This window comes from Notamacropus eugenii, chromosome 1 (genome assembly GCF_028372415.1).
Source record: "Notamacropus eugenii isolate mMacEug1 chromosome 1, mMacEug1.pri_v2, whole genome shotgun sequence".
NCBI classification, from domain to species: domain Eukaryota; kingdom Metazoa; phylum Chordata; class Mammalia; order Diprotodontia; family Macropodidae; genus Notamacropus; species Notamacropus eugenii.
The window spans coordinates 543,085,706-543,309,435 of NC_092872.1; the positions used below are offsets into that span (position 1 = coordinate 543,085,706).

Sequence of the window (223,730 nt, forward strand, 5' to 3'; positions counted from 1 at the left end):
CTGAAAGGTATTGGTAGGTTCTGTGTTATGATTTGGATATGTGCTGAGATAACATACCTCGCTACTATTGTTAACAGGTTGACAGATATTTGCCTCAGTATCCCAGCACAGGGACCTCCCACCCTATTCCGTGGTTCTACTTCATCAGTGGGCAAATCTCTTCCACATTCATTGTTTTTTCATAGTATTCAGTTTGTTTCTTTTTGTTCTTTACATTGTCATTGTGTATAGTGTTTTCCTGGTTCTTCTTGCTTTACTTTGTATCACTTTCAGGTAAGTCTTTTCATGTGTCTCTGTATTTTCATATTCGTTATTTTTTATAATTCACTTTTTTTCCATTATGTAAATGTACCACAATCTGTTCAGGCATTCCTTAATGGATGAGCATGTAATTTGTTTACTAGTCTTTGCTACTATGAAGAGGGTTGCTTTCAATTTTTTGATGTATATAGTGCCTTTTAAAAAATGGCTGGCCTATTTGGGGTACCTGTGTTCTTAGTAGTAGGATCTTTGGGTCAAAGGATATGAACATTTTAGTCTCTGTCTTAGGATAATTAAAAATAATTACCAAAATGGATAGACCAGTTCACAGCTCCACTAACAGTGTTTTTGTGCACTTGTCTTTCTCAAGGCCCTTCAAAATCAGCTATTCCAATCTTTAGTCATTTTTGTCAATGTGGGAAACAAAGGAAGGAATTCTGTTTCCACAGGGTAAAAACTCCTCCCAACTTTGAGTGGTAACTGTAATAACTTTGTATTCCTTATAGAATCTAGCACAGGACTGATCTGAGGTGAGTCAACTCACCTCTTCATGCCTTAGTTTCTCCTTTGTGTAAAGAAGGGATTATAATAGATGGTCTCTAAGCCCCACCCTCAACTCTGAATCTAGGATTCTTTGGTCCTATGACCCTAAGGAAGATGCTTAAAATATTTATAAGACAAAGCCTTTCACTGGTTCTCGTGTTGCTGTGCTGTGACCTAGCATGGTCAGGTAAAAGGTCAGAAACTTGTAAGAGACAGCAAAGAGTTAAGTTACCACAAAAGTTGCTAGCTCCTAAGGTTGCTGAATAAGTCAGATAAAGAAGTTTTCAAACTGCAGGTGGCACTAACCAATCAGAAAATGCTTAGTGGCTTTCAGAACAACCCAAGAACAGGATACAGCAGCCTAAACCAGTTGGGATCAATGACAGGGCAACCTAAAATTCCAACTGCACTTGTGCATGGCCAAAGAAATATTCACAGCAGTGGTTGTGACTATGAACATGCCAGCGTATTTCTCAATTGTAAAATATAAAAGACTCTCCATATAGAAGGCAGAAGAAAACATTTATTTAGACACCAGAAAGCCAAATTTCAGAAGCAAAATCCGTCATGGTCACCAAGAAGTTAATAAACATGATAACAGCAGGGGGCAAAGCTATTCCCAAGCCTCCCCCTCCTTAGCCAGGGCCTTCTTACAAGCAAGCTCATGAGCTCGAGCCATGACATAAGCACCTGCCTGCATCGTCTTCCCTCTGCCCTGACTGTGGTCACTCACTTCCTCCTCGTTTTGCTCCACCCTTCCTGTTCTGCCTGTTCAGCAAGCTCCTCCCACCACATGTGACTTAGGCTTCCCGATGATTTAATGGACCTATTAATGAGTGGGAAAGATTTTCTAATTCAAATGACCATTATAGCTTGCTTAATGAACCTCATGCATATAAGCAGACGCATACTGCATAAAATTATCCCTCCATTTTCTGATCACAGGTCCTATGTTGAAGCATGTTTGGTAGGAGGGAACTCACCAAGGAGTGTTGTGTAATAGATGCACCAAAGAGTTTGTGATCTGAAGGAAAGCAAACCAATTGGTCCTCTAATGGGAGGATCTGTTCTGAACTAACTGTATAAAACTCATCTCGTTTCTGTACTCAGAGATCTCCCTTCCTAAAGAGGGATTGAGCCTGCTTTTGGCCAGAAACGATTCAGTTCCTCTGAATTCTGCTTTAATAAATTTTTCCTTGATACTTCAGTGTTAAGCATGTTTCTAACAGTCAGTTTGCTGGATGTGAGGTAAAATCCCAGAACTGTTTTGATGTTTATTTCTTATTACTAGTCATTTGGAGACCTTTTTCATGTAGTTGTTAATAGTTTGTATTTCTTTTGAGAACTGTTCGTATCCCTTGGGGAATGACTTTTGTTAATTATACACATATGTATGTATGTATATTTTTGTTGTTTCCTTATATCACGCCTTTATCAGATATACTACCAAAATCATTTTTCCCAATTGGATACTTTCCTTTTATTTTTCCATGTAACTGTCTCTTATCTTGATGCCATTGTACTCATGTAGCAGGGAAATGAAATTCTGCACTCAGAACTGAGCTCTCAGCCATTAAATGAGAGATCTCCTGCCTCACTCTCTCTTCCCTCACTTAAATCCAATTCACTTGAAAGTCATGGCATTACTTTCCTGATGCCATGGTCCTCTTTGAGAATGAAGGACAAACAACAACCTGTGACTCCCCCATTGGGGATTGAACTGGTCAATTCCAGTTGGGCAATGCAGCTTTTTCCTTCCTTCCTTCCTTCCTTCCTTCCTTCCTTCCTTCCTTCCTTCCTTCCTTCCTTCCTTCCTTCCTTCCTTCCTTCCTTCCTTCCTTCCTTCCTTCCCTCCTTCCCTCTTTCCCTCCCTCCTTACTCCTCTCCCTCACATAGGGGATCATACCCTAACCGGCGGGTGCTCTGCCCAAAAGAATGTAAATTTTGATCATTGAAACCTTGCAAGATATTTTGGGGTTTATTATCTAGATTTATTTCTTAAGGACCATGCCTTAAATCCAAATCACTCTGCTTCTCATTGATTGGCCAATAATAGGTCCTAGCTCAACCCTCACTTGGTCATTGTTTGAGCCCTGATGACTCAGAGTGAGTATAAATAACAATTGTTTCTCTTTTGATCAGAAACTCTAAGGGTCTTCCCCTCCCAGATTTATTTATTACTAGATGAAACAGGCCATTCTTTGCCTCATTTATTACTTAGCCTTAATCACTGAGTGGGTGTTGTCTCAGTAAAACTGAGATCTGGGAAGGACCTTAGCTTAAAAAGGCTAAGGTCCCCCACTGCATCTGGGGCCATCTCCAGTAGTCTTGATCTATATCTTGCCACTGGACCCAGATGACTCTGGAGGAGAAAGTGAGGCTGGTGACTTTGCACAACCCTCCCTCACTTAAATCCAATTCACTTGCAAGTCATGACATCACCTTCTTGATGTCATGGTTCTCTTTGAGGATGATGGATAAAAAACACTCAGAGACCTTCTGATCCAGAGTATCCCTCTTTGGCTTCAGTTCCTCATTTCAAGCCCTTAGAGAATCCTTACTGGCCCCATCAATGTGGCCAAATTTGAGAATGAGCAGAGGGTGTCAGAAAATTGCAGAATGGCATTTGGGGAACCCTAGTTGTGCCCTCAATTGGCCTGGGCTCCTCTCCTAGGCATTTTACAGTGAGTGGGCTTCAGGGCAGCCCTGAGGAATGAAGTAGGGGGCAGGCAGAGGCCCAGCAGACTGCTCCCCACAGAATGCATGAGTCCCTCAAATCTGTTTTAAAATTCTAATTGTATCTGCCATTTCACTTTCTCTTCTATATAACATTTTTTCATTCTTCAGTATCCTGACATGGATAAACTTTTCCCTTCTCTACCTCAGATTCCTTATTTTTCTCCAACTGAAATGTCTTCCTTTTGCTTTCTTTAGGAATATTTCATTCTCCATAACAATCTGGAACATGAAGAAAAGTTCTTCGAATTCCTTCTCTAGGAGGGAAATCAGCCTACATGTGGGAGATAGACAGTAATCACCGGGCTGCGGCAGAAAAATAAACTTTGAATACTTTAGACAAGGCATTGCACTATTTCTCTTATTCTCCCTTCAAGTTGATATTTTCAGGATTTAAGAAAAAAATAAAAACCTGAACCAACTACTTGTGGGTGGATACTTCTCAACCCTGAGAGTGCAACTGAATGCAATTTTTGCATTCAATTTTTACTTCTTGACAGCTCCATTCAATTTCCTTTCCCAAGTCTCTACACACCCCCACCTACCTCCCCTTCAGCCTTGTACACACCTCCTGTTTTGTCAATATTCCTCCCTGACAAATCCATTCTGTCAGTTCATCCCCTAATTGTTCCCCTTGGCTTTTTATTACTTATCTTGCCTTGTCATCTACCTTATACTTTTAATGTTTTATTGTTTCTTTTGGGTTTCCTATATAAGCTATCACATTATTCACACACATAAATTATATATATATGCATAGATACATATATGTATATGTATGCGTACACATATATATATTTAACCTTTTTACAATGCTTATTTCTCTAAAATCTTTTCTCTTGTATCCTCATTACAGCTAGTGAAAGACTGAAATAATGGTAAGAATGTGTAGCCTTGAGTAATCCCTATTCTGTGTTGGAAAGCTTCTACGTTTCCCTTTTTTATATAACACTTACAGAGACTCAAATAATATTATAGGAACGGAAGAACTTTTTTTTGAACACACTTTATTGTTTTTTAAATGGTTATTCTATGTTGTTGAAGGTTTTTCCTGCATCTATTGAATGAGCAAATAAATGGATAAAGCACTTATTATATGCTTATTATGTGCAAAGCACACACAGGGCATACAAATAGAAATGAAACACAGGCCCTGCTCTCAAAGTGCTCACATTCTAATGAGAGAGACATCCATATACAGAAAATTTCAGCTATAAATCAGATAGAAAAGTACCAAGGTCTTTAGGGTGCAGTGGAAAGCAGATTTTAATGCTTCCTCCATACTGTCATTTTCACCAATAAAATCATGTAATTTTATGATGTTTAACTATTTGACAGTGCCAAGGACTTTGCTGGCAAGACTTTTTTTTTTTTTCTGAGTCTTCAATAGCTATGGCTATATCACCAGCAGGAGCAATTACTAGGCTACATTTCCATAGGGGAAGCGATGCTATTCAAAAGGTAAGTCCTGAACTGTCTCCATCAAGATCTGGGAAGAGAGTGTGGTCAAAGTGGTGGTGGTGGTAATGGTTTGACTTTCTTAGCACAAGCTGCTGCCTCCTCTCTCTCCTCAGTCCTTGCCGCCCCTTTATGAATCGGTAGTGGCAATGGTAGAAAAAATGGGCCAGAGTACTAATAATCATAGTTTTTAGACTATCTATCAACCTTTAGCTATTGGTACTATAAATGCACAGTCTTTGCTTGATAGCCAAATGGCTTACTCATGGGGGATATCCTTGATGAGGATAGTAGAAGGGAACAGGTAGGCTTTTTCGAATGATATAGACAGAATAGACAACAGCTTTACTGTCATAAATGGACTAAAAGGTACAGAGAATACAAGATCTCACTGTGCTTTTTGTTTGTTGATTTGTTTTTTAAAGTATCTGATTTGGTAGAGAAAAACACCTGTCTTATAACAAGGTCTTTCCCATACATATGTCAAAATCATTCAAGACTCTTTGAAAGATATAGAAATGGAAATAGCCTTGCTTGATGACCCTATGATCATTAATGTTAGGTAAGATATAAGCCAGGGAAACCTGTGATTACCATAGTGTTATCACTGCAATCTAGCACAAAGTACAAGTAATGTACCTAGATGAAATCTATAACTACTCAAAGGACTTGGACTTTATTATCCACTCAACAAAAACTGAGTAGATTAAGATTGTCTTTTTGCCTGACTGTGATGTGTAGTTTGACAATTTAAAGAATTCATCCATCAATATATATCTTAGATAGTCACTGTAAATAGATAATGAGTTAAGCCTAGAATTGAACAGGATATCAGACTAGATTGTCTTGGGGATAATGGAAAGGTCTTCTAATGGCCCCAAATTTAGCCCTGTAAACAAAGGCTCATCTTTTTCATACCAGTATCCTTCCTGTGTTGTTTATGGCTCTGACAGATGGAACACTATAACACTGAAAAACTGAAAATCAGTATCATCTAAAGGACAATGGAAAGATGAATGGTGGATGCAAGTAAAATTCCCCACATTATCAATGTGGAGTTTTAAAAGGGAAACAGAGAAAGGATGTCATTAAAAGAGTGGATGAGTGAAAATGGTCCGATGATGCATCAAGAATGAGGGATAAGTGTTGGACATCCATTTTTCCAGTCAATAGAAAGTGAGGAAGTGACTCAATGTGGCTGTATCACCTGTGGAAAACTCCTTTGAGGACCTAGAGAAGAGCTGCAAGAATAAGCAGATTTAGGTAAGTTATAATCTGCAGTTTGGAGGAAATATTCATTTTTGATGATATCACAAAGCCATTTGAGTATATTTGAAGGAATGGTTATTGAATACAGAAAAGGAAGTTGTGAACCCAAAGAACTATTGTGGCTTGATTAAGAACAGGTCATTTAAACCTATTTTTTAAAAAATGGGATTGTTAGATTATAAAGAAGTCCTGGGTTCAAATCTCCTTACATAAATTATCTCATTTGAACCTCACAACAATCCTGGCAGACAGGTAGTCCAGTTCTTATCATGTCTGTTTTATAGATGAGAAAACAGTCTCAGTAGAGTAAGTGAATTGTTAGTAACATAGGAACACAGCTAGTAGGAGAGGGGAGATTGGAGATTAAGCTGATTCCCAGTTTAACACTCTCCACTGTGCCACACCATTGTTATTGTTATTTTTTGTTATTGTGGGGGTGGTAGTGGGAATTACAGAGTGGTCTAAGGAAAACATTTCTAACAATTAGAGCAATACCAAAATGAATGTATTGTCCCAGAAGATAGTAAATCTCTCTTCTGTATTTCTTTTTTTAAAAATTTATTTATTTAAATTTTCAACATTCATTTCCACAAAATTTTGAGTTCCAAATTTTCTCCCCATTTCTCCTCTCCCCCCACCCCAAAACGCCAAGAATTCTAATTACCCCTATCACCAATCTGCCCTCCCTTCTAACATCCCTCCCTTCCCTTATCCCCATCTTCTCTTTTGTCCTGTAGGGCAAGAGAAATTTCTATACCCCATTCCCTGTATTTCTTATTTCCTAGTTGTATGCAAGAACAATACCCAACAGTTGTTCCTAAAACTTTGAGTTTCAACTTTTCTTCCTCCCTCCCTCCCCACCCATCCCCATTGGGAAGGCAAGCAATTCAATATAGGTCATATCTGTGTAGTTTTGCAAATGACTTCCATAATAGTCGTATTGTGCAAGACTGACTATATTTCCCTCCATCCTATCCTGCCCCCCATTTCTTGTATTCTCTCTTTTGACCCTGTCCCTCCCCAAGAGTGTTGACTTCTAATTGCTCCTTCCTCCCATTGCCCTCCCTTCCATCATCCCCCCCCACTCTGCTTATCCCCTTCTCCCCCACTTTCCTGTATTGTTAGATAGATTTTCATACTAATAAGAGTGTTCATTTTATTCCTTCCTTTAGTCAAATGTGATGAGAGTAAGCTTCATGTTTTTTTCTCTCACCTCCCCCCCTTTTCCCTCCCTTGGAAAGTCTTTAACTTGCCTCTTTTATGAAAGATAATTTGCCCCATTCCATTTCTCCCTTTCTCCTCCCAATATATTTCTCTCTCACCCCTTAGTTTCATTTTTTTAAGATATGATCCCATTCTATTCAACTCACCCTGTGCTCTCTGTGTGTGTGTTTGTGTGTAAGTGTGTAATCCCACCAACTATCCAGATACTGAAAAAAGTTTCAAGAGTTGCAAATATTGTCTTTCCCTGCAGGAATGTAAACAGTTCAGCTTTAGTAAGTCCCTTATGATTTCTCTTTGCTGTTTACCTTTACATGCTTCTCTTGATTCTTGTGTTTCAAAGTCAAATTTTCTTTTCAGCTCTGGTCTTTTCATCAAGAATGCTTGAAAGTCCTCTATTTCATTGAAAAACCATTTTCCTCCCTGAAGTATTATACTCAGTTTTGCTGGGTAGGTGATTCTTGGTTTTAGTTCTAATTCCTTTGACTTCTGGAATATCATATTCTATGCCCTTCAATCCCTTAATGTAGAAGATGCTAGATCTTGTGTTATCCTGATTGTATTTCCACAATACTTGAATTGTTTCTTTCTAGCTGCTTGGAATATGTTCTCCTTGACCTCTGGAATTTGGCCACAATGTTCCTAGGAGTTTTTCTTTTTGGATCTCTTTCAGGAGATGATTGGTGGATTCCTTGAATACTTATTTTGCCCTCTGGTTCTAGAATATCAGGGCAGTTTTCCTTGATAATTTCATGAAAGATGATGTCTAGGCTCTTTTTTTTGATCATGGCTTTCAGGTAGTCTCATAATTTTTAAATTGTCTCTCCTGGATCTATTTTCCAGGTCAGTTGTTTTTCCAATGAGAGATTTCACATTATCTTCCATTTTTTCATTCTTTTGGTTTTGTTTTGTGATTTCTTGGTTTCTCATAAAGTCATTGGCCTCCATCTGTTCCATTCTAATTTTTAAAGAACAATTTTCTTCAGTGAGCTTTTGAACCTCCTTTTCCATTTGGCTAATTCTGCTTTTGAAAGCATTCTTCTCCTCATTGGCTTTTTCAACTTCTTTTTCCAATTGAGTTAGCCTATTTTTCAAGGTGTTATTTTCTTCAGCATTTCTTTGGGTCTCCTTTAGCAAGGTGTTGACCCACTTTTCATGATTTTCTTGTATTGCTCTCATTTCTCTTCCCAGTTTTTCCTCCACCTCTCTAACTTGATTTTCAAAATCCTTTTTGAGCTCTTCCATGGCCTGAGACCATTGAATATTTATTTTGGATGTTTGGGGTACAGAAGCCTTGACTTTTATGTCTTTTCCTGATGGTAAGCATTGTTCTTGCTCATCCAAAAGAATGGGAGAAGATATCTGTTCACCAAGAAAGTAACCTGCTATAGTCTTATTTTTTCCCCCTTTTTTTGGCATTTTCCCAACCAGTTACTTGACTTCTGGGTCCTTTGTCAAGAGTAGGGCATGCCATCAGAGAAATGATGACATGACTTGCACTTGACTTTGCTTTTAGTGGGGGAGGGCTGTGCAGGTCACCAGCCTCACTTTCTCCTCCTGAACCATCTGGATCCAGTGATCAGATATTCATCAGGATGACTGAAGATGACTCAGGATGTACTGAGAGACCTTGGCCCCTTTAGGCCAAATCCTGTCTTAGATACTTACTGACTGTGGGACCCTGGGCAAGTTACTTAATGTTTCTCAGCCTTGGTTTTGTCATCTGTAAAATGAGGATAATAATAGAACCTACATCCCAGGGTTGTTGTGAAAATAAATTGGGAAAATATTTGTCACATGTTTTGCAAACTTTTAAGTGCTATAGAAATGCTAGCTATTATTACTAATCCTATGTGTATGTTATATACACCATATATAATATTTTGAGTAGCCAGGGGTACAGTGGATAGAGCATTAGGCTTGGAGTTAGGAAGGTTTATCTTCATGAGTTCAAATCTATCCTTAGACACTTCCTGGCTGTGTGACACTGGACAAATCACTTAACCCTTGTTGCCTCAGTTTCTCATCTGTAAAATGGGCTGGAGGAGGAAATGGCAAATTACTCCAGGGTCCTCACCGAGAAAACCCCAAATGGGATCATGAAGAATTGGACATGACTGAAACAACTCAACAAAAATATAATGTTATAACTTATATTAATGTATTGTATTTGTGCATTCAAAAACATTATTCTGAGAAGGGGTCCATAGCTTCAGCAAAAAAAAGGTTAGGAACTCCTGAAGAGGGAAAGAATACTACCTACTAATTGGGAAAATCAAGGAGAACTTCACAGAGACAGAGGCACCTGAGCTTAACCTTGAAGAAAAAGAATGATTTGGACAGGTGGAAAGGGTGCAGTTTTAGACCACTAATATTGTCCAGTGGTAGAGTGGGTGTATTATAGGAAGAACTGAATCACCCCAATATTTTCACCATAAATGAAGCCAGAAGACCAAGGGAAGTTACAGTTAAATTGTAGGATAATTTAGAGGTTCTTGGATAATCATTGAATTATCACAAACAATAATTGAGATAGAATAGAAAGAGTATAGGTACTAGAGTGAGCAGACCTGGGTTACAAGTCACTTAGACTCTTGGACCTCAGTTTCTTTACCTGTAAAATAAGGGGTGGGCTGGAGTAAGGTCTCTTTGAGGTCCTTTCCAACTTTAGATCTATGATCCAATGACCTCTAACAGATTCTGTAACTGGAGAGATGAAATTGTCTGACTTAATGGGAAAAAAAGGAAAAGGATAGAGTCTAGAATGTATTATTTTGGTAGTTGGGAATTTGGTAAACATGTTAAAAAAAGGAAGTAGTGAATAGAAAAAGACAGATTAATTAATTTTTCTTTTTTAATAGTTTTACTAGATTGGTAGATGAGGGGAATGCTAGAGGTATAATACAATATATCTAGATTTGAGTAAAGCATCTGACAAAGTCTCATGCTATTCTTGTGAACAAAACTGAGGGATGTGGGATAGATTATAGTACATTATGACAATATAAAACATTTAATGATTGCATCCAAATTTAATGGATGAAAATAAACACAGAGGAACTCCATCAGGGCACTCTAGGGACCTATTCTTGGTCCTGTGTTGTTCTTTTTTGACTTGGATGATGGCAAAGATGGCATATTTATCAAATTTCTGAGTGACACAAATCTGGAAGGAAAAGCTAGCATGTAGGATGACATAGGAGGGTTTAAAAAGATTTTTACAGGTAAAAAATGCACTGAATCCAAGATAAATTTAATAGGGATAAATATAAAATTTGGCACCAGGGTTCAAAAAATCAACTCCGCAAGTACAAGATAACTAAAAAATGGATAGATGATAATAGATAATTCCTGTGAGAATTTTAGAAAACTTCGAGCTCAATGTAAATAAACAGAATTTATTAACCCAGCACTAAGCGTACTCCCTTTCTCCTTGCCTACATCTGAAAGTTAGCACAATATTTTATTGGTGACTGGGGGAAAGTATAATGGGATTATTACTTCCAAAGTTCTGAACGCTATGATTCTTATAATGCAGAACAAGTTTGTGTTGGCATTTATGCCTGCCAGGAAGGAAGGAAAAGAAAATACATATGATCCTTGAGATCTTGGGCAAGTCACTTGCTCTCTTTGGTTTGCAGTATCCTCATCTGGGAAATGAAGAGGTTGGACGAGACAGCTTTTAAGGTTCCCTCCAACTTTGAATCTTTGAACACTCTATGAACACATTATGCAGGTATCTGTACCTAGTATAGCCGGGTATTAGAAATTTAGCCATTCCCTCTGTTCCAGCATGCCATCTTGTGGACAAACCAGTGAGCTGCAGATTTTTGGCAATCAGAATGCGACTCAGGCTGAATGTGATATATATCTCTTACCCTCAAAGGGTTTACCTTCTACCCAATTTCTGGAACCCAGCATAATACTATTGAGATAGTACTTGTTAAATCATTATCAAAGCAAACTGTCAGTTAGTGACTCCATATGTCTGTCATTTTGCTAGGCTTCAGTTTCTGGTTAACATTATTTCATTGAGAGTGAGGTGGGTGTGGAAAGATGCCAAGATTTGAAATGAATTTTGTACAGGGATACCACAAGCTAATTCATAGATTAAAAACTTTTTTTTACACCAACAGACACAGGATCATAGATTTATAGCTGGAAGAAGCTTAAAGGTAATCTAGTTTAGCCCCTTTATTTTATAGATGGGGAAACTGAGGCCCAGAGGGAGGAAAGGTATTCACCCAGGGTCACATTCATAGCAGACAACAGAGCTGGAATTCAAACCTTGGTCCTCTGAGTCTAAATCCTGTGATTTTTTTTTTTATTACAATATCCTGCTTCTTCACTCAAATTTTCTTTGTCTTTGCACAAAGTATTCTTCATTTTTCCCTCCAGAGTCTGACCCCACCTGATCTTTTCTGACTTATTTCATATTATTGCTCTATATGTGCCCTGTATTCCAGTCAAATGGAAATACTTTTTCCCCAACTGGATATTCCATTATCTTTTCTACTCCCACCCCCCCATGCCTGGACTTCATTGCCTCCTTCTATCCAAATCTTCATCTTTTTTCAAGACTCAGCTCAGGTGCTGCTACTTCAGGAAAGCTTTCTTACTCCTCATATTTCCTTGTATTTGCTTGTCTGTGTGTATGCCATAGACCCTGCAGCAGAACAGAAGCTTCTGAAGGGCAGGGGTTGCCCTTCTTTTTCATATTTGAATCCCCAGCATGCTGAATACAGTAGACCATAAATAAATGTCAGTTGTTGTACAACTCATTGGGAGGGTAGGGTTGGTTTTTGTGGTTGAATCTCCAGGAGCAGATGCAGAGTTATGTGGTCTTTAAATGGTCATTAATGAATTGTATTTTCTTCTATGACTATAATTGGCTCTTTGTGGCTTCATTCTTATTTAGAGACTCACTTTGTGGTGTAAAATCTTGATCTCTTGCTCCCTGTGACCTCGTTAGAAAACCAGCCTAAGAGGATCAGGGATGTTTATTTTCCCCAGACTGATTTTAGACCATAGCACACATTCAGCTGATGAAAACAGATGAAGGGTTTCAGTTAGTGCCTTTCCTTATAGGAAACAAGATGTTCCCTCATAATGGAACCAAGATGTGGTAGGTTACCCTCAAACTCACATTCAGGCCATGTTGGGAGGAAAGGATCAGGCGGTTGGTATGCTGGGGTAAAGTGGGAAGAAAGGTCAGTCAAGACGTCATAGAGAAGTCAATAAAGTAGAGAAGTAGTGGGATATAAGGCTGAAGACATAAACTGAGGCCAGTTTGTGAAAAGCTTCGAATATCAAGCTTTTATTATTGTTGTTGAGTCATTTCAATCGTATCTAACTCTCTGTGACCCCATTTGGGGTATTCTTGGCAAAGATACTAGAGTAGTTTGCCATTTCCTTTTCCAGCTCATTTTACAGATGAGAAAACTGAAGCAAACAGTGTTAAGTGACTTGCCCAGTGTCATGCAGCCAGTAAATGCCTGAGGCTGGATTTGAACTCAAGTTCTCCTGATTCTAGGTCCAGCGCTCTATCCACTGTGCCACTTAACTGCCCAATATCAAGCTAAGAAGCTTAAATTTTAGATTAATATCAAAGTAGCATGCTGTAGTACAATGATCTCAACTCAAATAGCACTGGAGACTTCTAATCTGTATAGAATGATCCCTTGTGCTGCATGTTGACTTAGTTTTGAAATATCAAGTTAGCTATGTATTACTATTATTATTTATTTTTTACTGTATTTTATTTTGTTAAATATTTCCCAATTACATCTGGTTCTGTCAGTGCTGGAGAATGTTGCTGCCTGCATTTTGAAACCTCCAGTGTAGTAGATAGAGAACTGGTCTTGGGTTCAAATCTTGCCTCTGACAGTGTGACTCTGAACAAGTCACAAGCACTCAGTGAACAAGGCAGTTCTCTAAGACTATAAGTTTAAACTCTTAGGGATGTTTAGCCTATAGAAAGGAAGACTTAGGTAGGACATAAGAGTCATATTCAAGTACTTTAAGGGATATATTCAAATATTTGAAAAAGAAATTTAGTTTTTTTTTCCTTTGGCTTGGTCCTGGATGTGGAGTAATAATAACTGAATTTGTATAGCACTTTAAAGTTTGCAAAAATGCATATATCATCTCATCTGAGTCTTAGAACAATTCTGAGACAGTATTATGAACATTAGTAACTAAAGATACTATTTGTCATAAAATAAGTGGGTATTGAAGATAAGCTTGAAACCCAAGACTTCTAAGTTCAGTACTCTGTAAATCGCTCTGTGCATCCTTTCTAGTATGAAGGTAATAGGAAGAGAGATTTCAACTTAACGCAGGAAAGAAAAAGCTGAAAATTAGTGCTATCCAAAAAGGGAGATGGACTGTCTGGAGAGGCAGTGAGGTCTCTATTACTGGAAGTATTTAAGCGGAAGCTAGATAACCACCTTTTAGTGATAATGTAGACAGGGTCCGTGATTTGGGCAAAGATCAAGTTAGATAATCCTTGAGTCTGTGTTTTGAGGTTAGAGTGAAGAGGTCAGGAGAGTGTGTGCCTTGAAAGAAAAATCATTTCTCACATTACATTCCTTTTCAATCTGTTTTTTAAAGGTACTTCAGGATTGGGAAACTGACTCAAGTCCACTTAGCCCCATCAACTTGCCTTTACGGACCAGGGGTGTCCAATGCCTAGTTATGATGGCTGATGGAGCTTTCTTCTGCTGAATCCCAAGGAAGGGAACTGTGTCTTTAAGAAAAGCCCTTATCTAGAGATCCACATTTAGAATAAACTAATTTACATGGTAACTGTTCACATTGCAAAATAACTTTTCTTTTTATAGAAGAATCTATCGCAGAAAGATCCTTCTAAGAAGTGAGCTTCCTTGTTGTCTTTCAAGGTTATTGCTTGTGCTTTGTTCTCCAAAAAGATCAATGATATCATGAGGGTGATGTCCTGACCTGCAATTGAATTGGATTTAAGTGAGGCAGAGCTGGGCAAAGTAGTCATTCTCTGCTCCAGAGCCCCCAAAGTCCAGTGGCAATATAAGAGTCAAGGTGACTGGTGATGGCCCAGCTCTGACTTATAGGGCAATGTGGACATGGGATTTGGCTTAGCATGTTTGGTACTGGAGGGGAGTAGTGGAGAGGCAAGTTTAGATTTGATGTAAGGAAATACTTCCTAACAATCAGCTGCCCAGACAGATAGGGAGTTCCCTCTAATAACTGAGTTTCCAAGGAAAGGTTAGATGACTACTTACTGAGTATGTTTTAGAGAAGATTCTTGTTCAGGTAGAGTTGGATTAGGTGGAGATTGCTTCTAATTCTGAGATTCTCTGATTCTGTGAAAAAATTCTCTGATTATTTTCTGTGAAATATTGTTATGCTAATGGAAGCCCAGCTTTAGAGTCAGGAAGATCTGGGTTCAAGTCCTTCTTATGACATATGGCAGCTGTACGATCATAGGCAAGTTAATTAACCTCTTAGTGCCCTAGCCTGGTCTCTAAGACTGTGAGTTAGAGACAGATTGACAACTTTTGTAGGTGGAAGCAGTTTCCATAATGGGAGTTCCCCACAGTAATGAAATCATAGATCTAGACCATTGTAATCTTTCAGTAAAATGCTTGTTGGCATAAAGCATGGAGTGTTAGTCTCTCATATCTCCTTATGACAGCTCATAAATACCATATCTGACATGCAGTAAGCTTTTAGCAAATGTTGTTGGATGTGTGATTAAATGTCTCACAGCTAGCCATCCTGTGGCTCATTTAAATCATTCTTTAGCTCAGGGATTCTGCACCTTTTTCTGTGTCTTGGACCCCTTTGGCAGTCTGGTGAAGCCTCTAGACTCCTTCTCAGAACCACGTTTTTAAATGCATAAAAGAAAATATACAGGATTGCAAAAGAAACCAGTTGTAATGAAATATAATTACAACACAATTCTTAAAAACAAGTTCATGGATCCCAGATGAAAAGTGCCTAACCTAGACCAATGTATTAGACATTCCTTGGGTTCTTTTAATTACTCCGTATCATGATTTGAATTAATAACCCAGGTTTTTGACCATAGTGCTCTAACCAACCTATGCAAACAGATGCCACTGCGTCATTCCTTTCAACCAAGAAAAGACAGGGCACCTAGAGAAGCAGCCTGGCAAGATGGAAAGGACAAAGGAGTCAGAGTCAGAATATAGGGGTTTAAGTCTTGGCTCTTTCTATGCAGCTTTGTGTATGTCACTTAATGTTTCAGACCCTCAGCTTCCTCAGCTATAAAAATGAGGATGGTAACAATACTAGTAATAATAGTTAGCATTTATAAAGCACTTACTGTGTGCTAAGCACTTTACAATTATTATCTCATTTGATCCTCACAACAATTCTTGGAGTTGGGTTCTATTATTAGATCCATTTTACACATGAGGAAATGGAGGCAAACTGGAGTTAAGTGACTTGCCCGGGGTCATGTAGCTAATGAGTGCTTGAAGCTCAATTTGATTCCATTTCTTTCTGACTCCAATCCCACTGCTCTATCCACTAAGCTGCCTTCCTCCTGATATTGTCTCCTTTATAGTTCTGACATTTTGATACTGCCTCCATCGTGTTTTGAAGAAAGCACTTTAGGCAGCATGACACAGTGGAAGGAGTCCAGGATTTAGAGTCAGAGGACACAAGTTCTATGGCTTACTACCTGTGTAACCTTGGGCAAATGATTTACCCTCTCTGGACCTCATTTCTTCATCCATACAATAACTAGATGGCCTCTAAGGTTCTTTCCAGTTCTAAATGTTTGATCTGATCCCTGACAGTTAGAAACCTGTTACCTTGTGAAACTGAATTTTTTCTTTTTATTCTAACATTATTTTGGTAAATAGAGTATGGCTATAAAATAATGAGGCTGTCTTCTTGGGAAGGCATTTCCCACAGAGAATCCAAGTATGTTTGAGGAAAAGCAGTAATGCTGGAATAAATGAGTAGCCTTCCAACAGGCTCTCTTTGAAGGAAATACATTTCATTTGGTTGAATAAGACAGTAAAATTCAGAACTATTAGCAAAAAGATGTTGTTAGAATGAGATAGAGTCTGGCGTCATTTATGAAAAAAGTTTCCTAATGATCAGAGGTGTCTAAAAGTGGAATATGCTGCCTTGTGAGGGATTGATGAATTCCACGTCTCTGGTGGTATTCAGGAAGTTTTTGGATCGTTGTTTATGAGGGATGAAGTAAAGAGGACTGATGTTCAGGTGGGAGTTCAACTAGATGACTTCTGAAGTCTCTTCCAGTTTTGAAATGTGATTTTGTGATAATAAAGATGCAAACAAAAAGGGGTGTGGGTGTGAGAGAAGGCCGGGTGGGCAAATGCAACTTTCTATAGAGATGTTGTGAGGAAGTTTTCCAGGATGAAAAAGATTTATTCCTGGTAGATGTCTTTTTGTTAAGGAATCATGGTGGAAGAAGAACTGAATGTTGAATTCAATTCAGCTTAGATTCAAATATCTGCTGCTTTTATTGGTGTGACCTTAGAGTGGTTCCCTCCTCTCTCTGGGCCTCAGTTTATTTTTCTGTAAGATGCACGGAGTTTTTTGTGTGTGCCAACTCTAAATTGATAACCCTATGACTCCACCTTTAAGGTTCCTTTCAGCTCTAGATCCTTCCACTCCACTGATTTCAGTCCCACCAACTCTTTCCCCGTAATGGAATTTGGACAGCTACTGCTACCACCAAACATGGCCACTAGGAGTCCCCCCACCTATCCTGACCAACATGTAGTAAGGTTTCAGTTTAATTAAGACTGGACAGATTGGATTTTTTCCAAAAGGAACTTCGATAGAAAAGGCAGGGGAAAAAACGTAAATAACAGAGCATGAAATTGGATAAGCTTGAAGAGCACAGAGTGCTTATCCTAACTTAACTAAAGCTTATCCACAGACTGGTCTGGACTAGCAGTACACAGGAAACTCAGCCACTCTTTTTGCATTCCCCTACCCTTTCATGACCTTTTCCTCAAGACAACCTGGAGAAGGAGGGTAGGTCCAACATTAATATGCTTAGACTTCCACCTTCATTTGAGTTGGGAGGTCTGATGTCAGTCCTTCCCAGAACCTACTTCCCTAGATAAGTCCTTGGTGTGGCCCTCTGATTATGCCCCCTGGTTTCTGATTGTGCCAGACTTCTTTGAAGCCCCAGTGGCAATATCTGTTCCTGTCCTCATCATGGATTCACAGAATCATACAATTGAAAGGGATTACCAGCACCAACTCTTATCTCAAGCACTACCAAACTTCTCCAGAACATGCCTGACAAATGTACTTTTGAAGACCTTCAGTGATGGGAAGCTCACTCTTCAATAAAGATTCAGTTCAACAAATAACTCAGTGCTTATTCTGTGTAAGGCATTGTGGATAAAAATGCAAAAAGGGGCACAGCCCTTGAGTGTGGGGAGTTTTGATTAGGTTTATCTTCTAAAGCAATCTTTTCCACTTTAGGAGAGGTAAATTGTTAACAAGTTTTTCATTATGTTCAATGGAAATCTGACTTTCTCAACCCTCTTGCTACTCAAGTCCTGCTCAAATGAAAAAGCTGAGTAGCATCTAGAGCCATGAAACCTTAGGGTCCTCTAACTACCCAATGTAAGAATTAACCTCCCAGTATTCCTGAAAAATAGTTAGCCAGCATCTAAATCCTTTTTTATATTGACTCTAAATCTGCCTCCCTGTAACTTTCAGAAATAAAAATCATCATGATAGCATTTGTCTAGCACTTTAAGATTTGCAAAATGTTTTTACAAATATCTCATTTTAATCTTCACAATTACCCTGGAGGGGAGGTGCTGTTATTTCCCCCATTTTATAGATAAGGAAAATGAGGTTAAGTGACTTGCCCAGGAATCACACAACTAGTAAGTATTCGAGAAAGGACTGAGGAAAGATTTGAACTCAGGTTTTCCTGACACCAAGCCCAGTGCTCTATCCAGCTAGCCACCCTGCTACCTACCTGCCTGGATGCATTTCTCTTCAGGATGCTGGCCTTAAACTCTCTCACGCATTAGTTCTAATGTTCTTTCTGGTGAAGTTTCTTGTGCTGAGGATCCAGGGAAGATTTCCACTTTGGGAGGTGTAGACATTCTCCCAAGGGTATGTTTGGGTAGGAAGGATTGGAGTGGTATGGGGAAAAACAGGGGTAGGTAAATGCCTATTAGGGTATATTGGTGTTCAGGGAAGACTAGTACTTCTGGTGTGAGAGCTGCTGAGCCCTTTTCAGGGCTGCTTTTCACACTTGGTGTCACTCAGCTCCCACCTGTGGCTCCAAGAAGCTATAGGTGGCCACATCCTAGTAAACTGTTTTGGTAGATGGGCTACACCAGGCTAAGGATAACTGGGAGGGGTGTCTAGCTTAAGCATGTAAAGACCTCTCCTGGTGGAATGGGTATATGAGAACAATTTACTCCATTGACCATGAAGGTGACTGAAGCGGGTAAAGTAGTTACACATTAAAGATGCCAGGCTCACCCAGTACATCCTGAGCCATTCCCAGTTGTCTTGACTTGTTTGCCACTGGACTTTGATAACTCTGGAAGAGAGAGTGAGGTCAATGACTTTGTGCAACTCTGCCTCACTTAAATCCAATTTATGCATGAGTCAAAAGATAGAACCCATGCCATTTTACCATTTTTACTTACCTCAAAGTCCTGTGGCAACAGACAAATGACAAAGTAGAAGGTGTGGATACACTAGGAGTTATAGTCACAACTCTGCACACAGGTGGCCCAGCCATAAGGTCATCATCTCACTGGACTGAAGCAGTAGTGGGATTTCACAGCTCCCTGGGTGTCTGAGCAGTTATTTTTTATAGGACCACACTTCTCACCTCCTGGTATGAGGAAGGGTCTAGAAAAGGTGCTCTAAAAATTGTCTGCTTCATCTAACCTAAAACTGGCCTGCTTACCATGGCAGGCAGGGATCCTAACCTGCAGAAAAAATACAAAAAAGTACAAAAATTTTTGCAAGGATGATTCTACTCATCATTGGTACATGAAATGTGTACAAGCTTATGGACAGTAAGAAATCCATAGACCTGAAAGATGAACAGCTCTTGTGAGAGAACCCTGCAGGTATCACATCCAAATAGCACTCCTGAGTGAAACAAGGTGGGCAAATGGAGACCAGCTTACCCAAGTTGGAACTGGCTGCAGTGATGAGGAACATCATGAAGCTGGCATAGTTTTCACAATCAAAACTAATCTAGTCAGAAAACTTCCCAAAAGGAGCGACTGACAGGCTCATGACAGTGCAATTGCCCTTTTTAGGAAAGTTCCATACTACTATCAGCAGTAAGTATGCTCCCACTATGACAAACCCTGATGAGGTCAAGGACAAATTTTATGAAGACCCGGACACCCTCATCGTCAATACGCTGAAAGAAGAAAAGTTTGTAATTCTGGGTGACTTTAATGCCAGAGTAGGCACAAACTATTAGACTTGGCAGAAAGTTCTTGGGAAGAATGGAGTTGGAAACAGTAAGAGCAATGGTTACTTACTACCAAAGACTTGTGTATCTCTTGACCTTATCACCAACATAAAATTTTATTGTATTTAGGTAAATTTTGTGGAGACACCATTTCAGCAAACATTGGCATTTAATAGACTATGTCATTGTAAGGAGAAGAGACAGACAGGATGACATGAGAATGATGAAGGTGATGTGCTGTACAGAGTGCTGGACTAATCCTAGACCTATCCTCTCCATGCTAAATATTTACATTTAGCAAAAGCAATAGCCCCAGGGCAAGATGACTACCAGAAGACAATGTCAACAGATTAGAGTGCTTCACCTAGTGTGAAAAGTTGGTTGCTAACTTGGAGGGAAAGCTGAGCCAACACGTGGTTGGTTACAGTGGAGTAGAAAGGAGTAGGCAGCTTTCAGAGATTTGGTGTACAGCTGTATTTACTCATCTGGGTCAGAATACTAAAAAGCATCAATATTGGGTTTGTTTAAAATGATGGGGAAATTCAGAAGCTGCTAAACAAGAAACGAGACCTCCACAGAGTTTACCAGTAGGATAGTTCATTTGTCTCTAAAAGGTAATATTGAATTCCATCAAAAGTAAAGTGTAAGTGAGGCTTAGAGAGATGTAGGATTCTTGGCTCAGTAAGAAGGCAGATGAAATTCAGTTTTATTCTGATAGTAGCAATCCAAAGTGTTTTTATGATGCTCTTAAAGCTATTTATGGGCAAGAGACCTATGGTGCATCTCAACTACTCAAGGCTGATAGAGCCACATTGTTTAGTGATAAGGACATGATCCTGGAATGATAGGTTGAACACTTCCATAGCATACTTAACAGATTTATCATCAACCAATGTTGAAGCCACTGATCATACACCTTAGGTTGAAGTCGATTGATTCTTTAGCTGAACTTCCAACTGAAGAAGAGATTTTGAAGGCCATTAAGCTCCTCTTGTGTGGCAAAGCACTGTTGTTGCTTCTATTCCAGCTGAGATTTACTAAGTGGAGGTTGGTTGGGAGAGTCCTCTGCTTGTACAAAAACTGACTGAAATCCGGGTTATATGGTAAAAGAAGGTTATCCCCCAGGAGTTCAAGGATGCCTTTATTATCCATCACTATAAAGGAAATGGAAATAGGTTGTCCTGAGACAATCACAGGGGGCTCTCTGTCTTAGTCATTGTTGGCAAGATTTTTGCCAGAGTCCTCCTTAATAGGCTGATCCTTCACCTGGAAGATGATCATATACCCAAGAGCCATTGTGACTTCAGAAAGGGCCGAGGAACTGTCAATATGGTGATTGCTTCCCCACAACTTCAGGAGAAATGCCAGGAGCAGAATAGAGGTCTGAACACAACATTCATTGATCTGACCAAGGCCTTTGATACTGTTAGTCAAGACAGCTTGTGGAAGACCATGGCAAAATTTGGTTGCCCTGAGTTCATCAGTATTGTACTCCAGTTCCACAATGGTGTGTTTGCATGGATTCTGGATAATGGATGATGCCCTTGTGGAGTGGAGTGAAGTCACCAGTGGAGTGAAGCAGGGATATGTGCTTGTTTCCATGCTTTTTAGCATGAAGTTTTCAGCAGTGCTGTCGGACACCTTCAATAAGTAAATTATTTAATTTGAAAAGTCTGTAGGCCAAGACTAAAGTGGAGAGAGAGTTGGTGAACAAAATTTTGGTTGTATATGATTGTGCACTCAATGAAGCCTCTGAGGCTGAGATATAACAGAATTTGGATTGTCTGCTATTTGTGCCAATTTTGGCCTAACAATTCATACCAAGGAAACAAAAGTTCTCCACCAGCCAACACCACACCATCCATACCTGGAACCCTGGGTTACAGCAAATATAGAGATTTTGAATGCTGTAGATAAGTTCACTTACCTTGGCAGTGTATTTTCCAGAGATGTACACATAGATTATGAGGTTGCCATACACATTGTCAGAACTGGCTTAGTGTTTGGGAGACTGAAGGAAAATCTGGGAGTGAAGAAGTATTAGGCTGCCTACCAGACTGAAGATTTACAGAGTCATTGTGCTGACCTTGTTGTATGTCTGTGAAATCTGGACACTATACCACCAGAGACATGCCAGGAAACTGAGTCACTTCCATCTGAATTTTCTTAGGAAGATTCTGAAGATCACCTGGCAAGATAAGGCACTGGACTCTGAGATCCTTTCTCCATCTGAACTGCCAAGCATTTAAACTCTACTGCAGTGAACACAACTTAAATGGGCTGGCCATGTTCAAATGCCAAACATGCATTTGCCTAAAAGACTATTTGACAGAGAACTCACACAAGGCCAAATGTACATTTGCCTAAAAGACTATTTTACAGAGAACTTACACAAGAAGTGATATAAGGATACTCTCAAGGTCTCTCTTAAGAACTTTGGAATTGATTGTGAGGCACTGGAGATCCTGGCCCAGAACTGCTCAACATAGTGGACCTGCATCAAAGAAGGCACCCTCCTCTGTGAGCAAATAGCTTGACCCTGACAGAGTGACATCATTTTGGTTCTTTTTAGGCATGAAGGAAAACAGACAACCAGATGCCTAATCTTAAAATCTTTGTAAAGTCAATAAAAAGCAATGCTCCAATCTTTCTTCCAATCAGTCTTGCTATCTATAAAAAATCTTTTACCTCTGTCTGTATTAGGGTCAGCTAAATTGTGAAAGCCACAATATGTCCTATAATGTCTTGTTTGAAGTTACTATACCCCACTTTAAGTCATCATGTATAAGGAGATAATGATATGTTTATTATTCAGGATTTTTTAAAACTACAAATGTTGTCTTTGTTGAATGAATTGACTTTGCTTGTTAGAAAATGTTTTGAGGAAAAGCTTTGATTTTTTTAAGCAAAGGACTATTGTCTTTGTACCAAAGAACATGTCTCAGGTCATTCCCTCTGGCAGTGGATAATTATTGCTACATAAAGAGAATTCCCTTAAGATACTTGGAGTTCCCATTGAATGAACATTTTTTGGCTTACCTGTGCAATTTATTGTTTTCTGCTATTTTTTTTTACTTCCCTAAACTGATAATATCTTCCCATATTTCCAAAAATTATACCTTCATAAATTGATACCTTTGTCTTATCATTTAACCAATCACATCCCTAGAATCTCTGCTGTAGTTCATTTGTTTTTCAGTCATGTCCAACTCTTTGTGACTCCTTTTGGGATTTTCTTGGCAAAGACACTGGAGTGGTTTGCTATTTCCTTGCCCAACACATTTTGCAGATGAGGAAAATAAGGAAAATAGTTACATAGTGTCTGAGGCCAGATTCGAACTCAGGAAGATGAGTCTTCCTAACTCCAGGGCTGGCATTCTATGCACTGTGCAACCTAGCTGTCACTAGACAAATTTCCTGGCACTGAAAAACCGTAACACCACAGATATGTATCAGAAATGGGACTTTTTCTATATGTAAAGAAAGTCAGGGATAGATAAGAGAGGTAATGAGGTATTAATGTGCTGAAAAAGAAAAAACATGTCTAAGCATATCATCCTTTTACTAAGTGTGTGGGAGTTATCATTGAATTGGAAGTTTAGTTGACTGTTAAGTCTACTAAGCCTTACACACAGTTGAAATTGTTTGAAAGTTCACAGCAATCCAGGCATGAACTAGCTTTGTGGAATGTGACCCTTATACTTCTACCAGGAGACAGAGGGAGATTGTCTCTCTTCTCTAACCCCTAGAATTGGCCATTATGTCCTGCAGTGGAGCTGCTTGCTCAGGAGGAGCTGTGTTCAGAAGGGAGCAGTTGAAAGACCAAAGCATTTTGAGACATGGACAGACACAGATAAAGAGTAGCAGTATTCAAGGTAGGAAGCAGCTTCAAGGAATATAACCTCTGGCAGCAAAGAAGAGTACTGACTGTACATTTATGAGAGAAAGTTGAGCTGTGGAGAAGGGCAGATACTGCCCAGGAGAGACATCGTACTTGGGGAGAGCTGTGTGAGCAAGTACCTCATAGGAAGGGAAGAACATTAGGGTCCTGCAGTCCCAGAGGTGCAAATTGCCTTGGACACATGTACTCCCAATTTGTGTGCCTTACTGTCCACATTTCCCACAGGTGCTGTATCTTTGGGAGAGTGCACCCCAGGTTTATAAGGTGAATGTTGTATAACTACCATTCTTACTATGTGGTCTTAGTGCATGCTTCTGCTTTGATTCGGTCTACTGGTTTACTATTGAAGGTATGCTCACTTGTAAGAACTTGTGAGCTATAGTTTGTTTAGGTCCATATACTTATCCCTTTTATCCTGGGAATAGTTAATCTTCTGGTGACCTAGCCTGCTAATCTATGGGGGCCAGTTGGGGAGGTAGCCAAGAGGGATCGTTACCTGTATAAAAGGAGAAAGTTTGAGAACCTCCTTGGATATTGCCACCCTAGCCCTGGTATTGTCACTTCCACAAACCCTATTTGTATTTGGCATTCCCCATTAATTATCAAGGGGATCTTCTACTCACCACAAGCTGACCATAGTCCTCTATCCTGTTCAAATAGCTAGTGGAGATCCAACTTGAGATACAGATCTGAGGAACCATAGCACCCCCGTCTCCAGTCCTCCGGAGATCTCTGCTGGGTTGTTATTAAGAACATCCTTCAACAAAACTTTATTAGAAAATGTCAGTTCTATATGTGAGCTATTTCTTTCTTCCCCCATGTGGCAGCTAGCCTACCACAAGACCGTTCATTTAGAGAGCAATTGGTGCTAATGTAGGGAATAATATAGAAAAGAGAACTGGATCAATTTTCCTTTTCAATAATTCTTGTTAACCCCTGAAATGAGACTACTTCTCTGTCTCTTTATCATTCACACCATAATCACCCTAGTGGGGGCCCTTGTCACCTCTTGTTCAGATCTTGCCCAGACTTTTGCAGAGAGACTCCTAATTGGTCTCCTTGCTTCCAGCTTCCCCCCTCTCCAGGTCATTCTTTACAAACTGCCAAATTTATATTCTTGAAGTGACACATCATTCCCCTGCATAAGAAGTTGCAATAGCTCCCTATTTCCCCTAGAATAAAATACAAACTCACTTTGGAATATTTAAAGCCTTTCACAGTCTCCATCTTAACTTTTTGGTCTGCGTCAGACTGATTTACTTGCTGTACTCTTTAAATAACATTCCATCTCCCATCTCCATGGCTTTACATAGACATCCTAATGCCTCAAAGGCTCTCCCCAACCCTCTCTACCTCTTTGAAACCTAGCTTTCTTTAAAGTTCACTAAAAAGGGTCTTTTCTTGAATTTTCTCCTCGTTAGCATTTTCTCCAAATACCTTGGTATTTGTTTTGTCTATATCCTATATTTACTACATATAATTTCTCCTCAGTAGAATGTAAGTTTCTTCAGGAACAAGACTTTTTTGTCTTTGCATTCCCAGTGCTTTGCCTATTGCCTGTCACATAGTAGGTATTTAACAAATGGCTGTTGAATTAGATGAAATTATTTTGATTTCAACAAAAATGATTGATAAAAGCACAATTAAAATGTTCCCATTGGAGAATATAATTTAAATGAATTTAAATACATTAAATCAAGGACAAAATGATGCTAACAAATGTATAATCTGCCCTTCATGCTTTAATTGACTTTGATTTGAAATTGGCAGGCACAGAATTTCCCACTTAGCTATAGCTATTCTGTGAGTAAAATGCATCATGGGGAGGTATAGTGTGGGGATGTTCTTCGGATAGCAGTTAACATTTCCCATCAGATCATCCTAATTGTTGGCACCAATTCTCTTTAGATCTAGGTTGCTAAGACCAATCAAAGTGGCAAGGACAGTTTTAATGCTTTAGGCTTGGGAGCTAGAAGAAGGGAAATGGAGTCCAGTAACTGGGTTCAGTTGAAGTAATCTGGCAGTGGGGTGGGGAAGTGGGGTAGGGAGCAAAGAATTGACTTCAGAGAGGAGTCAACAGGGCCAGAAGGGTCAGGTATGTATGGCAGGTCAGGCAAGCAAGAGATCAGGTTCACAAAAGAGATCAGAGTCCCCAAAACCAGGAAGTGTGGCTCTGAGGGAGGCTGGATCACATGGGACTTAAGGCACAACAGAGGAAAAAAAGATGTTCTAGGCCAGAACAGTTGGTGAGGTTATACCTCAGAAACAGAATTTAGAGTTAGGTAAGATCTTGGGGATCATTTAATCTGTCCCCTCATTTTATAGATAGGGAAACTGAGGCTGCCTCAAGGTCTACTAGTTAGGGGATCTGTTATATGTTATCTTTGCCATATAACCTTTGCCGGTGGATAGGCATTGGCACATCCCTTAACTATCTGTAGAGTTATTCATTTGGCATTGTTCTTGAGATAGGTTTTGCGTGTCATTCTTTAAATTGCTTTCTGAGTGACCAATGGTTTCTGTCTTTTGCATTTGCACAGTGCAGAATATGGATATGTAGATTATTGCTAGCAGCCCTCTAGAATTAAACATTTCTACTCTAATTTTATGAACATCTCATTATGCAGATTAATGGAAAATAAGCCAAGTGACTTTGCGTCTTCATCTATGTTATTTGTTGTTGTTCAATTCTTTCAGTCATGTTCAACTCTTTGTGACCCCATTTGGGGTTTTCTTGGCAAAAATATTGCAGTGGTTTGCCATTTCCCATTTCCAGCTCATTTTGCAGATGAGAAAACTGAGGTAAATAGGGTTAAATGACTTGCCCAGGGTCACACAGCTAGTAATTGTCTAAGGCCAGATTTGAACTCATGTAGAGGAGTCTTCCTGATTTCAGGTCCAGCACTCTATTCACTGTACCCCCCTAGATGCCCAGATTCAAACTATACTTGAGCAGAAATCCTTGGCAGCTCATTCCACTTTGGGGCAACTTCTATCATTAGGAAAATTTCCTTTACTAAGCATAAATCTGCCTCTACGAAACTATCTCTGTGGCTTCTGGTTTTGTCCTCTGCGGCTAAGAAGAACAAACCTAATCTGTCTTCTGTGTGATAATTCTTCAAATACCTAAAGATAGTGATTATCTCTGCCTCTGCTCCCCCTACCTCCCAGCTGAGGCCCTGCCACAATAACTCCTCTCCAAACTAAATATCCAAAGTTCCTTCATTCAACCCTGTTACTGAACAGAATATAACAGGTGTGGGTTAACCACCTTCAGAAGTGGTGAAAAGGCTTGGCTGAAAAATTATCTTTAATAACTTGACATGAACTTGGCAGGAAGTTTATATCCCAAGATCTGGGTTTGGTCTTGTGTTTAAAAATTTTTTTTAATGACTTGGATAAGCACACAGGTGGAATGCATATCAAATGTGGAGTTAGCACAAGCTGGGAGTAAGTAAATATACTTGATGACAGAGTAAGGATCTGAAAAGATATTGAAAGATTAGAAAGTTGGATTGAATCTAAGAAGATGAAATTAAGTAGGCATAAACATGATTCCTTATTCAGATTAAAAAAAATATCATGAGTACAAGATAAGGAGAAACATGATTAGACAATAACTGTTGCTTCCATCCAAGTGTGTTCCAGTAAGAAGGCAGAACGCCTCAAAATCTTTTTTGATATCCTTAGGAATAAGATGTTAGTGGAGGAGTAATGATAGAGAAGAGATGATAGGGAAGCAGGACTGGATACCCTCCAGGTTGACCCAGAGCCATTATTAGCACTTCTTTGAGTCCCTTGGCTACTTCTGTATAATGGGTGGAGGATGTACATTCCCTATATAGCCATGCCCAGAGTTTTTACCTGCGTATACTCCTGCCTGGACCCTTTTCTCCTCCTTACCACTTTGCTTTGTCTTCCTTGTTAGACTAAGACAGAGAGTCACCCCATTGTTTTTTCCTGCTCTCTGAAAACTCCCCCACCCTCTCCCCAAACCCTGCCATTCCATTACTTTTACCCCAACCTTCTTTTCATGACTTTTTCAATCGGGTGGCTCCCTGGGCTCCATTATCTCCTCTTACAATAAACCTGGGACTCAAGGCTATTATGGAAGTAATCCATATGGTTAACTAAAAATAACACTAGATTTTTTCATCAGAGGACCCGAGTTCTAATCCCAGCTCTGCCACTTAGCTGAGTATCCTTGGGAAGTAGCTTACTTTTTCTTTTCTGTAAAAATGAGGCAGCTGGACTATGAACTCTAAATTCTCTTCAAGCTCTAAATTCTCTGTCCAATGATGTGAAGAAACCTCAGTTATGGCAGTTAATAACCTTAGACCTCTGGATAGCCTTTGGCTTCAACCTTCCAGATGACCTTGAGTCTTGGAAATTCACAACATTCCTTTGCCTGTCTGGTTCCTGTCCACTGGAGGTACAAAATTGGCCAGAGCTGGTCCTGAAGCAGGCAGTGACAGGTAAGATTAGCATCTAGGTAATACAAGCTGGCCTTGTTTCAAAACTCACCAGGGGAAACCCAGTTCCTTCCTCTCAGGTGCCTTGTTACCTGTAGCCAAGTATCTGTCATTGGGAGCATAGGTGTTTTACTGGACTTTATTGTGGACAAGACTTCCTGCAGAGAGAGAGTTAGCATTAATGGCTTGTAGATGGAAAAGTCTGATAAAGGACACATTTGTTTTGCTTGTGGTTTCATCTTGGTGCACACCCGCATGGTTCATTTCTTTTTAGCCACAGGTATGCAAACATCCTCACCTGGGCTTGATTGACATAACCTGCTACAATCCAGCACTTCAAGGAAATAAAAATTCTAATTTTTCAGCCAAAGAAAATGAACTACTACCCATTCTCACACATTCTTGTCCTCCTAGTATTCCCCCAAAATTGAAAGAAGAATCATTTTTTTCTGTTTACATAATTTACCTTCAGATGGGCCTGGAGGTTTTGATGGCTCTTTATGAGACCTCCAGGGGTGCTTGGTGGGGGTGAAAACTTATTGCTTGATAGGGGCTATATAATTTTTCCAGTCGCTGAGTAAGGTCCAGAGGATGGCAACTGGGATAGCAAAGAGCCTAGAGTTCACATCTTATGAGGATTGGTTGACAGAACTGGGGATATTTAGACTGGAGAAGAGACCTCTCAGGAGTGTCCTGATAGCTGCTCTCAAATACTTAAGATGTTGTCAGGTGGAAGAGGGATTAGATCAATCAGTTAATCAATAAACATTTATTAAGCTCTGCTATGTGCCAGCCACTGTACTAAGCATACAAAAAGAGGCAAAAGTCATTCCCTGCCTCAAGGACCTTACAATCTAAGGAGGAGACATCAGGAAAGCAAATGTATACAAAGCAAAGCTTGTGTGTTTGACCCCAGAGGGCAGAAACTAAGAGAAATGGAAGTTTCAAAAAGATAAATTGAGGCTTCACATAAGAAAAAAAACCATAGCTAACAGAGCCATTCTAAATTGGAATGGATTGCCCCTGGAGGTAGGGTGTTCCCCTCTCATTGGGAATCTTCAAGCAAACACTGGATGACTACTTGTTGGCTATGTTGCAGAGGAAGCTATTTTTCAGATGTGTGTTGGACTAAATGCCCACTGACATTCCTTTCAACTTTGAAATTCTGTGATTCTTATGAAAAAGGAAGGAGGACCTTGGCCCTGTCATTTAATAATAAATAAATAATGATATGTAAGTTTATATAATATAGTATTATTTATAATATATAATAAATAATGGTAAATCAATCATTTAATAGGGAAAAAGACAGGCTCCAGATTCCTCTCATTCTACAGCAATTCAGTTACCTGCAAAGGAGTCTTAGTTTTGCTAGATCTGACTTAGAGGAGAAAACAGTCCAGTTCAGGTGATCAGATAATGGTGTCTTGAAAACCATGAGGCAGCTTTGAATATCACATCATACTGTTGAGGTTATTTATGGTTCAATAACTTTTTAATATTTTGTTAATGATGTCTTCATTGGTTATATATAGGTTATATATACATATATACATACACACACACACACACACACACACATACACATACAAAGACCATTTTACGGAGAACTTGCATGGGACAGGCGATCACATGGTGACCAGAAGAAACGATACAGGACACTCTCAAGAACTTTGGATTTGACTGTGCAACATGGGAGACACTGGCACAGGACTGCTCAGCATGGTGTGCCCACATCAGAAAGGGTGCTGTGCTCTATGAGCAAAGCAGAACTGAGACAGCACAAAGTAAATGCAGGATGTGCAAATTTGAGATATCCACACCAAACATTCACACAGATTATCTGTGCCCAATCTGTGGTAGCGCATTCCGAGCTCGTATCGGTCTGATCAGCCACAGTCCAACACATTGAAATTTCACTTTACAATGGTGATGTCATTTTGGTCCTCTTCAAAGACAAAAGACAACAATCAAACATACACACACAAACACACAAATATAGTATGGATAAATACATGTAACAATAAAAAGTAATTTTTTGATGAACAGTGGTATATAGGACTTGGGGATCAGGAAAAATCTCATGATGTTTGAGCTAAATTTTGATGGAAGCTAGAGATTCTAAGAGGTAGAAGTGGTAAAAAAGTGCATTTTAGGCTTCAGAAACAGTCTCTTCAAAGGCATGGAAGTGGGAGATGGAGTGCTATGTGTGAGGAAGAACAAGATAGCCAGTTTGGCTAGGCCTGAACATGATCCTTTCCTTTCCCTTGAGTGCACCTCAGCATGGAGAAGTTGCCTAGGAGTGTGTATTCCTGAGAACACATAAAACTTGAATGTATAGGAGATAGCAAATGGAGGCCCAGAGCTGACCATGGTAACTGTCTAAGAACAACCTACCAGTGGGTGGTGGTGGTGGTGGTGGGGTAATGTCATAGCTTTTCAGGTTTGGCAAGTTTTTCCAAGCCCTTGTACCTAATTTCTCACAATTATAGGTGTATCTCATCACCTTATGGAAAGGAAAGGTATTTTGTTACCAATAGACCCCTTAACACCCAAGCTACTTTCATCTGATTATGGTAATCTTCAACTGAACTCTGATTTCAGTCTATTTTGGTCCCATGAAAACACTGTCAGTGAGGGCAGATTTTCAGCTGGGGTATAAGGGCTGACCTGTTCAAGCATCAAGGACCTCAGAATTTGTATACTTCTATGCTATCTATTTTCAGCAGACTTCAAGAGATAGTGGAGGATAGAAAGGTCTAGTATGCTATGGCCTATGGGGTCATGAAGAGTTGGACATGACTGAACAACTGAACAACAACAGCAAAGGTCTTAGAATAGGAGGATGATGTTTGGGAAAAGGAGATTTTGCTTACTCAGGCTGATTTTGAGGACTGGGAGTATCTATTAGAGAGAGCTCTGGATTTGGAGTCACAGACCTTGAATTCCAATCTCAGTGCTGACATTTACTTACCTGAGTGATCTTAGACAAATCACTTCAATTAGTCAATCAACAAGTATTTATTAAGTGTATAATTTGTTCCAGGTATTCTGCTAAGTTCTGGGGATACCAAGACAGAGAATGAAACAGTCTTTACTTTTAATAAATGTACATTCTAATGAAAGCTGCCTTGGGGCTAATCTTTAAAATGAAGGGATACAATAAGATATCTCTAAGATTTCTTTCTGCTTTAAAGTCTATAATCCTATAATACTAAGGTATACAACATTTGGTACTAGTTCCTACAGACTCTCAGAACTTGCAGCATCTTTTCATCATGACATGTTTCAGATCCTATCGTTTTCAGCCTCTCCTGTCCCAACATTTTCTCTCTTATTTGATCCCCTGAGAAGGACCTATTGCTTACCCAGCCTCAGATATCCACCTGACGCTTCTAACTTTGTTCATCTCTTTGGACTGAACTCATTTTTAACAAGATCTGGTACCTGCCAGATTCCCTCTATTAGCTCAGTCTCTGCCCCAGGTTCCTTTCATTCTTCTGCAACTCATGCCTGACAAATTTAGCACTTAAATACTCAGTATTTTTAAATAGCTTAGTATCTTAAGCAACTGATCTTGAAGCCCTGAAGGGTTGGCCTATGATCTGGCTATTTAACCAAAGATTGGAACAATGATTAAAATGTCATTGATTTTCTGGTATGCTGCAGAGAAACATTACATTTCTTGATAGATTTGAATATGATTAAGAGATCTATTTTGGGCTTATCAATAAATAGGTAATAATAATAATAGCTAACATTTTACATAGTTTTTTAAAGTTTTCAAAGGGCTTTACAAATAATATCTTATTCTATCCTCAAAATAAGAGAGTACCTGGGAGATAGGTGCTCTCATTGTCCTCACTTTACAAATGAGAAAACTGAGGGAAGGCAGAGATTAAGTGATTTGTCCAGGGTCACACAATTAGTGTCTGAGGCTGGATTTGAACTCTGATATTCTGGATTTCAGGTCCAGTGCTCTATCTATTGTACCCACCTAGCTGTTGCCTAGACTTAGTAAGGGGGTAAGAATACAACAATATGTTGTTTACAAGGGACACACTTGAAACAGAAAGAGGAACAGAGCATTAAAATAAGGAGCTGAAGAAAAATCTGTCATGCTCTGACTAAAAGAAAAAAGGCAGGGGCAGCAATCGTGATCTCAGACAAAGCAAAAGCAAAAATAGACCTAAATTAAAAGAGATAATTGGGGAAGCTACGTTTTTTCCCCTGAAAGGTACCATAGACAATGAAGTTATTGCTATATTAAACATATGTGACAAATAATATGGCATCTAAATTCTTGAGTCAGTATGCAACTTCACCAACAGAGCATTAGCATCTTAATTTTCCCACAACCCCTTCAACATTGTTATTTTCCTTTATTGTTATATCATTCAATCTGATAGATATAAGGTGGTAGCTCAGAATTGTTTTAATTTGCATTTCTTTAGTCAATGGAGATACAGAGCATTTTTTTCATATGACTTTAGATAGCTTTGATTACTTCACTTGAAAACTGCCTATTCATATCCTTTGTTCATTTATCATTTGAAGGATGATAGCATCTAAATTCTTAAAGGAAAAGTTAAAATGAGTTTGCAGGAGGAAATAGACAAACTATACTAGTGGGAGACCTCAACTTTACCTTCTCAGAACTAGATAAACCTAGCCTTAAAATAAATAAGAAAGAAGTTAAGGAGATGAATGTAACTTTAGAAAAAGTTAGATATGATAAATGTCTGGAGAAAAATTGAATGGAATAGAAAGGAGCATACTTTTTTTTCAGCTGTACATGCCATCTTTTGCAAAAATTGACTATATATTTTGGCATAAAAAACTCACAAACAAATGTAGAAAAGTGGAAATATTAAATGTATGCTTTTAAAAAATAAAATTAAATTCAATAAAAGGTTGTAGAAGCACATATTAAAAATTAATTTGAAACTAAATAATCTAATCCTAAAGAATAAGTGGGTTGAAGAACAAATCAAAGAAATAATAAATAATTTTATTAAAGAGAATGACAATAATGAGACAACACAACAAAATTTGTAGAATACAGCCAAAGGGGTAACTTAGAGAAAAATTTGTATCTCTAAATTTTTATCTCAATAAAATAGAGAGCAGATCAATAAATTGGGAATACAACTAAAAAAACCTAGAAAAATCCTTAATTAAACACCAAATGGAAAGCCTGAAAATCATGACAATGGAAAAGAAAAACCCTTGTAAAGCAGATAAACCTTTGTTCAATTTAAGAAAAAGAAAGAAAAAAGCCAAATTGCCAGTATCAAAAATGAAATGTGTCAATGTACTGCCAATGAAGAAATCAAAGCAATTAATAGGAGTCATTTTGCCCAATTATGTGCCAACAAAACTGACACTCTAAGTGAAGTGGATATACATTTATGAAGATATAAATTGCCCAGATTAACAGAAGTCGAAACAATATTTAAATAAGTCAATCTTAGAAAAAGAAATTGAACATAAATGTGTTGCCTAAGAAAAAATTCCCAAGTCCAAATGATTTACAAGTGAATTCTACCAAATGTTTAAGGAACAGTTAATTCTAATACTATATAAACTCTTTGGAAAAATAGGTAAAAAATGAATCTTACCGTTTTTTATATAACTCATATATGATTTTGATACCCAAACCAAGGAGAGCAAAAACAGAAAGACAACTATAGGTCAATTTTCTTAATGAATATCTATGCAAAAATTTTAAATAAAACACTAACAAGGAGATTACAACACTATATCACAAAGATCATACACTGTGATCAGATGGGATTTATTCCAGGACTGCCAGGCAGGTTGAGTAGTAGGAAAACTATCAGAATAATTGACCACATCAGTAACAAAAACAACAAAGATCTTGATTATATCAAAGATGCAGAAAAAGCCTTTGATGAAATACAACACCCTTTTCTATTAAAAAACATTAGAAAGCATAGGAATAAATGAAACCTTTAGGTAGCCTATCTATCTAAAGCCAAGAGCAAGAATTGCCTGTAATGGGAAAACACAATAGATCTTCCCATTAAGACCAGCAGTGAAGCAAGAATGTTCATTATCATTGTTATCTTTCAATACTGTACCAGAAATATTGACTATATCAATAAGAAAAGAAAAAGAAACTGAAGGAATAAGAACAGCAAGGAAACAAAGTATCAGTCTTTGCAGATGATAATGGTATATTGAGAGAATCCTAGAGAGAAAAAAAACTAACTGATACAATTAACTTTAGCAAAGTTGTAGGATATAAAGTAAACTGACATAAGTCATTAGCATTTCCATATATTACCAACAAAACCCAACAGGAAGAGATAGAAAGAAATTCTATTTAAGATAACTACAGAGAGAACTGATGAACTCTGAGTGCAAATTGAAGCATACTTTTTTCACTTTATTTTTCTTTCATTCTTTCTGTCTTTTTTTTTTTGCAACATACCTTATATTTTGCATGATTCCACATGTATAATTAATATTGTATTGCTTGCCTTCTCAATGGATGGGATAGGGAATGGAGGGAGGCAGAGAATGTGACACTGAAAATTTATAAATCATTGTTCAAAATAAAAAAAGGGAAAAAACTTCATCTAAGCCAGGTATGCAAGTTTAGTTATCTTTTCTAATCAGAATGATTAGTCCAGACCATCAGCCAATTGATTGCCCCTAAGGTTGTCTTTCCTACTCGGTCTATATGAATCTGCCCAGCATCCACAATCACTTATAACGGCAGAGACCTAGGAATCTGAACTATTAATCACGGTGCATATTAAAGCTGAAGCCAGTGCTTGTACTTGCCCTCAGGATGGTAGGGCTGGGAAGCTACATGCTTGCATGCTTGTGTGTAATAAGCTGCAAGATTGTGGGGGGAAAAAGGCCTTATCTGACTATGCGACCCCAACCGTTTCTCAGCACACTCCAGGGATTCTTTATTACCCTTATGATCAACTACATAAAGGCCTCTGTTGGGCATTTAAAACTTTTCAAAACTTAGCATCTAATTTTTTAGTCTTAGTGTACATTATTGCCCCTTGATGTACTTTAGGATTAGAAAAACCGATCTTTTTGTTCCTCACACATGCTACATTATCTCTCATTTTCATGCCTTTGTCCCCCATGCATGAAATGCATTCATTCTCTACTTCCTCCACTTGGATCTCCCAATTTCCTTTAACACTCAGCTAAAGGACACCCATTACCTTATATTTGCTTTGTATATACGATAGATGGGTATGCTGCCTCTCCCATTAGAATGTAAACTCTGTTAGGGTAAAAGCTGTTTTGATTTTGGATTTGTATCCCCAGTGCTCGACACATAGTAGGTAGTTAATTTTTTTTTTTAAATCAAATACTTCATTGATTGATAGAGCTGTTACATGATGGATATAGTGGAGACAAGGTTCGAAATGTATAGCAAAGGTCACCAGGTTCAGTTTTCTCTCCTCACGTTGTTGATAAATACTTTATGTTAGGGCTAAGTAATTTGAATGACCCAGGATAAGCTAACAGGAATGAAATGGAATAAAAAAACGAAAAAGACAGGGTCTTGGTAAATGTCAAGAGAAAAGAAAAGTCTCAATAGTTGCCAGAGTAACTCTGTCATATATCAGCCTAGTCTGGTGAGGCCTTTCAAACAGTAGAACCGACAATGTGTTAACCCTGCCTACGCCATCCTCACAAAAGAGCAATAACACTTCTTCTGAAAGAAAAAGATGCAGTAGCAGACAATATCTCCAGCAGATGGCAGCAATCGCTCTTTGGAGAAGTAATGGCAACTTTGGAGGTAGAGGCCAACGGGAGAGTATGATGGTTCCGTGGGTGATTATGGCTGGGAAGGTGGAGTGAGGCAGCAGGAACAAGAGGAGCTTTGGCACCATAGCAGAGGAGTTAGGGGTAGCCAGGTGGTGCAATGGATAGAACTCTGGGCCCAGAGTCAGGAAGACCAGAGTTCAAATCTGGCCTCAGATACTTACTAGCTATATGACCCTGGGCAAGTCACTTAACCTCTGTTTACCTCAGTTTCTTTATCTATAAAATGAGGATCTAGCACTAACCTCCCAGAATTGGAGTGATGATCAAATGAGCTAACTGTAAAGCACTTAGCACAGTACCTGGTACGTATTAAACCCTATATAAACACCAGTTGTTACTATCATTATTATTGTGGAAGAGCTAGGAAACAATGGGGAGTTGCTGGGAGATGGAATCACAAGATACATTCCAGCTATAGTGCATTCATTGTAGATTGTTTCCTCCCTCATCAGCAGTGTAAGAGTCTATGCTTTATGAGATGTAAGGGGCAAAATCTTTTACAAAGGGGAAAGGGGGCATCAGGGAGGACTTTATGGAAACTATGGTACTTAAATTGGGTTTTGAAGGATGGGTTGAAATTTCAACAGAGGAAAGGTGGAGAAGATATTCTCATGGGAGTAGGAGACAACAGTGTGTGTTCAGGGGACAGAACTGACCTCTAGAAAGCCTTCTCCCTCAAATGAAAGTGATACCGTCATCCTCGTATTTTCTTAGAACAGGGGTTCTTAACCTGGGGTCTATGAACTTGCTTTAACATTTTTTGACTGTATTCCAATATAGTTTTCTTTGTTATCCTATATATTTTGTTTATGCATTTAAAAATTATTCTGAGAACAATGTTATTCTACATTTTAAAAAACATTATTCTGAGAAAGGGTCTGTAGGCATTAACAAAGTCTGTGATAGGACTAGACTGCGTCAAAGGGGTCCATGACACAGAGAAGGTTAAGAACCCCTGTCCTAGAGGATTGTATCTAGATCTCCTGTTTGCCATGCTCATACCTTACTCCACATCAGACTGATCTGCATACATGGCATCTCAGCATCACTTAGCAGAAGACCTTGTTATATAGAAAGCACTTTGTATGCATGAATAAATGTGTATTGACTATGGTAGGAAGCATATGTGTGGGAAAATAACCTGAAATGAAAAAAGGTCCAAAAAGGGAAAACCTTCAGAAATTCTATCCTGAATGATAGACCACAATAGTTAGGAAATCTGTTCCCTGGCTTCCAGCACACCAACTCACCAGGGGCAGGACACTGCCTTCCTACCCTAATTAAATATTATCGCTATTGTTCTCAACCACTGCTCCTTGACAAATTCATTGGCTTTTTCCTCAATCTGACAGCCTCTGTGGTTTCCACTGATTAAACTGATTGATAATATTGAGTTTGTCACTTTTTCAAAGTCTGGTTTGACTTTGGCTGCTCAGTGTTGATCTGTGCCTGCCAGGCAACTCCTTTCTCTATTCTGCCTGCACCTCCCTAAAAATCCCCTAAAAAATCCCAACTATTTTCAGGACCTTTCAGTATGTGACCTTTCTCACTATGCCCTTGGGCAGGGGATAAGCCTTTTGCCTTTCCTTCTTCTAAGTGTGAGTAGGAACCACTGAGAGAACGAACTGGAATCCTCTTTGTGAAAGCTTCTTTCTTTCTGGGCTTTAGATTCTTCATCTGGGAAATGAAGAAGTTATTTTAGATGACCTCTGAGGTCCCATCTGGCCCCAAAGTCTAAAATGTATGTGACATTTTTTGGGAGTTGGGGCAGAGGGTCTGGATCTGTGATCTCACTTGATGTAGAGAGTTTCTGGTCCAGAAATGGTCTCTTCCAAAACAGATTGTCACTGACTCTACAACTTAGAGTCCTTGAGGGCAACTTAGGGGCACTAAGAGGTTAAGTAACTTGATCTGGGTCACTTAGCCAGTATATCTCATAGGTGAGACTTAAACCCAGGAATTTTTGACTCTGAGCATAGCCATTTGTACATATGGCAACCTAACCTTGAACATATCCTCTCATTCATTACCTGCTGCTGTTCCAGAAGACCGTAACAAGTAGGACCTGATAGGAGCTTTCTTAAGATGTTTAGTTAAGAATTAAGGATAAACACTAAGTGTTACATAACCACCAGGTCATGGTGTTGTTCTAGGCAGAACATATTGTAGATCTTCTTTGTGTATCAGCAAGCACCCTGGCACCCAGGAGAACCTGCTACACAAGTTCTTAGATTTGCTTTTCTAAAAGGAAAGCAACTTTAGGAAGGGAAACAATCCTATTTTAATTGCATATACCAACAGAGAAATTACAAACAGAGCCAACAGACATGTCTTCCAACTGTCTGACCATAGACAATACACACCTCATGACCAGAATACTTATTAGCTGTATAACCCTGGAAAGTCACTTAGTCTTTCTCAGACTCAGTTTCCTCATTTGAAAAGGGTATAATACTAGCACTGACTCAAAGTAACATTCATAAGCCTTAGAATACCACATAAATGCTAGTGATTATTAGTTATTATAATACAGAAAGGAGTGTCCATTTTCTCAGTGGCCTCCATTATTTGCATATGAGCAACTCTGAGTATTTGAAGCTCTACTGGTTGACATATTTTTCTTCTTCCTCGGCCCTCTGGTTCCCTGTGGGGGCAGGAATTATGTAGCCTGGTCTACAGAGGGTGAATAAAGCTCTTCTGTGAGAGGCAGCTAGGTGGGTACAGTGGATAGAGTACCAGTGCAGGAGGACCTGAATTCAAATCTCATCTCAAACACTTGATACTCACTAGCTGTGTGACCTTGGGCAAGTCACTTAACCCCAATTGCCTCATCCTGGGTCATCTCCAGTCATCCTGATGAACATCTGGTCACTGGATTCAGATGGCTCTGGAGAAGTGAGGCTGGTGACCTGCACAGCTCTCCCTCACTCAAAATAAAGTCATGTGCAAGTCATGTCATTATTTCTCTGATGGCATGGTCTTCTTTGGCAATGAAGGATGAATACATACACAAAGCTCTTCTGTGACAGTTCTTTGACAAGGTTAACAACTCCAGGTTAAGAAAGTGAATAGAGATAAGATGTAGGGCCTTATATGTGTCAGGTATGTAATAAATGTTTGATGAATTGAATTTAACCCTTTTTCTTAGTTGACACTGGTGATCTGTTTTATAAGATGTGATCTCACCCTTCCCTCTGTATCATTTGCCCTTTATCACTACATCTAGGGAAAACGGCTTTATGGATAGTTCATTTACCTGAACTATGCCCATAGACTTATCCTAAAAAGAAAGGCTGGAGAAACAGGTCAGGAAACCAGAATACTAATTGAAAGAAAGAATCTGGAGAGGGATACATATGGACTCAATTTTCCTGTAGGGATGCTTACCTAGCTTTGCAGTTCCTCCAGGGAGCCATAGGGCATCAGGGAACTATATGGTCCCAAGTGAAGAGGGTATGTCAAGATGTCAGAGTAAAAGCAGGGACTTGCTAGAGCTTTCCCCCCACACCCAGCCAAATACCTGTAAAAAATGACTGAACAAATTCTGGAGCTGCAGAACCCACAGAATGATAGAGTGAAACAAATCTCCAGCCCAAGACAGCCTGGAAGGTCCATGGGAAGCACCTATTGCTCCAGGCTGGGAGCAGAGCAGTACAGCATGGCCAGAAGAAGGTTCATGTGCCAGATGAGACTCTGGACAGCCATTTTAAGAAGTGACCCCCTCCCCCAACCCCGGCTTTGAAAACCCAGATGTTGGTCCTTCTCTCTCTGGTCATGATGTGTATATTGTCTATGGTCAGACAGTTGGAAGACATGTCTGTTGGCTCTGTTTGTAATTTCTCTGTTGGTATATGTAATTAAAATAGGATTGTTTACCTTCCAAAAGTTGCTTTCCTTTTAGAAAAGCAAATCTAAGAACTTGTGCAGCAGGTTCTCCTGGGTGCCAGGGTGCTTGCTGATATACAAAGAAGATCAAAACATACAACCAGTAGGAGACAACAAAGTCAAAGCTCCTGTATCCAAAGCCTCCAAGAAAAATATGAATTGGTCTCAGGTCACAGAAGAGCTCAAAAAGGATTTTGAAAATCAAGTAAGAGAAGTAGAGGAAAAATTGAGAAGAGAAATGAGTGAGGCAAGAAAATCATGAAAAACTAATCAACTGCTTGCTAAAGCAATTGACACCTTAAAAATAGATTAACCCAAATGGCTAAAGAGATCCAAAAAGTCAATGAGGAAAAGAATTCCTTAAAAAGCAGAACTGGCCAAGTGAAGAGGGAATCATATAACCCCAGAGAGGGCAGTTAATGTACCACAAGACTAAAGGCTTACAGATTTAGGGCAGGAAAGGACTACCAGTATTGACAAAAACAACACCCAGAAAGTCAAGTGATTTGTATTGGGTCACACAGCTAGCAAGTGTTTTGAATTGAATTTTAAACCAGGTTTTCCTGGCTCTAATCTAGTATTGCTAGAAGGAGTGTCTAGTGGTGAGGAGTTCCAGGGTTAATTTGGGAGCAGTAGGAACATAGGCCAGCAGCAATGGAGGGGCAGGGAGTAATGGAAAAATTTCTTGACCAAACCTCCTTGACAAAGCAGAGGAAATCCTGGATCAAGTAGAAGATAAAACTAAGGAACAGTAAGGAAGAAGCCATAATGAGGAGAAGTAAACCTGATCTCTGTCCATTAAAGTGTACTCTATTTAATGTCGGCATTTTAGACCAGTGGAAAAGAGGCTGACCCTCTCTACCTAGCATGCTTTTCTCCATTGGGAGAAGAAGGGAGGAAGATGTAACCGTACTTGGAACTAGAAACTTCTATGCATACGTTTTGGGAAGCACATGTTCCCATGTAAGTAGATACAAACTATTTCAAGTAAATACAAGGTCATTTCAAGGATGGGAGCGATACTAGAAGGTGGGAGGTGGTAATCAGAAAAAACTTCATGTGGGAAGTAAAAACTAACCCAGGCTCTGCAGGAAGAGAGAGAGCCTCTAGGAGTCAGAAAGAAGGAGGGGGTACATTCCAGGCATGGGTAATGTGCTGTACATAATTCATGGAAATGGGAATTAGAATATCATGGGTAGGGAACAACAAATAGACCAGTTTGTCTGGGACATAGTGTGCATGAAGGAGAACAAAGTGTGATAAGTCTGGAAAGGTAAGCTGGGGCCAGAGTGTGATTTCCTAAATTGAAATGTCCTGGAATGTGGTGGGGAACCAGCAGTCTACCAGAGGAATTGTTTTGATTGTTTATGACCTTTGCTGTGAGGCTTTGTGTTTTCATTCAGGTGAAATGAAGGTGAAAGAAATAATCTTAAATTTGATATATTGTTAGCTTGAGGGCCTTCAAAGGAACTAAGGAAACTTTTTTCTTGAGAACTAGACTTAAGCTAAATTTTAATGTTACCAGAGGATACCATGCGTATGGGCATAAGCTAAAGAGAATATTTGTGTGATGCTGTAACATAGAACTGAATACATGTAAAGCCAGAGCTTTTTTACTGGGTCAATATTATTTATATATTTACCTAGTACATTTCTATCCATTCTTTAAAGTCCAATTCAAATGCCATTTTTGCCCCACCCATCATAGTGATTATTCTCCAACAACCTACTTTTCTAAGGTACTTAGGTAACAAGCAGTACAGATTTGACCAAGTTACTGTCCTTCTCAAAAAGCCCCGCTGATTCTCTAGTACCTTTAGGATCAAATTTAAACTCCTTTGAAATTTAAAACCCATCACAATTTGGCCCTGGCTTGCTTTTCCAAACTTACTCATGCACACTACGTCCCAGGCAGATTGGTCTATTTGCTACTCCTTACCCATGGTGGTCTGTCTCCTATCTCTACTAATTTCCATGAATTTGTATGGGCTGTTTCTCATGTCTGGAATGTACTCCCTACTTCCTTCTGACTCCCAGAGGTTCTCTCTGCCTTCAGAGCCTAGCTTAGGTTCTACCCCCTACATGAAGCTTTTCCTCATTACCAGCTCCCAGCTTCTAGTATCCCTTTTACCCCTGAAATGACCTTGTAGTTACTTGGTACACAGTTCATATTTGTTGTTTCTCCTTTATTCTCAAAGAGGAACAGTGACATCAGGAAGGCAATGTTTTGACTTTCAAGTGAATTGGATTTAAGTGAGGCCAGGCTGGGCAAAGTCATTAGCCTCACTCTCTCTTCCAGAGTCATTTGAGTTCAGTGACAAGACATAGGTCGGAATGACTAGAGATGGCCCCAGATGCAGAGGTATATATAAATAAGCACCCCAACATACACAGGAGGGCCTGCTATCACAGGCTCTTAGATGTGCATTCATAAAAGGAAAGCAACTTTCAAAGGCTTAACAATCACTTTAATCAAGCACATGTATCAATCATTCACATAATTCAGGGGAGTCAGCTCCCTGAACTACAAAGAGAATACTGAGAAACTGAAAGATCAACAGACATGATGTTCTCTGCCTGAATTCAACAGACAGCTGGACCTCAATTGTCTGATCACAGTTACCAGAGAGGGAAGCACTGACATTTGGGTTTTTAAAGCTGGGGGGACTCCTTTAGCGACTTCTCAGAGTTCTCATCTGGCCAAACAAACACTTCCATTTAGTAAGCCTCAAAGTAATCAACAGACATGGCTTCCTCTGCCTGACCATAATTCAACAGACAGGTACAACTGTCTGACCATAGTTACCAGAGAGAGAAACACTGACATTTGGGTTTTCAAAGCCAGAGGACTCCTTAACACGGTTTTCCAGAGTCCTTGTCTGGCACTCAAACCTTCTTACAAAAACTAAGCCCCAAAGTAAAACCTTACCCTCAGAGTATTTATACACTTTTTAGAGTCAGAGGGCATAACTCTCTGACCCAGTGCCTCAATAGAAGAAGCAAAAGGTACTTGACACCCTCCTACAAAACAACTCCCCTAATCAAACTTCCCACAATGGGCAGGCCTGTCAATGAGTGGGAAAGATCTTCTTTAATCACATTATTCAATCAGAGACACTTTTATTGAAACAAAAACAGCAAAAATCCTAATTTGATTGCCATTACATAGGAGAACCCTTATATGGATACATATTATTTCACCTCATAGATAGAATATGTCCTCCTTAAGGGCAGAGACAGTTTAATTTTTGCCTTTTTATTTCCCCTCCCTAGCATATAGTAAACTTTTAAGAAATGCTAGTTGATTGCCACCAGTGTCTTGTTATATTTTTGTCCCTTAATCCCTCTACTAGCCTATGAACTCCATGAGGAAAGCGGCCTCATCTTATCCAACTGCTGCTTATCACAGTACTCCTCACAAAATAAATTCTTAATAAAAGTTTGTAGAATGAACAGATGATGGATGTTGGTATCTAATCCCTTTACTAGACTATAATTTTCATGAGAGCAATGACTTTATCCTAGCTAAACTTTGTATCTCTCCTAGTGAGGAGCACCATGCTTTGTGCAGAGTAGGAACTTAATAAATGCTTGTTGCATGACCATAATAACTCAAGTTTCTGTAGGACTTAAGGATGCAGACCTTACAGGATGCTTTTGAACAAAATATTTTTCTGAGAAGCAGCATGGTACAATGGAGTACAGTTTGGAGTCAGGATACCTTGGTTTTAATACCTACCCAGATACTTCTTAGGTATGGGATCACAAGCAATTCACTTAGGTCTCAAAATCTCAGTTTCTTCATTTTCAAAATGTATATTTCCACTACCTTCCTCACATGGGAAATTGTGAGAGAAGCATTTTGAAAACCCTAAAACACCCTGTCCATGTGAGCAATTATTATTCTCTCTATTTTACAGTGAAGTCAAGTCCTTAACACTTGGCTCAAGGTTACACAGCTACTAAGTTTGATGGCTGAGCTTAAACCTAGGACTTCTGATAAGGACCAATATGTTTGAGATTTTTTAGGGATAATCTAGTGCCCAGCTGCCAAGAGGGACAGCAATGTGTGCCTGTTCATCTAAGTACTTAACCATCATCCATATGTATACATATATGTTCATGTATATTTATATATATTTGTGTGTATGCATGTATGTATATATTTGTGTGTATGCATATGTGTATATGTTTGTGTGTGTATGGGTGTGTATATGTATATATTTGGTCAGAACCTATCATTCATCCTTAGAAGGCTGTGGTCTCCAAAGTAGAGTGTGTGCATTTCAAAGAGTACACTTGATAATCCACTTGGATATGGAAGGAAAAATACTAGTACTTCTAATATATTTCTTTTATCTAACGAAAAGAAATAAATTAAATTTTATCTATATTTAGTATACAGATTGACACTGACACTCTCATTCAGTGTATAGGTCAAATGGTCACACATTACTTTGGTATCAGTATATGGGGAGTCCTGAGGATCAAATGTGATTGTATTGACAGTGGTACCCTTCTTCATTCATTTCCTCTTTTTCAGTATATTACAATGTATTCCAATTTATGTATGCCTAGTTAAGTCAGGTCACAGATTATATTATCTAAACTAACTCTCACAACAAAATGACCCAAAGAGAATCTGGTGAAGAAGACACAGTTTGAAGATAATGTTAATACTGTGAGCAAGAGTGAACAGTACAATATGGTGGAACTCACACTTCTAATTTGAATAGGAGCTCTTTGTCAGTCCCATTGGGGGCCAAAAACAATGACATCTAATTAGAGCTGACAAAAACATGAGTAATTATTAAGATTATTTGAACCATGGCTATATATCTACTATCATTAATGATGAACCTCATAAGAAGTTTGTATTTTCCTTTGAGTTATTGGCTAGTGATAGTGTAAAATCATTCAAAACTAGGCTTTCATAGCCAAAAGAAGTATGTTACCTATAAAACCCTCCTTACATCTAGTATCAAAATAAACTAGCCTTTGAACCACATTTCCAAAATATTCTATCACAAAGTGTTAAGCCACGATTCTTAAAAATAATGAAGTGTATCCTATCATTGCTCTCACTGAATGTGTTATTAATAATATTTTAGCAAAAGCAGAATTTTAACACATTAATAAATACAATAAAACATTAAATATTATTTATTTTTATTTCATTCTCCTTATTTGTATTATTGTACATGTGTTATGATTCCTATAATACACTAGTACGTAGTATAAATGTATATATACGTATATATGTGCATATATGCACATATATACGTATATATGTATATGTATATATATATATATATGTATATATGTATTTTTGGTGAAGAAACTTCCCTTACCAAGGTAGATTAGCAGTGTTCTGCAAATTATAGTCTTAGCTTCCTGGGGCACTAAGAGGTTAAATGAGTTGTCCGGGGTCATGTAGCCAGTATGTGTCAGAATAAACTCACGCTTTCCTGTCTCTGAGCCTCATCCTCTATCCACTATTTTACAATTCCTCTATATTATTATTAGGAAAAAGAGGGAATGTTTGACCCTTACTCTACATGTAGAACTGCATAATATTGTCATACTTTGTAATATAGTATAATATTAATAATGTCATAATAAAATGTTATACTATGTGGACTGCCAATAGACCCAGTTATTATCTTTTAGGTAGGAGGTTAGGGTAGGAGGGTATCACTCCCTACAAAAGGATGCCCCACCAATAGGATCTTTGTATTTCCTTTTTTTGGTGGCATCAAAGTCTCTTTTGGGAATTTCAGGTCCTTGGCACCTGATCATGTACTGGGGTTGATGAGGTTCATCAACCATCTATGATGAACTTTGTAACCCTTTACCTTCAGATGGATCTTTGTATCATATCTTCTCAGATGGAAATAAAAGAAGCTTTTGCCAGTATTGTGAACATAGAGGTGAAGGACTTGTCATCTGTGTTTTTTCGAGAATTCTTTTAGAAGCCAGGAATATCTGACCTAGGAAAGCCAAATTTATCCACCACCACAAGATGGAGAAAACTCTAACAAGTAAATGGGCATCTGTTTTAATCCAGACACTTCAACATAATAGTATACCTTGAATGCTACAATGAAAGGATTTGGGGTCTTGCAAGACAGGGCTTCAAGTGTATCTGGTGTAACTACTGGTACAAGTGTACAAGTGTGGTCTATGAATATTGTTATATGCTCATACTCCCTAAAAAAGGCATGCACATTTGAACCTCTAATAGATGATAAAATAATGAAGTCCATTTCCTCAGGAGAAAGGGGTGCATGTGCTTATATTTCCTCAACCTGGAAACATAAGTGCATTGAAGAAAATTTTGAGGACATAAAATGAGTCACTGATGAAGTAAAAGAAATGAAAATAACTCAGAAACTCAGGCTACAAGCCTTTGACTTAAGCAGAGTTATTGGATGGGGAAGTTATACAAAATTTCTCTCAGCGACATTAAAAAAGAATGACCATGCCATGAAAATAATAAAAACGAAATGGGTCCACAATGATAAAGAAATAGATTGTGTGTGGATTAGAGGCATGTATTTGAATCACGTATTTGATCCAGTAACCTATTCCTCATTGGCTTATGTTCCTGATTCTAAACAGCAAGTCCATTGTTCTTTGTCATAGGGCATATGAATGAAAGGGATCTCATGTGTCATAGGCAAAGGCAAAGAAAGCTTCTGGAAGAACATATCAGATTTTATGTTGATGAAATGAGGACTTATCCGCTGAGACTTAAAACTAGGAAATACATTCTTTGCTGCCAAAGGTGATGTCAAAAGAAAAGATTATAGGGAAATTTTTGGACTTGGGAAAGTTTTGGACTCTTGTGACTCACTAACACTTTCTATGGGACATCAAATTACATTACATCAGAAATCCTAAAGGAAGAAGAATACAGGATCAGTTCATGTTTATAGGCCCTTGGGATCCTGATGCTTGAGGTGATGGTAGGAAAATCTTCATTTGATTTAATTACAGACAATCTGGTTATGAACACCAAAGATTTCCCCTTCCAAGCTACCCTTGAGCAGTCAGTTTGAATCATCAGATTTCCCTCTGTTAAAGTCTTCCAACACGTAAAAGGGATTTTAAAACAAGGATCTGAAAGAGAGGCTTGGTTGTCAATCACAAATGGAATATTTTTAGATAGCAAGTCTCACATGTTCTTCCATAATCTACAGGAGAAGAAGGAGGCTCTCTCTCCATTTCACCCTCAGATAGATAATGGATAACTACAATCTGGCTAATTTCAATGCACAGCTCACTTCAATGCAATTAGCCCTAGATATCAGCAATATGATAAAAAAGAATAGACCAGCCAGAGTTTGAAGGGTTTGAATATATCAGTCCCTTGTGTGTTTATACAAATGAGGTAACTTCATTGTAGACAAAAAATGTGAATGAACTTCAAAATTTATTCTTTGTAGTATATGCATGCAAAACAGAGGCTTTGAATAAAGATCATTGCCTTTTAAAAGTTGTTTTTTAAAATCAAAGAAGAGAATAGATTTTGGTGAGTAGCTTCTTGTATTGGTTTTTTATGAGAATATTAGAATAACATAGAATATATTACTTATCAGATTTATTGATAGGTGAACACTTTATGAATAGACAAGAAATAGAGACCAAAGTTAGGTATAAAATGGATAATTTTGATTACATTAAATTAAAAAGTTTTTGTACAAATAAAGCAAATACAGCCAAGATTAGAAGGAAAACAGAAAATTCGCAAAATTTTTATAAGCAGTTTATCAGATAAAGTTCTAATATCTAAAATATATATAAAACTTTGTCAAATCTTTAAGAATATGAGTTATTCCCCATTTGATAAATGGTCAAAGGATATGAACAGGTGGTTTCCAATGAAGAAATCAAAACAATTTGTTGTCATATAAAAAAGTTCTAAATTATTATTGATTAGAAAAATGCAGATTAAAACAACCTTGAGATGTCATTTTATACCTACCAGAGTGGCTAAAATGATAGAAGGGGAAAGTGACAAATTTTGAAGAAGATGTGGAAAAATTGGGACACTAATGCATAATTGTAAAATAATCCATTTTGAAGAGCAATCTGGAATTATGCCCAAAGAGTTATTAAACTACCTATATCTTTTGACCCAACAATAATTTGTCTATTTACAAAGATGATTAGGGATAAAGGAAAAGAACCTATTTGTTCTAAAATGTTTATAGGAGCTCTCTTTGTGGTGGCAAAGAACTGGATATTGCAGGGATGCCCATCAATTGGAGAATGGCTGAACAAGTTGTGGTATATGATTATGATGGAATACTGCTGTGCTGTAAGAAATGATGAGCTCAGTGATTTTGGAAAAGCATGGAAAGACTTGCATAAAATAATGAAGAGTGAAATAAGCAAAACCAAAAAATATATATATATAGTAACAGCAATATTGTTTTAAGAATGACTTTGGGTGAATGTTATTTTGTCTATTATACATACCCAAATTAACTATAATGGGCATATGAAGAAAGATGCTATCTGCATCCAGAGTAAGAACTGATAAATAGAAATATGTATAAAATAATTTTACACATACATATACATACAGATATATGTGTATATATACATATATATATATATGTACATATATACACACCTGTTTGTGTCTAATGGTAGCCATCTCTAGGACTGGTGGGGGGAGAAAAAAAGAAATTTACCTGATAATTTTGTTGTATATTTGAAAGGAATAACAAGTTGTGCATCGTAGATTTGCAATTTCATGTACAATTATCTTTTTTATTGTATTATGTCATGGAAGTCCTTGCTTTATTCCATAAATTAAAAATGAAATTAAAAAATGGTTCTTTAGAATTTGGGCCAGTGATGCAACTAGCAAATTTTCTAAAGAAATTTTAATACTGTGCGGAATCATTGAAGAATATAAAGGTCATTGCATTCTTGGGAAAGAACTTTTAAATGACTTTGAAGGTGCACACTCTCTACAAAACAGAAGAAAATTTGATTCAATGGCCTACAAAAATCAAGAACCCTGAAGTATGATAGCCTGAAGGAAAATCAAATGTTACCGTTATGTGGGGGAAGGTTCCTTCATCAATATAATGGATTATAGGGTGGCTATCTCTTAGTTGGTTGAACAGCCTTTGCCTGTTAAGACTTTGAAAACGCAACCAGTTCTGTATATGTGAGGGACATTTAACAGAGTCAGTCCTTAGGAGCAATTCTTGTAGAGTTTATCTGTTCAGTGACTGTTTAGTCCCAAACTGTTCATCTGAGACTGTTTAGTTTTTTGGTTTATTTGTTTTTGCTTTTATCTTTGTAGCCCAGAGCCTGGCCCATAATGGATACTTAATACATGCTTTTCTGAACTTACAGAATCAAATGATCTCTGCTTTGTGTTTTCCTATCACATCAAAAAATAGATGCAACCACAAGGAGGGAATCTATTTCCTGTGCTGATAGACTGACTTGGGCAGCTATGGAAAGATTGTCCAAATGTGGAAAGATTTTTGAACAATTGGCAAAGTGTTCCTGTTTTTCTGAAAGGTAGCATAGTAAGCAGACTCTTTCAGGTTATCATGAATCCTATACCTTTCTTCTGTATCTATCTGCCTCCTCCACCCTCCACAGAAACCTAGCCTTTGTTATACCTTTTGCCTGTTGGATAGTTTTATATTATTTCCAGGTGGAATCTCATGGTGAAAGAGGAATGAAATAAGTCCAGAAGCAAGATGTTTGAAAATGAATCCAATGTCTTCACTTTGCTTCCATAGAAGGCAAAAATGGCTTTATGAGTTTGTCTTTTATGAAAGGCAGAAGAATGCAGTGGACCTAGAGTCAAAGAATCTGAATTGAAATCCTAGCTCTGTCACCTTTGTGACCTTGGGAAAGTCACAGAGTAGAATGTAAGCTCTTCGCAAGTAGGGACAGTATCACTCTTTCATTTGTCTCTCCAATGGCTAGCACGGTGACTGGCACAGAGTAGTCTTTTCATAAATGTTTGTCAATTGATTTAAAAATTCTTTTGTCTTTTTGGGCCTCAGTTTCTTCATCTATAAAATGATGGGATTGACTTTAGATAAGCTGTACTCTTCCTTCTAGCTCTGCATCTATGATTCTATGCACCTTTTTTCATTATAATTGCCTACCATAACACTGGGAGCAAAGAGGGACTGAGTAAATATTTGAATAAATTTTCCAATCATGTTGAAGGAAGAAATTCAATAAAATTGTTACTTTTTAATGGCAATTTCAGTAAAATTCTACCTTTGCTCTCTTTTCGGTTAAATGACTGGCTTTCAGACATTTAAGGACTGGCTTTATATTTGGTCTCTATGTTCTTAAAAAAGGAAGGTCTCCTACTCTAAATTTTATAGGCGTCCTATGGTGTGTGTCTGTAGATATATATACATATATGGCAATTCAAATCTTTTACTGGTTCCATGTTTATAATAAAAGACAAAAATTTGGAGAAAAAACTGAGGAAGAAGACAATTCCTCAAAGTGACTCCATCTAGGGAGTTTTATTCTTTTTCCTTTCTCCTGTCCATTTACATGAAAGATAAAAAAAGAAAGTCAGCGTTGATAAAACTGGAGGTGGAGGGAAGGACTCAGACCAAAATAGTTGTCATCAACTTGCTGAAATGGAAGCCTCTAAAAGGATCCAGAAGGGGTTCAGTTTGGTAATTGCATATTAAACATGAAACACAGGCATTTCTAACCTTGACCTTTAATGCAAAAGAAGGTTAAAAGATCAGATAGCATCTTCAAGCACTACCTAACTAGCTGGCTGTTCAGTTAAGCTTTTGGCCTCTAGAGGTAGTATCTTATTCTGGAAAGAAAATCAACACTTACTGAAGGTTTGAAAACTAACTGATTTTCCTTATGCTAGGGAAAATAAAAAGCAGCTAAGGATTTTTCCACAAGCTACTTTGTAGAGGTATTAAGACTTTTTTCCTCCCAAAGAGGATATACTTACACTTTTGGTCTCTGTGTTAAGGACGCTAAAGCTTTTCCCCAAAGGGATGTATAGTAGGTCTTTTACTGAGGAACTTTTTCGTTTGAGATAGTTAGCTCCACACAATGGGAAGTTCAGAGGAAATTCAGTCATTATATTTAGCTCTTTCTATTCCAATAGCTTCTCTTTCTCCAGGGTTATCCATGATAATATGTCCTTCATAGAACAATTCACTATGGAGGTAGAGACAGATGTGGAGGAATGGGATAGAAGGATAGAAAATCAAAAGGGACCTACATTTGGTCTTATATTTGGTTCAAAATCAGTGGACCCTGAAGTCACCAGGTTGGAATGTGTTCAGTTTGGCAGGGCAAATTTTATTCAGCAAGTCTATGTTTAATTTTTCATTACCTACTAGCAAGAAGAGGAAAAGGTACTGGATTTTATGATCTAAGAACCTGGTAGCCAAAGGAGCAATGGAGACAAAAAGATGGGATAAAATTGTTATAAATGACTGCTGGTTTGTTGAATCACAAGGGTCCTAATGTCAACTCACATAATATGGTACATTCAAGAGGAGAGTTAGGCATTGGTTTACCGGAAAATAGATGGAAGCAGAATAACTTTGGTAAGTGAGGAAGAAGTTATAGACAGAGCTCATTCCAGAAAATAAGTCTAAGCTTGACCATACCACTAAATACTAACGAATCCTTTTCACCTGAACCTCATGCAGAGTGTCTGTGGGAAATGAATGTACATAATGTGGTCTTGTGTTGGACGGAAGATCACCTTTGGATAGATGTTTAACCCAATTGCTGGGTCACCTTCCCAGCCATTATATTCTAGTCATCTAGGAAATATTTTCCAAATATTACTGTTGATGACATATGAGGGGCTAGGTCTCTGTGCATTGAGTTGGTCTACCCATATTTAGGCTGAATTTGTATAAATTTGAAGTTTTCTAAACAAGTCATGAGCCGAGCCACAGTGAGAAAGTGGACTCCTTGCCTATGGTGTGTCAAAATACCACAAATATATCTGGGTGCATCAGCAGTGATTGGGACCAACTCTAGCCTACACCAGGTTTTAGATAAATACTGTAGGAAGAGACCTAGAACATGACATTTAGGTACCATATCCATTCATGACTTTTATGTAGAAACTTATGAGAAACTAGAATCAAGTGGTATGAAGAAGAGGATCCAGAGTATCACAAGAGTATGAGTCTCCTAACTCTAGAGCGTATCCACAAAGATTCACCTTTGACGACTCTCTGTTGCTTGAAGAGTGAGAGGATCATTTGAAAAAGACTCAGCATGAGAATCAGTATGGTCTTACTGTAGAAGTAGGACATAGGATATGCTTGAGGAACAACACACTCAGTCCATCACAGAGACTTGACTTTTTTGAAGTCAGTTTTAGAAGACTGTCCTATCACAAATAGAAGTAGAATTTCCTCCTGGCATGCATGTAGTCTCATCACATATATTGTCTCTCCTTTCATACAAGTTCCCTACATGTCTTCCTTCCCATGAGCATTCCCTGGGTATGTCCTCTGTTCCCACTGATGATGTGGTTATTTCTTGGAGAGTGAGTGTGCCCCAGGTTTATGGAGGAAGCATTCTACTGGTACTGTTCTTGTTCTGATGTTTTGGTTTGAATTGAATGTCTCATTGGCTAATTAGTAAGAGCAAACATTGTTGGGGGGGCTCATGAATTATGATTCTGAGTAGATATGGACACATGAAGTGCCTTTAAATTAGCATATCATATGGTGGCCCCATATATGAGAGGAAGGGTGACCTATCACAAGCGCTGCTTGTGATTAACAAGGAACATTATTATTAATTTTGCCAGTCTTTGTTTATTTTGACTGAGTCTTTTAGACAGCGAGACATGCACCTTAAAGACTCATCAAATTATCTACATGGCTTGCCATAGAGTATTACTGCTTAACTTTTGAATAGAAGTGCTTTGTAGATCACAGCACTTTACAGTTGGAAGGGAATTATAAAATCAGTGAGCTGAAAGGGGCAAGTCCAATTCATCATTTTGTAGGGTAGGAGGTTGAGACTCGGTGTAGGGAAATAACTTGCCCCAATGTCTTATGGCAAGTTAGTGATAAAGCTGGAGCTAGAATCTAAACCTTATGCCTTCAAGGCCAGTACTTTTTCGGGTAACAGTGTTGTTTTTTAGCTCAGCTAGTTGTAGTATAGCTTAAATTTTCTTATTCACAGAGACTAGGAGTAGCATTAGGACCAGGTATTAATATAAAACAAGTATACGAGTTATCATCAAAATTGGTCATTTTTTTTACCAGCCTTGTGATTTCATTGTTATAGGGAGCTCCTGGTAAAGATGGGCGCAGATTGGCATCTGTTCTACAACTTATATTCTTAGATAGCATGGTGTTGTGGATAAAGAGGAAGAGGATAGAGAAGGTTCAGCTCCCACTTCTCACACATCCAGACAAGTCACTTAACCTCTTGGTGCTTCAGTTAACTCTCTAAGGTTTAATAAACATTAAAATAGGGATAGGGTAAGTAAAATTAAGCTAATGATCTTTATTTGCCAAGTCATAGGTGAGTAGATAATAATCAACAAGGGAAGCAAGCAAATGACATGTGGACTTCTCTAGGTTTTAGATAGTCAGTCTCAACCATAGGTCTATTCTTTCAGTCTAGGTCTCATGACCTGGAAACCAAGTGAACTGACACTTCCTTTGGTTTCTCAGGCATGTGCCTGGCCTATTCTGAGGTGATTTGGGGACCAGAGTATCTGAAAAGAGAAGTTCACAGATGGAGAGTGCTGGATGTGGAGTTAGGAAGTCATAGGTCAAATCCTACCTCAGATATTTAGTAGCTATGTGACCTTGAACCAGTCACTACACCCCTCTGGTCCTAGTTTCCTAATATGTTAAATGATGGAATTAGACTCAATGATTTCAAAATTCCCTTTCAGGTGTGAATATATGAACCTATGTTTCAAACAGCTCTCAAGTGAGCTGAGCTATTACGGTCTTGTCTTACTCTGTGTAGAGCTTACATGTGCCTATTTAAGGCTAACAATCAGGAGAAAAGTGGTTAAAAATGATAGGTTTTTAATGCTCTGGGCTTCTTCTTTAATCTAGTGCCTTTGAGGGGTTGGGCTGGATTTCTCAGCCTTAGGAATGCTTCCCTCCAGTCTGTCTCTACTTGGAAGAGGAAACTGGAGCCCTCCCACCCCTTTCCTATCCTTTAGTACTAAAATTCATAACAGAGTAGGGACAGAGAAAGCTTTTTGTTTTGAGGAGCAAAACATTAAATGAGTTTTCAAATAAAAAAATTTCATATGAACTTTGATGTGTGCTACAAATGTTCATATTCAACGCTTATATGAACCAGTTTCCACAAAAGTATGTGTTTAATTGGTAAATTGTTGATTTCCTAACATAGTATTGGCCAGTACTTGGCAAACATTGGGTTTTATACTTTAAAAGTGACTATGTTCCTGTATGTACAAGATGAATGTGTGGCTACATTTTCTGCTTAGAGTGAGACATCAGGAGAAAGGCAACTATTGAACATCCTTGGAATGAAATTCAGTTGGATTGATATACTTGTGGAGTGAATATGATCACTCAATCAACCAACAAGCATTTATTAAGCACCTACCATGTGTCAGGCACCATGTTAGCTACTGGGGATAAAAGACAAAAATGAAAGTTTCTTCTCTTAAAGAATTTTGGAAAGGTTCTGTGAAGATTTTGATGATGGAGGTCAGGGAGAGAGAGAGAAGGACTTGGAGACGTGGTGGCAATGGGAAAGTTCTTTCTCTGAACTTTATCCTGTCTCTGTAGCAGCTGGGGAAGCTTTAGCCAGATGTCAGAAGTAAAGATTGCTTCAGGGCAAAGGAGTTCCTATCTGGCTGAGTCAATGAAGAAGCACCATGGAAAGCCAATAGGGGTAAGATTAAGTTTTTGCAGTCATTCAAGCAATGAATAAGTCTAGCTTATACCTGATAACAGACTTACATGATTGACTAAAATCCTGTCCTTCCCTGCACCCAGTGAGAATCACAAATTTTGCATTTAGAATGGATATTTCTATTTCTTTCACTCTGCTTGTTAGAGTAAAACCCCCTTCCCTCTTTCTCTTTAAGATCTGGCCTGTTTAGCCTAAGATTACATTTGTTTTTATACCTTAAACAACATAGTAACTGGGCATTTGACCTAGTCATTTGCCTGTTACTAGATATATGTCTGTATGGAATAAGGTCCTTATATGTTTTAAAATGATGTTAGAATAATTGAGTTTTGGTACAACTGATTAAGGGACCTACCTGCTATTTTATTAATTACTGAAACTAAATCAGAAACATCTTCAGTTTGAGGAAAAGAATTTCAGTACAATTTTCTTAGAGGGAGGTAACATGGAATATTTTTGTATTAATGGAAAAGCTTTATTCAAAGCTTGTAACTATTGTGGAAATAATATCTGTTCATACTCTGTGTTCTGTGGCACAAATATGTTTTATTATAAGCAACTGACTGATATGTACTGTTTTGGAATTAATTACTTATGGATCTTCCCAAGTCTTATGTAACTGGAGTGAAAGTCAGTCTCTTCTAAGTAACTTCATTTGTGTAACTATCAAACTCAAAGGTAGAAAGCTTCTACCCGCAAAGTGTTTACTTATATTTACATGTATAGAGTTGGATCCTCAATAGCATCTGATCCTCCTAAAGGAAGTGGAATTAGAGGGGAAACTTTTGAGAAAATAATAAGATCAGAAAATTCTGTATGTCAAAAGTAAATAATAGTATCTCGGGGCTCTTGGTTTCTTTCTTTGTTTTTCTTCTTTTCTGACATCACCTTTAATGCTCCCTCTATTTACAGTCTGCATATTGAACTTGTTTGTCAGATTTGTATCTCCTAGACTACGTTGTCCATCTGCAGGTGGTCATGCGACCAGGATTCCTATTCTACATCTCTTCATCCCCTGGAGGCTGTTTCAGATTCATTTTACTCTCCTCCCCACCCCCACTCAGGCAGGGACAGTTCCTTTGTTTCTTTCCCAAAAGCATTTGTGAGGATGGTGAGGCAGACCAGAGTACTGAGGAAGACAGCAAGCAGGAGGCGGGTTGTGAGATGTGAGATAAGATGCAAGGTGTGACTAGCCAGAAAAGTGATAAAAGAAGACTATGCATTGAAGCTCCTCCCTGGTGCAGATTGGACTATGTGCTTTCTAGCTATGCTGTTTTCTGGGCACCACCTTGAACCACTTCTGTTTCTAGCCCCCTGATTCCTGATTCTCACCCTGTGCCTAGGGTTAGACCTGCTTCCTTGGGACTGGAAGTCTAATACCTTAACTCAAATAGGGAACTCTGTGGGGTAGGGTGGAGTACATGATTGCTGGGTATGTCACCATCATGCCCAGAATGCTAGCTTACTCCCCATAACTTTCCCCTTGTTTCCTGAAGATCTGCATGGAATTTTTCCTTTGAGCACTCAGAGTATTTTACAGGTGGCTTCTTGGATGCAAGACTCCAACCTGATATCTCCCCCTACCTCCCTTCTTTTCTCCATTCCAATCTTGTTATTGGTCATTTTAATTGCTCTTATACCTGGCCTATGCTTGTTTAACCTTGCTTGCTTTGTGTCTTCTTGCCCACAGTAACTTTTAAGATACTAACCCCTTCCCTTGATAACCCAGAGTGGTTTACCTTTCTGCACATTGGATTCAGTTAGCACCACATTCTGCACCCCACATTGATCATCCCTCCCCTCCAACCTATTCTGGCCTCTGAAGTGGACTCTTTGCCCCTGTTCAGCAGGAAGCAGCAATGGAATACAATGGCCTTTGCCCTTTTTCCCTGAAAGAATTCTCCTACCTAGCACTTGAGTGGGGAAATGATGTGGATAAAACAGTGATTTGAGTTAAAAATAATATTAAGGATTGGCTTTGTGAAGCCCTTGGATTATTTTCTAATCTGAAGGCACCCTAAAGTCTCCCCTTACCACAAAACTTCCCCTTGTCCTGGACCATAAAATTCTTTGTTCCCATCCCCCATTCTGGGAAATGGGATTTCCTTATCTCCCTTATCTTGTGCATTCATCTTTCTCATCCTGTGTCTTTATCTTGCATGACTTTTTTTTAATATATAATTTATTTATTTTTCAGTTCTCAACATCCACTTCCACAAGAATTTGATTTCAAAAATTTCTCTCCATCTCTCTCCACCCTCCATCCTAGGACAGCATGCACCCCATGCACCCCTTCCTCTAGTCTGTCCTCCCTTCTATTTCTCACTCTTCTTCCATGCCCTTTCCCCTATATTTTCTTGTAGGGAAAAATAGATTTTTATACCCCATTAGCTTCATGCTAAAACAATTTTTAACATTCATTCTTAAAGTTTTGACTACCATATTCTTTCCCTCACTCCCCATCCACCCTCATTGAGAAAACAGGCAATTCAATGTAGGTCATACATGTGTAACAATGCAAAGCACTTCCATAATAGTTATGTTGTAAAAGACTAACCACATTTCCCTCTGTCCTATCCTGCCCTTCATTTTTCCATTCTTTCCCTTGACCTGTCCTCCCACAATAGTGTTTGCTTCTGATTATCTCTTTCCCCAATTTGCTGTTCCTTCTATTGCCTTCCCTCTCCTATCTCCTTCTCCCCTCCCTTCCTGCAGGGTAAAATAGATTTCCATATCCAATTGAGTGTATATTATTCCCTCCTTAAGCCAAATCCCATGAAAGTAAGGCTCAATTACTTCCTTTCATGTCCCCCACCTTCCCCTCCATTGTAAAAGCTCTTTCTTCCCTCTTGCATGTGACATGATTCCTGACATTCTACCTCTCCCTTTCTTTTAGTCTTAGTACATTCCATTCCACAGTATATTTTATTTTTTTTAGGTATTCTTCCTTCATATTCAGCTCACCCTATACCCTCTGTCTATGTATATATATGTGTATATATACATATATGTTTCTACATATATATACAATATACCCATGTACATATACATACTTACACATATAATATATACATATAAACATACCCATACACACCTCATGTATATGTATATATACATATGTATATATATACATACGTATATGTATATATGTATACACACACACATACACACACACACACACATATATATGATTCTGCACTCTGAAGCCTGTTCATGTCCTGTCCTTGCTACATGGCTAGGGCTGTGCTGTGCTCCACTCTGAGCCCAGTACAATAGACTTTTCCTGTTGACCTTCCAGGCTGTCTTGGGTGGAAACCTCTTTCACTCTGTCATTTTGTGGTTTCTGCTGCTTTAGAATTTGTTTAGAGTCATTTTTTACAGGTATTTTATAGGCTATTGGGGGAGAGCTAGTGCAGGTCTGTCCTTCTACTGTGCCATCTTGGCTTCGCGCCCCACCCCCCCTTCCCCCTTGCAAGACTTTCTTATTATCTTGCAAGACTTACCCTAGACCTTCAACCCCCATAAGGAAACCCTAAAATCATCCTATATAAATCTGGTCCTTTTCTTATATCACTGCATTTCTTTAGCTTCTTGCTAAATCTGAGGCCCTGTGCTTTTGCATCAATAAAGCTCCCAATGGCTACAGAGAAGGTCTAAGTCAATTCTTTCATATTTGAATCAGCTGTCCCATCTCTCTCTCGTCAACAGTTCTAAATTGATATAGTCACCAAAGAAGCTGAACTGTTTTTTGATGCACAGAAGGAGATTTACTTTTTTTTCTAAATCATAAGAATGGTTATTGGATGAGAGATTTAGAATTGGATGGGAATTTAGAGGTTATGGAATCCAACCTCCACCTTTTACAGATGAAAACACTGAGACCCAATGACATTATTGCTTGCTTAAGATCACAATTCATAAAATGACAGAACTAGGTTTTCTAACTCCAGACCCCGTTCACTTGTGTGTGTTATAAAAACTGGAAGATAAAAGAAATAATAGCATTTAGCAATCCATGCTAGTCCAGGCCTGTTTCTTGTTTCACATTCAGGCAGACCCTTTTTTTCCTGGAAAGCTTTTTTTTAATGGGATACAGAAGAATCCATGACTGAGCTATCACCTGTGGAGTCCCATCATAATTCTGTTTGGTTAATGAAGGGCAGAGCTATTAAATTAATAAATAGAATTTAAATTCATTTTGTTTAGGCAGGAAAGTGCTATGGATGGTTTTCTCTGATCCTTCTTCTCAAACCTTCATAAAATGATGTCATGTCTAAAAAACAGGAGGATGTAGTATCTAAAGTACTGTGAGGTCCTGCTTTACTGGAGTCTTGAGAAAGAATTTCCTCCATCTTGCGTGTCAGATATCATTAGAGGAGTATATACCTTTGAAAGACAGGCAATTTGGGGTAGAAGAAAAAACTCTGGAGTTGAAACCAGAATATCTGGATTCTAGTTCTCACTTAGTCACTTGCCAACACTATGACTGCAGGCAAATTACTTCTTCGACTTGAATCTTAGTTTCCTCCTCTGTAAATGTATCAGTAAGTACCCTCAACATACACGGGGTGGGGTGGGGGGGCTGGGGGGGTGGGGTGGGGGGCTGCTATCACAGGTTCTTTGATCTGCTTTTCTAAAAGGAAAGGCAACTTTTGAGGGGTTAACAATCACTTTAATCAAGCACATGTATCATTCACTTAGTTTAGGGGAAAAAGTCAGCACCCTGAACTTCAGAGAAAATACAGAGAAATCAAAGGTCAACAGCCATGGCTTCCAACTGTCTGACTATAATCAGTATATATATCACAAATTAACAAACTGCTCTAACTTTATGACCATAGTTACCAGAGAAGGAAGCGTCAACATCTGGATTTTCAAAGCCGGGGGCTCCTTAGTGGCTTCCCAGAGTCTCATCTGTTCAAATAAACACTTTCAGTCAGTAAGCCCAATGAAGTAAATGTGTCATTCACTTAGTTCAGGGGGAAAAGTCAGCACCTTGAACTTCAGAGAAAAAACAGAGAAATCAAAGGTCAACAGACATGCTTCCAAATGTCTGACATAAACAATACATACACCATAGATCAACAGACAGATCCGACTGTCTGACCGTATTTACCAGAGAGGGAAGTATCAACATTTGGGTTTTCAAAGCTGGGGGGCTCCTTAGCAGCTTCCCAGAGTCTCATCTGGCACACAAAGTTTCTTCCAAAAACTAAGCCTCAAAGTAAAACCTCTTCTCAGAGTATTTATACCTTTTTATATATACTGCTTCTAGTTAAAGAAGCTCTTGTTTCTGTACTTTACTCCTAGACCCTTGGTTGATAAAGATAAGTTTCAATCAGAGGCGCTGGATTATACTAAAACATAAATAGCAAAAGATCCCACTTTGCTTGTCATCACCCTCCACCTTTCCAGGATCCTTGGCCTTGCAATGGATCCTGGAACAAATAGAGACATTATACTTCTTGATTATACTAAAACAAAAACAGCAAAAGATTCTACTTTGCTTGCCCTTACAGTAAAATGGGGGAAATGATCCTCTTGTTATCTGTTTCATATGCTTGTTGTGAGAATCATATAAGACCGTATCTGTAAGAGGAAAAACTTTAAAATGATTTACAAGTGAAAGAAGTTATTATTATTATTATTACTATTAGGATTTATATTTGTCTTTTAGCTGTCCAACAGGAAAGCATTGCTAAGGAAGGAAACTTTGTTACGTAGTGAAATAATCTCATCCAAACTGGGATCTTGATAAACTCATAGTGTAGTAGAAAGAATACTGGACTTTGAGTCCAGTGAATCTAAGTTCAGATCCTACCTTTAATATCTACATGACCATGAGCAAATCACCTTCAGGAGTCATTTTCCTTACTTGTAAAAGTGGTGTGCCCTATTCACCTCACAGTGTTGTAAGGAGGCTTAAATGAAATAATATTATGTAAAGGACTTTATAGCTTTAAAGTGCCATCTAAATGTCAGTTGCTACTATTATTATTTTTGTTCCCTATTTATTTGTGGTAAGACATGAATCCTATCCCTGCCATTTTTGACCTATGTCACCTTGACTAACCCCTTTCTTCTCTCTAAGCCTCAGTTTCTTTGATTGTAAAATGAGGGAGGTTGGAATGGAGGCTTGCCAAGGTAACTTAAAGACTGAGGTCCCATGGACCTATGAACCCATGATGGAAAGTGTAATAGCCTTATTTCTTCCCAGGTTAGGGCTTGTTACTGTTTAGGGCTGACTCTGTCAATCATTATCCAGCTAGGGTTATCCCTCTAAAAGTGGAGCTGGAAGGAGCAGAGTAGGGGAAGAGGAAATAGTACCCTGGCCTTTGTATCCCAGTAGACAGGAGCTTAGATAACCCACTTGAAACATGCACCTTTGTGATTTGGCTCAGACCATGCCCATTCAAGGTGTGCTTTTTTTTTTTTTTTGCCCTGCCTTCACCTCTGTTCACATTGCGTAGACTGCCTTAGGTGCGTGAAGCTTCTGTACACACACAGACACGTATGACCTCCAGGCTTTGAAGATGACTCCTTTCTCTTGGGAAGCTGGGTTGCTCCCTTTGGTGCTAGGAGGAACAGCTCTGTACAAATTCAAGAAAAGCCAGAGCAGAACCATGAGCTCGCCGGTGGTGCTCTGTCACTCAGCTCTGATCTGTCTATGGGGAGCCTATTGCTTTTCCAGCCTCTCAGTCTTCTGGGCCTGGACTCTGTTCTCCTTGGCATGTTGCATCTCTTTGGCTTACTCAACCAGTCAAGAAATGTTACCTGTGGATGGGAGAGCTGTGCTGATCACAGGTAAGTGGAAGAAGACCAGTGTAGTTCTGGCTAAGGGCAAAACCAGATATTGCCTCAACCATAGATCATACATCATAGATCAGAGATTGAGACTGAGATTGAGAAGAGACCTTGGAGGCTATCTAGTCTGAACTCTTCATCTAACAGATGAAAAAACTGAGGCACAGAAGTTAAATGACTTATAAACAAAAAACAACCTTGGCATAAATCAAATTCAAACTCTGCTTAGAATGTTTTTCCTTGTGGAGCTGACCCTTGCTATTTTTGGCAAATTGGGGTGTAAGTGTGTGCGTGTGTGTGTGTGTGTGTGTGTGATATGAATCCATTGACTATTTCTTCTGAATATGTGACAATTTTGGTAGTCCTTTACCATCTGTATTCTATCCACAAAAGGTAAAGATATCCCTCTGGGTATACATATGATTAATCCTTTAGTGATGTATATCAGCAAGTTGGGACTGATTATTCATCATGTTTGACATGAGCAGTTTCTGAATATTTCCATGTTTACTGTTTCACTTGAGTACTGGGCTATGTCTTACAACCATTGAAGATACCTACTTTCACAGGAAGTTTTCAGATTTGTTCATTTACAATGAATTAACTCCTTGCCCTTTCTCAGGATTTTCTATTTTATTTCATCCTTGAACTTTTACAATTTTTTCTATGGTTTGTATGAGAATTGTATACATTGCTTGTTAGAGCTAGAGTGGGGTTACCAGCTTTTTCATTCTTTTGTGTTTTTCAGCTGCATTTCTGGGGCCAGATTAAATTCCTTTGAGTTGTAAAACTGGTTGGTTTGGTTGTAAATTTGAGCCTGGATAGTACCTTAATTAGGATTACCACTACTTAGGATCACCCTATATAGCAAAAGACTAAAACCTGAGAGGTAACCACATCAGCAACAGCTTAGATTTCTATTCTTATGGGTCATCAATAGGCCAAGCAAGGAAAGAATGGGATTAGAAGAGAGGAAGTTTAGGGCGCCTAGACAATTAACTGTTTTACACTGGAGTTACTTTTATTTTAATCCAATTATGAAATCCTTGCCACTAAGATCAATAAAACCACATTATTCTTAGCAGAAGCAATAAAAAATGAGCTTGAATTAAGTTGGCATCAAACTCAGTGTTCCCCTCAAAGAGGAAAATTCAGCTGATTAAAAAAAACTCCATGAATGTGTGACTCCCTATTCCTTGACTGATTTTTCCACTTTTCATCTGGATACTTGTGTGTTGTACATACTCAGTCAAAGGTTTTTTATCTGTTGGGCAGAATGGGGATAATGATCTTAAAGGCTCAGTCTTCAGTGGTAAATAGGGTTAAAACTGTGCCCCCAAGTACAACAGTTCAGCTTTTTGATCCACATCTTTCAATTCTTCCCCTAAATGCTTAAAAATAACAGAGAGTTATTGGAGACAAACAAATGCAATTAAGTCTCTGACATGCCTCAATGCTGGCAAATCAATTCCTAAAGACTGTATTTTTGAACTTAACAAATGTAACATAGTTGTGAATTTAGCAATCAGATATTCCAGGAGATTAATCTTAAATCGAATCATAAAGTTGTAGATATAGAGCTAGAAAAGACCATCAAGGTTATCTAATCATTTTTGCAAATGAAGAAACTGAGACCACAACTTGCTCATTGTTACACAAAAAGTAAGTGGTAGAACTGGGATTTGAATCCAAGTCCTCTGGCTTAAAATACAAATTTTCCACTGCCAAATAGGCTATAGGAGAAGGAATGATATAATTCAACTCTCTTTGATACCTTTCAGGCCAACAGTGAAATTAATTAGAACTTGCCTGTTTTACAAAACTGGTGTCCTTCCTTTCAGTAACAAGTTGGGACAGGGATCTGATCTTTCCCTGGCCCTTATATATCTTTTTATTTATCTATTTTAAGATTTTTGTTAATTTTATTCTGAATTTAAGAAATAAAACAAGTGTTTTCATAACAGTAGAATTTAAAAAAAGATGACTATATATGAAACTGCAAATCTATTATGTACTACTTGCTATTTCTTTTAAATAAGTAATAAAATTATCATGTAACTTTTCTTTTTTCACTTTTCTCTTCCCTCCCTAGAGATAGCTACCATTAGACACAAATATGTATATCTATACACATATACATATATATCTACATACATGTACATGTATATATCTATATACATGTACATGTACACATACATATATATATTTCTATATATATATATATATGTAAAACCAGATCTGTTTATCAGATCTTTCTCTGGATAGTGGCTTTCTTCATATGTCCTTTGTAGTTAATTTGGGTATTAATAACGGTCAAAATGAGTTAGTTACTCAAAGTTGTTCTTAAAACAATGTTGTTGTTACTGTATACAATGTTCTCTTGGTTCTATTCATTTCACTCTTCATTGTTTCAAGCAAGTATCATGCTTTTCCAAGATCATAGAGCTCATTATTTCTTCTAGCACAGCAGTATTCCATCACAATCATACGCCACAACTTGTTCAGCCATTCCCTAATTGCCAGACATCCCTGCAGTTTCCAGTTCTTTGCCAGTACAAAGAGCTACTATAAATATTTTATAACATATAGTTTCTTTTCATTTTCCCTGATCGTCTTGGGAAACATACCTAGTAGTGGTATTGATGGGTCAAAAGATATAGGAAGTTTAATAACTCTTTGGATATAATTCCAGATTGTTCTCCAAAATGGTTAGATCAGTTCATAGTTCCACTAACAGTGAATGTGTTCTAATTTTTCCACATCCTCTTCAACGTTTGTCACTTTCCCCTTCAGTCATTTTAGTCAATTTGATATGTGTAAAATGATATCTCAAGGTTATTTTAATTGGCATTAATTGACAAAGTTTTTTATATATTTGAGATATGAGACCTTTATCTGAGAATCTGTCTATAAATTTCCCCTTCCCCAGTTTTCTGTTTTCCTTTTGATCTTGGCTACATTTGTTTTATTTGTATAAAAACTTTTAAATTTAATGTAATAAAAATTGTCTATTTTATACCTCACACTGCTCTCCTTCTCTTGTTTATTCATAAGTTGTTCACCTGTCCATGTCTAATAGGTAATGCATTCCCAGTGTTGGACTTCATGTTAAATTTTATATTTTTAGATTCAGCCCGTTTTCTAGTCTTTTGTGATCTTTCTGGATCCTAACTGTATCATCTGCCATGTTAGTTGTCTTTTCCTACTTTATATAATTTTCAGGCTGGTCAAATACTTTATCATTTATTCCCTCATCAAAATCATTGATAAAAGTATTGACTGGTACAGTGCCAAGGACAGATTACTAATTGCACTAAAGGCCTACCTCCAAGTTGACATGCCCCCCTTCTTTGGGTCTGAAAATTCAACCTGTTCTGAATCTACATGACTGAACTATTATCTCTTTCTTATGTTTTTGGTCCTTATGCTAAAAATCTAGATACAGTGACAATATGTCAGTATTCCCTTGTTCTTGCTAGTTTCTAGTAAACCTTTCAAAAAAGGAGATAAGATGAATCTGGCCTTACCTACTCTTGGTGAAGCCATTGTGGTTGATAGTTTTCCTTTCTAAATACTCATAGACTATTCTTCCTAGGATTTGCTAGAAACAGAAATCAAGTCCACTGCTCTATCTACTTCAGATTATTGTCCTTTTTATGAGCATTGGAGAATATAACCTTTTCCAGTCTATTGGTACCTTTGTTATTCTTTGTGATCTTTCACTGATATTGTCTCAGCAGTCATTTTCACTTGCCCACTCTTTCAGTGGTATTGGGTATAAGGTACTCCTCCAGGCCTCATTACTTGAATGAATTGTGGGCATTAAGGTGTCCTAATCATCTCTTTTTTCAGTCTTGGGTTCAATCTTGGCCATTGCAATCACATCTCTTTGCATCTTTAGAATTTCATTCTTGAGAATGTCACATCCTTCCTTCTAACTTCCTCTGTAGAATTTTCGGCCATGATATCCTACCTATTCTTTCTTTGAACCCTTAGAAATCTTCTCTCCCTAAATGTAGGGGGCATTTCACATATTTATTCATTTAAGTTTAGCATTTTATTTTCCCCCAATTACACATAAAAACAATTTTTAACATTCATTTTTTAAATTGAGTTCTAAATTCTCTCCCTCCTTTCCTACCTCCCTCATTGAGAAGGTAAGTATTTCGATACAGGTTATACATGTGTAGTCATGCAAAACATATTTCTATATTACTCATGTTATAAAAGAAAACAGAACAAAATAAAAACCCAAGAAAAATAAAGAAAGCTTAAAAAGTATACTTTAGTCTGCATTCAGACCCCATTAGTTCTTTCTTAAGAAATTAATAGCATTTTTCATCATAAATCCTTCAGAGTTGTTTTGGATCATTGAATTGCTGAGAATAGCTAATAGGTGTGAGGTAGAATTTCAGGATTATTTTAATTTGCATTTCTCTAATCAGTAGTGATTTAGAGCATTTTTCTCATATGGCCATAGATAGTTTTAATTACTTTATCTGAAAACTTATTATTCGTATTTGTTGATCACTTGTAAATTGATTTTTATAAATATTTTTATAAATTTGACTCATTTCTCTATATATTTAAGACATGAGGCCTTTATCAGAAAGACTTGCTTCAAAGATTTTTCACAGTTACAGCGCAATTAATTTTTCTTCAGTTATTTAGATCTGTTTTTATTTGTATGAAGAATATTTTGTAATTGTGTTCATGTAGCAGACTCTCAAGTATTCTATACTCACTGTAGTTATTTAAAATGGAATTTCTTTTTCTGTCTCTTCCTTGCTAAAATTGTCAATTGTTTCTACTAGTTTGTATTTTGGCTGTTTCTCTTGGGTTAACAAGGTATACCATCATATCATTGGCAAAGACTGATAATTTTGTGTCCTTGTCTAATCTTATTCTTTTAATTTCTTTTTCTTCTATAGTTAGCATTTTTAGTATATTGATAATTCTTGCTCTCAGTTTTAGATAGATACTACTTATTATTTTAAGAAAAGCTCCATTTATTCTTATGCTTTTTAGTGGTTCTAATAGGAAAGGTTGTTTTGCTTTTTAAAAAGCTTTTTCTGCATCTAAAGATATATAACTTTTGCTGTTCTTTATTAACATGGTCAATTTCGTTCATGTTTTCATAATATTTAATCAGTCTGAATTCCTAGTATAAATCCAGTCTGGCCAAAGTATATGAACATTGTGGTATATTCCTGTCATCTCCTTGCTAATTTATATAAAATTTATAGGTTTAAATTTTATAAAAAAAATTAAAATCTGCTAGTACTGCTTTGGCCAACAAGGTACTTTAAAATTTCAGGCTGCATCAGGAAAGGGATAGCAAACCAAATGGGAAAGTTCTGTTCATTCCTTCACCAAGTGTCTGTTCAGGGAATCCAGAGGGCTGGTCTAGTCACTGCCCCTCAGGAGGAACATACGTAGAACTAAGGAAGGACTACAACATTTACTGCCAGGTAATGATTTTATTTTCTCTATTTTGGGCCACACAAACTTACGAAACTGTCAACATACTGAGATTTTGAAGGTTTAAAATCTGTAGCAGTCAAGAGTTTCTGTAGTAATGAAATCTTAGATATTTTAAAGTATTGGAAGAAAAAGTCTGGAGAAAAACTGGTGGAGTAGCTAGGGAGAATTCATATGAGAAGAAGCCAAAAAAACCCCTCTGTTTCATCATTTTAGAAAGATGGCAACTGAGAGATATCCATGTGGTCCCGATAAAATAAGCAAGGACTTACTAATTGACTCCTGGAGTGCTAAAAGGAAGGGGGCTCCCCTAGAGAGAGAAAAAAACTTAACATAAATAGAAGGGAATCAGACTTCCCAAAACAAACAGAAAACTTATTGAATCTATTATCAGGAAAGTGAAAATAGAAAGATTTGAATATAGTGGAAATAAGTTTAGAGGTAATAGAACTATAATGGGTAACAAGGACATGAATCTATTTTGGGACCATTCTTAATTTTTTGAGAATGGCATCAAGGAGAAAAGTTATGTCATATTTCATAAACTGTCCCCTGGAACTTGTATCATATTTAGAACTGGATGGGACCTTGTAGCTTATCTTGTTCTAACTTTCCATTTTGTAGATGGTGAAAACAAGTCCTAGGAAGGTTAAGATAGATTCTCCACAATACATATATACATACCTACCTACATATATATATATATGTGTATATATACATATATGTATGTTCTAAAGACATGCACATCCACAATAGTTTTATTTAGTTTATTTTGTGGAACAGGTTCTCTATATTTCTCTGGTAATTTGGGCTTCATTGAGGCTTGTATTTAGCAGGTTGCCTCTGCTCTAGTTATGTACCCTCTTCCAACTTGGTACCCCTCACTCTCCTTTTCCTCTAATTTTTTAGAAATTTATAGTCTGGAAAATTACATGCCTCATGCTCTCCTTAACTAGGTCTACTAGCTAGTCTCTGGCATACCCTTGTCCATCCTATCATGAGTGGAGAACCAGTCAGATGTATCCAAGTGAAACCTCATTCCTGATCTCTGCCTAATCATTGAACTAATCTAAGGAATGATCACTCTGCCTTTATATGCTTACTAAACTGGAAAGAATGACAAGAATATGCTATCGTTTAAGAGAGTCAGGTTCAGAAGGGATCTTTTCACATTATTGCCTCCTTTACTCCTGCTACTATGATCTAATGTTGACTTCATCCAAACTCTACCATGTCTCTTCAATGACTAGAACATAAGGATAAAACCGGAGTCTCCAAAAAAACAACCACCTGAAAATGCTTTTCCTAAGACCTATGCTTTTCCTGTTTAAACAAAATGGAAAGAAGTAAAAAAAGAAGGAAAGAATAAACAATATAAGAAAAAAGGAAGAAAGAAGGATTGAAGCCAAGGAGGAAAGATACAGAATTTAAGAAAGAAAGGAAGAAAAAGAGGGAAAAATATATTTCTATCCTTTTGCAAGGGGGACTTTTACATATGTTTATCCAACATAAATATTCCCATGACTGATAAATAAGATGAAATATTATTTTCTCTACTTGTACAAGGTCCATCAAAATGTACGCTTGCCAAAAAGACTATTTTATGGAGAACTCACATGGGGCAGGCAATCACATGGTAGTCAGAAGAAGTGATACATGGACACTCTCAAGGTCTCTCTCAAGAACTTTGGATTTGACTGTGCAAATGGGAGACACTGGCACAGGACCACTCAGCATGGTGTGCCCACATCAAAAAGGGTGCTGTGCTCTATGAGCAAAACAGAATTGAGACAGCACAAAGTAAATGCAGGATTCACAAATTTGGAGTATCCACCCCAAATATTGACTATCTGTGCCCAACCTGTGATAGAGCATTCTGAGCTTTTATTTGTCTGATCAACCACAGTCAAACACGTTGTAACTTCACTTTATCATGGTGATGTCATTTTGGTCCTCTTTGAAAATGAAGGACAACAACCAACAAGGTCCATCATTGGAGATTTTATATATGTATATGTATGTACATATACATACATACATATTATATATATATGTATGTATATATTCAAGACATTGCATATTATTTTCTCTCTTTTAGGCTCTGTAAAACAAGTGATTGACCCCAGTGAGTACATGTGCAGATGTGTTTCTTATTTACACGAGAAAAAATTAGAAATGTTGATATTTACCTCACTTAATAACCTTCCTCTTAACGAGGAGCAGTTAGTTAAAGCTTCCACTTATTCTGGTACAATTATTTAGAAACCTCACCATTTCACTAGTGAGAGCTCAGCCAGAGCTGAGGCCTTCCTTTGGCATCTCCTCCTTTCCCCAGGTAAGACCGAGAGTTGGATTGTATTGCATCATGGCAGGATCCCACCTGGATTCTGTTTGACTTGGCCCTGCAAGCACATAATTATATTTGATCTTTTTCCTGGGGGAGGGGAAGGAAAGGGGTGTGTGTGTGTGTGTGTGTAAGACAAATTCATTTAAGTTTTACTCAAGCCCACTTTGCTGCACCACAATCCTCTAATTCTTCCCTGATTGACTCTACATCTTGCTCTCTTCATGGGTTATTCCAAACCATCTCCTCTCTCCTCCAGTCTCTTAGCATCCCTCTCCTTGCGTATCAGCAGATGACTTCTCTTTACTTTAAAATTGAGACCATTTTAAGGGAACTTCCTCATCTCAACTCTTCACTCAGAACTCTAACTAGAGTAGACCTTGGGTGGATAGTTTAGAAGGGGCTAACAGGATCACCATAAGTTCAAATTCCTCTCCTTCCTGTCCTTTCCACTGTGGTAGCAGCAGTAGCTACAGTCTAATGTAATTCCTTCTCCTTCAGAACTGTAGAAACTTCATAATATCTTTGTTCTTCCTCTTACCTGTAGCCAACACTTTATTTTTCTTTAGGCATAAAATAGTCTATTTTTGGCTTTGATCATACCTCAAAAGCCACTTTACATATTTACTCACCCAGTTAGATGATAGGACATGGAATTTTCTGGATTGAAAGCTTACTCCAGTCTCAGAAGAAGAGTTGATTCTTTTCCTAAGTTAAGGTGAACCCATCTATTTGCTTAATTAATTAATATGCTTAATTCTGTTACTTTTAGGAGCTTGTTCCATTAATTCCCTTTTCCCCATCATGGATTTCTCCCTATCCATTGGTCCTTTCACTGCTGCCTACAAATATGTCCAGGTTACACCAATTTAAAACAAACAAAAGCCTTTATACTTGACCTCATATATTCAGGCAATTGCTTTCCTGCCAAATGTCCCATAATCCTAGAAAAAGCAATCATTATTTGCTTTGTCCACTTTCATACCACCTATTTACTTCCCAAACCTTTGAATATAGCTTTCGAATTCCACCATTCTACTGAAACTATTCTTTCAAAAAGCAATCTTAACAGAAAACTCTGGTAGCCTTTTCTCAGTCATAAACTTCCTTGATCATTATAATCTTTGACATTGTCTTCCTTGCCCCATCCAGATAATCTCTACTCCCTTGGTTTCTATGATGCTGCTCCTCATTCTCCTCCTACCTCTCTGACTGCTTCTTCTTAGTATCCTTTCCTAGTTCATCATCCATCTGCCATACCCTAAGCGTAGGTATCCACCAAGACTCTGTTCTGGGCCCTCTTTTCTCTCAGTTCTTTTACCCTTGCTGACCTTATCTGTACCCATGGAATCAATGATTTCTGCATCAGATTCCCAAGTCTACATACCTACCTCTATAATTTTTTCTAAATTCCAGTCCCACTTTGTTAAATGCCAATCTGGACATCTTCATCTGTATGTCCTTTTGGTATCTTAAACTTAACAGATCCAAGATAGAACTTATCTTCTCTCTATTCCATCAACTCTCATCCTCTCAAAAAACTTCACTGTTTCTGTAGGGACATCCTCCCAAGTCATCCTTGACTTTTTCTCTTCCTCACTCTTCTTATCCCCATATCCACAAGTTGACAAATTCCTTCTTCTTTATTTACACATCTCTTTACTCTCTCTTCTCTCTGTTCAAGTGACAATCATACTCATTCAGGTCCTTAACACTTCTCACTTATACTAGTCTCCTTGCTTCTAGTCTCTTACCTCTTTGATCTAACCCCACATGACTACCAAAATGATCTTCCTGAGTCACAGGGAATCTGACCATATTACTCCTCTCTTAAAAAAACAAAACAGCAAACCAAATTTAATCTCTAGAATAAAATATTAGTGCCTTAACTCCCTACAACCTGGTTTCAGCCTCCCTTTCTAGCCTTATTTTGTGTTACTCCTCTTTACCACCTATGCATTCTAGTGAAATGGGCCCACTAGCTATCCTCAAATCAACATTCCATGTCCTCTCTCCATACCTTTGCACAAGCTTCTCTTTTATCTGCAATGCATTGTCTCTCTATCTCTGCCTTTTCAAATCTTTTCTTATTCCTGAAGGCTTGGTACCTCCTCCATTAAGCCTTCTCCTATCCCCTCTCCCCTCATTTCCCCAGTTTTTAGTGTCTCTCTTCTCAAATAATCTTGTATTTATTTAACTCTGTGCATGTGTTTCCCTCATAGAATATAAACTCTGTGTTGGAAAGGACTACTTTTCTTTCTATCCTCAATGATGAACATAGTGCCCTGTAGAGAATCACAGACTCTTGGGAGTTGGAAGAGACTTCACCTCTTCTGATCTGTACCTGAATAAGAATCCTCTTTTTTATCATCCTCAACAAATGACCATCCTGCCTTTGTTTCAAGACTTCTGCTGATGAGGGGGCTATTAACTCCTGAGGCAGCCCATTCCACATTTGAATGCTATTAGGATCGTTACCCTAACATTTAGCTAAAATTTTCTGCTCTGCCTCTTCTACTCTTTGCTCTTTCTGGGATCAAACAGAAATCTAATCTCTTCTGAATAATGGACCTTCAGATTCTTATAGATAGCTCTCAAATCTCCCCTAACAATCAACTATTCAACCTCCCCTTCCTCCGATGGCACCTGCCATCTTTCTTGCCCTCCATCTTATACATACCCTTAGGGTAGGCATCTAATTAATGTTTGTTGGACTGAACTAAACTAAGGTGGGGGGTGGGGGGGGGGGGGAGGAAGAGACCTGACTAGTTAATTTCTGCTGCTTACCCTGAAGAGACAACTGGTAGGACACTCTAAGCCTCTGTTCAAAGGTAGGGCAGGTATGTAGCAGGATGTAGGACTAGACATCAAATAAGGAGCTTCTATGAAGATTTTAATCCCTCTACTGATCTGGAATTTCCTTGAAGGAGGATTTTGAACATCAAATGATTTACATTTACCAAGACCAGCAGAGAAGTGATTTAATAAATAGCTGCTGAATGAATAAATATTGGTCAACCAACAAGTATTTATTAAGCACCTTATATGTGCCAGGTAACATGATAGACACTGTAAAGACAAATAATGAAACAGTCTCTACATGCAAGTTAATGGAGGAAAATAATTATGTATATATAATAAAATATAAAGTTAATAGACATATATGAATATATATATATACACATATGTGTGTATAGAGAGATAGAGAGTGATAGAGTAATTAAACACAATGTAGTTTGGCAAGGAGGGCACTAGAATTAGGGGGCTACAGGAAAAGTTTAATGTAGAAGATGGTGCCTGGGATGTTTCTTAGAGGCAGAGAGAGATTCTATAAGATTTCTGTAAGAAGGGAATACATGCCAGATATGGGGCAGGGGAAGGGTGGTGGCTAGTGTCAAGGCTATCTAAGCGGAAAGCATCCTTTTTGCAATTTCACAGTCAGTCAGATTCATGGGAACATCAATTTAGATCTGGAAGGTAATTTTAGAATCACTGAGGCCCCACCAACTCATTTTACAGAGAAGAGTGCTGGTGCTCAGAGAAGGGAATTGACTTACCCAAGGCAAAGCAGGGAGTAAGAGCCAGGATTTGAATCCAGGTCCTCTGACTCTAAATTCAGTGCCCTGTCCATGGTACCAAGTGTCTTCAACCTTCAGCACCTCTCTTTACTTTCCCTTTTATAAGAAAGACTTATTCACTACAGCCTCTCTTCCTTTGGGGCCAAGCCAGAGCCTTCTTAGGTCTGGGCTTGTAAATTTCTCCTGAGGAGTCAAAAGGAGGGAGAAAGGTAAAATATGAAGAGGCAACTGGCAGAATTCCTCAGAAAGCTGACAACTGAACTCCCAATATGTACTTTGCTTGGAAGTACCATTGGGAAGGCTGAGCATAGGTGTGATAAAAGGGCGGTACAGGAGGGATGCAGGATACTTTTCTAGAGAAGCAGGGAGATAGGAGGCAAGCAAGAGTAGGAGGAAAAGAGGGAGGAAAAGGAGAATGAAGAAATGAATGAGGAGGGGAAGGGAGGAAGCAGAAGAAGATTTTGTGAAGGAGGAAATGAAGGGGAAGGGTAGATTGGCCTTAGGGGTACCATGGAGAGTGACAGACATGGCTTCAGAAAGCCTGGGTATGCATCCCACCTCAGGCACTCTTCCAGGCACTCTAAGTTATCTAACAGGGTGGGGAACCTGTGTCCTGGAGTCCACATCTAACTCCTTGGGTGTGACCTTTTGACTGGGTCCAAGTTTTATAGAACACATCCTTTTATTAAACGGATTTGTTCTCTGAAATTTGGATTCAATCAAAGAGCTGCATTTGAGGACCTAGAGGGCCACATGAGGCCTTGAGACTGCAAGTTCCCCACTCCTGATCTAACCTCTGAGTCTAGTTTTCTCACTTGTAAAATTAAGATAATAATAACACTGTACAGGGTTATTTGGAGAATCAAATGAGATAATGTGTGTAAAGTTCTTCACAAACCTCAAAGTTCTCTCTCTCTATTAGCTACTATTTTTAGCTGGACATTGAAAGTTGGGACTGGAAGAGATTGTCTCCCTCCAATGCCTGAAGTCACTGGGATCAATACCATATGTTACAGAATATAAATGGACCATTTAAGGTTAGAACAAAATCTTGTGCCAGTTGGGATTATCTTCTGTGCTGTAAGCCAAGTTCTCAGCAGTTACTGAGCATTCTCAGCCTACTTCTAGGAAGCAGTTTGAAAGGCTGGGAGTGTATAGGGAGACTCATAAGTTACCAGTGCTAGTGAACAACTCCATCTGGGGCTACTCTCTCTCAGCTCCCACTCACATTGGCAGGCTAGTTTCCTTCTAGAGCATGGTTGACTGTTACTCCTTTCAGTATTGTTGCTGGGTTTGTTTTTTTTTCAGGTAACCCTAAGGGGCTATCATGAGCCCCTCCCTACTTGTGTGCTCTCCATTATCAATCAACCAGTTGAATTCCATTGTCTTTTAGAAAAGAGATTTATTGAGAATATAGAGCAAGAACATTAGTACAAAAATAACAGATTGGAGGTACCCCCTCCCCTTGAACACCCACAGTTTCCTGAGGAGAGTAACTCAGACTTGAAGTACAATGGTAGTAAGATACACATGAAGAGAACAGGTATAGTCAAAGGGGTATATCCCCACTTCTGACCTTTGAAGTTCTTTTCTCCATGGAGTCCAATAGACATCAGGGGTCATGATCTTAGAACCTGTTCCCATCTTCAGAGTACTTTCTTTTTGTGTGTGTTCATCCTTTGTTGCCGAAGAAGACCATGCCATCAGAGAAATAATGACATGACTTGCATTTGACTTTGTTTTCAGTGGGAGAGGGCTGTGCAGGTCACCAGCCTCACTTCTCCTCCAGAGCCATCTGAATCCAGTGACCAGATATTCATCAGGATGACTGGATGATGACCCAGGATGAGGCAAGTGGGGTTAAGTGACTTGCCCAAGGTCACACAGCTAGTGAATGTCAAGTGTCTGAGGTGAGATTTGAACTCAGGTCCTTCTGACTCCTGCACTGGAGCTCTAACCACTGCATCACCTAGCTGCCCCTGCTTTCTTTTTGTATCCATCTGTAGATGCTCCTGCTGCTCTCAAGTATCACTATTCCAGTAGCCATTGCCACTGCCACCAGTTGCCAGTGGGACTCTTGATGGAGCCACTAGATCTCCCAAGATCACATGACTGCATACTGTATATGCCCACTTAAAGGGTGTTTGTATCTGTGGTATCTCTTGACCCCTGTGGACTCTGCAACTGACGTCATTCCAACTCTGATGGGACTTCTGCATCTCTCAAACTGGCAAAGTCACTTGGTTACTTCTATTTCTAAATACATAAAATCAAGAAAAAAAAGGCACAAAAGAAACAGAGGTGCCAAGTACTCATGGACTTATTATGGATAGGTAGGATGTAGGGGAGCTGTCCTTATCTCCACCTAACAACCCAAAACAGTTCTGCCTCCTTGAAGTTCCCAGAAATGGGAGAATAAGAGATGAGTAGCTCATACCTTTTGTATGCAGATGTACTTGGTTCCCACCTGGCAGCTCTCAAGTCATTAATTCTTCTGGCTCTGCTGCCAATTAGTCAGCCAACAGACATTTATTAAGTGCTTAGATGGCATTACATTAAGTACTGGAGATACAAAGAAAGGAAAAATATAGTCCCTGCTCTGAAGGAGTTCACAGTCTAATGGGGAAAACAGTATGCCAGTGACTATGGACCAACAAACTATATACAAGATCAATTGGAAATAACCAATAGACAAAATACCGTGTCCTACTAAACATTCCACAAGAGGAAGCGAAATGGAGAGTTGGATAAAATCCTAGATTTGAAGTCAGAAAGACCTGAATTAGAATCCTATTTTTGAGCTGTCTGATGTTGGGCAAGTCACTATGAAACAAAAATGAAGTCACCATGCTTAACCTAATGGTAAGATAGTTTCCATGAACACTACTACAGAACTCAGTAAGTATACTAATCCTGGACTGGAATCAAAGGACCTGAATTTTATCTTTTCTATTTACTGTTGTGTGATCTTGGGCAAATCACTTCCCTCTCTGCCTCCTCTGTAAAATGGTGAGATTGGCCTGATGGCATGTAAGGCATCTTTAAGGTCCTTTCCATCTCTGAAATCTATGATCTTATGATTTGAATGACAGTACTGTACATGATTTCCTGTGTCTGTGTTGATTGTAGCAAGTCTCAAAACATTGCTGAGATCTTCCTTTTCAAATAAATAATTACTCAAAAGAGAATGGCCAAACTATTCATAAAGGAAAACCAAGTGGATCAAGAATACCTACTGTTGAAACAGTGAAGGTGGATGGATAGAGCTTGTCCATTACTACACATGGCTTGGATGGACATGGCAATGGACAATGAATTGGGCCCAGAAATGAACAAGAAGAAGAGAGTAGACTAGATTGTCTTTCAGAAAATGTGTAATTCTTTTAAGAACTCCAAGTTTCTCCCTAAAACCAAGGTCCATCTTCTTAATTCCACTATTCTTTAGGCATTTTCCTATGGTTACAAATCAGAGAAAATTATAGTCTTCAAAGATCTAAAATTAAGAAAGGGAAAAGGGAGACTAGCCAAAGAGGGGAAGGTTAAAGGAGTGAGTGCCTACTAATTTATCAAGTGCGTACTATATGTTAGGCACTGTGTTAAGTTCTTTACAAATATTATTTTGTTTGACCTACACAACTCTATGAGATAAGTACTGTTATTTCTGTATTACAGTTGAGGAAACTGCAGGTTTGAGGTTTTTGTAGGTTGAGGTAAGTGACTTCTCTAGGATCACACAGCTACTAATGATCTGAATCTAGATTTGAAATAAAATCTTTCTGATTCCAAGTCTAGGGCTCTCTCTACTGCCTCACCTACCTCAAAAGAGGCACATGATGGATATGAACAGGCTATAATAGATTACAAATGAGGAATTCTATAAATTGCATTGTGAAAGGATATTGTCATATGGAGGTTGAAGGGTTAGGGTGGGAAGGGAAATATGGGCTACTCCTGGAGTGACGATCAATCAGTCAGCTACACTTCAGTGGTGTCCAGAAAGTGTTAAGAGAGCTTAAGGAAATTCCCCCAGGACATTCAGAAGACCTCCATACCAACTTTACAGAAGGACATAGACAATGATTACACAAGTTGGACTGTAATTAGTATTACTGGAGAAATATCTACATTGATGAAATCATGGAATTATGAGAGGATGAAGAAAAGGATATTCCACAAATACTTCAAGTACCTGTCATATGCCAGCCTCTGTCCTAGTAATGTAAAAATGAAATAATTCTTGCCCTCAAGGAGCTCATATTTTTTCCTCAACTATAAAATATAAATAGTAATAACCAAAGATACTAATTCACAAAATTGATGTGAAGGTCAAACGAGTGTGGATGTAAAGCAAGCACAATAAAAGTTATCATGATTATAAAGATGAAGTCGGATTGGATAGGTTGGTCAGTTGGTTGTTCTTCATTCTCGAAGAGGACCAAAATGATATCACCATGATAAAGTGAAGTCTCATTGTGTATGACTGTGTCTGATCAGACTCATCTGAGCTTGGAATGCTCTACCACAGATTGGGCACAGATAGTCTGTGTGAACATTTGGGGTGGATGCTCCAAATTTGTGCATCCTATGTTTACTTTGTGTTGTTTCAATTCTGCTTTGCTCATAGAGCACAGCATTTTTTCTGATGTGGGCATGTCATGCTGAGCAGTCCTGTGCCAATGTCTCCCATGTTGCACAATCAAATCCAAAGTTCTTGAGAGAGACCTTGAGAGTGTCCTCATTTCGCTTCTTCTGACCACCATGTGATCTCCTGCCCCATGTGAGTTCTCCATAAAACAGTCTTTTTGGCAAGTGTACATTTTGCATTAGAGCAATGTGGCCAGCCCATCAGAGTTATGCTCTCTGAAGCATAGTTTGAATGCTTGGCAGTTTAGTTCAAGCAAGGACCTCAGTATCTGGTACCTTATCCTGCCAGGTGATCCTCAGAATCTTCCTAAGACAGTTCAAATGGAAGGGATTCAGTTTCCTGGCATGGTGATGGTAGACTGTCCATGTTTCACAGGCATACAACAATGAGATCAGCACAATGGCTCTATAGATCTTCAGTTTGGTAGTCAGTCTAATACATCTTCTCTCCAAACTTTTCTTTGGAGCCTCCCAGACATTGAACTAGCTCTGGCAATGCGTGTGTCAACCTCAATGTCAAAGGGTACATCCTTGGAAAGTACTCTACCAAGGTAAGTGAACTTATTCACAACATTCAAAACTGCTCTCTTTGTTATAACTGATGGTTCCATGTATGGATGGTGTGGTGGTGGCTGATGGAACACCTGTGTTTTCTTGGTGTTAATTATTAGGCCAAAAATAGCACAGGAAACAGAGAATTGATCCATACTTTGTTGCATCTCAGCTTCAGAGGCTGCATTGAGTGCACAATCATCTGCAAACAGAAAATCATGCACCAACACTCCCTTCACTTTGGTCTTGGCTTGTAGCCTTTTCAAATTGAAGAACTTACCATCAGTACGGTAGTTGACTTTCATGCTGTGTTCATTCTCATTGAAAGCATTTGACAACATGACTGAAAACATCATGCCAAAAAGCATAGGAGCCAGCACAAAGCCCTGTTTCACTCCATTGGTGACTGGAAAGGCATGAGAGCATTGTCCACTACCCAGAAGCATGGCAAACATGCTATCATGAAATTGATGTTCAATGCTGATGAACGTCTTTGGACAACCAAATTTTGACATAATTTTCCATAAACCCTTATGACTAACAGTGTCAAAGGCCTTGCTCAGATCTACAAACATTGTGTACAGACCTCTATTCTGCTTCTGGCATTTCTCCTGGAGTTGTTGGGCAGCAAACACCATACTGATTGTTCCTCAACCTTTTCTGAAACCACCCTGGCTCTCAAGTAGATGACCATTTTCCAGGTGAAGGATTAAAGAGGACTCTAGCAAGAATCTTTCCAACAATGACTGAGAGATCCTGCTGAGATTGTCGCAGGACAGTCTATTCACTTTACTTTTATAGAGATGGACTATGGAGGCATCCTTGAACTCCTGGGGGATAACCTCCTCTTGTCATATAACCTGGAAAATTTCAGTCAGCTTTTGTATGAGCAATGGACCCCCTACCTTGTAAATCTCAGCTGGAATAGAATCAGCACAAAGTGCTTTGCCATATGAAAGGAACTTAATGACCCTCAAAACCTCTTCTTCAGTTGGAAGTTCAGCTAAGGAGAGATTGACTTCAACCTGAGGTAAACAGTCAATGACCTCAGCATTGATTGATGATGGTCTGTTGAGAACACTATGGATGTGTTCAGCCCATCTCTCTAGGATCATGTCCTTATCACTAATTAATGTGGCTCCATCAGCACTAAGTAGTTGTGAGGCACCATTGGTTTTTGGTCCATAAATAGCTTTCAGGGAATCATAAAAGCACTTTAGATTGTTACTATTAGCATAAAACTGAATTTCATCTGCCTTCTTACTGAGCCAGGAATCCTGCATCTCTCTAAGGTTTGCTTGTACTTTACTTTTGATGGAATTAAATGCTGCCTTCTTAGAGATGAATGAACTATCCTGCTGGTAAATCCTGTGGAGTTCTTGTTTTTCATTTAGCAGCTTCTGGATTTTCCCATCATTTTCATCAAAACAGTCTTGGTGTTTGTGAGTGTTCTGACTGAGATGAGCAAATGCAGTGCTGTACACCAAATCTTTGAAAGCTGCCCACTCCTTTTCTACTCCATCGTTGCCAACTGTGTGTTGGCTCAACTTTCCCTCCAAGTCAGCAACAAACTGTTCACACTCAGAGAAGAGCTCTAATTTGTTGACATTAATTCTTCTGGTAGTCATTTTGCCTTGGGGGTGGCACTTTTGATAAAAGTGAATATTTAGCTTGGAAAGAATAAGTCTATGATCAGTTCAGCACTCTGCCCCACATATTGCCTTTGTCACTCTCAATTCTTGTCTGTCTCTTCTCCTTACAGTCACATAGTCTATTAGATGTTTGCTCTGAGGGTGCATCCGTGAAGATTTATTGTATTTAGGTAAACCGAAAACAGTGTTGGTGATGAGGTCATGCAATGCACAAGTCTTCAGCAGTAAATGACCATTGCTGTTTCCAACTCCATTCCTCCCTAGGTCTCCCTGCTAAGTCTGGTAGTCTGAGCCTACTCTAGCATTAAATTCACTCAAAATCATAAGCTTATCCTCTTTTGGCACATTATTGATAAGGGTATCTAGCTCTTCATAAAATTTTCCTTTGACTTCATCAGGGTTTGTCATGATGGAAGCATATGCACTTATGATAGTGGCATGGTGTTTTCCTGCAAGTTGCAATTGCATTATCATGAGCCTGTCATTCACTCCTTTTGGCAGGCATACCAGCTTGCTGACTAGATTAGTTTTGATTGGAAAACCCATGCCAGCTTCACAGTGCTTCCTTTCACTACAGCCACTCCAGAAAAATGTGTATCCAGCTCTGACTTCAGTAAGCTGGCCTTCAAATTGGATTAAGGAACGTCTGAAATAACCTATTCCCATCCCTACCTTTTACAAGAAACTAGGTCCAGGGAAGTTAATACTGGAAGGACCAGGTATGTCAACTGAGGCACAAATTATAATTTTGCTTTAAAAGAACATTTTCATCTTATTATCTCTATTTTCTTTGCCATGTAAATAGAAATAAAAAAGCAATTCTTCAATTGCCTTAAGGTATTTCAGGCATTCTTAAATTCTGGTTCTTCTATTATGACATAACTATGTCCAAGGTCATACAAATAGTAAACATCAGAGGCAAGATTGGAACTCAGGTCTTTTGACTCCACAGTCTGCATTAGTGTACCATATGATTCCCTTGGAGCCTTGTCCATTACTGCAGGAAAAGCCAAAGGGTGTATACTTTGACTCAAAGCATGAAGGCAGTTCTGCTGTAACAGAGGAGAGAAGGATTGAGGATACTGAGGGCGTTCTCCTATCAAGTTCCCAGTATCTTAAAGATAAATGAATTTTTAAAAGGACCAAAATACTTATTAAGATCTTATTATAAGCAGAGTGTTGGGGTTTACAGAATACAAAAAACAGTTCGTGCTAATGAGGGAAGGCAACACATATAGGAGAGTTGTGGCCAAGGAAGAGATTTTGGTTTGTGAAGCTATAGTGATGGTGAATAGAGCCATAGGAAAAGTGATGGATATAACCTTTCTGGTACTGATGGTGGCAATGGTTCCAGAAGTGGAAAGGAGTGAAAGGTACAGGGCTGTTGATGAGAGGGTGACTAGGTTGTATGGTGAAGTATGTTTGGGGTCACCATAGCAGACAGCAAAAAGTACTCACCTAAGGTAGGATAGGAAAGAAAAGAAGAGAGAGAGGGATCTCTAGAGTAGAAGGGAGTTAAATCCTCTAGATTGTCTCTGTTTCCAGGATGTACTTGATAGACAACTCGGTTATACTATCAAACTTGATCATTGAGTGCAGGTATTAGCAGCTACCAGGAGAATAGAAAGTTATTTCAAGTCAATCAACCTTTAAGTCAATTAGTAGGCACTTACCCCATTAACCTTCCCCTCTTTGGCTAGTCTCCCTGTTCTCTTTCTCAGTTTCAGTTCTTTGAAGACTATAATTTTCTATGATTTGTAATCATAGGAAAATGCCTCAAGAATTTTGGTATTAAAAAGATGGACCTTGGTTTCAGGGAGAAATTTGGAGTCTTTAAAAGAATTATGCATTTTCTCAAAGACAATCTAGTCTACTCTCCTCTTCCTGTCCATTTCTGGGTCCAATTCATTGTCCTTGTGCCATGTTCATCCAAGCCATGTGTAGTAATGAACACTCTATCCATCCACCTCTACTGTTTGAACAGTAGGCATTTTTAATCCACTTGGTTTTCTTTTATCACAGGTTAAGTCATAAGCTAATAAGTTTTATTTTTGCATTAGCATCCTTAGGACAGAACCTGGCATATGACAGATACTTAACAACAGGACACAGGTACTTATGAGAGGTTATTTTAAGTAAATCAAATGCATTTAGAACATTTAATCAACTGAAAATATTAATTCTTGAAGTGAAACTCTTCCAGGGGGATTGAGATCTGTTGTGTCCCTGGATAGTCCCAGAGGGAGTGACCTAGTCACTTAGAGAATGTTAGGGTGGGAAGGGACTTTAGATCTTTGATAGGGAACCCTAGTATAATGTAATGTAGATTATGGTCAGAAAGCCTGTGTTCAAAGTCTTGTTTTGTCCCTTACTAGTTAAGTGATCTTAGGCAAATCACTTACCCCTCCATTTGTTCTGTAAAATGAGGGTAATGTACTATAGGTCAGCTAGCCTCTAAGATCCTTTTCAGCTCTAAATAGATGACCCTATGGTCCACCTGCCCATCTCTCTCTTATAGATGAAGCAATTAAGACCCAGGATGGGGAAATAACTTGCTGAATTTTAACTACAGTATTTTGTGTCTTTAAAAATGAAATAAGGCTGCCAAATCTTGGATTCCCTATCCATATCCCAGTTTTCCATAGAATTAGTATTTAGAAGTATGTGGTTTCTAGTTACAAGATGACTTGGGGAAATACTCTCCTTCATGACCTCAGGTAGGCCAGGGTTGCACTGGGCAGAGTTTGACTGCGGAGCAAACCACAAAAGTAAGAATGGTGGGGCCCTTGATCAGCTCATAGCAGATAAATGGACCAGTGAACTGGGGGAGATGCCAGCCTGGGTAGAAGCTCAGAGAAATGGAAAATCATTATGTTCAGAGAAGATTTTGGAGGTTCACTCAATACCAGCCAGGAAAGCAGAGTAAAGGTCCTTGGATAATTAAGTCTTTGGTACTGAGTGCCTTAGTGAAGATAAAGGATAATAGAAAAAATCAATGTTTATATATGCTGTCTTAGTAAAAAGAGGTTATAGAAAGAAAACTAGGGGAGTCCAAATTTGTCATAATACTAATAGCAACAGTCATTCTAATCATAGTAGTTAAGAGTAGCAGAAGCACAGCTAGGAGTTTTTCAATTGGGGTTTTAGTGGTGGGGGGGTAGAGGCAGTGAGTACAAGGGATACTCTGGGCAAGGAGACAACAGCACAGGGGACATTCCCAAACACAATTACTGTAGAAGAAAGGATGACCTATTCCCTCCTGAAGATCAATGAATCTAGTCCTATGCCTTCTTGCCTGACTTGCTCCTCTTCCACCTTTTCCCAAATTGAGGTGAAAAGTACACATGGCAGTCTCTGTACCAATGAATCTATCAAAAAGCATTTCTTACGTGCCTTTTGTATGTCAGGGACAGTGCTAGACTCTGAGGATACAAATACAAAGAATGAAACAAGGCTCTGAAGGAGCTTACATTCCATAGGGAAGACGAGTCCCTACATAGGTGAGTATACCCAGAATAAATATGATAGGGGAGAAAGGACTTCCCTCTCATCTTGGTGTCCTTGGGGAAAGTTCCAGATACCTCTCCCTAGTTCTCTGGCAAGTAGCAACGAGGCCTGAACCTAATAATTTAAGAAGTGTTGGAGGTGGGGCAAGTATTCCAGAGGAAGTTAGGTACCCTACCCCTGAATCCATGTGATTGATTGTTAAACCACCAGACTTGAATGGATTGAATCCGCGAAAAATCCCCGACTCAGAAGGACACTACTGAAGCAGTATTATGCTCAATGACCATGCTTCACATTTATAGGAAGGGCAGTTTTTACTTTTAAAACTAGCACCTAAACCAGCAACTTTCTTGTAAATTGCAGGTGCTCAATAAGATTTTCTTTTTTTAAGCTGGAAAGGTATCCCATCCCTTTTAACAACTGCAGAAGGGCAAGTTACAAAGAAGTTAAGTAATTTGCTGAGGGTCAAATAGCTCATTAGAAGCGGTGATGAGAGGCAAATGCTCTAGAAATGGGGAAGTAGTCCAGTCCAAGTTACTATTTATTACTATCTATTTGCACCAACTTGGTCAGGCAGCTCTGGCACTCACTAGGTCTGAGGCATGGGATACAGGGTGTAAGCTGTTATATAATAATAACAATAACACATTTATATCATACTTAAAGGTTTACAAAGAAGTTCATATGAGACTGGAAAGTTTGTGGGTGATTCATAAGATAATAAAAATAATTAAGATTATGTATCTACAGTCATCAAAGTGTAGATAGTGTCAGCTTCAAGAATGAATCAGGACATTGTGTTATGATGTTTTCCCAGAACTCCTGGGGGTTATGCCAAAAGACTACGCTTATACAGGAAGTTCACATGCTAGCAATCACCTTCCAGATGCCAGGGTGTTTGGGTGTTAAAGATGAATGCAAAAACGTGTCAGAAGAAAGGTCATAGTGACTCAGAGTTGGAAGGAACCCCAGAGGTCATCAAGCTTGGGCATGATTCAGTGGAAAGAATGTTGAATTTGGAGCATGAGGACCTGGACTTTGGCCCTAATTTGACTGCATGATTTCAAGTTGCCAGTAATCCTCAGTTTTAACAACTACAAAATGAGGAGGTTGGTTAAGAGGGGTGACCATGAAGGGTCCCTTCTACCTCTGAATCTGTGATGCCATGAACTCTGTCCTTGAATAGGAATGCCCTCTCTAATTAAGTTGTTACGCAGATATTGTGGAAGATCTCCATTGATACAAAACACATTATCTTGTGAGGCATCCCATTCCACTTTTTGGGTAGCATAAATGTCAGGAAGTTCCTTTTGCACTGATCCTAAATTTGATTCTCTGTGATTTTAATCCATTGCTCCAAGTTTTACTCTGGAGTCAAACATATCATATGATCCTTCTACAACAATCCAATCCTTCATATACTTAAAGACAGCTATTGTGTCACCCTAAAGTATTTTGTTCCTTCAACTGATGCTCATAGGGTTGGTTCTCCATTTCCCTTACCTCACCTTCCTCCTCTGGATGAGATCAAGGCTTGGAAGATGCCTAGGGACAAATGTAGGGCAACATTGACTGATCTGATATTCTATCTGATAAACTTGGTAGAAAGGTGGAGCCTCCTGAGATCCCTGTAGGTAGAAATAGTCAAGGAATGTATATATGAAAGTAAGCTTGTGGATCTGATAGAGCAGTCACAGAAAGAAACCCAAGAGTACTAGAGTTGTTGGAGTGCTTCTCAGGACCTCATTTTAGGTCCTCTCCTCTTCTATTTGCTTAATGATCTAATCAGCTCTTAGAATTTCAACTTCTAGGTAGATGGCTTCCGGACTTATATATCCAGCCCTTATTTGTCTCCTGAGCTTCTGTCCCACATCTCCAGCTGCCTCCTAGACATCTTTCCATATATGTCTCATGGACACTGCAAATTTAACATATCAAAAAAGAAAGAACTCATTTCCCCCCCCAAATCCTTATCACTGTGGCCTTATTTTCTGCAAAGACAGTATTTATTCATCTGTGAACACATTGTATATTGAACAACAGAAAGTAAGCTCCTTAAGAACAAGAACTATGTTAAATTTGTATTTCTTTCTCTCAGGCTCATCTCAGTGCCTGGCACAAAGTAGTTGCTTAATAAATAATTGTTAACTTAGTACACCTATGAAGTCAATTATTGAACCCAAGTGACATTTGTCTCTATTTCATTTCATCTTATTAGGTTCAACCCAATTTTCTAGCCTGTCAAGATCTTTTTGGATCCTGACTCTGTTATCCACCATGTTAGCTATCCCTCCCAACTTTGTGTCATCTGCAGTTTTGATAAGGATACTGTCTATTCCTTTATCAAAGTCATTAATAAAACTATTGAAGAGTACAGGATTTAACAGCTCAGGAGGATGAATTGCCTAAATCATCCTCCTGATCCCCCTTTGAGATGTGTACAGTTGGCAGATATTGTCATTATGATATTATTTTACAGGTAAGAAAATGGAGTTACTGATAAGAACCAGCTGGTACAGAGGAAAGAGCTATTTACTTTTTTTTTAATCTGGCTGATGTAAAGAAAAATTTCTATTCTCTGCAATGTGTTTTCCTGAGAACAGTTTAACAATGGAATTAATTATATAATGTATTGATCACATAAAGAGGAAAAATATTTGTCTGACTATACAACATGCATGCCCTATAACCAGGTCATTAACTATGGCAGAGCACAGATTATTGGATCTAAAGTGGGAAGACCTGGGTTCCAACCCCAGCTCTGCCACTGGCTACTTGGTGATCTCAGCCTTATTGCTCTGGCCTCGATTTCCTCTTATGTATAATGAGCATTTTGGTCTAGCTCAGGGCTTCTTAAACTTCTTCCACTCCTAACCCCTTCAGCGCTTCTGTAACTGTAGATAGAGACTCCAGCTGACCTCTAGGGTCTTCCAGTTCTTGTCGCTGATCCTATGATGAATAAAATCAACTGCTTAATTAAAGCTTGTGAAAACAATAGCCTGAAAGGGCTCAGCAAGCTCTCACACCAGAGGTGCTAGTACTCCCTGAACACCCCATGTACCCCATCCTGAGAGATAAGAAAACAACCAGAGATCTTTGGGATTGAGCTAAGGGATTGTTTTTTCTTTAAAGTCCAGGTTCAGTGGTAGAATCTGCTATGGAAGCCACAGTGAAGGGCAAGGGTCACTGGTTCTTCCACATCCACCCAGAGTAGTTAAATGCTTCCTTAAGGTTTATCAAATCTTCAAGTTCAGTTGCTTTGGACTTGATAATAGTTATTGGGCTGTGACAGGAGTGGAGAGAGCAAATGAAAGAGGGTCTCTGTGTGTTTATCTTCAGCCTCAGAAAAATTCAGTGAGCCCCATAGGAGGGGTGGAAATGGAGGATACAACTTGAACCATGGGGCAGGGAAGGAAGGAAAGAAATTCATTCTTTCTAATCCAGCTACCAGGGAGAGCTAGAGAACTTCTAGTGAAAGAGGAAAATTAAGACTTGAGTGCCTCTTTGAGCTGCCAGAATGGCTCTTATTGGAGTTTCTTGTGCTGGTAACAGCAAGAAGGTCAGTGCCACTGGATTGCAAAGCACTCAGTGGGAGTAAGGTGTAAGAAGGCTAGAGAGGTGGGAGAGGACTGAGTTATGAATGACTTAAAAAAAAGCCAAACAGAAGATTTTATGTTTGATCCTGGAGATTTTAAAGAGCCATGGGAGCACCTCAACTTTGGGAGAGACCTCGTCAATCTGCCCTTCATTTTGATAGCTGAGTGGAGGATGGAGTGGAATGGAGACACTTGAGGCAGGGAGACCACCTGGAAGGGTGATGAGGGTCTGTGCAGGAGGTGTATGCTCCTCCATGGAGGAGCCAGAAATGATGGCAGTGGATGCAGAACAGAGAAGTAAGAGTATCAGCAGCTGATAACTGAGGAGGCAGTTGACTGGTAATAGTGCACAAACTCCCAGACCAAACAAGAGGCTGTGAGAAGGAAAGCAAGGACGTCTGTGGTTTCTGAATTGTGGAGTCATGACGACTCAGCTCCAGGAAGCATTACAGTCAACATATACATACTTTGTTATCTCATGGTATTTTCTAGAGTTCTAGCACAGGAACTGGTGGGAGATTGCATTCATTTGGGTAGTGGTGGAGGGGAGAAACCTCAGGAATTATTCTATGATTTGGATTTGCTTTGCTATTTATTTTCCTATTCTGTTCTAATGAAATGATTTGTTACTTGATTTATGACCCCTACCTGATCTGCTGATAGAGAATGTAGCAGATGGATGTTGGGGCCAAATATAAGCCTTCATATTGAAAACAAATAGTGATGTGATTCTGGAGTTAAGGAGGTTCCAATTTATATATTTAGGCAGCTAGATGGTGCAGTGGATAGAGTGCAAAGCTTGGAGTCAGGAAGACACCTTTTCCTGAGTTCAAATCTGGCCTCAGACACTTAGTAGCTGTGTGACCCAGGGAAAGTCTCTTAGACCTGTTTACCTCATCTGTAAAATGAGCTGGAGACGGAAATGGCAAAGCACTCCAGTATCTCTGCCAAGAAAACTCCAAATGGTATCACAAAGAGTCGGACACGACTGAAATACAATAACAACTAGAGGTGGGAGAAGTCAGAGTACATTGGAACAATAAGTGAAGGCTTCAGGATGGAGGGAGAACTGGGCTCAGAGAGATGATCAGTATTTGAATAAATCAAAAGGAGGCATGACCATCATGAACAAAGACTTGTAACTGAATCTGTTTTTTTCTTGAAGGCAATCAGGGTTAAGTGACTTCTCCAGGGTCACATAGCTAGTGTCAAGTGTCTGAGGCTGGATTTGAACTCAAATCTTCTTTACTCCAAATCCAACACCACCCACTCCTCTTTCTTACAACAACAACAACAAGCATTTACATAGAACTTTAAGGATTTTAAAGCACTTTACAAGTATTAATTAATTTTATTTTTTTGCCTCTCGTCCTGCAGTTCTTTCTGTCTCATCTTAGGGCAGAAGAAAAATCTGGATTCAGAAACACCTAAGTTCAAATCTTGCCGTGTGAGCTTGGGTAAATCACTTGACCTCTGTCTACCTGAGTTTCCTCAACTGTAAAATAGGGATCCTAAAAGCTCCCATTTCATAAGGTTGTTGTAAGAATCAGCTGAAGCAATATGTGTAGAAGTGCTTAGCTTGGAGCCTAGCACTTAATAAATGCTTATTCCCCCTTTCCCTTTCATTCCTTGAACTTCTATTGAAGGCTGACCAAAGTTCAAGTTCAGTTTGGCTCTTCTTGATCTCTACTTCAAGGCTGGCTTTTAAGGTGAAGGCTGAGCTCCCTAATTAGGGCATCTCAGATGGTGTTGAAAGATCTCCTAGTCAGGATGGGTGGAGTTTGATTCTCAGGGCTTCATTGTTCATTGCTCCCATGGGCATTCTGGAACTGAGTCAACAAGATCAAGTGACTTCTGCATGTTGGCCTCTGTTTAAGAATCCATGAGGGTGAAAAGCGCTGAGTGCCTAGAAATGCTATTAGAAGAAATAAAGTGACACCCAGTAAACAAGACTTAATTTTCAATCAAACCTACTGAGGTGGAAAGGACATGGTTACAAAAAGGGAGTGAGGGAAGTGTCACTGCAGCTGCTATGGAAGCTTTTTCCTTGCCAGTTGGGAGACTGACCCACCTTTGGGGATGACTCAGAATCTTGGCCATTGTTCCCATTGACCTTCCCACCGACTCCCTGGGCTGTCAGGACTTTATTTCCTCTCATGGACACCCTCTCCCCACCATCCATATCTAGCCTGGAAGGCTCTGACCTGAGGATAGCCAATATCACAGACCAGGGACAGCAACATCAGGCTGGTATCTAGATCCTGGTACTCCATCCGACAATTGCTAAAAAGGAGACTTGCCTAATCATAGTGAAGGAAGGGCATTCAGAGCGAAGAGAGGATGTTTGACTGGGACAGTTGAATGTGGGTTCTCTACTTCTGTGTTGCCTATGGAGGTTCACTGGTGAAACTTTAGGACCTTCCTGGAGCTCCTCATGTTTTCTCTCCACCCCCTCAAGTAACCAGGAAATCACATTAACAACCTGAGCCTTGGTCCTCTGAGCAAACCAAATCTCAATGATAGTTTCAGTACCTTTTAAAAGAAAAAACAGCCCAGCCCAGGGTGATACTGTTAGATATTTCTTTGCTATACCCAGTTATCTATGCTGGTACTATCAGACAGTCACCACCTTTGGAAGGAAGGGGACAGTGTTTGTGAGGAAGGAGTAAAGTGAAGGATTTGGATTAGATGAACCTCCAAGCTCCCTTCCATCTCAAAATCTATGACTATGAATTATACAGTGATTTAGAGCTAGAAGAGACCCCAATAACCACAGAATCAAAACTTTTCACCTTAGAGATAAGGAAAATGAAGTGGCTAAATCAGTATCTCATACAGAAAGTGCCAGAGGCAGAATTTTAACCAAATTTTTCAGACTCTAGAGCCAGTACTCTTCCCATTATGGGTGGGTTTCTTGGTAATCTGAGTACAAAAAGGCCACATGGAACCCTAGAAATGCCCTGAGGTTTGGGCAACACAGAAGCAGAGAAAACCTGTGCTCAATTGGATCTACACTGTGTCCCCAGTCCAATATCCTTTTCTAACTCTGAACGTCCTTCCCTTGCTATTTAGTTTAGTAAACCTCCTTGTGCCCATCTCTTTGATCCTGCTCCTCCACACCCATGCCTTTAATTCTAAGCTTGAGGTCACTGAGCCTTTTGACCTTCTTAGTCCCTGAGCCACTAAGATCCCTGGGTACCAAGGTCATCTTCACCCAATCTTTAATGACCTGTTTTTCTCTACTGCCACCGCTACCTTCCTGACTGCTCAGACATCAGCTCCCATACCTGCTTTTTCTCTCTCCTCTGCCAATACAGGAAACAGAAAATCAATTCAGAAATAGACTTAACATAATATAAAACATAAGTGATATATAAATATACAATATAAATATTTTTAACTTTAATAATATATAAAAAGTAGAAGTGCATCTAAAGCAATGTATCCAGTTCTGACAAGGTGAATCTCAAGCTCGCTAAGCTTATGAGCTAAGCCATAACTATTGATTCTATCCTACCAGATCCTTGTAGCAATCCTCCAGCTTTTTAAAAAAAATAGTAGCTTATTATTTTTATTTTCCAAGTAATGAGTTTTAAAATTAACCTATTCCTCCCACCAACACTCCCCTAGACAGACCTAAAAAAACAGACCCCTCAAAATATACCAACACAATATATTCCACATTGGTCATATCTGAAAATGTATGTCTCTCTTTCTGAATTCTAAGTTCTTCACCTCTTGCTGACAGAGGACAAATGTGCATTTCAGTTTTGGATTATCATTGGGTTGATCAGAGTTCTAAAGTCTTTCAGTTATTTTTCTCTATAATGTTATTATCTAAATTGTTCTCCTAGTTCTACTCCATTTTACAAGAGTTCATAAAGTTCTTCCCAATTTCCTCTAAAATTTTCTATTTCATCCTTTCTTATGGCACAATAATATGCCATCATATACATATCCCACAATTTGTTTAGTCATCCCCCAATAGGAGAATCCTTTCTTAGTGTAAAAAAAACCATGAAGCCTTTCTGGGCAAAGAAACCAACCTTTATTAAGAGAAACAAAAGGTGGGGTCTACAGTCCACCCAATATAATCTGAGACCCCAAGATACAAAATTCAGTTATTTATAGGTCTCTTCATTCATATATGGTTCAACAAAGTTCTCTATCATGCAAGATTACATTTTGTAGGTTATTATGTCCTAACTTTGTTCTTTCCTTGTCTTAATTAGCCCTTTATGAGGCTTTCTTACTTTGTATATTTTTTTAATTTTATTTTTCATTTTTAACACAATTTATAACAGATAAAACAATTCAAACTTTTGGTCAGGTGATAATTCTTTTTAAAGCATTTACAATATGGACCACAAAAGAATTTTTTTAAAAACATTAACCAACTGAGACACAAATAATATTTTGTGTTTGCTAATCTCACAAACTCTTGACCTAATTATCTCCACAGTATAACTAAGAATTAAAAGACCCCAACTTATTGTTGTTGGTCTAAAGTCCTAAGCCTAATAGCTTAATTTTAGACATAACCTCAGATGTTTCCCCTACCAATAATCTATAACTTACTAGATCTGGTATTGAGCTTACAAACCTTTTGACTATAGGAAATTGCCACCAAGAGTAGGGACATTGCAGGAAAATAATATCTCCCCAACTTCATGTCAATTCTAGGTAGGAGTAGATTGTCAACTTGCATTCAGTCAAGCTTAAAGTCTTCTAGGTGTCAGTGGGCTTACTTTATATTTTTAAAATAAAGATTAATATATAGGTATGATTATTATGGTCACATACTTAAGACATATACTTTATAATGATTTGTATACATACTTATATTCATATATAAGTATATACTTATATATATCTATAAGATACATACTTTGTAATGATTTAGTTACATTTCTAAGGTTAACTAACACAGGAATTTCCCTTAGTTTGGTTACACACAGGTTTTTTTTACCCAAGACTATGTTCTTACTATAAATCACACAGTTATTTCTTATCCTAATGATTATACCCAATTAAAGATTATCAAGGCAGTACAGAGCAAAGCGCTCAAGGATTGATCATTGAGCTTTTTCCTTTCATTAGTTTCCAGTTTTTGGGAACCACAAAAAGCGCATCTATAAATCTTTTTTGTGTATATATAGATACTTTTCCTTTTTCTTTGTTTTTGTTGGAGTCAAGTAAAATCAAGTATTAATAAGGCATCTACTATGTGTCAAGGACTATACTAAATACAGACAGGTAAAAACCAAAACCAAAACTGCCACCACCAACCCAAACACAAAACAAGAAAAGAAAAGAAAAACCAAAAGAAAAAATAAAAAGAAAAACCACAGATCAGTCCCTGCTCTTACAGAGCTCAAAGTCTAATTGTAATAATGTGTAAATAATTTTATACAAACAAGATATATAAAGGATAAATTGGAGATAATCAACAGAGGGAAGAAACTAGTGGGTTGAAGCAAGCCAGGGAATCCAGGAGGTAAAGGTGTTCCAGACATGGGAATTACCAGTGGAAATGTGTGGAGTTTGAAGATGGTCTGTGCAAGAAATAGCTAGCAAGTCAGTGCCTTGCCAAGCAAGTACTTTGCTTTGCAAAGTATGTAAGGTGGAAGAAAACTGGACAGGTAGGAGAGAGACCGGTTACAAATAACTTTAAAGGTCAAAAGGATGATCTTATAATTGATATTAGAGATTACAAGGGAATCAGTGGAGTTTTTTGAGTAGAGAGGTGATGTGATCACACTTGTGCTTTAGGAAGATTACTTTGATAGCTGAGTAGAGGATGGATTAGAGTGAAGGAGAGACTTGAAACAGGCACATCAATCATTAGGCTCTTGCCTATAGTCCAGGTGTGAGGTGACCAGGGCCTGTGCTGGAGTGGTGGCAGTATAAGAGGAGAGAAGAGGAAGTATACAAAAAGTGTTGTGAAGATGGCTGCTTCAGAAATTAGAAGTAGCTCAGTGAATAAACAGGTAGAATCCATAGGACTTGAAAACTAATTAGATATGGGGGATGAGAGAGAGTAGGGAGTTGAGGACAACAGCCTAGGTTGTGAAGCTGGGTGACCATAAGGGTAGTTCCTTTGACAATATCAGGAAAATTGAGAAAGGAGAGCATTGGGGGAAAAATAAAGAATTCAGCTTTGGACATGTTGAGTTTAAGATGTCTGTAAGACATCCAATTCAAGATGTTCGAAAGGCAATAGAAATGTGAGAATGAAGATTAGGAGGGTAGTTATAGTGTTTGATAAGTAGATCTGAGAATCATCCCTATAGAGAAGGTAATTGAATCTATGGGAGCTGATGAGATCACCAAGCAAAACAGTAAGAGGGAGAAGAGAAGAGGGCCAAGGAAGGAGCCTTGAGAGCTATCCAGGATTAATAGACATTACCTGGATGAAGATCCAACACAGGAGAATGGGAAGGAGTTGTCAGACTGACAGAGGTCTAGTAGTGGTATAGCTGGGTCCAAGAATATACACAGTTTGGTAACTTTCTGGGCATTGTTCCAAATTGCTTTGTAGAATACCTGGACCAGTTTATAGCTCCACCAACAGTGTTCTACTGTTCTTGTTTTTCCACAGTCCTTCCAACATTTATCATGTTCTGCTTTCATTTTTTCCAGTCTGATAGGTGGGAGGAAGAACATCGTAGTTGCTCTCATTTGCATTTCTTTAATTATTAGTAGTTTAGAGGTGTTTTCAATATGATTGTTTATAGGTTGATTTCTCCCTCTGAAAACTGCCTGTTCATATCCTTTAATCATTTATACCTGCTGGAGAATGGCTCTTTGTCTTATAAATTTGAATCAGTTCCTTATGTATCTTGGAACTGAGACCTTTCTCGGAGAAACCTATTGCAAAGATTTTTTTCCCCGCAATTTTCTTTCCCTTTAATTTTTACTACATTGTATTTGTCCAAAAAGCTTTTAAATTTTATATATCCACAATTGTCCATTTAGTCTTGTGTGATCCTATCACTTGTTTAGTCATGAACTTTTCCACTAATGATCCCCAGATGAAAATGACCTCTTTCAGGACAATCCCTTGTGAATTTAAGATTGGTCAGTCAGGTGCTCTGGATGAAATTCATTCGTCTATGCTTCAATCCCAGATTCCCTTGAGCCAATTATAAATGTTCTAGTCCTTGGTGGAATTTTTAATAGTACAATCACACCTTTCTATGTATTTGATAGATAAGACACTGTTTCCCCCCCCCCACCCCCAATCAAAGCGAGAGGAGAGAAAGGCAACTTAACAATAAGATCACAGAATTTAGAGCTAGAAAGGATCATCTTTGAACTATCACCCAATAAAAATTCAATCCAGTGCTGAGTCATCATCCCCCAAAGTTTGTTAAGATATCCCTTTCTTCCCCAAGGGCTACTGCTGGAGAGGATAGATTCTCTTGTTTTGGTTGTGGTCCTCACCTGTTGAATTGCTTGGCTGCTTTCAGGTGGAGATTCTGGGATTGGCCATGCCCTGTCAAAGTACCTGGATGAGTTGGGATTCACTGTATTTGTTGGTGTTCTGAATGAGAATGGACCTGGAGCTGAGGTACTGAAAAAGACCTGTTCCAAGAGAACCTCAGTTGTCCAAATGGATATTACCAACCCAGACCAGATCAAAGAAGTTCAAGCTCAAATTGCAGAAAAGGTGCAACACACAGGTATTGGGACCCTACTATTGTTCTGGGGAAATGGAGTGTTCTCCTTCTGATCATAACTGACATAAGTATTTGATAGAGCATAAGTGGAAAGCAGTTTGAAGAGAAACTGAGCATCGGCTTAATAACTTATATCACTTGAGCTGTTATAACACTTTGCAATTTGGGCAGGGAGACCCCTTTTCTTGATAATAGGAAGTAAATAGACAACTAGTTACAGAATCATTAGGATTATTATTGTCAATTAGAATCTTCGGAAGAGATATCAGAGGTCAACTAATACAATAATCCCCTCCACAATATTTCTAAGTTGTCATTTAAGTCTCTTCTTCTGCACCTCCTTGTGAAGGGGTGCTTACCAAGGTAGCCCATTCTATTATCAGACAAGTATAAATGTTAGAATTATATTCCTTCCTTGATAGCTAGTATAGTATAGTGTATAGAGAACTGACCTAGCACCTACTCTGTGACCCTGAGCAAATTAGTTCATCTCTCAATGTTGTAGGCTACCCTCCCAAATCATGAAATACAGAGCAGGGACTGAGCTGCATTAATAGAGAGAATCTCTTTATTGGGACTACCCTATAGCAATGAAATCAGGTCTCATTCCATATGTTCTCCTTATATTAATAAGTAGAAACCTTTGTCCTTCCACAGTAGCTATAACTTCCACTCATTGGTCATAGATTTGCCCTCTTAAGTGATACCAAAAGGTCTAATCCTTTTACATAATCATCCCCCCTTACAACTCATCCAAGTCTTTCTGTAAATTCTCCACTCAGGCTTGATGGCATCCAACAGTATATAGAGCTGCTTCTACTTCTCCACACTATACTGACATTATTGAAAACTAATATCATACTCTCTTTTTTAGTAGATAATATACTGTTTATTCATATTTCTCATTCTGAACTTACAATCAAAACTGCTAACTTTTAAAAATCAAAATGCTTTTAACTTTATGTCCCTAATTCCATACTTCTGTATTTTACTTTTATGAAAGTAAGTGTAGAACTTAAAATATTTTTTTTTTTATCAAATTTCATCTTGTTCATTGATGTCCATTGTTTCAGCCTACTGGAACATTTTTTCTATCTATCATCCATCATATTGGTTATTATTCTCATTTTACATCCTCTAAAAATCTCCTAAGACTGAGAAGCTGTCATCCATGTCTTCATTCAAGTTATTGGTAAAAACAACAACTTGGAATAAGACATAATGGAAAACGTACCTTTAACACAACACTAGAGACTACCCTCCAGGTTAATATCGAAGCATTAATCAATCCTTTGGGGGCAGAGAGGGAGGAGTGTGGTATGCTCATTCAACCAACTGTGAATCTTTCCAGTATTCTCAGCCAGTCCACAGTTCTTTAGGCTTGTCCACAAAGCTATCATGAAGGCCTTTGTCATTGTCTTGCTGAAATTCAAATGGCTTTTCTGTTGCATTTCTTTGCTAAATCAGTCTTGTAAGCTTGTCAAGGAAAGAGGTGAGTTTAACCTGGCTTGTTCTTAGTGAACCTATGTTGGTCTCTGTTGATCCCTATTTCCTTTTCACAGATTGTGTAGACCATTTGACTAACAATTACTTCCATGATTAACCAGTAGTTTCCAAAATTCCCTTTTTGCTTTTTTTTCAGAAGCTGTTCCTTTGTTTCTCCAGTCCTGTGGCATTTTCTTTATTAACAATGCTGACATAACCTCTGAGAAACTAGGGTCATGTTCTCTCTGTGACTTATCCCAGTACTCTCTTATTTTTTATACTAATTATTTGGGCATATAATATAATAAAGACCATTATATAAAATGAGATGAAATAGCTTAATATAACATTGATACAAGTAGTGTAGCCATAGACCACCTCTTCTCAATGTAGTTGAGCTAATTCTGGCCACACTCGTCTAAGCTAAGAAGGAAAGAGCACTATTCAATATCCACGGGCCAATGTGGGGACCTTCCTCTTTTTCTTCCTCAGATCAACTTTGAATGTAGGAGGCCTCATCTTGTTAATAACAGAAGTTACATCTCCTCAGTCTACTCATATTTACTCATTGATATCACTTTTCCTTTTTTAATGAGCCCTATTATTTTGACTGCTATTTAGTAGAAGGTCTATTTATCCAGGGCTAGTCTCTATTCCGAGCTCCATTCTCGTGTTATTAACTACCTAGTAGGTATTTCAAAGTGGTATCTCAGGCTTTTCAAACTCATTGTGTGCAAAATTAAACTCATTATATTCCTCCCCACCCAAACTTATCCCTCTTCTGAACTTCTCTAGTGCTTGTTCAGGGCGTCACCATCCTCCTACTTTCCCAGGTTCGAGATCTTACTATAATCTCTTCTCTCATTTGTTTACTCCACAAATCCAAAACACTTTTTAAATCTTATAGTTTCTTTCTCTTCAATTTCCCACACACATTTTTGCTTTTTTTTATATTTTATTATTTTATATACATATATATTTTATTATTATTTTTTTGTATTTATATTTTTTTATATTCACACAGCTACCTCTCTAGGTCAGGCCCTCATCACTTCACTTGGGTATTAATAGTAGCCTTCTAATTGGTCTGTCTCCTTTAAGTTGTTCCCCATCTCAGTCTGCCCACTACACCACGATCAAATTCACACTCAGTAAAATCCCCTGGCTCCTTATTTACTTCTAGGACCAAATAAAAACTCCTGTGTTTCATACTTAAAGCTCTTCACAACTTGACCCCTTCTTATCTTTCCAATCTTTTAATGCTTTACTTTCCTCCAAGCACTATATAGTTTAGTCTTACAGGTGTGCTTGTTATTCTTCTGTCTACTCTGTGTATTTCTTGTGTATACCTAATTATATATTAGGCTATCTTCTTCATTAGAATGTAACCTCCTTGAAGGATTTTGTTTTTTGTTTTTGTTTTTTCTTCTGTATCCCTAGCGTTTAGCACACGTAACTTCTTACCTTCAGATCAGGGTAATATGTAAAGTTCTTTGCAAACCTTTAAGTCTCATGTAAATGGTAGCCATTAATTATCTGTGTGTCCTTAGGTTAACCAGCTCAGTCTCTCTTGGCCTAAATTTTTCTAATATGTGAAGTGAGGAGGTTGAACTATATGGTCTCTAAATTCCTTTCTATGGATCCTATGATCCAGTATCTAAGTTTCAAACCTTGGTCTTATGGTTTTGAATCTAGCATTCATTTCCTTTATCTTGTACATGTCAGGAATTCTGCTTCATATTTTCCCAAATTCCTTTTTCTGTCCCAGGACTGTGGGCTGTTGTCAACAATGCTGGGGTCTTGGGTACCGTAGGAGATGGTGAGCTCCTTCCCATGAATATCTACAGACAGTGCATGGACGTGAACTTCTTTGGAGCTGTGGAAGTGACCAAGGCCTTTTTACCCCTCCTCCGGAAATCAAGGGGAAGATTTATCAATGTGAGCAGTATGGCAGGTGAGTTGAATTTGCTTACCCTTGCTTACCTTCCCACAAGCCTAGATGAGCTCTATTCCAGGAATTGAGCATCCTTTCTTGTCCATGCAATAGCCAGAAACAGGCTCCACCCAGAACCTTCAAGGAACTGCAAAATTCAATAGTCATCAATTAAATGCCACTGATAGTAATATGGTAACCTTTCTTTACATTCATGATATTGGGTAATAATAATAATCTGGAGAGGCAGCTCTAGTACTGTGCCTACTATTTGTTATGGATAGAGTTGACCTTGGCGGCAGGAAGACCTGACTGTGAAGTCTTGCCTTGGACACGTGCTGGCTCTACAACCCTGGGTGTCACTTCTCAGTGTTTCAGTGGAAGGACACAGTATTTGCAGGAGGGCAGACTAACCTGCCAACTATTCCTACTGTAAGGTCAAATGTAAAGGGGCTGATCTCTTCTGCCCTGATATGCCAGTTGTAGGGACACAAACTCTCAAAGACAGTACTGAGGTGCCGAAGAAAGAGGGGTCTATGCTAGCCTGGTTGTACAAATCTAGATTTATTAGGGCTTGTTGGGTTAATTGGGGCAGTTTAACTCATGAGACCCATTTCTTGGCAGCAGGAAAACAGAATGGTATGATGGATGCCCACAGAAAGCCCAGGTTAGACCAGAAACTGTATAGAAACAGAACAAAGAAGACATAATGCCAGGGATGGCCCAGGGGCACCTGCAAGTGTTCCCATGGGATAGTTGGAGCTTCTTCTGCTGTTTACATTTATTCAACATGGTTTACATTAACTGTGAGACTTGAGATCACATTCCCAGGCTCTGGCTGCCAAAGTACACTCAGGAAACTCCCTAAGACCAGAAATAGAATAGTAGATATCAATTTGCTTTGGTAGAAGGGCTTTTCTCCCTGAGAGTACCTTATGTTGATGGAATCACAGCAAGTACAAAATAACAGTTCATGTTGATATAACCTGGAGTTTCCATGCATTGTTTTCACCTCAGCCTTATGATGGCTGACCTTCTCAAAACTCACTTTTTGTTTTTACCTGGGGTTTATTTCCCAGTGTTTCTGTTTTATTTTTGTGTGAGATAAGAGCATAGGAATGATTGTCCCTCTTTTATAAATGGAGTAATTTAGGACCAGAAAGGTCAAATAACACGCCTGCATTTACAGAAGTGGTAAATAACAGCCAGAATTTGCACCTGGGTCTTCTGACTAGAAATTTAGCTCTCTACCACACCAGACTAAGTCCTGGAACAAGAAGTGCAGGTAATCTAGTCATTCAGTAGACTTCATTCTACTAAATCTGATGTTCTAGCTCTTATTTGCACTATTTGGGGCCTCATTTTTCCTTGGCATAGACTTCGATATACAATCCCCACCAAGGTTTAGTCATCTCAATTTCATAGGCTTAAGGGTAGACCTGGTATTTTATGAATTTTCTCTTACCCTGTTTAGATCATATAGAATATAGTCTTTTTTTTTAATGTCTGAGTCTTTGTCCCTTGGTGTGGATAGGCAGGTACAGTCAGGATTAACCAGTGTGCTTTCTGGGAGCTCTTTCAGCTGGGGCAGAACTGGGCCAGGTTGGTCTAGGTTGGGCCATGTTGTGAATAGATCTTTGGGAATGAGACTGGGTCAGCAGTGCAGCTATTGAAGTCATAGCTGGTGGGTGGGTGGGATGATAGCTAAAAAGTACAGATGAGAACTGAAGAGAATGTGAGGCAAACATTCATGTGGGAAAGAAGATGGGAATTCCTCAATGGAGTAAGCAAACAATTACCTGGTGGCAATATAGGTATGCAGTTGATATGATGGTACAGACCACGTTAGGAGTGAAGTGGTAAACCTGGGGCCATTGAGCTGAGAAGAAATAGTCAGCATCTCTTTCAGAAGGGTCATTGACGTATTGTCAGATTTTCTGTCAAAAGCTTTCTTTAAACTGAGGAAAGACACATTGGGGCAGTACAGAAAGAATGGTTGAGTGGAGGGTCTATTCTGGTGTTAAAGGGCCCCAGTTATACTGGAATGAAAATTTCTCTACAGTCACAAAATTATAGAATGCTATCTAGAACAGGCTGTATTTGAATGGAAACGTCCTCTGCTAACTCAAGACATGTAGCCATCCATTCATTTGCCTTGAGACCAAACCACAGTCTCTCTGAAAGTCTTTTTTCTTAGATTAGAGGTAAATAGGGAGAGGGCACAGATCAGTCTAGAAATGATTTACTGGGGTCAACTTGGTCTAGGAGACCAAGAAGTTGTAGTTTAAGTGTGTGTGTAGGAATGTAGAACATAAACCCAACCAATTCTTCTAGGGCAGTGCCAGAACTAAGGGCTTTTTTGGAGCCTCATAGCCTGGAATATAGGGTCTGGAACTTCTGTGGGAGGTACAGACCACAGAGAACCTTGATAGATGAGATTAGTCTAACTAGGAAGGATATAGGCATGGTCAGTGGCATCTGGTTAAGAAGAAAAGTCTTAACCTTAGCCCAGAGGGACACTGCCTGACTTTTATTAGCTTTATTTAATATAATATAATTATATATAATTAATATAATCTTATATTAATATAAATAATATTTGTCCCCACTCCTGGACTATGAGTCTTTCATTCTCCTGACTTCACCATCATGTCCCCTGCACAGGCACTTTCTCCTGCTCCTTCCTTTTTTCAGTTCCCTTTTATGTTTTGTTTTCCTTCATTATAATTTAAGCTCCTTGTGGGTAGGGACTGTTTTTCCTTTTTCCTTTAATTTGTATACTCCACTCTACTCTCAGTACAATCCCTGGCATATTGTAAGTGCTCTGTAAGTGTTTGTTGACTTGACCTGATAGAACCAAGTACAGTTCTCTTGCATATTCCTTCAAGTTAAACTTAAACTATTAATGATTTTTTGTCATTAATTCCAAATCCACCTAACAGTAGTGTCATCTAGCCCATTTGTATCATGTCCATAAAGGTGGCATAACAACATTTTGTTAGATTTGTTGCTGATATCCAGATATTCTGTAATTATGCCATTCCCCTGATCATCCTGTCATAAAAAGGGGAGAGAAAAAAGTGAAGTTAAGCCTGGCAGTACCTGTTCAAATGCACTTGGAGAAAAGACCCTCTTCCTTTATTAAGAATTATGGTTGTCTTTCTGCAACTATACCTAGTATGCCTGTTTCTGCTGCCTCAAAAATCATCTAATTTAAGACCACTAATTATCCACTGTAATTTGTAATTATTCCCTCTATCAACATGACCATCTCCCCTCCCCCCAAGTATATAATATCTTTAGTTGTAATGTTTGGGCATAGTTCCAAATCTCTCTTCAGAATGGTTGAATCAGTTCACAAATTACCAACAATCAGCATTCAGTTATAAGAATAATCTCACTGGTACCCAAAAGAAAGGGCCTGATAATGACATTTCCTGTCTCCCCTATGTCTCCTCCTGTCTTACTATGCCTGGCACACCCAGAGCTGAATGGCTCTAATCAAATATTTCTGGGACTGGAAGGCTAAAAACTCGAATTGTATCTTCAGCTCCACTCATAAGAAAAATGTCCATCCTTATGACACTCCCTTGACAAACTGCTGTGTTGTTTAGACTAAAGAAGAGGAAAATTAAAAGGAAAATGATAATTGTCTCCAAGTATTCAGAGAACTATTATGAAAAAGACTAGTATCCTTGACTCCAAAGGGTATTTGCAGAGAGACAGATTCTAGTTTAATATGAGGACAAATTTCCTAATAATTACAAGTGTTCTAAGAAGCAGTAGAAAGCTCCCCATCAGGGGAGACATTAGTGTGGACACTAGATGAGGAGCTGCAGAAGGTATGCATCAGGTATTGTCAAAGGGCCGCACCCAAGGACCTAGAGGACCACATGTGGCCTTGAAGCTGCAAGTTCCCAACTCCTGGCTTTGGGGCCTTTTCTCAAAATGAAAGTTACAGGAGGAACTCGCTGCTGGGAGATAGGAGACAGAGGGTTACAGAGAGAAGGCTGTTGAGGCATGGTGTCAAAGTCTGGGAAACAATGTGTTCAATATTTTGATCAATTGTTTTGGTGAAGCTTAACTGACATATTCATCAAATTTTCCAATAAAATAAATCTGGGAGACGTAGCTAATGCACTGGAAGATAGAATTAGCATTCAAAAATACATTGGCAGTCAAAAATGATGGACTGAATCTAATAGGATGATATTTAATAACATAATAATAATTAATAATAGCTAACATCTACATAGAGTTTACTGTGTACCAGACACTGTGTTTGCCATCATGATATCATTTGATCCTCACAACAATCCTATGAAGCTGGTGCTGCTGTTATCCCCATTTTATAGATGAGGAAACTAAGGAAAACAGAAGTGAAATGACTTGTTCAGGGTCACACAAGTAGTAAGTGTCTGAGGCTGGATTTTAACTCAGTTTGTTCTGACTCCAGGGCCAGTGTTGTATCCACTTCACCACCTAGCTTCTAGTAAGTGCAATATCGTACAATTGTGTTAAAAGGAAAAAAAAATCAGCTGTGCATGTATTGGATGAGGTATGCCCAGATAATAGTTCCTGTTAATTGGAGTCAGGAGGAATTGAGTTTAAATCTTGCCTCATATTAGCTATCTATATGACCCTGAATGAGTTGTTTGACTTCTCTCAGTCTCAATTTCTTCATCTATAAAATAGGGATGATGACAGCATAGGAAAGCTGTGCAGCTCAACTGGGCTAACATATGTAAAATGTTTTGCAAACCTTGAAATTTTATATAAATGCTAGCTATTGTCATTATAAAGGTCTGGGGCTTTTAGTGACTATAATCTTCATATACATCAATGCAGCATGGAACAACATGCGGTGAGCAGAAGCTGTATTAGAACCTATATACGTTCTAGGATGTTTATAGCAGCTCCTTTTGTAGTGGCAAAGAACTGAACGTTGCAGGGGTGCCCATCAATTGGGGGGGTGTGTGCCTGAACAAATTGTGGTATATAATTGTGATGGAATACTACTGTGCTATAAAAAATAATGAGCCCAATAATTTTAGAAAAACATGGAAAGACTTGCACAAAATAATGAAGAGCAAAATGAGTAGAACCAAGAGAACAGTAATATGATACATATAATATAACATATATAATATAATATAGTAATATAATAGTAGCAGCAATATTGTTTTAAGAAGAGCTTTGAGTGAATAAATCATTTTGACTATTATAAATATATAAATGATCTACAACAGACATGTGAAAAAAGACGCTATCTTCATCCAGAGAAAGAACTGATAAACAGAATTATGTATACAACAATTTTTCATATATTTACCTATTCATGTGTCTAATGGTAGACATCTCTAGGGCAGGGGAGGGGGAGGGAAGGAAAGAAAAAGAAATAAAAAGAAATTTACATGATAATTTTGTTGTATATTTGAAAGGAATAGCAAGTTGTGTATAGTAGATTTTCAATTTCATGTATAATTATCTTTTTTTGTTGTACTGTTTTATGGAAATACTCATTTTATTCCACAAATTAAAAAAAGACATAATAGAAAAAAAGAGAAGCATAATATCTAGAATGAGGGAGGGAAAGGCCTCTGCTGAGGGCAGAATACTTCAGCAATACCATGTTTGGTTTTCTAGATCACATTTAATGGAGGACATTGTCAAGTTAGGATGTATCTAAAGAGTGACCAGAAGGGTGAAAGATCTTGAAGGTGACCATACTATATAAAGATTCATTTAAAAACCTATGGATTTTCAGTTTGAAGGAAAAAAAGATTCAGGGGCCCCATGAGAAGTACCCCTAAATACTTGAAGGACTGTCATACACAAGAGAAATTGGGTTACTTTGTGGAGGGCCCAGAGGGCAGAACTATCAGCACTGAGCCCAAGTATCAGAGAAGTGGATTTCAGTCTGGTGTAAGGAAAGGCTGGCTTCTGTGCTGAAGGTTGATCACTACAGGGATGTTGGGGAGTAGGATTTCTGCTTTGGGTGTGTTTGTGCAAGGTGATTTCAGAGGTTCTTTACCTTTATTCTCTATTAAGCAATCCTAGTCCTTTCAACAGACTGTTGGGTGATGTAGTCACTGAACTCTTCACCATCCCAGTTGTTTTCAATCTTATTAATGTCTTTTTTTTTTGAATGCAGTAATCAGTCAATCAATAAACATGTATTAAGCTACCCTGTGCCAGGTACCATATCAAGTATTGGATAGCCAGAAATGAATTTATATCTCGGACAGGGCCTGAGCAGGGCAGAGGGAGAAAGAATAGTTACCTTCCTTATTCTTGATCCTCTGCATCTATTAATTCCCCAAATCATTAGCTGTGATGGGCCCCTTACAATGCTGGCTATGACTAAGACTTTGGTCATGGATAAGGAGGTGGAAGATAACAATTAGGAAGCTTTGATCTGTGACTCACTGACTGCTGATCAAGAGTATTCATCTAGAAAATTCCTCTCAGAGAAAGTGGGTTCACACATGTTTATAAAGGAAACTCGGAACAAAGGGGAAAAAAGGGTGGAAACTGGTTGTGCTCTGGTGCATTGCCAACTGCCTCCTTTAGCCTCATTATTTTGCCAAGCATCTGTTTGCTTTCCTATAGTGTCACTCAAGTTACACCCTGCCGAATCTTTAATACTTGGCCCAGGCCAGTGCCAAATGCCCTTTGTCCAAGTGCCAACCTTATAAGAACACTGGTAATTCTGAAGGCTGTAAGATACTTACTTCTGCCTAATTGTCTACAGATTCTCACCTTCCATAAACTCAATTTAGAGATTTTTTTTTCTATTAATTGTGTGAAAAAATGACCACCCCCTTCCACACGTTTCTGATTTCCAGCACTGTACACTTTGTATATCTTTTGTTTAAGAAAAGAAGTTATTTATTTTCATTCTTATTTTTTTATTAATTTATTTTTAGTTTTCAACATTCATTTCCACAAGATTTTGAGTCCTAAATTTTCTCCCCATCTTTCCCCTCCCCCCACCTTAAGACACCATGCATTCTGATTACCTCATTCCCCCAATCTGCCCCCCCCCCCTTTTATCACACCCCTCCTTTCCCTTTCCCCCATCTTCTCTCTTTTCTTGTAGGGCAAGATAGATTTCTCTACCCCATTACCTGTATTTCTTATTTCCCAGTTGCATGCAAAAACAATTCTCAACATTCGTTCCTTAAACTTTGAGTTCTAACTTCTCTCCCTTCTTTCCTCCCCACCCATCCCCACTGAGAAAGCAAAGCATTCAATATAGGTTATACTTGTGTAGTTATGCAAAAGACTTCCATAATAGTCATGTTGTGAAAGACTAGCTATATTTCCCTCCATCCTATCCTGCTCCCCATTTATACTATTCTCTCTTTTGACCTTGTCTCTTCCCAAAAGTGTTGACTTCTAATTACTCCCTCCTCCCATCTGTTCTCTCTTCTATCACCCTCCCACATCCCACTCATCCCCTTCTCTCCTACTTTCCTGTAGTGTAAGATAGATTTTCACACCAAATTGAGTGTGCATGTCATTCCCTTCACTTTTTCCCTCTCACCTTCCCCTTTTTCCCCTCCATTGAAAAAGCTTTTTCTTGGCTCTTTTATGAGAGATAATTTGCCCCATTTCATTTCTCCCTTTCTCCTCCCAATATATTCCTCTCTCACACCTTAATTTTATTTTTTTAGATATCATCCCTTCCTGGTCAACTCACCCTGTGACTCCTGTCTATATGTATATAATCCTTCCAACTATCCAGACACTGAAAAAAGTTTCAAGAGTTACAAATATTGTCTTTCCATGCAGGAATGTAAACACTTCAACTTTAGTAAGTCCCTTATGGTTTCTCTTTCCTGTTTACCTTTTTCATACTTCTCTTGATTCTTGTGTTTGAAAGTCAAATTTTCTATTCAGCTCTGGTCTTTTCATCAAGAATGCTTGAAAATCCTCTATTTCATTGAATGACTATTTTTTCCCCTGAAATATTATACTCAGTTTTGCTGGGTAGGTGATTCTTGGTTTTAATCCTAGTTCCTTTCACTTCTGGAATATCATATTCCAAGCCCTTTGATCCTTGAATGTGGAAGCTGTTAGATCTTGTGTTATCCTGATTGTATTTCCATAATACTTGAATTGTTTCTTTCTGGATGCTTGCAATTTTTTCTCCTTGACCTGGGAACTCTGGAATTTGGCTACAATATTTCTAGGAATTTTTCTTTTCAGATCTCTTTCAGGAGGTGATCAGTGAATTCTTTCAATATTTATTTTACCCTCTGGTTCTAGAATACCAGGGCAGTTTTCCTTGATAATTTCATGAAAGATTATGTCTAGGCTCCTATTTTGATCATGGCTTTCAGGTAGCCCCATAATTTTTAAATTGTCTCTCCTGGATCTATTTTCCAGGTCAGTTGTTTTTCCAATGAGATATTTTACATTGTCTTCTATTTTTTCATTCTTTTGGTTTTTATTTTGTAATTTCTTGGTTTCTTATAAAGTCATTAGCTTCTCTCTGCTCCATTCTAATTTTTAAAGAACAATTTTCTTCAGTGAACTTTTGAACCTCCTTTTTCATTTGGCTAAATCTGCTTTTTAAAGCATTCTTCTCCTCATTGGCTTTTGGACCTCTTTTCCCATTTGAGTTAGTGTACTTTTAAAGGTGTTATTTTCTTCAGCTTTTTTTGAGTCTCCTTTAGCAAGCTGTTGACTCACTTTTCATGATTTTCTTACATGGCTCTGATTTCTCTTCCTAATTTTTCCTGCACCTCTTTTATTTGATTTTCAAAATCCTTTTTGAGCTCTTCCATGGACTGAGACCATTGCATCTAGTTTTTAGAGGTTTTGGATGCAGAAGTCTTAACTTTTATGTATTCCTCTGATGGTATGCTTTGTTCTTCCTCATCTGAAAGGATGGAAGAAAATACCTGTTCACCAAGGAAGTAACCTTCTATAGTCTTATTTTATTTCCCCTTTTTGGACATCTTCCCAGCCAGATTTTGAATCCTTTGTCAAGTGGAGGGTATACTTTAGGGATCTATAAGTTCTCAGTTTCTCCAAGGTGGCACAATCAAGGGAGAGGAGTTTACTTCTCTCCTAGCCTGTGCTCTGATCTGGGGGAAAACACAAGCTTTTCTGCCCAGGATCTGTAAGCAGAATTCCCTCTCTAGAACCTCCACCAGCTCCACCATACTAGTGCTCCTCCTTACCCCAGGGCTGCCACTCAGAACTGAGATCCAGATCAGCTGCTCGATTCTCCTAGGATCTTTAGGCCAGGGCTCCAAAAATGGATCCTGTTACCTCAGTGGCTGCCACTGCCCTGGGGTTGGGGCTGGGGCCTGATGCAGCTCCCTTCTCACCCAGGTGGAAGAGCTTTCTCACTGACCTTTGAAGCTGTCTTTAGTGTTTGTGGGTTGAGAAATCTGGGAAACACAATTGCTGCCTGTGATTCCATGCCCTGAAGCCTGCACCTGTAGTGTGGTCAAAGCTGGGCTGCACTCCACTCTGAGCTGGGTGCAATGAACCTTTCCTGTTGGCCTTCCAGGTTATCTTGGACTGAAAATCTCTTTCCCTCTGTTGTTTTGTGGCTTCTTCTGCTCTAGAATTTGTTTAGAGTCAATTTTTACAGGTATTTTATGGGCTATGGGAGTAGAGCTAGAGAAGGTCAGTCCTTCTATTCTGCCATCTTGGCTCCGCCTCCCAAAAAGTTCTTGTATGCCTTTTTTTGAGTCATTTTCTGTATTCATTTGAGTTTTTCCATTTTCTTTAATTCAAGAAGGAATGTGGCACAGTGGATAAAGAGTGTAGACTGAGAGTCAGGAGAACTGTGTGCAAATCCTGCTGTCACCCATTATTTGCTGTGTGATCTGAGGCAAATCACTTCTATCTGAGCCTTTTTTTCCCTTATATAATATTAACAATAGCTAAATTTATATAATGCTTACTATGTGCCAAGCACTGTGCTAAGTGCTTTACAATTATTACTGTGATTTGATCCTCATGAGAACCCTTGGAGGTAGGTGCTATTATTAAAATCCATTTTACAGATGAAGAAACTGAGGTAGATAGAAACTGAGACTTGTCCAGGATCACTCAGCTAGTCAGTGTCTGAGGCTGAACTCCAGCCAGGTCTAGTGATCTGTCCATTATACTACTTAGCTGCCTCAAAAATGCTTGCCCTATTAGATTGTTGTGCCCGGTACATAGGCACTATAAAAATGCTGTTATGTTTACTGTGTCAAATACAGCATGGTTTAATTAATTAATTAGGGTAGCAATAACCAATAAATTGAAGTCATTAGTGTCTCTAGGTTATAGTTGAGACTCCACTAACTGAAGACTGGGCTAGGGAGGCTGCCCCTGGGGGAGAGCAGGATGGGATGGGAGAGGAATACAGGGACAAAGGACTGAAAGTTTTCTCAGCACCCTTTCAATTTGGCATCTTGGGGCAGACTCAGTCATCCTGTCATTGTTATGACTTTGGTTAATGAATATAATTAGATTACTCCCTTAAGATGCTAAATAGCATTAGACAACAATAACAATAGCAGCTCTTTCCTTTCTTTCATGGCATAAATTCATTGGGTCATCCAAGAGGCTCTTCCTATCTGTCTAATATATTGTATTTTGTGTTCCTCCCTCATCCTACTCTATTTGTATCAAAGCTTTCTGTTTACATGGATTATTGCCCCTACTAGACTCTTACATCTTTGGTAGCAGGGACAGCCCCTTGTTCCTTTTTATATCTGTATATCCTCAGTACAAGGGCCTGCATACAGCAAACACTTTTAAATGTCAAATTATGTTTTTTTTCCCATACCAGAGAATATAACTTGTCCTATTGTATACATTTTTAGATTATTCAAGGACAAAACTGCCATGGCTAGGGACATCTGTTTATCTGTAATCTTCAAAGCAGTAATTCAATTGGTGTCTTTCACAATCCCAGATACTGTCATAAAATACCCTTGTCTGAACTATGTCAAAAATTCAACTTTTTATACTTATGTGATAATTATGAGCCACACCTCCAATTCAATAAACATTGAATACATATGTGCCAGCTACTATGGAAGGTACTGAGAATATAAAGGCAAAAATGAAACATTCCCAGCAGCCGGTAAGTAAATAGTCTACTGATGTGTGTGTGTATGTGTGTGTGGGTATGCAAACTGATCTCTACAGGTAACAGACAAGGCACTGGTTAAATCATGGACTTTGGAACCCTGAGACCTTAAAAGTCTTTGCCAAACTCACTAGCATGATAAATATACTTATTTGTATCAAATGCCAGGAGTAATGTGTCTCCAGACAAACAAACTCTCAAGATAAATCCATAGATTTTCTCCAGATCATGGTTTGATTGCTTTGATACAATATTTGTAGTTGACACTGACATCTGCAGTTCAATGCATTATGGACAAAATTCAATAAAGCTGAAGTTTTAACCTTCAGTTTAAAAAAAAATGAACTCTCTAAGCACAAAATGGGAGAAACATAGTTAAAAAAGCAGTTGATAGGAGGAAAAATGCTTTAGGATTTTAGTTTACTGCAAGTTCAGCAGTGCCATGTGGCCAACCAAAAAGCCAAGGCCATCTTAGACAGGCACAATGTCAGGATTAAGGAAGTACCCAGCCCTGTTTGGATCACCTCTGGAACATTGTTCCGAGTGCCACGTTTTAGGAAAGACACTGCTCATCTAAAGAGCATTCAGAGGAGACCAACTCAAAGAATGAAGGGACTTTATAAAAAATTGGTTGAAGTGACTAGGGGAGTTTATCCTAGAAAAGAAGAAACTTGGGATGGAGGGAGGTTGAAGTAGATTGGAGAATGACAGCTTTCTAAGCATTTGAAGGGCTTTTAAAGTAGAAGAGTATATTATATTTGTTCTGTTTGGTTCTAGAAGAGATAGAAGTAATAGAAAGAATTTACAGGGATGCAGGTGTGGACCAATCCCAGAACTACCTAAGTATTAGAATGGTCCAATAGGACTCGACTTCCTTGATTCCCTGTCTGTGACTTGGTTAAAGTGGAGGCTGATGGCTATGTGCCATGGCTCCTGTAAGGGGGAATCCTACTCTGGAACAGTTTGGACTATGTGACCTTTGAGGGTTTTTCAACTCTAGACTTCTTTAATTGTATGATTATCATCTTATAATTTAATTAAAAAATAAAACATTTGCGAGTTTGTATTTTTTTTTATAAACAAGCAGTGTTTAGTTAATAATAGGTAACTTTTATGTAGAACTTTAAGGTTTGTAAAGTGCTGGACTTGTAGTCAAGATGACATCCAATCCCACTCATATTTACTAGTAAAGAAGTTAAATGATTGACTCAAAGTTATAGGAATAATTAGTGAAGGGATGAAGATTAGATTATTGAGAGACAGTATAGTAAAGTGTAAGAGTAGTAGACTATCTGGAGTCAGAGGCCTGAGGTTCAAATCTTACCTCTGATGTTTGTTTCCTGTGTGACCTTGGGTAAATCACCCAACCTCCAAAGGTTTCAGTTTTCTCATCTGTAAGATAAGTGGATTGGACTACAATGGTCTTTGAAGTGCCTTACAGAGCTATGATCCTGTCTTCCCTAAGGTCACTTCCATCCATTGGTGTACTACAGCTGGCTCATACAAGTGGGAGCTGTTTGTTAAATTTTTAGTGTAAGCATTTACACTTTGGCAATTGGCAGAAAAATACAATTAAAATAAAGGATTGGAGTAGAATCTGTTATGTTTTAATTGAAGTAAAAAAAGGCAGGGGTACCAATCATAATCTTAGACAGAGCAAAACCAAAAATAGACCTAATTAAGAGAGATAATTGGAGAAACTACATCTTGCTAAAAGACCATAGACAATGAAGAAATATCAATACTAAATATATATTCATCAAGTGGCATAGCATCCAAAATCTTAAGGGAAAAGTTAAATAAATTATATGAGACAATAGACAGTAAAATTTTACTAGTGAGGGACCTCAACTTTCCCATATCAGAGCTAGATAAATCAAACTACAAGATAAATAAGAAAGAAGTTAAGGAGATTTTAGAAAAGTTAGTTATATTAAACCTCTGGAGAAAATCAAATGGGAATAGAAAGAAACATACCCCTTTCTATGTACATTCCACCTTCACAAAAACTGACCATGTATTCAAACATAAAAGCTTCATAATCAAATACAGAAAAGCAGAAATATTAAATGCATCCTTTCAGACCATAATGCAATAAAATTATATTCAATAAAGAGTTGTCAAAGCATAGATTAAAAATTAGAGGCTAAATATTCTAATTCTAAAGAATGAGTGGGTCAAAGAGTAAATCATAGAAACAATCAATAATTGTGTTAAAAACAGTGACAACTATGAGACAAGATACTATAATTTGTGAGATGCAGCCAAAGCAATATTAAGGGAAACTTTGTATCTCTGAGTGTTTGCATCAATAAAAAAGAGAAATAACAAATCAATGAATTGCTCATGCAACTAAAAAGAAACTAGAAAAAGAAATTAAAAATACCTAATTAAATGCTAAAATAGAAATTCTGAAAATTAAAGGAGAGATTAAAACTGAAATTAAAAATTCATTGAACTAATAAATAAAACTAGGAGCTGGTTTAGTGAAAGAAAAAATTCCAATAACATTATTGGTTATTTTGGTTGTAAAAAAGAAAGAAGAAAATCAAAATATCAGTATTAAAAATGAAAAGGGTGAATGTACTACCAAAGAAGATAAAATCAAAACAATTATTAGGAGTTATTTTGCTCAATTATATATCTATAAATGAATTTTCTATAAGAAAATCTAAGTGAAATGAATGAATATTTATAAAAATATGATCTGCTCAGATTAACAGAACAGGAAATAGAATATTTAAATGACTCTATCTCAGAAAAAGAAATTGAACAAGCCATAAATGGGGTCCCTAAGAAAAACTCTTCAGGACCAGATGGATTTGCAAGTAAATTCTACCAAACATTTTTTCCCCAAATTTATTAATTTGTTTGTTTTCAGTTTTCAACAATCACTTCCATAAGTTTTAAATTTTCTCCCCTTCCTTTTCTGCTCCCTCCCCAAAACAGCATGCAGTTTTATATGGGCTCTACACTTACTTGTTAAGCACATTTTCATATTAGTCATGTCTACCAAACATTTAAAGAATAATTAAGAACAGGTAAAATAGTTCTACCAAGTTCTATGACACAAATATGGTAGAGATACTTAAGTCCGCTGTCTTTCTTTGACCTTCTGGGTATCATTATGCAACTGGGAAAGTGTAAGAAGGATGGGGAAAAGACTGACCTTTACTCTCCTCCAGCAGAAATTGTGAGCTATGGTGCACATACTAGTTTAAAGCATATGTCCATCCTAGGTGACTGAATGATAATCCTGAGATGGACTGGCTTGGAGTGGCAACATCAATACCTCAGGTGTTCCTGGGTTTTTCAGTTGATGTAGGGAAGGACAGAACAAAAATGGTTACCAGGAAACTGAATTATATGATAAGTGAAAACATGGTTGACTTAAGAAGATAAGATACTCTTCATGACTTTATTTCAGCAGTCGCAAGTGAACCATATTTCAGAATATTGAAAGAGCTTATGGGTCTTTTTTGGAACTTGTAATCTCTGGTAGCATATTTGTTATTCATTGTTTTTCAGTTGTATCTGACCCTTTGTGACCCCATTTAGGGTTTTCTTGGAGAGACACTGGAGTGGTTTGCCATTTCCCTTTCCAGCTCATTTTACAGATGAGAAAACTGAAGCAAACAGAGTTAAGCAACCTGATCAAGCTCACACAACTAGTGGAGTGGCTGAGGCCAGATTTAAACCCAAGAGGATAAATTTTTTTGACTCCAGGTCTGGCACTATATCCACTAATCCATCTAGCTGTCCCCTGGCGGTAGAGATGACTATGTAATGGTCTAAAAGCCATATCACCTCCAGTTAACATTGCAAATGATACATAAATGGCATCCATAAACCCAATCATAGAAACAGGAGTCTCTGAAATAAATTAACCCCAATTTCTGAGGAAGACACAAACTGTGCTAAGAATAACAGTAGAGTTCTGAAAAAAATGCTGGCCAATAATATCAAAGCCATCAGCAGCCAAGAAGAGGCCATTAAAGCCCTCAGCATAAAGTTCCCCAGAACTTAGATCTTTAGACACAAAATCATCAAAATCAGAGTCCCCTAAACTGAACCATGATGTGCCAGATTCAAGACCATCACCAAATGTACTGACCCCAAAGTGGCCACCAAACATCCTGGGCCCATGATCATCACCACCAGCCTTAAGGTTGTCAGAACAATTGACCCCAAGATCTTAAGTGCTAATACTCCAGGGATCAAGGCTGTGGGTTCCAAGTCTAACAGAATATATGCTTCAAGACAAGAGAACCCTAAACTTCAGTCTTTCTTTTACTTGCTTTATTTTTTTGGTACAATAATGGAAATGATGAGGTTCAAGAGGGAAAACAAAAGACTGATGGATGTGATTGTCTAGATTTTGAAGGAAATCTCTGAAACATCATCGAGAATGGAAAGGTGAAATACAACTACAAACTGGAAAATGGTATTCAAATTATTGGCTGATGATCTTGACTCCAATGAAGAGGATAATTCATGAACATTCTGAAAGGGAAGTGGTAGTCATTGATTCATCAATCATAGATTCACCAGCAACTGATCATGCTAGCCTCATTTCCTTTAATAGCAGGGTTTCTAGATCTACTATGCCATATACAATATATCTGGTTTTGAGGAAGACAGTTGAGCCTCTTGAGGACAAGATAGAGAAATGTTGGTTAGATCATAGTCAGATAGATTCATAACTGGTTGAATGACCAGGCACAAAAAGTAATCATTAATCAAACATTTTCATCCTGGAAGAGATCTTTATTAGAAAGTCTTAGAGGCTTTGGCCTCTAACTCCACATTTTTATCAGTGACTTGGATGAGGGCACAGATAGAATGTCATTAAAAGTGCACATAACACAGATCTGGGATAGTCAATGCATTGGACAACAAAACAATCATCTGATGCTAATAAAATAAAATTTACATAACTACTCAAATGATCTATCATTGCTTCAATACAAGGATCTTGTCCTATGAGAACTACTTCCAATATTGTAGGTTATAACCCTTTATGATTTAGTAGCTAAGTCCTAGAGAATTGCCTGAAGGACACAGAAATTAGGTGACTTGCTAAGTGACCACTTAGCTGATAAGTGTCAGAGGTGGAAGCTGATCCCATTTCTTTCTGACTCTAAGCCTAGGATTCTGTCAATAACAAAAAATATTGTTATTATAACTAGCATTTGCACCCACTATGTTCTAATCATTTTACAAATATTATATCATATGATCCTGAAAAGAAAAGCATATCTATTTTCAATGTCAGTATTCTAAGCACATTTACAAAGATTATCTCATTTATCCTCACAACAACTCTGGAAGGTAGGTACTATTGCTGTTTTACAGATGATGAAACTGAGGCAAATAGACTGCCCATGATTGCAGGATATAAAATAGACTACTGTGTATCATGAGCATTTCTACATGTTACCACAAAATCCAGCAGGAAGAGATAGAATAAGAAATTCAATTCAAAATAACTTCAGGCAATACAAAATACTCAGGAGTCTATCTGCCAAGACAAACTCAGGAATTATATGAATATAATTACAAAACATTTTTACACAAATAAAGACAGAGTTAAATAATTGAAGAAGACTTGATTACTCATGGGTAGGTCATGAATATATAATATAAATGACAATTCCATCTAACTGAATTTACTTATTCAATGCCATACCAATCAAATGATCAAAGAATTATAACACTAGAAAAATTTAACAAAATTCACCTGGGAGAACAAAAGGTCATAAATATGTTACTAATCAAGGAACAATAAATGTGAAGGAAGGAAGCCTAGCAATACCATACTTATTAGAAAGAACTATATTAGAAAATGGTAATCATCAAAACAGTCAAGTATTGGCAAAGAAACAGAGTGGTGGATCAATAGAATAAGGTAGGTACACAATATACACCAGTAAATGACCACAGTATTATAGTGTTTCATATGTCCAAAGATGCAAAATTTGGGGGCAAGAACTCAATATTTGACAAAAATTTCTGGTAAAACTGAAAAGCGGTTTGGCAGAAACTAGGTATAGACCAGAATCTCACATCATAAACCAAGATAAGGTCAAAATAGGTGCATGATTCAGGCATAAAGGATGATATCGTAAGCAAATTAGAGGAGCATGGAAAAATTAACCTGTCAGATCTATGAATAAGGAAGGAGTTTATGACCAAATAAGAGACAGAGAGGATCACAAGAAATAAAATGGATAATTTTGATTACATGAAATTAAAATTTTTTTTGCACAAACAAAACCACTGTAGCCACAATTAGAAAAAAAGCAAAAAAAAACTAGTGTAAAAATTTAGAGGCAGTTTCTGTGATATAAACTTCATTTTTCAAATATATAGGGAATGGAGCCAAATTTATAAAATTGAGAGCAATTCCTCAAATGATAAATGGTCAGAGGATATGAACAGACACTTTTCAGAAGAAGAAATCAAAGGTATCAATAATCATATGAAAATGCTCTAAATCATTGATTAGAAAAATGAAAATTAAAACAACTCTGAGGTATTACCTCCCACTTATCAGATAGGGAATGTAGGAAAAGAGATACAGCAATGCACTATTGGTGGGATTGTAAACTGGTTCAATCATTCTGGAGAACAATTTGGGACTATACCCCAAGGGCTATAAAATTATGCATATCCTTTGACCCAACAATACGACTACTAGGTCTGTATCCCAAAGAGATCAAACAAAAAGGAAAAGGACCTATACGTACAAAAATATTTCTAGTAGCTCTTTTAGTGGTGGCAAAGAATTGGAAACTGAAGAGATGCCTGCCAATTGGGGAACTGCTGAACAAATTGTGATATATGACTGTGATGGAATCCTATTGTGTTATAATAAATGATGAGGGATATGGTTTCAGAAAAACCTGGAAAGATTGTATGAACTGATGCAAAGTAAAATGAGCAGAATCAGGTTAACACATAACAGCAATGTAGTATGATGACTATTGACTGTGAAAGATTTAGCTACTCTAACTGCCACAATAATCCAAGACAATTCTAAATCCTTCATGATGAAAAATGCTATCTACCACCAGAGAAAGAACTGATGAATTCTGAATGCATATTGAAGCATATTTTTTCACTTAATTTTTTGGCAACATGGCTAATATGGAAATATGTTTTCTTAACATGTATAGTTGATACTACTTTGTTTACCTTCTCGATGGGTTGGAGGGAGGGAGAGAACTGGGAACTTAAAATTTAAAAAAATGAATGTAAAATAAAGCCTATCTTTTTATTTTTTAAAAAGTATGTCATACATACAAGTTTCCCACCCTCTGCCCTGATTCCTCAGATTACTGGTTATTAAACATTCACCAACATATTCTACTTCCATTTCTTAACTTCTACAAAAGAGTGAAATAGAAAAAGTGTTGGATATGGAAAACAGATTTGGGTTCAAATCCTACATTTGTGATTTGCTACTTGTGTAAAAGTAGTAAATACTGAATGTTGAATAAATGATGTTACTATTCTGGGCTTTAGTTTCCTCATCTATAAAATGAGGGAGTTGGATTAGATAATGATTATTGGATAATTATTGGATTGGATAATATCTATGGTCTCCATTACATCCCAAATCCTATGATCTCTTCCTCTTGTTACCTTACAGGAGCCGTTCCCATGAAACTGTATGCTGCATATTCTTCATCCAAGGCAGCTCTGACCATGTTTTCTGGAGTCATGAGACTGGAACTTAAAAAATGGGGCATTAAAGTGGCATTAATTCATCCTTCAGGCTTCAGAACAAGTAGGTTTTTAACATATGCTGGGGAAGGTTATTTAAAGGATAGAGAACTGTTCTCAGAGTCAGGCAGATGTGGGTTCAAGTTCTGCCTCTGACACAGAGTAGTCATTTAACCTTAGGCAATTAATCAAACCTCCTACAGTGCTCTAGATAACTCTCTTAGAACACAGATTGCAAGAATGGTGGGCAATTTTGCATTGGCAAAATCACTTTTCTCAGTCAAGAGTTCCCTATAATTAATGAAATCAAAGTCTCCATCCCTATCAGATATATTAGAGTAAAAAAGAGGTCCTTTTGTACAGTTGCCTCATGTTATAGGATACACAAGTAAAGCTCAGGGAGAAAAAGACTTATGTTGCCACATGACTAGTTAGTGGCAGAGACAGATCACTTTCCTCACAACCTATTATCATATCCACTATATTTTCTTTTGGTATTGAGTGGTCTATGGAATTGGAGCACAAGACACAATTTTGATTAGTCCAAGACAACTAGGACAGCTATTTCCTTAATTTTGATTTTGGATTTTACCAGTTACCAAAGGTCACATTTATTAGATGAGTTGAAAAAAAATCAAATCAACAACACGGAGAATATGTTCTTTCTCTACCATGAATACCTCCATAGTCTGCCCATTGTATGTATACCCCAAAGCTGTATCGTGGAGCCCCTTCACTTATCTCCTTACACTATTTCACTTGATGAACCGATCAGATCCTATAGATTTAATAATCAACATTATGCCAGTGGTTCCTGCATCCATATATCTAGATGCATCCAGATGTAGTCTTTCCTGATTTCCAGTCTCTTATCAATAATTGCCCCTTGGACATTCTAAACTGGATGTCTTATAGGCACCTCAAATTCTACACATCTAGAACAGAATTGATTATCTATTTCTTTTCCACCAGTTTCAAACCTCTTCTAAACACCCCTCTTTCTGTCAAGGGCACTACCACCACTCAAATCTTCCAGCTTAGCAACCTCAATATCTTTCCTAGCTTTCCTCTCCCTCACATCATATCTATGCACGTGCTTAATCTTGTTTCCATCTCCACCATACCTTTTTCTTCTACCCCCTTCTTTCTGGTCACACAGTCAGTGGCCTGGTTCAGAATCTCATCATTTCTTGCTGCACTCATTATTGCCATAATCTGCTGATTGGGTTTCCTGCCTTAAATCTGTTCTCTGTCCAGTCCATCCTCCACTTAGCTGCCAAAGAGATTGACCATGAACTTCCAATACTCAGTAAACTACATTGGTTTCCTCTTATGTCGAGGATAAAATATAAACTTCACTGTTTCTCATTTAAAGCCCTTAATAACCTGGTCACAACCTACCTTTTCAGTCTTTTTTACACATTATTTCCCCTTAAGTACTTTTTTTTTTTATTATTTGACTTTTAACATTTATTTTCACAACATTTTGGGTTACAAATTTTCTCCCCTTTTATCCCCTCCCCCCCCCAAACCCAAGCATTCTAATTGCCCCTGTGACCAATCTGCTCTCTCTTCTATCCTCCCTCTCTGCCCTTGTCTCTGTCTTCTCTTTTGTCCTGTAGGGCCAGATAGCTTTCTTGACCCCTTAACCTGTATTTCTTATTTCCCAGTGGTAAGAACATTACATTTGATCCTAACACTTTGAGTTCCAACTTCTTTAGCTCCCTCCCTCCCCACCCCTTCCCTTTGGAAGGCAAGCAATTCAATATAGGCCAAATCTGTGTAGTTTTGCAAAAGATTTCCATACTAGTTGTGTTGTATAGGACTAATTATATTTCCCTCCATCCTATCCTGACCCCCATTACTTCTATTCTCTTATGATCCTTTCCCTCCCCATGAGTGTCGACCTCGGATTGCATTCTCCTCCCCATGCCCTCCCCTCCATCCTCCCCCCCACCCTGCTTGTGCCCCTGTCCCCCACTCTCCTGTATTATGAGATAGGTTTTCCTATCAAAATGAGTGTGCATTTTATTCTTTCCTTTAGTGGAATGTGATGAGAGTAGACCCCATGTTTTTCTCTTGCCTCCCCTCTTTATCCCTCCACTAATGTCTTTTGCTTGCCTCTTTTATGAGAGATAATTTGCCCCATTCAATTTCTCCCTTTCTCCTCCCAATATTTCTCTCTCACTGCTTGATTTCATTTTTTTTTTTTAAGATATGATCCCATCCTCTTCAATTCACTCTGTGCACTCTGTCTCTATGTATGTGTGCGTGTGTGCATGTGTGTGTGTGTGTACTCCCACCCAGTACCCAGATACTGAAATGTTTCAAGAGTTACAAATATTGTCTTTCCATGTAGGAATGTAAACAGTTCAACTTTAGTAAGTCCCTTATGACTTCTCTTTGCTGTTCACCTTTTCATGGTTCTCTTCATTCTTGTGTTAGAAAGTCAAATTTTCTTTTCAGCTCTGGTCTTTTCGTCAAGAAAATTTGAAAATCCTCTATTTCATTGAAAGACCATTTTTTCACCTGAAGTATTATACTCAGTTTTGCTGGGTAGGTGATTCTTGGTTTTAGTCCTAGTTCCTTTGACTTCTGGAATATCCTATTCCATTCCCTTTGATCCCTTAATGTAGAGGGTGCTAGATCTTGTGTTATCCTGATTGTATTTCCACAATACTTGAATTGTTTCTTTCTAGCTGCTTGCAATATTTTCTCTTTCACCTGGGAGTTCTGGAATTTGGCCACAATGTTCCTAGGAGTTTCTCTTTTTGGATCTCTTTCATGCGGTGTTCTGCGGATTCCTTGAATATTTATTTTGCCCTCTGGTTCTAGAATCTCAGGGCAGTTTTCCTTGATAATTTCATGGAAGATGATGTCTAGGCTCTTCTCTTGATCATGGTTTTCAGGTAGTCCCAGAATTTTTACATTGTCTCTCCTGATTCTATTTTCCAGGTCAGTTGCTTTTCCAATAAGATATTTCACATTATCTTCCATTTTTCCAATCTTCTCTCTTTGTTCTGTGATATCTGTCTTTCTCATAAAGTCCTTAGCATCCATCTGTACCATTCCAGTTTTGAAAGAACTATTTTCTTCAGTGAGCTTTTGAATCTCCTTTTCCATTTGGCTAATTCTGCTTTTGAAAGCATTCTTCTCCTCATTGGCCTTTTGAATCTCTTTTGCCAATTGAGTTAGGCTAGTTTTCAAGGTGTTAATTTCTTCAACATTTTTTTGGTTCTCCTTTAGCAGGGAGCTGATCTGCTTTTCATGCTTCTCTTTCATTCCTCTCATTTCTCTTCCCAGTTTTTCCTCCACCTCTCCAACTTGACTTTCAAAATTCTTTTTGAGTTCTTCCATGGCCTGAGCCCATTGGGTGGGCTGGGACACAGAAGCCTTGATTTCTGTGTCTGTGCCTGATGGTAAGCATTGTTCTTCCTCGTCAGAAAGGAAGGGAGGAGGTGTCTTTTCTCCGAGAAAGTACCCTTCAATAGTTTTATTTCTTTTCCCTTTTCTTGGCATTGTCCCCAGCCAGTGGCTTGACCTCTGAATATTCTCCTCACACCCACCTCGCCTCCTGGTCCTCCCAGCCAGCGTTTGGGGACTGAGATTCAAATGCTGCTTCCCGCCTTAGGGCTTTTGGCAGGGGCAGGGCTGCTATTCAGTGTGAGAATTAAGTTCAGATGGTCAGGTTGGGGCAGGGCCGCCTCTCAGGCCCAGTTCCCTCAGGGGGTTTATGTACAGACCTTCCACAATGGATCCAGGCTCCTGCCCGCTTGGGGAGCCCCTGTCTGCAGCCGCCTCTCAGCTTCTATCTCTCAGGGGGGGGGGGCCGAGCCATGGGGGCACTCCACTCCCCTCTCGACCCGCCAAAGAGACTCTCTCACCGACCCTCGTCACCTGTGGGGGGGGGGGGGAGCTTGTGCCGCCGCTGGAAATCCTGTCCCTAAAGCCTGCTCAGATCTGTACCTCTCGGAGCCGCGGCCGCCGCAGGTCCAGGCTGGGCTCCGCGCCCGCAGCGCGACGGATCCTCCGCGAGAGGTTTGCAGGTCCCACTGTGGGTGGAGGGACCCTCGTGGCCGCAGGATATCTCGTCCCCATAGCCCGTTCGGATCTTTTCCTCACGGTGTCGAGGCCGCTGCAGGGCTTCACTCAGCTCCCAGTCCCGGCGCCCAGTCCGCAGCGCGAAGGACCCCCCGCGAGAGGTTTGCAGGTCTCTCTGGAACAGAAATCTCCCTCGCTCCCCCCTTATGTACTTTTATTCTTCAGCCAAATCACTGTTTTTCATATAGGATGCTCCACTTCCTTTCTCTCTCCTTTTGCGCTGACTGTGCTCCAGGTCAGGAAGGCATTCTCTCCTTTTTTATCCCCTACCTCTTAGAATCCTTAATTTCCTTCAGAACTTAGCTTGAGTATCATGTAAAAGGTAGTTTTTGAGCTTAGTGCAGAAACATGGAGATGGGAATTAGGATGTGATAAATGAAGAACAATAAAAAGGCCACTTTGAATTATAAATTATGTTAAGGGGAGTACTTTAATGAGACTGGAAAGGGGGCTTTACATGACCTTCAGGGAGCTATGAGGCTGAGTGGATAGAGGACTGGATACCTACAATGTTGTTTTGAGGATTAAATGAGTATCATTTGTAAAGTGCTCTGCAAACCTAAAAGCACTATAATAAATGTTAGCTTGTTGCTGTTGTTATGGTAAACAGTGAAGTTTGCATTTGATTATAGAAATAATAGTGAGCCATTGGAATTTACTAAATAAGAGAGTCAAAGTGAGGCATTGAGGTGCTGGACTGGGGTCCAACTTCCTGAGTTTCAGTCCTAAATTGGTTAATTACTACCTGTGTGACCTTGAAGTAATCACTGCACTGCTTTGGGCCTCAGTTACTAATTAGTAAAATGAAAGGGTTGGATTTGATGAACCCTAAGTACTCTTCCAGTTAAATCTATGATCCTATAACTCAAAGTTTTTAAGCCTGAAGGAATGGGAGAATTGTAACCAGCATTGTTTTGGAGAGATATTTCAGGGAGTAACTGATTCTACTTCCCAGAAAGCAGAAAAAGGGGAGGAGAAACATCTGGCTATTGTTCTACATGCCAGAAAAGAGCTGAAAGAAAAACATGAAAAAGAGGGTTCAAGTGTCTTATTAATTTTTCCTATGTTTTTCTCACTCCTCCTAATTCTGTTGGGTCACCTTTTTTTTCTTTATATAAACTTGATAGCCTGAATATATACGCCACTATTTTCTTTTCTTAATATGCTCTATGACAATTTTGACACATGGAAGTGACTGTCTCTTTTCAAGACTGGTTTTGAACTGAGATAGTATGGTATAGCAGATGTATATGTATATATATGCATGTATATGTGTGTATACACACATATACATACATAGATATTAGGCAGAAGCAGTATAATGGAGAAAATCAGTATAATAGAAAAATTGGTATGGTAGAAAAATGAAATGTCTGGGTCAAGGTAAATTTGAGATAATGGAATAAGAGAAGAAAGTATGGTTTAGCTCATCTACCAAGCTTCTTCCACAAAGATTTAGAAAATTCACCAGACTAAATTCTCATTGGGAAATCTAAGAAAAAGTGAGTGATTTTTCTATCCCAGAGAGGCTTAGTGAAGACAGAAAGGCTTACAGATAGCAGGAATGCTATCTGATCAGAAGCATTCCCATATGACACATTCCAGTGTCCATGGACTGAAACTGACCTGGGCATTGGGGCAGGAAGTGATCTTAGGAGATTCCTGTAAAGGTGGAGGATACAAGATTAGGTGCCACAAGGCAGCTTTGTTGTTTTCTACCCAGTTCTAGGTCACAGATTTAGTGCAAAGAGGTATAGTCTCAGAGGATCAGTAACGGTATAACTGTATAACTGAACAAGGAAAAACATCTGGAAGCAAATAATAGCTATTTGGCTCTGATCCTTGAAACAGAGCAGGAACTCATTTCCAGTCGATAGCCCAGGGTAAAAGCCTGGAATGGAATAGCCAGAGGAGAAGTTGCAGACCCTCAGAATTGCAGAGTCTCCCAACAGACTAAGAGTGACTAATTCAGGTTCAGCAATATTCTACTTAAATTCCCAAGCAGGGATAACACAATAGACCCAAACCTGAGTCAGGAACTTGCAGAATCAGTGGACTACATGAAAGCTTCCCCCCCCCCCAAAGTCATCATGTTTCAAGAAATTATGCATATATAAACTACCCAGATCTCTTATTATCAGACAGCAAAGTAGAAAAAGAAACCAGTCATCTCCTAATAGAAACCCCCAAATGAAAGCTCCTAAGAATATTATAGGCAAAATCAATAGCTCTCAGGTCAAATTGAAAAACACTTCAGTCACGCAGAAAGAAAGAATTCAAATATCAAATAACCACAGTCAGGATCACATAAATTTAATTTAACTAGAGACAGTATAAAATACTTGGAAATCTATGTGCCACAACACATACAGGAAATATATGTAAAAAACCCCACCTCTTTCTCCCCACAAATAAAGATAGAGCTTAACAATTGGCTAAATACCAATAGGTCATGGGTAGACTGAGACAGTATAATAAATAATGACAACACTACCTAAAATAACTTATTCAGTATCATATCAGTCAAAACACCCAAGGATTATTTTAGAGAGCTTGAAAAAATAATAACAGTTCATTTGGAAGAATGAAAGGTCAAGAATATCAGGAAATTAGTGAAAAAAATGAGAATGAAGGAGGTCTAGTCATACCAGATCTCAAACTATGTTACAAAGCAATAATTGATCAAAACAACTTTGTACCAGGTTGAAAGGGCAACTAGGTGGCACAATGGATAGAGTGCAGGCTCTGAAGCCAGGAAGACTAATCTTCATGAGTTCAAATATGACCTCAGTCACTTAATTAGCTACATGACCCTGGGCAAATCACATAAGCCTATGTATCTCAGGTTCCTCATCTGTAAAATGAGCTGCAGTAGGAAATGGCAAATCATCTTTGAGTGTTTTTATTGTTGTTTTTATTTTTTAAAAATTTAATTTTTCCCCCAATTATGTCAAGACAATTTTTAGCACTCATTTTTGCAGTATCTTGAGTTCAAAATTTTTCTCTCTCCCTCCCTCCACTCCTCTCTTCCAAAAATGATAGGCAATTTGATATAGTTTATATATGTACTAGTAAAACATATTTCCATATTAGTCACAGTTATGAAAGGAGAAACAGATAAAAAGGAAATAAACCATGAAAAAGAATAAACTGAAAAAAAATATGCTTCAATCTGCATGCAGAGTCTGTCAGTTCCTTACCTGGATATGGATAGTATTTTCCTTTGTGAGTCCTTTGTACTTGTCCTGGACTGCTCAGAAGAACTGAGCCATTCGTAGCTGATCATTATACAATGTTGCTGATACTGTGTACAGTGTTTTCTTGGTTCTGCTCATTTCACTTTCCACCAGTTTGTACTAGTCTTTCCAGGCTGAAATACACCTGTTGATTATTTCTTATTGGACAATAGTATTCCATTACATTCATATACCACAGCTTGCCATTCCCCAGTCAATGGGGGTCACCTGAGTTTCTAATATTTGGCATCACAAATAGGACTTCTATGAATATTTTTGCACATGTAGGTCCTTTCCCCTTTTTTAATGATCTCTTTGAGATACAAATCTAGTAATGGTATTGCTGGATCAAAGGGTACACACAGTTTAGTTGCCCTATACAAATAGTTCCAAATTGCTCTCCAGGAAGGTTGGATCAGTTCACAACTCTACCAACCGTGCATTGTGTTCCAATTTTCCTACCTCCTCTCTAACATTTATCATTTTCATTTAACTTTTTGCCATATTAGTCAATCTGATAGGTGTGAGGAGGTACCCCAAAGTTGTTCTAATTTTTATTTCTCTAATAAAAAATGATTTAGAAAGCTTCTTTACATGGCTGTAGATAACTTCATTTTCTTCATTTGAAAACTGCCTCTTCATATCCTTTGACCACTCATCAATTGGGGAATGGCTTGCATTCTTAAAAATTTGACTCAGTTCTCTATATTTTTGAGAAATGATGCTTCTATCAGAGACACTTTCTGTAAAGATTGTTTCCCAAATTTCTCTTATCCTTCTAATCTTGGTTAATTCATTTTGTTTGTATAAAAGCTTTTAATAAAATCAAAATTAACTATTTTATATTTCATAATGCTCTTCATCTCTTATTTAGTCATGAATTCTTCTCTTCCCTGTCAATCTGATAGGTATATTATTCCTTGCTCTTCTAATTTGCTTACAGTGCTACCCTTTATGTCTAAATCATTCACCCATTTTGACCTTACCTTGGTATAAAGTATGAGATGTTGGTCTATATCATGTTTGTGTCCTATCCTTTTCCAGTTTTCCCAGAAGTTTTTGCTAAATAGTGAATTCTTATCCCAAAAGCTGGGGTCTTTGGGATTCTAGGTTTCTCTTGTCATCAACTACTGTTACTTGTGTACCTAATCTATTCCACTGCTCCATCTGTTTCTTAGCCAGTGCCAAAAAGTTTTGATGATTATTCCTTTATAATATAGTTTGAAATCCAGGATTCCTTTCTTTTAATTATTTTCATAGTACCCTTGATATTCTTGACCTTTTGTTCTTCCAGACGAATTTTGTGGTTATTTTTTCTAGCCCTATTGAGTAATTTTTTGGTAATTTGATTGGTATGACACTGAATAAGTAAATTAGTTTAGGCAGAATTATCATTTTTATTATATTGGCTTGGCCTACCCATGAGCAAGTAATATTTTCCAAATTGTTTTGATCTGATTTTATTTGTGTGAAAAGAGTTTGTAATTGTGTTCATATAGTTCCTGGAGTTGTCTTGGTAGGTAGACTTCCAAGTATTTTATATCATTTAGTTATTTCAAATGGAATTTTTCTTTCTATCTCTTGCTGCTGGGCATTGTTTGCCATATAAAGAAATGTTGATGATTTATGTGGGTTTATCTTATATTCTCCAACTTTGCTGAAGTTGTTAATTATTTTAAGTAGTTTTTTAGTTGATTCTAAAGGTATACCATCATATTATCTATCGGAAAAGAGTGATCTTTTATTTCCTCATTGCCTTTTCTAATTCCTTTGATTTCTATTTCTTGTCTTATTGCTATAGTTAACATTTCTAGTACTATATTGAATAATAGTGGTCATAATGGGCATCCTTGCTTCACCCCTGATCCAACTGGGAAGGCTTCTTGCTTATCCCCATTACAGAGAATGCTTGCTGATGGCTCTGCATATCAATTTAAGGAACACTCCATTTATTCATTATTCTCACTAGTGATTTTTTTTGTTTTTGTTTTTTATCACTAGTATTTTTAATAGGAATGGGTGTTGTATTTTGTCAAAAGCTTTTTCAGCATCTATTGAGATAATCATATGATTTCTATTGGTTATGCTAATACTTTTCCTAGTATTAAACCAATTCTGCATTCCTGGTGTAAATCTGACCTGGTCATAGTGTATAATCCTTGTGATATATTTTTGTAATCACTTTGCTAGTATTTTATCCAATTTTTTTGTGGTGATATTTATTAGAGAAATTGGTCTGTAATTTTCTTTCTCTGTTTCTTTTCTCTTCCTTGTTTAGGTATTAGCATCATATCTGTGTTATAAAAGGAGTTTGGTAGAACTCCTTTTTGGCCTGTTTTTCCAAATAGTTTATGTAGCATTGGAACTAGTTGGGGATTTTTTCCCTAGGGAGTTCATTAATGACTTTTTCTAAGACTGGGTTCAATTTCTTTTTCTAAGATTGGGTTATTAAGGCATTGTATTTCCTGATCTGTTAATCTACATAATTTATATTTTCATAAACATTGATCAATTTTGCTCATGATTTCATGACATGTAATTGGGCAAAACATTTCCTAATGGTTGCTTGTTTTAATTGGTGGTGATTTTACCCTTTTTATTTTTGATACTGGATATTTGATTTTCTTCTTTTTTAAAGAATCAAATTAACCAATGACTTATCTATCTTATTGTTTTTTATTCATAAAACCAGCTCCTATATTTATTTGTTAGCTCACTATTATTAATCTCACCTTGGATTTTCAGGATTTCCAATTTGGTGCTCAACTGGGAATTTTTAATTTGTTTTCTAGACCTCAATTTTCCCCTCTCAGAACTCAATATATCCAACCAAAAAATAAACAAGAAAGAAATTAAGGAGGTAAATAGAATATTAAAAAAGTAAGCTATGGAAGATATTTGTAGAAAACTAAATGGAAATAGAAAGGAATGTACATTTTTTCTCAGCAGCACATGGCACCCACACAAACACTGACCATGTAATAGGGCATAAAAACTTCAAAATCAAATGTAGAAAGGCAATATTATTAAATGTATTTTTTTCAGATTATAATTCAATAAAAATTCTGTTCAACAAAGATCAGTGGAAAGATAGATTAAAAATTAACTGGCAACTAATCTAATACTAAAGAATAAGTGGGTCAAAGAACGAGTCATAAAAACAATCAATAATTTCATTAAAGAAAATGACAACCATGTGACAACATGCTAGAATTTGTGGGATGCAGCCAAAGTAGTACTTGGGGAAAATTTTGTTTTTCTAAATTCTTACATCAACAAAATGGAAAATGACCAAATCAATAAACTGAGCATGCAACTTAAAAAAACTAGAAAAAGAACAAGTTTTCTTCCTTATCTCTTTTAATTAGGTCTATTTTTGTTTTTATTTTGTCTGAGATCAGGATTGCTACCCTTTTTTTTTAAAAAATAGATTCTTCTCCAGTCCCTTACCTTTACTCTGTGTGTCTCTGCTTCAAGTGTGTTTCTTGTAAACAACATATTGTAGTTCTCTGGTTTTAGATCTACTTTCTTTTCTGCTTCTGTTTTATGGGAGAGTTCATCCCATTCACATAGACAGTTATGATTGCTACTTGAATATTTCCTTCCATCTTATTCTTCCTCCTATTTGTTCTCTTTCTCCTTTCTCCCTTTATCTCCTCACCACTGTTTTGCTTCTGTCTACCACCTTTCTTGATCTACCTTCCCTTCTGTCAGTCCCCACACCCTTTACTTAGACTCCTCTCCTCCTACTCCATGTAAGAGAGATTTCTGTATTCAACTGAATGGGTATATTGTTCCTTCTTTGAGTCAATAAGGTTTAAATGATGCTCATCTGCCTCCCTCCCCCTGAATCTTTCCCTTCATGGTAGTAGGTCTTTCATGCCTTACGTTGTGTATGCTCTTTGACCCAACAGTACTGCTACTAGGTCTATATCACAAACAGATTAAAGAAAGAGGAAAAGGACCCATACATGCAAAAATATTTATAGCAGCTCTTTTTATGCTGACAAAGAATTAGAAATGGAAGGAAGACCCATCTATTGGTGAATGACTAAACAAGTTGTGGTATACATATGTGATAGCAGGTTATTATTCTATTAAAAATAATGAAGGCAATGGTTTTAGAAAAATGCAATAAGATTTGTATGAACTAATGCAAAGTGAAATGAGCAGAACCAGGAGAATGATTTTTATCAGAGAGTCAAAATATATATCCCACAATTCTCCTGAGTGTGACCCAAACCAGATTAAAATATAATTGGGAAATATCTAATAAAATAAATAAAAATGCCACAAAACAGATAATATCACATTTTAAAATAGTCAATATGCAATCCACAGGGATCCTCATGTATGGATGCACACATACACATATACACATACATATATAATCATGGTAGGGAAACATGGCTAATTTGTTTCAGTTGACTACATTACTAGTAATGTTTTGGATTTTTTGCTTTCTCAAGGGGTATAGGAGGGGGAAATGGGAGGGAGAAAATTTAGAAATAAAAATAAAATTGAATTAGAAAAATAAATTAAAAAAAGAAAAAAAGGCTAGATTTGGATTTGAAATTTCAAATTCCTATTCTGCTACTTATTCATTGCCTGACCTTGGAAAGTCACTTAACCTCTCTGGGGCTCAATTTCCTCATCTACAAAATGAGGGGATTGGACTAGTTATCTTATAAAGTCTCTTCCAGTTCTAAATCTGTGATCCAATGAACAAATTACGTCTCTTCATTTTAAGAGGTTGTCAGTATATCACAGTAGGGATCTAACCTTCCTGGGAGGTTTTACTAGCTATTCCAATAGAATCATACAGGCACCTGGACTGACACATTTACTCAGCCATTTTCTAGCTGCCAACTTATTCACTGTTCCTGTCCTTAATCCTGACATCTTTTCTTTCTATTGCCACAGACATAGGAGGAACAAAAGAATTGTGGATGAAGCAAGAGAAGGACATCCTGGAAAATATGTCCCCTGATGTACTAGAAGCTTATGGCCGAGACTACTTACGGTCTTCAACATGGCCGTCACTCCAGTACTTTAGCAAGATGCCCTCAGACTTCTCTCCCTTATTCACAGATGTACTGCATGGTATTCTGTGCAAGAACCCATCTGCCTTGTACACAGCAGGGGTATTTTCCTACCTGTGGATCTGCTTGCTTTCCTATTTTCCTGTTTCAGTCTTCGATTATGTTGCCAATAAAATTTTCCACTCCAACACTCTGCCCAAGGCTTTAACATAAACCATAAAAACTGACCTTTGTTCAGAAGGTTATGAGATGCTCTTAGAAATTGTCTTATGGAAACAAAGTTTTTGGCTTCCCATTAAAGTGACTTCTATACAAGCTACCTGTTTGTCTTTGTGAATGTACTTGGGAAAGAGGACCTTGGTGGTGGAAGGTGGCACCAGATGACAAGAAAGAGAAGGGGGGGAAGGAAAAGGAAGCAATTATACTAAGATAAACATGATGCAAAGATGGAGAGAGGAGGGATGAGACAGAGAAAGAGGGAGAGGGACAGAGAGAGAGAGCAGTAGGAAGAAGAAAAGGAAAAGAAAGAGTAGGTTTAGGGAGATAGTAATGGATTTCTTTTCACTGGAAATTTAACAACCAGCTTGAGAGCCAGTAAGAAATGCTTGTTTTATTCCATAATTTTTTAAAAAGAGTAAATCATCTTAAATGAGGGGAAGAACTCACACTTTAGTCACATCTAGTATTTTGCAGAGTATTTTGCAAATATCCTGAAGTCATGAAATTGGTGTATTTGTATAAAAGTGTCAATATACAATATAATACATTTAGCATTTAATAAATCTTAAAAAAATTTTCCAGTGTGAGCATTTATGCATCAGAAATTGGCTAATGTTACAAATCAGTCTTGATTTATTGTTTTCTTGGTTGTTTAAACTTAAGAAAGCAAAGGAAAAAATGGTAATAATGCAGATTAATTTTAAAAGCATATCTTTTATTTTTTTTCTCAGAGAGCAGATTTTTAAGCATTTATCCACACGTCCATGCCTACCTCATTGGAGATAGTGGAGAGTAGGTGTCAGAGAACTCCTCCCAGATCCATCTTTAAGGAATGAGGCCAGTGGGCAGGCATCTCATAATTTCCCACCTAGTTCTTTCCTACCACCTCCCCATTAGATTATGAGCTCTTTGAAGTCAGAGTCTATCTTTTGCTTTTCTATGTATTCCCACTGCTTAGCACAGTGCCTGTCATTTAATAAATGTTTACTGAGTGATTAACTTGCTATGTACCTCAAGTCCTGGGTGACCTCTTCTTTACTTCCGGTGGGGGCATTATATGAGATGCCCTACTAGTGTTATCTCCATTCTGGCATTCTAGGCTTCTGTCTATAGCATACACATAGTCACATAGTATCCAGTGTGGGCTGTCAGACTGGACCAGTCAGCCCCTATGTCTGTCCTTAGAAGATGTGTCTGAAGGGCTAGACAACCCATGAATCCTGATCAGCAACAGATTCTTAGAGGAACTTGTTGTAAATTAATTAGAAAAAATTAAAATGAAAAATTATAGAAACACAAAAACAAAATTCCTCAGGAATGGGGGAAACAGCATGGAATTCACTAACCAAGAACTCAGAAAATAATATTTTGATTCCTTCAATGATAGGTATGCTGTGTGGCTTTGGGCAAAGCTCTTGTTCTGTCTTTGCCCAATGTCTTTTCTGTAAAGTATAGGGAGTTAATCTAGCTTTTTGCCTCATGGATATTTGTGAAATGAGTTAGAAGATGAAATTAGTGAAATGCTGAGATTAAAGGGATGATCTTCTAATAAAGTCCTCCTCCCATGCCTCATTGTGATATGGACTTGAGCCTGAGTTTTTGAAAGTTATGCCAACAGAACACATGCCCAGGAAGGTCCTATGGAGATGGAAGAGCTTTAAGTATGTCAATGAGGAACTTCTTTCTGAGGACCAGCTTCACTAAATATGCAGAAGATTCTTGTCAGATTAGCTCTAGAATAATGCATTTTTCTGCCTCTATAACTGCCACATCAACTGAGTTCAAAAGTACTGTGATCTGCATCCTTGAGGGAAAACCAATAAAATCACAGGTCCTTAAAATATAGAAGTATAATGAAATTACAGTGTTTTGAGTTCCCAGTATTGCCAAGGCAATGTTCACAGCACTGGTGGTGACTCTGAATATGCCAGAGGAGTTCTTAATCACAAAGTATACCAGACTCTCCATATAGAAGGCAGAAGAGAAACATTTATTTAGACACCAGAAAGCCAAATCCCAGAACCAGAAAGCTAAATCTGTCATAGTGACCAAGAAGTCAATAAACGTTATCACCACAGGGTGCAAAGTCATTCCCAAACCTCCCTGTCCCCTGCTGGGACCTTCCCACAAACAAATATGAGCCTAAGTTGAGTCTGCTTGTCTGTGTCCTTCCCAGCTCTGACTAGCCTGACCAACTTCCTCCCAGCTCTGCTCCACCCTTCCTGTTCTACCGTTCAGCAAGTCCCTCCCACCACATATGACTTAGGCTTCCAGGTGATTTAAACAGGTCACATGGGCCTATTAATAAATGGGGAAGATTTTCCCATTTATATTACTTTTACAATCCCCAAAGGGTAAGTATGTACACACTTAGCCACAAATGTATGAACCACATTTCTTTCTTTTTCCTCTTCCTACCATCTTCTCTCCCTACTTCTTCCCATTACCCTCTTTTATGCACAGTAGTATATAGGAAATATCCATCCTCTGTGTGGGCATAAGCACACCCACATTTATGTATCTATACATAAGTGCTAGGCATTCAGGCATTACTTTTTTTTAGAAGAAAGGAAACAAATATTTACTAAGCAACTATTTTGTTCAGGCACTGTGTGAAGAGTTTTATAAATATTTCATTGGATCCTCAAAACAACCCTGGGAGGTAAATGCTATTATTATTCCCAATTTACCATTGAGGAAACTGAGGCCAAGCTGCCAAGCATTTATTAAGCATCTGCTATGTGCCAGCCATTGTACTAAGCACTGGGAATACAGAGAAAGGCAAAAACAGTACCTGACCTCCAGGAGCTTGCATGGTAATGGGGGAGAAAACATAAAAATTACTAGATATTTGCAGGATATGTACAGAGTACATGGAAAGTAATATGAGAGAGGAAAATGCTGGCAGCTGGTTGGACTGAGGAAAAGGCCCCTTGGAAAAGGTGGGATTTGAATGGAATCTTGAAGGAATCTAGGGAAACTGAAAGATATGAGGCAAGGTGTGTGGGGGGAGAGCATTCCAGGCATGGAGGAAAACCAGTGCAAAGGCATCAAGACAGAGACAGTGTTGTGTTTGATGACCTGCAAGTGGGCTAGAGTAGCTATATTGTAGACTATGGAGGGGAGTAAAGTGAACGTTGAAAGACTAAGAACTCTGATCAATGCAATGATCAACCATGACTCCAGAGGCCTAATGATAAAAAATACTACTCAACTTATGGCAGAGAAGTGATGGACTTAACATGTAGAATGTGACATACATTTCTGAATATTGTCAAAGTGAGCATTTATTTTGCTTAATTCTGGATATTTGTTAAAAGGGTTTTCCCCCTTTTATCCAAGGAAGAAAGTGGGAGGGAGAAAACAATAAAAGCTTATTAATTATCTCTGTGTGTTTCTATATATTAAAAGAGAAACTGGAAAAGTAGAAAGGGGTCTGATTATGAAGAGCTTTAAATGCTAAACAGAGCAATTTTTCTTTGATTGCAGAAATAATAAGGAGCTATGGGAACTCACTGAGGACAGGAGTGGAATAGTTAGGCTTACATTTTAGAAAAGCACCTTAGCAGGTGAATGGTGGATACATTAGAATGGAGAGAGAGTTGAGACAGGGAGACCAATTATAAGGGATACTGGAAAAAAAAATATTGATTAATGGATTGGATATGTAAATGATCACTTAAGCAGACACTGTATTTATTATATAGCACAATGAACCATAATGTGTATTTCTTGGGCAGCTAAAATGTAAAGTCCCTATTGTTTACTGACTATAGCCATAGACTCAGAATTAAGAATATCTAGGTTAGCCTCCCTCTCCAAAATCACTTACTAAATGTATAACCCTGGATAAAAGTTCACTTAACCTCATTTAGCCAGGTTCTTCTGTGAAATGGAGATTATGGTACTTGTGGCCCTCATAGCACAAAGTTGTTGTGAGAATCAATGAAATAACATGTATAAAACACTGTATAAACACAAGTTAATGCCATCACCACTACCAACATCATCACAGCACTCATTCAATGTACCAGCATACTGGAATGTATATTTAATGAAAGAAATTGCCTGGGCACAGATAAGAAACTAAAATGAAGAAAGCAAGCTTGACCTTCAGTTACACCATTCTTATTGCCCAAGTATCTGAGATAGTCCATTTGGTTATTTTTGTGTTCCAAGTCATTTATTCAGGGGTTTTGATGGACAATTTTGTTTAGCTTTATTTTTTAATAAAAGAAAAAGTACAGTAAATCTCTTTCTTTGCTACTGTTCTCCAATTATTGAGAGGCCAATCTCTGCCACTGAGGGACTTTGAGTAAGTCCCTTCCCCACAGGGGGGTCATTTTACTCATCTGTACAATGATGTGGTTACACAAGATGACTTCTAAAGTCCTCCTTAGGTCTAGAAGCAAAAAAGTTTTAGAATTTGAGCCTCTAATTTACATAATTCATTTTTAAACAATTCCATTAGTATGAATTCCTTCCAAAATGCCTAAGAAGACTTAGGAGCACATAAAAGTCTAGTGGTTAGATGATCAGTTAGAAGAGAGAACTGGAATATGGGCACTTAGGCTTGGACAGAGGTGGTTGTGAGTATGGCCCCAGGGGAATAGTGAAACTTTAAAAAGCAGGCAAAGATCCAAGGGAAGCTGCCAAATTCTTGAAAGAACACTCTTTGTCAGCATGGTTAAGTAAGTCCTTTTCTGAGCAGGAATCAATTTGTTTATTTGGATAAATTCAGAACAAACTTTGTAGAAGACAAAATCCAGAGTTCCCATTTCTGATTTTAAAAAAAGAAAAGGTGGAACATAGTCCTTGAGATCTCAGAGAAAGGGCTTGAAGTATTTGTTATATAGGAGAAAGAAGGTAAAGATAAGCACAGAATCACAGAATTCTAAGGTTATTTTAACAGGAAGTTGTTACCCAGGGAACAAGGGCAAAGGATCAGAGGAATGTTTGCCCATTATCTGAGCCTTTGGCAAATTATAAAACTTTTTTGGGGACAGCAACTTCCTTTTCAAATATCACAAGGCCCTAATGAGACTGAGTTCTATGAAGACGTGACCTATAAAGGGGTGGGGATGTATTTTATAGCATGGGTAGGACTTCTCTGGTGACGGATTGGGACCTATGGAACTGCATCAATGTCCTCTCCTAGCACTATTAAAAGCTTTGGACTTTTGTCTTCCGGATCATGGAGAGTGGCAATGTTAGTGATTAAACAGAATGGTTTGATTGTGTCATTAAGTGACTGATAACACTGTGAAGAAAATGAACTTTGAGACTGCGGAGTCTCACACCTTAATTTTGTAGATGAGGAAACTGGGACTCAGAGAAATCAAATGACTTGTCTAAATCATACAGATTGGAAGCAGTAGAGCCACTTTTCAAAGCTAGATCTTCTCACTTTACACGGTTTCATGCTACCTTCTTCAAGGGGCATTTATTAGCTGGTTTATAGAGGCAGAGAGGAAATGGTAGATAAAGTGTGGGCAACAGAAATTGCCTTCAAAGTCACCACATCCATACTATAAAGAGTTCTGGTTATTGAATCAGGAAAGAGCTGAGATCAAATCTTGACACCAACATTTGCTAGCTGGGTGACCATGAGCAAGTAGCTTAATCTCTCAGAGTTTTTTTCTCCATCTGTAGAAGGAGGCTAATCCTTGTACTACCTACTTCAAAGGGTTTTTGCAAGGAAAGCATTTTAAAGTTCCATGGAAAGGGGACTTATTACGGTCAGTTTAGGATGTGGGGTCCTTGATATTGAAGCAAAACCTCTAGGGAGGATAGAAACTCATTCAGGTCTCGGTTTTAAGAACATGAACTAAGGTAACTCCTCTCTCAATCAAGTAGAGTGAGGAGAGAAAACTGTGTTACAAATTATGTTGCAAACTGCCTATAGAACATGATTTTGCATTGGTGGAAAAAAAAAAGGGAACAAAGCCCTGTGATTGCGTAAGGGGTGGAGCTGGTATGGTATTTTTGGAGAGACGAGACATTCTTCAATGCTGCTTTGAGAGAGGACATGAGTGTTTCAGATTTTCTTGGGGACTGATGTGAAACAAGAGGAGAGAGAGAGAGACAGACAGACAGACTTTTGTAGATATAAAGGCAAAGCCTACTTTTTAATATGTCCCTAATTTTCAGCTTTCTTCCCTATAAACTTCAATGAACTTTTCTTTGGCTAACAATCAGGGCCTCTCTCCTGATTAAACCAAGATTTCATTTCACTTCCATTTAAAGAGCTCATTCACGCTTGTATATTTTCTGGTATATTCTAGTCTATAGAACTTCTCTGATTTCTGTTCACCATTTGCTTGGATAAATGAGTTTACTCACTATTTACTCTCTGCAATGGTCTTATGTGTAAGTAGCATTTGGTGGGAAAAAAGCCAAACTAGTGAGTATAAGTCTGTTTTACTTTTCCCCTTTAAGGGATAGTGATCAGAAGAAGTGACATTTGAACTTAAAAATCATACTACAGACCAGAAATATTGAATCCTATCTCTCAAAGGAGAATGGGGGCCCAGGTTAGTGGTCTCTTCTCTTCCTAAATCAAGAACAACATTTTCCCAGGGGGAGAGGATTCCAGAGATATCCCTTGAGTTACTTATCCATATGTTTAGACACACTACATATGTGTTACATGATCAGCACATAAATTATATTAATAAAGGATCCTGAGTAGCACTGGCTGACACAAGGGTAGAGCTTCATGGATGAGAAGGTCCTAGAGAATAATTCAGCTAGGCTGGTAAGGTTTTCTGGGGCCAGAGCAAATGATTCAAATGATTGTGACTTGTCCCTCTCACACCATGTCCAGCCAAACTGGTCTGCTTGCATTGCCTGATTCTATGACTTTACAAAGCTATCCACCATAGCAGGTATGCTCTCTCTCCTTACCTATGTTCTCTCTTCTTTTTCAAGGCTTAACATAAGTGCATCCTTCTTCAAAAAGCCACACTGCTCCTCAGTCTTCTCCCCACTCTGCTGCACTCCAGCCTTCACCTCCATGCTGAATCTTGCCCTGAGGCTTTGGGCTCCTGAATGGTGAAGGTTTCCCCATATCTAGCCTGACTCAAACCTCCAAACCTGCTTCCTGGACATCTTGCTGCCATGACACTGAACAAATAATATTTCCTCCCTACCACCTCTGATTTTCCACCTCTAGCTTTGGGAAAAGCAATCAGATAATTCTATTTATGTTATATAATACTATTATTCCTGTAATAGTATTCCTGTAAAGACATGTTACATGTAAGAAACTGATTCAAAATTTTAAGAATAAGAACTATCCTTAATTGGTATACAGGGCATAGATATGAAGTCAGGAGCTATGAGGTTTCCCTTTACCACATATGCACTCTAAGCTTGAGGCTGTTCTCCTTAGAGACCTATCATGTGCAAGGGGAAAATGGGTCTCAAGCATTTTTGGGGCGGGGGAGGGAATGTTTTCATATCAACTGTTCTTACTGTAATACATGAGTAAATATCCCTTTCTTAAAGCTAATTAACTCAATCTAACAAATTGATTATCAATAGCTAGGGTTAGGGCAGTTTTCTGGATGGGGTTTGTGAGCAACAGTCTTAGAAATCAATCCTAGGTCCTCAGAGTTACTGTTAGAATCATAAAGAGAGAAGTAGTCAGTCATTCTGAGTATCGAATATGCTAACATGTGAGCAAAACTGAGGGGTTGCTACACAGAGAATGCTAAATATTTTGAGTACAAACAGTATTTCAGACTTTTACCCCACTTCTGACTGTGCCAAGACACAGCAGTTACCAAGTTGAGTCTGGAATTAGGAAATTAGCTTGTTTGCTTGACATACGATACCCTCACCTCCTAAGACTGGTAAATTAGGAGTAAATTAACCTGGGAAAAAGTCAGTCTGACCAGTAAATTACTCAGTCAGTAATTCCTATTATCCTCCATCATCTGTCCCCCTCCCACCTACTTGGACTCTTTTGGCACATTTGTTAGGCAGCTTATCATGCCTTGATCAAAGTATGCACTATTTTGTCCAGTCCAAAATTGGGCCTCCATAAATAAGCATACCAATGTGAACTCAGGGCAGAAATCCACAGAGACTGGGTCTGCCAAGCTATAAGGCAAGGGAAGGTTCAGGCTAGCCTAGAACAATTATAAATTCATAGACTCAAAGATACTCAGATGAAGAGGAACTCAGAGACTATCCAGTCCATCCCATATTTGAATGAGAATCCTCTAAAATGAGCACACTGTTTCCAATGTCCTTCCTGAAAGGAAGCACCCAGAAAAGAGTACAGTACTTGCAGGTGTGATCTAACAAAGTCATAGTTCAGTACTACCATGATCTCCTTCCCTCTGGACAGTATTCATGATAAAAAATGTTATCTACCTCCAGAGAGAGAACTGATGAATTTTGAGTACAAATTGAAGTACAATATTTCTTTCCTTCCTTCTTTCTTTCTTTTTCTTCCCTCCTCTCCTTCCCTCCCTCCTTTCCTTCCTTCCTTCCTTCCTTCCTTCCTTCCTTCCTTCCTTCCTTCCTTCCTTCCTTCCTTCCTTCCTTCCTTTCTTCCTTCCTCCCTTCCTTCCTTCCTTCCTTCCTTCCTTCCTTCCTTCCTTCCTTCCTTCCTTCCTTCCTTCCTTTCTTCCCTCCTCCCTTCTTCCTTTTTCCTTTCTTTCTTTTGCAATATGGCTAATATGGAAATATGTTTTGCATGATTTCACATATATAATTGATATAGTATTTGCCACCTCAGTGGGTGGGGAAGGATTAAGAGTGGGAGAATCTGGAACTCAAAATTTCAAAAGAAAAAGAATGTTAAAAATAAATAAATGATAAATATTAATTTAAAAAGAAAAATATAAAGTATAAAGCTATAGGAATTAAAAAAACATAAAATACTGCTCCCTGCCTATAGTCAGGAAATGAAAGAAATACTCAAGGGTATTTCCAACTGAGGAAAATATTTCTGACAGCCTTCTTTGTCCCTAGGCCAGTCTTTCTATTATTCAAATCAATAGGCTGGCAAAGCACCAGGTATAGATGAGCAGATGTTGTGCCCTCAAGAGCAGCTATAACTTAAGAAACCTAATTGAGTTCCTACTACACAAGTGGAGAACTTTACGTTATCTTTTTTTAAAATTTAGTTTCATAGGACAATTAATGATTATAAAATTTAATCTCATTTTAGTCAGCCTAATCTTCTAATCCACCCTGTTATTCAGCATTAGGCATCCCTCTCAGCTTTGTGTCATCAGTACATTTCATGAATACGCTATTGATATTTTTATCTCAACCTAAAATGTAAGCCCTATGAACCAAGGTAACCTAGATGTGGTCAAACACAAGATGGGAAAATTAAACATTGACATATTGGGTGTCAGTGTACTCAAGTGGATGGGAATGAGTAAATTTAATTCAAGTGATCATTACATATGCTACTATGGGCAATAATTCCCTAGAAGAAAAGGAGTAGCCCTCATAGTCAATAAAAGGGTGAGAAAAGCAATTCTGGAGTATAGTCTCAATAGTAACAAAATGATCTCTGTTCAAATCCAAGGCAAACCATTAGCATCAGAGTAATATAACCCTATGATCCAACCACTGGTGCTGATGAAGTCAAATTTGATCAGTTCTACGATGACCTGCAACATTTTCTAGATATAACACCCTCCAAAATATATTGAATTCATTATAGAAGATTGGAATACTAAAGAAGGAAATTAAAAGATAATTAGAATAGCAGGCAAGTTTCACCTTAGAGTACAAAGTGTAATAGGACAGAGACTAATAGAGTTTTATCAAAATAACTCATAGGTCATAGCAAACACTATTTTTTCAACAATCTAAAAGGCAACTTTACACATAAACATCACTAGATCAATATTAAAATCAGATTGATTATATACTTTGTAGTCAAAGTATATAATATATGCAGATTGTATACAGTGAACTAAGACAAGACCTGGAGCTTGACTGTGGCCCAGATCATGAGGTTCTTATTGTAAAATGAAGTGTTAAGTTGAAGAAAATCAGGAAAACCATCAGACCAGATAGATATGATCTAAATAACATCCCTTATGAATATGTAGTGGAAATGACTATTAGACTGAAGGGATTAGATCTAGTAGATAGAGCTCCTGAAGAACTATGGACAGAGGTTTACAGTATTATATAGAAGATAGCAACAGAAAAAATTCAAAAGTGAAAGAAGAGAAAAAAAATGGCTGAAGGAGAGAAAGGGAAAGGAGAAAAAGAAAGATATACCCTTGAGAAACAAGGAAGTTCTGTTTCCACAGAGTCATGACCTAGCATGATCAGGTAAAGGTTAAAACTACTTCGAAGGCCTGATGAGGTATTTGAGGGAAAGCCTATCAAAGAGGAGAACAAAAAGTCACATGGCAAGAGGATGGTGTCTCCAGAGATCCCAAACTCAGAAAACAGTAAAAGAAGTTTCCATTTTTCTAAATGTGTGGCAGTCTACCTATAACCTTACTGGGGAGGCTGCCTATCTCTCAGGGAGAATGGACATAAAGATTGGTAAAAGTGTTCCTGATTTCACAACAGTTATTATTCTTGGTTTAAGATGAGCATGTTTCTCACTGTTGGGGGCTTGTTAGATGGGCTTGTTTTTTTGCATACCCAACTGAATGTAGAATTCTAGAGAATAGTAAGGAAAGATAAGAAAGTTTTCTTAAATGAACAATGGAAAGAAATAGAAGAAAATAATAAAATGAGAAAGATAGATTTCTTCAAGAAAATTAAAGCTATCAAGGGAATTTTCATGCAAAAATGGGCATGATAAAAGAAAAAAAATGGTAGGGACTTAACAGAAGTAGAAGAGATTAAGAAGTGGCAAGAATATACAAAAGAACTACACAAGAAAGATCTTAACATTGCTGATAACGACAATGGTGAGGGTAGTGATCTAGAGCCATACATCTGGAGAATGAAGTTAACAGGGCCTTAGGAAGTATTGATAACAATGTCTCATGGAGGTGACAGAATTCCAGCTGAGGTATTTAAAATCCTAAAAGATGATGCTGTTAAAGTACTGTACTCAATATGCCAGCAAATTTGGAAGACTCAACAGTGGCCATTGGATTGGAAAAGATCAGTTTATGTCCCAATCCTAAAGAAGAGCAATGCCAAAGAATGCTCAGATTAGCAAACAACTTTGCTCATTTCACAGTCAGCAAGATTTTACTTAAGATTCTGCAAGCTAGTCTTCAGCAATATATGAATTAGAATTAGCAGAAGAGCAGGCTGCTTTTCAAAGAGACAGAAGAACTAGAGACTAAACTGCCAACATTCACTGGATTATGTAGAAAACAAGAGCATTCCCAAAAAAATCTACTTCTGGTTCATTGACTACACTAAAGTCTTTGAAAAAATGTGGCAAATTCTTGAAGAGATGAAAATACCAGATCATCTTCCTTGTCTTCTAAAGAACCTGTATGTGGGCTAACAAGCAACATTAGAACCAAACATGGAACAACTGATTGGTTTAAGATTGGGAAGAGAATATAACAAGACTATATATTGTCATCTTATTTATTTAATTTATATGCAGAGTACATTGTGCGAAATGCCAGGCTGGATGAATCAAATGTCAGAATTAAAGTGACTGGGAGAAATATCGACAATCTCAGATATGCAAAGATACCACTCTGATGACAGAAAGTAAAGAAGCATTAAGAAGCTTCTTGATGAGGGTGAAAGAGGAGAGTGGAAAAGCTGGCTTGAAGCTCAACATAAAAAGAACAACAACAAAAACTAAGATCTTGGCAACTGATCCCATTATTTCCTGGCAAGCAGAGAAAGAAGAAATAGAAGCAATGTCAGATTGTATATTCTTGGGTTCAAAGATCACTGAAGATGGTGAATGCTGCCATGAAATTAAAAGATACTTGTGCCTTGGAAGGAAAGCTATGGCAAATCTGATCAGCTTCTGAAAAACAGACATTTCCTTGCCAGCAAAGGTCTATGTAGTCAAAGAGTCTATGGCTTTGAAAACTATAGGTTTTCCAGAAACAATGCATGGCTGTGAGAGTTGGACTACAAGGAAAGTTGAGCACTGTAGAACTGATGTTTTTAAATTGTGGTGCTAGAGAAGATATTTGAAAGTCCCTTGAACTGCAAAGAGACCAAATTAGTCAATTAACTCAGACTATTCACTGGAAGGTCAAAATACTGAAGCTTAAATACTTTGGTCACATAATGAGAACACAGGATTCATTGGAAAAGACCCTGGTGTAGGGAAAGATTGAAAGCAAAAGAAGAAGGGTTTGGTAGAGGATGAGATGGATAGAGAGTGTCATGGAAGCAATGGACATGAACTTGGACAGACTTCCAGAGACAGTGGAGGATAGAAGGGCCTGGTGTGCAACCATGAGGTCAAAAGTTGGTTATGATTGAACATTTTTATCTGAGTAATTGTGAAAAATTGTGAAAATGTTAAGCAGCATAAATGCCAAAGACAGATCACTTTAGTAGAGGACTTTCTTCTAAACTGAAATCAAGTCATTAATTTTTTGAGTCCAGTCATTTAATCAGTTCTGAATTACTCTAAAGATATAGTTATCTACCATAGATTATATAGTTATCTACCATAGATTTCTTAATCTTGTCTACAAAGAGACTCACTCTATAAATGTTTATTGAGTACTATATGCCAGGCGTGATACTAAACATTGGGAATACAAAGAAATGCCCTGATCTCAAGGAATTTAGTTTAATGGGGGAATAACATGCAAGCAACTGTATCTAGACAATCTACATACAGGATAAATTGGAGATAATTGAAAGAGTGGAAAGTACGAGAATTTAAGGCAATTGGGAAAAGTTTTCCGTAGAAGATGGTATTTAAGCAGAACTTGAGGGAAGCCAGAAAAGGCAGATGAGCATCTCAAACATATTCAGTAAAAGTACTGATTTGGCAGTCAGAGTATCTTGTATAAGAAACAGTAAGGAGGCTAGTATTCATGATTTTGGAGTGTACGGAGGGTTATGAGGTATCAAAAAATTGGAAAGGTGGAGGGGCAAGTTAGAAGGGCTTTGAACACAAAACAGAGGATTTTGTTTTTGATCCTAGAGGCAATAGGGAACCACTAGAATTTGAAAGTGCAGGTTGGGACTTCATTTTTAAAGGTTCACTTTAGCAGATGAGTAAGGATAGACTGAACAATAATGTGTCAGGGAGATCAACCAAAAAGCTCTTGTAACAGTCCAGGTGTGAGATGACAGTGACTAGTGTCAGTGTCAGAGGACAGAAGGAAATACATATACACGAGATGTTACAGAGAAAAAAATTGACAGGCCTTGGATATGGGGGTGAAAGAGAGTGAGGAGTCTAGGATAACATCGAGGTTGTAGGCCCGAGTCTCTGGGAAGATAGTAGTACCCTTAACAATAATGGGGAAATTAGGAAGAGGGGAAAGTTTTGGGGAAAATATGAGTTCAAGTTTGGCCAAGTTAAGTTACAATGTCTATGCAACATCCAATTCAAGATGTCCAATAAGTAGGTGAAGATGTAAAACTGGAGGTCAGTGTAGGGATTAGGACTGGGTAAGTAGATTTGAGAATCATCAGCATAGAAGATAATTAGACCCATAGGAGCCGAAAACATCACCAAGTGGAATAACTATAAAGGGAAAAGAAAGGGGAAGCAGGATAGAGCCCTGTGAGACATTGATGGTTAGCAGGCATGACTTGATTTAAGATTAAGCAAAGGAGATTGAGGAGTGATGGGATAAATAAGAAGAGAACCAGGAGAAAACCTAGAAAGAAGAGAGTATCAAGGAGAAGAGGATGATTGACAGTGTCTAAGGCTTCAGAGAGATCAATAAAGATGAGAACTTAGGAAAGGTTGTTAGATGTGGCAACTAAAGCATCATTAGTAATTTGGGAGAGAGCAGTTTGAGTTGAATATTGATGTCAGAAGCCAGACTGTAGAAAATTTAGAAGACAGAGTGAGAGGAAAAGAGGTGGAGGCATTGGTAGAAAGTCTTCTCAAGGAGTTTGTCCACAGAACAGAGAAAAGAAATGGATAGACCAAATGAGGATTTCTGAGAATGAGAGAGACATGGGCATGACTGCAGGCAGTAGGGAAGCAGCCAGGAGACAAAGATGGATTGAAAAGTGAGACAGTAAGGATGATGAAGGGGACAATCTTCTGAAGAAGACAAGAAGGAATGGAATTTTGTGCATGTAGAGTACTTTGCCTTCACAAGGGGCAGGACAACCTCATTATGTGAGCTAGGGGTGAAAATGAAGACAGTTTCAGAAGGCATGTGGGAGATGTGAGATGAGGAGCGGATAAGAGGAAGCTCTTGATGAGTGGCCTCATATTTTTTTTCTGTGAAATATGAGGCAAAATTCTCAGATGAGAGGGCGTGGGGAGGGGAGCTATGGAAGATTTAAAGAAGTATGAAAAGGTCTGGAAAAGTAGTCTTGGTGACTGGACTAGTGAGTCAGGGAGGGGTAAAAGGATTGCCTTACTGCAGTGAGGGCCCAGTTGAGATTATGCAACATAAATTTGTAGTGGTTTTAAGCACGGTTTCATTATTTTCTTCAGCTTTATTTTACAGTATGTGAGTAGAAACAAATACAGTAGATGGTGGGAGTAATCCAGGGCTGAAGTTTGGCAAGGCAAGGTAGACCATAGTGAAAGTGGAAGGGGAAAGGGAATAAGCACTTATATAGCACCTATCTTGTATGTTCCAGGAACAGTGCAAAGTGCTTTACAAATATTATCTTGTTTGATCTAATTTAATCATATTTAGGGGTGAATGTTTTAAAAAAAAGAGGACAGTGTATAGTTGAACTGATTCACGAAGGAGTCAAGATAGGTGATAGAGGAGAGCACTTAGCTGCCTCTGATGAATTCAAGTCACCAGGGCTATTCTAGGCAGAGAAAAGAGGCAAATAAAGAATTGAATATTTTGATTTTCTCTTTGTCTCCTGTTATCATCATCCAGTCTATCCAGCGCAATGGTCCCAGTCCTTTTAACCTCTTCTTTCTGTCTCCTAAGTAGCTAAATAAGACCTTATCATTGACTTAGAATTCACCAGCAGCCTCAGCTTATTCTGAGCTCTAAGACTCCTGATAGTATTCTTATAGGACTGTGACACTTTTCAACATCCAGTCTCTGTTACCTTCTCTTGCTTCAGTCATCTATGCCAGGGCTCCTTAACCTTTTCTTTTTTTTAGTGTGTTTCATGTGCCCCTTTGGCAGTCTGGAGAGGCTGACATACCTCTTTTAAAGAACAATGTTTTAAAGATAATGTTTTTAAATAATTGAAGAAAATGTTAAATCTCATTAGAATTCAATGATCAAAAAAAGTAATCTGTTCCATCCAAGGTAATCGACCCAGTGAAATCTACCCACAAATACCTTGCGTGGGGATGAGATCTGTGAATCATAGGTTAAGAACTCTCGACCAAAAAAAAAAAAAAAGAACTCTTGATCTTTGTATTTCTTTAAAAAAAAATCTAAGAGTGATGAAGGAAAGAATTAGATAGAGATAACATAGTAGAAGAGGAATCTACCCCACCTCTACAATCTTATCTTTCCAAGAGATTCACTATTTAAGTTTATTTCCTGTATCTGACATTTACCTGTGCAGCCTTGGACATTTGATCTTCCTGGGCCTCGGTTTCTTTAACTGTAAAATGAGGGGGTTGGACTAGATGGCCTCTAACATCCCTTCCAACCATAGATCTATGATCCCATCATTCTTTGATATCCCTACCTGCTACCTATACCACTTTATGTAAGGATGAATTATAGCTATAAGGATAATGAGATCCTGGGTAGGAAACTGAAGGATTTGGGGGTATAGATGGTAGGGTTTTTAAAAATTACTTCTTTGAACTAAAAGGTCAGACTTTAGAAAAGATGGGAAGATTTGGGAAGTGAACTCCTATCTATGGTGGGGGATGGGAAAAACAGGATTCGGCTTTTTAGACTACAGTTTGATTTAAGATTGATGAGATCTTGGCATCTCATGAGGATCAGAAATGACATATTTGATTGGATATTTGCTAATCTAACTAATCAGGAGAGTTTTAAACTGAACATGGAGGGAGAGGGAGAAAACAATAGATCTGAATGCTACAGAAGACATTAAGTACAGCATAGAAAGAAGAAATGACAACGATAGAAGTTATCCATTCGTTGACAGTAAAAAACAACTGACAAGTGGATGAAATACGGTGTGGCCATACTTTTTGTGCCTCTAGTTGTCTATTACAGTAGAGGACCCTGAGGCCCATAAAGATTAAGTGACTTGCTCAAGATCACATGGATAGTAAATAGCAGAGTTGGGTAGGAATTCAGGTCCTCTAATTCTAAATCCAGGACTTCTTCCATTTCTATCTTGTCCCTGCTGTGGTGAGCCATGGTATAAGCAGGGGAACAATCTATTAGACACATCTAGCCTCATGGCTAACCATTAGAACAAGCCTGCACAACACACCACTTGGGATTTTGGGCAACCTGCAAAAAATGTAGGGGACATAAAAGAAAGTAAAGATGTAACAAGTGCTTTGTCCATACTCTGCTTAACCTACCTTCCACTGGTTACTATTGTACCCGTCATGTAACTTGGCGGATGGATTGCCATTGTGTACACTCTCTCATTTGTCACCTGACCCACAGCAACCAACCACCATCAGTTGGCCTCTACTCTGAGAGGACCAAGAGTCTTATCTTTTTGCTGTGTTTTTGGTGGTTACTGGTGTTAATTAGGGACAAAGTTAGTGCAGCCACACGCCAAGGCAGCTGATGCCTGCTATGTGATGAGAGGGGTTTTCTCCTCCCTTGCTGCATGGCTGCCCTCCAAGTTACATGAGTGTCTGGCACTCTCTCCAAGGTCAGACACTCAGTTCAGTATTTCTTTGTATGTGAGCAGTTGCTGTGGAGATCTTTTGGTTAGAACATTAAAATTTTGGGGGTGACTTTGTAAAACGGGTGATAAAAAGAAATGGAAGATTGAATCAGAGCACAAAGTATTTAATCCAGAGTGGACAAATAGATTCTTGTTTACTTACATGAGAGACAAAATATTGTGCCTTGTTTGCCGAGAAGTAATAGCCATTCCAAAGGAATACTATCTTCGTTGTCATTTCAAATAAAAACATCCTGACTTAAGCAAATTGGACACCAATGAAAAACAAACTAAAGCAACCAAATTGTTGAAAAACCTCAGTGGGGAACAATGGTTTTTCCAGAAAGTAAACTCAGAAAATGAGGCAGCTACTAAAGCTAGTTTTCATATTTCTAAAGAAATTGATTTTAAACATGATTCTAGAGTACGATAAACTGATTGCTGACAAGAAGTGTAATAAGTCACATCAACTAAATATAAACAGTAAGAAAACCTAAATAAAGTATTAAAATGTATGCCACTTAGCAAAGTATTTTTAACATTAATGTTATTTCACGATAAACAAAAATCTTGAGTAATAAGTGTAATTAACTGATATTAATTGAAATTTCCCTTTTTAAACATACGGTATTTACAAAATAGTTTAAATATTAATTATACTTTACTTGGAAAGTGAGCCACTAAAAATCTATCCGCAGTCTAAAGAGTTTAGCCTATTTTAATTTTGGCCCCTGCCCACTGCCAAGTTGTGCAGGTCTGAATTAGAATGTGCCCTCCTTGAGGGTAGGGATTGTTTTTTGCTCCTCTTTGTACCTTATCACTTAGCACGGTGCCTGGCACAAAGCAAGTGCCTAATAAATGCTTGTTGATTAACTAACTCACTCAAACTTGTTATAGTATTGTGTGACACATAGGAAGAAAAATCTCATTTCTATGATGCGCTGAGCATTACATTTTGAAAAAAGTCTTTTTAATACATTTTGTTTCTATACCAATTATTTCTCTATGTGCTTTGAGACTCATACTATCCTCTCTTGTGACCCACTCCCCCTACCTCTTGCCAAATCCCAAATAGTTAAACAAACCCACCAACATATGAAGTGAATCTATTGGAGTGTGCAAAATGAATATATCTGTATCATCCCAAGAGAAGGGAAATGTATTTCATCAACTGTTCTCTGGAACCAGAATCAGTCATTACATTTAATTCGAGCCACTTTTTAGTGTTGTTTTCCATAACATTACTGTAGGCATTTTTTTATACTCTTGATTGTTTCTTTTTTCACTTCTGTATTAGTTGATGAAAGGCAATTTTGAACACTAGATAAAGTTGGATTTGGAGTCAGAAATATCTGGGTTCATGTCCTGACTCAGATTGGTTGTGTGACCCTAGGACAGTCACTTAACCTCTCAGTGCTCTTAGCAACTCTTTATAAGATGCTGAACAGCATTGATAGAGGTAGTTTTCTCACCGAAGTTCTCCATATGACAGTGAAATCACAAGTATAGTACCTATTCCTATTCCACCAGTTCATATGAATGTTTCTCAGATTTCCTTAAGCTTACTATTTCTTATAATGATATTCTATTCTATTACACTGATATACTACTAAATGAACTTTGTTATTTCCCAAGAGCAATCCATTCTATTCTCCATCTGTTCAATTCTAGGTAGAACTTGTCCATGGGCAATGTCGATTGTATGCACGTATCTTTAGAGATAGGCATAGGTATGTATGAATGTATGTGTGCATGTATGAATGTATATATGAATATATAAATATGTATATGTATATATCCATATATAGACACATGTATGTCTATATATGCATTTGTGAATGAGCTCTATAGGTTGTCCAACTAATTAGATGTCATAATCTGGACAAGAGATGTTTTTTATCCACTTATTCTTTACCACACGAATGGTTGTCAAATTCTTTGGAGTGCTTATGAATTTCATCTTGAAGGTACTACAATCTTCCAGGGCTTTAGGCAACCTGAACAATATCATTCACAAATAGGAATCTCTGGAAGACCCCAGAGTTTATACAGAATCCCTTTTCAACTTAGACTCTGCACTGGGTCTCCTTTGTGGCAGTGGTAGACATCTTTGACAAGTATTCATCCCTCAGTTTTATTCCTCATCTAATTTTAGTGGTCAGAACAACAAAGTTCTATGTCATATATTTCAAGGAATCCTGATTAATATTGATGCATGGATGGGTGACACTCTGTTGGAGGAGAGCTTTTCCCCACAAATCCGCTCCTCTTTCTAACTTCCCTATTACTATTGAGGATACCAGCACCCTCTTAGTCACCCAGATTCACACCCTATCATCCTCAGGTCCTTACTTTCTTACTCCTCTATCCTAGCTATTGCTAAGATCTGTCAATTTTACCTTCATAAAATTTCTTGTTTATACCCCCTTAATTTCCTCTGACACTGCCACCACCCTAGTACTAATGCTCATCACCTCACACTTAGATTATTGCAATAGTCTGTTAGTTAGTTTCCCTGCCTCAAATTTCTCACTACTCTAGTCCATTTTCTATTCAGCTATCAATTGATATTACTATAGAGGAAGTTTGACCATGTTACCTTTCTAGTCAATCAGCTCCAGTGACTCCCTGTTATCTTCATGATCAAAGATACAACCTTCTGTTTGGCTTTTAAAGCCCTGAATAACCTGGTCCTCTCCTACTTGTCCAGTCTTACTATACCTTATTCCAAGCATGTACTTGGCACTTCAGTAACACTGGCTTCCTTCCTCTGTTCCTTTCCCAAGACACTCCTTACACTGGCTGTCCTCTATGTCTGTAATGTTCTCTCTCCTCATCTTTACCTCCTAGCTTCCCTCAAGTCCCAGTTAAATCTTACTTTCTGTAAGAAGTCTTTCTCTATCTCCCTTAATGCTAATGCCCTCTCCCTATTGATTATTTCTAATTTATCCTGCATATATCTTGTTTATACCACTTTTTTGGTGTGTTATATCACTCACTAGGCTGTGAGGTCCTTGAGAGGAGGGACTGTGTTTTCCCTTTCCCTTTTTTTTTTATCCCTAGTACTTAGCACAGTGCTAAAATATTTTTTTTTTGTTTTAAAAGTACTTGTTGACTGATTAAAACAAACAGACTTTTATGAGAAAGCACACTATGATCACAGATCCATTTGAACCCTTGATAACATTGATATTCCACAGTTTATTCATCCATTGCCCAATCAATGGACATCCATTTTGTTCCTATTTTTTGGTGGGTGTGCCAGCACAAAGAATACTGCTATGAATACTGTGTTGTATATGAGACCTTTTCTTTCTGTTTCTGACCTTGTTGCACAAGCCCAGTACTGTGATAGCTGGACCAAAGGGGAAAGAATTAATTGTCTTTGGATCCTGTCCCTCCCCAAGAGTGTTGACTTCAAATTGATCCCTCCTCCCACTGCCCTCCCTTCCATCATCCCCCCCCACCCTACTTATCCCCTTCTTCCCCACTTTCCTGTATTGTAAGACAGGTTTTCATAGCAAAATGAGTATGCATTTTATTCCTTCCTTTAGTGGAATGTGATGAGAGTAAACTTCATGTTTTTCTCTCACCTCCCCTCTTTTCCCCTCCACTGAAAAGTCTTTTGCTTGCCTCTTTTATGAGAGATAATTTGCCCAATTACATTTCTCCCTTTCTCCTTCCAGTATATTTCTCTCTCACTGCTTAATTTCATTTTTTAAAGATATGATCCCATCCTATTCAATTCACTCTGTGCTGTGTGTGTTTGTGTGTATGTGTGTGTGTGTAATCCCACCAGCTACCCAGATACTGAAAAGTTTCAAGAGTTACAAATATTGTCTTTCCATGTAGGAATGTAAACAGTTCAACTTTAATAAGTCCCTTATGACTTCTCTTTGCTGTTTACCTTTCCATGTTTCTCTTCATTCTTGTGTTTGAAGGTCAAATTTTCTTTTCAGCTCTGGTCTTTTCATCAAGAATGCTTGAAAGTCCTCTATTTCATTGAAAGACCATTTTTCCCCCTGAAGTATTATACTCAGTTTTGCTGGGTAGGTGATTCTTGGTTTTAGTCCTAGTTCCTTTGACTTCTGGAATATCATATTCCACGCCCTTCGGTCCTTTAATGTAGAAGCTGCTAGATCTTGTGTTATCCTGATTGTATTTCCACAATACTTGAATTGTTTCTTTCTAGCTGCTTGCAATATTTTCTCCTTGACCAGGGAACTGGAATTTGGCCACAATGTTCCTAGGAGTTTCTCTTTTTGGATTTCTTTCAGGAGGTGATTGGTGGATTCTTTGAATACTTATTTTGCCCTCTGGTTCTAGAATCTCAGGGCAGTTTTCCTTGATAATTTCATGAAAGATGATGTCTAGGCTCTTTTTTTTGATCATGGCTTTCAGGTAGGCCCATAATTTTTAAATTGTCTCTCCTGGATCTATTTTCCAGGTCAGTTGTTTTTCCAATGAGATATTTCACATTATCTTCCATTTTTTCATTCTTTTGGTTTTGTTTTGTGATTTCTTGGTTTCTCATAAAGTCATTAGCCTCCATCTGTTCCATTCTAATTTTGAAAGAACTATTTTCTTCAGTGAGCTTTTGAACCTCCTTTTCCATTTGGCTAATTCTGCTTTTTAAAGCATTCTTCTCCTCATTGGCTTTTTGAACCTCTTTTTCCAATTGAGTTAGCCTACTTTTCAAGGTGTTATTTTCTTCAGCATTTTTTTGGGTCTCCTTTAGCAAGTTGTTGACCTGCTTTTCATGCTTTTCTTGCATCACTCTCATTTCTTTTCCCAGTTTTTCCTCCACCTCTCTAACTTGATTTTCAAAATCCTTTTTGAACTCTTCCATGGCCTGAGCCCACTGAATATTTATTTTGGGTGTTTGGGATACAGAAGGGTTGACTTTTATGTCTTTCCCTGATAGTAAGCATTATTCTTCCTCATCCAAAAGGATGGGAGGAGATATCTGTTTACCAAGAAAGTAGCCTTCTATGGTCTTACTTTTTTTCCCTTTTTTGGTCATTTTCCCAACCAGTTACTTGACTTTTGGGTCCTTTGTCAAGAGTAGGATGTACTCTGGGAATCTGTGAGATCTCAGTTCCTCCAAAGTGGCACAATCAAGAGTGTACTGGTCTGTACTCAGAGAGGGATTTTTATGCCCAGAATTTTAGCAGTTACCTCTCCACAACCACCTGGCCTCCAGTTACCTCTCCACAACCACCTGGCCTCCAGTTCCCAAGTCAGCACTGGGCACTGATTTTCAGATAAGCTGGATGGGCAGGGCCGCCATTCAGCGTGAGACAAAGACAGGCTTGGCCAGGGCCTCCACCCAGCACTGAGGTAAGACTCAGCTCTTCAATGCCCCCAGGGATTTTTACACTCCAACAATGGAGCTTCTGTATGGGCTGCTATGTAAGGTCTGTGGCTGCTGCCTGCTGCTGGAGCTATGGGAAGGCCCTTCTCCCTTCCCGGCCTGCTGATAAAACCCCATCACTGACCTTTGGTGCCTGTGGGCCGAGGGATCTAAGAACCTGCTACTGTGACTGGAGAGTCCGCCCCTGAGGTGTCCTCCTCCCAGAGTCTCATCGCCCTGTGCTGTGGCCAAGGCTGGGCTGCGCTCTACGCTCGGCTCCACATCTGGCACAACCGCTGTTTCTGTGGGTCTTTTAGGTCACCGTGGGCTGGAAATCTCCTCCACTCTGTTGTTCTCCACTTCTGTTGCTCCAAAATTTGTTGAGAGTCCCTCTCTACAGGTATTTTATGGGCTCAGAAAGAATTAATTTTACAAAGTTTATGTTCATAAGTAAGCAAAAAAAATCCATAAAACAGGGCTCTTCAAAGCCTTATTGCTCAACAAATTTTGATGAATTGAATTAATAATAGTCCCAGATGAAACTTAGAAATGTGAAGGAGATGCCTGGTTCCTTTCAGTTTCTTCTTTCTATTGGATCATGAATTTCTTTGTTTATTTGGGTGCCTGCAATAAAAATGGTACCAGTACTAGTCATGGTGGCTAACCAAGAGGAAGATGGGCTGTAACTGAAACTATCCATCATGGAATATGACTCCTGAGTAAAGTTACAGATGATTACATCTGTGCTTAACAGAAGGTTCTGCTCATATTACCTGAGGAGGGATATCAGGGTCTGAGACAGGACATGAGATCTCCAATATTTAGATAAATGCTGGAGACAAACTTTGTTTTCTCCACATCCAGACAGGGGTTTACCTCAAAAAGTAGTCTGTTTGGCACTTGCTAGAGGACTTATCTAAACAGTAAGATATTGGTGATTAGAGCTTAGTAGCAATTTCATGGGCTCCCTTAGTGGGAAGTGAACTCTCAAGTCAAGAATAAAATGACTGTTTCTTAGGGATACTATGGAGGGGATTCATATTCTGAAATAGTTTGGATGAGATGTCACCTAGAAACCCTTCCAACTCCATTATTCTATGAACAATCAAAGTTCATTGTGACTGGTTGGTACTCATCAAGTTGGCAACAGTGATTGAACTGGGTACTCTCTTAATTGGTAACTTGACTTAGGGGCTGGTCATTTTATGAAATCTAGAATTGGAGCTCATTGGACCTCAGAAACCTTCTTTTCTAACTCCCACCTTTTATTGACAAAGAAATGAAGGACTGGGGAGGTTAAGCAAATTGCCCAAGGTATAAGTGGTAAAGATCAGAGGTAAGATTAGAATTCAGGTTTCCATTTCCAGAGCCATAGCTCTCTGTACTCCGTCTAACTAAACTGGAAAATCAGTAAGTGATGCAATATGTTTGTGTAACTGGATATTCCCTAGTATATGTATTGAAATCCCTGCCTTAGACTAAAAAAACTAAACTAAAGTTCTTCCACTCAAAGAGGTTCTTTCTACCACATTACATGAACATTTTCAAATGTACATAAATATAAAACTCAGAAAGCTTGTCTGGAACTAAATCCTCTTCTTCTTTCTCTGCGTTCCTTAATGTGATACAGGAGTCAACATTTCAAATTGTGTAAGCAGTAGCCTGAGTATCTATATTAGCTATAAATCTGAGTGGTGAGAAGGGTGGTAGTTGTATGATGTACATCTTTATTTACAGAAGGGCTGCTTCAAGGCCAAAGAACTTTCCCTTAGGCAATCATTAGCCCAGAAGGCACCTTAACTCCTTCCTTTTCCAACTCTACAAAGTAAATGCCAGAAACAAACACAGTAATTGCTAGAGCCATGATTTGAACCCAAGTTCTCTGACCCCATATCTTGTGCTCTTTCCAGGACAAAAATAAATCTTATTTGCCTTATCATGAAATACCTTCTCCAATCTCTCATGACTGACAAGGAATAAATGGCAACAGAATTCAAGAATGTAAGATAGTGTAGAGTTGAACTGGTTCACTAAGGAGTCAAGATTGGAAAGTGAGAGCAAGGGTAAACCTGGGAAGGAACTGAAGGGTGGAGGTCATAGCAGACAAAGAATACGTTTAGTAGAAATAAGGCATAGGTAGAGACTGAATGGTGCAAGATTATGATCAGAAAGAACAAGTCCAGCGTTCTTTAACATGGAACCTCAATATGAGTCAACAATGTGATATGGTACCAAAACAACCAAGGTGCTCTAGGGTTTTATTAAAGGAGTCAATGTCCAGGACAAGGGAGGGGGTAATCCTGTGATTGTCTTATTCAGGGTTACTGTGTTATGTTCAGGATATTTAATGTCATGAGGGATATTGATAATCCAGAGATTGTCCTTAGGTTAGGCAAAACCAATGGTAAAAGTTCTTCATATTATATCATATGAGGGTCATTTGAAGGAATTATGTATTTTTATTCAGGAGAATGGAAGATCTAATGAGGACTGGAAAGGTGGGAATCACATGAACCTCAGTGATCAACATTTAATAAATATTTATTGTGTCCTACATACTTTTATTTAAGTGTCTGTAGGATTTAGAGCATTATGTCAAAGTAATGGAACAGATATAAATGTAATTAAGACACAGTCTCTGCTTTCATGAAGTTTCTAGTCTAGTAGGGAGATGTAATGTCAATTAGAGAGTTAAAGATCTTCCCCACCCATTGCTGGGCCTGCCCTTTAAGAAAAGCTTGATTAGGGAAGGCGCATACCTTTTGTTAATTTCTAATAAGGCACTGGTACTTGAGGGCTGTGATGCCCTCTATCTCTGAAAAGCATATAAATACTCTTAGATGAGGTTTTACTTTGGGGCCATTGGAAGTGTTTGTTTGGCCAGAGGAGATTCTGGGCAGCCCCTAAGGAGCCACATGGCTTTGAAAATCTAGGTGTTGGTACTTCTCTCTCTGGTAACTACGTATGTATGTAATGATCAGATGGTTAGGTCTCTCTGTTGATCTGTGATGTATGTATTGCTTATGATCAAACAATTGGAAGCCTTATCTGTTGGTCTTTATTTCTCTGTATTTTCTCTGAAGTTCAGAGTACTGACTTTTTCTGCTGAACTAAGTGAATGATATATGCACTTGATTAAAGTAGATTGTTGGCCCCTCAAAAGTTGCTTTCATTAAAGAAAAGTAGATGTAAGAACCTGTACAGCAGGCCCTCCTGTATATATCAGGGTACTTCTTGCTTCAGGAGATAAAATTGTCATTGCTATGGTTGTTGTTGTTTGAATCACATTTGGGGTTTGCCTGGTAAAGATTCTGGAATGGTTTGCCATTTTCTTGTCTAGCTCATTTTATAGTCAAGGAACAGAAGCAAACAGGGTTAAGTGATTTGCCCAGGGTCTCACAGCTAGTAAGTATCTGAGACCCGATATGAACTCCAGAAGAAATTGAAGGAATTGGAATAGACAAAGAAGAAACTAAGTTATCAATATTTTCAGACAGTATGATAATGTACTTAGAGAATCTTAGAGAATCAAATAAAAAAGTACTTGAAATAATAAACAACTTTGGCAAAGTTCCAGGATACAAAATAAATTCACATAAATCATCTGCATTTCTATATATTACTAATAAAGCCCAACACCAAGAGATAGAGAAATTCCATTTAAAGTTACGGTAGACACTATAAAATATTTGCACATCTACCTGCCAAAACATACCCAGGGACTATATGAACACAATTACAAAACACTTTTCATGTAAATAAAATCAGATCTAAATAACTGGAAAAAGCATCAGTTGCTCATGGGTAGGTTGAGCTAATGTAATAAAAATGACAATTCTACCTAAATTAATTTACTTATACAGTGACATACCAATCAAACTACCAAAAAATAATTTTCTAGAACTAGAAAAATAATATCAAAATTCATCTGGAAGAACAAAAGATCCAGAATAACAAGGGAATTAATGAAAAGAAATGCTAGGGAAGGTGGCCTAGCCATACAATCATCAAAACCACTTGGTAGCGGCTAAGATATAGAGGGATAGATGAGTGGAATAGGTTATGTATACAAAACACAGTAGTCAATGAATATAATAGTCTACTGTTTGATAAACCCAAGGACCCCAGCTTCTGGGATAACAACTCACTGTTTGACAAAAACTGCGGGGAAAACTGGAAAATAGTATGGCAGAAACTGGGCATAGATCAATGCCTGACACCATACCCAAGAATAAAGTCCAAATGGATACATGATCTGGATATAAAGGCTGATACCATAAACAAATTAGGGGAGCAAGGAATAGTGTGTTTGTCAGATTTATGGAGAATGGAGACATTTATGACCAAACAAGAAATAGAGAACGTTATGAAATGCAAAATGGATAATTTTGATTACATTACATTGAAAAGTTTTTGCACAAAGTCAATGCAACCAAGATTAGGAGGAAAGCAGAAAATTGGGAAAGAATTTTTGTAACTGGTATCTGTGACAAAGGCCTCGTTTCTAAAATATATAGAGAACTGAGTCAAATTTACAAGAATACAAGTCATTCCCCAGTTGATAAATGGTCAAAGGATATGAACAGGCAGTTTTCAGAGGAAGAAATTAAAGCCATCTATAGTCATATGAAAAAATGTTTGAAATCACTATTGATTAGAGAGATGCAAATCAAAACAACTCTGAGGTACCACATCACACTATCAGATTGACTAACATGACAAAACAGGAAGATGAAAAATGCTGGAGAGGATGTAGGAGAGTTGGAACATTAACTCATTGCTGGTGGAGCTGTGAACTGAACTAGCCATTCTGGAGAGCAATTTGGAACTATGCCCAAAGGGCTATACCTTTTGACCCAGCAATACTGCTTCTAGGGCTATATCCCAAAGAGATCATAAAAATGGGAAAAGGACCCACATGTACAAAAAATATTTATACCTTCTCTTTGTGGTGGCCAAGAACTGGAAATTGAGGGGACGCCCTTCAATTGAAGAGTGGCTGAACAAGTTGTGGTATATGAATGTGGAATACTATTGTGCTATAAGAAATGACTTCAGAAGGTGGACTTCAGAAAAACCTGGAAAGGCTTATATGAACTCATGTTGAGTGAAATGAGTAGAACCAGGAGAACATTATACACAATAACAGCCACAGTGTTAAAGGATTGTTTCTAGCAGACTTTCTTCATAGCAATGCAAGGACCTAAAACATTTCCAAAGGATTCTTGATACAAAATGACATCACATTCAGGGAAAGAACTATAGAGTTGGAATGCAGAATGAAGCAGACTATTTCCTCTTTTGTTTTGTTTTGCTTTGTTTTTTTCTCATGGTTCCTGTCATTTTTTTTAGTTCTTCTGTACAACATAACTAATGTACAAATGTGTTTAATAAAAATGTATATGTAGAACCCATATAAAATTGCATGCCATCTTGGGGAGGGAGGGAGGAAAGAGAGGGAGATAAATTTAAAATTTATGGAAGTGATTGATGAAAACTGAAGACAAATAAATTAATTATTAAAAAATAGATATAATACAAATTAAAAGGTATGACAGGTGAATGTGATGAGCATTAAGTGATATAAAAGAACCAGATGAAGAAAAATCACTTCCAGTGGCTTTTATAATCTCCGGCCAGGGAATGGCCCCCTCCTCTTCTATAAGGAAAAGCAGTCTCAGAGGCTTTCCTTAGTTTCTCAGTTGATGAGCGTAAGAAAGGTGTCCTTTGGCTTTGACAGCTGACTCAGGTAGCTGACAATGATCTTCTTTATCAAGTTACAAAGTAGCCCCTTCATCTCTAACGGTCTTCAAGAAAAACTCCAGTTTTGAGAATCCCTTCCCCCAAGGTAGTTACTACATCATCTCAGAGACAAACACAAGGAAAACTTCGCTGTTACAAAAAAGTCTTTTTTTGGTCTCTTCTCTCTCTGGAAGCCACAGAGCAGTTTTAGGAATGAATCCTAAATGCAACTCAAAAAAACCAAATCCCTTTTCCCTCTCTGATCCCATATTAATCTCAACGTTCTCTTTTGTTCTGTTGTACCCACAAGATACGTGGACCCTAATGCACTATGAGATTCTGGCCTCACTCAGGATAGCAGTCTGACAGTGCATTAAGCAGTCAAGAATGTTTTAAAGAATATTTTTTCAGTAAAAGTAAACAAAGCTGGATCTTAGAAAAACCACAAGAGATCAGCTAGTTCCTCTCAGTGCTTCTGAACAAAGCTATAATATATCCATCCAAGACAGCTGCCTATCTCTCCTATCTTTAGTGAAAGAGAAGGAATTTCTACAAGGTCAGTCCTACCCTCTACTAGCTTTCACTGGCTCAATTCTGAATCTCTGCACATCAGAAAAAGAAGGGGAATGTTCATGGCTTTCAATTATTGTGACCATCAATGTGAGTACCTCACAATTCATCAGGCCATGACCCTGGACACCACTCCTGACAACAATGAAAATCTGAATTGACCATGTATCAATCAATCAACAAACGTATTAAATGCCAACTATGGGCAAGGTGTGGAAGATACAAGTACAAATAAAGAAATAATTCCTACTGCTATGGACCCTATGTTCTAATATATTTATAGGACAGCAATGTAGCACAGTGGTTAGAGCTCCAGTTCTGGAGTCAGAATGATGTGAGTTCAAATCCAGACTTAGATACTTACTAGTTATGTTACCTTGGGCAAATCACTTAACCCCATTTGCCTCAGTTTTCTCTTCTGTAAAATGAGCTGGAGAAGGAAATGACAAATCACTCCAGTACCTTAGCCAAGAAAATACCAAATGGGCTCATGAAGAGTTGGGCATGATCAAAACAACTAAAGAACAAGAGACTGTAAATATATGTATATATTTACACACACATATACATGTATAGCACAAACATAATGTGAATTAATACACATATGTAGAAAGTAATTAAATACAAGAGAGTTGGGAGGAGGGCCCTAGAGGGTGGGGAAGTCAGAAAAGTTTTCACACAGGTGATGCTCGAGCTCTACTTAAAGGAAAGGATGGACTGTATGGGGGGAGAGGAGGTAAGGAAAGAAATGTAAAGGCAGGAAGATGAGAGATGAAGTAAATATTTTGTGTGAGGATTCTATGATTGTACAATCCGAGAGAGCAATGCAATATGCCTAGACAGATAGGTTGGGGGTAGGTTACACAGAGCTTTAAAAGCTAAACAGAGGACTTTTATTTACTCCTAGGATCATTTGGAAGATCCTGGGGTTGACTGAGAAAAAGAATGTAATGGTAGTTTAAATGGGAAGATCTTTCCCTTTCATTAATAGGTCCATGTGACCTGCCTGGGTCACATAGTCACATGAGTCTGTGGTGGGAGGAACTTGCTGAGTGGGTAGAACAGTAAGGGATGGAGCAGGAAGGATGAAACAGGAAGAGGCGGAGCTAGAGCAGAACTGAGAGGAAGTTAATCTAGAGAGCAATCAGAGCTGGGAAAGGCAGCTGTCCAGCCATGAGTGAGAGAACTTGTTTGTGATTTGTTTAATGGAGCTGGTTTGTGGGAAGCCTAGTAGGGGGAAGGCTTGGGGATGGTATTGCCCTCTGCATTGTTTTTGTGTATGGATTTCTTTGTTGCTATGATGGATCTGGCTTTCTGGTGTTTAAATAAATATTTTGATTCTGTCTGAATGTGGAGAGTCTGTTATATTTTGTGATTCAGAATTGCACTAGTATACTCATGGCTGCTGTAAGTGCTGTGAATGTCATGTTTCTGCTACAGAGAGTCACATGATCTATGCTTAAGGGAAATCATACTGGCAGCATTCTGGAGGATGGATTGGAAGGGAGTGACACCAGAAGAAAGCGGGAGGAAGCCTTTGCAATAATCGTAGTGAGAGGTCATGAAAGCCTGAACTAAGGGGATAGATGTGTAAAAAGAGAGAAAGAGTTGAATGCAGGAGATGTTTTGAAGGTAAAAATGGAAAAATTTTGTAATTGGTTGGATATATAGAGTGAGGAAAAGTGAGGAGTCAAGGATAATGTCCAAGTTATGAGCCTGGGAAACCGGAAGGATTATTTCTTTGCACAAATAAGGAAGTTTGGAAGAAAAGAGGGCTTGGGAGAAAAAATAATGAATTAGATTTTAGATGGGTTGAGTTTAGGATATTTCTAGGTCATCTAGTTTGAAATGTCCAATAGGCAGGTTTTAAGGAGAGAAAAAAAGCTCAGATAAGAGACTAGGACTGGATACATCAATCTGGAAATCATCCCCAAGTTAAAGCCATGGGCACTGGTGAAGTCACCAAAGAAGAAGAGAAGGGTGATGAGCCAGCAAAGGAGACTGAGGAGTAATCAGACAGGTAGAGTGACCCAGTTGGCATACCACATGGAGACCAAACTCCATTATCTAGGGCTGAGGGTATTTTTGATTCATCATTATTACTATTGTCTGTATCAAAAGTCTGCTACCAAATTCTACTATAATGATTTTTAAAAATTTTTTTAAAAAATGTTGTATTGATGCTTATAAAACATTACTAACACTTCCCTTAGCATATAGGGTTAGGATGTAATGAAACATAGAGCACAAAAACATCAGGTTCCCCCTAGGATGAAAGCTTATAGTGGATAAGCCTGGAGTCAGGTACATTCATCTTCATGAGTTTAAATCTGGCCTCAAATACTTAACTGTGTGACCCTGGGCAAGTCCTTTAACCCTTTTTGCCTCTGTTCCTCATCTGTAAAATGAACAGAGAAAGGAAATGGCAAACCATTACTTTGTCAAGAAAACCCCAAATGAACATAGGCAGGATTGAACCTAGTCATCATGAAGGAAGGAAGTAAGCATTTATATAATGCCTACTCTGTGTCAGACATTGTGCCAAGTGATTTACAAATATTAACTCATTTTATGCAAACAACAACCCTGAGAAGTAGGTGCAATTACTATTCCCACTTTACGGTTGAGGAAACTGAAGCAGGCAGAAGTTAAGTGATTTGCCTAGGGATATACAGCTAATAAGTGTCTGAGGCTGTATTTGAACTCAGATCTTCTTGTCTCCAGGTCCATCTACTGTGCTACCTAGCTGAATGAGATCAGAACTAGATCCCCTTATTGGAAGAGGGCATCTTTGATCCATGGTCCTGCTGATTTTTACATATGTAATAACTATCTGTGTTTGTACATTATCTCTCTACTACACAATATGCTCCATGAGGGCAGAAACCAACTCATGTCTACATTTTTTATTTCCCCCTGACTGAGCCTAATGCTCTGTATACAGTAAGTGTTTAATAATTTTGTTAAATGAATCTTGTTTGATAGCAGAGAAAAAAATAAGTTTAATTTTAGACAGCCATTTCCCAGAGTTTAGATACAAACCTAGAAGTCAATAATATGAACATGGAGAATATTCTTCTGGTTAGGATAATTTTTAACCAAAGACTAGAATAGTAGTTAAGCAATCTCTTTGAAAGTAAATGTGACCTAAAAGGACTCTTGGGATCAAGCTTCCTACAAACATACAGGATGTCAAATTTTTTTTTTTTAAGTTAAAAACTGTATCGTTGAAATTTTTTCTCTCCTGTGAGGGTCTAAGGGAGAAAAGTGATTGTCAATTCCTCTTTGCTGCCTCTGAATCACAGTGTCAGATTTGGAAAGGATCTCAGAGAGCATTTGGAGTATAAACCTTACTCTGGTCTTCTTGACAGAGACTCAGTCAGGCCTTCCCTGGGTGTTACATAAAGAATTTAATGCCTAGTCATACAGTCCTAGTAAATGAGTCTCTTACAAACCTCATTATGTTCTGTTTAAACATTCTTGAAAACTGCCTGGATCTGGAAAGGTCTATTCAATCTGTTCTGAGGCCCTTTCCCCACCCTCATGCCCCCAGGGTTTCTGGGTTTAAAGGTTTCTGAAAACCTGGGAACAGAGCTATTGGGCTCAGAGCCATACCTAGAGACCTAGGAGCTAGAGAGCTCAGTTATTAGAGGGGAAACGCCCCAGGATCTGAAAACAAAGGTTGGTATTTAAAAATCTTAGCCATTCTAGCTAGCACTACTTCCCACCAGCTGAAGGAGGATAGAATGCTTAAAACTCTATTATAAAAATAACAAGCAAGATTTCTTTAGAGCTTACGGATTTACAGAACACTTTCCCTACAAGAATGTATACATGAGGAAATGAGAGTCTGATTTCTATTGTGTCTCAAAGCCTGGGAGGCTTGTTGCTGGACACAGATAAATAATAAAGTCAAGAATGTGGGTTGGAAAGAAGATAATAATTTTGCCCTCTCAGCTTAGCTTTCATGCTAGCTCATATTTTATTTGTATGGCAAGACCCAAAGGATTGAGGGAAGGTGTGGTGGCAGGGAAGAAAACTATAGAGCTTCAAATCCAGACAGTCCTTTTCAGATTGCTGGAAGGTATAACTCCTAAATGTTGGAAAGGGAATGCAGTTTGGCAATCAGGAGCTTATGGGAGCTAAAGGGGACTATTTTCCCCGCAATGGTGTCCCTTGTATTATTATTATTGATTTACCTGTTTTCAATTTTCTACAATCACTTCCATAAGCCTTAGATTTTCTCCCCCTCTGTCCCCAAGATAGCATGCAATCTTATATGGGTTCTACACATATATTCTTATTAACCACATTTTCACATTAGTCATGTTGCATAGAAGAATTAAAATGAATGGGAAAAATCATGAGAAAAAACAAACCAAAACAAAACATAACACAAGAGAAATTATTCTGCTTCATTCTGTGTTCTGATTCCATACTTCTTTCTCTGGATGTGGATGGTATTTTGCCTCGAGTTTTTTGGGAATATTTTAGTTCCTTGCACTGCTGTGAAGGGTTAGGTCTACCAGAAACAGTCCTTGCAAACTGTGGCTGATACTGTGTACAATATTCTCCTGGTTCTGCTCATTTCACTCAGCATCAGTTTATATAAGTCCTTCCTGTGAAGGACTGTGAAGTCCTCCTGTTCATCATTTCTTGTAGCCCAATAGTATTCCAGTACATTCATATATCACATCTTGTTCAACCATTCCCCAATTGATGGGCATCCCCTCATTTTTCAGGTCTTGGCCACCACAAAGAGAGCTGATATAAATATTTTTGTCCAAGTGGGATCTTTTCCCATTTTTATGATCTCTTTGGGATATAGTCCTAGAAGTGGTTTTGCTAGGTCAAAGGGTATGCACATTTTTGTAGCCCTTTGGGCACAGTTCCAAATTGCTCTCCAGAATGACTGGATCAGCTCACAGCTCCATCAACAATGAATTAGTGTTTCAACTCTCCCACATCTTCTCTGCCATTTATCATCCTCCTGTTTTGCCATGTTAGCTAATCTGATAGGCATGATGTGGTATCTCAGAGTAGTTTTGATTTGCATCTGTCTAATCAATAGTGATTTAGAGCATTTTTCATGTGACTATAGACAGCTTTAATTTCTTCCTCTGAAAACTGCCTATTCATATCCTTTGACCATTTATCAACTGGGGAATGACTTGTCTTCTTGTAAATTTGACTCAGTTCTCTATATATTTTAGAAATGAGGTCTTTGTCACAGACACTAGTTACAAAAATTCTTCTCCAGTTTTCTGCTTCCCTCATAATCTTGGTTGCATTGGTTTTGTTTGTGTGAAAACTTTTCAATTTAATGTAATCAAAATTATTCATTTTGTACTTCTCTTGTTTGGTTATAAATTTCTCCATTCTCCATAAATTTGATAAATATACTATTCCTTGCTAGTCTAATTTCTTTATAGTATCGGTCTTTATACCTAGATCATGTGTCCATTTAGACTTTATTCTTGTGTATGGTGTCAGGCATTGGTCTACGTCCAGTTTTCACCACACTGTTATCCAGTTTGCCCAGGAGTTTTTGTCAAACAGTGAGTTCTTATCCCAGATGCCGGGGACCTTGGCTTTGTCAAGCAGTAGACTGGTATATTCATTGACTACTCTATCTTGAGTACCTAATATATTCCACTGATCTACCCCTCTATTTCTTAGCCACTACCAAGTGGTTTTGATGATTGCTGCTTTATAATACAATTTGAGATCTGGTAGGGCTAGGTCACCTTTCTCTAGCTTTCTTTTCATTAATTCCCTTGATATTCTGGACCTTTTGTTCTTCCATATGAATTTTGATATTATTTTTTTCTAGCCCTAGAAAATGATTATCTGGTAGTTTGATTGGTATGGTATTGAATAAGTAAATTAATCTAGGTAGAATTGTCATTTTTATTATATTAGCTAGGCCTATGCATGAGCAACTGATGTTTTTCCATTTACTTAGATTTGACTTCATTTGTGTGAAAAGTGTTTTGTAATTGTGTTTATATAGTCCCTAGGTTTGCTTTGTCAGGTACACTCCCAGATATTTATATTGTCTACTGTAGCTTTAAATGGGATTTCTCTTTCTATCTCTTGATGTTGAGCTTTGTTAGTAATATATAGAAATGTAGATAATTTATGTGAGTTTATTTTGTAACTTGCAACTTTGCCGAAGTTGTTTATGATTTCAAGTAGTTTTTTACTTGATTCTCTAGGATTCTCTAAGTATATCATCATATTGTCTGCAAAGAGTGATAATTTAGTTTCTTCTTTGCCTATTCTAATTCCTTCAATTTCTTTTTCTTCTTTTATTAGTAAGGTTAATGTTTCTACTACCATATTGAATAACAGTGGTGATAATGGACATCCTTGTTTCACCCTTGATCTTATTGGAAATGCATCTAACTTATCCCCATGGCATACAATGCTTGTTGATGGTTTTAGGTACTGCTTATTATTTTAAGGAAGGCTTCATTTATTCCTATGCTCTCCAGTGTTTTCTATTGAAATGGGTGTTGTATTTGTCAAAAGCTTTTTCTGCATCTATTCAGATAATCATGTTAGTTTTACTGTTGGTATGATCAATAATGGTAATAGTCTTCCTAAAAATAACCTTGCATTCCTGGTTTAAATCCTACCTGATCATAATGTATTATTCTCATGACAAGTTGCTGTACTCTTTTTGCTAATATCTTATTTAAAATTTTTGCATCTATATTCATTAGAGAAATTGGTCTATAATTTTCTTTCTCTGTTTTGGTTCCTCCTGGTTTAGGTATCAGAACCATATTTATATCATAAAAAGAATTTGATAGGACTCCTTCCCCAATTTTTCAAAATAGTCTATATAGTATTGGAAGTATCTCTTCTTTAAATGTTTGATAGAATTGACTTGTAAATCCACCTGGCCCTGGAGATTTTTCCCTAGGGAGCTGATTGATGGCTTGTTCAATTTCTTTTTCTGAGATGGGATAGTTTAAGCATTTAAATTCTTCTGTTAATCTGGGCAATTTATCTTTTTTAAAATATTCATCCACGTCACTTAGATTGCCAAATTTATGGGCATATAGTTGCATAAAGTAATTTCTAATTATTGTTTTAATTTCCTCCTCGGAAGTAAGTTCACCCTTTTTATTTTTGACGGTGGTAATTTGGTTTTCTTCTTTCTTTTTTAAAATGAAATTGACCAAAGGTTTATCAATCTTATTGATTTTTTCATAAAACCAACTCAGTTTTATTTATTAGTTTAACACTTTTCTTAATTCCAATTTTATTAATCTCTCCCTTAGTTTTCAGTATTTTTAATTTGGTATTTACTTGGGGATTTTCTATTTGTTCTTTTTCTAGCTTTTTCAGCTAGATTTTCATTGATCTCCTCTTCCTCTGTGTTACTCATGTAAGTATTCAATGTTATAAAACTTTCCTTAAGAACTGCTTTTGCAGCATCCCGTAACTTTTGGTAGGTTGTCTTATTATTGTCATTCTCTTGAGTGAAGTTATAGCTCCTTTCTATGAGTTGTTGTTTAATCCACTCATTCTTTAGGATTAGATTATTTAGTTTCCAATTAATTTTTGGTCTATCTTTCCATAGCCTTTATTACATATAATTTTCATGGCATTATGATCTGAGAAGGATGCATTGACTATCTGCCTTTCTGCACTGGATTGTGAGATTTTTGTGCCTTAGTACATGGTCAATTTTTGTATATGTGCCATGTACCGCTGATAAAATGTTGGAAAATGTTTGAGAAAAAGGTATAGTTCTTTCTGTCCCCATTCAGTTTTCTCCAGACAGCTATCATATCTACCTTATCCAGAATTCTATTCACCTTCTTAACTTCTTTCTTGTTTCTTTTGAGTTAGATTTATCAAGTTCAGAGAGGGGGCAGTTGAGGTCCTCCACTAGTATAGTTTTGTTGTCTATTTCCTCCTGTAAGTCTCTTAACTTCTCTAAGAATTTGGATGCTATACCACTTGGTGCATATGTGTTTAGTAATGATATTGTTTCATTGTCTATAGTGACTTTTAGCATGATATAGTTTACTTCCTTATTTCTTTTGATTAGATCTATTTCTGCTTTTTATTTGTCTCTGATTAGGATTGCTACTCCTGCTTTTTTTTTACATCAACTGAAGCATAATATATTTTGCTCCAACCATTTGTCTTTATCCTGTGTGTATCCCCCTGTTTCAAATGTGTTTCTTGTAAGCAACATATTGTTGGATTATGGTTTTTAATCCATTCTGCTATTCTCCTCTATTTTATGGAAGAGTTAATCATATTCACATTCAAAGTTGTGATTACTATCTGTATCTTTCTCTCCATCCCATTTCCCACCATTTATGCTTTTAGTTCTCCCTTCCCCTCCACAACAGTTTTAATTTTTGAACACCACCTCCCTCAGTCTTCCCTGCATTCTATCAGCCCCTCTCCCTTGTAATCCCCTTATACCTTACTACTTCTTCTCTCCCTTTTAACCTCCCCTCCCTTTTCTTTCCCCTTTCCCCTCCTACTGCTTATAGGGCAAGTTAGATTTCTATCCTTAACTGAGTTTATTTTTCCCTCCTTGAGCCAAATCGGATGAAAGTAAATCTCATATAGTGCTCATCTCTCTCCCCTCTTTCTCTCTACTTAACATGTTTTTGTGCCTCTTCCTGTGATGTAATTTGTCTTTTTCTGCCTCCTCCTTTTCACATCTCCTGTTACAATCCCTTCTCACATTTAAATCATATTTTTATCACCATATCAGTTAATTTATGCCCACTCCCTTTACACATGTATATCCCTTTTAAATATCATAATAAATACATAATTCTCAAGATAAACAAGCATCACCTTCCCTTATAGGATGTAAACAATTTGAACAGATTGAATAAGTTTTTTTCCCCCTGTTTACCTTTTTATGCCTCTCTTGAGAGTTGTATTTGAAGATTAAATATTCTATTGAGCTCTGGCCTTTCCATCAGGAAGGTCTGGAAATCCTTTGTTTCATTGAACGTCCATCTTCTTGCCTGAAATATTATGCTCAGTTTTGATGGGTAATTGATCTTTGGTTGTAGTCCAAGCTCCTTTGCCTTACAGAATATCATATTCTAAGCCCTCTGATCTTTTCATGTAGAAGCTACAAGGTCCTGTGTGATCCTGACTTTAGTTCCTTGATATTTGAATTGTTTCTTTCTGATTGCTTGCAGTATTTTCTCCTTCACTTGATAGTTCTGCAATTAGGCAACAATATTACTTGATATTCTCAGTTTGGGATTTCTTTCAGGAAGTGATCAGTGGATTCTTTCGATGACTATTTTGCACCCTAGATCTAGGACCTCAGGATAGTTTTCCTTGATGATGTCTTGGAAGATATTGTCCAGGCTCTTTTTCTCATCATGGTTTTCTGATAGACCAATAATTCTTACATTTTCTCTCCTGGATCTATTTTCCAGATCAGTTGTTTTTCTAATGAGATATTTTACATTTTCTTCTATTTTTTCATTCTTTAGGTTCTGTTTGACTGATTCTTGATGTCTCATAGGGTCAATAGCTTCTACTTGCCCAATTATAATTTTTAATAGATTGTTTTCTTCAGTTAACTTTTGCACCTCCTTTTCCATTTGTCTAATTTTCCTTTTTAAGGAGCTATTCTCTTCAGTGAATTCTTTCTTCGTACTTTTAAAATTACTGGCCAATTTTTTTTCTACTTTTCTAATTTGGTTTTTAAAATCCTTCTTGACCTCTTCCAAGAATGCTGTTTATGCTTGAGACTAGTTCATATTCCCTTCTGAGGTTTCAGATGGGAGTATGGTCTCAAGGCTGATCTCTTCTGTATTTGTGTTTTGGACTTTGTCCTCATAATAAGATTCTATGTCCTCTTCTTTTCTAGTTGGCTTCCTGTTCATGATGATTGCCTTTCTTCCTGGCTTTTAAAGTGAATTTCTGCTTCTAGGGCACAGGAGGCTTGTCCCACAGTTCTTGTGCTCAGAACTTGTTTGTGAATTGTGACTTCTGGCTCTCTCAGCTAGAAGTTAGAATGCTGCAGATCACCTGGTGCTGAGCTGGCTGATGTGCCAAGATAGAGACCAGGTGAAGTCTTTCTGAGTTTCCCTGGAATTACCCTGGAGCTCACTGTGTGAGGTGTGGAGAAGAGGTGGTCTGGCCGCAGGAGGTCTCCTCTCCTGAGCTAGAGCACAGGCATACTCAGTGGTTGGTGAACCCCTCTCTGCACTAGTGTCACCTTGATTCTCCTGGCTATGATTAGGCATGCCTGGGGTCCTGGTGTTGGCACTTACTGGTTCCACTCACCCTTCAGCCACAGCAAAAGAGACTTTCTCCTTGACAATTTTTCAAGCCTCTCTAGGAGACTGTTTACCCTTTCAGTTGATCCCACTATTCCAGGATTTTTCCTGGGGAAATATTCTCTGAGTTTTTCAAGGTCAACAAGGGGAGGGGAAGAGGACTTATAGATCACTCTGCCATCTTGGCTCTTGGGAGTTCAAGTAGGTGACTTACAGACACTTAATCTGTTGGCTGATAGTCTGCTGTTCTTATTAGGGGTCCTACACTTCTCTCTCACTCAGTTCCATTGGACTCCCATCCTGGGTTGATATGTTTGAGAATCTGCACTGCTGCTACTGATTCGGTCTGCTTGGTGGTTCCTGCTCTGCTCCTCTATGGCAGGGTCTGCACTGGTGCAGCCTGTGCACTCTACGCTCCCCCAACACTGTGTAACAGATCCATCCCATTGACCTTCTGACTGGCCTGGGCTGGAAATCTGCCACACTCTGTCTCTTAGTGGGTTTTTCCACTCTAAAAGTTGTTCAGATTTTAGAGGTATCTTTTTAGAGATATCTGAAGGAATTTGTGGCAGAGCTTGGGTGAATATATGCTCTCCCTCCACCATCTTGGCTCTGCCTCAGGGATTTTCTAAATTTAAGTTGGATATAGAATTAGGATCAGCAGAGATGTTGATCCTACAAGGAAGATGAAATGAGTTTAAAAAAATAGCTTTCTGACTCTAAGTAGCTGGCTGGCTATTGTGTGCCCCCCCAAAAGCTTGACCTTTGGAGGATAGGAGGAGTTGATAGATGCAATTACTTATGCAGAGATAGCAGAAGGCATTGGAGTCTGCATAACATTAGGGAGAGTCATTCTTTCACCTGTGTGCCCTAGACACATGTAGTCCTAATATGTATGTCCCTTTATATGTGTGGCCTGGACAAATGTTCCCTATATTACTCTCAATGTGGGATTTTTATGTGGATTTATTTTTCTTATTGATAGTCTATGTATTTGTGGGGGTATCGATTTGGAGAAGGGGGAGGGTAGATATGGTAGTACTCAGAGAAATGGCCTATTCTTATTTTTCTTACTAAACTCATTTAGAAATGTCTTTGCTTTGGACTATTTTTGTCTTCATGATGGCTAGCAAACATGTTGGTGAGTGCTTATGAGTAGTAATTTCACGTGAATAATACATACAACCCTAAAGCAGCTCTTTGGGGCCTTCATGTGAATGAAGAGGTTCTCCAATTGCTACAGAAAGGTTAAGCAACATTCTCAAAGTCCTATCTAATAAGTTGAATCCAGATCTTCTGACTCTAATCCAGTACTCATGTCTCTATGCAACAATTTTTCTGTTTCTTTGTAAAACAGAAAAGGAGGGGATGAAAGTTTAGAAAAGGTTTTCAGAGACAGATATTGCCTATTTCATGTCTCCTTCTTCCCTCCTATTTAACATTTCCTTCCCTCCTCCCCCAATAGATGGGAATAAGGGAAATTAGGAGGCAAAGGAAGTGAAGGATGATCAGAAAAGGTGCTAGAGAATAGATTGGCTAGTTATGATGCCATAGGATTATATGTGCATGTCCTAGGGCAAGGGAAATGACTTGTTCAGGAAAATACAACAAGTTTGTGGGAGGAGTCACTACCTGACTCAGTCTTCCAGGGAAGCCTGGTATTATGTCTAGAGGAAGGGAAATCTGGGTTCAAATCCTCTCTCTAGGAGTTTCTAACCACGTGACTAAAGTTACTTAACAATTCTAAATTTTATTTTCTTAACCTGTAAAATGGGGATATTAACAATGAGGATCGGATGAGAAAATTCACATAAAGGACAGACTTTCTGCTGCTTTTGGAGTAAGGTTCTTAAATTTAAAGGTAGGCCAATATACTGATCATGCATTTTTTCTTATTACTAATATCATTTTCCTTCTTAATGAGATTAAAGAATATCTTCTTCATCTATTAATGGGCCTGGGAAGATTTGTAGGAAGTTCCATACCTTTTGTTAATGAGGCACTGGTTCTCAAGGGTTGTGATGCACTCTGGTATCTAAAAAATGTATAAAGACTCTGAGGTACAGTTTTACCTTGGGGCTTAGTTTTTGGAAGAAGCTTTGTGTGCCAGATGAGACTCCAGGAAGCTACTAAACAGCCTCCCAACTTTGAAAATCCAGATGTTGGTTTCCCTCTCTGGTAACTATGTGTGTATGTAATGGTCAGATAGTTAGCTCTGTCTGTTGATCTATGATGTATATATTGCTTATATCAGACAGTTGGAAGCATGTCTGTTGATTTTGGTTTCTCTGTATTTGCTCTGAAGTTCAGGGTGCTGATTTTTTCCCCTGAACTAAGTGAATGATATATGTACTTGATTAAAGTGATGGTTGAGCTCTCAAAAGTTGCCTTTCCTTTTAGAAAAGCAGATCAAAGAACCTGTGATAACAGGTCCCCCTATGTATGTTGTGGTGCTTACTGATACATTATGGCAACAGGTACGGGATCTGCATAAATTCAAAGAAAAGTATAGAGTTTTGTGGGACTGGGATAATTGTCTGTTGTTTTCCAGTTGTGGTGGCTATGGTTCTGTGGGGCCCCAGGAAGTGGGAATTGCCAGAGCCAGGGCTCGAGTGGATTAACCCAGCTCCTAACTGTGCCAGAGGAGTGAAGGCCCTGAAAGTGTATTAGAACCCAGACCAGAGCTGTGAGAGCTTGGCATGGAGCCCTGGACCAGGATCGTAAAACTGCCCATGGGTGAACCTTGGAGAGGTGAGTGGTAGAACGGGAGAGGAAGTTGGAGTGGACAGCTGCCTGTGCCAAGACCCTGGTGGGAGCTGGGAGAGGCCAGCCCTTGCTGGAGGAAGAGGAACCCAGGAGCTTGGAGTTCAGCTCTGGGGCAAGATGGGAACTGCACAGCAAAGCAGTGGTTGTGATTTTTTGCAGTGTTCTCCTGTGACAGTTTGGGACCCAGAGGCCCTCCCTCACTCAAAACAAAGTCAAATGCAAGTCATGTCATTATTTCTTTGATGGCATGGTATTCTTCGGCAATGAAGGATGAACACACACAGGTGGGGGGAAGTGCCCTGTACCTGCAAGGACCCTACCCCAATGGCTTTATTGCCCAGCCACCCCTCAGCACTTGGAAAGTAGGGGCTGGAGCATTGTTAAGACTGAGACTTGGCTTATTAGAGCCTACACCTGAGAATGTCTGCAAAGGCAAGGTGGAGAGGACACACCCCTAAGAGAACTTTGCTTGGACATTTTTGCTTGGAATTGAGGAAGGAGGAGCTGGTTGCTCACTCCTCAAAGGATGATGTTATGTTATGCATATACCTTTGTGTTTGTTTAAAGTCATATGACCACCCTGATAATGAGTTGCTACGTTATGTATTCTGCAAATGTGAATTATGTTGTATTTACTTAAGAAATGTTAATGCATATTCAGATACAAGTTGCCCATTTGTAACAGTTGTGAAAGATCTTGGGGCCCAAATGTATTAATAATGAATTTTTACTTATTGTTAATATAATTTTGCTTTTTAATGAGATTAAAGAAAATCTTCTCCACCCATTAGTGGGCCTGGGAAGATTTGTAGGAAGTCCCACACCTTTTGTTAACGAGGCACTGGTTCTCAAGGGTTCTGAAGCACTCTGGCTCCAAAAAGTGTATAAAGACTCTGAGATATGGTTTTACTTTGGGGCTTAGTTTTTGGAAGAAGCTTTGTGTGCCAGATGAGACTCTGGGAAGCTGCCAAGCAGCCCCCTGACTTTGAAAACCCAGATGTTGGTGCTTCCCTCTCTGGTAACTATGTGTGTATGTAATGATCAGATAGTTAGCTCTGTCTAGTGATCTATGATGTATATATTGCTCATGTCAGACAGTTGGAAGCAGGTCTGTTGGTTTTGATTTCTCTGTTGAACCCTCAAAAGTTGCCTTTCCTTTTAGAAATGCAGATCTAAGAATCTGTGAGAGCAGGCCCTCCTATTTGTGTTGGGGTACTTTCTTTTTCAGCTAATTGGACAGTCAATAATTTGCAAATGCTAAAGGAGTGGTTGTCATTGATAAAAGAGACAAAGGCCCTCAACCCTAAATAAAAAATATATATAGCAAACAAATTGTGAAACTGGTATTATTGCAGCTGCCACTTTATGTTATCCATTAGCAGATTTCTCTGAATGTCCCAATGTAAAGGATTGTTGTGGATTCTGTGTATCTTTCTAACTATCTTTGTTTATTTTCCTGCAAATAGAAATTTTGGCAAATGACACCAAAGGATGGCCTTAAGGCCTGAAGCCCAAACTCAATCACACTGACATCTAATGGTCATCAGACTCCCACAAGATGGAAACAGATATGAAATAACATGAAGAAGAAACCTCAGGACACTTGTGTAGATGAAACTGGCTTTTGGAAAGAAGGCCTCAGAAAAGTTAAAAACAGAATTGTAATTTGAACCCAGAACTTGTGGTACCTAAACCACATGATGCTCCATTGTGCTATGCAGTTCTAAGGCTCTATAAAACACTAACACTAATTAAATAACTAATTATGAAATTAAAGGGAAAGATGAGGCATCATGTCACATTTCTTTTTCAACTTCGTTTTCCTAACCCTTTTCTTCTCTATTTGATTTCTTAGAAGCTGAAGTACATTTTTAGTAGTTTCTATACTTAGAACCTCAGAGTATTCACAACTAAAAAGACCTATAATGTAGAGAATTCTCCTGGATAATCTCTTCTCATTTCATTTCTGGATCACTGCTCTCTCCTGGTTGTCCTTCTACCCTCTTAACTGCTCAGTAGCCTCCTTTTCTAGACCACATGATTTGATAATAAGGAGGAAAGCACTAATTGGGGGAAATCAGGAAAGGCATATCCATTATCTTAACATGAATGTCCCCTAGGACTCTATCTTGGGTGTTCTTTCCTCACCACATCCTTTCTCTGGTGATCTCACATGTCCCATAGGTCCATTTTCATCTCTAAGAGATGAGTCTTAAATCTCTATATACAATCTGCATTCCTCTTCTGAGCCCTGTAACAGCAAGAAGCCTGATACACACAGGAGAGCCTGCTGTACAGGTTCTTAGATCAGCTTTCCTAAAAGGAAAGGCAACTTTTGAGGGGTCAATAATCCCTTTAATCAAGCACATGTATCTTTCATTCAGTTCAGGGAAAAAAGTCAACACGTTGAACTTCAGAGAAAATACAGAGAAACAAGGATCAACCAACAGACAGGGCTTCCAACTGTCTGACCGTAAGCAATACATACATCACAGATCAACAGACAGATCCAACTGCCTGACCATGCAAAAATAGTTACCAGAAAGAGAAGCACCAACATCTGGTTTTTCAAAGTTGGGGGCTCCTTAGCGGCTGCTCAGAGTCTCATCTGGCCAAACAAACACTTCCAACGAGTAAGCCCTAAAACAAAACTTCACCTCAGAGTGTTTATACACTTTTCAGAGCCAGAGGGCAGGACCCTCTGACCCAGTGCCTCAATAAAAATTAACAAAAGGTTTGGACCTCCCCTAATCAAGCATTTCTTAATGAGCAGGCCCATCAATGGATCTGGAAGATCTCTAACTCTCTAATTAACATTACAAGATCTGGTCCTGTACTAGCAGCTTCTTCTTAGACATCTCTGCTTGCATGTCATGTAGAAGTCACAAACTCAATATTTCTAAAATGAAACTCATTAACTTCTTCTCTATACTTGCCTCTTCTCTATGCTTTTGTTAAGGTTACAGCCATCTCCTAATTCCCTTGGCTTATAACTTCAGGGTCATCCTTTACTTTTCTCTCTCCCTCTTTGCATTCAATCATCCAGTGAGTCACAAAGAGTCTACTTCTCCTCACATGGCTACATTCACTGTTCAGACATTCATTACTTATTACCTGAAATATGACACTAGCATTCAAATTGTGTTCTGTCTGCCTATGTCTCTCCCCTCTGGAATCTAACCTCCCTTCATGTAGCTGAAAAAAATAAATCTTCCTGAGGCACAGTTGTAACCTTGCCACTTCTCTGCTCAAAGATCTTGAGATAATCTAGATTGTGTTTAGGATAAAATTCCAACTCCTAAGCCTGAAATCAAAAGCTCTCCATCATGATGTGTGAATGCAATTTGCCTTTCGAAACTTCTTGGACCAGACCGCCTTTCACCCACCTTCCAGGCTAAGCAAATTGGCAAACCAGCTTTTTATTCTACGAACTTAGCAACTGTCACCCATCTCTGTGCCATCTTGCAGGCTCCATACCTGCAATATATTTTCTTGTCACCTCTGCCTCTTAAAATTCTTATCTTTCTTCAAAGACCAGCTCAAGTGGCACCAAGTTAAGTGAAGCTTCTACCTGAGCCACCCAGTTTTTTGGGCTATCTTCCTCTACAACTTATGTTGTATTTATTTATCTTCATGCTTGTTTCATTGCCCCAGGGACGTAAGAACATAGAAAAGAATGTAATGTCAAAGATGGGAGGAACCTTAGAAATCATTTATTTAGCATATACTTATATATGTGTTTTCTGTTTTTCTCATGAGAATATAAAATCCTTCTAAGTATAGATGGTTTTAGTCTTTGTATTTGTATCCCTGGCACTTAGCACAATACTAGGCACAGAGTAAGCATTGCTATTTGATAGATAATCCAATACTCTCATTTGGTAGATGAAGAAATCCACAGAAATGATGTGATTTGGCTAAGGTCATACTGGCAATCAGTAAGTTCATTTTCCCTTTAGCAAAGGTAAAACATTATACATTATTGAAACTGTCAGTCTATCCCATGGGAAACCAATAGAGTAGAGAGAGAGAGATAGTTTATTCTCAGTTGTGTTCTTGACTCCAGAAGTCTACAGAGACTATAGAGAGTTACATTTTCTTAGACGTCAGTGGTAGCACACACAGTATATAACGAGGGCAGTTTCTTTAACCACATACTTAGAAGTCATGTTGGTCAGGGTTGGCTTTACCTGGATTTATTGGCTCCAGGTTCATCATGGTTGACTCTGAGATGGTAATAATCAATTCTGAATGTCCTACTAAAGAGTTTAGAGATGACAACATTTTTAAACTTTGGCTTGGGGAAAGTCTTAGCGACTATGGTTATTGGCCCCTGACTAGTGTTTCCAATGAAATTATTCATAATAGATGAAATTTCATAGTATTAGAGACTGCTAAAGTTAGAAAAAACTACAGCATCCATATAGCCCAGCTCCTTCACTTTACAGATGGGGATACTGAGATCCAGAGAAGATATCATCAACAATAACAGGAATGATAACTATAACAAATAACAAAAAGACATTTCACAGAGCTATAGTAATGACTGACAACAAGCACATACCATTGATTTATTTCTTTTTTTTTAAAGATGAGCATTTACTGAATACATAGCCATAAAAGCTACAATTCATCAAATTAAATTCAAATTTAATGGAACAATTTTAAAAATTAAACACTAAACTTTATTTTAAAAATTAGGCAGAGAATGCCAATTTAAGGGCATTCTGCCCTACATGTATGTCACCCCCTATCCCTCCTAGGCCAAGCAGAACAAGTTCTATCCTCCTTCATCCTAACATACATGTACCCTCCTCCCTCCCCCATGGCACTGATCCTGCAAGGACTTGGACTCATATTTACTGGGAAATGCTTGGGTGAATTACTTATCTTGGCCTATTATGCTCTTTCCTCATCAGTGAGTAAGAACTTGTTAGTAAAACGTTAACTCAGGTCTAAAAATTCAGTTATTACCACGTTAAAAGAAACCCAGGGAAATAATAGCAAGGGCTCAGGAAAAACAACAACAAATAAAACTGTTTATTTGGAACAGAAATGTGAATTCAAAACAATGGAAGCATTCTTTCATCCATTCCTCCAATGAGTACCCTGTGATTCCCCTCATCCTTGACACATACAGTCTAGAAAACCTTTAGGTTCCTTTTTTTGCAAACTGGGGGAAACAAGGCAAAGACTCAATAACCTTGGGCACTCCTGCACAGAGTTGAACTGTGTACCTCATGATACACAGTTATAATCTAGCTGGTTGTCAGCTTCTCTTTACTATTTTTTGGCCACTAGACACCCATAGCACCTGGTTATTATTCTGTCAACTGTAGATCTCATGTAGCCTCTACACATCACTGGAAGATCTGGACAGTTTTCACAACTTCTGGGTCAGTTTCTACTTGGAGCTTGGATAGCAGCCTTCCATCGTGTGTCCATCATGCTTTCTCCTGCCCCTTCCCCTGTCTCATCTCCACATTGCTCAGCTTCCACTTCTTTCTTTCCCACAGCCTTACTGTGACATCTCCCATGCCTCTGCCATGAGAGTCTCACAGGAACATGAAGTCTTAACTTGACTGCAATCAGGTTAAGTATCATGAAAAGTGTCATTCCTATTCAAATGTAATGCTTGTTGCATTAAACATTGGGAAACAGAGACACCCTCAACCAACCACTGTCACACTCAAAATCAGTTAAGCCTTTTCTTTTCGAGGCTATGGTTCCTAGGTTAGGTTCCTTCAACTCATTCTTACAAGGCAAAAACTTGAGGTCCTTCACCCTCCTTGCCACTTCACCAAGAAAACCTTCCAAGTAATCAATATTCCTCTTAACATATGGTGCCTAGAACCAAACACAATATCTAGAAAATTGTCTTACTGGGAACTAGTACCTCTGTCTGGGACACTGCCTCTTTTAATTCAGCCTAAGATTGAAGTGCCTTTCTTTATGGCTGTTATATTTTGCTACTAACTACCGGCATTGGGAGGTAGGGTTTCCAGTAAGGTTAACCACAATAGCTGACATTTCATAAAATTACAGACTGCTAAAGCTAGAAAGGAATATAGAGTCCCCATAGTCCAACCCCCTCAATTTATAGATGAGGATACTGGAGTCCAGAGAAAGCAGCAACAACAATAATCATAATATTGAGTATCCAATTCATTAAAAAGCCCAGCAGAACTGCTAGGTAGTCACAGGTCCTCCATCTCATGTTTGTTTTCCAAAACTAGTTGAATATTTCTGTCATCTGTCATCACCATTCTATCCCCCCTAAGCAAAGATCCTATTTCTTCTGTGATGCTCCTCTTTTATCCAACATAGTTTAAAACTGCTTTTTGGTAATCCTTTAACCCTTCTTCCCCAAAAGCTAATTCTAAGCTTTAGTTGTCCTAACACTTCTTACAAGACCATGGCATGCTTTTGCATTGTCATTATGGCAAATTGAGAATTTTTAAGTGCTCTGAATTTGTTCCAGAGAGCTCTCCCATGTATAGTAAAGACAGTGCTAGCCAACATTGTGGCAAATCTCCAGGAATTCCCTAGTTCTTTTAAGGTCTTGGTGTAGACTGGGGAGGGGTCTTTCTCTCTCTGTAGGGGATATGTTACACCTACCTCTACCTTATTTCTCAATTTTGGAAATACAGTCTGGGTCTTTTAGCCCCACCACAGCCCCTGGAGTAGGGGATCCCCAAATGCAATATGATGATGAACAATATTTAGGGCATTAATACATATAGTTTGATTCCTTTATTTATTATTATGATTAGCTGTCATAAGTTATGCCATGCTTTTGTGAGCAAAATTCATTGAAATACAGTAGGGACTAAAATAGAAATATAATTTTTCTATTAGAATGGGGACTGAACCATAAGAAATCTAATTGGATACTTTCATAAGCATTAAATCTCTTAAACTAGCAAGAGAAGTGTTGCAACTCACAAAAGAGGCAGAGGAAGGGAAATGAAGTATTTACTCTCTGCAAGCTAGGAAGTAGTCAGGGTTATCCCCAGAGGATCCTCTAGTATTGGGTGGAATGGATAGCCTTTGGGGTGCATGTGTGACTAACAGAGCTTGGACCTTATTATCACAGTCAGAATCAGGCAACTGGGCAGAAGTATCCTCTAATGGTTAAAGACATAACTCAAATATGGGTAGTCCTTCTTACTCAATCCAGAGAGGCCCAGACCATTCATAGGCTATTATATACTTTAAAAATTCCTTATAAAACAATCATATAAGTATTATGTTAACTTGAGATCTACTGTTTAGCTCAGCAAAACACATTATATTTTTAATCCTTGTGGTCACTGAGGCATGGGATGCCATGAGTCTTGGTGGAAAGGACTTAGGAAAGATTTCTGGGGAAGGAGCTAACTTCTTAGGGGTCAATTTCTTGATACTAGGCATTCTGGAAAGTCAATGCTGGATCTACATCTTGAATGAATCCAGGATACCAATGCCCTATCATATCACACTGCAGCAAAACATCACTTGACCTTTGTGGATATATTCATTCAGTATTGTCCCCAAAATGAGAAGTTTTGACTTCTGAACCTAAACCTCTTTGATCTTCTGAAACAACATTTAGCAGACATTAAGTCTGACTCCAGTTTTTTGGTGATGTCAGTTCAATCTACATTAGCCTCTATTTTACTTGTGGTGGTTCATAAATATGGGGGTCACCTGGGGCCACATGGAGCCAATTTTGGTTACCTCCAAGTATTCTGTTTGTTCACACTCTTTGTTTCTCCTACTCTGACCAGATAAATTCGGTTCTGAGTAGCTGAAGAGACTCTTCGTGCTGCTTTTTTAGTTATGGGTACAACAATAGCAGTTCATCATGTAGGAATCCCTCTATAACTGAGGTCATCTTTGTGTGGTTTACATTCTAGAGCCACTGTTCCTTTGATGGCTCTCTGTAGAGAAATCTCCAAACTTTGCATAAAGATGGAGACCTTCTTTCCCTCTGCTTGGGAAATAATTCAAGACTTCACATAGATGTTCTCTGTGCTCTTACTAACCCCAACAAAGCTCAGGGCTTTTCATCTGCAAGGCATGCTCCCAGGCAATGCTCCAGTAATTACCCACATTTCTCTGAATCAGCCACCTCCTACTCCTAGAGGACTTGATGATATGATCTTGCTAGGGTCCAAGGACACTTCCCTAGGTAAGTGAACATCTTCCCAACCCCAAAGTAAATGTAATTGTCCATAGTGGCTCTGTAAAGTCATAGTCTCTCTGGTTTTACAGAATTGTTTTCAGTGTGTCCACGGTTCATACCCATATCTCTTTTGGCATTGTCATTGGTTGAGGGGAGGGTGTCCTATTTCCCAGCTGTACCCATGCACCTTCCATATCTCATCCTTTCCTTTCTCAGACTGACTCAAATTGTTTAGTAAGTCTTAGGCAGATGGAGTGTTCAATCACTAATCTCTAAATACCCTCTTTTCTTAATATCTTTTAGTAGGCTTTTCAGAGTCAGGAAGTTTACTCAATTTAGAAGATGAAAAAATGATTTTCTAGGCAAAGTTACAGTATAAGCAGGGTGGCAGAGGATTGTATTGTTTTCAAGAACTTTAAAACAAACAGTGGGTGATCTAATTATCAGTAATTCTAATCTCTCCATTAAAGCTATCTTGAAGTGTCTCTCTTTGGCAGAACTTCATCAGTACAGTTACAGCTCTTGTATAGATTTAGACATGATGAAGGAACTTTGTAAGAATAAAAGGAAATAACCCCAAGGTTTAACTGTAAGAACCTAGCAAGGGTTTTTACCCTCTCTCTTTTTTTGGCGGGGGGGAGGGTGGAACCATAGATCCCTTTGACAAATAAAAATTAAAAAAACAAAAACAAAAAGAATCCCTGAGAGAATGCTTCAATATTGGCCTAACTTATTAGGCACTTTCAAATGTTCATATGTGAGTGTGTGTATCTTCTTGTCATTTGTTACTTGACCAAAGTTTGAATTCCTCGTATTTGTGTCACCTGTGTGAGTGGAGAGAAGCAGATAAGGTCAATGGATTGATACTCCTAATGAGAAAACAACCTCTAGTTCCTCTCTTAACAAGAGGGCCAGTTCCTTTCCAAATGTTCCAGGGTCCAGCCTTTAGGCTCCAAAATGAAGGCATGCAGGGAAAGATTGTGAGATTCCCAGTAAGTGCTTCTTGAAAGGTAGGACACACAACACAACAATAACAACAACAACCAACAAACCATGCAATAAATGAGGTAATGAAAACAATAACAAGAGGAGAGGGTAAATTCTGCAGGAAAAATAGCATTGCATTGACTTGCAGGCCTAACCACATGGTTCCTGGCTTTATCAGGTGTGGAGATAATATGCAGAGAAATGTGTATGCACAAAATAGAGATAAGAAAATGGAGGTGGGAGAGGAGGGGGAAGTGGAGGGGAGAGCTATTGGGAGAGCAGAGGAGGTGGTTTTTTGAGCCAAACTTTGAAGAAAATTGGGGGTTCTAAGCTAGGTGGTACAGTGGATAGAGTGACAAACCTGGAGTCAAGAAGACTCATCTAAGTGAGTTCAACTCTGGTCTCAGACACTTACTAATTGTGTAACCTTGGGCAAGTCATTTAACCTTGTGTGATACAGTTCCTCATCTGTAAAATGAGCTGAAGTAGGAAATGGCAAACCACTCCAATATCTCTGCCAAGAAAACCCCAAATGGAATCATGAAGAGTTAGACGCTACTGAAACAACTGAACTGAAAGGGATTTGAAGAGGTGAAAATGAGGATGGAGCATATCCCAGGCAAGAGAGACCACCGCCTTTGTAAAAATTCATGAAGTCAGGAGATAGAATTTCATATTTGGGAACCAGCAAAAAAGTTAATTTTGCTAGAAGAGAAGAGTGAGTGAAGGGGAATAGTATATTACTAGATAAAAAGAGCAGATTGGGGCCTGGTTGGGGTATAGGTCTTTAGCCAACAAGGGAATCTGCATTTGACCTCAGAGAAAACAGGGAGAAACTAGAGTTTACTAAACAGGGAGAGTGACTGTGCTTAAGCAATATCACTTTGACAAGACTGAAAAAAGGAATAATTTCTGACATGGTTACTTTTTCCTTCTCTAGTCATGAAAAATAGAAGATATTTCTTGTTTTACTTTACTGTGCTGTCCTCAAGCCAAGGATTTATTCCCCCATCTTTACCTTCTGAAAAACAGTACGCTGTTTTGGAAAGAGTACTGACACCAGGGTTGAGAGACTGGGTTCTAATATGTACATTCACACTTCTCTTATGTCTGCCTTGACCTACAAGTCCTATTCTTTGCAGACAAGTGACAGGGTTCACTGCTTAGTTGGCTATAATGAGTCGTTTCACTTCCTCTCTCCTTGCTTCTGTCATCTGTGCTTGTATTTGGAGAAGGCACTATATCTCCTCTCTTCTGCTATTGTTTCCTTAAAGTTAATTTGAAGTTAGGTGGCACAGAGGGTAGAGTTCTGAGGCTAGAGTCATACAGTCAGTAAAAATCTAAGGCCAGATTTGAACTCAAAAGTTCAGATCTTTGTGTGTGTTTGTGCATGTGTGTGTGTGTGTGTGTGTGTTTATCTTGTTATTCATTACTTGATCAAAGCATGAATTCCTTATGTTATTTGGTCAGGGACCAGATAAGCTGATAAGGTCAGTGGATTGATGGTCGTCATCTGTAAAATAAACTGGAGAAGGAAATGGCAAACCACTCCAATATTTCAGCCAAGAAATTCCCAAATGGAATGACAAAGATTTGGAAACAACTGAAACAACTGAACTGAAAGGGATTTTAAGAGGTGGACATGAGGATGGAGCATATTTCAGGCAAGAGAGAGTTCAATACTAGCTGTATGACCAATGGCAAATCACTTAACCTCTGTGTGCCTGAGTTTTCTCATCAATTTCATCCCATCTCCTTCAACAGATTGCCCCCTTGGTTACTCCCATTCCCTCACTTATTTTCAGTCTATCCCTTTTTAGTGGCTCATTTTCTTCTGCCTACAAATATGCCTATGTCTCCCCTATCCTGAAAAAATGCACATTTGATTGTTCCAGATCTGCTAGCCACCTACAACAGGTACCTCCATTTTGTCTCCTCTCACTCTCTTCTTAACCTATTATATTTTGGCTTCTGAACTGATCATCCAAGTTATTAATGATCTCTTAGTTGCCAGATTCAATGGTTTTTTTCTCAATGCTAATTCTCCTTGAACTCTCTTTGCAGCCTTTGACACTATTAATCACTCTCTCTTCCTGAATGGTTTCTTCTCTCTAGGTTTTCCTGACACAGCTCTCTCCTGGTTTTTCTTTTACCTATCTGACCATTCCTTCTCTGCCTCCTTGGCTGGATCCTCCTCCAGATTATCCCTTCAGCTGTAGGTATCCCTCAGGATTCTGTCCTGGGCCCTTTTCTCTTCTACATCTATACTACTACACTTGCTAATCTCATCAGCTTCCTTGAATTTAATGATTATCTCTATGCTGATGATTCCTGTCCCAGTCTCTCTGCTGATCTCCAACCTGCTATATTCAACTGCTTTTCAGATATACTGAACTGAAAGCCAAGTAGACGTCTTATTAAACTCAGTACATATAAAACAGAATATATTGCCTTTTTCTCTAAAACCACCCACCCTCCTACCTTTTCTCTTACTGTAGAGAATAATATAGCTCAGAGTGAGTGTAAATAGCAATTGTTTCTCTATTGTCCAAAAATTCCAAGGGTCTTCTGCTGTCAGATTGATTTTTTTTTTGACTAGGTAAAAGAGGTCATTTTTTGCCTCATTTCTTAACCTTGCCTTAATCACCGAATAGGCATTGCCTCAGACGAACTGAGACCTGGGAAAGACCTTAGCTTTAAAAAGCTGTCTCTCATTGCATCCAGGCCATCACCAGTAATCCTGATCTATATCTTGCCACCGGACCCAGATGACTCTGGAGGAGAGAGTGAGGCTAGTGACTTTGCAAGCCCTCCCTCAGTTAAATCTAATTCATTTAAAAGGCAAGACAACAACAACAACAACCCAGTCCCTCAGTTTCAAAAGTTAGTAGTCCTGGATTCCTCACTATATCTCACCCTCCTCCCCATATCTAAGCTTTTGTCAAAACCTGCTGTATTTCACCTTTGCAACATTTCTTGAATATGCCTTCTCTCCTCTGATGCAGTCGCTACTCAGGTTCAGACCCTCATCACTTTACCCATTGATTATTACAATAGCCTGCTGATGCATCTGCCTGCCTCAGCTCTCTCCTTCCTTCAAACTATTCTCCATTTACCTACTAAAGTGATTTTCCTAAGACGGGAGTCCAAATATGTCACCCCTCCCTTGTCCCTCATTTAAATTCCAGAGGCTTCCTATTGCTTCCAAGGGCAAATACAAAATGAACTTTTGGCATTCAAAGCCCTCCATAGCCTAGCCCTTTCTGTGTTTCCAGTCTTCTTACACCTTACTCCCTGCCATGTAAAGTTTGATCCAATGACACTGGCCTCCTGGATGTTCCACAAACAAGACATTCCATCTCTCAGCTCTGGGCAGTTGTCTGGCTGCCCCTATGCCTGGAACCTCCACTCCAACTACTCACCTCCTTGGCTTCCTTTAGGTCCCAACTAAATCTCACCTTCTACACCTAATCCTTCTTAATTCCAATGTTTTCTCTTCTTTAATTACTTACTATTTATCTTGTACATAACTTGCTTTGTATGTATTTGTTTGCATGTTGTCTCCCTCTCTCATTAGATTTGTAACCTCATTGAGAGCAGCTGCCGTATTTTGCTTTTTTTTCCTTATCCCCAGTGCTTAGCACAGTTCCTGAAATATAGTAGGCACTTAATGAATGTTTATTTGATTATGATTTTTTCTTTACCTCATTAAAGGGGCCATCCCCGACTACTTCTTAAACAGGCATATTCAATGAATGGACGGTACCTCACCCTAAGTGAGTACCCGAACAGACCTTGGTCTAAAGGGGCCAAGGCTTCCCAATGCATACTGAGTCATCTCTAGTCATCCTGATGAATATCTGCTCACTGGATTCAGATGGCTCTGGAGGAGAAGTGAGGTTGGTGACCTGCACAGCCCTCCCTCACTCAAAACAAAGTCAAGTGCAAGTCATGTCATCATTTCTCTGATTGCATGGTCTTCTTTGGCAATGAAGGACGAACACAACAACAACAACAATTGATTATGATTATTTTCTATAAAATGGGGTTAATAATAGCAACTGGTTCCTAGGATTGGTGTGAGAATCAAATGGTTAATATTTGTAAAGTGCTTAGTAAAGTTCCTGGCACATTGTAGGCACTATATAAATTTTAACTATGATGATGATGGTGGTGGTGATCATGAATGGCTCAGTTCAATGGACCCTGGGAGAAATGATGACTAGAATAGCAAGCAAGAAGAAGGCATAGAGGAGAACCTCTAATCCTCAAGCCCTAGGAAGAGATGCTAAGTAAGGCAGAAGAAACTTGCCTCAAAAGTAGGAAAGAGAGGATAGTCTTTTGAGCAGGCAAATGCTCCACACCTTTAAGATGGAAGGTATGAGACTTGGTGTTATAGAATAGAAAGAAAAATAGCCCAGAAATATTCTGACCCTGAATATGAGGATCTGCCACACTATTAATGTCTTCCTTGGTTCAACTGCTGAAGAGCTGGCATCATCTTTTGGGCAACAGGTGTCATCCAGCACAAATACTATGATTTACAGGGATAGTGCAGTTCTCTACTGGGCTTTGGTAGACTTGGTTGGGCATATAGGCTTTGGGTGGTATGCCACAAAAATGGAGAAAAGGCATCTTTTTACTGGCTTATACGTGAGCCCTTTTTGTACTATTTCTTGTGAAAATAAACTCATTTACATGTTTGATGCCTTGAGAGCCTGCATGTTTGTGAGAGTAGCAGATGGTCTCTCTTAGGGTTAGTGCCATACATTAACATTTACAAGTGCCATCTAGGAGTGCAAATAAATTAGACTTTGAAGGATTTAATCTCTACTTTCCTTCTGAATGCCAAAGAATGAATCAAAGATATGAAAGTCACACTAAAATGACCTGGGCCTTTCATATCAGGAGGAAGTCTCTGACACAAGGTTTACACAACCAAAACATAGCTTAGTAGAATTTAAGACTGTAAAGGATAAAAATACAGAGAAATCCCTGAAGGATAAATTCAATGTCTCACAGAAGAGACATTCCATACTATTATAATTTTTTAAAAATTCAGTTTAAGGAAACACCTATAGGGTAATGATTTGAGTAACAAAGTAGGTAAGTATGAGAGCATGTGGTTATAAACTTTATTACCAGAGGTAAAACTGTCCTAGCACACAGGGAGGGAACCCTGCAAAGACTTCTGAAAAAAAAAAATTCTAAGTTTTGCTTTAATCAAGATAAATAGATCAGAGTAAGAAATATTTCTGACAGTAATATCCTAAAAGCCCATTCCATACAGATCTCTCTGTAGTGTCAGTGGGGCAGAGGTTGGCATAATTATAATGGTAGTTTACTCTCAGAGGACTGGTTATTGGAGGTATTATCACACTTTAATTTGATACTGCTATTACAAAGCAGGTGAATTTTACCTTAGGCAGATATATACTAAATCCAACTAAAATGTCCCTAGACTACCTTGAAGGACTCTTTTGGCAAAGTGAAGAATCCATGCATAATATAAATAATCTTCTCACTAACTCATTCATTCAGTATCTACTTGCTGATCACCCATTGTATACATAGTCCTACAGCAGGTTCTGTGAAGAACATAAGAATGATTGTTAGACACCAGTCTTGCCTTTCAGGAGGTAACAGTTTAATCTGTGAGACAAAACTCCCACATATAATGTGGTTGGCTCAAAGCAGCTTGTAGAGAGCCAAGGAGAGATTTCTCTAGAATCCTTCTCCAAGGGAGACTTTAATTAAAGAGTCTGGGACCAGAGGCTGGCCACTCTGCTCTCCTTAGAGAGAGGGCTTACTGGGCTAGAATTATATCTACCTGCACCTTTAAATGTTGTTAGTCTAGGGAAAGTAACTATAAGATTTCAAGCTGCATTTCTGATTACTATTCATTAATGTAGAAAAAGAGGGCCCCAAGCTTTATATTCAAGGCTTGACTCCCTTTCCACCAAATATCAGTCTCATAATGAACACATATAGCAAATAGTAATCCATTTATCTAAGTAGATATCAAAACAGAAATCAAGAAAGATAACATATAAGAACATATATCAGACAATACAGATTAAAGGGAAATTGAAGGGAAAATTCCCTAGTCTCAGTGTAGCAAGATGTGAATAGTGACATGATAGAGATTGTCATTTCCCGTTATCTTAATTTCTTCCCAGAGTGTTTCTCTCCTTTTAGAAACCTGAAGAAAGGCTGATATTATGAATCTTCTCTCTCTAACAGAGGTAGGCCAAAAGAAGTACAGCTATTCTCTTCTATCACTTTTATCAATTCTGTCCTGCCTCTCACTTAGGCATGTGACTTTGGGGCTCTGGTTATACATAAAATCCCAATTAGGGTATGACTAAATTTCCGGTGAGTGTCCAGCATAGAAAATAAGAGTTTGTTTTTATAAGCCTTAGGTTTTCTCAATTTAGGCTACCATTTTGGTACAGTTGAATTTGGTATCAAGAGGTCAGGCTAGGAGGAGCCAAGATGGCAGTGTAGAAGGACAGACCTGCTGTAGCTCTTCCCTCACAGCCCACAAAATACATGTAAAAAATGACTCTAAACAAATTCTAGAGCAGCACAAGTCACAAAATGACAGAGTGAAAGAGATTTCCAGCCCAAGGCAGCCAAAAGGAAGGCCAACAGGAAAGGTCTGGGCTCAGAGCAGAGAGCAGCCCAGCCTTAGCCACACAGCATGGCAGGGACAGGACTGGAGCAGGCTTCAGGGTGTGGAATCCCAGGTAGCAGCTGCAGTTCCCAGATTTCTCAACCCACAAATGCCAAAGGCAGCTTCAAAGGTCAGTGAGAAAGCTCTTTCACCTGGGTAAGAAGGGAGCAGGGTCTGGCCCTAGACCTGGGTCCAGGGTGGCAGCAGTCACTGTGGCACAGTGTTCATTTTTGGAGCCCTCAGTCTAAAGACCCTGGGGGAATCAAGTGGCTGATTCGGGTCTCAGCCATGAGTGGCAGCCCTGTGGTGAGGAAGAGTGCTGGTGTGGTGGAGCTGGTGGAGGCTCTGGAGAGAGAACCCTACTTGCAGATCCTGGGCAGAAAAGTTTGTGGTTGCTTCCAGACCAGAGCACAGGCCAGCAGAGGAATAAACTCCTCTCCCTTAATTGTGCCACCTTGGAGGAACTGAGAACTTTCAAGTTCTTAAAGTATACCCTCCACTTGAAAAAGGACTCAAAAGTCAAGTAACAGGCTGGGAAAATGCTCAAAAAAGGGAAAAAAATAAGACTATAGAAGGTAACTTTCTTGGTGAACAGGTATTTTCTTCCTTTTGGATGAGGAAGAACAAAGCATGCCAATAGAGGAAGATATAAAAGTCAAGGCTTCTGCATCTAAAACCTCCAAAAAATATGCAATGGTCTCAGGCCATGGAAGAGCTCAAAAAGGATTTTGAAATTCAAATAAGAGAGGTGGAAGAAAGAAACAATTCAAGTATTGTGGAAATACAATCAGGATAACACAAGATCTAGGTGCTTCTACATTGAGGGATCAAAGGGCTTGGAATATAATATTCCAGAAGTCAAAGGAATAGGATTAAAACCAAGAATCACCTACCCAGCAAAACTGAGTATAATACCTCAGGGGAAAAAAATGATCATTTAATGAAATAGAGGACTTTCAAACATTCAACTAGTCTGCTCCAGTTTTATCTCTCTGATTCTGTGATTTTAGCTGTTCATTATTTAGTCAGGCAGGCAGTAAACATTTATGAAGTACCTACTATATGTCAGGCACCATCTTTCTAGGGCTGGAGACAAAGAAAGGCAAAAAACAATTCCTTGTTCTTTAAAAGCTCAGTGTAAAGGGGGAGAAAGAATGCAAACAACTATGTATAAACAATCTATGGATGGGAGAAATTGGAAATAATAAACAAAAGGAAGGCACTAGAATTAAGAATGATCTGGAAAAACTTCCTTAGGAAGTAGAATTTTAGCTGGGACTTGAAAGAAGCCAATGATGTTAGGAGGCAGAACTGAGAATGAAGACATGGAGTGAAAATGCCCAGGCAGGAGATGGAATATCTTGTGGGAAAATCATCAAGGAGGTTAATGTCCCTGGAATACAGTGTCCATGGGAAGATGGGAAGGGGGCTATGTTAGGAATGTTTTCTCTTTCACTAGAATATAAGCTAGAAGGCAAGACTTTTTTTTTTTTTTTTGATATTTTGGTATTCTCAGTGCTTAGCAATGACTGCCTTATAGCAAGCGCTTACTAAATGTTTGTTGATTCTTTGGTTGCCTGGAGCATAGCAGGCAATATATACTACTGAGGTACACAGCTTAGAAGAAGCTAGGCGGCAAAGTGAATAAGGGTGCCTGGGCCTGGAGTCAGTCATCTTTGTGAGCTCAAATCTGGCCTCAGAAACTTACTGGCTATGTGACTCCAGGCAAGAAAACCCCAAATGAGGTCCAACACATACCTTACCCAGGTCCCCAAATGGTTTTGATTTCTTTTGATAAGTCTTTATTTTTTGAAAGGCCTTCATTCCATTGTAGTTTGGAGACTGAGTTTACGGTATTATGACATCTCCTAAAAACATTATTCTTAAATTTTAATGGACGAATGTTCTCTCTATTGTGGGAAACAGCTCTGTATGGGATAATGGTCCCATTTCAGTATTGTTGTTGTGGAATGCTCAAGGATAGCTGACATTTTATGTTTGTAGTATAACCATTTGCTGTCTGCTTGACATCAGGTTGCATCTTGCTAGGAGTTTCCTGGGTGTTCAATCCAATGAATAGGATTGTGTTACATAGTATTTACTTTTTCTTATCTATCATTAAGTTCAAATCTCTTAAAAATAACCCTTTTGTAGCTTCTGGTGGCAATGACCTAATCCTGAATTGCCATCCATTTCTTTATTTCTTTACTTCCATTTCTTTATTATTTTACTAATGTTAATGCTTTGAGGTCTGCCCAGAAAACATGCAAACATACTTAACCACAAGGAATCATAGGGATCTATAGGATTTAGAACTGGAAGGGACCTTAGAGATTATCTGGTTCAATGATCTTAGATCATCTGGTTCAATGATCTTTTTTTTTTTTGTAACCCCCAAAGGGAAAGTAGCTTCTTCAAGGTCACACAGGTGGTAGCAGGGCCTGGATTCAAATCTAGGTACCCAATCCAGGGATCCAGACACTTTATTCCTCTGACCAGGAAAGAAGGTCCTAGAATGAGTGTGAATTAGGGGGGAATGGATGTATATATCAGAAGTCTGCAGGTTTATCTATCCAACAAGCATTTATTAAACATCTCTCACGTACAAGGCATTGTTTTAGGAGATAGGGATATTAAAAGAAGGAATAAAAAAAAAACCTCACGTAATCACCAAAATGGAATTCTGAAGCAACCTTCTTATTAATGTAGGTGATTACATCGCAATGATATCCTTCAGAGAACTAAAATCATTCACAGAAATAGGTCACAAATAGTTAGTTGTTGGGTATACTGCCTATGGGGCAGCTACGTGGTGCAGAGGATAGAGTGTTGGACCTAGAGTCAGGAAGACTGAGTTCAAGTTTGACCTCAAACATTTATGAGCTGTGTGACCCTGAGAAAGTCATTTAACCTTGTTTTAAAAAGAGCTATTTTAAAAAAATGGCAAACCACTTCAGTATCTTTGCCCAGAAAACCCCAAACAGGATCACAAAGAGTTGGATACCGCTGAATAACAAACTGTCTGAGAGTGGCTTCTAAATGTGTCCCTGCACAAACTCTCCCTTATATGAACCCTGCCTCCTCACCAACATGGGTACCATTCAGAGGGTTTGATTTAAGTCCTCTACTGGTGTAGTTAATTCATATATACTGGACTTTACTTTTGGACACTGGGATACCATATTTCCTGGCCTAGTGCCTTTCCCACACTTGTCTAATATCAACAACTCTGAAGGATCTAAATATTAGATGTTCAGCAACAGGATCTACAATTAGTCTAAATCAGGTTACATTATTGTTGGGGTGGAGGGGAGGGTGGTTTTCTTTTCATTTCCCTGCCATCTCCAAGTCATGCTACTTGTACCTTGGTCTTCTGCTCCCATCAGAGGAACGCCTGCCCTTGGGGACCTGAGTTCTGGCTGGCAAATTTATTCTTAATCTAGCCTGGTCCATATTTCTTGGCCACCACTATACCTCTGCATTGACACCCTCCCCTCTTCTTTCCCACTTTTCACCTTGTGTTGTTTGTTCTTATTATAATATAGCCTCCTTGAGGGTAAGTATTGCCTCATTTGGTTAGTACAAGAGCAACACAATGTGTGGTGCATAATTGCTTAAGTCACTTTGTAATTCATTCATCTACTCATTCACTTGTATTTCAGTCACCCTGACCCCATCCAAGATCAGGGAGTTTTCTTGGCAAAGATAGTAAAATGACTTGCCATTTCTTTCTCCAGTGGATTAAAGCAAATAGAAGTCTAGTGGTTCTCCCAGGGTCACACAGCTACTAAGTTTCTAAGGCCCCACTGGAGCTCAGGTCTTCTGGACTCCAGGGCCAGCATTCTACATACTGAGCCATCTAGCTGCCTCCTAACTCATTCACTAGCTCAGTGATATTCATTCTTCCTTCCTTTCCTTTCTGGTCAGATCTTGTCTGTGGTTCATTTATGATTTATGTTTGGTTTACTGAGAGTTCATTGGAAACAGATTTTCCAAAGAATCCTGGGATTCTAGACTTATAAGCACAATCTCTTCCATGAAACATTCTTCTGCCCTTACTGATTTCTTCCAGTTCTGTTCTCTCACTGTACTTTATCCTTATCTATTTATTCCATAGAGATGTTGAAGAGAGAGATGGGAGAGCTGGTTCAAAATGTGAATGAATTCACTTAGACCTTCTCTGTAGCCACTGGGAGCTTTACTGATGCAAAAGCAGCAGGCCTGAGATTTAGCAAGGAGCTAAAGAAAGGCAGTGATATAGGAAAAGAACCAGACTTACATAGGATGATTTTGGGGTTTCCTTGTGGGGGTTAGAGGTCTAGGGTAAGTCTTGTAAAATAAAGGCACGGGGTGAGGACTATGAATGACACAAGATAAGTGAATCCCATTCCCCAGGATGAGGAATGGGGACAGGGAATCTTCTGGTCCAGGATAAGGGGAAGTTGTGGTAAGGGGAGACTTTAGGGCACCAAGGGCTTCACAAAGGCAATATTATTTTAACTCTTAGGGCACTGTTTCTAATCCACATCATTTCCCCACTCAACCACCAGGTAGGAGAATTCTTTCGGGGAAAAGCAGTGAAGGTCATTGTCTTCAGTAGCTGCTTCCTGCTGAACAAGGGATGAAGAGTCTACTTCAGGGGCCAGAATATGTTGGGTGGGGGGGAAGATCCGTGTGTGGGGTAGAATGCAGTGCCAACTGAGTCTAGGGTGGAGAGAGGCAATCCCTTTGGTGACATCAAGGGCAGGGGTTAGTACTCTAAAAGTTGCTGTGAGTGAGAAGACACAAAGTAAACCAGAAGTTTAAACAAGCACAGACCAACTATGTATGAGTGAGTAAAATGACCAATAATGGGGTCACAATGATAGGAAAGAAGGGAGAGAAACCACAACCCCGCAGGAGGAGGTAAGCAGAGATATCAGGCTGGAGTGGATATCTTACATCTAAGAAGCTGCCTGTAACATCCTTTGAGTGCTCAAAGGAAAAATTCCACTCAGTATCTTCAGGAAATAGGGGAAGAGCTACGGGGAGTAAGTTAGTATCCTGGGCATGATGGTGACATACCCAGCAATCATGTACTCTGCCTTGCCCCACAGAGTCCCCTATTTGAATTAAGGCATTAGACTTCCAGTCCCAAGGAAGCAGGTCTAACCCTTGGTACAGGGTGGGAATCAGTGGGCTAGAAACAGAAGTGGTTCAAGGTGGGGTCCAGAACACAGCATAACTAGAAAGCACACAGGCAAGTCTCCGAGGTGAGGGGCTTCAAGGCATACTCTTTTCTGGCTAGTCAAGCCCTACATTCTGCCTCCTGCTTGCTTCTCTGTCTGCCTCACCATCCACTCAAATGCTTTTGAGAGAGACACAAAGGCACTGTCTCTGTCTGAGTAGGGTTGGGGAGAAGAGTAAAATGAGGCTGAAGCAACATTGGTGGGGGGAGGGGATGAGGAGAGTGTAGAACAGATATCCTTGTTGCATGACAGCATGGTCTAGGAGACACAAATCTGACAAACAAGTTCAATATGCAGGTGCCAAATAGAAGGAGCAATAAAAGTGATATCAGAAAAAAGGAAAAAACTAAGAAAGAAACTAAGAGTCCTGTGATATCATTCACTTTTGACATAAGTTTTCACTCTGATTCCAATTCCTTTTGGAGGATCAGATGGTATTGAGGATCCAACTCATCATATGTAAATATAAGTAGCAACACTTTGCAGGTAGAAGCCTTCTACTCTTGAGCTTAATAGTTACACAGATTTACTTATAAGAGACTGACATTTACTTCAGTTATCATAAAAGACTTGGGAGGATCCATAAGTAATTAATTCCAAAAGAGTGCATATCAATAAATTGCTTATAATAAAACATGTTTGAAGCAAAGAACATAGGACACACAATATAAACAGGTATTAATTCCACAATAGTAACAAACTTTGAATGAGGTTGACTTTTCCATTAATACAAAAATATTCCATATTACCTCCTCCTAAGAAAATTGCACTGAAATGCTTTTCCTCAAACTGAAGATGTTTCTGGTTTGGTTTCAATAATAGTAGGTAGGTCCCTCAATCAGTTATACCAATACTTAATTATTTTAACATCATTTTGAAACATTTAATGACCTTGTTCCATACAAACATAGATCTAGTAGCAGGCAGATGGTAGGCCAAATACCCATTTAGTAAGCTGTTTAACATAAAAAGGAATATAATCTTAGGCTGAATAGCCCCGATCTTCAACACACACTTTAATCTAGTATTACAGATGTATCTCAATCTTATGGGAAAATGATTGAACATTGTGTTTGTACCTTCAAAAGTATTTTCAGAACTACTTTTCACTTTGTCTAACTATTTCCATATCATTCAGAAAGAATGTTCTCTTCCACATGGCTATGCAGGAGTATTGATTTACCCATAGAAGTATAGCATAACTACCCATTCAGACTGACCACTTGCTTTGATTACAGAAATTTGCCATAAAAAAGAAAAAGCAAGGACATGACTAGATAAAGCATCAGTTCTGAAAACATATAGTTATCAATTCTACCTCATAGCCAGTCTCAGGAAGGTGGGAAACATTTCTTTTCAAAGGAACACAATAGGGAAACGGGGCTAGGAGGATCCGGTCGTAGGCAGAGGCTAGAATTGTCCTCTCAGCTGTTCCAGAGGAAGATCTCCACCTGTATGGGTCACATTTTCTCTGAGTAGCTTGTGGCATTTCTCTCAGATGGTGGATTATTGATTGACTATTGATGGATTTTTATAATTCATCAGATAACTCAAAATAGTCCCAAGAGCTTTTACCTCAGATGGTAAGTTTCACTAATTAAAAATTTACCAGGATTCACATCTCAAATTTTAAATTTGTCCTAGTGCAAAAGCTAATTGTTAGAGATAACTTCTATATATTTTGAAATTCTCACCAAAATAAGTTCCTTCTTTAGGAACTCCATGACTGCTCAGTAGGAATTCTGCTACACAGAAGACTATACAGACTTGATAAGAATTTATGACTAGATGGCTACAAAAATTCTTGTTTTAGTTAGCAACCTCATAATCTGATAGTACAATTCTTAATCTAATAACATCTAGATTATAAGAGAAATTGCTTTTCTAACAACATAGGTAATACCAAATTACACAACATACGAAAATTCAGAAATATAACCATACCACAAGGATGTATTTAAAACTTGAAACAGAATCAATTCATTACCAATCAAGTGACATAACTTAGTTGAATGATCAAATCAAATCTGGATTCATAAGCACTAGTGGTAATATTTTAATTTCTAAGGCCCAATACTCTTAGCACTTTAAAAGAAAAGATTATTATCCATAAATTCATGTTTTTCCTAACCTGGGGGAACTCTCAGAGAAGTCCTGCTGAGTCCAACTGAAAGGATCTGGTGACCAGCGGGCCAGGAGAGAAGGGTGATCCTATAGGCATGGGCATGGGGACAGGGAGTATTGGGGTGCGGAGGGGACAACCTGCAGTTTTCCCAGTTCCCTAGCGATGAGAGAAATGAAGGAATTGGACTTTCCCTTCCAGATAGGGCTTTGGAAGGTGTGCCCAGGTCCATGGCCTCCAACCTCTGGGCCCAGAGCCTTCCAGTCTTGGCTGGAGAGGAGCTGTAGTTCCTTGTCTCTTTGAGACTTAGAAGACTAGAAAATGTATATCCCTCAGGGAGGGAAAGAAAAAGCTAGGGAGAGAGAGAGGGAGGGTTTACTAGATATCTAGGCATTTTTTTCAGACTCAGAGGTCCACCAACCCACCTCTCGCAAAGTCCACCAGGGGAGGGGAACAACACAGGCCACAGAGACCATGAAATTGGGATGCAGAGACCTTCAAAGAAAACCAGGCACAGAGGCCCACAAAAGCACAGAGACTATGAAACCGAGGTGCAGGGACCCCCAAAGAAAACCAGGTACAAAGGCCCACAGGGCACAGAGACCCTGAAACCAGGGTGCAGGGATGCCCAAAGAAAACCAGGCACAGAGGCCCACAGGGCACAGAGACCCTGAAACCAGGGTGCAGGGACCCCAAAGGAAAACTAGGCACAGAGAGGCTCACCTACCCACTTCCTACAATGTCCCACAGGGGAGGGGAAGGAACAACACAGGGTAAACCAATGTGCAGGTGGAACAATACAGGGTATAAAGTCTGCTCAAGGAGAGTGAGGTGCCTTTTCTTTAAGTTTTGGAGACCAAATTTCTTACTAAGCTTGCTTTGTTTAGAAACCCCCTTCACAAATTACTTTTCTAGTGATAATCATTTAATATAAATTTTGGACTTTAATAAGACCCAGAGTTTGAATTAAGAAGAGCCTGGACCTAAAAGTCTCTTTGTTCTCTGAAGTAAATTCAGAGAATACCTCTTCCTATGTCAACGAAGCCAGATGGGGCTGACTTAGCATTGCTTATGAGACCCTTAACCCAAGACACTATCTTGAATAATGGGACCTTTTCCATATCTTAATATTTTGTGGACATATACTATGTTATGGCATGTTAATGGTAAAGAAAACACAGATATCCTGGACTGCAATTTCAATTGAAACTTTGTCAACTCTGTTATCTTATTGTATTTACAACCTAAGCATTAAGAAATTCTTTTCTCATGGTCTAGTTAATCACTCATGGAGACCATAAATCTGAAGGACACAGACCACCTTGGATTGTCCTAAACAGATTTAAGCCTGGTCATTCTTGTTTTAGTCAGAATTTCATTCTAGCTTCATGATCAAATAATTGTAGCTTGCAGGGAATAAACTGTATGCATTTAGCCTGTTGCCTTTTTCTTAACCAAACTTTCAGGTGGACACTAGATTATTTTGAGGACAGTCTGTGTTACAATGGAACACTAGTAGTTTTCTCCTAAGGTCTCCTCCCTGAATTCCCCTCCCAATAGTCTCCAAACAGCCTCTCCACACTTTTCCCAGTATCCCAGGAAGAGGGGAGAAAAAATGAGACCAACCCAGAGCAAGGGTGTCCCCTTAAATGAGGGTGCACAGCCTGACTGACTGCCCAGAAGTCAGTGGAGCTACAGAGCCTGCTGGCAGCGTCTGGGCACTGTGGGGGTCTCCCTGCTAGGGAGACAGTGGGATCAGAAAGGTCTGGGGTAGGGAACAAAGAAAAGGGCCTCTTATTCCAGTAGCTAGGAGATCATAGGGGTTCAAGTAATATTTGGACTCTTGAGTTTTGGCACCATTATGCTGAAGAGAGAGATGGGAGAGCTGGTTCAAAATGTGAATGAATTCACTTAGACCTTCTCTGTAGACATTGGGAGCTTTATTGACGCAAAAGTAGTGGGCCTGAGATTTAGCAAAGAGCCAAACAAAGGCAGTGGTATAGGAAAAGAACCAGACTTATATAAGATGATTTTGGGGTTTCCTTGGGTTGGAGATCTAGGGTAAGTCTTGCAAGATAAAGGCACAGGGTGAGGATTATGAATATTACAAGATAAGGAAATCCCATTCCCCAGGATGAGGGGTGGGGACAAGGAATTCTATGGTCCAGGATAAGGGAAAGTTTTGTAGCAAGGGGAGACTTTAGGGCACCAAGAGCTTCACAAAGTCAATCAGTATTATTTTAACTCTTAGGGCACTGTGTCTATCCACATCAGAGACAGTTGTGAAGAGAGGGAGATATAAAATTTTAGAGTGGAACCAAAATAGGCAGTAGAAACACACATATGGAATTTGGAAGCAGGTGACCTGAGTTCAGAAATTGACTGTAACTTTTGATCTTGTGTATGACTTGGGAAAAATCATTTAAACTTTCTCGTCCTCATCTGTACAACAAAGGGGTTGGCCTAGGTGGCATCTAAAGTTCCTTCCAGCTCTAAATGAATGATTTCGTGATCAAAATCACAATTTGGTTTCTTGATTTTGTGCTATGTTGTAATCCCTACTTGCTCTGTGTGGAGGAGCCTCACCTCCTCCACTAGAAGGTTACTCTTTGGGGGAAAGAGCTGGGGTCGTATTCTCTTCCTCCTGTAGAGGGCAGACCAGCCAATGAATAGGTGCTTAGCCTTATTGAACAGAAACAAAAACTGAAAGAGGTTAGCGAAAGTCTAAGACTACATGTCCCAGAAACCTGAGGGTGTGGAAGGAAACTGGTCCTAGAAATAAGTTGTCCCCAGAGCCAATGAGAACCAAGAGTCTATGGAGATCAGGGAAGAAGGTGGAGGCTCCGCATTAACTGGCCTTGGAGTTGGGTCTGGAGGCCTGTAAGTGCCTGGCTATCTGCTCATTCAGCCTGGGAAGAAACCCTGGTTAGCCCTTGCCTGACTTAGCTGGTGTGACTGCAGGAACTCATCTTCTCAGCCCTGCGGCTGCTTTAGGTATCCCCCAGCGCCTGCCCACAGGAAGTTCCTCATTGCTGTAAGTGTTCTTTTCACCAGCTATCCCTGAAATTGTTGTTCTCTTTATGTCACTGGACTGTTTCAGAACATTTCCTTCTGTCTTGGGTGGAAATCAGGAAGACTGAGAACACCAAGTTCATCTGTTGTCTCTATTAGGCTGACTCTAAGTGAGACTGGGTTTCCCAGGAGTCTTTGGGAGGTTTGACCTATACCAACTTCAGTTATTAGCTTACAAGGCTGGCTGCATTAGACTGTTAATGTGCTCCATGTTTCTCTCTAGCTCCCACCTTGTCACTTGCCCAGCTTGTTTGCTGTTCTGAGAGTGCCCACCCACCAAGTAGATCAGGGATTCTTACCTCTTTTTATGACAGCAGACCAGGAGTTTGGTGAAGCCTATGACCCCCTTTCTCAAGGTAGTGCTTTTAGGGACAAAATAAGATACATAGGGTCATAAAAGAAATAAATTATATTGAAATATAGTTAGAATATATTTTTAAAAATGCTGATGGATCCTAGATTAAGCACCTTTGAGTATGCGGTATTTTGGTTGTGTTCTGAACTGGTCTAACTCATTTTATTCCTAGTCCAGTGTCACAGACCCTTTTGGTAGTCTGGTGAAGTTCATGGATCCTCTTTTGGAATCACATTTTGTTGCCTATATTCATTCTTGAAGGAACATACAAATTTTAGAATTTAGTGAAAATAAATATGTAACTTTTTCCCCCATCTAAGGTCATTGAAATCTATCATATATGCAGAGCAGAAAAGTGGAAAATGCTGGATTTAGGTCAGCACCTGGTTTGAATCTCATACTTGGACCTGGGTTTGAATCTTGGCCCTGCCATAGTGTGAATTTGAGCAAAAACTGGGACTCAGTTATTGGTAAAATGAGAGGCCACTAAGGTTTGTTTTAAATCTGTGATTGATGATACAGTGGATAGAGTGCTGGCCCTGAAGTCAGGAAGACTCAACTTCTTGAGTTCAAATCTGACCTGAGATACTTACTAGCTATGTGACTCTAGGCAAGTCACTTAACATTGCTTGTCTCAGTTTCCTCATCTGTAAAATGAGCTGAAGAAGGAAATGGCAAACCACTTCAGTCTCTTTGCCAAGAAAACTCCAAACAGGGTCACAAAGTCAGATATGACTGAAAAACAACTGAACAAATTCTATGATCTTAGGATGTTTCACTTAATTATAACTTGTCTATTACAAAAAGAAAATGATTTAATTATAAACAGCATTGTAATTACTTCTGTGTTTAACAAGATTTTAGTTTATTACTGTGGATATGCCCTCTGCCAAAGAAGATTAAAGTCCTTCCATGCTTTAATCACCAGTATTTAGGAGATGCCATGGCCAAAACAAAATGCTAGTTCATTGCCAATCACTGCTTTGGGATTGAGATTTACATAGATTCATTTTCCATATTCAAATACTAGATAATTTTTTTCTACCTTTCATGTTCAAAATTCTGAAAAAAGACATTTATATCCATAACTGGATTAGTATCCATAATTGTGTTTAAGTCCAATGTCCTTTTCTCTTCCTTCTGGCTCTTTCCCCTTGAAATTTGACTTTTTGCTCCCTCAATTCCACTAAAACTGCTTTGCCAATCATTGCCAACAACCTGGTTGCCAAAACAGTGTCCTTTGCTTCAGCCCTCATCCTTCTTGAACTCTACAGCATTTGACACTATTAACTATCCCCATATCCTATGGGTTTTTCTTTCGTGCTTTTGCTTAGAGCTGGAGTTCTTAACTTTTTTTGTGTCATGGATTCCTTTGGCAATCTGAAGGAGCCTATGGACTGTTTCTTCAAATAATGTTTTAAATGCATAAAATAAAATTCATGTGGTTACAAAGGAAACCAAGTATGTTAAAATGCAGTTATCAAAACATTTTTCCTATCCAAGTTCATGAACCCTCTGAAATATATCCACGGACCTCTTGAGGTTCCATGGAGCCTGAGGTTAAGAGCCTTAGTCTTAGAGACTAAACTTTTGGGTCTCCTCTTTTCTTTTATAATTGCTTCTTTACTATCTCCTTTATTAACTTCTCAAATTCTTCCCTTAAAGTGAGTGTTTCCCAAGCTTCTATCTTTATTCCTCTTTTCTTCGGTCTTAATTCTTTTCTCATTCACTTCTATAGATGCAACTCCTAATTTTATGGAAATATCTACTAAGTCTACATCCTCTGGCCCTGTCAAGCTTTAGACCAGTGTCTTCTGGCTCTCTGTGTCTGGAAACCTCAATGATACTTCAAAATCAAAATGTCCAAAGCCAAGCCTACTCTTCCTTCTGGTTTCACCTTTTGTTAATGGCAGCAGCACTCACCCAGTATCCCATGTTGGATTCTTCTCTCTCTCTCCTTGCCTTCTCATGTCTAGTCAGTTACCAAGTCCTGGCAGTTCTACCTTTTCGGTATCTCCTTCATCCAACATGTCAAGTGAAGTCAGTCAATATTTATTAAGAAGCACCTTTCCCATGCCAGGTGATGTTCTAAGTCCTGGGGATATAAAGAAAGGAAGCCAAACCAAACCAAAAAACCATGCCCCTGCTCTCAAGGAGTTCACAGGCTAATGGAGGAGATAATATGCAAATAACTATATATGAAGTAGATATAGTCAGTATAGATTGGACATAATCACAGTGGGAAAGCATGGGCATTAAGGAAGATTACAAATGGCATCATCTCTATTACCACCATACGAACATGGATTCCTACTACCACTCATTTAGGTTGCTGCAATAGCTAAAGCTATCTCCATTCCACCCTCCTGACTCTATTGTAGCGCCAGTGTGATATTCATAGTGCCTATGGTGGCCATGAATGTCCCAGCTCAATTCTAAATAGTGAAATACAACACACTCTTCACTTGGAAAACAGAACCAAAACATTTATTCATAAAGCCAAATCATCATAGTAACAAAAGTCTATACACGATAACAATGTCGAGGACAACACCATCCCCACGCCTGCTCCCTGCTAGGCTTCTCACAAACCAGCTTCATTAAACAAATCACAAGCAGGCCCTCTTAAACAACATCACAATCTCTTTCACTCACACTCCCCAGCTGTCTGCTTGCCTGCATCCTTATTAGCTCTGACTAGACCCCTGACCACTTTCCTCTCAGCTCTGCTCTAGCTCTGACTCTTCCTCTTCCACCCATTCAGCAAGTTCCTCCCATCACAGGCTTCATGTGACTCAGACTTCCATGTGACCCAGACAGGTCACATGGGCCTACTAATGGATGGGAAAGATCTTCTTATTAAGAACCAAAATTACATTAACAATAAGCAAAAATACATTATCAATACATATATCTAATCTAATTTCACAGTACTGCCAAATGAATCTTCTTCATGCATAAATCTGATCCTCTCATTCTCCTGCTCAAGGTCTACTGTTGGCTACTTATTGTCTGCTGAGTAAGGCTCACATTTCTTAAACTGGCTATCAAAGTCTCTACCACCTGGTGCTACCCTCGCAGTATTCTATCAACTGAGACTGTGTTACTTTGTTACAGGGAACATGGACATCAGAGAATACTTTGCAAGGATCCATTATAATCATTCCAGTGAGAAACTGGATTTGGAGACTTTAACTGAAGTGATGCAACACAGTGTCCAAGCTATACCTTTTGAGAACTTGGACATTCATTGTGGAATATCCCTAGACCTGAGCTTAGAGGCTGCGTATGACAAGATTGTGAGGAGGAAGAGGGGTGGGTGGTGTCTAGAAGTTAATCACCTTCTCTTTTGGGTCTTGACCACAATGGGCTATGAAACTACAATTTTAGGGGGAGATGTTTACAGCACCTTAAGGAAGCGGTATAGCCCTATGATTCACCTGCTCCTAAAAGTCACAATAGGTGAGACAGCCTATATAGTGGATGGTGCGTTTGGCAGGTCTTATCAAATATGGCAGCCAATGGAACTGGTTTCTGGAAAGGATCAACCTCAGACTCCATGCATCTTCCGCTTGAAAGAAGACAATGGAATCTGGTACTTGGACCAAATAAGACGGAAACAATTCATTCCAAACCCAGAATTTCAGAACTCTGATCTCTTGGAAAAAGATGAATTACGCCATATCTACTCTTTTACTCTCCAGCCACGAACAGTAGAAGAATTTGAATCTACAAATATCTTCCTTCAGACTTCTCCTAAGTCTGTGTTTACAGGCCAGTCTTTCTGTTCTCTGCAAACAGAAGATGGAGTTTACTGTTTAGTTGGCTGGACTCTTACTCACAGAAAATTCAATTACAAGGAAAACATGGATTTGGTGGAGTTTAAGATTCTGGAACATGAAGAGATTGAGAAGATTCTGAAGGATATATTCAATATCTCCCTAGAGAAAAAGCTTGTCCCAAAACAGGGTGGCAAACTTTTTACGATTTAGTAAGGCAAAATCTATTGAGCAGCTATTGGGATGAGAAAATAGATGTACCATGACTACGAAGGTTTCAAAACATTTTGTTGATAAATTTTGCATGTTACATTTTGAGGTTAAAAAACATTTTACAACAAGAAAAAAAATAAAACCCCAAACTTCCCTACCTTGACTTCCACAAAACAATTTCCCCAAAACAGGCAAAACTACCAGAGTGACACTGAGGTTTCAGAAACCTCATTACCAAAAGCATGTTGGAAAAAATGTTTAATCCCTAGAATGTCAGAGCCTCTACTTATTAATCCTGAGATATAGAGGGGCAGGAGAATCATATAATTTGGGAGTCAGAAGGAATCTAACTGGTCATCTAGCCTAACCCATACATGGAAAGAATCTCTATCATGACATATCTGACAGTAATCCAGTCTCTGCTTGAAGACTCCAAGGATGGGGTAACTACCAACTCTTAAGGTAGCCCATTCCACTTCTGGACCCTTGAAGGGGTTAGGTCACTGTCCAATCAGGAGAGGGGAGTGCCAGTCAGATATTCAAGTAGAGATATCTGTTAAGCAGTTGGAAAAAGGGAAAAAAGCAGCAGGGTTGGGATCTGAACTGATTTTCATGGGTATAGGCTCTGGAAACCCTCTTGAACTCTCCTTGAACTTGCACTGTCTATCAACTGGCCTTTCATCTGGGTCTACACCTCAGTTTCCCTCCATTCTGTTAACTCCAGATCACCTCTGGCTACTTCCCACCCTTGATCCTATCTAGGCCCCATTCCCACCAAGATCCTCCATAGATCCCGCCTCTAGTCACCCCAGACTACTTGGCCACCCCGAGATCCCTCCCACAGTATTTTTATAGATAAGATCCATCTGGTTTCCATGAAAGTGCTCAGATTCAATCTGGCCTGTTTACATTGGCATTATAAATGCTCAGATCCCTTGAGGGACTGGCCAGTATGGTAGAGTTTTGATAAACTTGGTTTTGCTTTGGCTAAAAGAAGGCTTGGGTAGAATTCATTTGGGTAGGACCTGCATGTTGCTATTTCGGGGTTCCAGCACCCCTAAACCTCAACAACTTCAAATCCAGTGTTCTGGACATTTGGATATCAGGAGGCCACTGTTTACACCAAAGAAAACATAGAGCCTTGACCTCAGTTTAAGGTGAGGAATCTGTCCTAGTTCAAATATCTGAGTTATAGCCAAGCCAGGGAAAAACCTACCCATTCTAAAAAACCAGTTGTAATAGCAATTTAAATGGAAAGATTCTTCTCATTCATTAACAGGCCCATGTAACTTGCTTAAATCACTGGGAAGCCTAAGTGGGAGGAGCTTGCTGAATAGGTGGAACACGAAGGGTGGAGCAGAATCAAGAGGAAGTAAGTAAGGGTGATCTGGGGCAGCCAGGCATGGCAAGGCTCAGGCTCATGAGTGTTTGCTTGTGAGGCGGCCTTGGCAGAAGGGGGGAGGCTTGGGAATGACTTTGCCCCCCTGCTGTGATCATGTTTATTAACTTCTAGGTCACCATGACAGATTTAGCTTTCTGGTTCTGGAATTTAGCTTTCTGGTGTCTAAATAAAATGTTTTTCTTCTGCCTTCTATATAGAGTCTATTATACTTTGTGATTGAGAACTATGCTGGCATATTCATAGTCACCACCAGTCCTGTGAATATTGCCTTGGTGATACTCTGAAGTGTTTGCTCCATTTTGCGATGACCCTTGTGCTGTCCAAAGATCATATTTACTCACCTGCCGTATCAACAAGTAAAAAAATATCCTTGCCTTCAAAATTACTCCCTCCCTTCTCAGATTAAACAGTTCAAGTTGAACTGACTATTGTAACTGATACTGAGCTGTAAAAATTCATATAATTGAGGGAGTGGTTTTTTAGAGAACTTTTTCATCTAAGGAGTCTTCAGTTGGTGGAAGGTGTGTCGAGCATGTGTTCCGCACAGTAGGGCTCTTTTTTTCAGAGAGGCCAAATTTCTAGAATCTCTCCCTTCACCTTTGTCTTCAGTTGGTGGAAGGGGTGTTGGGGATGTATTCTGCATAGTAGGCCTTTTTCCATAGCTACACATTATCTGATAGCTTATTTGGTGAAGAATTTTCAGGAAAGCCAAGTTATTTCATTAACTTACAATCTCTTCCATCACTCTTGTCAGTGACTGACTTAAATCAGAATTTTAGTTAGGAGACAGCATGTGATACTGTAGTGTTGGACTTGGAGTCAGAAAGCCTGAGTTTGAAACCTGCCTCAGACACTTTTTAGTTATACGTAGGTGACACTTTACTTCTTGTGCTGTTTCCTAATCTGTAACATGGTGAAGCACCTGTTATTACAGGTGTTGTGAGAATTAAATGTCTGTCTGTGTCTGTGTTCTTCCTTCATTTTTGAAGACCATGACATCAGAGAAATGGTGACATGACTTGCACTTGACTTTGTTTTGAGGGAGGACCATACAAGGTCAGCAGCCTCATTTTCTCCTCATGAGCCATGTGGATCCAGTGACCAGATATTCATCAGGGTAAATGGAGATGACCCAGGATGCAGAGGAAGACCTTGAGACCTTTAGGCCAAGGTCTATTCAGGTACTCACTTAGGGTGAGGTAGCTCCCATTCAGTGAATAGGCCTGTTTAAGAACTAGTCAGGGGATGGCTCCTTTAATGAGCCAAAGAAAGAATAACTAAATCAAGCTGGGAGGGAAACAGCAACAGTTATTACTGATAATCACTCTTAAGCCAGGAGGGTCCAGAACCTTAAAGGGGGAGGCTTGGGAATGGCTTTGCCCTCTGAGGTGATCATGTTTAACTTCAAGAGGAAACTGAGAATCAAATGAGAATACATGTAAAGCACTATAAATCAGTCATTATTAACAAAGTGCTTTACTTAGACTTCCAGTAGCCTTTACTTATCCTTCCAGTCATCCAGATTTGCAGAATTGGTGGAGAGCTTTGACTTGACATTCTTCAGCTCCCACCTCTACTTATTTGCCAAATCTACCCACACACACCTCCCATATTAGCTCCCTTCTCTCCATCCACACAGCCTCTACTCTAATTTAGGCCCTCACCCCTCTCACTTGCACTTGTCTAATGTCTTCAAAATGGTTTTCCTTCAAGTCTCTCAATCACTTCAGCCTATCCTCCACACAGCTGCCAGTGATTTTCCTACAGCCCAGGTTTGACTATGTCACTCCTCTACTTAACCTTGGTGGCTCCTTATTACCTGTGGGATAAAATGGCAACCTAAATGTTTGGCATTTAAAGCCCTTCACAATGTGCCTCCAACCCTGCCCCACCTTCCCTTCCATGTTTATTCCCTACTAACCCTTTTCATGTACTCTACAGTTTAGTTAAATTGGCCTCCAGACTCTAGGCATTTTCCCTGATTGTCCTCATGCCTGGAATTCTCTTCCTTCTCATCTCCATCTCCTTGCCTCCCTTGATTCTTTCATCTTCAAGTTAAAACTCTATCTTCCACAAGAAGCCTGTCTCCAACTTGCTTAATGCTAGGACATGCCTTCCCTCTCTGGATTATCTTCACACTTACCTTGTTTTCCCATAGTTTACATGCTGTCTTTCCCATCAGAGTGGGAGCTCCTGGAGAGCAGGGAGTGTGTTTTGCCTTTCTATGTATACCTAGCACTTAGTATAGTGCTTGGTATGTAGCAGGCACTTAAATGTTTTTTCTCCACACTTCACCCCTTTGCTGTGAACATCTTCCAGCTTTATCTTTGCCTCTCAGAATTCCTCAGACTCAGTTAAAGTGCTCCCTGCTACATGAACCCCAGATGCTAGTACTCTCCCATGCAGAGTCACCTTACTTCCATTTTGTATATGTCTGTACATGTACATGTTATCTCCCCTGGTAAAATACAAGCTTTTTGAGGACAGGGACTCTTTCACTTTGGGGTGTGTATCTACAATACTTAGTAGCAGGTGCTTAATAAATTCTTGGTTATCTCATTTAATGCTCACAACAACTCTGTGAGGTAGCTACTATAGGCAGGATTAATTTCATTTTGCAGATGAGAAACCAGTCATCTGTGAGCAATCACAGATCCAGAGAGATGAGGAATATGAGGCTCCAAGGGATTATGGGACTTGCTCAGTGTCACCCAGTATTGGGGATGGCATTTCAACCCAAGTCTTCTTCCTGACTGCAAATCTAGCGCTCTTGCTAGCAGAGTAGATGCCTAATAAACGTATGTTGAACTTATTTGCCACTGTCCTAGGCTATTTCAGTTAAGCAGTTGTGGTATTGCCTTTGAATGTCATTCATAAAGGATCTACCTCTCTGTGGTAGCACTATTAGTGGAAAGAAAACAAGATGAGGAATTCCAGCTCCTGACATGGGCAATGTAACCAGAGACAAATCGCTTTCCTTTTCTAAATGTCAAGTTTCCTCATGCATAAAATGGGGATAACAGTTGCATAATCTAACTCATAAGGCTGTTGTGATGAAAAATATAAACTTGTGTTACTACCTCAAATCTGACTATGTTATTACTACTTCCGCCACCTTCTATTGTAGAACGTTTATATACATTATCTCATTTGTTTCTCACAGTAGCACTGAGGGAGGGAGTTACAAGGAACTTCAAAAAAAAAATTCCTTATTTGATATTAAATTAGTGAATTGAAATATAATTGCCTGAATGTATAAATTACTTCTCCAACTGGAAGTGCTTCTCCTCAATCAGATCTCATTGTACTATATTATCACCTATATACTTTATTATATTTTAAACTGTACTGTATTTATCTGTGTTCATATCTTATTTCCCCTCCTAGATCGTAAACAACTTGAAGACAAGGACTTCATCTTATTCATTTCTGTGTTCACCTTGGTCTAGTACAATAGACTGTACATAATATGGTTTAATTTGCTGACTCAAAAAACCAATAAGCACATGAAGGAAAAAAAAAAACTTTATTTCAGGACATATTTTTCCATCTTTAGGAGCTGCAAACATTCATCAAGACAAGTATGCTGAATGCCAGAAGTAGTAACCTCACTTGAAAGCAAGTAAATATTTCGCAGAATGGGAGTTATCACAATTCATGATAACATTTCCAAACTGTTCATATAGACACATGAATGAATTCCCTATAAAAGACCTGTGCCATAAAATTTCCTTATTCCCAGATGAATTTATTGGCTTGCCTTAATATTTTAAAATAAAATATAAACATATCAAGGGTACTTTAAATGGTACTGTCATTTTATATCCAAGATTTGAAATAAATGATCAGGCAGAGGAAACAACTGTTCTCTCAACTCAAATGCTTTAGGGAACAATTTCCTATTACATTTAACAGATCAAGGCTAAAGACCCAATGGTCAATGACAACCCCTCAGTCAAGGATGTATAACATCCATCACACATCTGTTTCTGGAACAGCATATGTTTCAAAAGTTACAAATTTCTTTACAAATAAGTATAACCTTACTAATTATACAACCAACTCTAATTAGAAATAGTTTCAAAATATACTGGAGATCTTCCTGTATATTTTGCTTAGTCTACTCCTGAGGTTTTAAAAATGTCTTTTTAGCTTTAACTGGTTTTATGTTACCATTTTCATCTTCATCATATTGTGCTCGATCTCTCTTTTTAGCAAACTTCTTTCCAATTGTGCCTACCAAAGTTTCGTACCTACAAAGAAATTATAATAGCAAATTCAGTTTCCATTATAATCTCAAGTGGTATTTGTAACATGAAATTATTGAGCATAATCAAAACCAGTACTAGGAAAAGCCTAGAATGTGCAGTGGAGACTTGGAGTCTGCAGAACTGTGCAAACCTAGGACAAAATACTTAAATTCATTGTCAGGAAATCACCATGTTACTTTTTCCTATTAAATTAAAGGAATGAGTTATATATTAATCATCATGTTATCAGAAGCACTAAGACTAGCTGTCCTGGCCTGGTTAAACAGCAGACTGGGTTTAGAAAAGAATGCTGATTCAAATCACGTATTGTCAGAGTCATACCCCTTCCTGCCAACCTCTCAACCATGGGGGAGAACTACTGGCAGAAACACCTGGGTAAGTTGGGGACACTTGATGCCTTCTTAATAAGGCTTTCTTAAAGCAGTTACCTTCTGGCCATTTCTTCATCAGACACATCAGCCTCCATTGTTACATCTTCAACTTCTTCTTCTTTGTGTTTAGCATTCATTTGGACCATTAACTTCTTAAAAAGAAAAAAAAAAGCATTAGAGCTGGTCCAGTTCTGGCTTTATGCAAGACTGCTTCGTTTTGGCAAAAAGGGAGAGTGAGGAGAGCAAGAAAAAGCAGGAGAGAAATCGAGTTTGAAACCACTTTCCCTAACTTGTAAAGAATTAAAGTGTCAACTTCTAGCAGTCTGTTACTCAATAGTTCTTAGAAAACAAATAAACAAAACCAAGCCAAAATAATAGGTCCTAAATATGTCACACTACTAGAAATTAATAAATGTAGGCAAGAATTTTCTCCTTATTTTTAAGGATCATGTGATTCCCTTAGCCCTTTTCCTATTATCAAGAAATAAGAATAAAGTGAACTACTTAATATCACAAAGCAAAATCAAACCTACCTTAAAGGAAACATTTTCAGATTCTTGCTTGGATGTGATACCCATACATAGTGTTAATAGGAAGGTCAATGGCTGCTTGAGATATGCAAACTACACATAGATGGGTCTTTGGTTTGGTAGGTGCGGGAGAATTAGAAGGGGATGGAGTGACCAACACCAGTTATATGAAGCTGGTTTCAGGTCAGTTCTGAAGATGACGTTATCTATGATTGTTAAAGCATGTAAAACGTGTGTTTAGGGCTCTGCCATTCTAAATGCAGGTAAGCAACTTCAACATGACCCAGATGTTCTTTGATCTCAGCAAGGATCCTGGGTGTGCAGAAAACAATTTAAATTTAATTTTAATTTAATGTACTATTACACCATGCAAATTAAGGAAGTCATAGAATTACAAATTATTAAGATTTAGAAGGGACCTTAGAGATTATCTACTCTAATCTGATTTTACTAAGCAAGTCTGAGTTATTAGAGAAACAGTGGTCCACAAATGCTAAGATACTTGCATTTAATGGCACAGATAGGCTAGGGAATGTGGGATTTATGACTTTTAGGCCAGTGTCTTTTCTTCTACACTTAGAAACTTAAAAAAATAATTATAGCTAGTAAAGTTGGGAAGGGATTTAAGAGAGCATACAATCTCTTCTGCAATTATTGGAAAAGGAAGGGTGAAATTACTTGCTCAAGCCCACATACGTAATAATACAGTTAAAAGTAAAACCCAGGTTTTCTAACTACAAATAACTCTTGTCACTATCACACACTATCTCTTTGTAAAATCCCTGGATACTGGGATCCTGGGGCTGCTTTGGACTACTGTTGGGCTGGTAACAGTAAGTATCTTGAGTTCAACTAAAAAAAAAAAAAATACTGTCCCAAAGAAGTTCAGGAAATCAGTACTTTTTAAAAAAATTATACACTTCAGTGAAAGTAACTGAAATTACCAAGGAGGACACAGAAGGTGAAGCTTTTTATTTGTAATAAGTACATTCCACTTTGGTCACCTGTTCAATGCTGAGATTTTTGCTGGGATAAGAAATAACTTCTCCCTGGTTTTAAGTGACAGAATTTGGTCAAAAAGTTGTTTGAAAGATCTTCTAAAGTATTTTGTTTTGAATAAATCTCTATGCCCAAATCAGTTTTTTTCTGTTCAATTTATACAATATTGTCCCCAGACTATTCTTATTGAATACATTTTAATCCTCTGGACACCTAGCCACTCTATTACCTATAAAAAAAATTCAGAGCAATTGTATAAAAATTAAGACATTGTAAACCATCAATAACATTTTTAAATGACAAAAAACGGATGATAAGGAAGCCTGGAATTAGAAAATGTTGGACTTGGCTTCAGGAAGGCCTGGGTTCAGATCCCACCTGATATTCAATAGCTATGTGTTGCTGGAAAGTCACCAAGCACCTCAAGGAGTTGTCTGCTGGTTACCTAAGTTGTCAGATTAAATATGAACTGTAGTGTTAAAAGTTTCCCATGCAGATGAAATTATTGTGTATTACTATAAAACATGGCCAAGGAAGTTTGCACTGACTGCAGATGTTATTACAGTAAGTTCATTTGGTTTATAATTCCATTTTTGCCTCTCAAAATACAAGTATCTTTAACTTTTACCTGAATTTTAAGTTTTCTTGAAATCCACTTAAAAATTACTTAAGATATATCTACTTGAAAACTTTTTAGACTCAGATTCATAGTATTTTAACTAAAAGAGCCTTAGAAACCATCCTCATGTCATGGATGAGAAAACTTAGGGTCAAATAAATTAAGTGGTTACAGAAGCAGAGTGAAGACTGGACCTAGTGACTCCTGACTTCCATTCCACTGATCTTTCCACTGAACTTGCTAGCTAGTGTGTGTCTGAAATTAAGGCACATACCAAGTGGTATCAGTTCACAGAATCTTTATTGCATTTTCATGCAATCATGCTACTGATGGCAGCTTTGCTATGTTACAAGTGTGTGTGTGTTCGTCCTTTGTTGCCGAAGACGACCATACCATCAGAGAAATGATGACATGTCTTGCACTTGACTTTGTTTTGAGTGAGGGAGGGCAGGTCATCAGCCTCACTTCTCCTCCAGAGCCATCTGAATCCAGTGACCAGATATTCATCAGGAGACTGGAGATGACCCAGGATGAGGCAACTGGGGTTTAGTGACTTGCCCAAGGTTACACAGCTAGTGAGTGTCAAGTGTCTGAGGTGAGATTTGAACTCAGGTCCTCCTGACTCCTGCACTGGTGCTCCATCCACTGTACCACCTAGCCGCCCCTATGTTACAAGTAAGTATGGCTCAGAGGCATGATAAAATCCAACAGCCCAGAAGCCAAAGGGTTGTATAATGTAGTTTAGTGAATAGAGCACACAATGAAAAGACCAAGGGTAGAATTTGCTTAAGACACTTCTTAGCTCTGAGATGAATATCCAGTCAAAGGTCCAGTCACATTACTTCTCTGAAGCTATTTATTCATCTGGAAAATATTAATAATTCCAGGCCTGTTGTGAGGATCGAACAAGAATGTGTATAAAGTATTTTATAAAATTTGAAATGCTCTACAAAGATGAGCCATTTATTTTATTGATATACCTACTTTGGTAAACGCCAAACTCCAGAAACCCCCTGGAAATGGACTCTTGCACATTTGGATAGTGACACTACCTAACTCACCTTGGAAAAACTTACAGAATACTTTGAAGGAAAGTTTCCTGTTAATAGACCTTCTTATAAGTCTAGACCCAAGACCTTTAAGGGGCTAGCCCAGGATTGCCAACATCCTGATAATAATCGTTGGGTCTTCTGGCACCTTCTGTAGACTTTTACACAAGTAGGGCATTTCTTAGGCATATCTGATTAACTTTCCTTGCCTCTCTTTCAGGTGTGCTTTCTACAGACTTTCATCTGGTTATGGTTTCCATATCTTTAAGATGGTCTTTACCTATGATTGGGTTTCTCTCCCACTCATTTTTTCTGTATCCTCTTTCTACCCAGCTCCTTGCCTTCTCTCTACCATAATGGTTAGTTTACCCAATTATAAACTCCTTGAAGACATGGAGAGTGGCAAATTCATCTCTACACTGCTTCCCTTCCCAGGACAGGAGTACACAGTAGACAGTTAGTATTAGCTAATTAAATGAAACCATTAAAATTCCTCAAACTAACGGGGAACAAATTTTTATTGCATATGCTTATTTCATCACAAACCTAATTTATGAAAATCCAGATGAATAGATAAATTATGTAACGATTACTTGTTTAAAGCATGACATAATAGACAGAGCACTAAATTTGAGTTAGATTAGCTGGCTTCTCTTCTGGGTCTGGTAATTATAAATTCTGTGACCATAAAGCAAATCAGTTCACCTCTGGCCTCATATACCTCATCTGCAAAATACAGGGGCTGGCCAGATGACCTCTAATGTCTCTTCTGGCAATAACCACTCTATAGACTGATAAAAGAATGTGTCCTAGGTTGCCTTTAAATCCTATACATAAGAATTTAAATTTAATTTACACAATAATTTAAAGGGAAACTCCAGATACATAAAAGGGAGATATATCTGTAAAGACCAGTGAAAAAAAAATTTCAGAACAAATACCATCATTTGAATCAAAATCTCAATATTCTTACAGAAGCCTGGGATTATGAAGTCCTATCTTCAAATGACAATGAGACAAGATGCTGTCCTATATACTCTAAGACCTCTTATCTTCCAATAAGGATAAATTATTTTTAAAAAATCCATTACTGGTAGAAGTAATTAAATTAGAAAAATCTCAGATTTGGAGTAACTATTAAATACCTCGATTTCTGGATTAAACCCTCTGAATGACATTCTTCCATACAAAAGATCTTCACAAAGCATAAAGCTCTGCTCCTCTATTATGAAACTCCTAAAAGGGGAAATATATTTATATAAATACCGTGTCTTTATTATTTGCAATAAAGAGTAGCAAATAAAGCCAAGAATAAAATGCAAAACTAGCCAATTTTAGGTTCTTAGTAGACACAAGGGAAAAGGCAGAGATGGCTTAACTAAAGAAAAGATCAAGTCTGAATATACTACCTCATAAATTTTTCCCCTGGCAAATAACAACAAACTGAAGAAAATAAAAGATTAGCAAATCTTCCTAGGCAGTTCATTTGCATTTAATTTACTCTTATTTACAGAAAATTTCTTTTGGATAAATGTGATGTCGCAGATACAAATTCCAATAAACTTACTCTTTCTCCTTAAGTTCAGGTAAATCCAAGTACCAGTGTTCTTCACTGATTATTTTCTTTTCTTCCTCTTCTAGCTGTTTTTTAGTTTCCGCATCCAACCCCCTTTGCATGAACTGGATTAAAAACAATATGATCAGTCAAGTAATGAGCTAAAGAGAGTTTTTAACTTTAATACTTTCATGTATCCATGACTATTCCTTCTGTTGGTATGAGACAAAGCCATCTTTGTGTGACTCTTGGATCACTGCAATAGCCTCCTAATTTATCTTTCCATCCCAAGTTTCTCCCCACTCCAATCCATCCTCTGATCAGAAGACAAAGGGATTTTCCTAAAACAAAGGTTTGACCTTTGTCTCTCCCCACTATTCTCCCAATATACACATATTCAATAAATTCCAGGCATTACTTCTGGGATGAAATATATAATCCTCTTTGGCATTCAAAGCCACTTGCAGCCTGGCCCCTTTCTATCGTCTGCATCTTTTTACGTTGCACCCCTCTCCAGAAACTCTGTTCCATTTATGTTGGCTGATGTGCTGTTCCTCATACCTGATGTTCCAATGCCTCCTCCCAACCCTCATTCTTCCTTCCCTTTGAGACACTGTGTATGTCTAATATGTACAGTTATTTGCATCCTTTCTCCCCTATTAGAATGTGAGCTCCTTGAGGAAGAGAACTGTTTTTAACTTTCTTTTTATCCTTAGCATATACCTGGCATACAGTAAATATTTAGTAAATGTTTACTGATGGACTTAAGAGAATTTTCTAAACAATTTGGAGTTTTTACTCTTGGGTGTCCATCTATCTGTCCATCTCTTATCAATATATGACTGGTTCACCTCTTTTCTAAACATACATTTCCTATATAATATCCCTTAAAACATCCTTTTAAGCAGAGGTCATCATTTGTAATAAGGGCGTACCTTTGAGATATTGCAGGTTCAGTTCTAGACCACCCCAACAAAGTGAATATTCCAACAAAGCAAGTCACGTGAAGTTTTTGGTTTCTCAGTACATATAAGTTATATTTACACTTAAGTGTGGTCTATTAAGTATGCAATAATATTATGTCTAAAAAATTGTATACACCTTAATTAAAAAATACTTTATTGCTAAAAAAATGCTAATCATCACCTGAGCCATCAGCAAGTAGTAATCTTTTTGCTGGCAGAGGGTCTTGCCTTGATACTGATGGCTGCTAACAGATCAAGGTAGTGACTGAAGGCAGGGGTGGCTGTGGCAATTTCTTAAAATAAGTTAACAGTGAAGTTGGCCACATACATTGATTCTTCCTTTCCCCTGAACACTTAGAACCCCCCCGTAGGACAATTAATTGGCCTGATTTCAATTATTGTTGTGTTTTTGGAAACAGGGAGGCGCAAAGAAGAGGGAGAGACATTGGGAACAGCTGGTCAATGGAACAGTTAGAACACACACAAAATATTTATCCATTCAGTTTGCTGTCTTATATGGGTGTAATTCATGGCATTCCAAACCATTTACAATAGTATCATCAAAGATTACGGATCACCATAACAGAAATAATAATAATAATGAAGTTTGAAATACTGAATTTTCAAAATGTGATACAGAGACAAGATGTGGGCACATGCTGTTGGAAAAATGGTACTGAATGGCTTGTTCACTGTAGGGTTACCACAAACTTCCAATTTGTAAAAAATGCAATTTCTGAGAAGTGCAATAAAGGGAAGTATAAGAAAATGAGGCATGTCGTTTTTAATTAACTTGTGTCTGTCCATTGCCCTTTATGTTAATTCTAATTCTGATTCTAAGGAGATAATATAACAAGATTTGCCAATATAGAGTTTCAGTGGAACAAGACCAATTATAAAAGATGAGAGTGTGTTCAGGAGTTTAGAATCATAAACAGTACTGCAAAAAATCTTGAGCGTAATCTACTCCATTCTTCTTATTCACTTCTGGGTCAAATTCATTGTCCACCTGCAATGCCTATGCCAAATATAAGTATTGACGTCAATAGGCATCTATTTATCTCATAGTCTGGACAATAGGCACTTGCATTCATTTGTATCTTCCTGAATAAACTGATAGTCCCATGATTAGTCTTTTGACTAATCATGAGGTTTTGGGGCTCGATGCAATCAGCATATCACCTAAAAAATCTCATCATCTACAGGGAATCTCCAATTCCAACTGGACCATGGGCAGTATATCTTCCATGACAACAATGATGAAAACCTTTGGCTTTCACCCAGTTTTGGAGCGGGTATATTCTAGTTTTGTCTTACTTGACAATAATTAAAAGGTCATTGAACAATTATCTCTGTATTTACATATACCAAGGAATCTTGTATGGTTTTAAAATATACAGGACAGATTCTTTAATGAAGGAGAGTCTTTGTAAAGGGGAATCCTGTCTTTTATACAGCTTTTGGTCAACTGAGTGGTTGTAGTTATGGACTGCAATAGAAAAATTAAAAAAAAAAAACAAACCCTATTTCCTTCTCACATTTTCATTAAGACTAGCAATATATTTGTAGATCATAATTACTATAAGACTAAGATGGATGTATACAAAGTTAAATTTGGCTGATTTGAAAATAAATAATACACTTTAAACATTCAATTCCATTTTATGGCCAAATAAAAAGGGAAAAAAAGACAAAGATAGGTGAGAGACACAAAGAGAGTGAGGAGAGATATACAAAAAGGCTCAGAATTCTCTTCCTTTCTTTCTGGAGCCTCTAATGGCTACAAATTACTCCTTAGATTAATTAAAACTCTGCCATGGATTTCAAAGCTAAACAATTATTATCTGGGTGCTGATTCCCAAATTTCTATTTTCAACTCCAATTCTTCTCTCTTGAATTTTCTGACCATTTCCAAACATCTTTGAAAAACCTCTAATAGTCAGATGTCCTGCAAGCATCTCAAACTTAAAAACAAGACTCATCTCCTACCACCACTATTCTCCACTCACATGGATCTTTTTGTCAATGGTATCCCCAGTTCTCCAAATGACCAAACCTCAGCATCAACTTTAATTCACAAATGACACTCCCTCACCATGCTAACTGTTCCTAAATCATGTCATTCTACTTTTCCAATCTCTCATTATCACCTCCTACTCACACAGCCCAAATCAATTGTGTGGATTTTTAAAAATTTTTCCTACCAATTCTCTCAGCCTCCAGCCTCTCCTTTCCAATTCAGTCTGAACCTTCATTCACTCATCTATCCCATATTCTTTTTATAGGTATACTATGTGCTAGGTACTATTCCAGATGCTAAGGATACAACGAAAAAATGAAATTCCCTCCCACCTAATTAATCTCTGCTTCCCAGCTTTGCTGACTTCCTCCAAGTACCAGCTAAAATCCCACCTTCTACAGAAAGTAAACCCCCGCCCTTGATTTTAGCATCTGTTTGCTTGTTGTCTCCTCCATCAGACGGTGAGCTTGAGGAAAAGGACTGTATTTTTTTTAACCGTAGGGCCTTAGCTCAGAGCCTCGTTTAATAGGAGCTTAATAAATATTTTATGTACTGGCTAACAACAACAAAAGGCCTCTGCCCTTAAGAAGCTTACATTATACTAGAAGCAAAAGAAAAAAACCCTAGAGGTGTAAGTAAATAGGAAATACAAAGTCTGTGTCTGTCTGTGTTCATCCTTCATTTTCGAAGAAGACCATGACATCAGAGAAATGATGACATGACTTGCACTTGACTTTGTTTTGAGTGAGGGAGGGCTGTGCAGGTCACCAGCCTCACTTCTGCTCCAGAGCCATCTGAATCCAGTGACCGGACATTCATCAGGATGACTGGAGATGACCCAGGATGCGGAGGAAGACCTTGAGACCTTTAGGCCAAAGTACTCACTTAGGGTGAGGTGGCTCCCATTCAGTGAATAGGCCTGTTTAAGAACTAGTCAGGGGATGGCTCCTTTAATGAGCCAAAGAAAGAATAACTAAATCAAGCTGGGAGGGAAACAGCAACAGTTATTACTGATAATCACTCTTAAGCCAGGAGGGTCCAGAACCTTAAAGGGGGAGGCTTGGGAATGGCTTTGCCCTCTGAGGTGATCATGTTTAACTTCAAGAGGAAACTGAGAATCAAATGAGAATACATGTAAAGCACTATAAATCAGTCATTATTAACAAAGTGCTTTACTTAGACTTCCAGTAGCCTTTACTTATCCTTCCAGTCATCCAGATTTGCAGAATTGGTGGAGAGCTTTGACTTGACATTCTTCAGCTCCCACCTCTACTTATTTGCCAAATCTACCCACACACACCTCCCATATTAGCTTCCTTCTCTCCATCCACACAGCCTTAGGCCCTCACCCCTCTCACTTGCACTTGTCTAATGTCTTCAAAATGGTTTTCCTTCAAGTCTCTCAACATTTCAGTCTATTCTTCACACAGCTGCCAAAGTGATTTTCCTACAGCCCAGGTTTGACTATGTCACTCCTCTACTTAACCTTGGTGGCTCCTTATTACTTGTGGGATAAAATGGCAACCTACCTGTTAGCATTTAAAGCCCTTCACAATGTGCCTCCAACCCTGCCCCGCCCCCCTTCCATGTTTATTCCCTACTAACCCTTTTCATGTACTCTACAGTTTAGTTAAATTGGCCTCCAGACTCTAGGCATTTTCCCTGATTGTCCTCATGCCTGGAATTCTCTTCCTTCTCATCTCCATCTCCTTGCCTCCCTTGATTCTTTCATCTTCAAGTTAAAACTCTATCTTCACAAGAAGCCTCTCTCCAACTTGGTTAATGCTAGGACATGCCTTCCCTCTCTGGATTATCTTCACATTTACCTACTAATCCTTCTTATAGTAGCTACCTCACAGAGTTGTTGTGAGCATTAAATGAGATAACCAAGCATTTATTAAGCACCTGCTACTAAGTACTGTAGATCCACAGCCCAAAGTGAAAGAGTCCCTGTCCTCAAAAAGCTTGTATCCTACCAGGGGAGACAACATGTACATGTACAGACATACAAAATGGAAGTAAGGTGACTCTGCATGGGAGAGTACTAGCATCTGGGGTTCATGTAGCAGGGAGCACTTCAACTGAGTCTGAGGATTTCTGAGAGGCAAAGATGAAGCTGGGAGATGTTCACAGCAAAGGGGTGAAGTGTGGAGACACAACATTTAAGTGCCTGCTGCATACCAAGCACTATACCAAGTGCGAGGTCTACAAAGAAAGGCACAACCCACTCCCTGCTCTCCAGGAGCTCCACTCTGATGGGAAAGACAGCAATGTGGACCATGTAAAAACAGTCCTCACAAAGCGATTTACGTAGCAGCGGGCCCAGATGGCAGAGGAACGTGCCCTTCTAAGATTTCTGACCACGTGACCCTGCTGCAGAAAACCTGCTAAGGTTCTTTGTTTTTTCTTATCGCTCGGTGAATAAGTCCGGCCCTCGGAGTCGGGCATCCAAAGCCCTACACGGTCCGGTCCCAGTTGTCCTCTGCCACCCCAGACCGAGGCCTCTGAGACTAGCCTCGGGGCCTCGCCGCCCTCGCGGACGTCGCCGCCTCGGCCTCCCTCTCTGCTCCCGCCGCCTCGGCCGCCCTCGGGGACGTCGCCGCCTCGGCCTCCCTCTCTGCTCCCGCAGCCTCGGCCGCCCTCGGGGACGTCGCCGCACTATCTTCCGCCGCGACGTCTCTTACCTTCATCCTCATGAGATTCTTTGACAGCTTGGGTTTACACGTGGCCTCCATGGCGCCTTCACTAGCTTTTCCCTTAAACAACTCGCGAAAGCTCCTGGAGAAACTCCGTCAGCGTCGCTTCTGCGGCGTCACGTCTGCTTACGTCACTGTCCGGCGCCGGTCTGCAGCGCGGGGGTCGGGGGGTGGGGCGAGTATTGGAGCGAAAGGCCTTCTTTGAGCCCTTTGGTGCGCCTGCGCAGAGTCCGGGGTGGAAGGCACCGGTGTCACGTCACCCTCCGGCTGTGGTTGCTAACTTCGGAGAGGGGGACAAAGATACCCAAGGTTTTCGGAGAAGGAAGAGGAAAGAAAACTACCGTGGATTACGTAGCTTAAACCGAAAGGGCGTTAGCAGTACCTAGCCCAACTCGTTTATTTACAAGATGAAGAGCCTGAGCCCCAGAGAGGTGAAGTAACTTCCCTGGCGTCGCCCAGGATTTCAGCCCAGCCGCCTTGACTTCACAGCCAGGGTTTTCCGTCGCATTTGGGGTCTGCCTTGGTCTCACGTGAAGTCAAGACCAGAAGGGGCTTTACGGGACTTTACCAGAGGGGAAACTGAGTCAGAAAGGGGAAGCGACCTGCCCAGAGTCATAAGGGTGCTGGGGGAAGGTCCAGAGAGAAGTAACTTCGTCCAGGGTCGCACAGTTTATGCATTATTCCAGTCTAGGTTCTCTGACTAGGGTAGGTGTGTCTTGGGCACTGTAGGAAGTACCAGCCCGGCTCTGGTGCCGTGGTCCATTTAGTAGTCCCCCTTTCCTGCAGGCACCGAGGGCCGTGCTGTGTGAGGGCCTGATTGTCCCCTAACAGCAGCTCTAAAAATCAATGGGCTATCCTCATCTTCTCTTACTGTCTCTTTTGGTGCTGTCATTCATCACTTTTGAATTCATTTTTGCCTTTCTTGTACCACCTCTTGATAGAAATGAGCTCCTCTCTCAATTTTTTGACTTCCTTTGTCCCTCTTTTCAACTACCTTCCTTTGTGTGATTCTCCCCACCTCCTTCTCTTTACCTTTCCTGATGTTTTTCTCTTTTTAAGGAGATAAGAGTATGGAAATGTAAATTTTAAGTGTTTGCTTTATTCGAACAAGTATACATTTTATTTATTTAGCCTAATAGAAGTTTTATATTATTAAACTGAAAACTCCTTTTTCTCTCTAATACAAAGTAAAATTGAAGTTTTAAAATTTTAGGGTTTTTTTGGGGGGGGCAGGTGTTAATGGACATTATTTTGAAAATGATCCTCACCCCCTGATGTATAGTTATTTAGAATTGTTAAAATACATATGTTTTACTGTGTGACAAAGTTGATCAGAGGAGCCTATGATTAAATGAGTCTGCCAGTACACTTGAAGAGATTACAGATGTAGATTTTTGCTGGAAAGGTTAGCTCCTATGGAAACCACATCTACCTTAGACCCTTGCTGAGGAGACACAGGTAACTTCTTTGATTGGTTTCTAGTGATTTTGGTTGCCTCCAAGAGGACTGCCAACTGAGAGTCAAAGAGGACAGACTTTTGTTAAGTTACCTGTTCTCTGTGGTATAAAAATGAACTGTGAAACAGTTTCCCCCTTTTTTTCTTTTCCTAGGCTTTATCTCCTTTAGGTTTCCGACTAGGGTGCAGCAAGGATTGTGGGGAATGGATTTTCTTCTGTCCCCTAAGGCTGAAGATGGAGACGTAGGAGAAGCACATGATGAGTAGCCTGTGTTTGGTTAGGTGAGTTTGAGAAGGTGGTACCTTAAATGATGTGGTTTAGGGGTACAGAGACCCCAAACTGCCTCGGTACAAGGCAGAGTCATCTAGAAAGAATTCTTTGACTCAAGCAGTCTTCTAGTCTCTTGGCAAAAAGTTTATTGTCAAGCTAATATAGGGTGCAGAGTTCCTTAAGGAACTTGCAGAATAAGTGGGTGGAGGCGATGCTAAAACCTCTATAGGAAAAACAGTGCTTTGTATGCCAAGTATGCTAATTAGGTGGTAAACATTCATTTTCTGTACCTTGGACTCAGGCATCATTCACTACTGGAAATTCTGGATGGGCAAGGGACTTGTAAGGAGTGTGTTTGTGGTTTGCTACATCTGTAACAAGATAGCCTCAGGAAATGACATCTATAGCTTGACCTCTGGATTGTATAGGGTAACTGTGGGAATCAGAACAAGATAGTTCTGTTGCTACAAGACAGTTCTGTTCATACAAGGGAAATTCCACAGAGGTCAGGTTGTTCTTGTAACAAGGAGAGATAGTTTGTTCCACTGCGGCCCGCTCATGAGTTATTGCCAGAGATGGGATCTTTGGGCTGGAGAGAGATGTGGTTTTAGGATTGGGTTCCAAGCTGAAGTACCCCATCAGTACCTCCAGGTCCTGACTGCCTTCTCTTAATTTCCTGTTTCCTTGAGCACAGGTCAGAGACTAGTAATGTTGAGAAGAGACATTTGCAACCTTGGTGATTGTGTCATGGGTAATTCTGAGTTTGAGAGCTCCCAGATTCTTGAGTCTGCAATAGATTGAATTCTTGAGATTGGCACTGGCTTCCAAGAAGGAAAAGATTTTAGAACTGTGTATAATTTTGGAGAAGAAAGAGGATAGTACTGTACCTGGAGGAATAAAGGCACATTCTTAGAGGTAGAGTAGTAGATAAAGTTCCTGCTAATTCTCCATGATATTTCTGTAAGCTACTCAGAAGATGCAGGTAAGTGGATGAGCAATGTTTGTTTTCCCAATCCCACAAAATGATTCGCTTTGGGATGCATAGGAATGTAGATTCTAAGGATCAATGGGTCATGTATATCATAAGGATTCTTGTGGGATATGAGAGAAATAATTATTAACAACCAATGAATTGGGGAAATCCAGAGTTACCCATTTTTCTGTAGTCCTCATTCAAAGTTCAGTCTCTTGAAGCACATTACTGATAATGCCCTTGAGTTCTCACCTTGATTTTGGTCAGACCCCACCCAAATTTACCAGAATTTAATAGAAGGTGGGGAAGTCCATTGTGTTCTTAGGTTTGGGTAAGGATAAATTCTTTGATTAGATGGCCTAAGGCTGCAAAGTGGCCTGGGTATGGAGGTGATTTCTTTGTCCAATAGTGACGTGACATTTTGGAAGCTAATCAAAGTATGAACAGTTTGTTGCTGACTTGGCGGGAAAGTTGAGCCAATACACAGTTGGCAACAGTGGAGCAGAAAGGAATGGGCAGCTTTCAGAGATTTGGTGTACAGCACTGCGTTTGCTTATCTGGGTCAGAACACTCACGAACACAAAGACTGGTTTGATTAAAATGATAGGGAAATACAGAAGCTGCTAAATGAAAAATGAGAAGTACACAGAATTTGCCAGCAGAATAGTTCATCAATCTCTAAGAAGGCAGCTTTTAATTCCATCAAAAGCAAAGTACAAGCAAAACTTAGAAAGATGTAGGATTCCTGGCTCAGTAAGAAGGCAGATGAAATTCAGTTTTATGCTGATAGGAACAATCCAAAGCACTTTTATGATTCCCTGAAAGCTATTTATGGACCAAAAACCTATGGTGCATCATAACTACTCAGTGCTGATGGAGCCACATTGGTTAGTGATAAGGACATGATCCTAGAGAGATGGACTGAACACTTCCATAGTATTCTCAACAGACCATCATCAATCAATGCTGAGGCCATTGACCATTTACTTCAGGTTGAAGTCAATCCCTCCTTAGCTGAACTGCCAACTGAAGAAGAGGTTTTGAGTGCCATTAGGCTCCTTTCATGTGGCAAAGCACCTGGTTCTGATTCTATTCCAGCTGAGATTTACAAGGTAGGGGGACCATTGCTCATACAAAAGCTGACTGAAATTTTCCAGGTTATAGGGCAAGAGGAGGTTATCCCCCATGAGTTCAAGAATGCCTCCGTTGTCCATCTCTTTAAAGGTAGGCTGATTCTTCACCTGGAAGATGGTCCTCTACCTGAGAGCCACTGTGGCTTCAGAAAGGTCTGAGGAACAGTTGATATGGTGTTTGCTGCCTGACTACTCTATTGGTTTCACAAATAAAGTTTGACTACTTTGAAAGAAGGTTTGAGCAGCTGAATTCTTTCAAGGCAGACCTCTATACCCCTACATTTTGGGGTTCCCAGTGCCACAAACCACAACAGGTTAATTTTATATCCTCCAACTTTGCTAAAGTTGTTAATTCTCTAGGATTCTCTTAAGAATAGCATCACAGCATCTGCAAAGAGTGATAGTTTTGTTTCCTCATTAATCTCTGGATTCTGTGCCTTTCTGTTTAGGCAGGCACTAAGATTCAGGTTCTCATCATCTCTCTGAGCGTTTTGTTAATGCAACAATGCAATATTATTTTATATATGGGACATTTCTTTTGACATTATCCTCTTTGGGATTATAAACCCAGTTGGGGTATTCCTGGGTCAAACACATGAAGAGTTAAGTAACTTGGAGCTATTTAGAATGAAAACTTGTTCTGCTGCTAGAAAAAGCTAGGGCTTTCATTTTGGGAAAAACAGTGAAAGGATTGGGGAGGGTGGGGCATGCTGGGAAACCCAAATGCTAATTAGTTGCTACAAACCAATGCTAATTAGTCCCCTGAAGAACTGCCCCAGGGGCCTTCTCTGTAATTAGAGGCTCTGGCCTTGGCTTGGCTTTCAATTTGGGTATGGAGAGGGCTGGAGCTGCAAAGTCTTGAATTCTGCATCTAAGAATGCAGAGGTTTTCAGGTAGGTATTTCTCACCAAAACAAAACTTCCTAAAGTATGTTTTTCTTTTCTCAAGCAAATACAGCTGGCTATGTCATTAGTTTAGCCTTGTTTTCAGAATATACTTTGTGTTTTTTTAAAAGAAAGAACAATGGGCTTTGTAGAAGTCACCTCAAGTATGAATAACCAGCTTATTGTCAAACTTCCGAGATCATCTGATTCCACTTTGCCACTCAATCTTCCATTAGTTATTCCTGTCAGTTTATTGAAACAGTCTTGCAATAATCTCCCAGTTGCCAATTCTAATAACCTTTTCATCAGCCTCAACCTCTTAGAAATCTTTGCAGTACTTTAATAACCATTAACTGTTGTTTTCAAACTCTTTCCTCCTGAGATTTGGAATCAGAGAGCTTGAATTCAAATCTTGTCTGCTATTTACTAGCTGTGATATCTCAGACAAGTCATTAACCTTTCTGAGCCTCAGTTTCCTCTTGTGTAAAATGAGAGGGTTGTATTAGATAGCCTTTTAAATCTCTTCATGCTCTAAATCTATGTATGAATTGCATTTCCCTTTAATCTCAAAGCTTTTGAAATGACTCTCATAGTTTCCATGAGGAATGCAGTGTACTGAACTCTGCTTCCAGAGAAAGGAAATGAGTTTTGGAGAGCTCTGTCTGCATCCAAAGAGAATTT

At 38.7% G+C, this 223,730-nt stretch overlaps 3 protein-coding genes across 6 annotated transcripts; 2 read left to right on the forward strand and 1 right to left on the reverse strand.

The window, feature by feature from the left end:
- The first annotated feature begins 23,693 nt into the window (after window positions 1-23,693).
- On the forward strand, window positions 23,694-129,752 carry HSD17B2 (hydroxysteroid 17-beta dehydrogenase 2). 3 transcript variants are annotated; one of them, XM_072634204.1, is made up of 5 exons: window positions 23,694-23,823; window positions 94,589-94,801; window positions 98,052-98,237; window positions 116,981-117,118; window positions 129,315-129,752. In XM_072634204.1, the coding sequence occupies exons 1-5, from the start codon at window positions 23,709-23,711 to the stop codon at window positions 129,644-129,646; spliced, it is 984 nt and encodes a 327-aa protein (XP_072490305.1). In that variant the 5' UTR covers window positions 23,694-23,708; the 3' UTR covers window positions 129,647-129,752. The 3 variants fall into 3 exon arrangements, with proteins under 3 accessions (XP_072490305.1, XP_072490303.1, XP_072490304.1); XM_072634202.1 differs by lacking the exon at window positions 23,694-23,823 and adding an exon at window positions 61,390-61,762; XM_072634203.1 differs by lacking the exons at window positions 23,694-23,823; window positions 116,981-117,118 and adding an exon at window positions 61,390-61,762.
- A 67,481-nt stretch (window positions 129,753-197,233) lies between these two features.
- LOC140520316 (arylamine N-acetyltransferase 1-like) lies at window positions 197,234-202,126 on the forward strand. The gene is made up of 2 exons (XM_072634205.1): window positions 197,234-197,470; window positions 200,981-202,126. The coding sequence occupies exon 2, from the start codon at window positions 200,986-200,988 to the stop codon at window positions 201,853-201,855; it is 870 nt and encodes a 289-aa protein (XP_072490306.1). The 5' UTR covers window positions 197,234-197,470; window positions 200,981-200,985; the 3' UTR covers window positions 201,856-202,126.
- A 4,638-nt stretch (window positions 202,127-206,764) lies between these two features.
- On the reverse strand, window positions 206,765-218,531 carry MPHOSPH6 (M-phase phosphoprotein 6). Of its 2 annotated transcripts, none has more exons than XM_072634207.1 (5): window positions 218,321-218,531; window positions 212,664-212,776; window positions 212,242-212,332; window positions 207,957-208,048; window positions 206,765-207,510 (listed from the first exon to the last, which is right to left on the reverse strand). In XM_072634207.1, the coding sequence occupies exons 1-5, from the start codon at window positions 218,369-218,371 to the stop codon at window positions 207,378-207,380; spliced, it is 480 nt and encodes a 159-aa protein (XP_072490308.1). In that variant the 5' UTR covers window positions 218,372-218,531; the 3' UTR covers window positions 206,765-207,377. The 2 variants fall into 2 exon arrangements, with proteins under 2 accessions (XP_072490308.1, XP_072490307.1); XM_072634206.1 differs by having other exon boundaries at window positions 207,957-208,051.
- Between the last annotated feature and the right edge of the window lie 5,199 nt (window positions 218,532-223,730).

What these genes read in the sequence shown, in the direction of transcription:
- HSD17B2 (XM_072634202.1), top strand. Translation starts at nt 61,492, where the DNA reads ATGACTCCTTTCTCTTGGGAAGCTGGGTTGCTCCCTTTGGTGCTAGGA. An exon ending in GAGAGCTGTGCTGATCACAG is followed by an intron (nt 61,763 to 94,588) that starts GTAAGTGGAAGA and finishes GGCTGCTTTCAG; the next exon opens with GTGGAGATTCTGGGATTGGC. An exon ending in TCCTTCAGGCTTCAGAACAA is followed by an intron (nt 117,119 to 129,314) that starts GTAGGTTTTTAA and finishes CTATTGCCACAG; the next exon opens with ACATAGGAGGAACAAAAGAA.
- LOC140520316 (XM_072634205.1), top strand. Translation starts at nt 200,986, where the DNA reads ATGGACATCAGAGAATACTTTGCAAGGATCCATTATAATCATTCCAGT.
- MPHOSPH6 (XM_072634206.1), bottom strand. Translation starts at nt 218,371, where the DNA reads ATGGAGGCCACGTGTAAACCCAAGCTGTCAAAGAATCTCATGAGGATG. An exon ending in AGAATCTCATGAGGATGAAG is followed by an intron (nt 212,777 to 218,320) that starts GTAAGAGACGTC and finishes TTTTTAATCCAG; the next exon opens with TTCATGCAAAGGGGGTTGGA. An exon ending in GATGAAGAAATGGCCAGAAG is followed by an intron (nt 207,511 to 207,956) that starts GTAACTGCTTTA and finishes ATTTCTTTGTAG; the next exon opens with GTACGAAACTTTGGTAGGCA.